Below are 288,358 nucleotides of genomic sequence, written 5' to 3' on the forward strand. Positions count from 1 at the left end.
TACTACCAACTGGTCCTGGCTGGCCTGGCTTTTGGGGCCTGGGGTACTGGGCTGGAGTCTTGTGAGAGTGCTGGCTCCCTCCTTCCCTCCCTCCTGCTGTCCTTTCAGGCCAAATCACTTGGTCGCCACTGTGTCTGTGTCTCTTAGCCAGCTCCAGGTGCTGAGCCCACGCGGCAGCCCTGAGCCAGCTCTGCTGCCCACCTCGGCTCCAGCCCCCAGCTGCCTAGACAGCCTGGCACAGAGGGCAGAGCCTTCATTCTAGACCTGCCTGGGCTCAACTCCTGGCTCCACCAGTAGCAAAGGGACCTCAGCTTCCCACACCTTGATTTTCTCATCTGTAAAATGGGACTAAATCAGTTAACATTTGAGAAATGCTTAGAAGAGTACATGTTATGTAATCTGTGAGAGATGGATGGATAGTGTCGACTGAAAAAAAAAAGCACAACCTAAAAGTTGAGAACTATGTTTTATTTGGCAGCCCAAACTGAGGACTTAAGCCCAGGATGCAGCCTCTTACATCGCTCAGAGGGACTGCTCCGAAGAGGTAAGGGAAGAGCCAGGATATATAGGGGATTTTGCAACAAATACTGGGTAGGCGAAACATCCAAAGATTATTGTTAATTAAAAGAAAACCAGATATCTCAAGTTAATGCATTTAACACTTCTCTGTGTATGGGAAGATGCAAGAGTCTGGACTCATTGAAATCATTTCCTTGGTATGCACCTTAGCTGTCTAGGGCCGGTATTCTGTTCTTTCCCGTCCTGAGTCCCCTGAGGGCTCAGCGTTGGGGGCGGCGGCAGTGGCTTGATGGCTGCAACAGCCCTTGTTTACTGATATGGCAGGCAACATTTTTCATTCACAATAGATATAAAGTCTTCTCAAACTGTGGAACATTCCATTTTTCCACTTGACACTTTGAGCCAGGGCTGACCCACTCACCAACCAGAAACCCGCTTATGCCTGGGCTTTGCCAGCCCGCAGGCAGAGGGGGCAACACTTGCCCCCCTCCTGGCTCTCTGGGCTTCTCCATCCACCGCAGCTGCTGTATTTTCTTTGAGGAGATTTTAAACCGCAAAGCTCTGTCCCAGCGTGCTATGGAAGGAAAGGGGATTGAGTTTTCCTCTTGCTTCTTTTAAATGCTTAGAGGTTGAATTTCAGTCCCAGACGCTGGCAAAGTAAGGAGACCCTGAAATTGTATATAGGTCTGGATCGTTCCAGAAGTCCCCAGAGATATGCAAAGCTACTGAGAGCTACCGGGAGCTGGGAAACCTCCCCACTGCCCACCCTGATGGACAGGGCACTGGCAGGGGATGCTCCTCCAGGGCTCAGCCGTGCCCAGAGGTGGGCGGGGCCTGGATGAGGCAGAGGATGCCATGATGCCCGGGCACCAGCGTCCTCCGTTTGGGTCACTGGACCCAAACTGGACCCTGCACGAGGCCCCTTTAGTCGCCCAGCCGGTGTTTGCCCCTGAGACCCGACCCACCCCACCCCATCCTGGGCAGGCCATTCTTTCCAACAAAGTTCACTGCAAGCAGCTCCTGTTCCCTCTCTGCTTAAACAACACGGGCTGGCCCCTGCTGAGTTGGACCACGTTTCAATCGGTTTTTTATGGTGGAATGATCCCACGGTGTGTGTGCATTGTGTGACTTCCAATTCCAAACCTTTCTGGTTTCATCATCTTCATTCTGTTTAGTTTCCTCTGACTCATGTGATCAGTTGAAATATTCATTACAAAGAGAAGGCTAGACGCAGAGAGGGGGACGTGATTTGGTCTGGCTCTTCCATTTAACAAGGAGGAAACAGGCCTGGGGTGGGGGGGAGGGGCTTGGCCTGGATTCCCAGCCCCTGGCGGGGCTGGGGGCTTCACCGGGGCCTCTGGAGCCCCATTTGCGGTCCCAGGGGCTTCCTTCTATTCCGTTGCTGACTCGGCCCCCATCTCTGGTACCGATTTCCCTGCAAGTGGCAAAGCACCAGACGGACCCAGGCCCGCAGGAAGCCTCTGGTTAATCCGGAAGCCGCAGCAGGAGCTCCGACCCTCTTGAAAAGGAAGCCTGGGGTGGAGAGAAGCCACTTTTGGAGTGGCTGTGGGACAAGGGGGGAGAAACAGATTCCCACGTTCCCTGCTTGAGTCATTCATCGTAGGGACACCCTGGGGTCATGGGTGACATGGGCTGGGGGAGGGGTGATGCGAGGACTCTGCCAGTCGCAGAGGCTACCCTCAGACTAGAAAGTGGAACCGGCGCTGGTGGCCGGTGCCCGTGAGCGCCAGACGGCCATGCCGGAGCACGTGGGCGGGTCAGGCACGTGGCACTCACGCATGCGCGGGGAGGTGGATGGGGCGCTCGGCCAGATCAGGACCCCCGTTTCTCCACCTACAAACAGAACTTGTTTCACGGTGTTGTAATGATAAAAAGAAATCTCTGAGATTTCTTCACAGTTATTTTATTATGACATCCGCTCACAGGTGCTGCCCATCTGAGGGTTAGAGTGAGGAATTAAAGGTTCATGTCACTGATGTAAAAGTAATTAAACAAGGAGGCCGTTAGACTGGTAGCCCAGGTAAGCTGGCCGAAACCTAAGCCAGGGTCAATGCACTCGAATAGGAGAAGATGAGACGTAGAACAACCGACCCCAAACAGCCGACTAGCTTTTCGCCAATAAGGCAGGCTGTGGCCAGTCACATTACTTCCTTGCTTTGTCTCCACATCTTCTCTATGAAAACCTCTCCCCTTGCTCCTGTCCGTGGAGCGCTCCTAACCCTCTTTGATTTTAATCAATGTATGCTCAAATAAACTCTTGACAATTCTAATGTGCCTCGTTTATCTTTTACCGCTAAGCACCTTTCTCAGGGAGACAGCAGCCTCAGCCGGCCCCGTGGGGAGAGCAGGACTCCCAGGGGAGATGGAGAGGGGGCGCCCCTGCTCAGAGCCCTTGAGGAGGAGGTTGTCAGCCCTGGATGCATGTTGCCAAGAAAGCCGGCTCTTGCCCGGAAGTAGCTGCAGGTTCAGCCCGAGGGGTGCCCCCCAGCCCAGGGCCCCTCCAGGGCAGGAGGGTCCGTGACTGAGTGCCAGCACAGTGAAGGCTGGGAGATGCGCAGGCTGGCCCAGCCCCCCCCGAAACCTGAGAATCAGGCCACGTTTTGTTATGGAGGCTCTGCCGGGCTGGCCAGGGAGTGGACTCCGTTTCTCAGGGTGGAGGTTTCCAGGTTCAGGGTAAGCTAGGAGCCGCTTCTGAAGTGCAGGGAGAACAGACCCAGCACCGTGCTGAGGCTTCGTGCGGGGAGAACATGAAGATTTGGGTACCAGGTGGGAGCAGAAGCTTATAAATACCCACGGCCTTTGGAAGAAGGTGGATATTAACCTTGGAGACGCAGAGCGTGGACAGCCCAGCATAGACACGCAGACCACACCCCCTGCACTGCCTGTTCTTCCATCTGTTCAAACCAAGCCGTGGCCGGTCAGAGTCCCTGAGGAGTGGGGTGGCTGGCCTCCCTTAAATGGCCACGGCGCAGGTGGTATGTGTGTGTGAGGGTTTTAGGTGGTGGTGTCTCGGAGACTGGCTTTGGAGCCCATGGATTGTTCCAAATTTAGAGAGCAAATGCGTGGGAGGTTGGAGAGGGCACTGGCAAAGGGTGTGGGCTGGTGCATCTCGGTGCCTCTTTTTAAGGAAGAGGAGTTCGTCTGAGCCCCACTGTCTCCAACCACGGGGAAGCGTTTCCCTCTTGGGGCTGCGGTTTCTCATCCAGTTTGGGGTGAGTTGGGGCCGCTGGGCTTCTTGGGGGCCGGGTAGGGGTTGGATGATGTCAGAGGAGTCCTAGTGTCCCAGCTGATGCCTTATTCTTCCAGGACCACAGAGTGGAGGTGAGATGGTCTGCAGGCTCCTGCCCTCTGTCCACTGGAGGCGCTCCAGCCTGTTCGCTTAGTGTTCTTCCTGTAACTTTTCATTTGGAAGAAGGATTCTGCAGCTCTCTATCATTTGGAAATCCTTGGAGCTCAGAGGGCTTTCCTGGCTCTAACATTTGATGATTCTGCAACAAGCCTTTATTCTAGGACAACAAAGCTTCCCAGGTTTCCCTGGGACCCAGAGTTTACCGGACGAGATTTTCAGTGCTGAAACCTGGGGTGTCTCAGGCAAGCAAGGCCAGCTGGCCATCCTAGCACATTCTCACAGTGCAGCTTGGCTTTTGAGCCGTGCTTGCTTTGGGGAGGGAAAAGCACACCAGTTAGAAAGCCTCTTTGATGCCTGTGTGCCAAGAAAAATGGGACTGGGAACCCAATCTTGTAGTAACACTGGATGAGAAGGGAGGGAAGCCCACCCCATCTCTTTCCAGAAAAAGCAGCATTTACTTTAATTTGCAAATCACAGAGCAGAAGCCAACTGGGGCCAGGGTGGGTGTGCCTGATGGGAGCTGAGGGGAAGGGGAAACTTTAAAAAGGAGAAGAATTTCACACTGAATCTCTTAATCTGTTTTTACAAAGAGACTCATAAAATCTTAATATAGCCCCAGGACCGTCATGTTTATAGACATGGCATCGGCAGTAATGGCAGTGCTGGAGTGTGACCAGAGACTTTGCAGAAACACACCAGGGAGGGGTGAGGATTAAAGTGAGAGAACCACCTCCAAGCAGGGGAGGCGGGACAGCCAGGGCAGCTCAGTCTGGTCTCCAACTGTGTCGAGGAGCCTGAGCTACAACCTAGTCTGAGGCTCAAGGTCACTTGCTCCTGTCTAAGAGCTCAGCCATGCTCAGCCCTGCCCAAGTCCACCTGGGGAGGAGAAGGCAGCCTAAGCCTGAGTATGCCCCTCCCCTCCTTCTCCTAGAGGAAGGTGAGTGACATCCTCATTAGCTCTAGACCAGTGGACACCCTTGTGAGGGATGTGAGACGGGATGGAGGTAGTTGAGAAGGAAGAGGGACTGGCTAAGTGGAGAGGGTGGTCCCAGGGCTCCCTGGGGGGAGGACCCGGGCTGGCCTCCAAAGCACCTTTGGGAAGGTGCGAAGGGAGGGCATTGCAGGCAGGGGAAAGAAGAGCTTTCTGTCTAGACTCTACCTGGGAGAGATGAGCTTGGATTTAAAGAAGGTGCAAGAGAGGTACCTGCCTGTATCAGGGGTTGTCTTGAGCCCACAGAGGCTGAATATTCAAACAGAATTGAAACAAGTCAAGTCCAAGACCAGAGCTTTCAAATCTAGTCCTTCTCCATTCTTTCTATGTGCTCCCACCACTGCCTTAGGAATCTGGGCATTGGCATGACTCTGTTAACATAATGGCTTTTTAATTTTTTTCCCATTACGTGCTTTAAAGAAGTGATTTCCAAACATTGGACTATGTGGAAAAAATGAAGAAAGAAGCAAGTGTTCCCTGGTCTAAGGCAAAATGTAAAAAATAAAGAAAATATAATGAGTTTTTCACAAAGCTAAGTTGATTCAGCTTAAAGTAATACCCTCCACACTGAGAGTACGCTGTTCCGCTCTCTTTGCGGTTCGACTTGCGTTCTTTAATGGGACCGTGGCAATGGGTGGAGGGAAGTTTGGTTATTGTTGTTGCTCTGTTTTATTTTGGTTTTTGTTTTAAGCTTCCAACCCAATGTCAGTCCCTGATTTAACTTAAAATTAAAAGCACTGGATGGCTTCACAGGCGAATTCTATCAAACATTTAGAGAAGAGCTAACACCTATCCTTCTCAAACTCTTCCAAGATATAGCAGAGGGAGGAGCACTCCCAAACTCATTCTACGAGGCCACCATCACTCTGATACCAAAACCAGACAAAGATGTCACAAAGAAAGAAAACTACAGGCCAAAATCACTGATGAACATAGATGCAAAAATCCTCAACAAAATACTAGCAAACAGAATCCAACAGCACATTAAAAGGATCATACACCATGATCAAGTGGGGTTTATCCCAGGAATGCAAGGATTCTTCAATATATGCAAATCAATCAACGTGATACACCATATTAACAAATTGAAGGAGAAAAACCATGTGATCATATCAATAGATGCAGAGAAAGCTTTCGACAAAATTCAACACCCATTTATGATAAAAACCTTCCAGAAAGTAGGCATAGAGGGAACTTTCCTCAACATAATAAAGGCCATATGTGACAAACCCACAGCCAACATCGTCCTCAATGGTGAAAAACTGAAACCATTTCCACTAAGATCAGGAACAAGACAAGGTTGCCCACTCTCACCACTATTATTCAACATAGTTTTGGAAGTTTTAGCCACAGCAATCAGAGAAGAAAAAGAAATAAAAGGAATCCAAATTGGAAAAGAAGAAGTAAAGCTGTCACTGTTTGCAGATGACATGATACTATACATAGAGAATCCTAAAGATGCTACCAGAAAACTACTAGAGCTGATCAATGAATTTGGTAAAGTAGCAGGATACAAAATTAATGCACAGAAATCTCTTGCATTCCTATACACTAATGATGAAAAATCTGAAAGTGAAATTAAGAAAACACTCCCATTTACCACTGCAACAGAAAGAATAAAATATCCAGGAATAAACCTATCTGAGGAGACAAAAGACCTGTATGCAGAAAATTATAAGACACTGATGAAAGAAATTAAAGATGATACAAATAGATGGAGAGATATACCTTATTCTTGGATTGGAAGAATCAACACTGTGAAAATGACTCTACTACCCAAAGCAATCTACAGATTCAATGCAATCCCTATCAAACTACCACTGGCATTTTTCACAGAATAGAACAAAAAATTTCACAATTTGTATGGAAACACAAAAGACTCCGAATAGCCAAAGCAATCTTGAGAAAGAAAAACAGAGCTGGAGGAATCAGGCTCCCTGACTTCAGGCTGTACTACAAAGCTACAGTAATCAAGACAGTATGGTACTGGCACAGAAACAGAAATATAGATCAATGGAACAGGATAGAAAGCCCAGAGATAAGCCCACGCACATATGGTCACCTTATCTTTGATAAAGGAGGCAAGAGGGCTTCCCTGGTGGCGCAGTGGTTGAGAGTCTGCCTGCCAATGCAGGGGACATGGGTTCGAGCCCTGGTCTGGGAGGATCCCGCATGCCGCGGAGCAACTGGGCCCGTGAGCCACAACTACTGAGCCTGAGCGTCTGGAGCCTCTGCTCCGCAACAAGAGAGGCCGCGATGGTGAGAGGCCCACGCACCGCGATGAAGAGTGGCCCCCACTCGCCGCAACTGGAGAAAGCCCTCACACAGAAACGAAGACCCAACACAGCCAAAAATAAAAATAATAAATAAATAATAAATTTAAAAAAAAAAAAAAAGGAGGCAAGAATATACAGTGGAGAAAAGACAGTCTCTTCAATAAGTGGTGCTGGGAAAACTGGACAGCTACATGTAAAAGAATGAAATTAGAACACTCCCTAACACCATACACAAAAATAAACTCCAAATGGATTAAAGAATTAATGTAAGGCCAGACACCATCAAACTCTTAGAGGAAAACATAGGCAGAACACTCTATGACATAAATCACAGCAAGATCCTTTTTGACCCACCTCCTAGAGAAATGGAAATAAAAACAAAAATAAACAAATGGGACCTAATGAAACTTAAAAGCTTTTGCACAGCAAAGGAAACCATAAACAAGACAAAAAGACAACCCTCAGAATGGGAGAAAATATTTGCAAATGAAGCAACTGACAAAGGATTAATCTCCAAAATTTACAAGCAGCTCATGCAGCTCAACATTAAAAAAACAAACAACCCAATCCAAAAATGGGCAGAAGACCTAAATAGACATTTCTCCAAAGAAGAGATACAGATTGCCAACAAACACATGAAAGAATGCTCAACAGGGGCTTCCCTGGTGGTGCAGTGGTTGAGAGTCTGCCTGCCAATGCAGGAGACACGGGTTCAAGCCCTGGTCTGGGAAGATCCCACGTGCCGCGGAGCGACTAGGCCCGTGAGCCACAATTACTGAGCCTGCGCGTCTGGAGCCTTTGCTCCGCAACAAGAGAGGCCGCGATAATGAGAGGCCCGTGCACCGCGATGAAGAGTGGCCCCCACTTGCCACGACTAGAGAAAGCCCTCGCACAGAAATGAAGACCCAACACAGCCATAAATAAATTAATTAATTAAATAAATGAACCCAAAATTTAAAAAAAAAGACTTCCTTTAAAAAAAAAAAAAGAATGCTCAACATCATTAATCATTAGAGAAATGCAAATCAAAACTACAATGAGAAATCATCTCACACCAGTCAGAATGGCCACCATCAAAAAATCTACAAACAATAAATACTGGAGAGGGTGTAGGGAAAAGGGAACCCTCTTGCACTGTTGGTGGGAATGTAAATTGATACAGCCACTATGGAGAACAGTATGGAGGTTCCTTAAAAAACTAAAAATAGATCTACCATACGACCCAGCAATCCCACTACTAGGCATATACCCTGAGAAAACCACAATTCAAAAAAAGTCATGTACCACAGTGTTCATTGCAGCTCTATTTACAATAGCCAGGACATGGAAGTAACTGAAGTGTTCATCAACAGATGAATGGATAAAGAAGATATGGCACATATATACAATGAATATTACTCAGCCATATAAAGGAATGAAACTGAGTTGTTTGTAGTGAGGTGGATGGACCTAGAGACTGTCATACAGAGTGAAGTAAGTCAGAAAGAGAAAAACAAATACTGTATGCTAACACATATATATGGAATCTAAAAAAAAAAAAAAAAAAAAAACGGTCATGAAGAACCTAGGGGCAAGATGGGAATAAAGATGCAGACTTACTAGAGAATGGACTTGTGGATACGGGGAGGGGGAAGGGTAAGTTGGGACAAAGTGAGAGAGTGGCATGGACATATATACACTACCAAACGTAAAATAGATAGCTAGTGGGAAGCAGCCGCATAGCACAGGGAGATCAGCTCTGTGCTTTGTGACCACCTAGAGGGGGGGGATAGGGAAGGTGGGAGGGAGGGAGATGCAAGAGGGAAGAGATATGGGGACATATGTATATGTATAACTGATTCACCTTGTTTTATAGCAGAAACTAACACACCATTGTAAAGCAATTATACTCCAATAAAGATGTTAAAAAAAAAAATTAAAAGCACAGGTTCCAGAAATCCTAAAGGCTGAGAACAACTAATTAGATGGCTGACTGTCTCCCTGGCTAGAATATATATTGATATAACTTGGAATTTTGACATACGGGCTTTAGGCATCAAGAAGACAGGAGATTCTGGGCTATGGGAGATCAGGACTTAAGTGGTTGTGCTGGAGAGCATGGCACGTCTGAGTAGAAGGTGGTGCCCCTAAAAGGCGAACCCCACAGCTTCCCTCTTGTCTCCTCAGTTCTGTCCCCTGGAAGATGTGCATTATCACGGTGATGGCAGGTGGGGACAAATTGGGAGGGTTTAGATGATACTATAAGATTGGGACCAACAAAACCTTTGTGGAAGTTTGTTCCTTTGAGCTTGGGATGGAGAAGAGTTTTCTCTCCTTTGTCCCAGACACAAGTGAGATCAGAAAATGTCCTAAGATGCCGAGAGCTGGCCTGCTCTGAATCTTCTGTGTTACCCCTCCCTGGCCTTCCTTTGGCCATGTCCATCCCCAGAGGGTCAAAGAGTCCAAAAACCAAGTTGACATGCCCATCTGGAGCCTGTGTCCCCTTCCTTCTGGGCGAGGCTCCAGTTCTCAGAATCCTGGAGGTCCCTGTCCTAATTGCCCCAAAGCACTTCCAGGGCCTGCGCTGGTCTCCTTCCTGAGTGCATTTCCCCCAAGTGGGTCACTTGGTTGGATGAGCACCTCTAGGCCCACGGAACGGCCAAGGGAGGCTATTTGCATGATGGGGGGAATTCCATAGACTATGAAGAGCTTGGGGGTGATCATGTGCGCATGAGAGGTGGTCCAGGGTAAGCCACGTATGGGAAGGGAGAGAGGGAGGAGAGGCTGGGGACAGCTGTGGCCACACTACACATCACAGTGCAGAGCCCCAAGGAGAACTCTCGGGGATGAAAAATACGTTAGAAATAAATGTACACAATCCATAGAAGAGTCAGAAGAAATTTGAAAAAAGGAAAAAAAAGAAACATAGATGAGAGAAGATAAGAAAATTAGCAGATCAAGTTAGAAAGTCTAATATCTGCAGAAGAAAACCAGAAAGAGAATAGCAAAGAAAGTGGAGAGAAGAAAATGATCAAAGAAATAATTCTTAAATTCAACTGTTGATGTGATGTCTTCATCTGGGTGGAGAGTGAGTGTGTCCAGACAGTGGCCAAAACAGAGCTCTGACCCTTCCCACCCCACCCCCCTTGGTAATTCCCTCCATTCCAATGCACGCATCCTCTGGTGTCCTGCCTCAGTGAACGGCATGGTCAAAGGCCCAGGGGGTGGGGCGTGGGGAGGAGGCCACACCTTCTTGCCACTGTTTTGTCTGTGACCATCTTCCTAACTCAGGGAAATGCTGCAGGTGGGGCAGGGTGGAGAGCCACACTGCTTCTTGGGCATGAGTCATGGGCAGAGTCATGGCCCCAGGAAAAGGCTGGACTTGATTAGATGCTTTCATGCCTTTTATTCCTACCCACATCTATGTTTTCAGGACATAGCTGAGCCCATCAAGCTCAGTGACAAACAGAAAGGAATCCACATAAAACCTATGCATAGATACAGCAAGAAAGCAAACAAGGAGGAAAGGGATATAAGAAAAAGTCAGATGAATAACATGCTTCTGAGGAGGGGTTGCTCAAAGAAGGACGGGGAAAGATCAAATGAATCCTCCACAATCCAAAGAAACTACAGACAAAAAGGGCTGAAAAACTGAGCTCCACTGACATCTGTGTACGTTTTAAGGAAGAGATTGTGTAACGACAGAAAGAGATGAAAGGCAAGTTGACAGACGGATCTTAGGAAACAAGTGGGAAAGAAAAATAAAATATTACAGAGATGGAAACCTCATTCAAAGCAACAAAAACCTCAAAACACAAGTTTGACAAAACCATGCAAAACAAACCTGCTCAAAGATGCCAAAAGGATTGTGGAGATGATTTATATGGAAGGAGAAGGATGGTGGTGCTTCTAGAGAAGAGTACAGAATGAAAGGAATATGAGAAGTAAACTCACCAGAAGAAGGACTCAAATCTTCTATTCAACAAAGTCCTTGTATCCCAGAAAAAGAAAAGCACAAAGTGATCAATTCTGAATCATAACCATGTTTAGCTACTGAATACAAAGGCAGAATCCTATAAACAACAAAGCCAAACAAAACAAAACAAGACAAAAATTCCCCCACAGTGTCCAGTGCCTGAGGATGGTGTCCAGGATCTGCAGAGCTGGCAGGGAAAGGAAATGTGACCCAGCGCTCCCTGGGATAGAAAGACAACAGACATCTTTAAGCATGAGCACATGGTTCCTAAAAGCTTCTTTTGGCAGAACCCTGAGGAATCAAACTCCAGATCTCAGAAACAAGGCACCATCCTAAAAGGATTGGTGGTGAGCATAGGGTTCATTCTTCTCTGGATGTGGCCCGTGTAAACAAGGATGCCAGTAACTGAATTTGAAGGGGAGGAGAGAGAAAGGTGGAATTTCCCTCATCTTTCATAGCAGGAAGTCAAACATGAAACCTACTATCATATCAAAATATAATAACCTCAAGTTCTTACAATTTTTATACTCCTTTCCTCCCTTAACTTTGAAGAGATCTTTTGGTCCTTTTTATATTGCTTAAATTTTTTTTTTTTTTTTTTAATGAGCATGTTTTCTTTTAACAGCAACAACAAAAAAGTCTTTATTCTTAAAACATTTCAAGTTTTCTCTTTTCCATCTGGTTTGCTTCATTAAAGAAAAAAGAAGAAGAAAGAATTTCCATGCCTTTGGAAGGCGCCTGTCTTAACTCAACATACCCAGGGCAAGGAAGGAGCTAAGGACTGCAGACCAGAGGCTGTGACGGGTGGATGGGGGTCTCCTTGCTTCCTGCTGGCTGGAGATCAGGGGTCTAGGCCAGACTGGCAGGCTCTGTGAACACCTGGTCCTTGGAGAAAGAGTCGACGGCCAGTGGGGGGCCCTGAGCTTGGACGGGGGCTTGCTTTGTAGGGCAGAACCCTGGGAGGTAGGCAAAGGAGAGGAGCGTCTGAAGGCCTTCTGGAAGGAGGTTGCTGGGGCCCCCTCCTTCTGCCCCTCCCCGATTTCTTCATCAGTGGGCCCTCTTCATATGGACCAGGTGTGTGGCTTGGGCCTCAGACTTACCCAGAGCAGCCATCCTGCCTGCTGGTCCCCCTTTCTCCAATTTTGGCTGTGCCCCTGTCAGACTGGGGCTTGAACAGAGAGAAACTGGGGATATGTGTGGAGGGAAGGGAGACATGGAAGGGGAACCATTCATTCATTCATTCATTCATTCATTCCTGTGCTGAGCAGCCCTTGTGCACAGGCTTGTGCAGTCTCTGGGGACAGAGATGGGTCCGACCCGACACTCTCAGGCCTCTTGGCATCTCTGCCGGGTGTGAGGAGACCACCAGGGAAACCCTCACATAGGACTCAGGGCCCCATGGGAGTCGCGGGGGTTGCTGTGTGCCAGGCACTGTCCTAAAAGTGGGCACGATGGTGGCTCCAGGCTGGGAAGAGGGTTGCTTCCCTGGAGGACAGCTTTCTCTGCTGGGTCTCAGAGGATGACCAGAGGGTCACAGTGGAGTGGGTCACGTTGTGTCTCTTCCTGGCTCTTCCCTCACAGAAGAACCCTCTGTCCTTAGGGCCACTTCCAGCTGTTTGTGTCTCCCCACCTCCAGGCCATGCTGACTGGTCCAGTGCTGGGAGCCCCTGACCCACTTGGCCCAATCGGAGTGAAACGGTGTCAGGCTGTGGTTCAGAATCCAGCTCCCTGATGGATGGGTTGGAGAGATTGGGCAAGCCAGTACCTGCTCTGTGCCTCAGTTTCCCAGTGTGAACACTGGGTTGTGGGAGGATCAGATAAGATAATACACGTAAAGCATTTGGTACCATTCTTGGTGCTTTGTAGATAATGGCACAGATGCACCCAGGGAATTGGAGGTGTCCTGGGTCCCCAAGGGCACACCAGTCCTGGTTCTGTTTCTTCCAGAAGCCCGACTTTTCTCTAGTTCTTGGAGTTCATAATTCAACCTGTATTTTTATGATAAATTCCTTTTTTTGGTGATGATAATGGTGGAGTTCTGTCACTTGCAAGGGTGTCCCAGATCGGGGGATGGGGGTGTGCAGGGGTAGTGGCTGCAGGATGCCTTCTAGGGCTTGATGGGCAGGAGCAAAGCTGAGCAAGTCTGGGCTCATGCCTTTACCTGGAGCACAGAGTGCTGGAAAGAGGAGAATCACCAGGACCAGATGCTGAGTGTAGGGCTAGGCACACAGTATGTGCTCAATAAGAATTGGCTTCCAACTGCCCTAGTGAGTCCCCTGCCCCCCAGATCAGTCTCTCCTGTAAGGAGAGATGATCTCTAAGACCCCTTTTCAGCCCAAGACACTGAGTTCTCTGGGGTAAGTGATACACTCAGTGTGCACAATTTATAAAATATAATCATATATTATATGCTTATTTAGGCATCCCTGCACAGGCATCGTTCCATTTAATCCTCGTATTCTTATCCCCATTTTATAGATGAGAAAACTGAGGCTAGAGAAGTGAAGTCACTTGCCCAGTAGTAAGTGGCAGAGACATTTGTACCTGGATTAACTCCACATCCCTTGCATTTAATCAGTATATTCGTCTGCTTATTTGTGACCTGTTTAGATAATAAGTATTTTTTCCTTCCAACTGGTGAGGAACAAGATACCAGAGGGGAAGAACTAGTCAATTCACACAGAAAGGAGAGTGGGCAGGGAGGAAAGGAGCACGTAATGAAGGGCTGTGTCAGGGGAGAGCTCTGCCAGAGCCATTTCTCCTTAATTGAGAGAGTGTTTGGAAAATACTCCCCTCTCTGCGTAATGAAAGGCTGGAGAAACTGGCTTATTTTAAGGGACCGTGAGCTAATGCATATGCATGCGATCACTGATGCACAAGCTTGTGTTATGTCTGCCTTTTCATTTGTTTTCTCTGGACTTGTCTGCATTTAATATACATAACAAAATGCCTTCATTGTAATCTGTTTCTCATTCAAAGAAAAAAAAAAAGCTCAACTTAGAAACCCAGTATAGAACCAAAAGCTTTTAACTCAGCCATTCCATTAAAAAATAAAATAAAATAATAAAACAAGGCGCCTGGCTCCCTAAGGAAGGGCTGTCATGACTGTCCTGGCCAGCTCTCTCTGTGCGGCCCTTCCTACATCCCCCGGGCTGTTATTACTTGACCCACAGAGCCTTCCTGGCCTGAGCTCTCAAGTGGGTATTTGCTGTGTGGATACAGAAGAAACAAGCTCTCCCTTCAGAGAGAATCCAATGATCTTACCTTTTGTGTCAAAGACCCATCTGGAGAACTGTAATCATTCCAGCAGAGTTGCTCTCGGGTGATCTCTATGACTGTGCTGGAATCTCCGTGATCATGCGGTTTTATTGTCTCTCGGAGGTAAACAAGGATGCTCTCTCTGAGATGTTCGTTGCTGGTTTATTGTCTCTCGGAGGTAAACAAGGATGCTCTCTCTGAGATGTTCGTTGCCGGTGCCTGGGAGCCAAGAGCCCTGTGGTCCTAGGAGAGGATATTGTGGCTCCAGCTGAGGTGGGTTCTGCATCTCACTTCAAAGGGATTAAGCTGTACGCTTAACCTTGGTTATTTCGGCCCTGTTCTTGTTGCTTTGTATTACACCAACCTCGCTGGGTCAGCTCCTAGGCCTGCACCGTCTCCCACTGGCCAACAGAGAGGCTGGCATCGACCTGCCTGTATTAACCCTTGCCACCCCCGACCCCTGCCAGGACACTTCTACCAGGTGACCTGCAGGCCCTGGAGTGAGCAGGGGTTGGTGGGCATTGTCCAGGAAAGGTGTGGGCGGAGACGAGAGGTGTGGTGGGGAGGGGAAGGGGACGGTGAACATTTTCGACAATAATCTGCCATCTTTATTCCGGTTTCCCGGTGCTGAACTGCCTTTCAGTCTGCCTGCCCCAGGGCCCTCGTCCTTTCCTCAGTTTCCCTCAGCGTGTCCCTCTTGGCGCTCCTCCTGGCTGAGGCGGAACCATCTGTGACTCCACTTCTGGCTCCTCCAGGGATGGCCGCAACCTCAGCTCACATCTCCCAACACGATGGCTGTCCTCAGGGAGCACACAGGACAGTCCCCAGCGCGCCCCGAGGAGCGCAGAGGACTGAGTGAGGGGGACAGAGGCAACCCTGTGGAGGACAGGATGCTGAATTGAGATTTGAAGGGCGAGTGAGAAATACCTGGGTGAGGAAGGGAGGTGGGAGGAGTTCCAGGCAGAAGGAACAGGGTATGGAAAGGTCTAGAGGCACACCGTTGCACAGTCGGGGATTCTAAGTGGTTAGACAGAAGGTTCCTGCCACACATGGTGACAGGTGAGGTCACAGAGATTTGGGGGCCCAAAGAGCTTGAAAGCCTCTCTGTGTTACACCCAGGACCACAGGGTACGGACGGGCAGGTTGTGCACTGCACCAGTGCAGGAGCGCCCGAAGCGCTGTAAGGAGGAGAGCAGCCTGGCTGTGAGCGTGGCTGTGGAGAGTGGGCTGGGGAGACAAGCGAGGAAGCAGGCGTAGCAGAGCGAGGGCTCGGTAATCTAGGTGAGGCGTGCTCTTAGGCAGTGCCGGCAGAAAGGAGAGGAAGGCGTGTTGTACGTGGGGGTGGATTCTGCAGTGTCGGAACCCGACAGCGTCAGCGCGCCAAATAAAGAAAATACCCATCCCTTCAGTGAACAACAGGCCTGTAAAATTAGCTCCCATTTGTCACTGCTTTTGCCCCAGAAACTTTCCAGGATTTGTCTCCTCCACAGTTTTCAATGATGCTTGAAAAAATTGTTTTGCTTATTGCAGATAAAATGCACACTTGGAGACATTTTTAAAAATGTTTTTTGGTTGATGTATAGTTGATGTACATTATATAAATTATAGGTGTACAGTATAGTGATTCACAATTTTTAAAGGTTATATTCCATTTATATTATTATAAAATATTGGCTTGTTGTACAAGAGATCCGTGCAGGATGCCTTCTAGGACTTGATGGGCAGGAGCAAAGCTGAGCAAGTCTGGGCTCCAACCATAGAGTTGTACATAGATCCTTGTAGCTTGGAGGTATTTCTTTGTTTCGATATCTCTTCCATGCTAATATTCAATACCTTTTCTCTTTTATAACTCAAAGAAGGTTTTTGATTCCTACCAACCTCTTGCCCTCTCAGTTCTGGAGATGCAGGAACACTTGGATGCTTGAGATGGGAAAAAGGCAGCAGAGTTTGGTAGAGTCTGACGCCATAAGTTTCCCACCTTCCCGCACCCCACAAAGGGCTCAGCCCCCACCCCCAGCACTCACAGGGATAATTTCCTCACCTCCTTTTTCTCTCCCATGGTTGCCCTGGAAACAACCTGCCATGCTTGGTCATCTACTGACTTGGATGCTCTGCATGACTGAGAGAGAAGGACCTGGAGTTCCTGAAGGCAATTCAAGAGGTACTGGGGAAGGGGTGAAGCGGAAGAGAGGACCCGGTGACATGTGAGGAAAATGAAGGGCTTCTGGCGAAGAAACACAGCTCCAGTGGTGGTAGTGACCAAAGAACCAGAATGCCATTCAGATGGAAATACGGTGGTTGCCCTGGAACTCTCTGTACAAATTCGTGTAAGGAAGTTACTGTAAGAACAAAATTCAAACAAGTAGTGGTTCAGCATAGAGCAGTTCACTTCTTGCTCACAGATGAGCACGGTGGGTGTGGCTGTACTCCACGTAGTCACTCAGGGACCCAGGCTCCTCTGTCTCTTCTCCATCACTGTCTGCATCAGCCAGGGTGAAGGGAAAGGGCCTGGAGCAAAACATGTGGGAGGTTTTTACAGACCAGTCCTGGAAATGGCATGCTCACTTCTTTTATTTATTTTTTAACAACTTCATTGAGGTATATTTTGTATATCATAAAATTTGCCCATTTCATTGAATGTATCATTCAGTAATTTTTTTAGTAACTTTAGAACATTTTTACTATCCCCTCCACATTAACCCCGCATAAGATCCCTTGTATCCATTTACTGTTCCTACCCAGTAGGCAATCACTAATCTACTTTTCATCTCTATAGATTTGCCTATCGGAACACTTTATGTATATAAAACCATACAAGATTTGCCTATTCTGAACATTTCATGTATGTAAAACCATAAAACCATGTGGTCTCTTGTGCCTTTCACTGAGCATAATGTTTTTGAGGTTCATCCTGACATAATGTTTTTGAGGTTCAGCTTGGGTCAGTACTTTGTTTCTTTTTAATGCCAGAAAATATTCTTTTGTATGCCTAGACTGAGCCGTGTTCACTTCTGCTCTCCTTCCATTGGCTAGAACTCAAGTCACATGATCAAATTACACTGTAAGGGCAGGTGGGATATGTAGTCTATGTGCCCAGAGGAAGGGAGCCTATTGTGGTGAACAGGTAGTAATCTCTGCCCAGGCACTTCTTCCCTGACTCCAATTACCCCATTAAAAATTTAGAAACACACAAATGTCGTGCATGAGTGGTACCATGCCGTGTGTGTGTGTGTGTGTGTGTAGAAACTGCGGAGTCCAGGTCCGAGCAACAGAGGGTGTGCTTGGGAGGAGATGGGAGGGGGCACAGACCATAAATTGAGGGCCAGAGGTGACCTTGAGGACATTAACATAATGTCTTCCTGGCCCCCCACCAGAAGCGTGGCCTTCTACAGACCTCAGAAGAAGGGTCAGTGCAGAACTTATCCAGTTCCTCAGAGGCAGGGAGATGCATGGATTCCAATGAACAGAATCACTTCAAATGCACTTGAAATAGCTCGTGAGAGGGACCTTGGGGTGGGGTTGCAGTTCCAAATCCACCCCTTCCGCGCTCTCAGATTTTCACATCAGCAGCGTCTTGTCGACTCTGCTTAGCTGTTGATGCAGGCGCATTAGCACAGCTCCCAGTCTGGAGGCATAATTTTTAGAAGAAAATAAGAACCCTCCTTGCATTCTTAGAACAGTTGTCAAGGGGGAAAATGTCTTCCAGAAAAAGCATGGTCTTCGTAGGAGAGGGAAAGAAATGGCACTCCTGGGCCTTTCCTGAACTTGATGCTGCTACCAGAAGTTCGGGGTGAAGAGTTGTCAGAGGGGCAGTCCAGGAGTTATTTCAGGACACGTTTTGCACTGGTTCCCTTTGGTTCTCAGCAATGTTTTTCACTTAATATTTTAATCATCTGGCAGAAACGGGGAGGCTGATTCCTTCATGGAGGTAGTGAACTTTCCAGGCCAGCGAATTACATCCCCTTGAATAATAAGCCCAGCTGCCCACACTGACCTGCGGCTAGCTGGCTTCTCCGGGACAGCTGACTCCCCATACGTGCTTTGCAGAGCCCACTCTCTGCCCTGGGATGTCTGACAATGGCCGAGCATCTTAATGAGGGGAAGCAGTTCCCCTCAATGCAGCTTCTTCCATTTGGAGGCAGAATGTTGGAAATGCAGCCGAGACTCTGTCTGCTTTCTGGAGGGCAGCGGAGGATTTAGAAAATTCTGCAGGTGGAGGATTTAGAAAATTCTGCAGGTAAGTCTGAGGAGCCACCTTCAGACTTGCTCTGCCCCTCCCAGACATTCCTGTCTCTCTGGGGAGGGTCAAGAGGAAAAGAGAGTCGGGACAGCTTCTGTTGAAATTTTGCAGTCATTCCTTAGAAAACAACTCAGTTTTCCCATGTCCTGAAAAATGGCAAGGTGGAATGCTGGAATTCCATACCTTGTTCAGGTCCCCTTATTTTAAAGACCCAGAGAGCAGACATGAGTAAGTTTGTGTCAGAGCCAGAAGTAAAACGTGGCAAAATCTAGTGCTTTGAGAGCCTACATCGGACCTTCTGTTTCCATCCTACAGGAGGGAACAGCCAGGGAGCCAATATTTAGGTAGAGTCTGCTCCGAACCAGGCGTGTCTCCTACGTTCCCAGGTAATCCCACAACCCACCAGGTGCACACGATTGTTATTCTCCGTTATAAGCTGAGGAAGTTGAATCAAGCATCTCCCTTGAGGTCACACAGCGGGCAAGGGAGAGAGCTGGGATTCGAACCCAGGTCAGCCTCACACCCAAGCTTAGGCTCCTTGTGCAACGTCGTGGATGAAGCGTTCTTGATGTTTTCACCTTTCAGGCTTGGCACATCCTCTCCTGAGCTGTGGAGCCTTGCAGGATGGCCTCAGGTGGGAGTAGCAGCAGGTGACCAAGACCCTGGGTATCTTGAATTAGAATGCCTCGAAGGACCTGCCCTCGCTTCAGTCCTGAGACAGAAATGCCTTCTCGGGTCATCAATGGCACAGACTCGTCTGCTCTGTGGGGCAGCAGGGGCTCTGACTCCTCTATCTGGGAGGAGAAGCAGGAAGGTGAAGCCCTAGAGGCCCAAGGCGGGCTGTGCTTGTATGGGCAGGTGGATTCGTGGGGCTGGACAGCCTCTCCAAGGCCTCGGCCTGGACCTCCACCCGTCAGGGCTGTCAGCAACGTCTTGGCAACCAGGCTCCAGCCTGTTGGCACGCACAAGGCCCGACCACACTGCCAGCGGGGAGGTTTTTATGATCCCGTTTATTTTTCAGACCTAACCTCATCTCTCTGCACTTCGTGGAGCTGAAATACAGCCCTCTGTGAGGGCCGAGGGGGCGTCTGGCCTCCCCGCAGCCTGCCGGCCACCTGAAGATTTGTCCCTTGCTGATCACTCAGCCTGAGCAGCTGACAGATCCTTCTGAGATGACGCTGGATACGGCAGAGTTCCCTGGAGGTATTGCATCTTGATAGGATCATTATGGTCGTGGCTGCCGTCATTTGTGACCATACGTTTCTCAACTTGCCGGGAACTTGTCCGTTCAAATGCTTTACCTTGTTGCCCCTGTAAAAAGATCATTTTGTGAAGGTCATGAAGCTCAGAAAATAAGAAATGGACAGGTTAAGTTTCTTTAACTCATCATTGAATGAGGAAACCAATAGTATGTTATAACCAGTTCAAAGGAAGATTCAAAGAGCACGCATAAAGGGGCAATTGGGGATGCTGAAACAGATTTAGAGATTGATGCAAAACTGGTTGATATTCACAGGGCGATAGTCAGTGCCATTCCTCCGGACAAAATTCATCAGCACATGTATAGACAAATCATTTGCATTCTCTAAGTTTCCTACAACTTACAGAGCTGTCACCTAGCTCAAAGAAAATGAGAAGTGCAGGCCCCTAGGAATCAAATAACCCAGAAAGGACACCCACAATCTTGTCTGCCCTCAAATCATCCCACATGTGTGCTTGTGAGCACATCATACCTGCTGACTGCAGGTTTACGTATTTTGGCTCTTTTCTGCCCAAGATAAGTGACAAAATGAGGTCTTCTGGCCCCAGACTCTGGCTTTTGAGCTCTTTCCCTAAGCGCCCTCCAAAGCAGAGGAAGGCTAAGGATGTCTGGGGTCCAGCCTACAGCAGGCATGAGGGTCTTCATTTTAGCTCATGTGAATTTTACATTTTATTCCCTCATTTATCCATCTCGGGTTAAACACAAAAACAGTGTTTTTCAATTACTCACTGTTACTGGTTCAATTGTGTCATCCAGAAAGATATGTTGAGGTCCTGACCCCCAGTCCCTCAGAAGGTGACATTATTTGACATGGTGTTGTTGCAGATGTAATTAGATTTCGACGAGATCATACTGGAGTAGGGTGGACCCTGAATCCAACATGACTGGTGTTCTTATAAGAAGAGGAGCAGAGACGCAGAAACATAGACACATGAGGGCAGAACGCCATGTGATGAAGGAGGCAGATTGGAGCGATGCATCTACAAGCCAAGGAAGCCAAGGAACGCCAACAACTACCAGACGCTGGAAGAGGCAGGGGAAGATCCACCTCTAGACCCTTCAGAGCGAGCATGGCCCTGCCAACACCTCGATTTTGAACTTCCATCCTCCAGAACTGTGAGAAAATGTACGTCTGTGTTTAAGATGCCCAGTTTGTGGTACTTTGTTATGGCAGCCCTAAGAAATGGAGATACTCACTGTGGAGACAATAGATGCTCCAGGAAGAAGGACCCGGCTCATCCAGTGGCTCTGAAGGCCCCTACCCGCTGTGTTGGACCCACCAGTGTCGGAATCTCGGTCTAATCCATGGCTCTGGACAGGCACGTACTGCTGCTCTCCCTGTCCCCACTCCAAAACTTCAGTGTTGGCTTTAAATGCTGGAAGCTGAAAGAGAAAAACTACTGACGTATACAAATGTTTATTAGATGGACCTTGAGGTGTCTCCCGAGAACTTGGAGAAGAGGGAAGTAAGCCTGTTCATTGGGCGCTGTTATTAAAACCAACACAAACAGTGTGTAGATCAGAGATGTGCAAACTTGCTGGAAAGTGATTCCCAGACTTGGAAACTCCTTCACCAGGTTGAATTCCTGGGAATGTCTGAATACCTTGGGATGAGGGTTTCTCAGTCACGGGATGGGTGTAAGAAGAGGCCTTGGGGCAAGTGTGGGCGGACCCTCCCAGGGCGAGGACCAGGCTGCAGACTTTCAGTCCTCCCTGCCCTTTGGCTGTTGGAAGCGGCACAACATGAGGTGGGTGCGGGGAGCCAGGGAGGGTGGGATCCCGACGGTGAAGGTGCAGGAGCTTTGCGGTCGGGACGCTGGGAGGATCCTGGTTCTGGGGATGAGGCACCTCGATGGTGAGGTGGGGCCGTTTAGCATCTGTCCTGAGGCTCTCTTTCTGATTCCACGACCACCACGCCCCGTGGACATGCCCAGCCAGCTCTGCCTGTGGACGGGAAGGGGTGCTGGCTTATCCCTCGGCTCCAGGGGCCTCTCACAGCGTTTCTCACGGAGAGCCGGTCACGTGGCTCCCGGTCCTGAGCCTGGCTTCCCCGGCCGCGCGGATCACGCACACTTACAGCATTTCTCGTCTCCGGGGCAGGAATTCTCACGACAGATTGAGAACGTCTTCCACGTTTACCTTCATCTCATTCTCGTGCCAGTTGGCCTGAGTCTGCCTGCCTGCCTGGGCGGGAGGGAAGTCACATCAGACCGGCCCCTCTGCACCCGTGGCCTCTGCGCGCCCAGACGCTGGTCCCGTGCCAGCTTCCGCTGCAGGCGCCGGGCTCCTCGCTTCTAATACACAGTCTCGTTTACATGCCAACAATCCTGCAAATCAGGGTCTATGCCTTGCCCTCCCCCATTATAAAGACAAAGAAATTGAGGCCAGGACAGTTTAATAACTCGCCCAAGGCCACGCACAGGTCAGTGGCCGAGGCAGGATTAAAGCCAGGTCTGCCTGACTCCAAAGCCGGGCTCCTCTTGTGTCACCAAGAACCGCCATGTGAGCCAGAAGGTCCAAACCCACCAGGACACCAAGAGGAGAGACTTTTGGAACCAGCCTGCCCTCCGCCCACTGGGCCCTGCTCTGTGCCTCTTTACTGGTTTGGCTTAAACACCTGGGTCTTGTTTCCAACCTCACCCGAGGCAGGCCCAGGTAGAAAACATCACCATGGTAACCCTTGTTTCCAAGGGGCAGCATATGACTTCTGGAAAAAAATGATACCTCGGTTCCCAACACTTAGTGTGCTGTGGCTCTGCGGGACAAGTTTACTGGGCACCGCCGCTCGCAGTTGGCTCAGCAGATACGCTTCTCGGCTTTACATCTCTGATGCGGTATCCAGGATACCAGGAAACATGATGTAGAGGGAACAGGGGAGTCCGGGTGTGTTGTTCACACTGGCTCCAGGCTGTCTGGTGAGAGGGGCTGGGAGGGCTGGTGCTCCGTCTGGGCTGTGGGGCACCTGTGCTGTGTCCCACCTGCGTGTCACTGCCACTACCTGTCTCATGTTGAAACCTGGCATGACCCCTCTCCCTTTCCACTGACCCCTGGTAGACAGAGCGTATAGGGGTGGCCTGGAGCATTTGAAAGCCGGCTGCGGTGGACCCTGCTGGCTGGCCACGAGCAGCCATTCCCCTTTCTCGCTTGGTTACCTCTGCCGTGGTAACCCCCGTTCTCTTTTACCAGATGCTCACCCTCCCAGGCTCCCTATAGCCCAGCTGGCATGAGGCAAGAGCGGTTGCCAATGAGATATTAGGGGGCAGCTTCTGGAGGCTTCTGGGGAAATTGTTCCCTTCCTCGTAAAAGGAACAGACATGAGGAAAGAGCCCCTTTCTGCCTCCTGTCGGGGGTCACTCTTGGAGGATTGCAGCCATCTCGAGACCAGGAGAATCACAGGCACTGACCAAGCATGTGGACATGGTTGAGCTGGAAACCACTTGCTTTGTGACACAGTGAAACACCTTTTATGGTCCGAGTCTTTGTTACTCGAAGTGTGATCCCAGATCAGCAGCTTCGGCATCACTTGGGAGCTTGTTAGAAATGCAGACCCTCAGGCGCAGCCCCAGCCCTACTGAACCAGAGGATACATTGAGAAAAGATCTCCCAGTAATTAATGTGACATAAAAGTGTGAGAAACCCTGGGGAGAGAGAGGAGAGGGAGCGGGGTGGAGATGGGGTGGGGAAACCTCTTAAGAACTGGCTTTTTCTGGAGATTTCTCTTGGTATTTTTGTGTTTGTGCCTCTCTGAGCTAGGAACAATGAAATCTTAACTCTATTTAAAAGAAAGGCAAAACTTCCTCCCCACAAGCCTTCTCCCCATCCAGCTGCAGGGGTGGGGACAGCGGGGTTCTAGCAGGCTTACAACAATGGCTGCGGGTGGAGGGGACGTTTGCACTTGGCTTACTGCTCTTCAGGTTAGATCTTCCCTCATCCTCTCTAAAGTCTGGGCTTTAAGTTTAGAAAGATTAAATCTGCAGGTTCAAAACAAAGGAGCCCTGAAAAATAAAAAATGTTGCCTGGGACTTTTTCTTTCAAAAAAGCTTGTTTCCCTTCTCAGACAAGCAGTCAAGACGCTTGGAGAAGAAAACTTGTCGTGAATTTTAGCTTCAAAGGAACAGTCAGGAGGCTCTGTGGAAAGGGGAGCGCTTTCTTAAGGAAGGGCATTTGGTTCTTGGAAGAACACAAAGAGCTCGAATTCCAGTGCAGCTTCTTTCCACAGCACTGGGATTTGAATGTTTTGCTTTTTTCTGTCTAAAAGGGCTGAGTACCGGAGAAGCATGTTAGCTCATAGGAGTTTGGGGGTGGAGGGACCTCAAAGTTGTAGACCATCAGAAGGGTTTCTCTGTATTATAGCAGGAAGGCACCTCAGCCTTCTCCTCCCTCCTCCATGTGAAAGGGACATCTGAGGCTCTGAGGGGAACCATGGCTTTCCTGAGATCCCTTGGCTGGAAGTGGTGGAGTCAAGTCCAGAACCCAAGTCCAGACTCCGTTCTTTACATGTCATCATCTCCCTCCATCGCCCCACAAGTTATCATGAGAGGAACGGTGGGTTTACCCAACTTCTCCTTACTTTGTCAGGGAGCCCAGAGCCCAGAGAGGGGGCATTGCTGGATGCTCAGAATTTGGCAAAGATCCCAACTTTGCCTCCTTCTAATGGTCGTTGGCCTCTCTGAGATTCAGTTTCCTCACCTGACTGAGATGGAGAGAACAAGAGATGTCAGGTTTACAACCTTCCTACCATCTTCTAGGGAGCAGCCTTGGTTTGCAGAACTTGAGTGCCTGGTCTTCTCCCTGGTGAATGAGCTAAAGCGATTGATCAATACCCATGGAGGAAGAGAGAAGATTAAGTGGGTGGGAGGCCGTGGACCCGAGGACCAGAGTGTGGGAGTGTGGGAAGAGAGAGAAAGAGGAGGGAAGAGTGGAGGAAAATGTTGCTGGGTGTGAGACTTGAGGAAAGAGTAGAGAACGTTGGAAAGAAACCTTGAGTGTCCCATGATGTAGTTCCCCCTGGGGGCAAGATATTCAGTGAAGACCTTCATTCCTTTTCAAGGCTTATTGGAGGTGTATTTCCATTTGGTTTGGATGTGTCTTGGCATTGAGATGGGGCTCAAAGTGGCCTGTTTTACTTGGGAGACATGTAAAATATGGCTAATGCCTCTTCTGCCTGCCTGTTGCCCCAAAACAGAACCCCTACCCCAGCCTGATGCACCCACACTGCAGGCAGCCAGCATTCAGCCAAGATGAGCCACAGACACTTCCGGAATCTTCTGATTCCAGCTCAGGTCCTGACCCATCTGCTCCCGTAATTACTGATGGATCTTGGTGGGGAGGCAATAAGGCAAATGGTTCAGACCATGTGCTCTGGAGTCAGGCAAGTCTGGCTTAAGTCCTGATCGCCCCTCATTGCCTGTGGCTTTGGAAATTGATTTACCTTCTTTGAGCCATAGTTTCCTCATCTGTAAAATGGGGATGATAATGCTGACCTCACAGGGTTGTATGGGGGATTAAATTAAATAATGGATATAAAGCCCAGTGCCTAATCCCTGGTAAACAATTCAATAATCATAGATGAAGATGATGATGATGATAATGAAGAAGAAGAAGACGATGATGATGAAGATGATAGTGACAATGGTGATGATGGTGATAATGAAGGTGATGATGGTGATGGTGATGACAATAATGAAGATGGTGACAATGGTGATGATGATGAAGGTGATGGTGACAATGATGGTGGTGATGATGATAATGAAGATTATGGTGATGATGGTGATGGTGATGATAAAAATGAAGATGGTGACAATGACAATGATGGTGATGATGATAATGAAGATTATGGTGATGATGGTGGTGATGGTAATAGTGATGCTTGTTTCTCTGGATGGATCTTCTTTTAGAGTCCCTCCCTGACCCCATCCCTCACCTTGGCTCTTTTTCTTCCCAACTGTCTTGAGTGGTTCCTGGCCTGGGCTCCTACCTGCTACACCAGCTTATAAGTGTCTGGCTCCAAACTTATTAGCCATGGTGGGAGGAGCAGTTAGGCCATGGCGTGGGGTGAGGGGACCCTTTTAGCTCCCTGCCAGAGCTGTTAAAATCCCCTCTCCCCCATGAGCTCTGTCCCCAGTTTCTGGGCCTTTATGACTGGGGCAAAGTTTGTATTAGCAGCTTCACACCATTGGGGTTGGGGGGGCTTCAAGCAAGAGATGCTGTTGGGACCTTTGCTCTGAGGGCTGCTGCGCTGGACCGGGCGGCACCGCCTGGTCTGTGAGGCCCGGCCTGGCTGTCCCCTCCTGGGAGGGCGTTGTCTGGGGACCACCCCTCAGGTCCCTGTTCCCAACGGCAGGGCTGCTGCGCTCCCTTGAAGCTGGAAATGCCACCAGTTCAAAGCTGTATTCATTTAAAATGCAACTCTCCTGGGCTGGGTCACACTTTAAGCCAGGCTCCGTCACCCCTTTTGTAAGTTTCCTCAGCCTCCTCTCCACGTCACCGCATTAGCAGCTCCGGGTTATGAGCATGGCGCACGCTCTGGGCACCAGCTCTCTGGCAGGCCACTGACCCCATCGTTACATGCTGTACACGCCCCTTCCCCTTAGACAGAAGGAGACAGAGGGCATGAAGCGAAGTCATTTGCTAATAAATGCTGGAGCCAGGGCAGAGATGGGAGAATGTGTGCAGAACAGAACAGCCGGGAGCTGCCCAGCTGGGCTGTGCCCGCTTTACAATTTTCCCTCAAGACGGCTTCGGCTGCATCTTCTAACTTTAGGTGGTGAGGAGATCATCTCCCTGTTGCCTGACAGAATGTGAAGGCTGAGCGTTGGAATCAAGGGGAGCTTGAAACAAAGCCCATCTGACACCAAGGCGACAGGATGTATGGTCCCCATCACGGTGTGCAGAGGCAGGGGTAAGAAGAAGGCAGGTGTGGAAGACCAGAAACACCTCTTGAAGAAGCTGGGAGGAGGAGGAAGGGGCCTGCAGCCCTCTTTCCATGCGGGGGGGGGGGGGGGGGGTGCGGCGGGGCGGGCATGGAGGAGGCACCCAGCTGGTACATTCCTAGGAGGGGCCTCCCGCAGGAGAATGGAGGACTCCGCCCACTCTTTAGTTTCCCCAAGACAGTCCAAACTAGAAATCAGGCGGGCTCTTGGCCTGTGGTTCATAGGATCTATTCTTCCACTTGGGATTTGTAGTAGGTGGAATCGTGACACCACACCCCCCAAATTCACACCCACCTGGAAGATGTGCATGTGACTTTATTTGGAAATAGGGTCTTTACAGGTGTAATTAAGTCAAGATGAGGTCAGACTCGATTAGTGTAAGCCCTACATCTAGTGTGACTGTTGTCCTTAGAAGAAGAGGGAAATTGGGATACAGAGCCACAGAACCAAAGACCTGTGTCTTTGGTTCCAAAGGCCAGGGGGAGACAGAGGCAGAGATTGGAGTGATGCATCTATAAGCCAAGGATTGCTGGCTGCCACCAGGAGCTGGAAGAGGCAGGGAAAGATCCTCCCCTAGAGGCTTCTGAGGAAACACGGCCCTGCCGACACTGTGATTTTGCACTTCTGAACTCCAGAGCCATGAGAGAATAAACTATTGTTTTAAGTCACCAGTGTGTGGCACTTTGTTACAGCAGCCCTAGGACACTGACACAGGGCCCCTCTCTCATGTCTAACCAGTGGTCCGCCAGCGTGTCCCCTCCTGTTCCTTTCCTAACTGGACCTTACATTTGCTCAGGTAATACCCCTGTTCCCTGTCCCAACAGGACAAAAGTGAAGATGACTTCCCCTGACCCCAGGAATAACCCTAATTCCCATGAATAGGTCTGGTCATTTTGGTTCTGGAGCAGGCATGACCCAGTCTGGCCAACAAGAGGTGAAGGAGTTTGGAGGGGAGGTTTCTGGGAAGAAAGGTTTCCTCTCTCTCAAGAAGGAGACTTGGGAGGAGAAGATGCCCCTTCTTCCTGCGGACTTTGCACCTCGTTAAGGCTGCATTGGCCCCCTGCAACCTACCTGGGAGTGTGGAAGGGAGGGGCCAACACAGGCGGGATTGGGCTTCTGATATTGTGAGATAATGAATCATCATTATTTTAAGCCAGTTTGAGCTGGGAGTTTCTTTTTTTTTTTTGCAACCCAAGGCATCCTTACAGACACCCCAGGCCTACGTGCAGAGGAAGGCAGGTCAGAACAGATGCCATGGCCGAGTAGGAGAGCATAAGGCTCTGGTAGGCCATTCCCCAAAAGAGCTGCTGCCCAGATGTTGGTGGGCTTCTTTGCTTGCTTCTTGAAGTACAAATATGGTGACATCAGTTTTTGGTTTTCTTCTTGATCCCTCTGGTAGCTCATCCATCTCGAGACATCCCCCTCCCCTCACAGGGTCAGAACACTTGGGACTTGCTTAATCCAAAGGCAACCAGTCCTGGGTCAACGCTAGATCAGGGGGCCTGGACGTTGGGTGGTCAGCGGAGGACTGGTTTGCCTCCTGCTGCCATGTGGTGTTGCTGATGGAGACTGGATGGTCCTGCTTCTCCATCCTTGTGATGTCTTCGCTCTCCATTCCCTGCCCAGGACACAATACTTGGTTCCAAGGTCACATCTGAGGTGACCTTTAATTGACACCTCCTGGGTCCGTTACTATCCCTAATGCACAAGCGCTGCGCCAGGGTGGCTGGATCCTGTGATCTTCCTGTCTCTGCCACTGGTCTCAACTCCAGCAGACACCAAGCACATTATCTTTTGGAGTTGTGCTCTAGGGTCCTGTTGTTATAGCTCACGATGCTTCACAGAGCCAGTCCTCCCCATGTGAGCCCTGCATCCTTGTGTTGAGTCTGGGCCACCAGCTCAGCGTCCCCCCTCTCCTGTGTATTCCCAATGGGGGCCCTTGGTATATTTTGCTACCTTCCATACTAGAAAAGCATCTCTTTCCTAGAGATGGTGTGGTATCACCCACACTTCCACACTTGGAACTTAGGGTACAGGCATTGGAGTTCTAGACCCTCCTTCCCTAGAGGCTCTTGTGTTCCTTATGCAAGTTGGTCCATCTTGTACCCAGAGCCCTGTGTTCCCGGGGAGGAGCAACTCTCAGCGAATCCTGTCTTAGTGCCGCTGGGGATGAGACCACAAGGAGCAGAGCGTGGCCAGGGGAAGCACACAGAGGGGAGAAGAGCCAACACAAAGATGCGTTCTTTTTAAAAAAAAATTAATTAATTAACTAATTTATTTTTGGCTGCGCTGCACGTGAGCTTTCACTAGTTCCGGTGAGCGGGGGCTACTCCTCGTTGCGGCGCGCGGGCTTCTCACTGTGGTGGCTTCTCTTGTTGCGGAGCACAGGCTCTAGGTGCGCGGGCTCAGTAGTTGTGGCGCACAGGCTTAGTTGCTCCGCGTCACGTGGGATCCTCCCGGACCAGGGCTCGAACCCGTGTCCCCTGCACTGGCAGGCAGATTCTTAACCACTGCGCCACCAGGGAAGCCCACAAAGATGCATTCTTGAGTAGGAGGGTGCAAAAGGCAGATGACTGCCTGATCCTGCAGACCTTCTGAGAAATCTGTGGAATGTGTCTTAGAACTGTCCACCCAACAAACAAAGTGGGGAACTTGTGACCCCATTGGTCAAGGGTGTCCCTTGGGGTGTTCACTTGCAAGCTGCGGGTGAGAGCTCTCTGGTAGTGCAAAGCCTGCCCAGAGCTGGTTGCTGCAGCGGAGGTGAAGAGAACAGTGGGCTGATGGGCCTCTGGAAGGGTGCCCAAGAGCAGTTCAGTTCTGCCCTCCACCCCCCGCAACACAAACACCAGGGTGCCTGGCAAGGGCGCCTCCTGACCCCGCACTTACATAACCAAGGACCAATTCTGGAAAAGCACTGGACAAAGAAAAATAGCTTCAAGGTGGCTGCCGTGACACTCACACCGTCTCTAACTTCATCGACGCCTATCACCCTGTTTAAAAAAACACATGCAGATTTATGCTCTGTATATGATCCTAAGTCCTGATTTTCTTTTTTCCTTAATACTGCAGCCTAAGTGTTTCTCATGTTATGTCAGACTCTTGCGAATTTCATCCTCAGTGGCTGTCCGACGTTCCTGGCGTGGCACCTGGTCTGGGGAAGGCGGTGTTCCTCTCAGTGATACTCTGGTGACAACCTTTCGCGGAAAGTGTCTTACTCTTCATTCAGTTGGTGTACTGTGACTCTGGTATGGTTGTCACGCTTCTGTTTGTTTCAAATGAGTGCAGTGGGAGGAGGTGATAAGCATCGTCCCTTTTCGATGAAGTCCAATTTATCAGTTTTTGCAAATGCCACTTCTTCACGGGTTTGGGGCTGCTGTCCCCCAGGTGCAGGGGTGGAAGAGAAGCCAGAAACCTCTCACAATACTGAAAACCCTTCGGCTACACCCTCAGTCAGGCTTGACAGTTCCCCAGAAGGACCCCGGAACAGGCTGAAAGCTGTTATACTCACGGTCATAGTTTATTACAGGGGAAGGAAGCATTAAAATCAGACAAGGGAGGAGGTGTATGGGGCAGAGTGCAGGAGAGTTCCAGGCGTGAAGCTCCCAGATGATCTCCCCCAGTGGAATCATGGGCTTTTCCTGGCTGTGATGTGGATTACACGCATAAAATTTTGCCGACCACGGAAGCTCACCTGAGCCTTGGGGTCCAGAGTTTTTTGGGGTCTGGGTCACGTAGACCTGGTTGATTGCCCATGGCTGACCTCAGTCTGCAGCCTCTCTGGTGGTTGAGCTGACAAAGCATGGCCCAAAGAAAAAGTCCACCATAAATCACACTGCTAGACTATCTGCTGTGGCTCAGGACCCCCAGGTAAACCAAGTCACTTACTAGGCAGGATGTCCCAAGGCTTTAGAGGTCACCTCCCAGGAGCCAAGGGTAAGGCCAGACCTCTGTTTGGGTAATGTTAATTTCTTACGACTCAGTACCTGAGTACAGACGTGTCCACAGCCATGCAGATATACACGCAGACATCCGGGAATGGAAGTTCCATAAGTTCTGGGCTGTCCAAGGAGTTGTTTCCCAAAAGGTACCCCTCACCTCCCTTTCTCTTCTGTTAGGTAACAAACAGACACCTGGGGCTCTCTCCCACCCCTGCCCCCTCCCACTGCCGGTCTCTTGGCCACTCAGTGGTGGTGGTCAGTCCCTCCCCCCAAGCTTTCAGGACCCTCCTTGACTGATGTCTTAGTCTGCTTGGGCTGCTGTAACAAAGCACCACAGACTGGGCAGCTTATAAGCAACAGGAATTTATTTCTCCCAGAGTTGGAGGCTGGATGTCTGAGATCAGGGTGCCAGCATGGTCCAGTACCAGTGGGAGCCCTCTTCTAGATTTCAGACTCATTGCATCCTCACGTGGAGGAGAGCAGGGGAGGGAATCAAGCTCTCCTGTGGCCCTTATCAGGGCACCAGTCCCCTTCAGGGAGCTCCACCCTCATGACATCATCTAACCCCAGTTGCCTTCCGAGGCCCCACCTCTCAATAGCGCCACAATGGGGTGTAGGATTTCAGTATATGAATTTTGAGGGGCACAAGCATTCAGCCCATATCTGGGGACCTCACTGGTCCACACTCACCGTCGAGGTCAGCTGTGGTCAAATTGTCCCCACGGATAGGACTGGGTACTCAGAAACCCGGGCCATAAACCTGGACATTACTGCAAATCCAGTGTGGCTCAGTCCCCTACCTGCACTCAGATCTGCTGTTGTGGAGACGGAAGATTTATTAGTGCATTACCAAGCTCTGGCGAGTTCCTGGGCCACTTATTTTCCACAACTGTGAGAGGATAGTGCTAATTGAACATTAAACTATGCAATTAACATTAATGTCAGGAAGCGCCATTGTGAATTGTTTTGGGAGCATTCTTTTAGTGACTCGTTGGATTCCCACTTTGGATGTCTTCCCCCGCCCCCCCCCCCCCCCCCCCCGCTTTTACAGGAACGGGGAGATTAACAGCACATGGCAGCTCTCAGGCATGTTTTGAATTTTGAGATCCCAACTCCCCAGCTGGAGGTCTGAGTGCTTGTCGTCTCTGGGTCGTGTGCACTGAGAGGCTGGACGGCCCCGGAAGGCCAGGCTGCTCTGAAGGTGTGGCCGCCGGCCTAAGCGAGCGATGGGACTGGCGAGAAGTGCTCTCCCGCCGGCCGCTCCTCCAGGCCCGTCCCTGGCAGAGGGAGGACCGCGTTCCTCTGGGATGTTTCAGGCCCAAGATAAACCGAGCTGGAGCCACGGGGCTGCTGGCAGGGTGCGCCCCAGTGTGTTTTCATTCCGCTGACGGCACCTCTGCCTCGAGTTCAGATGGTGCTCTGGGGAGCTGGCCCATGGCCTCACATCAGCAACTTGAAAGCAGGTCTGGGAGGCAAACCAAAGGCTCATGGGAAGAGCTGGGGGTTGCTTTCTCGGCCCCCTGTGTGCACGTGGGCATGGGTTCTCCCAAGAAAGTAAAGTCATCAGGGTGTTTAGGTGTGAACCCACCCTTTATTTATCTGGGGTGAGAAGAGGGCAGGGTATAGCTGTGCTGGAGAGAGAGGCTGAGCGGGGCCGAGCTGGGCTTCCCGGGGAAGGCAGCCCCCTCCGGGTCAGGCCACACGGGGGAGGGGGGAGGGGGAGGGGGATGGGGATGGGGATGGGGGATGGGGGATGGGGTAGTATTTGTCAAGTCGGCTTCAGCAGGGTCTCCAGGCAAAGCGCCGAGGCCCTGGTCACGGGGGCGCAGGACCAGCGTTTGGGGCTGTGTGTCCCTGAGGTCTTGCCCCTTCCTGGTGTTTACAGACAGGATATTTGGCTGTGAGTGAGAGCTGGCAGGGGGCGGGCTGTGCGTGTGTGTGGTGCACACCTGCCCCAGGAAGGGCTGCTTCTCTCTCTGGACTGTCAGGCAGTCGGGAGCTCCTAGGCAGCAGGTTACTAGGAGGTAGCCGTTCGCGGATAAGGCTTGTGAGAGGCAGAGGAACACTTCCAGCAGGAGCCGAGGTGGGAGGGGGAGGAGCAATGACCGGAACTTTGGCCAGAGCACTCACTTCAAAACAGGACCCAAAGGGGTGTGAAGCAGCTGTTCCAGGGGCAAACGCGGCCTCCTCTGGGATGGCCTCCCAGCTTGCCTCCTCCGAGACATGTTGTTTGCCAGGTCCTCAGTTTACCTGGTCTCAGATGCAATTGCTGTTCTGCAGTTTCCCTCTGGGCAGCAACCCCAGGGACTCTGACTCATAATGCCACCAATGAGGTCAACCAGGAAGCCCCCAATTTCCAGAGGCCGAGTCAGCCCCATTCACTCTGGGGGATGATTAGCCAGGGCCCCAGCCCATTGGTTCTCAGACCCCTTGCGGTGGCCAGCCCAAAGCCAGTCCTGCTGGCATTCTTGGCCGTCACCTGGCCTGGCACTGCCTGCCCCACCCCATCTCCGGTGACAGCTCCCCTTCTCAGATCTCCTGAAAGGACCTCAGGAGTCTTCTGTCGTCAAGCCTGCGGGCTTCTCGAGGATTCCTTGGCTCAGTCTCCCATTTGGTAGAGGGACCAGTGCTGGCTGCCTGTAGGAGTGCCCCCTGCTCCACTCAGGGTCGCAGGTGGCTTCCCGGGCACCCAGTGGGGCAGCCCCGTGTCCCAGTTACTGCTCTTACGTAACAAACCACCCCAAATTTAGTGACATAAAACAACGACTTTTTTATGCTTGTAGATTCTGTGGGCCAGGAATCTGGAAAGAAGCCTGCAGGGATGGATGGCTCTTCTCTATCTTCTGGTTGAGAAGACTCAAAAGCTGTGTTACCTCGGGCAAGGTGCGTTACCCACTGTGCCTCAATTTCCTCATCTATGTGGTGAGAATGACACTAGTACTGATAGGATCATGGAAAAGAGTAAATGAAACAGTGGTGAGTAAATGAATCAGTGGTGTGTAAAGAGTTTATAATTGTGCCTGGCATGCAGTAAACAATTTTGCTCTTCTGATGGTCTGTTAGAGTGTCTCATTCAATTCTCACAACAATCCTTTGGGGCAGGTACGTTATGATGCCAATTTTATGGATGAGGATACTGAGACACAGGGGCCATTTTGCTGGCCTAGTATCATTGGAGGGTGGGACACAGGAAGCTTCCAGAGAAGAAGCCTCAAGGAGACCTCAAGGGAGATGAGGAGAAGAGAGACTGTTCTTTCTATAAGGGGGGCAATATTGAGCCCAAAGCTGAGCTGGAACTTGGGGTATGTATGGAGCTGCCTGTGGAGTGTGGCTGGAGCCTGGAAATCAGGAACGAGTAGTGGTGGGAATGAGGTAAAAATGTTGGCAGGGCTTGGTGAGGCCCATGTGCTTATCCACAGATGAGTGTTTACTGGCTTCATATTATGTGCTAGGCCTTGTACTTGGTCTAAGAATATAACAATCAGTAAATCTGTCTCTTTTCTGAGAGACTCGATCAGTTAGGGTGCATTCGGCTGGGACTCAGGAAACCTGAATAGCAAATAACTCAAGGAAGTAAAAGGATTTTCCTCACATAACAATAAATCTGGAGCCAAACAGTACAGGGCTGATGCAGCAGCTCAGAAGCCACTGGGTACTCTATCCTCTTCCATCTTTCTGCTACACCAGCCTTTATTTGTGGCTTTCATCCTCATGGTTGCAAAATGGCTGCTGCACCTCCAGACGTCACATTCATATTCTAGGCATAAAGAGTGGGAGAAGAGTTAAGGACAAAAACAGAAGAGAGTCCAGGCTAGCTGCATCTATCCTCTTCAAGAAAGCTTTGCAGAAAGCCAGACTATGTTGTGGGCCAGTCTAATTGAAAAAGAGTACAGGAAGGAGAATACTTTACAGAGGACCCACTGCCATTTTGTTCACTGCCCTGGACAAAATTAATGTCCTCTAAGGTCCAAAGAAGGGGAGAATGGCTGTCTGGGAGGCAACCAGCAGTGTCTGCCATGGGAGTTCAGTTTGAGGGAGAGAGACAGATGTGAACAAATGATTCCAATAATTGCTATGGAAGAGGTAAGCCGAGGGTTCTGGGCAGCGCAGCAAGGAGCATGACCCAGGGAGGGCTCCTCAGAGAAGGTGGTGTCCGGTTAAAACTTAGGGACAGTAGGAGTGAGCAGAGAAGAAGAATGGAAGACAGGGGGAAGGGAACTCCACTGCAAGACTGGTCATGGGAAGCTCAGGTTCACGTTCCCAACTCTTCACTGTCCCTTGGTTTGGGATTGGCTGGTGACTTGATTTGGCGATTGGACCATTAAGAACACGGCACAGGCACTGCTGGGCTTGCCCTCTGGCCCTCTTGGGATCTGCCATGAGAAGAACATGTGCTGGGTAGCTTCTCAAAAGAGGCGGGTGGTGGGCTTGGGAAATATGATCTCTGCGGCCCTTTTAACCCTGAAATCCTGCTATACATTTAAAGCATTATGCAGACGTGTGTTTCTGGAATTTCACTGGGAATCAGTGAAAATAGGGCATTTTTGCCTAATATACAGATCTTGGAGACTAATTTCGACTATGTTAAGTTATTGCAATTTGTTGTGGTTCTATCTCTAAATTCCACGAGTTTTATTCACCACTGTATCTCTAGTTTCCAGATCCTGGACACTTAGCAGGTTGTCAGTAAATATTTGATGAATGAACGGCTGAATGATGAATGAGCAACTCTTACAGTCTAGAGGAGGAGTGAGACAGGAAAGTGAAAGATGGAAACAAGGCGTCTTAAGCGTGGTGGGTGAGGAGGTACTGGGTTGGAGGAGCTCCCTGGAAACACACATAAGAGAGACTCGGGAGATGCCAATTTCGTGAGCTGTGTGCAGCGTACAAATATGTTGGCACAGGCAGAAGATTTCCAAAAGGATGTTTACAAATTAGAGTGTTTTTTGGATTTATGCGTTTCAGTTAAATTCACTCTGTTCTGTGAAATAATTCTTGAAGATGCTCTCTCTCTGTACACTAATTAGCAATCAAAATGCTGACAAGTTTTGCAGATTTAGCAAAGGCTGGCAAAGATGATCTTTGATTTACTGGAAAACAAAATTAATCAGTGTGTGATATTCTTTCTAATAATCTCTGCTTAATGAGTTCTGGAAAGTTGCCAAAGATCTAGCCAGGCATTCAAGCCTGTTTTCTCTCAGCTTTTCAAAAGTAGTTGATGTTTTTATGTGTTAGAAATTACGCTGAATTGAGAAAACTAGCCGGTGGATAGTACCCCAAATCTCTCCCTGCTAAAACTTTGTATGTGAAGTGGTAGGAAAAGTGCCAGATTTGGGGCTTAAATCTTCCTCCCACCCTTCTGTGGGCGGTGGGCTTCCTCAGGTTAGTGACCCTGCCAGCTGGGCTTGAGGTTACTGGCTCAAGTACAGTGCTGGGCTGTATACAGCAGGTGCTCATTGTCATGGGTTGAATGGATATATATTAGTGAATTACTATGGGAACTGAAACCTCTAACCTTTAATAAAATTTGTCAAGCTTACAGCAAAGTTGCAAACTTGTACCCTTCACCTAGATTCAATTGAACATTTTGCCATATTTGATTTCTTTCTTTCTATAAGATTGTATCTGTATTGATATCTCTACCTACTGTACATATATATGTACTGTATACACAATACACACACATGTATCATGTGGAAATAAATTCTGACTATTATGACATTTCACACCTAAATCCTAACACTTCACTACAAATCTCCTGAGAACAAAGATGCTTTCTTATATCACAATACTTTTATTACAGTTAAAATAACAATATTATAATAATGATATTAACTGTATAATAATATTATACAGTTAAAATAACAATTATTTTAACTGTATAATATTATTATACAGTTAAAATAACAATTATTTTAACTGTATAATAATATTATACAGTTAAAATAACAATTATTTTAACTGTATAATATTATTATACAGTTAAAATAACAATTATTTTAACTGTATAATAATATTATACAGTTAAAATAACAATTATTTTAACTGTATAATATTATTATACAGTTAAAATAACAATTATTTTAACTGTATAATAATATTATACAGTTAAAATAACAATTATTTTAACTGTATAATATCCAGTCTATGCTCATATTTCCTCAGCTCTTCTAAGAATATGTTTCACAGCTTTTTTTTTTAAACGAGAATCTAGTTCAGACACATATATTGCATTCGGTTGTTTTGCCTCTAATTCTTCTAAATCTAGAATGGTCTCTCCATTTGGTTTTTCTTTTCCAAGACATTCACTTTTGAAGTGTGCAGGCTAGTTGTCTTGTAGAATGCCCCACGTGCTGGATTCGTCTGATTGTGTCCTTGTGGCCTTGATATGTTCTTCTAGCCTCTGTATTTCCTCTGCACTGGGAGTTTGTCTAGAGGCTTCGTTCGATTTCTTTGGTGAAATGCTGCTTGGTAGATGTAGTTGTAGGCATCAGAGAATTTTGCAGGCATCAGGAAGCCCACGGCATCAGACTGTGCCACTGGTGGTGATCTGATCACTTGGGTAAGGTGGCAACAGGGAGATGGCTCCGCGTTAAGACCACTTTTTCCTTAGTGATTAGTCATCCACGGGGTGGTACATTGGTATCGTGTGAATGTCTTGTTTCCAGCAACTTCTCACCAATGATTCTGGCCTGAATCCATGGCTGCATTGGGGTTTTGAAAGAGAGCCCTTCTGTTCCTATTGCATTCTAGAGCTGGGGATAGCCCATAGGGAAGAGCTTCCCCGCCCCCAATCCCACCCACTTGAGAAAGTTCTCTCCCTTCTCTGAGCCACCTTTTCTCTGGGGAGATTAATCTCAGCTCTCAGAAACGTTGTGAGACTCAGTAAGGCAAAGTAGTTTATAAACCGTAAAGTTCTGTATTTGTTTATGCAGAACAACTGGGGAGATGGTTACAGATGCAAGCTGATCAGGCTGACTACTGCTGAGTGAGGAGCATTGGAAACTCATCATGTAATGAGTGTTGTCTGAATGAATGAAAGAGTACCCAAAACACAGGGGTTCCAGGGGAATAGCAACAAATTAACATGGGGAAAACTGCATTATAGCCACACAAAATTGTATCCACTTGAAATTTAAAAAAATCTTGAATCTTACATTTTTTTGACCTTATTCCCTGGGCTCTTCTGATCTCAGCAACTCTACCTATGATTAAGACAACTGGACCCACCTCTTGCTCTTCAGAAATCACTGCCTATGGAGTTTCCAAAATGGGTAGAACACTGGTTCTCAATCAGGGTCAATTTTGCCCCCCGGGAGACGTTCGGCAAAGCCTGGACACATTTTTGGTTGTCATGACTGTGTGCGGGGGTGCAGGTGCTACTGTCACCTACTGGTTAGAGGCCGGGGATGCCGCTAAACATCGTATAGTGCACAGGACAGGCCCACAGTAAAGAAATATCTGCCCCCAAATGTCAAGAGTGTGCAGGCTGAGAAATCCTGGAATTGAACAAGATGGGGATAGGGGGAGACATTGCTTTTCTTGGTGGAAAAGAGCTGAGTGAACGGGGAAGGCTTCTGTCAGCCATCACAATTTTCAGACCTCATTTCTTCCCTTTCAGCTCCTGGAAGAGGCAGAAGCCAGGAATTTGCTTTCCTCCCCAGAGCTGGAAGCTGCCACGAATTGTAACCCTTGGTTCTGAACTGCCATGCCCCCTGGGGTTCTTTTTACCTCCCTAAGTATCTGTCTCTCCCTTCCTCACTCAGGCCGGCAATGGCACACATGGCTGTCTCCATCACCATCCCATAGGGCCCCTGAATTATTCAGCCCACGGGATGTTGGCATCCGAGCCTCTCTGGAGCCTGAACTCATGCTCCTTTGTCAGTTGCCTTTACACAGTTGTCTCGTGGGATGGGGGGGCTGCCAGTCGTCTGTCTCCTGCACTGAGCATCCTTTAAGCTTATAAATTTGCTTTGGCTGTTGAGCCTAGCTGATTTTTGTGGGGTTTTTTTTGTTTGTTTTCCTATCAGTTGATGACATTATCCACTGTGGAGCAGTGGTTACCATTAGCGTCTTGGAGATTCTTCTCTGTAAAGACCCCTTTTCCCCCATATAAACAGAATTAAGAACTATCAGGCAGGCCAAACCTATAATGTGTAATGACTTTGAACTTTAGGTGATTTATTTTATCCAGTTATCTTGGGAAATTGGAACCTCATGAAAATGGGTGAAACCTGGAAGAGTTTGCTGTATTCTTCAACTGGTGGGCACTCTGTGTTATGTCTTTTTTCTACACTTGTTATTTTTCTTGTACTAAAATGGAAACATCTACTTTATCCTTGTCCAAACTAACCAGAGGTAGCTTTTAGAGGTAATTTTTTAACATTATAAATATAGTTGATTATCCACTGAAAGTTTGGAAAATATAGAAAAATAAAATGAAGTGGAAAATTACCAATAGCTCTTTTACCAAAAGAAGTCACTAAAATACTTTATTTTACTTTCATCTAACCTTTTCTCTAGGAATAGTATTTTTGAATGTAATTGGAATCATACGGTTTATGTAATTCTGCAACATAGTTTTTTAAAACATTAGGTCATACATAAATCATACCAATGTTTTCTTAGGTCAGTATCCCAAGGCAATAGAAATAAAAATGAAAATAAACAAATGGGACCTAATCAAACTTACAAGCTTTTGCACAGCAAAGGGAAGCATAAAAAAAAAAATGAAAAGCCAACCTACAGAGTGGGAGAAAATATTTGCAAATGATGCAATGGACAAAGGCTTAGGTTTCAAAATATACAGACAGCTCATACAACTTGACAACAAACAAACAAACAAACAAAAATTGGGCAGAAGACTTAAAGAGACATTTCTCCAAAGAAGAAATATAGATGGCCAATAAGCACATGAAAATGTGCTCAACATCGCTAATTATTAGACAAATACAAATCAAAACTGCAATGAGGTACCACCTCACGCAGGTCAGAATGGCCATCATTAAAAAGTCTACAAATAACAATGCTAGAGAGGGTGTGGAGAAAAGGGAACCCTTCTACACTGTTGATGGGAATGTATATAAATTGTGCAGCCATTGTGGAAAACAGTATGGAGGTTCCTCAGAAAACTAAAAATAGAATTTCCATGTGATCCAGCTATCCCACTCCTGGGCATATATCCAGACAAAACTATAATTCAAAAAGATACATGCACCCCTATGTTCATAGTGGCACTATTTAAAATAGCCAAGACATGGAAACAACCTAAATGTCCATCAAAAGATGAACGGATAAAGAAGATGTGGTACATACATGTACAATGGAATACTACTCAGCCATAAAAACACCAAAATAACACCATTTGCAGCAACATGGATGCAACTAGAGATTATCATACTAAGTGAAGTAAGTTAGAAGGAGAAAGACAAATACCATATGATATCACTTATATGTGGAATCTAAAATATGACACAAATGAACCTATCTATGAAACAGAAACAGAATCAGGGACATAGAGGATAGATTGGTGGTTTCCAAGGGGGAGGAGGGTGGGAGAGGGTTGGATTGGGAGTTTGGGATTAGCAGATGCAAACTGGTTTATATAGAATGGATAAACAACAAGGTCCTACTGTATAGTACAGGGAACTATATTTAGTATCTTGTGATAAACCATAATGGAAAAGAATATGAAAAAGAGTGTATATATATGTAAAACTAAGTCACTTTGCTGTACAGCAGTAATTAACACAACATTGTAATCCAACTATACTTCAATAAAAAATGAATTTAAAAAAAAGAATTGAGGATTTTGCAGGGTCAGAATGCACTGGACAACAGGCCTTTGGGCGGGGACCAAAAACACAGCCTAGACTCATCAGAATACTAGGCGGTCTTGAGGGGTTTACTGGAAAAATAAACTTTAAGTAGCACAAACGAACAAAAAAACATTTTTGTTCACTGAAAAATTTCAAAGTTACTACAGTCCCTTTGTGAAATAATTTTGTGTTATTCTTTTTAAATTTACTTTTTAATTTATAGACTACTAATGATAAATTATATTGGTTTTAGATCTTTATTTCACTTTCATTTCTTTTTCTCTTTTTGAAAATAGATTTTTATTATTTATTTATTTTTGGCTGCATTGGGTCTTCACTGCTGCACACGTGCTTTTCTCTAGTTGCGGTGAGCGGGGGCTACTCTTTGTTGCGGTGCGCGGGCTTCTCATTGTGGTGGCTTTTCTTGTCGTGGAGCACGGACTCTCGGCACGCGGGCTTCAGTAGTTCTAGCGCACGGGCTTAGTTGCTCCACGGCATGTGGGATCTTTCTGGACCAGGGCTTGAACCCGTGTCCCCTGCATTGGCAGGAGGATTCTTAACCACTGTGCCACCAGGGAAGTCCTTCATTTTCATTTCTGATAAATATTTTTGCTACATGTAGGATGCTGGCTTGGCCATTTTTACCTTTGAGAACTTTAAAAATTTTTCAACTGTATTCTGGTCTCCATGGTTTCTGATGAGAAAGCTACACTCATTCAGATTGTTGTTCCCTTATTTGTAACATGTCATTTTTCTCTAGTTGCTTTCAAGGTTTTTTTCTTTATCTTTGGTTTTCAGCAGTTTGACTATGATGTATTTTGCCATGATTTCCTTTGAGTTTATTTTGCCTGAGTTTTGCTGAGTTTCTTGAATCTGTAAATTTATGGTTTTTTAACCAAATTTGGGAATTAAAAAACATTATTGATTAAAAAAGTTTTTTTGCATCTTTCTGGGTCTCCAATGACATGAATACTGGACCTTTTGATGTTGTCCTAAAGGACTCCAAGACTTATTTTTTTTTTCCCAATCTTTTTTCTATCACTGGATAATTTCTATTGATCTATCTTCAAATTAACTGACTCTTTGTCATCTCCATTCTGTTATTGTGCCCTCTACTGATTAAAAAAAATTTGGTTCTAGTACTTCGTCTTTCACTTGGTTCTGTTTTATTTGTTCTATTTCTTTGTTGAGAACTTTAAACTTTCTGTTTGTTTCAAGAGTGTTCATCCTTCCTTCATGGAGTATGGTTGTCATACATGCTTTAAAGTCTTTGTCTAATACCTCCAACACCTGGGTCATCTTGTGGTTGGTATGTGTTGATTGTCATTTCCCTCGAGAGTTGTTAGAGTTTATCTGATTCTTTGTATGTTGAATAATTTTGGATTGTATCCTGAGGATTTTGAATACTATGTCATGAGACTCTGGGTGCTGTTAAAAGCCTCTGGTAAATGTTGATTTTTTTCTGTTTTAGCAGGCAACCAACCTGGTTAAGGTTAGACCACAAGTCTCCACCCATCTTCTGTGGGCTGCAGGTTCAACGCAGCTTAGTTTTCAAAGCCTCTGCCGTGCTGTTCAGATGTATTCTGCATATGCACCACACAGGGTCCAGTCTGGGACCTGGATAGTGGTCATCCTCTGGTTACATTCTCAAAGCCTTGTCTACACTGCTTTGTGTCAGTTTGCACACATACACAGCTCAGAGGTGAGCCTGGGACTTCATACACAGATTGAGCGCTGGGATCTCTTTCTCCAGCGTTCTCCATATGTTCCAGCTCCCAGGGTCCCCGTCCTGGTGTTCTGGCTGGAAAGCTGGGGTTTTTAACTTCCTTGTGTTCTCACCCACTCCCCAGGACTGGGTCCACCGTGAGGGCAAAGCAGTTAGGAAGAAAAGACAAAGTTAACAGGCATCCTTCCCACTCACTCTTTGGACCACAGGGCCCCCTTTCCAAGTTCCACTGGTCAGAGGAAACACTTCCCTCAGAATTTTAAGTGTTCAAATGGCTGCCATGCCCACTGATGCTAAAAGATCATAGCTTCACAACTGGGGCTTGTTCAGGGCAGGGCTGGAAGAGGAAAAGGAGAAAAAAAATAGAACAAAATGGGGATTTCCCCCCCCCCCACAATCTGTACTGCAGGGCCCGCCTTGCTGATTCTCTGCCCAGAAAGAGAGGATTTCTCTTGGAACTTATTCTGTTCACATCTGTTGCACGGTTCCAAGATTTGGCTGCCTTAGTGTCTAAGCCAGAAGTACAGGGGCAGGGGGGACCCCAGGACATTCACTACCATGTCTGCATTTCTTCAAATTTTGATTTCTCTCTCCACTCTGCTTATTATTATTTATTTTTAAGAGTGTTCTGATAGCTATTTCATCTATTCTGTTGGAGTTTTTAGTTATAATCAGTGGGAAAGACAGACTGGGTGTAACTCCCCTCCAGAATTGAAGCCTGTAAAGTTATTTTTCATGACTGCATCATATCTCATCAAGCGCATATGTCATGATTCCTTGATATTTTCTCCTATTGGATTTTAGGTCATTTCTATTTGTTTCCATGATTATAAATAAGCTGCCATGAATATCTTTTTCTGTATTAAGAATTACTGTCCTTGAAGCATCAGCTCCTGCCCAAGAGTTTTCAGCCTGCAGTCCTGCCTTACAGAGTTCAGATTTTTCAGCCCTCAAGATACATTTTATTTATTAGGAGATTATTGCCCAATAAATGAAAGGTATATATGTGTTCTGAAAAATCTACTTCATGCAGAAATAAAGTTTAAAGAAGTGGGGAAAAAAGAATTATTGTCTTACAATAGATATTTAAGATGGAATTACTGAGCCAAATAATATGAACATTTTTAGACACTTGTGCTTCCTTCTGTCTGGAATGCTCTGCCCTATATTCCTGCAACTGGGTTCTACTTGTCATTCAATTCTCCGTTTAAATGTCACCTCCTCAGGGAGGCCGCTAATTCCTCCTCCACTTGCTGCATACTTTTTCTTTTCTCATTGTCCTTTTTTTAAATTGAAGTATAGTTGATTTACGATGTTTGAGGTGTACAACAAAGTGATTAAGTTTTATATATATATATATTCTTTATATATATATATTATTTTTCAGATCCTTTTCCATTATAAGTTATTACAAGATATTGAATATAGTTCCCTGTGCTATACAGTCGGTCCTTGTTATTTACCTATTTTTTTTTAATATTTAAAAATATTAGTTGCGTCATGCGGACTCTTAGTTGTGGCATGCATGTGGGATCTAGTTCCCAACTGTAGATCAAACCCCGGCCCCCTATATCTGGAGTGCGGAGTCTTACCCACTGGACCACCAGGGAAGTCCCTGTTTATCTATTTTATATGCAGTCGTGTGTATCAGTTAATCCCAGATTTGTAATTTATTGTCCCCCCCCCACTACATATCTTGATAACATGGCCCTGTTTTAGTCTCTCCCTGGCTCAGATCTCTATATGAAGTTGTCCTGTTCATTGATTGTTCGGTATGTGTTCCTAGTATAACGTCATCCCTTCCAGTGCAGGGATCTGTCTCTCTCACTCACGACTGTATTCCCCAGCACACAGCATTGTACCTGCCATGTAGAAGATTTCAACACTTGTTGAACAAATGATATAGCACAGTGTTTAAGCATGTGTGTTCTTAGCCTGAGTCTGGATCCTGGCTCAGACCTCAAAGGTTGTTGGGTGTAAATGACAGTGTCTGAGAAGCTCAGTGTCTGGGGTCTGGTGAGCGTTCAGTGAATATTAGTGTTTACTGGGCTGCTTCAAATTGCTCCTTCTGTAAAATGGGGCAAGTAATTCTTCTTCCCTCTTCAACGTACAAAAAGAGGATGTCAGTGAGAGCACGTTCAGTTGTCAGGAAGGAAGGCGACATTCAAATCAGAGGCATGATGTCTGTTACTATGCGTACACAATAGCAAAAAAATTTCAAAGGGATCGTGAAGCCCAGTACAGCCCTTTGCCAAGGGTGGCAGTTAAAATGAAGGTTCTGTCCGTGGGCTCTCTCCAGCTCCCTGATGTTTTTGTAATGGTTCATTTTGAAGGAAAGTGTTGGGAAAATGTCCAGGCTGGGTGTAAGAAATGACTGTGTAATTTAATTATTTTAATGACATTAAAAATGTTAGTCACTGTAACTTTCCTTTCTGTGTCTGAGCACGTCAAAGTGGATCCTTAATTAGAAATGGAATGAAGGATCCTTTCCACGGTCTTCTCTAGGGAGATGTTCCAAGGAGACGCACGAACATTCTGAATATTTTGGCATCTGGTGATTGTGTAGATCTATTTCCACCTCCCACTCTCTCCAGCTCTGCCTCAAGCTCTTTCTGAATGTCTGTGCCTCCACCCAACCTCACTCAATTTCAAGAAAGCCAGGTTCAGCCTCTCCTCCCCCCGCCTCTCCTTGCTTCCCTCCTGCCCCCTATCTTTCCATCTAAGTTATGGAAGGGACCCTTGCCATAACTTAGCCAGATCAAACCAACAAACATTAATTTGATGCCTACTGTATGCCAGGCTCTGAGCTGAGGGAGGAGTGAGACCCAAGGTCCCTTTCCTTGAGGAGTTTCTGAGTTAATGAGATCAGACACACACACACACACACACACACACACACACAGAGAGAGAGAGAAGGTTTAACAGTCAGAGAAAACTTAAGGCAGTTTGTGATAAAAGGCCAAAGTCAGTGCATAGAAACTCCCATGGGACTGTGGGTTGGAGCAGTGCCTGTCACTCCTGGCTGGTGTGTGTGTGTGTGTGTGTGTGTGTGTGTGTGTGTGTGTGTGCTGGGAGGGGGGTGCATTGAACTGCCTGTCTTGAAGGCTTGGCTGTCTCAACCTAGACCTGGATATGGGATCCCAGGGGAACCCAGAGTCTTAGCTGGCTCACAGCTCGTCAGGACCCCTGCCCTCACCCCAGGGCTCCTTCTCCTCCTCTCCCTTCACCCCACCACCTCTGTCACACAAATAACACCACTTTGCCCCTTCCCCCGGGTTGCAATTCCAGGCTCAACAGTGGCCAACATAATGCTCCCAGGGCTGGAAATGAGTGGTGGCTGAGATGGTCTCCCCTCTTGCAGTAATTTAATTTCCTCCCAAGGCAGAAAGTGCCCCGTCAAACTCCAAGCCTGAGAACAGAGCAAGCCTTATGCCAAGTGTCCTGGAATCCGCAAGTTTCCAGAGCTGATGCTGGTTTCCCAGAGGGCATGAATAGAGACTCTGGTCCAGGTGCTAGAGAGGACCCTGGTTTCAGGGGCAGAAACCTGCTCAAACCCAGGAGGGGGCTTTTCTGGGAGATTCTTGAAGTCTTCAGTGGAACTCCGGTGCTGGGGATGCACACCAGCTTCCAGAGCTCGAACATCTGGAGAACACTTTCTCCATCTCCTGTTGTCTTCTCTCAGCCTAGCTTTCGAAATCATACTCACTGAATGTCTACTACGGATGGACACCGAGGCTATAGTGACGGTGAATCAGACACAGTCCCCGTCCTCAGGGAGCTGCAGACCAGCAAGGAAAGTTGACGTTATACAAGGCAACAAGCTGATGAAAACCTACCAGTTGTGTTAAGTGCCAGGAAGGAAACAAGCAGGTGGCCGTGATGGAGTGCAGTGGGTGGGGCTTATTTTGGATAAAGGGGTGGGAGGAGGTCTCCCTGGGGAGATCACATGCAGAGCAAGGTAGAGGAGGAAGCAGCAGGAGTTTGAAGGGCAGGGCAGAGAGCGTGTAGGCAGAGGAATGGTGTGTGCAAGGGCCCTCCGCATATTTGAGAAAGTGAAAGAAGTTGGTCGGGGGACGGATGGGGAAGAGCCAGAGCAGCTGTTGCAGGGGGCAGGACCAGACCGGGTCCACTCGCAAATGCCCGAGAAAGGAGTTCGCACTTTATTCTTAGCGTGAAGTCCCTGAAGGGGGTTACAGCTGGGGAGAGGCATGATCATTGTGAACTGATCCTGTGGCTGCTGCCTGGGGGCAAACGTCAGGGAGCAAGAGTGGAAATGCGGACTGGTTAGGAGGCCATCCAGCAAACGCAGGCTGGAGATAGTGGTGGCATGGGTGGGAGTAGCGATTGTAGAGAAGAAGAGGAGACAACGGGCTCATGGTTCATCTTGGAAGTCGGATCAACAAGACGTGCTGATGGTTGCTCTCCTGGGGGTGTGGAAATAAAGCTGAGTGTCGGGTTTCTGGCTTAAGTCACCAGCTGGGAACAGAGTGGTGTTATTTACTGAGAGGAGGAAACAAATTTAGGGGAGCAAATCAAGAACCCACTTAGGACTTAAGTTGGGGTGTTGATTCAGCATCTAAGCAGAGAGGTCCGGGAGGCTGTGGACATACTGACCGAGAGCTCCTACCTGGGACCCATTTACATGTGTGGTATTTAAACCTGAAGGAGAGGAAGAGATCCTCTAGAGAGAGGAGGGGGAGCTAGAAGAAGAAGGGGCCAACCAGGGCTAAAAGCATGACCACCTAGGGTGCCATAAAGGATGAGGAGGCAGAGAAGGCCTGGTCAGGGTGGTGAGAGGAAAGCCAAGGAATTGCGGCATCCTGGATTCCAATACGGTAGAGGGTTTGGGAAGCAAGCCACAATCCACCACGTCCAGTGTTGCCGAGATAGTGACGAAGAAGAGGACAATCATGTTTGGCCACGTGGAGTCTATGGCTGACCTTGGCAAAAGGTCAACGGCTTCGACCTTCAATTTGACCGTAACCACTTTCCTTGCTTCTCAGCCCACAGGGCAACTTAGAGCCCCTCCCAGGTTACATGTTCCATCCACAGGTCCAGCCACCAGCCAACACTGACTGCCTGAACTCCAAACCCCCAAGGGAGAGAAAGTGCAGTGGTCACCACATCCATCAGGTGTGGCCAAGGGCCAGTGCGTGGCATAGTGCACAGGCTGAGGGCAGCTCCCAGCTTCCAGAGCAAGGAGAATGCTGCCTCCTGGGCTGGACTGACACTTGGAAGGATGCACACCGCATCCAGTTAAACAGTCCATGCCATCTCCCGGAGCTTTATCTCTGTGGACCTGGAGCTGATGGTCACCATGGAAACAGAAGCTTTTTGTTCCCCACTTCCTCTTCTCTTTTGCTCCTCCCCCTCCTCCCATTTTTCTTTCCTTCCTGTCCTTACACCCACTGGCTCTCCTCTCTCTATTTTTATTTCCCACTTTCTATCTCACTTGCCCTAATTTCCTTGTCTGTTTTTTTCTTTCTATTTTGGGTAGCTTTGTGAGCCACCTTTAATTTCTCTTGCGAGAATAAGGTGGCAGATACTTATATTCATTTCGACGTATGCACATACCCACCTACACACATAAACACATTCACGATGCAATAACCCCAGTGCTCTTTTTCCAAGCCAGTGTTACCCAAACCGTTATTAGGAAGAGAATCAAGAGCGGGGGAAATGTATTCTAGCCTTGTCATTCACCAAATGCTATTTGGAACACAGGGATTTTCATTTAGATCATCTCGTGACCCGCATTTAGATGAGGCAGCGCTTCTTTGGTGTATCTGTGTATAACTTAAAACAGCCAGAGTTTGATTGCTCCTATCTTAATAAACATAGCTATCCGTCACACTCAACTAAAAATACCCACAGCACGTCTTTTATTTTATGTATATACATGACCGACCCAGATTCTTCCAAGAATGCCTCCGCCAAACGCTATACTCATTAATCAAATCAGGGCAGAAAGCCCAGCGGCTGACAAGTAGAAGAACTGTGTAGATTTAGAGTTCTTCCTCTCTCCAGAGAAGAGCCTGGGGCCTCTCCATCGCTAAGCGGTCTCGCCGCAGACTGGCCATTTCTGGACCACCAAGAAACTTACAGTGTGGACTGGCCTTGTCAGAGTTGTGGATACGGCAACAGAGGGCGATAAAGAGACAAGAGTTCGCTCCTTCATGACCTGTAGAGCCAGCTGGCAGAGGAAACCACAGCAACAAAACGATAGAACCTGTTATTTGACTTCAGAGGGACAAAAATAACTAGGTGGTCCACTACATTGAGGATGTTTTTAAAGAATATATTGGTAGGTCATGGGAGGTAAAATGGCAAGAGTGGATCGTCTATGGGGGCCCAGCATGAAGTGAGTTAACTGCCTTGCAGGCTGGACTGGATTGGGGCTCCTGAGCCCTGGCAGGCAGTGCTCCCCAAAGGGGGAGGCCCAAGGTGAGTGTGCCAGAGGGTGTCAAGGTAAGAACAAACAAACCCTGGCTCTCCTTCTCCCCTTGGGAAATGTCTTGGCAGGACCAGTCTGCAGATGCGGGACTGTCGCCTGGGCTTTGGAGCAGAGTCCCAGAGTCCAGCCTCTGCTACCCCTCGTGTGACCTTGGGTGATGAACCTGCTTCCTCACGTGTGCGGTGGCCATGAGAACCCCTCCAGAGCTGCCACGGGGGTCCCAGGAGGTGGTACGCGTAGAGCTTGCCCACAGCGGGTGGGCAACAGTGATTCCTGTTGTCTGAGGCACTGGGTGACCCGTGAGCGCCTCACGTGACCTTCAGGATGTGCTCCCCTCGCATCTCTGCAGCCTCCCCGCTCCCCACCTCTCTGTTTCAGCCGTTCTGGATCCCCCGAGTCTCCTGAAGACCCTAAGCTTCTCTCTCCCCGCTGTGCTCTGAGACTCCTTCCCCCCAGATCTCTCTGCCTGGAGAGCCGGTAGACACCCCAGTTCTCAGTTCCATCGTTGCTCCCTGGGAAGCAGCCGGGATGCTCTAGGACTGGGGGCGGAGCTCCGCCTGGAGGAGGTGCTGCCCTGCCCCCACTCAGCATCCCCGAATTACACTTCATCACTGTTACCCTCTCTCTTGTACACTGGACCGAGAAACCTCAAGGCCAGGAGGCCCTGGCACCTAGCACAGTGCCTGGAACACAGTAGGTGCTCAATAAGTACTTGTTGAATGAATTAGTAAATGAAAGAATCACCAAACTAGATATACATCAGGGGAAAAATCAGCCAGGTCTGTTATAGGTTAGACTGTGGCCCTTCAAAAGCCACGTTGAAGGCCTCACCCCCGGTATCTGTGAATGTGATCTTATTTGGAAATAGGGTCTCTGCAGCTTTAATCTAGTTAAGGGGGGGAGTGGTGTTAGGATGGACCTCCACCCAATACAAGGGCTGTCCTTGTAAGAGGAGGGAGATTTGGACACAAACATGGATACATGGGAGAGTGGGATGTGAAAACACAGAGGTACAGGCACAGAGGTAAGACTGTGTGTAAAGATGGAGGCACAGATGGGAGGGATGCAGCCACAGCCAAGGAACACCTGGAGCTCCAGACGCTGGAAGAGGCAAGAAAGCCTCCTCCCCTCAAGCCTCTGGAGGGAGCGTGGCTCTGTGGACACCTTGATTGCAGACTCCTGGCCTCTAGAACTGGGAAAGGATAAATTCACGTGTTTGAAGCCATCCAGTTGGTGGTACTTTGTTACAGCAGACCCAGGAAACTAATACAAAGTCAATGTGAGTCAGAGAGTTGCGTGTCGTTGGATGAGAAGCTGTTGATACCCGTGTCTTGTATCTGTCACAGTCTAGGTCATTTCCACAGATATTTGTAATCGACTTGTCTGAACCAAACTGGTGCTTGTATCTGGTGGGCACTATTGGGAGGCCTGCTGAGGTGGAGAATCCTGGGATCCTGTGGAACTAGGGGGCTTGGAGAATGCCCCCACCTGTGGGCCTGGCTCTGAGGTGAGGCAGGGGCCGGGGGACCAGGGGACCAGTCTCCAGAACCTACGGGGTGGGGAGAGGTGTCAGGCTTGATTAATGCTGATGTGACATCCAAGGGCTCTTTGGGGATAGAGCTCGTGATCTTGGTCATTTGTCTGAAGAGGGACCCCACATCCAAAGCCATGGATGTACAGAGGGAAACAGAATAAAAGAACTCGGCCAGGTGTCCCAAGGCAGGGGCCCAACTGTGTGGTTTGGCCAACCTGGTGGAGTTGGGCTCAGGGGACGTAGCTCTCAGAGCCCCACCCAGGCATTCCAGGCTGGTCTGCAGAGTGGGCCTGTGGTGGTCCTACCTACTGACCCCCCCAAGGCCCTCCTGGGTGGTACGATCCCTGGACAATGGAAAAGGCCCACATCCTCCCCTCCATGGTCAAAGAACACAATAGGGGGAGAAGCATGGTATAGTCATTCTCTTGTGCTTTGCCTTCTTTGGCTTATTCTAAATGAAATCAGATGCCTTCTTGAAAGCTGTTCCGTAGGGAGCTTTTACTGGCTTTCCATTCGAGTCTTGCTGTAGACATCAGAGACTGACCGTCAACCTCTACATTTGGGGATGTGTCAACAGAAATTTAGTAACGTGCGATTGGAAAGAGAAATGTTCTGGAAATATTGGAAAGAGAATAACCCAGCAATTAAGTCACATCGGATACAAGGAGCCCTGGACCAAGGCACAGAGAACCAAGTGAACAGCTGGGGAAAGGGAGCAAATGGCAGGGACACAGGCTTCTATTTGTCAAGCATACCAGCGCAGAACATAAATTACATCGCTGCTTTCTGGCATGGCACCAGCGAATTACTTTATTCAACCCAGATTCGGTACTTTAGCAAAAGATGGTTTTTAAAAAAAATATGTTAAGCGTAGTGTGGACTGCAGTCTGAATTTATAGAGACAGAATTTGGGTGGGATGGATTTTGCCTGACGCCAGCTGTTCTGGAAGACTCCACTTGGTTGCCTGGTCCCCGTGCAGTGTCCCTGGCACCTCAGGCAGATGCACGTGGTGGTCCCGAGGCTGCTCAGAGAGGGCTTCCCCACCCAACATTGTCCCAGAGCGGACCCCTTCCCCTTGCCCCTGTCAGAGCACCCTGGTCCTCCCTCCCATCCTCTCTCTCTCTTCCTCCTCTCCTCCCCTCCCCTTTCCTTCTGTTGTTCCTCACCCCACCCTACCTTCATTTCTCATTTCCTCTCTCCCTTCTTTTTCTTACTTAAGTATTTATCCAAGGCTGTCTTTTGTTGATATATTGCTTTGTTGACTTAACCCCTCCCCCCTCTAGAACATAAGCTACCTAAGGCAGCGGGGTTGGCTCCCATGCGCATCTGTGTGTCCTAGACCCTCACAGGGTCCAAGCTCTCTCGGCACCAAGCAGACACTCGCGAACTATTTCTGAGTGCATGAATGAACCTGTGGGAGGATATCTATGGCGCTATAACCAGAACAGTGGAAGAAACATTTAAAAAATCATTCTCTAGATATGTCAGCGCTCTCAGGGACCCTCAGCTGGTTCCTAAGAGAAAACTGCACAAGGATGGATGGTTCCGTGTCACCCAGAGATCGCTGGCAGGGTCAGGGTGGGCCATGGGGTGGGGCTAGGGGGCTTGTGGTGGTGACGTCTGGCCTCCGCCGCATGGGGTGGGCGAGGACACCATGGGGACCCTGCTCACACCTGCCCCGGCCAGGAGGCTCGCCCTGTGTGTTGTCCATCCCAAGTAAATGCATTTTCATGATAACATCGTATAAAACACAGAGATTTGAGGGAAAAAAAAAAAGATCTGACTTGAATAATAGTCTCTATCCTAATTATAGAAAGCTGTGTGGTTTGAAAGGAAAAGAGTTTTCCATTAGGAGACCGCTAAAAATAGTCACTGTGATTGGAACCGCCTTCTTCAGTTTCAGCCCGTATGTTAATTATATTAGCAAATCATTTTGGCACCAGGAACAGGTATCCTACCACCCCTCGGCAGCCTCTTGTAAACACTCCACATGGAGGGGAACCCCCCTGGAAATGCAGCTGTTTATTTATTTATTATTTTTTGGCTGCTTTAGGTCTTCGTTGCTGTGCACAGGCTTTCTCTATTTGCGGCGAGCAGGGGCTACTCTTCGTTGTGGTGCGTGGGCTTATTGTGGTGGCTTCTCTTGTTGCGGAGCACAGGCTCTAGGCGCGTGGGCTTCAGTAGTTGTGGCATGAGGGTTCAGTATTTGTGGCTCGCGGGCTCTAGAGCACAGACTCAGTAGTTGTGGCACGTGGGCTTAGTTGCTCTGTGGCATGTGGGATCTTCCCGGACCAGGGCTCGAACCCGTGTCCCCTGCATTGGCAGGCGGATTCTTAACCACTGCGCCACCAGAGAAGTCCCAATGCAGCTGTTTAGAGCACACACACACACCCCTCTGGGGCTTCTCACAGGTGCCTCTGAGCACGAAGTTCATTGTGCTGAACATGTAGGACCAGAAACTCATAAATCCTTCCAGTGAGCTCCAGATGGGTAGAAGCCTTCCATCAGGCAGCTGCTGGGCAGTTGGACACTTCACCAGTAGAAAACAAGGGCTGGTTATGGCAGGGGAGGTGGCCACGTGGAAAGCAGTGCTGACACCCTCCCTCCCACCAGCACCATTTGGGAGTCATTTTCATCATTCTGGCTCTTGGTGGCTTGGGACCCTGCTTCTCTCTCTCCTTCCAGAAAATGCTTGGGAATGAATTGGATCCTGAAGAAAATGTGAGAGGTTTCCTGCATAGATTTCTTATCTTTGGAAGGGCCCCAGGCCTTGTGGAGCCAAGTTGGGGGGAAATTCGGTGCCCATGGGGCAAAATGTAGTATTTATTTATTATTATTTTTTTGGTTTGGCATCCCTGGTGGGGAATCTGCAGTGTGATTTTTATGAAGTATTGCAGCTTCTGGATTTAATTTAAACTTTATTCTGATATCCTGTGCACATGCCCAGAAGCTCAGAGGCAGCTAAGGGAGACTGACATGATTTATATCAGGGATGTTTGGGGAGTGGCAATTTGGCAGACCCCTCAGGATCCTTAGCTGTTTGGAACATGAGGTGCTACATCTACTGGAGTGTGGAGGCTACTGTGGGCGGGCAGGAGGGATAAGCGAGGTGTGACATGGCACCGGCCGGACATTTATGCAGTGTTTCCAGTTTGTGAAGCATCTTTATTCCAGCTCTCTTCTGAGCTACGTAGGCATTAGTGTCCCATTTTATAGATGAGAAAACTGAGGCTCGACAAAGTGAAGTGATGAGGTTATCACATGGTCTGCCCATGTTCCCCTTTCTTTCCTGTTTCTGAGGAGACTTCTGGAATGAAATATGGAGATGTGGGCATCTGGAGTGGGAGCAGGGGGAAGTGCTGGCAGGGGGAGGCTGCCTGGAGTTGGTAATGCCGTTCCTGGCAGTGGACGTGGGTGAGTAAGAATGTGGGGGAGCCTTGTAGATGGTGTGACCACATTTCTGTACCTGGGCATCACTGGTGGGGTGAAGACGTGGGGAGAGTGTTGGCAGGTGGCCAGTTCATGCAGACCCTGGGGTTTGGGTGTCACCCTCCAGATGGCAGGGAAGCACCCCAGTCTCAAACCTGTATGGAAGATGGAGGACGGAGGATGGGGGATGGAGTGGGGTGAGGCTGGGGGTGGGAGGCAGGGAGGTAGTGAAATGAGGGAAATCACTGGGCAGGAGGGGCTGTGATGGTGACACCGGGGTTCACAGGGACGGGGAAGGGGTTGGCTGGGTGGAAAGGAGGAGCCGAATGTGATGGGTGGGGCAGACGAGAAGCAGGTTGGGTCCTGGGAGCCACACGGAAGTCTGGAACTTGATGTGTTGGGTGGGCCATCTCTTGGTCATGGGCATCCTCTGCCCTGGACTGAAAGCTTCAGTGGTTCGGTCACTGTGCATCAGAAGGTCAGGGACTGAAGTAGGAGGAGGAGCCTTCAGGGTCACCTGCCCAGCTCCCTAGTTTGCAGATGGAGCGACTGCGGGTCTGAAAGGCTGAGGCACAGAGCGCCGCATCTCTGGAACCAAAGTGACTGTCCCTGTATTGCTGTCTCTGGGACCACAGCTTCATCGGCAAGGTCACATCCTCCTTAAATCTGGAAACCCTTGGCTGCTAATGACCCAGCTGTGTCGCGTTCCTCATTATTTCTCTTATTCCCTCTTCGCCTTTGTTGAAGGGACCACCTCACTGCAGGCGCCCATTAGAAACAGCCTGGCTGAGGGGGAGCTCAGGGCATTGGGAAGGCAAGCACCTGATAAGGGAGCTGCAAAGCCCCGCTCTGTCCTTGTCTTGGGGTGACTTCCTGGCACAGCTGCCACCTGCCTGGCCCAGAGCGTGGTCACTGGCTGCACTCTCCGGGACTCCAGCTTCCCAGGGCCGGGAGGGCTACTTCCTCACTAGGAAACAGTAGGACGGAGGAAGCAGTGCTTGGGCGCTGCCGTGGGTAGACATGGGGCAGGGAGCTGGGGGAGGGATGACACAGCCAGAAGGAAGGGCTGGATAGGTGGCAGCGGAGGGGACAGCACTGGAGGAAGGTGGGAGAGCCCGACCTGTGACTGCAGAAGGAGACGCTCAGTTTGGCCTGAGAAGGGGTTTATGGATAAGAGAGGTAGGGGTGAGTGTGGATACACAGGTTGAAGCCAGGGTTGAGGAGAACCCAGGCTTTACTGACCACTTGCCCTGTGCCAGGAGTGGTGCCAGGTGTGGTCATATCTTAGTGAATAAAACCACTGAAGCTAAAAGTGGGAGTTATAATTTCGCCCTTCCCATGGCAAGGCCCTGTTCTAAGCTCTTTACACAAATTAACTCATTTACTCCCCACAGGTCTGTGAGGTGGACACTATTTTTTAAATTTTATTTTTTTTAATAATTTTTTATTGAAGTATAACTGATTTACAATGATTCAGGTGTACAGGAAAGTGATTCAGTTATACATACATACATATATGTAGGTATATACATTCTTTTTCAGATTCTTTTCCATTATGGTTTATTACAGGATATTGAATATAGTTCCTGTGCTATACAGTAGGATCTTGTTGTTTATGTATTTTGTATATAGTAGTTTGTATCTGTTAATCCCAAACCCCTATTTTATCCCTCCCCCTCTTTCGCCTTCGGTAACCATAATTTTGTTTTCTATGCCTGTGAATCTGTTTCTGTTTTGTAAATAAGTTCATTTGTATCATATTTTAGATTCCACATATAAGTGATATCATATGATATTTGTCTTTCTCTGTCTGACTTCACTTAGTATGATAATCTCTAGGTCTGTCCATGTTGCTGAAAATGGCATTATTTCCTCCTTTTTATGGCTGAATAATATTCCATTGTATATGTATGAGGGAGCACTGTTACCCCCATTTTGCAGATGAGGACACCGAGGCACAGCTGCTGAGTGACTGAGCCAGACTCTGAACTCCAGCAACTGATCCAGGGTCCACTCTCTCAGTCACCGAACCTGTCTGTCTCTTACTGACTCAAGCATCAGACCAATCAGAAAAGAGTGACAAAGTGTGCTGGGTGCCATGAAGGAAAAGAAGGATGCAGAGCCAGGAAATGAGGAGAGCAGGGTAAGGCCTGCGTAAAATAGAATTTTCCAGAAAGGGCTCTCTGAGCAAGTGACATTTAAACTGAGACCTGAAGGCTGAAAGGTATTTCATTTATGTAACTATAACTGCAAAGGTTTCACTTGAAAAAGAAAATATTGTATGTTGATTTTAATTGTTATGCTATTTTTATTTCACTTCATAAGTCTCATGAATTTTTTTCTCCAAAGAGGGAGCTAAGAGCTGCGTTAGCCAAGGTGGGGCAAACTCAGGAATCTCCTCTAACTGGGTGGGAATTGACAGGAGAAGGACGGGTCCTGGCCAGGCTAACCCATGCCAGAGGCTGAAAATCTCCTATCTCTGTCAGGCTATAGCTGTGTCTGGCAAACCTTATTTAATTTGGATCTCTGGGGTGTTTAAAAAATGAATTGGCTTGGCTCTGGCTTTTCCTCCTTTTCCCTCTTTTGAGAACAAGATCCCTTGTAAGTGATCTTGGGGCCGGGGCAGCTGGGGAGCGCTCTCTGCACGTTGCGAAGCCCCCTCCCCCAGCCTGGGGGTGGGGCCGGGCCCCCTGGTCTCTGTTCTTGTGGGAGTAGCAGGGTCTTCGTCCTCACACTGTGCACCCATCCCTAGGAGGGCTTCACCCATGTCAGGGGATGACCTGAGGACTGGGTGATGATAAAGGTGGCAGGTGATGATAAAGGATAGGCAGGTACCCCGGGTCCCAGGCTGCGCTGGAAGGCCAGACGAGCCACTTGGAGGCAAATGCAGTCTGGGTGATGTGGACTTTGAAAGTCAATTTCAATGCATGACTGTTTATTGAGCACCTACTGTGTGCCAGGCATTGGGATAGGTGCTGAAGGGGACCCAGAGAGAAATCAGGCTTTGGACGCTGCTAAGTTCTTTTCAGGCAGCCATGCAGCTAGCGTGTACCGGACACCTTCTGCGTGTGGGAGAGAAGCCAAGTGCTTTCTGCGCCCTCTCCCTTGGAGGAGCTCACTGGGCAGTGGGGAACTCACAATGCCCTGAGGGTCGTGGGAGCCATGTGCAGGGTGCTGTGGGAGCCTGGGGGGCGGAGAGAAGACCCGCAGTCAGGGAGGGCTCCCCCAGGGGGGCGCCTTGAAGTACCTGTGGGAGTTTGCCAGGAAAGGAAGGACCAGAGAGCATCCGGGTAATGGCAACAGTGCGTGTAAATTGGGGATGGGAGTGATGTTGGCGGGGGGAGCCAGGAAAGAGTGAAGGGCATGGTGTGGGGTCTCCTTTCTCCATTAGGCAGTGATGAGCACGCACCTTGCCCTGACAGGATGAGGCAATCACAACAAATCATAGGAGCAGCAGCTCGCCTTCACTGAGCATCTACTATGTGCCAAGCTTTCGGCTAAGCAGTTGCATGCATCTCATTATTAAAGTCTCACCACAATTCTCTATCAGGTCAGGAGGGTTTCTCCCACTTTGCAGATGCATAACTGAGGCTAGGATGGTGCAGTCAGCCCCTGCTCCAGGCTGACAGCTAGTGAGGGGTAGAGTCAGGGTGAGGGAGGACCTCAGGCCCATGTTGGTCTGACTCTGATGGGCTACCTATCTGTGCCCCGGTCTGCAGGTCCTCAGGTGGGCCTCTCCTGGATCAGGAATTATGTTTGGAGGCTGTTTATACATTAAAATACAAAATTTAAGCACTTCAATATTGAACAGCCCTCACTCCTACCTCTGGGATGGAGAATGGAAACAGTAAACAAACAGGCTTTCTGTTTTATCCACTGGAGTTTGGTAGCTTGGGTTTAAAAGAGATTTAAGAATTTTATCCAGGTTGTTACAGTGGTTGCAATTCGGGTTGGATACACAAAGCATCGGATTTTCAACCTTCTTAGAAATAGAAATGGATTCTTAGCTACAGACTTTATAACTGGATGTGACGGCTTACCCTCCTTTCCATGTGGAGGAGAAAATGTGCTTAGGGGAGGGGAAAGGAAGTGTTTGCTGCTCCCAGAGCTCCCCATCCTTTATGCCTGAGCCCTTCTAAAGCACTCTGCCTTTCAGCATGTGAATTACAACTTGGAGCAAGTCATCAGTGAAACCCAGGTGTGAAGGAAAGACCCAAGACTTAAAAAAAATTGTTTCCTGATTGTACCCCGAAGAGTAGATGTAATTAAATTGAATTAAAAAACTACTGTGCCCTGCTTTTGATATATGCCTAGTGTTGTGATCTAAATCAGGTTATTGTAGCTTGAGAACAGGGATCTACTTTTCTTATGGTACAGGGGTATTTATATAATATAGTCCCTAAATGGCAAAAGGGCATATTACAAATGCTTTTAATATACTGCATTTGCTTACCTATTCCTACATCTGTTACTTCCTAAAAGTCATCCGAAAGTTATGGAAGAATAAAAGTTAATTGGCATTACCAAATCATTAATTTGGGTTGACTCTAGAAGGTAGTGCCACAGAATTGATCGGTTTATTCAATTCAGTGGAAAAGAAGAAAGTAAGTGAAGCTGGTTGACCAAAGTCTTCTGTGTGCAAGTGGCAATGTAGATATTGTTTCTCTGATTTGATCCTGCATTAATGTAATATTCTCTGTTGGCGGAAGCATTTTAGCGGGAAAAAAATGCTTCTCAGCTACACTTTTCTTTTTCATTGGGTTCATAATCTTTAATCTTTAACGTTTTGTCTTATACAAATCAGGAGCACAGATGCGGTGGGCATGAGTTCTTTAGGAATGCATCAGGAAAGATGAGTCTGCCTTCCAGATGGAGGTCACCTGCCCCCATGCCCACCAGCAATGCTGGAGGGGAGGTCATATAACCCCACATCGTCACCATCCCTTGGCACTATCCAGCTTTCTCGTTTTCTGTGCAGCTAATCGTTGCCAGTTGATACCTCATCATTTAAATTTCTATTTCTCTGATTGTTAATGACTTTGAGCATCTCTTTATACATCGTTAGTCTTTTGAGTTTTCCTCTTCTGTGAGTAGCCTGTTCAGATCCTTTGCCCATTTGTCTACTGGGGCTTTTTCTTCCTTACATATCATGGGTATTGATTTTTTGTCAGATTTAAACATTGCGGGTATTGGCTCTCAATATGTTATCTGTCTGTTCATGTTGTCCGGGGTGCCCTCTGTGGAATGTAAATCCTTTATCTCAATACAAGCAACTTCACCAATTATTTTGCCTTATGGTTTGTACTTTTGAGGATTTATTTCAGAAGTTTTTCCCCATCTCTAGGTCACAAAGATATTTTCCTATATTTTCTTCTATTATCTTCATGGTTTTGCTTTTCACATTTAGCTCTTTAATCCATTTGGAGTTCACCTTTTTGAGTGGTCTTAGGTAAGGATCCAGTTTTAGCTTTCCCCATATGGAAAGCCAGATTCCCCAATGGCACAGGGTGAAAATTCTACCTTGCTTCATAACATTCTCACATTGTGTATTGTTCCCATTACACGTAAGTCTGTATCTAAGCTCTCTCATTTGTTACATTTGTCTGTGGTCTGTTTTTGCGCCAGTACCATGATTTCTATTTCTTTTTTCCCCCTTTTTTTCCAACTGTGACTTTGTGATGTGTCTTAATACCTAGTTGGACAAGTTAAGGCTACCTTAGCTGTTTCAGGACTTCTTTCTTTCCATACATATTTTAGAATAAGCGTATTGAACTTCTCAAAAATCCAACTAGATTTTTTATTGTACAGAATTTACTTATATTTACAATTAATTGATTTATAGATTAATATGTAGGGGTGAGAATTGAATCTTTATGATACTAAGTTATCCATGAAAGAGCATGGAATTCTATCTTGTCATTTGTTCAGGACATCATCTAAGTCCTTTACTAAAATTTCAGAATTACCTCCTTACAGGTCTTCTGTATTCTTGGTTAGATAAATTCCGAAGTATTGATAGTTCCAGCCATAACTAGCTACTATTGTGAATTTATCTTATCTTGTGTTATATTGTCTGACTTGTTATCACTGGTGTACCGAAATGTTACTGGTTTTTAAAAAATTTATCTTTCATCAGCCTATCTTGCAAAACTATGTCTTATTTTGCCTGATGATTGTGCTGGTCTTTCCTGGATAAATGATCAGATGATTAATCTTTAATAATAAAGATTTTTTTCTCTTTCCTTCTTAAATTTACACTGTTTTGTCCTTTTTTCCCCTATAACATTGACCACAGCTTCCAGGACCATGTGAAACAATAACAGTGGTTGTGGACACCTGGCCTTGAATCCAGTCTTAAAGGGAATGCATCTAAATTGATTCTATTAATTATAATGTTTGTTATAGATTTTTGGTACATAACCTTTATCAGGATAAGAAAGTTCCCTTTTATTTGTAGTTTGCTAAGAGTTTCTTTCCTAATTAGGTGTTGAATATTAAGAAATGCTTTTCAGATTCAGATAATGCATTGACAATTCATTGATTCAGATAATCATACAATTTTTATCTTTTGGTCCATTGCTGTGATGAACTACATAGATAGGTTTTCTCCTGTTGAACCAATCTTGTATTCCTAAAAGAAGGCTAGCTTTCTTATACTGTATTAAAAAATAAGCTGTTGGATTCAGTTAGCTAATATTTGACTCAGGATTTTTTTGCATCTGTATTCATAATAAAATGAGCTCATTATATTCTTTTCATATATTTTCATTCTGTGGTTTTAGAATCAAGATTACACTAGCCACATAAAATGATCTAAGCAGCTTTCACTCTTTTTCTGTTTCCTAGAATAAAACTGTTATGAGATGGGAATTTTGGCCTTTCAAAAAGTTCAGTAAATTCACTTGTAAAACCACTGGAACTTCTTTACAAAGACTGGCTGACTCCCATTTTAATTTCTTTACTATTGTTGGTCTCTTTGGGTTCTCTCTTGTTGCGTCAACTCTGGCATTTTATATTTTTCCTAGGAATTTATTAGATTTTCAAATTTGTTAAGCTTATAATACTTTCTTGTTGTATTTTTGGTCTCTATTCTATGAAGCTCAGTATCTTCTGTGATGTGGACAGATCAGGGATTTCTCCTGCAGAAACTGCAGTACAACCCCTGGTTTCGGGTTTGGTTGCATGAGAATAAGCTATAGGCATGGGTGGTCTTTTCCATTTCTGAGGCCTCCCTGAGTTTGTGGACTAAATGCGTTTTGGCATTGCTGTTTCAGAGAGCCCTGTACCCTGACAGTGGGAGAGAAAGGGGAAGGCCTGAGCTTCAGACTTTTGAAAACTTTTTTTCTGATCTGGGCTAGAGTGCGGCAGCCCCATGTGTTGGTGGTGGGTTGGGGGGACAGGAAAGAACCTTCCTAGACTTTGTGTCCTGGTTTCTCACAGTGAGTTCCTTTTCATGCAAACAGTGATTCCACAGAGATGAACGCTCCTTCTCTTTTAGGTTTCATGCATTAAGTGACCACAGGAGCAGCTCCAGAATTTCCATTTTGAGGAATTTAAATCCTAAGCAATCCCACTGGAAGAAGGGGCTAGAGATTTGCTGGAGGCTAAAGCCACCCCCAAGAACCCCTCATGACTAGCACTGGGTGGGCCTGTGCCTAAGTGCATCTTGGGCCCTGTGATGGGTCAGAGACTAGTGGGAACAGGCTTAGACCGGCAGGAAGTCATTACTGCCCATCGGCCTGCAGAACAGGAGCTGAGGAGGGGGGCTTCAGGACAGTACAAAGATGCAGCCACAAATAGGACCCCTGGGGCCAAAGTAGGGAGGGACATGGAAGGGTTAGGGGGAAGGAGTAGTACCCAGATCTCTCTCTCCCCCACCTTCCTATCTCCTACTGACACCTCTTATTGACCATAACCAATCAGAAACCAGAGGGCAAGGATGCTCATTCCACAAGGGTCAGCTTTCAGGATGCAGACGACCGAGGGGGATAGAGATGGGAGCGGATGCACGGAGAGAAATCAGCACAAAGGTTAGATGTGATCATATCTGCAAATTGTCCTGCACATAGTAGGTGAGCAAGAAATGCTGTATCTCCAGGGATACTGAGCAGCCTCTGACTAATCTGAGTTCAATGTCTCCTCAAGTGTCTGTTGGTATGATTTCTTAACAGTTTTGACAACAGCATCTTATTGTTTACAAATGGAATATCTCAAGCCAAAGCAAGTTTCCCCAGGTCAAACTAAAAATGAAATCACAGAGCAGAGGCAACACTGAGGAGAGAAAATGAGCTGCAAGGGTACGGGACCCATGAACTAAGAATGAGGCTGATCAAAAGATGCCAAATCTATAGAGTCTAGGAGTGAGAACAAACATGTTGAAAATTAAATATGAAATGGGTGATTATGTAGTAATGAGATTGAGGACATTACAAAGGACACTGCCATTTAAACTACCACATCTCAACAGAGTGATGAACGGGAAAAACCCTCCAGCTTCGTAATTATAATCATCGTTGCCATAACAACTTAGTATCTCTCTTTGTGAGCAGCTATCTCGAGACTATATTTTTAGCAATGACTGTGCCTGAACGTGTATTTTTCTTTATATAGCAGCTAATTTTTCAAATTACCGATCTTAAAAAAAAAAAAAATCCATTTTCATTCTCTCTGAGTGTAAACGTCTCAGGGATAATTAGGGAAATGAGCAAGTGTGAAAGTTCGTTATGAAAAATGCTATAAAAGTATTGATGTCTTGACAACATTTGTTTCAACAGAATGTTCCCTGGACCTGTACGCTCTATTGTTCCTTGTCAAGCAGCTTAACATAAATCTTCTCTGTGGGGCTCATAAATATTTGAAAAATTATTAGCTCTGTAAGGTGTTTGAGGATTTTTTGACAAGTACAGATTTGTTGTGGAACAGAAATTGGCTTAGCAGAATCCTGAGTCTCAGGAACGAATGAATGAATGAATGAATGAACACGGGCTTACCTTGCTTAACAGAAATGCACATAAACAGATTCCCAACTGAAGCAAACCATGAGTTGACTTAAAAACAAAACAAAACAAAGCACCCTTTGAAGAAGGGATTCTGAGCTGCCATTCTGGTTTCCAAATTTGCCCCAGCTACTACACCCAGCTGGAGGGGTTGCTTTCATAGCTTGGCAAATATCCAAGATTAGTTAGCACTTTACTGAGCTCCACTTACACTATTGGGAGATGAAAACAGCCGTTTGTTAGGGTCCTAGACTCAAGTTAAATAAGACTCAAGTTAAATACATTATTAGGTTGAGAACAAAAAGGTCTCAGAAAAAAGCACTCTCTGCTGATGCCATGAAAGACCCTTACTCATGATTAGTCATGCAACAATGACTTACTGAGAATTTTCCATCTTTCTTGTACTCTACTGTGTCTGTGGAGGATGTGAAATTAGCAGATTATAATAATTACCAGTTTATAAAGATTTTATAGACACTGAGCAAGGGGCAGTGAAGAGCATGTCTTATCATTGCTGCTGGTTGGTGCACTGGGGGAACTAAGTTGGGTGGGTGCGTGAGCCTGAGTCCTATGCAGAGGGGTTGGACTTATGTGAGATGGGTAAGCACTTTAGGTTCTTCGATAGGAGAGCAACATTACACATGGGTGTTTCAGGGAGAAAGCTGGTAGCTTCCCATGTGGGGTGAACAGCAAGTCACAGAGGCCAGAAGCAGAGAGACCTGCCAAGCAAGTGTCCCAGTAATCTGACGCTAGGCTCTGAGCAATGGACCAGGATACTGCCAGTGGGAATGGAGGAAGAGGCGAGTTAAAGAAGATGTGCCACAAGAAGCAACAGGATTCAGAGACGTGTCAGCAGTCTTAGAAGGTAAAGCATAAATGGGGCAAAGTCTTCATCTGGGAAGCTGAAGAATGAGGGAATCCTCCCTGGCAGATAAGCTGGGGTTGAGAAGCAGGATGAGGCTTGGTGAACAAGAGAATGAGGTCAGCTTGGCCACGCCCTCTTCCTAAACTTCATGAACTCTGGCTGTGCCCTGCAAATTTCCAGGCGAGCAGCCCCAGAGATGGAGAATCAGAGGTAGACAAAGGCAGCTCCAGCAACCGTGCAGCGGGTTGCTACATTGGCATCAGTGCCAATTCTTGTTCTGTGTGTTCTGCTTGCTTTAATTATGTGCCTCTCCACGGAAAACAAACAAGCAAGCAATAATACAGAGAACAGTGATTAGTGGGATTCATTTCCTGATTCGAGGGATGTGCTGAGAATCACGATTGAGTGGGACATTCTCTGATCGTTTACCAGACGCTGCAGCGGAGGTGTATGTTATTTTAGTTACCTAAGAGGTGCCAGGAAAGTAACACGTTTTCAAAACTTGTGGGTTTGGGGCCATCAAGATTCAGACTGCCTGACTTTAACTATTGCATAAAGGCAGGAGAGAAGGATTTAGTCTGACTGCCACTAGTTTGCTTTGTGTCCTTGGGTGAGTCTGGGCCTCAGTCTCCTCCCCCGTAAAATGGGAGGGAGAAGGTTAGCCTCAAACTTTAACTGTATCAGAATTATGTGACGAGCTTCTAGACGTGCCAGCGCCCAATCCCATCCCTCAGGAGATGCTGTAGGTCCTGGGCATCTGCGTGTTTAGCAAGCTCTGGGGTCTCTGGTGGAGGTAGTGCAGGGTGCAGTCCTGCCTGGATGGAGGATTCCAGGTGACCCTCTCGCTTGTGCTTTGTACAGCCAGCTGGAACTTCTGGGTGTGTCACTTGCTGCTTTTTTGCCACTGAAGCCCCATGTGGACTTATTTTGTTGTCTGGAGCGCCTGGCTTTAGATAAAAGAGCCCCTGTGAGTGAGCCCCGGGGGATATATCCTGGAAGAGGGTGGGAAAGCATCCAGAGGGGGTCACGGACCAGCCCAGCCCAGGCCTGCTTGGGGAGTAGACGGAGGGGAAGGGGGCCTTCCTCTTCTCTCACTCTGGAGACCTCTGCCGGCTCTGGGTTCCAGAATGTCCTGGGAAGTTGACAACCAAGTCCAAGGCCTCCTGGCCCTTGGGGATAGGACAGGGCCCTGCCTCAGCCTGCCCCCCTCTCCCACCCCCCCACCCCTCCCCGTCCATTCTGCTTTGGCCTGAGGTCTGGGAGCCCAGGAAACCTGCCCTAAAAGATGGCCTGGTTAATCGGTCTGTGTGGGGACAATGAGACAAAACCAGGCGGCAAATGGGGGAGGCCAGAGGCAGAGGACGGCCCAAGCCTGCTCACTGTGTGGGCTCAGAAGTGTGACTCCAGGGAAATGGGGAGGCCTTGCCTGGGTGCCCAGACCCAACTCAGTGGCACCCTGGAATGGTAGGGTCCACAGGGACTGGGAAGGTGATAGCCCAACCGGGAGCTGAGGGTCAGTCTGTCCCTGGGGTCAGCAGAAAGGCTCCCCAAAGATGTTTCTACCTGAATTCTGGGGATCCATGAACCGGTTAGGTTACATGGCAAAATGGCCTTTGCGGATGTGACTGAGGTCACCACCTTAAGAGAAGGGGATTATCCTGAATTATTTGGGTGGGTCCATCCGATCCAGGAGTAGAGAATTTTCCCCAGCTGGGAAGAGGGAAGATTTGGCAGAAGTGGAGAGATTTGAAGCCATTGGAGGGACTCAACACGCCAGTGCTGGCTCTGAGACGTAGAGGCCACATACAGGACCAGAGAGAGGCTGCTGGAAATGCCTCATGGCCAGCAAGAGAAGGAACACAGCAGCACCTGGGAGTGAAGACTGGCCAGGCTGATGGCCGGCCAGTAAAGAGGACCTCAGGGCTACCACCTCCGGGAACTCACCTCAGCCCACACCTGTGTGAGCCTGGAAGATTCTTCCCCAGAGGTCCCACTAGGGAATGCAGCTCGCTGATCGAAGCCTGGATTTTAGCCTGGTGACACCCGCTCAGACTTCTAACCTGCAGACCTGTACCATAATAAGTATGTGTTGCTTTAAACCACTAAATTTGTAGTAATCTGTTACAGCAGCAATAGAAAACCAATGCAGGCCCCATGTCCCCAACATCCCAGCCTGAAAGATGAATACAAAGTTTTCCAAGGACATAAGCTACTTGTTCAAAAGGTAGCGTGAGCTCCCTGCCCTGAAGACGGGAACCTGCTCACAGATGAACCAAACGTGCCCTGTGACCGCCAGGACGTCAGCCGTAGGATGACTCCACTTCTCTCCTCACCCAACAGGGTCACTTCTCAGTCAGGAGCAGGGCTCCGCCGCCCCCCACCCCCCGACACTTTACTCCTTGGAACCCTGGGGACCTGGGATCCTCATTCATAGTTCCTGAAATAGGATCATGGTCAGGTTGAGGAAAGGTCTGTCTGGCAGGTGGGGAACCTGTGTCTGATGTGGAGCCAGGGACGGGGTAGGGGTCAGGAGAGCTGGAGACTAGGCTTCGGGCTCTAATTTGCTTTAGGACCTTGGGCCGATCCTTTCTCATCGTGGGTCACGGCTCCCCAACCCGAAAAACGGCTCGAGGTTCCTTCTAGATAGAAACTCCTTTGAGTCTCTGGGGAAGCAGGCGCCCAGCACTGGCCGGCTTCGGGAGTGCGGGCAAAGGGGGAGGTTTGGAGACAGTTGATGGGGTGGAGGAGGCCCCCAACACCCGGCTCCCAGGGCCGGCCACCGCGGGGTCGGCAGGGAAGGGAGGGAGGAGGGAAGGGCGGGGCCGGCCCCCCTGCCCCCGCCCCGCGTCTGGGCGCGCCCCTGCCCGCCCCGGCCCGGCCCAGCCCAGCCCAGCCTGGAGAGCGGGTCACACGCGCCGCCGGCCGGACGCCTCCGCGTCTCGTGCGCCCCGCTGTTGAGGCCGGCGCCCCTGCCCTGCGCCGCTGTCCGCGCCCGCCGCCCGCCCGGCGCTCCCGGCGCTCCCGGCCACCGTGACCCTGCCCCGGGCGCGGGGAGGAGCGGGCATGGCCCGCCGGGGGGCCGCCGCGCTGGCGCTGGCTCTCGCGCTGCTGGCGGTGGCCCTGCCCGGCGCCGCGGCCCAGGGCGCAGCCGTCGAGGACCCCGACTACTACGTGCAAGAGATTTGGAGCCGGGAGCCTTACTACGCACGCCTGGAGTCCGAGCCCTTCTCGCCGCCGCTGCCCGCGGGGCCCGGGGAGGAGGAGCGGAAGCTGCGCGCGTCCGAGCCCAGGCCGCCCAAGAAGGCGACCAAGCCCAGGAAAGCGCCCAAGAGGGAGAAGCTGGCTCCGGAGTCGCCTCCGCCAGGTAAGAAACTTTGTGCGCTGCGCGGCCCGAGGGGGCGCCCGTGGCTGTGCGCCTGTCCCAGCGGCGGCCCGCCGGGTCTCAGGCGACAGCCGGCTTCGCCGTCCGTGTGTCTGGGATGAGAGACCCGTGAACCTCCCCGTCGCCGCCCCCCACCCCCTTCCTAGGCTCTGCACTGCGCCTCCCGCGGGCCGCTCCGAGCGCCCCGGAACTTAAACCCGACCGGCGGTCCCCTCTCAGGTAGAGACAGGCTGTGCAGTTGGGAAGCTGCCTGGGGAGCTGGTCCCCATGCCCCAAGTTTGAAATTTCCTGGGCAAAGGATCTTTCTGCCTAACACTTTTTCCTACTCTGCCTACTTTTTCAGTCTGCTCCCAGGGCGTTTTCTTGAGAGTGAATTTCCTATTTGGCGATGTGACTAGTTGGTCTGTTTTGGCACCTGTGGCCTTCTGGGGAGAGCTCAGCGGTGGGCCTTTCCCCGGCCAGGGTCCCCTCTCGGCTCCCTCCCTCCTGCTTTCTGTGGGTCCCTTGAATCCTCTGTCCAGTAGGGGCAGGACGGCAGAGCCTCTGTCGGGGAGCCTTGGGCTGCAGCTGGACTCCTGTGCCGGAGGAGGGGTTATGGAAGCCCGGTGGCGCCTGAAGCCAGCCGTCTCTCCCAGCCTTCTCAGTTGCATCGCCACTTTCTGCCTGCCCCGTCTTGGGGAAATGACTTCCATTTGGTTTCTTACACTCCTTGAGAAGGGGGACTTTCTCTTCATTGTCCCAAATGTTCTTTGCTCCAATTGCAGAGGGCTGCGGTCCTAGTATTTAAAGATTGAGGAGTGAGGCAGGATTGTGGCCAAATTCTCCGGCCTTGTAACGGCCTTCCTTGAAAGGAGATACATGCCAGTGGCACCATTACACAGCTCCTGGCATGAAAGGCATCACCTTTGTTTGGTTAAACTGTTCACAAAAGATAGCAGCGAGGCAGTGGGGAAGGAGTGGAGATGGCGGCCCAGAACTCTTGAGTGTGTGGGCCCATCTCAGCAGCTCCTTTGCCCTTACCTGGAGGGGGGAGTCCTGCCATATTTCAGTTTGTGGGCGACTCTGTACATCTGCAGGCAGTTCTGTGAGTTGTGTAACCCTGAACAGAACCATCTGGAATTTCCTATATTTTCTGGGGAATTATGAACATTAAGATTTGTAAAAACCATACTGGTTTAGTAACAGGAATAGGAGTGGGAAAAGACACTCATATTTGTAGACCATCCGCTGTGACTTTATTAGGAGATTTATGGACAGCCGTCTCAATTCTTTCAGGGGCTCTGAGGGGTGGGTATTCTTGTTACTTTACAGATGAGGAAACTGAGGCTCTGACCACGTAGGCAAGCTGCTTAGGGTCACTTGCTGGCGTGGGAGATTTGAAAGCCCTTCTCCTGTGCTTTTAGCTCAAGACCTTTTTTGTTTGGTAGTTTGAATCAAGCTGGCATGGGTTTTTGTTTTTTTCAGTATCTGCTATGTGGTTAGCACAGCGCTGGGCATGGTTGGGGGAGGTGGGTGGGAGACACATTTGTTAGGTTCTGGTATTTACTGGGGGGGACGGCAAGGGGAGCATGGAAGAAGCCCCAGGGCTTCCCTGGTGGCGCAGTGGTTGAGAATCTGCCTGCCAATGCAGGGGACACGGGTTCGAGCCCTGGTCTGGGAAGATCCCACATGCCGCGGAGCAACTGGGCCCGTGAGCCACAACTACTGAGCCTGCGCGTCTGGAGCTTGTGCTCCGCAACAAGAGAGGCCGCGATAGTGAGAGGCCCGCGCACCGCGATGGAGAGTGGCCCCCACTTGCCGCAACTAGAGAAAGCCCTCGCACAGAAACAAAGACCCAACACAGCCATAAATAAATAAAATAAGTAAACCCAAAGTTAAAAAAAAAACAAACCTGTCATCTAAAAAAAAAGAAGCCCCAGACTGAGAGTCTGAGGACTGCACTTAACGCCCGGGTCTGGGCCTCAGCACTCAGCTTCCTGGACCTCAGCATCTTTATCTGCCCAAGACGACTAGTGCCTGCTACCTTACCTGTCAGTTGTTTGATGAGCTTTTCAATAAAAGCTTGCAGTGTGTCAGCTCGTGGCTGTGCTAGTCCTTCTGTGAGTTCTTCATAATTCCGCAGGTCCTTACGGAGAACCTTTCCAACATTAGGTGCTGGGTGAGGTCCTGGGGGAGGGGAGCGCAAGACAGCCCCGGCCCCGCCCTCCTGGAACACACCAAAGTTGGCGGCTTGGAGAAGGTTATTGCAGGTGTGTTGAGGGCTGTATTGCTGATTCCCCAAAATAAAAACAGGGCCCTGGAAATTCCAGAGACTCAGCTTCTGGAGAGCTGCCTCCAGGCCTCCTGCCTAGAATGTGTGTTTCTAATAAATTCTGTGGGGCTTTTCAGAGCTCCCCGACTCTGACAAACAAAGTGTGACCTTGGTCACAGACTTTCAACTCTGTTCTCCCCACTCAGCTTTTTTTGGCACTTGACTACTGGAACCCTTTGCCCTGGACCCCAAGTGGGGGAGCTTGGTTAAGACTGACTTTGATTGGGGGGGGGGGTCAGTGATAGTTTGTGCAGTTAAATTGCAGTAAGAGGAAATGATTTTGCCCCCCTTAAGGGGTGGCTTGATGTATGTACTGCCTGTGATATAATAGAAGCATTCGTTTCTGTTTGTTGTGAACTTCTGGACTGGGTAGATGGTGCCTGCTACATACCAGGCACTGTCTAGACACTGAGGTGGGAGTGAGAGGTTAGATTTAGAGAAGAAAAAGAATGTGAAAGCATACATAACTACTCATTGAAAAGTCTGTCATGTGCTTTGTCTTTGCAGATGATAAAATATTTTCCAGATAGCCTGTATCTTGCATAAAGGCTGGGCTCAAGGGACGATGGAAGGCAGATGTTCTGTGCGTCAGGGTCTAGGAGGGAGTCTTGTCTGAATCCCATAGGAAGGTTTACTTAAGGAGCCAAGGACACTGGGGATTTGATCTTGGTGTGAGTTTGACTTTGCCCCTTGACTGTTCTTTCATGCTACCACAGAAATGTGCAAGGGATGTCATGGGCTGACATTCTCCTGGAAGTGGCTTGGGCAGCTGAATCCTTTGGTTAATTGAGAGCATTGCATTTTTCCACGAGTGGCTGACAGATTCTGGAGAAGTAGAGCCCTGATATGCTGTATAGAGTGGAATCTTAAATTTTTTAAAAAGTTTTTATATGGAAATAATTATAGACTCACAAGAAATTGTAGAAATAGTGCAGAGAGATCCTGTATACCAGGGGTCCCCTGTACTGGTCCGTGGCCTGTTAGGAACCAGGTGGCATAGCAGGAGGTGAGTGGCGGGCGATCAGGTGAAGCTTCATCTGTATTTACAGCCGCTCCCCATCACTCACATTACCGCCTGATCTCCGCCTGCTGTCAGATCAGTGGCAGCATTAGATTCTCGTAGGAGCACGAACCCTACTGTGAACTGTGCATGCGAGGGATCTAGGTTGTGCGCTCCTTATGAGAATCTAATGCCTGATGGTCTGAGGTGGAGCTGAGGCAGTGATGCTAGGGCAGTGGCTGCAGGTACAGATTATCATTAGCAGAGAAGTTTGACTGCACAGAGACCATAATAATCAATTGCTTGCAGATTCATACCAAAACCCTATCAGTGAGTGGCAAGTGAAAACAAGCTCATGGCTCCCACTGATTCTGCATTATGGTGAGTTGTGTAATTATTTCATTATATATTACAATGTAATGATAATAGAAATAAAGTGCACAATAAATGTAATGTGCTTGAATCATCCCGAATCCATCCCCCCACCCCCCGTCTGTGGAAGAATTGTCTTCCATGAAACTGGTCCCTGATGCCAAAAAGGTTGGGGACCACTGCTGTATACTCTTTTCCCAGCTTCCCCCAGTGCTAACATCTTTTAGAACTACAGTACAGGATTTCTTAACCTTGGCAGTATTGACATTTTGGGGCCAATTGTGTGTGTGTGTGTGTGCGTGCGCGTGTGTCTCAGGGCGAAGGCTGTCTTGTGCATTGTAGGATATTTAGCAACATCCCTGGCCTTGACCCACTAGATGCTGGTAGCACCCTCCCCCGAGTTGTGACAACTAAAAATGTCTCTAGACATTGTCACATGTCACCAGGGGGTTGACAATCACTGCTATATACAGTATCAAAATAGGAAATTGACATTGGTACAATACTTTTTTTTTTAAACTTTGGGTTTATTTTATTTATTTATTTATTTATTTATGGCTGTGTTGGGTCTTTGTTTCTGTGCGAGGGCTTTCTCTAGTTGTGGCAAGTGGGGGCCACTCTTCATCGCGGTGCGCGGGCCTCTCATTATCGCGGCCTCTCTTGTTGCGGAGCACAGGCTCCAGACGCGCAGGCTCAGTAATTGTGGCTCACGGGCCTAGTTGCTCCGTGGCATGTGGGATCTTCCCAGACCAGGGCTCGAAACCGTGTCCCCTGCATTGGCAGGCAGATCCTCAACCACTGCGCCACCAGGGAAGCCCGGTACAATACTTTTAACTTTTAGATTACATTCCCTGGTTTTCACATGCACTCGTGTGTGTGTGGGTGTGGGTGTGTGTGGGTGTGTGTGGGTGTGTGTGGGTGGTTCTCTTCATTGTCTCACATCTATAGATTCATGGAACCATCACCATCAGGATACAGAACTGTGAAATCCTTTCCTGTGGTGGAGTGGGACTCAATATCATAAAATTTCTGAGGCCCTCATTGTGAACATCAGTAACTCCCAGAATTTTAGAACTTCAAGGAACCTAAGTGTTCATTGCATGCAAGTTCTTGTTTATTGCAAGATTCCGACAGTGGGCTGCTCGGTGTTAAAAAATGATTAAAGAAGACAATTTAGGTGATATAAACTTTTTTTTAACACTTTCATGAAGTGGACAGTCTCCTTGTGGAGAATGGCAAAATGGGGCAGAAGGCAGGAAGGTTTTATAGGACAAAGAATAAAGAACAAGGAAGAAGAACATAGAAAATATCTGGTTGGCTGGGGTGACACAGTCCACTTTGTTTGGGGTGAGAAGACCCAGAGTTGGCTTGGCATTTGGGAATTGGCTAACTATTTCTGACTAAGAGGAGATTGTTAGGAACAGGAAGCTTATCTAAGTTTTGTTTCCTGATGTGGTACCCTGGGTAAGAGCAACTCCATCTTGGGCCTGGAAGTTTACTTCAACACAAGTCTTGGCTCACACGTTTCCACTGATGGGCGCACACCACCTTGCGAGGTTGCTTATCCATTGGATAAATAGTACTGATTGCTAGAATGTTCTTCTTCACAGGGACCTGGCAAGCTGCTTCTCTCTAATTCCATTTATTCTAGCCAAATTCAATATTTTCTAGATCCCTGCAGTTGGAATGCTTTGAGGGCCAAAGAGTGAGTCTCCTGGCCCCAGTTTTCATCATCCCAGGGTGAAGAGTGAGATGAGGGACCACATTCTGGGCATGGGAGTGGACTTGGGGTGTACTTCTCATGTCATCTCCAAATTGATGGGCTTGGTTTGGAGCCATACTTTTTGTAGAGAAAAAAATGGAACAGAGAAGTAAACCATAGTTATATAACTGATTTGCCTTTTCCCTCCCAAGTGGTAGTAAGAAACAAACAAGTTGATAAACAAGACTCTTAATAGGTGATTTGAAAATGTTTTGTTCTCCCCCCTCCACTGGGTTAGAAGTAGCTTTTAACTTTTGGGTTCCTGCTTGTTTCTTGCTTTCTTCAAGGACTGGGGAGCATGCGCCTCTGTTGGAATACACGCCCGCCTGCATTGCACCCATGGTTTTGGTCCACGGTCTTGAGTCCATGGAATTCGCGGAGTGGGCAGCGAGCCATGTTTGTTCGTATGTCTGTGCCCAGAACTGGAGAGTTTGCACTTTGTATTGTGTTGCCCCGGCTTGGGGTGGGGGTGGGGGGCGGGCAGGCAGCGATAATCAAAGAGTTGTTATTTGAGCATATTTGGTTGTAAACAAAGCCCTTTCTGTTATGTGCTGCCAGCTAGTTGCTGGAAAGAGCTTCGCTTTTAAGCTTTTGCTGCAGCACTCTTCAGGGCGTCTTGCAAGGTTTGGCCTTTGGATGGAAATGTCTTCTGTTGGGCAAAGCTGGAGTGTGAGGATTAGACGAATGTGTCTGTAAATATTTCACTATATATTTTAAAAGCAACCACAAGGCTATCAGCACACCTAAACAAATAACAAGAGATCTTTATATCATGGTATTATATGTTCTCTTGAAGAGTTAAATCCAGAGTGTTTGGTCCAACTCCCTACAAAATTCCAAGGGAAAGGACTTTTTATAAAAAAGATCTTCTCATGTACATCAGCAAGCAGCTTTCTAAGACACCACCTCTGTTTCCAAAATGCTTTCCGAAGTCAGCTATTCGCACTGGCAGATCTCCTCTCGACTGTGCCCATGGTTCCAGAAACTAGGGTTTGTGCGTGGATAATGAAGGGACAGACACTTGCATGTTTGGGGAAGCTGGGTTGGATGCTGTGGTTCTTGAAAATAGCCATCTCGTGTTTTCTGCGTGCCCCGAGCATCCCTGGCTGCCAGGTCTCACGGTGGATGGTGCCTTCAGTCCCATGGCAACAGCAGCCTGGGCCCTGGAACCTGGCCACGCCACGTGGCATGCGGGATCTTAGTTCCTGACCCCGTGCGCCCCGCAGTGGAAGCATGGAGTCTTAACCACTGGACTGCCAGGGAAGTCCCTTGGAACCTGGATTTTTGAGGTGGGGGTCTCCGCTGGATGTCTGAGGTGGCCAGGGAGCCTGAGCTCTCAGGTTTTGTGCCTCCAGCAATGGCTCTGCCTTCTGTGGCCTTCTGAGGTCCCTGCCCCCATCGCTGCTTTTCTGGGATCATGAAACCCATAAAACTGGGGTGGCTTTGGATGGCTATGGGAAGGGCTAGTGTTCGTAACTGGCTGGGATCCCATCGACTACTGATCTGGGTATCGTAGGATGGTCAGAGCCACACAAGACACCTTCAAATGTTCATTTAAGACTCTATTTTAATTTAAGACTCTAGATTTTTATGGAACACTTGATCCATGAGAGGAACATGTAAGGGTTTGGCATAGTTTTTTCAGCATTCAGAGAGATTCAAAATCTGGCTCTGCCACTCATGGGCACGTGTGACATCTTCACGCCTCGAATTCCTCACTGTGACAGGGGAATAATAATAATAATAATAATAATAATAAGCTTCCCAAGGTGGTGTGAGGTTAGAAGGTCGATGCACAGCCTCGCAGTCTTTCGAGGGACAGGTCAGAGGCAGCTTCTACCCAGTGTCCTCAGGTCCCCCAGCTACGTTGCGTCCTGATGGGTCCCGCTTAGCAATGCAGCCCGGCTTATTGGCGTTTCCTTCTCTGAGTCTCACTCCCTCCACTTCTTCATTTGTGCTTCATGAAATCACCTCTCACATTCACTCCTGCCCCCAAGGCCTTGTCTCAGGCTGGTTCCAGGCAGAACCCAAACGGAGACCAGCAGGTACCAGCAGTGCCCCCTGCAGGGCTGGCACACCCCACCTGCTGTGGTTACCGGGGTATCTCTTTAAAGGCTAAGGGCTTCTTACTTGGTTGCAGGTCAGGAAGGCGGCTGCTGCTGCACAGAGGCTGGGAGTGGCTGTCCCTTCTGCCCTGGGGACCCTGGTGGAGGCCAAGTCTTCTGCACAAGACCAAGGTCTTTCTTCTGCACGGAAGGCCAGCCCAGAGGAGGACACAGTCTGATCAGCTAGTTTCCCAGGGAAGACACAGCCGAGCAGGAGGAGGGGAGGGCTTTTGATTGATTGATTGACTGACTGATTGATCGATTGACTTTGGTCCAGCCCTGGTAAAAAAAGTACTTAGAAAATTGCACTGGTGCTTCCGTCTCCAGCCCAGACCATTCAGGTCACTGATTAACGGAAGCAGGCACGGCCTTCAACCACTCAGTCCCTTTTTTTCAGGCTTCACCTGATCCCTGGGAAACCTCTTTCTGCCAGGAGCTTGACTGTCTCAGATTTGGGAACTGGATAAGGACACAGGCTGTCCCCTCCCTGTGTCATGATCCTTTTCTTGCTAACACACACAGGGAGCACGAGTTTCTGATTTTTTTTTTTTTTTTTTGGCTGCTCCGCGCAGCCTGCGGGATCTTAGTTCCCTGACCAGGGATCGAACCCATGCCACCTACAGTGGAAACCTGGAGTCTTAACCACTGGACCGCCAGGGAAGTCCCAGGAACACAGATTTCTAACCGCTTTTGTTTTGGCTTTTCACGTTCACCTGCAAGGTCCTCCTTGGTCCCATGGTGTTTGAGAAAAGTGGAATTATTGTCTGTCCTGGTGCCACGAGACTGCCTCTCTGGGGAGCTCCTGAGAACCTGCAGTGGCTTGGTTTCCCGCATGGCCTTCCTCCTCATGCGGGTTCCTTCCCAAGAGCCAGGCAAGGTGCTTAGGGCCAGGGCTGCGTCCTTCACAAGAGGGAGTGCAGGTGCCATAGGGCTGGAATTTCTTGGGAAAATGCAAATATGCAGCAAAGAATTTTTTCAGATTCTGGGGTTGCTACTGTAATCTCCTAGTATAGAGAGAGGAAAAAATAGTTTCCTGTCAATCAAGGAGCATGATATTTATCACCATGGAGCAGAATAGAATATGTGGCCTGCACTGGCAATTCAGTTTGCTACTTTTAAGGAATTCAGTTTTGTCACGCAGCCCAGATGGAGATGTTGATTTGGTTCTGGCTCCTTCTCTGTACATTATTTCCACTTCACTCTTTCTTTCATCTGTACAGACCATATGCTGCCTTTCTTGCTGTAGGAGAAGAAGGGGCAGGGAATGGCCTAGGCCTGGCGTCAGGCCCCTGCTCTGCCGCCTCCTGGCTCTGTCAGTGACCTCGTGTGGGTCTCTTCTCCTCTGAGCCTCTGTGTCCCGCTCTGTAGAATAATGTTCATAGCAAGCTTCCTGCCCTCGATGGGCATTTGCCAAGATCGAATGTTTTAATCTATGTGAAAATGCCTTGTAAATTGTGCCTCATGCTTCACGTGTTGGCTGTTACTCTTCCAGCAACTGGGATGGTGCTTTGTGACGGTGGGGACTTGGGACTAATATGAAGGATGAGAAGGTGGAGGCTGTCTCTTTTTTTTTTGCTATGCGAGGGCTTCCTCTAGTTGCGGCGAGCGGGGGCCACTCTTCATCGCGGTGCGCGGGCCTCTCACTGTCGCGGCCTCTCTTGTGGCGGAGCACAGGCTCCAGACGCGCAGGCTCAGTAGTTGTGGCTCACGGGCCTAGTTGCTCCGCGGCATGTGGGATCTTCCCAGACCAGGGGTCGAACCCGTGTCCCCTGCATTGGCAGGCAGACTCTCAACCACTGCGCCACCAGGGAAGCCCCAGGAGGCTGTCTTTTATTCAGAGGTCACCACAGGTCAGGCACGGCCCTCAGTGCTTTGATATATGTCATCTCTTTCCTCTCCGTAACTTCCACTGAGGCAGGTACCACGTCTCCTTATTTCACTGATGAGGGGAATTAGCATAGGAGGGGTGAGGTGGGTCCCCCGAGGCCACACGTGGTCGGTCCAGTGGCAGAGCCTGGCTGCCTGCGGCTGGAACCAGATCTGTAGGTACGCGTCCTGGAAGTGCGTCTTCCCTAGAGAAGGTGGCAGGTGCCCTGCCTGTCTTCTCTGTCCCTTTGCCACTCCCTGCGGGGATTCTGTTCCCCACATGTTGGTCTCAGGGGTGATAGCACATCTGCCTCACATCTGGGCCATTATTGGATGCCCAGAGCTGATTACAGGACGTGGGTCCAGCCCGGGGGAGTGAGGCTGAGGGTGTTCGTGGGGCTGTGTCCTCTGACTCTGTCTCCCATGTTGCCCGTGGAGGCCCCGTAGAGGTGGCCCAGGCAGAGGGAAGGCCTGCAATGAATGCCAGCTTCCAGGGAGGGGTTGGATGGCTTTTTCCTCTCGTATTTTGTAAAACTTTTTCTTCCCCTAACGTATTATCTTTCTGCCAAATCAGACGCTTCATTCTCAAAAGTTGTGGCACCCAATTTTCCAAACAGTCAAGATTTTTACAGACCCTCGATCAGGGTCTTTCAGAAGAAGTCATCTTTGGAGGTCACCGGGCTGACATTCCTACCCACAAAAATGGGACATATGCCGAGGTGGCATTAGGCTGATGTCATCAGATGCACTCAGATTGGCAGTCTTCCTCCTCTGGCCTTTCTGAATGTTTTGGTTTATTGATTTCCTTGACCCGAGGAGGACATTTAATTTTGTGATTTTTTTTTTTTTTTAGCTTACATGAAAAATGAAAGATATGCCCAGCACGTATCACCCAAGAATATGATGGAGAGACGATTGCCTGTGGCTGGGCCCAGTGCACCCTTGAATTTTTTGAAGATTTAAGGTTTTCTTGATAAATACCTTTTTTTTTTTTTTGGTGACTCTAGAACTATCTGAAATGATTTCATTAATTGGCACAATCCACTAGATGTTTTTGGTATTCCAACTTGCTTTTTAAAATCCAAACTAAGTATCTTTCTCCATAGACCTTCCCTTCCTCTTGTTGTTGTCTCATTGGTCATTCACTGACTCACAGTCATTCATGATCATTTGTTCCTCACAGACTTAACCAGACTCTGGAGGGAGAGCAGTGAGCAAAACCAGACACAGTTCCTGCCCCCATGAACAGAACAACATATGTTACATGTGTTTGATAATGCTACACAGGACGGGTGTGCAGAACCGTAGTGGGGGCTGCTGACACCACACCCAGGTCCTTGTTTCCCACTGGCACACCCATCCCACAGCTGCTGGGGCTTGGCTGTGACAGCTCACAGCTGCTTCCCTCTCTGGAGCATGATCCTTGGAAGGCGACAACTCCCACCACCCCACACACACCCCTCCCCCGCAGCAGATCAGTCTGTAGTCAGAGGCTAACCAGCATAGGGGAAGGTGGCCCCTTATCTCAAGGTGGGGACAACACTGTGTGCGGTTCCAGCTCCAGAGCTCTCCCCATGGGATCAGGCTGAGTTAGACTCTGCCTGGGAACGCAGCCTAGCTTAGCTCCTTCCTCTGCCTCATCTTGCTTCCTCCCTTCTTTTCTCCTTGGAGCCCTCCCTCCGTACATCACCTGCACCGAACCCCTGCCTCAGGCTCCACACAGAGGCAACTTGACCAAAGACAGGTGCTCTCAGAGCCCATCCAAGGAGACATTGATGTAGGTGGGGAGTTCAGGAAAACCATCTCAAAGAGGGCATGGCCGATCTTGGATGATCTTGGATTTGCAAGATCAACAGGAGTTAAATAGATGGAGAGTGAATGGAAGGATGTTGCAGGAGGAGGCACAGCACATGCCGAGTTCTGGTGGGCCGGAAATATGAACTGCAGGCTGAAAGGAAGCCAGTGTCTGTGGAGCAGAGAGAGAGTCCGGTGTGAGAGGAAGCTGGACGGGCCAGCGGGGCACCAGCAGGCAGACTCCCTGGGCTCCAGGAAGGAGTCCCTCCAATTGGTGGGCAGCACCATCACACCTCCAGGTGCCCAGCCGGGGCCTTGGGGAGTTAGGTGGGAGGAGCCCAGCATGGTAGGAAATCTTGCCCCGGGGTCAGAGGTCTGGAGTTCCAGCTCCGTTTTATCCATTAGACGTGGTGTCACTTTTGGAGCCCCAGGGAGAGTCAGAGGTACTCCACAGGACGTTTTGCGGTCTTAGAACAGTAACCACCTGCAAGTGTGCATTGTTTTTATTAGGAGTGTTTATTTCCCTGGGTGTTCACAATAACACGCTTCCTTTCCTTTAACCACCAGCCCCTCAGAGTCCAAGGTGCCTTCACTGGGGTCCGGGAAGGCAGAGGGTAGAGACAGCTGCTTTGCAGGAGACGACGGTTGAGTCCTCACCAGCCTGGGATGATTCTGACATATGTGACAGTAAAGGCATCTCTCTCTCTCTCTCTATTCTTTTTAGGTAAAAAGAGCAACAGAAAAGGCGTGAAAACCAAGAGCTCTGAGAAGGCTGCCGGTGATGATCACAGAGTCCCTGTGGCCCGTGACGCTGCCAGAGAGGGTGAGTGAGGCCCCCGCTCCATCACCGGCCCTGGGAGGGCGCAGGCCCCGGCGCAGCAGCCGAGTCCTGAGCACGGGTCTGCCTGGGGTCCGCTGCCCCTTCTGGACCATCCGTACGGCGGTGAGAACATTCACAGGCTCTCTCTTCTGCTGCACACAGTAACTCACAGCCATGTTTTCCCCATCGGCTCGACTAAGGTCATTTCTGAATTTCCTGGAGCTCTTGGTTGCCTTCCCTGCCCTTCCCCCTCCCCCCTCGAAGACAACATCATTTCCTTTCTTGTGGGGCCTCGTAGCTGCCCACAGCCTTGTGTGTGCATTTCTTATCTCCCAGCCGAACCCAGGGCCTCCAGTGTCAGAGGTCAAGTCTTCCACTTCCAAAGCATGTAATGCTAGGCCTGGCATTTTACAATCACGTAAAAATATTGGTCCTTTAATTACTTACCTTAGGATGGTCAAAGCCATTAGTTCTAGACTCATGGACAAACTCTGACCCACTAGCTAGAGCTATTACTATTATTATTAACTATTACAATTACCTTTATCATATCTCTGTTACTCTAAAGTATGGTATCTAGGATGACATTTCTGCTGATATTAGTAATAGTGAACATGTATTAAGCACTTAAGCTCTCAGTAATTGCCAAGCACTAGGCCTCATACTTCACAGCTCCTGATGTCCCTCTGAGTATTGTGGATATTATTATTATTATTATTTCATCATCATCATCGTCGTCGTCATCACAGATGAGGAAAACGAGACTCAATAATATGGATCCTTTGCCTACCGTTATGCAGTTTGCAAGTTTTAAAACAGGGATTTGAACCCAGGATTTTCTGGTTTCTGCTCAGCAGCACAGCTGATTGAAATAAATAGAGCATTTCACAAATTTGCGTTTATAGAGGCAGGATCCGATTTCAGTTGCCGCGTGAGCCCATAAACCGTGTAACAGAGTTGATTGTCACAAAGGGAATTGTGTGCTCCCTTAGGCAGAGTGTAATGATCTGGGGCTGTGTTTCTAACCAAGAACTTGCCATCAGAGAAATCACAGATATGGCTAGCAGTGCATCCTACAACAAAAACAGAAGTTCCACAACAGTGAACTTCTGCAATCACTTAATAACTGAGAATTCTATTCCATCGTAAAGTGGGCAGGTGTGCACTGGACACATTGCCCTTGGGAGGGCCCAGCATATCAGGACGATGTGTGGAGGACCCAAGGGGTGCTAAGGCTGTGTTCCTGCCGGTTCACCCTGAGAGTGTGGGCCTTTGGGGTTTCAACTAAATGGGTGGTAGTGAGACTCCCACCTTGGGTGGGGCTCGGGCCTGACTCTTTGTCCCCTTGCCCCAGCAGGCTGATAAAACACCAGCTGTTTCTCAGGATCACAAGTCACAGAGCTAAAGCGGCTTCTAGTCTGGCCTCACCTCTCTGGGTTCTGCTGCTGTCAGATCTGGGCCAGAGAGTTCTTTCTTGTCTTAATTCTTAGATGCTTTCAAACATATTTTAAAAATAGTTTTTCCAGTTTTGTTAGTAGCTTTAGCACAAGGGTCGGTTTGAATTATCTTACTTCTCCATTACCAGAATTGGAAGTTGGTACAATTTTGAAAGGCATTTTCACAAAGGTTTTTCAAGGCCCATTTCTGTACACACGTGTGTGTACACGTACACTCTGAAGTCCACACTTGCCTCCTGTTCTGCCACCCGAACATTCTCCTTCCCCACCCTGGCCCACTCAGGATTGTTCCCCTGCCCTTCACCTCAGAGCCCTGTCTGAACAGTTGGGACCCCTGGTCTCAAAGGCAGCCATCCTGGCTCTGATTCTTTGAGTGCCCTGGAGGTGATTTTGGCCTGTGAGCCTTGTTCACATTGCTCTTCTATTAAAACAGAATTGAGGGCAACCCTAGGGGGGAAGAGAAGCTGTGTGGGCCCTGCTATGCAAATATGGGAGGGAGAGAGATGGTGAGGAGGGGAGGTCATGTGCAGGAGGCAGGTGGCACAGCAGTTAGGAACACTGGTCTGGACCAGGAGGGGACACCTGTGGGTGGGGCTGGGCAGAACAGGGCCTCAGATGGACAGCTGGGCAGGCTCAGGACCCCGCATCCATCGTTCTCTCAACATCTCCTGTGGTCGAGCTGGGGGCCTTGCTGGAGATGGGGCAGAATGAAGGGGTGGGGAGGGTGTCTATCACTTACACTGTGTCCAAGGTGGCAGGTGGACCAGATGTCACCTACATCATGTTCAAGGCGACAGGTGGAACAGATGTTACCTGCTTCATTTTCAGGGCGGTGGGCAGTACAGATATTAACCACACTGAGTTATGTGAGTGACTGGCATCAGAGGGCTCGTGTTAGATGTGGATTTGAAACCGCACAACCCAGATTGGGACTTGAACCCACTGTCTTTTAATTGAGATGACAGACCTGGTCTCAGGACTTAATGAAGCCCAGGTTCTTGATGTCTCATTGCAGAAAGAATTCAGTGAGAGACAAAGTGATGGGTAAGAAGTGGATTTAGAGAGACACACATTTCAGAGACAGAGTGTGGGCCATCTCAGAAGGCAAGAAGCCCCCAAATAATGGGGTGGTTAGTTTTTGTGGGCAGGGTAATTTCATAGGCTAATGAGTGGGAGGATTATTCCAACTATTTTGGGGAAGGCGCAGAGATTTCCAGGAATTGGGCCACCGCCCACTTTTTGGCCTTTTATGGTTAGCCTCGGAACTGTCATGGCACCGGTGGGTGTGTCATTTAGCAGCTAATATATTACAATGAGTGTATGATGAGGCTCAAGGTCCACTGGAAGTCGAATCTTCTGGGCCCACTGGAAGTCGAATCTTCTGGGCCCACTGGAAGTCGAATCTTCGGCCATCTTGGACCGAGTTGGTTCTAACTAGTTTTAGTCGTGTCCCCAATGGCTATGTCATTCTTTTAAAGGTTGTGCCCAGCCCCCTTCCCTCCTGTTTCAGACTCATCCTGAGGGAATCTTAGCTTTAAGGGAGAGATTATGTACATGGCTGTCACCGTGACTAAGGATCAGTGTCAGCTGTGGCGAGTCTCCAAAATACATCTTGGATATTGTTCTATAATAGCATATGCAGTGGTTGAATTATTGGTGTAGTTCTTCCCATCTCCCTATATGTACAGCCTTTGCCATGTGACTTCTCAGTTCCCTTTACAAAAGGTGAAAGTCCCTTGACTTTGGGCTGGTCCATGTGCCTAGGTGAGGCCAGTAGAATAAGTTGGACTGACAAGGTGCCAGTTCTGTGCTGAGGGACTTTGTTTCCATTTGTTCCTTGCACCCTGCCATCTCCGTGAGAAGAATGCATGCATCTAGGCCACTGGTCCAAGGAGCCTGGGAGATGAGTGAAGCAGATATGGGCCCAGTCTGCAGCGTGGAGAGCCCAGCTGATCTGTGGACAACTAAGGAACAAGTGCCACTGAGAGTCTGTGATGGTTTGTTACACAGCAATAGCTGACAAATACGGTGAAGATGAAAACCCTCATTTTCTAAAAAGTTGCATCGTGTTCTGTCGAATGGATGTTCTATAATTTAACCTCTTAAGTGAAGGACATTTAGGTTGTTTCCAATATTTTGCTGCTATAAAGAGTATCGCAGTGAACTTAGCGTATATCCTGTCAGTTACCATGCATTGGTTGCAGAATAACCCCCTGCTTGCCATTCAGAGCCCACCGTGATTTGACTTATTTCTGGCCTCTGCCTCGCTTTTTTTTTTTCCAACCAGACAGGAGCTTGTTTCTCAGACATGCCCTATGCTGAAAGCTCACTCACGTGTTTCCTCCGAAGGGAACTGGGCAAGCGTCTCAGTTGGTGATGCAGAGGCAGCTTTGGGGTCCGGCTCTACCCTTGCTGGCTGTGATGCTCTGGGCAAGTTACTGTCTCTATGACTCAGTTTCCTCCTCTGTAAAGAGGGGATAATATGTCTTTTATAGGGTTTTGTGGAGATGAAATAATGTGTGCCGAGTGGAGTGTACGCAGTAAGCTGTCAGCAAACATAAGCTCTGATTTTTATTTGCTGTCTTGGGACTTTTCATGCCTTAGTTATAGGAGTTGGCAGATATTTTTAAAGGATCAAATCGTAAATATTACACGCCTTATGGGCCAACAAGCAAAGTTGAGCATATTATGTTGGTACTTAAATAACCATTAAAAAAAGTAAAAAACGGTTCTTATCTCATGGGCCGTACAGACGTAGGCTGGGTTTGGCCCTCACTTGGGCTGTAGCTTGCTGGCTTCTGCCTTAGAACTTGATGGTTCTGCTGTAGCTTGCTGGATTCTGCTTTAGAACTTGATGGTTCTGCCTTAGAACTTGATGGTTCTGCTGTAGCTTGCTGGCTTGTGCCTTAGAACTTGATGGTTCTGCCTTAGAACTTGATGGTTCTGCTGTAGCTTGCTGGATTCTGCTTTAGAACTTGATGGTTCTGCCTTAGAACTTGATGGTTCTGCCTTAGAACTTGATGGTTCTGCTGTAGCTTGCTGGATTCTGCTTTAGAACTTGATGGTTCTGCCTTAGAACTTGATGGTTCTGCCTTAGAACTTGATGGTTCTGCTGTAGCTTGCTGGATTCTGCCTTAGAACTTGATGGTTCTGCCTTAGAACTTGATAGTTCTGCTGTAGCTTGCTGGCTTCTGCCTTAGAACTTGATGGTTCTGCCTTAGAACTTGATGGTTCTGCCTTAGAACTTGATGGTTCTCTCGGAAGCCTGCCCTGATCACCTGTCTTTTGCTTTCCTGCATCTCTTCCTCGTGCTCCTGGCCCTCTCCTCTCTCCCGTCACAGTGATTCCTGTGCGTGGCTCTTCTGACATGGGAGGCTGTGAATGTTTATAAGCGGCTCCCTGTCTGATTCACCTCAGGAAATGCCCAGCGTCGGTAGCAGCAGCTCTTGACCAGAGTAACAAACCTGTTTATCGCGCGCCCGCGCTGTGTCGGCACTAGTGTTCTGGGGTAGAGATCAGGTGTTCCATGCGTGTTGAAGTGGATTCTCCATGGCCCAGATCAGCAGGACTGGCCCTCCACAGGAAGTGCTCTTTGATCTCTAGGAAAGAAGCTTGATTTCCTGCCATCATGGAAATAGGGTGGCTTCCCAAAGCAGTACATGTCGGTGAATGGCGCGCCCTCAGCACTCTGCCTTGTGTTGGGTTGGGTGAGATTTGAGGCCTCTAGCAGGTACGGTGCTTGGGGATTGACCTACCTTGTGTGTGAAACTTGAGGGTTTTCCTTTGTATCACAGACAGTTTGGCTTTTCATCCAAGCCCTTGCTGTGAGCCTTGCCCTTTGTTGCAGGGCCAGATGGCTCTCGGAGGCTCAGCTTGGTCGTCCCCCAGATGTCTGGCACAGCTGTGGAGGGCGGTAGAGTGAGTCCCAGATTCCTGATTTGGGAGGAGACGGGGCCGACATGGTCTCAGCTGCCCTGGAAGATGCTGTGATAAAGGATCACATCTGTATTTCGGATTCCTTTGGAAGTGAGATGGGAAGCGAGGGGTGGCAATTGGGACAGAATCACACCACCCTCTTGGACAAGCCTTGGTTGGGAAGCCTGAAAGATGTGGACACTGGAAAACCCAGGGCTCCTCCATCCTTGTTACTTCTTCCACTTTCAGCTCCATCTCAGCCATGTCTAAAAAGTTCTTCAATCTCTAAAATGAAACCTGTGTCCCCTGAGGTTTTTCTAGCCTCTTGCACTTTGGAGAGATTTATTTTTTCCTCCAGTGCTTTTGCTGTGGCAGGGTCTTCACTGGGTCAGATCAGGGGCCCTGGGCTCGCGCCTTCTGCAATTGACGGCACACTGAGTGTGTTGATTGACACCGTGTGGGCAGCCCAGGGCCATGGGCTTCAGAAGCTTCAGTCTGAAACCAGAGCCACAGTGGACTTGCCGGCCTAGAAATACCTCCCAGACAAGGGGTCAGGGAACAGAGCTCTGATGTGTTAGTAGCACTGGTTTCGTGGCACTAAAAGGTTCCATTCCTTTCTATCACCCAGTTGACCCCAGCTGTGGTTGTGGGTGACCAAGATCACACTAGCCCATCATTGGAGGAGGGATTCTAGCGCTGCAGCTCCTGTGAATCCTCATGACAGAGGCCAGCATGTGTGCTCTTGTCGCTCTTGGAGTTTTGTTCTTGTGACACTGTCAGCCTTCATTCCATCTTCTCAAAACTTCTGTGTGAGACCGTCTTTATTCTACATTGCTGACTCTGGATGGATTTAGCAGAAAACCCAATTCACCTTGTCACGTGCTAAAACTTAAAAAAAAAAAGAAATTTAACCCACTTGAAGTGGAAGTTCTTTTAAAATTGATTTCTTTACTGCTTTATTAGACATTTTGAACTATGAAAATAGTGAATGCGCCTTGCAGAATATTTGGAAGATACAGAAAAAGGCAAAGAAGAAAATGAAAGGAATCCACAGTCTTATCTTCCAGAGATAACCATGGTCAACATTTTGGAGTGTGTCTCTCCAATCTTTCCTCTCCGTGTGTGTGTGTGTGTGTGTGTGTGTGTGTGTATACAAGAACAACATCACAGGTATGTGTATAGATCACACACACACTTTTTGCAAAATTGAACTAGTCTTATTTTGTGACCTATTCTCATTTAATATGCTGTTACTTTCTCATCATAAAATATTCTTTTACAACATTACGTAACATTATTTTCCATTTTATGATGGTTTCCTGACTATCATTGTGTTTTTTAATGTTCATGTTGTTTCCAGTTCTTCCCTGATGTGGGCAGTTCTGCTCTGCACCCTGGTGTCCGTGGCTTTGCTCACCTACTCCTTGGGCTTGTTTCCTTGAGGAGGAACTGCACAGATGTGATCCCTGTCCTCCAGAAAAGTTTATACCAACTTGTGCTTTTATCAGCTTTTACCCACTTTCTATTAGGGTGTGTGTGTGTGTGTGTTGATTTATAAGAGCTCTTTATATATGAAGGAGAGGGCCCCTCTATTGATACATTGCAATACGGTGCAGTGAAGAACTCTGAAAGCAAACTGAGTGGAGATCAAAGCGTAGTCCTTGGCTCACTAGCTGTCTGACCTTGGGCATGATGTTTAACCTCTTTGTTCCTCAATTTTCTCAAATATAAAAGGGGGATAATATTTGGACATACCCAAGGATTGGGATAAGTATTAAATAAGATGACTTGAACGAAGCACTCACAACAGTGGCTGACACATGGTAAATGCTCAATAAGGGTTACTCTTACCTTATTAGGTCCCATTGAATGAGCTTCCTATCCGTCATTCACTGGGGCACTGGCCATCTTTCTTCTGATAGAGGCTGAGTTGGAAGACGTGTCTTGGCATGAGAACCAAATGGGTGCGAATGAACCCCAAAAGGTGCAGGCATCCCCACTCCCAGCTGTAGGCGGCTCTAGACCAGGGCATTGCTCCCCCGAGAGGAGTAGAGCCTGTGAGGAAAAGTGGAACCATGCTCCCCGAGGGCATCCTGCTTCCAAGAGGGAGGAGGGGAGGGCAGAGCTGAACTACACACACCATTTATCGGTGCCTGTGTACCAGTCAGACAGGTTACCCCAAGGGCAGAGTGAGTCAGGTGGCAGAGAGAGGTATGGAACTCCCCTCAGGAACATCCCTCCTCATGGAAGCCAGGAGCGAAGAAGTGTTCCCTTTAGCCTATGCCTACAAGTTTAAAATTGTTTCATCTTCCTGGAGAACTGTGTTTTTTTTTCCTATTGTGTATTGACTTTCTTTATGACTAATACTACTTTTTGACTTAAAAAAATCTATTTTATGTGACATTAAAGAAGCTATATAGCAATTTAAAAATTTTTGTTTAAGCTTGGATTATCTTTTATAAAGGCCTGAACCGTGTAGGAACATAGAATAATCTGTTCCTTGAAAGTGTGAAAGAACTAGGCTATAAATTCATCTGAGCTGGGCACTTTCCATAGAAGAATTTCTTTGATAATTCTTTACTTTCTTTCATGGTTCTTGATCTATCAGGTTTTTTTATTCTTTTGAGTTCATATTGATAAATTTTATTTCTCAAGATATCATCACTCCATTAATATATTTTCTTTTTGAAACTTATTTGTTCATTTATTTTAGAGCAGTTTCACATTTACAGAAAAATGAGAGGAAAGTGCAGAATTCCCATATACCTCCCCTCCTGCTCTGGTTTCTACTATTAGTAACACCTTGCATTTGTGTGGTGCATTAAGAGTATTGATACCTTCTTATTAACTAAAGTCTATAGTTTTCATTAGTGTTCACTCTTTTTGTTGAACATTCTATGGGTTTGGACAAAGATGTAATGACATGTATCTACCATGTATAATACAGAATAGTTTCACTGCCCTAAAAGTCTCCTGCGTTCATCCTATTCATTCCTCCTTCCCCCAAACCTCTGGCAACCACTGTCTCCAGATTTTGTCTTTTCCAAAGTGTCATATAGTTGGAATCATACAGTATGTAGCCTTTAAAGAATGGTTTCTTTCACTTAGCAATTTACATTTAAGGTTCCTCCAGGTCTTTTCATGGTTTGCTTGAGAGCTCATTTCTTTTGCTCATGGAATCATATTCCATTAATGGCTGTACCACATACATTTGTTTATTTATTCATCTATTGAAGGACATCTCAGTTGCCCCCAAATTTTGGCAGTTAAGAATAAAACTGCTATAAATATTCATGTGCAGGTTTTTGTGTGGGCATAAATTTTCAGCTCATTTGAGTAAATACCAGGGGTCATGACTGCTGGATCATATGATAAGAGTATGTTTAGTATTATAAGGAGTTGTGTCTCTTTTATAGTGCCCCATCCATCAAAAAAATTCAGTGTTACTTCTCTCCTTTTTAAAATTTGTTTTCAGTTTTTTTGTCATTTTAATATTCTGATATCTTTACACATTTGTTACCCCATCACTGATGTGATTTTCTGCGGTAGTATTTCTGCTTGTACCGCTTTGTATAGAATATTTCCTACTTTTATTGTGAAATAAAACATACATATAGAAAAAGCCCATAAAATATATGTTCTGTTAACAAATAATTATAAAGCCGATCCCTATGTAACCATCACCTGGGTCAAGAAGTAGAGCATCGTCAATCTCCCCATCACATCTTTCTCCCTTCAACTCTAGAGGTTACCTCTATCCCAACTTTGTTAACATTTCCTTAGTTTTCTTTATAGTTTTACCACTTATGTTTGTATTTCTAAATGAGTTTGGCCTGTTTTTGGAATTTATATAAGTGAAATTATACCGTGTATATTCAGTCATGTCGTGTATCATTCTATCAGTGTTATACTTGTTTGGTTCATTCATTTTCATTCCATCATAGGAATACATAACAATTTCTTTATCCATTTTAATGGTGAAGGACATTTGACTTGTTTGCAGTTTCTATATTTTATGAAAAGTGCTGCCAATGAAAATTCTTGCACACACATCCTAGTGTCCACAGGCTTGAGTTTCTCCTGGTGTGTACACAGTTAGGCATGGAATGACTGGGTTCAACTTGACTGTTGAACAAATGCTCAGTTGTTTTCCTCCATGGCCATTGCATCCTAATTTCCCATCAGCATGGTGTGGGGCTGCCATGGCCCGCATCCTGAACAACTGTTGTATGATCCGACTTTAATATTTTGCCAGTCTACTGGGTGTATAATGGTTAACTCATTGTGATTTCATTGACATTTGCTAATTGCTAATGAAGTTGAGCATCTTTTCATATATTTATTTGTCTTTTGGGGTGAAATTCCTGTTCAATGTTTTTCACATAGATTTATCCATTCTAACTATGAGCTCTGACTTTATAGCGTTTGTAGCAAACATGTTCTTTGCTTCTGTGACTTAATTTTTGTTCCTATGGGCTCTTTTAATAAACAGAAATTCTTAATTATGATGTAGTCAAATATATCAGTCTTCTTTATGGTTGCTACTATTTGTGATTTCTTTAAGAAATTCCTTTTTAAAAAGTCATAAAGACATTTTATACTACTTTCTAACGCTTTCTGATTCCTTTTTTCTCTTTCTCATTTAGGTCTTTATATATTAGAATGGATTTTGTTTGTTTGTGATATGAGATTGAAGTTCAATTTAATTTTTTTTCTTGTAAGAACCCAGATGGAATAATAATTGCTTCCCCACTATTTTGCAGTGCTGCCCGTATGTGTTGGTTATTGAGTGTCCATATATGCTTGGCTCTGTTTTCAGGCTCCCAGTTCTCTTCTTTATCATTAATTCATTTTTCTACCCGTACATAAAATATCTCACTCTCTTAATTATTATAGCTTTATGATAAATCTTGATATCTGATAGAGCAGAACTTTGTTCTTCTTCAAAAGTTTCGGTTATTATTGACCCACTGAAAGTGTGTGTGCGCACACACACATTTACACCATGTAGTCAATTCTTTACAGACTCTCCTGGAATTTTGATTAGAGTTGCATTAATTCCATAAAATCAATTAGGGGAGAATTTACATATTTATATTGAGTTTTCTAATCCACGAACATGTATATCTCCGTATTTCTTAGATCTTTCAAAATATATCTCAATACATGGGCCTTGCACATTTTTAAATAGATTTATTCTTAGATAATTGACATCCTGTGATGCTTTTAATTTCAGTTTCCTAATTCTCTTTTGCTGGTGTACAGGAGTACAGTTAATGTTTGAATGTTGATTTTATACCCAGCAACTTTGCTAAACTCTTATTAATTATAAATTTATTCATATATTAACTTGGATTTGGGTACAGAATCAATGTACACTAAATAATGACAGTTTTCTTTTTCCTTTCCATGTTTCAAGGCTTTTATTTATTTTTCCCTACTGCATTGGCAAAGAGCTTAGTTCAAAAATAATAGATCTTTCCTTGTATGTTTTAATTCTGCCTTTGGATTTTTAGTTTTCTTGATGTTTGGCTTATCTTAAATATTTTCTATCTTTTTTTTCAGCATATCCTTTTCATGGCAAGTAGAGGCCATGTCTCTTGCACTATACTTAGGGTGAACAACATTTTCCTGGTTATTACATCAAACCACATTATTTCTTTTGGAGCCTTTTGGATGGTGTACCTCTTTTAATGTTTTGTTCTTTACTCATCTTTGAATGAGTCAGATTTTCTCCCCTGGGGACAGTCTAAGCCTTTCCTCAGATCTACAGATGTTGACCAGGTCAACAGGCAAAACCCCCAGTACAGTTTCCACTTTCTAGCAGCCTTTTATCTTTTACATATTTTTGCTCTTCTTAGGTGCGAACTCCTTCCCTCACTGCTGGTTCTTAGACACTGTGATCTGATGGGATTCATGGGGAGCTATAATCACCTTCATACGCGGTTATCAGTGTTCTTGTGCCCTCACTGTCAGACTGCCACACCTCCCCTACCTCCTGTCCAGTTGTGTTTTAAGAACTTCTGATCCAAACAGCTGTAGAAACTTGGCTGGGGGAAGAGGTGAGCACCCAGCCGCCTCAGAAAGCCCCATCTGGGCTTTAGAGATAGATGTCCAATTTTCTAGTTGCTGCAGACCCTGGGTTTCAAAATGGAGGCATTCAAGAGGGGTGAAGGGTTTTTCAGTCCCTCCTCTGGTCATCTCCATTTTTTCCCCCAACTGTCTCCATTGGACTCACATGGTGAATGTTCTTCCACCTCTGGCGTTAGGTTGAAGCACTGTTGGCAGTCTTTACTTATCTGTCTCTTCATAGTTTTTTAGGATGAGTTTGAGAGAGGCTGCAAATCTTTAAGCTGGAGTGCCCCAAAGTCTATGATGCCTCCGTACAACTGGCGACTTTATGAATTACGGTAAATAACCCTGAACACATTATGAGAAGGTTGTCCCTTTTAAGATCCCTTAAAAAAGCTTTTTCTTTTTTTTTTTTTAATAAATTTATTTATTTATTTGTTTGTTTTTTAGTTTTGGCTGTGTTGGGTCGTCGTTGCTGTGCGCCAGCTTTCTCTAGTTGCGGTGAGCAGGGGTTACTCTTAGTTGCGGTTTGTGGGCTTCTCCCTGCGGTGGCTTCTCTTGTTGCGGAGCACGGGCTCTAGGCACGCAGGCTTCAGTAGTTGTGGCACGTGGGCTTAATAGTTGTGGCTTGCGGGCTCTAGAGTGCAGGCTCAGTAGTTGTGGCGCATGGGCTTAGTTGCTCTGCAGCATGTGGGATCTTCCCGGGCCAGGGCTCGAACCCGTGTCCCTTGCATTGGCAGGCAGATTCTTTTTTTTTTTTTTTAATAAATTTGTTTATTTTTATTTATATTTTTATTTTTGGCTGTGTTGGGTCTTCGTTTCTGTGCGAGGGCTTTCTCTAGTTGCGGCAAGCGGGGGCCTCTCTTCATCGCGGTGCGCGGGCCTTTCACTGTCGTGGCCTCTCTTGTTGCGGGGCACAGGCTCCAGACGCGCAGGCTCAGTAGTTGTGGCTCACGGGCCTAGTTGCTCCGCGGCATGTGGGATCTTCCCAGACCAGGGCTCGAACCCATGTCCCCTGCATTGGCAGGCAGATTCCCAACCACTGCGCCACCAGGGAAGCCCAAAAAGCTTTTTCTTTTGAAGTTAATTATAGACCTACGGGAAATTGCAAACAAATGGGTCTTGTTCTCCCTTCAGTCTGCTTCCTCCAGTGCATTTTGGGTAACTGGTACAATAATAAAATCAGGCCATTGACATTGGTACAGTCCACAGAGCATGTTCGGACCCCACCAGTTATGCATGTGCGTGTATGGCTGTGCATGTGTGTGTGTACGTGGTCCTACGCACGTATAGTTTCATGGAAATAAACACCACAGATACAGGACAGTTCCATCACCATAAGGCTTCCTGGTGCTACCCCTTTATAGCCACACCCTCCCTTCCTCAGTTGCTAACTTCTGGCAACCGCTCATCTTTGTCCTGTTTCTATAATTTTGTTTTTTAAGAATGTTAGGTAAATGGAATCATACAATATACAATTTTTTGAGATTGGCTTTATTCCCTCAGCATAATTCTCTTTCACTCTTTCTGAGTTGGATAAATAGACTTAGTTTGGTATTAATATGATGTAATAGTCAGGAAAAGCTAAGCCTGTTAAAAATTATTAGTACTGAAGTGTGCCATGCATACAGAAAAGTCTAGAAATCATAAGGATATAACTTACTGGGTTGTCACCTACACCGCTCCCATATAATGTGAATGCGCCATTATAACTGTCATTTTGACCAGAAACAGAGCATGAGCAGAACCTCTGAGGCCTTCCTCCTGTTCCTGCTCACAGATAACCACTGTCAGAGATGATTTTTGCCTGTTTTGAGCCTATATTCGTGGAATCATACATTGTATTCTCTTTGTGGCTGATTTCTTTCACTCAATATTATGTTTATGAGATTCATCCATGTTGTGTAGAGTTATGGCTCACTTATTTTCATTAGTTTATAGTTTCCTATTGCATGACTATCCCACAATTTATTCATTCTCATGTTAGTGGACATTTGAATTGTTTTCAGTTTTCGGCTATTACATATAGTTCTGCTAGGATCATTCTTGCATGAATCTTTTGGCATACGTATGAATGTGTTTCTGTTGCGTGTATACCTAGAAGTAGAATTGCTGGGTCATAGGGTGTGAGGATCTGTAGTAAATACTCCTAGAGAGTTTTCCAAATTGGTTGTACCAGGTAACACTTGTGCCAGCAGTGTTGTTTCACTTCCTCACCAACATTTGATATTGTGTCTTTCTAGTTGTATTCATATTCATGGGTATGTACTGGTATCTCACTGTGGTCTTACTTTGCATTTTCCTGAAAGCTAATGACTAATGTTTACTCACCATTAAGATATCTTCTTTTTCGAATGCCTCTTCAGCTCTTTTGTTCATTTTTCTTCTTATTGATTTATAGGATGGTTTTTTGTTTGTTTGTTTGCTTTTCTTAAAAATATTGTGGATGTGAGTCCTTTGTTATTAATGTGCATAGTAAATACCTTCTCACACTCTGGCTTACGTTTTCATTCTAGTAATTGTGTCTCTAGAGTAACAGATCTTCTTAAATTTAATATAGACCATTCATCAATATTTTCCTTTAGTACTTTTGTTTCACATTTAAACTGTTTTTTTTAACCTACCCCAAGGTCATGAATATATTTTTCTATGTTACCTTCTAGTAATAAGATTTCTTTTGACATTAACATATTTCCATTGAAATTACTTGACTTAAATAAAAATTAAGTAATAGTAATCAATTAAGCAATAGTGCCTGGAAAAATTCATGGAGATGATAAGCAAAGGATTGAGGTTTGAGAAGTGCTATTTTGAACCAATTATTCCTTTTTTGGCTTTATAAGCGATATGTAAAGAACAGACTTAATTTTCCATGACGATGCAGACATAGTGATTATTAGTTATATTGGATTGTATTACAAATTCATTCATTCACGCGGGAAACACCGATTTGGGCTTTGGGACTTCAGTGATGAGAACTCATAGTTGCTGCCCTGGGACATTCACAGTGTGGTCTGTACTTTTCTTAGGTGGGGGTGGGTAGGATGAGAGGGGTGGGTGTTGAGGGACGAAGTCTCTGGAGGCTTTGCATGTGAGGCCACCACTGATCTGAGGTCGGAGCTTCTAGATTACACGAGGGTCTGGCAGGCTCCAGGCGTGAGTGGCTTCCACCAGCGTGGGCTGATACCCAGCTCCCTGAGAGTTTCCTCTGCCTGACCCCCTGGGGCCTTGGAAAGAGAATCCCAAGTTTGTGTAGCGTTACAGGTAAGGGACACCAGCCAACCAGGGTCTCAAAAGATTCACTTGGGAGCCTTAGACTAGGGCCTGGGCCCCTCTGCTGTCCCATGGATCAGAGTCTCTGGGGAGGGGGTCTAGGCATCTTTTTTTTTTTTTTCTCTCCAGAAGATTCTGATGTTGGGTCAGGGTGAGAACTACCTGAAGGAGTCCAGAAGTGAGGGAGGAGCTTTCCAAGGGTGATTAGATAAGACTGGGATTAGCTCCTTTGCAAGACCCCAAGGGAGGCGTGCCCTCTGGGAAGCCAGCGACTTCTGAGACAGGCAGAGAGCCACTGCAAACACTCTCCAGTGCACCAGGAAGGGCCCTCACACTCGCTGATCCAAGGGAATGTCAAGTTCAGAAAGGCGAAGGAAAGAATGTTCTAAGACTTATTTGGTTTATAGGCGACCATGAAAGCCAAAGTTCAGGATGGCTGTGAGCTTGCCCCTGGCAGTGCTCTCAAGGTCCTGGAGAATTCTTTGCTCTGTTTCCAGCAGACTTCACAGCAGGCCAGAAGACCTTGGACTCTGAGCCCCCCTCTGCCAACTCGTCCCAGCCTCACTTCCTGTCTTCCCTGTGACCCCAAATGCCACGATGCAACTTGGCATTTGTACCACCCTGTTGAGTTTTCAAGTCAAAGGGAGGTGACGTAAAGACCGTGCCTGGGATTTTATGTCACACTTGATTTTCAAATTCTAACTCAGATACTTAGGAGCTGCTTAACTCTGTGTAAGCCTCTTTGAGTCTTTGTTTATGTGTAAAATGGGGATGGTAATGCCCATCTCTTATGGTTCTTGTGAAGATTAAATGACAGAGTGTCTTCAGAGGGTCTGGCTCATGGTAGTTGCTTGCATTGCTTCCCAAACCTTTTAAAATGATTCTCTTGACTCTCATAACAGCCTCCCCTGCAGACAGGTTTAGGGCATTGAGGGTGTTGGGGTTGACACTCCTGATTCAGAATTCCAACTTATACACTCTAGTCTGACTGTGCTGCATAACTTATAGGTCACAAAATTAAATGCCATGAGCACTTCTGATTTGTTACAGAGCTGGTGTGCGCATAGGGTAATTGATGGTGGTGAGAATAATAAATATATGCCATAGTGCTAATGTCCATTTTGTAAAGTGGCTGCAATACAGAGAATGTTAGCCAGGGACGGATTTAACTAAACATGTGTGTGCCTGTGTGCACTTGTCGAAGGGGAGGTGTGGAATGAGGCAGAGGGCCCCCTTTTTGCCCACGTCCTGGGAACAGAGCTCAGGCCTGGGAAGCAGTGCCCCACAGCACAGGGTGTTCTCAAGAGCCACGCTGCCTGGAAGAGAAAAGTCGAGTCATCTTTGACGACTGTCACTCTTTCCTCCAGATTATGACACATCTCCCATCTCTAATTAATATTTTCCTGAAGTGTTCTTTTCACACATTTTTTTTCATGTTCTCCTCACCCACATGCTTCTCAGGATTAGAGTCTTTTTCCTCTTTGAAATAACAAAAATGTGATTTGATGATAAAGGGTTTTGTTTGTTTTTGGAGGAGGAACAGGGAGCTGTCTCGAGGGCTGTTCAGGGGCGGCTGCTGGAACAGCTTGGCCCAGGAGCTGAGTCCTGGCTGAGTTACTGCCAGAGCCACCTCAGTGCAGCCTGGCTGGGGACTTAGAACACAGGGGAGGGGTGAGGAGCTGGGAATGAGCTGCCCATTGATTTCAAGCACTCTCTCAACCTAGTAATTATCTCCTCAATTGACATTATAATCTTGATCATAATACCAACATATCACGCTCCAGTAATGATGCCATCACTCTGCCTGGCCTTTTGACTTTCTGATTGTGGAGATTTAGATTAAGCTTTGAAACACTTGTGTCTCCTCCATTTATTTGATCCTCCAGGCAGCACCCCTGGCTTCCTCAGTAATATTTTCTAAAGATGGAGAAAAGTCCTGCCTGTTGGGAGGTGGTATCATGATTGACTGCTCTCTGGACAGGGGCCGGAGGTATATTTGAGAATTTAAAAGCACAGGAATTCTAGCTCCTTGCTTCACCTTCGCATTGCTTTTGGAGTTCTTTGGCAGGTAGAGTGCACGGGGCTCTTTTAGGGGGAGTCACTGCGCAGAGCACTCAGCTCTTATTGTACCATGTGGGGGGTGTGTGTGTGTGTGTGAGTGTGTGTGTGTCTGTGTGTGTATGTCTCTGTGTGTGTGTGTGTGTGTGAGTGTGTGTGTCTGTGTGTGTCTGTGTGTGTGTGTCTGTGTGTGTGTGTCTGTGTCTGTGTGTCTGTGTCTGTGTGTGTGTGTGTGTCAGTGTGTGTGTGTCTGTGTCTGTGTCTCTGTGTGTGTCTGTGTGTGAGTGTGTGTGTGTGTGTGTGTGTGTGTGTGTGTCTGGCACATTATTCCAGCAGTATTTTCAGCAAGAATCTGAGGTTATGATGGGAGTGGGGTAAATTTTCTAAGCAGTTGTCTGAAGATGCCCTTTTGACTGTTGACAGATAGTGGGTTCTAGATTCTCATTTCTTTCCCTCAGCCCTTGGATGCAGGAGTGGCCAGTGAGAAGCCTCTGTTAGTGTGATTGTCTCTTATCTCCTGGAAGTCATGGCCAAGGCAGGAATTGTGGCTGGGGTGGGGCCGCTTGTCTGCTTCCTACCCTCTCTGCCCTTCTGGAGTTCCTGTTTTGAAGATACGGAGGTTTCCTTGAGACGGCTGATTCATTCTGTGGGTTTTGTTAGGCTTACTGCCTTTGGGGCTGTGGTAGCAGCAGTCCCCCACTGTGTCAAAGTCCAGGCGGCAGCTGAGTGGCTGAAGTTCCGCAGATGTCTCCTCAAGGACCAAGAGGTGGCCTCGAGAGCTGGCCAGGTTTCTTAATCATCCTGTGTCATTTTCTTTCCCATGTGGTATTGTTCTACACTGCGGGTGAGTCCAAGGATAAGTCCAAGGCAGCTTATTTTGCTTCTTTTGGACGTTGAGTAGACCTGCCAAAAATCTTGAGAATGATCACGAGGCCACCCGAAGCCTTCCGAATTCTGGGGCAGCGTCAGGCCGGTGCCAGCGGCACTGTCACCTCCTCTCTTGTGCCCTTTACCACGCTGGGCACCGGTACCTCTGCTTCCCTGTGCTAGTACAGGCAGCCTCCCGGCAGATGTGGGCAGGGGAGAGCGTGGCATCGTTTGAAAGCCCGGAGCTGAGAATCTGGAGACCGAGATCTGAGGCGTGGCTCTGCCGCTGGCAGGGACGCCTTGGGTGGTTCACCTCAAGTCTCGGGGCCTCGGTTTCCTCTTCTGAGAACTCAAGGGGAGGACTTGATGGCGTCTCAGGTCCTGGCAGGTCTGAATTCCTCTGGCTGCAGCACCTGGACAGACTTTCTACCTGGTGCCCACAGAGCATGCCCTGCGGCCACTGTTTTGCCAGGCTCCTCCAGCCGCCCAGGACCAGAAGGGCTTTTTCCCTGCAGGGGTTTGTTGTGGACGGACAGACACGCTCACGTCCCCAGGTATCCCAGGGATCCCCAGGGGCACTTCCATCTCAGCAGTGACCCACACGGCTTTTAAAATTTGCCTCTGTTACCTTAGGGATTTTTCACAGAAGTACATTTTGTTCACTTCTCCTCCCGAGTGTTTGTTTTCTTTCTCCAGGGCCAGATTTGAAGAAGATAGCATCACTTGGAGATTTCCAGCCCAGTGGTAGGGTGGGTGGTGAGAATAGCAGCCCAGGAGTCAGGAGGCCTGGGATCCAGCCCCAGGGCTGCTGTTAAAGCTCTTATCCGTAGGGATGATGGGCTGGATTGGGATGATGGCCGAGGCCCTGCCCAAGTGCCAGCATCTTATTCCAGGGGCAGCTTGGACAAAACCGTGTTGAGTAGAAATTACCAGTTTTGCCAGGAATGGAAGACAATAGTTTTTTTTGTTTGTTTGTTTGTGTTTTTCTGTTGCTCTGCTCATTAGTATTCACAATACAAAGGCAAGAGTTGCTGAAGCAAAATCAACAAGTTCTGATTAATTTGCAGAGCCTCAGCCATGGAATCGTTCTGAAATTTCTAACCAATAACTCTCCCTGGCTGAGTCACACTGCGGAAGGATCCTTAATTGGAAACAGCCTCAGACAGTAGCACGGACAGCGTCAGACAGAAGGAATATCAGGGCAAAAACACCCAGAAAGGAAATGCCGACGAGAAGGAAAACTGGCATAATGTCAACAGTTGAATCGACAGTGTTGGTCCGGAAACGCTGCGCATACCAGCGAGTGGGGCTGCAGCGCCGAGCGGGAGTGCAGGGGAAAGACAGAGAAGCACGTGGCCAGATTTAGAAAAGCAGAAGTTCGTTTCTGTCAACATCTGTCCTTGTTTTTAATAAGCATTGTCCTTTCCAGGTTGCCCGCCTCTTGGTCTGGAAACCTTAAAAATCACAGACTTCCAGCTCCACGCGTCCACTTCGAAGCGCTACGGCCTGGGGGCGCATCGGGGGAGACTCAACATCCAGGTACAGGCGCCGGCGCCGTGGGAAGGATTCTGACTGCGGGGCCGGTTGCTCTGGCCACAGACACAGCGATGGTTCATTGAGCTCGGGGCAGGCTCCGTGCCTGGCATTTAACACGAATTAGCTCTAATGCTCACGATGGGGAGGGCCTTGCTGCAGAATCCGCGTTTTAGAGAATGAGCCCTGAGTCTCGGGATACGTGTCTTCTCCAGAGACTAGTTAGGAAAAAGGATGCTTCTGCTTCCTGGGCCCAGATCAGGTCACCTGCATGTGACTGATCTGTGAGGAAAGGGCAGGAGAGAAGGCTGGACCGCTGCGGCCGTGGGCGGGCTGTGGCCTTTGTCCCCTCTCGCCTCCCTGCTGATGCTTCTCACCTCTGCCACACGTGCTTCTTCCAGGCCGTTCCGTGGCTCCTTCCGCTGTGTTCCGCCGGGTCAGACCCTTAGCGGTGCTCATCGTGTCTGGCCTCCCTCCCCGAGGCTCAAAGGCCTCCGTAACCTTGGCCCTTGGTGCTGTCAAGGTCCTGCTCCTGGAAGGTGGGCTCTTCCAGGCTCCCTCCGTGCGCCGTGCGCTTCCTGGCTGCAGGCCTTTTCCCAAGCAGGTCCCCGGCCTGCAACGTCCCCTCCCTCCACTTTGCGCAAGCAGCGTAAACCCTGGGTCAGCCGTGACATCACGTCCTCGTGCTGCTCTCACAGCTTGTCGTAAATGTAGCCACTTATGCAGCACCGGTTTATTCTCTTACAGTTCCGGAGGATAGATGTGTTCTTTCTGGAGGTTCTCAGGGAGAATCGTTTCTTACCCTGTTCCAGCTTCTAGAAGCGCCCACATTCCTTGTTCTTCTAAGCCAGCGATGGCAGGTTGAGACCTTCTCAGGCTGCCATCTCTCTGGTTCTCTCTTCTGCCTCCCTCTTCCGCTCTTAAGGACTCTTATGAGTACAGTGAGCCCACCTGGATAGTCCGGGACCATCTCCCCATCCCAAGCAACCTTAACTGCACCTGCAACCTTCATTCCCCTTTGTCACATAACTTCGAGTACTCACGGGTTCTAGGATTAGCACGTGACATCTTTGTTGGGAGGGGGGTGTTTTTCTGCCAACCCATCTCGGGTGCCTTTTCCCTCCTGCTCTGGCTCCAGCTGACCCACCCCTTCTCAAGTTGGCGTTTGATCCCATGCCATCCTATGTGGTTCTCCAAGAGTGTGGTTCCCTAAGATGTTAGTTTCTTTCCCCAACTGATCCATAACTGTGTGGTTTCCAAGCCCTTTGGCACATGCGCCGTCTCAGCCAGCCTCCGGGCAGGAAGGTAGTCCTTTCATGCTCACGATGTGGAGTCGTCAAGGCTGCAGTCGAGGCTCACAGCTTCCAAGCGGCACAGCTGACAACTCGTTCCCCCAGCTGTCACTGTAAACGTGCTACGGGCGGCCGCTGTGCTGAGAACTGGACAAGAGTGGATGAGACCCCTTCCCAGGGAGCCCCTGGGCTCAGCGGGGGGACATCTGAGCAGAGCTCCGACTCCAAGCATCTCTTCGAAGCCTCCTCTTGACCGCATCAAATAGACTTTCAAACCACTCAACCATAACCACTTTTCAGTTCGGAAGAATTCAGGTAGAACGTTTTCAGAACGAACTTTCATGAAATCTAAAGTTGGTTTAAAAATATTTGTTCTTCTTCTTTTTTAATAACAGCTGTTAAGAAACATTTGGATGTGTACAGCTGGACACTGTTTTACCAGAGGATGCACTCTCAAAGTGCAGACAGGAGTACCTGCTAATAATCCGAGTGCCTCTAGCATCTATTGTGGGCTGCAGTCCTCCAAGTAAATAAAGTCAGACCTGAGCAGGGCTACATCCAAATGCCTGCATTACTTAGTGATGCCTGATGCCTTGGATTCTTTCTCTAGAAATGAAGTTATCCTTTATGAAAGAGGAAGTGTTCACATTTATCCACACTTCCGGTCAGAAATGGAGAGGCCCAATTAGTCCTAAATATGTGGGGCGGGGGCAGAAGATGGGGGTCATGTGCTTCCAGTTGGGAATCCCATGGGCAGAGTGGACACGCCACGTGCAGTCCAGTCAGGCAGGCTGAGTTCAGACCTTGACCTTGACACATCTAGATTTTGGGACTTTTGGAACAATTATCTCACGTCTCTGAGCCTTAGTTGCCTCATCAGAAACATGGGAGTCCCAGGCACTCACGGGATTCCTTGAGCAGTGAAATAAGATGATTTATAATTTTAAAACATTTACTGGAATTTCTCACTCCTCTGCTTAAAGCGTTCGGTAGCTTTAAGGACACCCTTTGGTGGGTCCCACTTTCCAGAATCGGTGCCACGTGAAGCGTGATTCCACTGCCACAGGTGCCCCAAAATGCATCTTCCCACACATGCAGTTTAAACATAACTACATCTTGTCTCACATCTGAGTATTTGGTAGGCTTGTCAAGCTAATGGAATTTTATGTGTGAGAAACAGCAAGGTATTGGAATTAGAAACCGTATTTAAATGCATTTAGCGCAGGATGTGAGCGAGGTCAGTCCAGCCCTTTGCTGGTCAGGCTCTGCAGGCGTGATTGTGGTCCACCCAGAACTCAGGCTTGGCCTACTCCCTGGTCCTCCTGCTAACGAGCTGAGAGGCTTTAGGCAAGATGCTCACCTTTGCTAACTTCTTAGAACATGAGGATCAAAAGGAGGAAGAAAGAGAGTCATCCTCAGCAATTCTCAAATGCCACGTTCGTGCCCATTAAAATCCATTCACTCACCTGACCACTGTAAAGTGCCCTTTATGTACCGGAACTGTACGGCCCTTACAGAGCCAAGAAGAAGAGCTCCTGTTTATTCCCTTTCCTCCAGATGCCTCAGTCTCCAGCAGAAGGAGAGCTGGAAGCAGCTCTGATAGTTACTGGTGCTGTGCTGAGTGCTTTACCTGCATTATTTCGTTTATTCCTTGGTGTGAGACAAGGACTATTATTATTATTACTTCTGTCTTATAGAAAACAGCTGCATGGATTGATAGAGTAACTTTGTTAAGATTTCCCAGGAGAGGCAGGATGTGACTCCAAGCTGCTTTAAACCTGGAGCTGTTGCTCCAAACGACCCCATAAAACTGTCCCAAGCAACAGCTAAAGTGTTCTAGGCATCTCCGGATGATTATTAAACCATGTGCAAGTCTCTTTTCTGACGTTTATCTCACATTGATTTACTCATGGGTCACCCTCCCCAGGTCGTGTGAATCTTGTTTTTCTGAGATTCCCACACTGTTTCAGCACTGTGTCTGCACATATGTATGTGCCTCCTAGATGTTCCTGGGGAGCTGCTGCAATGCCAAGGGCACCGTGGCTGCCTTGAAGTCTCCTCGAAGTGGATGGGGTTGGTGCGGGCAGGTTGGCCGTCTTGGTGTTTTGTTATTGCAGATTTGCTCGTATGTGATTGGCAAGGATGGGATGATATCATTGTGACACAGAAGTAGTGTTGGTTCACGTGCCATTTTTGCCAGTACATCAGTGTTCTGTGGGACCAGGCAGCAGCCCTGACCCCGGGGGACCAGCAACACAGCTGCGGGCAGAAGCCTCCGAAGAACTCAGTCCTGTCCATGGGGCACGTCACTCTGCAGAGCTCTGGCTCAGGGTGGCCATGTGCCCTGTCCTAGGATGCTTACCGCTCAGGTCCTTTGCCCATTTGCTCACAACCCAGCAGCTTCCATTCTTCCTCACACCCCCTTCCACCATACTGCCTTAATTGTGGTTTTTTTAAGGTCAAATTCTATCTTTATAGCTGTATTAAAACAATTGTTTTAAATCAATTTAACGTGTCTCCTTACCAGTAGTGATGTTTTTTGGAATTGATTGATTTTTGTTGTTGTGTTCTTCTGATTATAGAGCTGCATAGATTTTGAACCTTATTTTTCCTGTGAACGTGGATTTTATAAGTGCAAGATTTTGCAGACGATGAGCATTTACTGAATTGCATTTGCCACGTTATAGCAGAAACACCTGTCTCGGTGTTAGTCCATTGGGGGCTGCTATAAAAGAACGCCATAGACTGGGTGGCTTATGAGCAACACAGATTTATTTCTCACAGTTCCGGTGGCTGGAAAGTCCAAGATCAAGGTGCTGGCCGATTCGGAGTCTGGTGAGGGCCTGCTTCCTGGTTCATAGATGACTATCTTCTCCTTTGTCCTCACGTGGTGGAAGGGGTGAGGGAGCTCTGCGGGGTCTCTTTTATAAGAGCATTAATCTCATTCAAGAGGGCTCCACCCTCGTAACCTAATCACCTCCCAAAGGCCCCACATCCTAACACCATCACCTTGGAGATTAGGTTTCAACCTATGAATACTGAGGGGACACAAGTATTCAGTCTATAGCATTCTTTTGTCCTCATTTTAAGCATAAGACTTTGAAAGACTAAAAGCACCTTATGACTCAACTTATAACTTCTCTTTTTTGCAAGTGGAGTTTTGCTTGTGTCAATTTAATAATATCAGCTTGGAGGAGAAGCCCTGGTTTACGTTTCTTCGGTACACTGGCACAAGAGAGATCTTCAGGAATTCAAGGGAGAGATCCAGTTCAACAGGGTAGCAAAGGTTTGTCCTCTCACCTAGGATTATTCTGCCAGTGTGCCCAGGATCCTTTTATACTAACTCACTTGTGAGGCTGTGATCGCATTTAGAAACTATCATTGGCTTCTTCTGCTCTGGGACCAGTCACAGGCAGCTTGGAAATGAACATTCCAGGTCTCAGAGAGAAAGTTTCAGTAATGACCTCTAAAATCACACTCGGAGCGTTTGCCTTTGATTGGTTTTCGGAGGTACTCCTGTATTCAGGTGGGTCATTTACCGGCAGCTCATCTCCTGTCCCAGCAGAAGCCTCTAAGGACCCTGAGAGATTTTCCGTGGCTCATAAACTCAGCAAGGTGGAGTCAGAGACAGCGCTACTCTCTGAGTGATTTATCCCACCACCATTGTGATGTTGGATGCTCTCTTAGCTGCAAAGCTTGAGCAGCTTATAGCAGCACTTGCCATTTCAAAGGGCTGGGTTTCGATTTCATTCTTAAGACTCCTATAAAGTTATGGTAAGTATAAGCCTGACATGTGATCAGAAGAAATGAAACACTGAGAGCCTGGCCGGACCTCAGGATGTCACCGTGATTCCTGCTTATCGTAATTCCTGCTTAATGTAAGAGAGTTGATATTCTGATCAGAGTTTTAAAGAAAGAGCTGGTGTTTTGAGGTTGCAAGAAAAAACATGGGGCATTAACACCTGCAGATGTCTTTGCAATGCCTGGTCACCATTATTTGACTCTCTGTGGCCCACGACTTGTCTCACATGGGTTAGCCCTCTTTGATGAGGAAATGTCTGGTTATAATAATAGCATCTGTCTGAACCATTTCTCAGCACCACTGGAACGAAACAGAGCTCCTCTTGTAAGTCATTCCATTCAATAAATTCTACAGAGCACCTGGATGCTGATATTAGAATCCACTGCCAATGACCTGATCATCTTTTTACCTGAAATGAGGTGTAAGCCATGAAGATGGCCAACACCCTTGGCTTCAGATATACCCACAGGGAGTCGGTTATAGAACATTGAACCAAGTTTTATCCTGGTGTTGAAGTTCACGAGCGTGGGTACATCCCACACATCTGTCCCCTTGTCCTCTTTGGCCCTGAGACGCCTTGTGCCCCACGTTTATCCGGGCGGGAAGTGTATGGGGACCACCCAGGGCAGCACGGTTTTCTGAGGCGTCACCCCGCACTCCCCCACTCCTGCCTGTTGCTGGAACCATCTGCACCCGAGGTCTTCTGACCCCAAAGCCTGTCTGTTCCTTCACACCATCCCAGTTCTCTGCCTGTCAGCCTCCCATTTCTTTCTGGCTGCACAAACCCTTGCTGTGACTCGGCAAGCCCTCACTGGGGGCTGTTTATGTGCTGGGTGCTTCAGAGGCAGAAATCATCACAGTGGGGATAGTTTCCAAACCAAGGAATGTCGTGCTTGTTCCGATAAAGGGATTTCATTCTGCATCTGGCTTCAGGAAACAGTCTGGGACACAGTGTTTGGATGCCAAGATGTTGGAATTTGGGGTATTAGGATTTTTATGGGAATAGCAGGACTGAGTATTTTAAATCATGACTTTTGGAAAGTTCAAAGTGAGAATTTGCCATAATGAGGTGGATGTGCTGGTCTCATTCTTGGAAGCGTCATGAACGCGAGTGTGGTGAACAGAGCAGGGCAACGAGGACAAGGGAGCCCCGAGTAACGGAGACGCCTGGCCTTCGGATCCCAGGCCATTCTGGAAGCACTGACTCCCTGGTGCAGAAGTGGACTCCGTTCCGCTTGCCATGTGGGTTTTTCTTTACTATTTTACTAAATTTCATTAATATTTCATTTCAACATACTCAGAGGGAAACTCTGGTTTAGAGAAAAGGAATTGAAGTCAGAGGCTGACTGACCTGCCCTAACCCGGCAGCCAGTAAGTGCAGAGCTGAGGCTCAGATTGAACTTTTCCAGCTGTAGGGTTTTCCGTGCTCCTTTCTGTGCATCTCAGGTGCCCACGAGAAGATTCAGTGTGTTCACTAGCTTGTGGTTTCCCCCGGCACCCCACCTTCTGACTCATCTCCTTGACCGCTGGCTTCTGCATCCCCTAGTACCTTCCAGGCCCACATCCTGGCAGGACCCAGAGAAGTCTGAGGGGTGTCAGCAGTCACCCCTATGGGACCTCGTGTCCATTCAGTTGGCACAACCCAACTGTGCCTTCTCAAATGGTGCCTCGTGGGGATGGGCCCTCTGGGCTGTCTGCCCAGCCACACGCAGGCCAGCCAGACTGTCTCCTGGACGTGTACAGTTAAGACTCAGGGGTGCAGGTCGTTCTGAGCTAGGGCTCCAGTGGACACAGCACACACTGCACAAGCAGAGAAGACTTGTGTGGAGAGAGTATGAAAGACAGGAAGGGAGGAGGGAAAGAAAGATCAGAACAGATTCTTGTATTCATTCATTGCGTTAAAAACCCCACCTCCTGGGGGCCTTATTGGTGTTAGGCAGGCACTAAAAATCACAAGTCCTGGGGAGGCGATGATGAGCAAAACTAGAAACAGTCCCTGATCTTTTAGCAAATGTTTATGGAGGACCTCCTGTGTACTGGGCCCTGTCCTAGGTGCTTGGGATGCCTCAGTGACCAAAACAGACAGAGATCCTTGCCATCTGAGAGCTTACAGTCTAGTGGGAGGGAGGCACAGAAAAGCAAGAAAAGTAATAAAATTTTTATAGAATGTTAGAAGGTGATAAGTGTGACGGAGAGAAGAAAAACAAACCTGTAGCTGACAGTGGGGTCAGGAGGGCCGGCTCTGGGGAAGGGGCAGGTTATAGTTAAAGGTGATCAAGGTCTGGGCTTTTGGGAGGTAATGTCTGTGCCAAGTTGGCTTAAGGATCTGCGGGGGCTCGAGTAGCTGTGGGAGGAACATTTGGGCAGTGGGAGTGGCCTGAGTGTCCTGCGCCGACAGCAGGCTGGGCATTACCTGTTACCAAGGAGCAGAGGAAGGCTGGTGTGGCAGGGGTTGACCTCAGCATCCCGGACAAGAGGTGGTGCTGGCTTCAGCCAAGACGGGAGTGTGGAAGTGGTGAGAAGTGGTTGGATGTTGGATATTTTGAAAGTAGGCTTTTCTGATGAAGTGGATGAAGTTTGGAAGAGGGTGTGAGAAAAAGAGGAGTCAAGGATGCCTCCTCCGATGGTTTTTTGGCCTTGGATAATGTAATGGGGAAATGAAATTATTTAAAAAAAAAATCTCACAGGTGAATGCCCAATTACAACCTGTAATGCATACGCAGAAGGAGAGGGCCAGGTGCATTAGTTTCCTGGGGCCTCCATAGCAAAGTGTCACAAACTGGGCAGCTTAAAGCAACAGGAATTTATTCTCTCACAATTCAGAGGCTGGAAGTCTGAAATCAAAGTGCTTGTAGGTCTGCACTCCCTCTGAGGCTGCAAGGAAAGGATCCTTCCTTGCCTCTTCCAGCTTCTGGTCCCCATGTGGCCCAGGATGTTCCTTGGCTTGTAGTGGCATCACTCTACTCTCTGCCTCTATGGTCATGGGCGGTCTCCCTGTGTGCTCCTACAACATCTTTCCTCTCTGTATGTCTGTCTCTGTATCCAGATTTCCCCTTCTTATAAGGACACCAGTCATTGGGTTTAGGGCCCTTATCATTGCCTAACTAATTGCATCTGCAACAACCTTATTCCCAAATAAATTCACATTCTGAGGTTCCAGGGATTAGGGCTTGAACATATCTTTTTGGAGGACATAATCCAACCCATAACACCATGGTTCTCTATGCCCAACAAACCTGCCTCAATCTAGAAATCTGGAAGGCTTTCCTGGGGATGGGCTACAAGATTTGAAGCAGGATTAGAAGTTGAGTTTATCAGATGAAGAGTTGTCAGAGGGGATAGGAGAGAATTCCAGGTTGAACGGAACAGTGTGTGCAAAGGCCCTGTGGTGGAGAGAATATGATATATTTGAGGAACTAAAGCAAAGCCAGTGTGGCTGGAGCCCTGCTATGGTTATGGAGCAATATCATGGCCAATAAACATAAGAAAAAGTGCTCTTTATCATTAGTCATCAAGTAAATACATATTAAAATCACAACGAGGTGTGATACACAGACACTAGAATGGCTTTTAAAAAAAGGACAATATCAGAGCAGAAGCAAGAAGAACTACAATCCTGCAGCCTGTGGAACAAAAACCACATTCACAGAAAGATAGACAGGATGAAAAGGCAGAGGGCTATGTACCAGATGAAGGAACAAGATAAAACCCCAGAAAAACAACTAAATAAAGTGGAGATAGGCAACCTTCCAGGAAAAGAATTCAGAATAATGATAGTGAAGATGATCCAGGACCTCGGAAAAAGAATGGAGGCAAAGATCGTGAAGATGCAAGAAATGTTTAACAAAGACCTAGAAGAATTAAAGAACAAACAGAGATGAGCAATACAATAACAGAAATGAAAACTACACTAGAAGGAATCAATAGCAGAATAACTGAGGCAGAAGAACGGATGAGTGACCTGGAAGACAGAATGGTGGAATTCACTGCCACGGAACAGAATAAAGAAAAAAGAATGAAAAGAAATGAAGACAGCCTAAGAAACCTCTGGGACAACATTAAATGCAACAACATTTGCATTACAGGGGTCCTAGAAGGAGAAGAGAGAGAGAAAGGACCAGAGAAAATATTTGAAGAGATTATAGTTGAAAACTTCCCTAACATGGGAAAGGAAATAGCCACCCAAGTCCAGGAAGTGCAGCGAATCCCATACAGGATAAACCCAAGGAGAAACACGCCGAGACACAGAGTAATCAAATCGGCAAAAATTAAAGACAAAGAAAAATTATTGAAAGCAGCAAGGGAAAAACGACAAATAACATACAAGGGAATTCCCATAAGGTTAACAGCTGATTTCTCAGCAGAAACTCTACAAGCCAGAAGAGAGTGGCATGATATACTTAAAGTGATGAAAGGGAAGAACCTACAACCAAGATTACTCTACCCAGCAAGGATCTCATTCAGATTTGATGGAGAAATCAAAAGCTTTACAGACAAGCAAAAGTTAAGAGAATTCAGCACCACCAAACCAGCTCTGCAACAAATGCTAAAGGAACTTCTCTAAGTGGGAAACACAAGAGAAGAAAAGGACCTACAAAAACAAACCCAAAACAATTAAGAAAATGGTCATAGGAACATACATATCGATAATTACCTTAAACGTGAATGGATTAAATGCTCCAACCAAAAGACACAGGCTTGCTGAATGGATACAAAAACAAGACCCATATATATGCTGTCTACAAGAGACCCACTTCAGACCTAGGGTCACATACAGACTGAAAGTGAGGGGATGGAAAAAGATATTCCATGCAAATGGAAATCAAAAGAAAACTGGAGTAGCAATACTCATATCAGATAAAATAGACTTTAAAATAAAGAATGTTACAAGAGACAAACTGTCACTGTTTGCAGATGACATGATACTATACATAGAGAATCCAAAAAATGCCACCAGAAAACTACTAGAGCTAATTAATGAATTTGGTAAAGTTGCAGGATACAAAATTAATGCACAAAAATCTCTTGCATTCCTATACACTAATGATGAAAAATATGAAAGAGAAATTAAGGAAACGCTCCCATTTACCACTGCAACAAAAAGAATAAAATACCTAGGAATAAACCTACCTAAGGAGACAAAAGACCTGTATGCAGAAAACTATAAGACACTGATGAAAGAAATTAAAAATGATACAAACAGATGGAGAGATATACCATGTTCTTGGATTGGAAGAATCAATATTGTGAAAATGACTATACTACCCAAAGCAATTTACAGATTCAATGCAATCCCTATCAAATTACCAATGGCATTTTTTATGGAACTAGAACAAAATATCTTAACATTTGTATGGAGACACAAAAGACCCCAAATAGCCAAAGCAGTCTTGAGGAGAATAAACGGAGTGGGAGGAATCAGACTCCCTGACTTCAGACTATACTACAAAGCTACAGTAATCAAGACAATATGGTACTGGCACAAAAACAGAAACATAGATCAATGCAACAAGATAGCCCAGAGATAAACCTACACACCTATGGTCAACTAATCTATGACAAAGGAGGCAAGGATATACAATGGAGAAAAGACAGTCTCTTCAGTAAGTGGTGCTGGGAAAACTGGACAGCTACATGTAAAAGAATGAAGTTAGAGCACTCCCTAACGCCATACACAAAAATAAACTCAAAATGGATTCGAGAACAAAATGTAAGACCGGACGCTATAAAACTCTTAGAGGAAAACATAGGAAGAACACTCTTTGACATAAATCACAGCAAGATCTTTTTTGATCCACCTCTTAGAGTAATGGAAATAAAAACAAAAATAAACAAATGGGACCTAATGAAACTTTAAAGCTTTTGCACAGCAAAGGAAACCATAAACAAGACGAAAAGACAACCCTCAGAATGGGAGAAAATATTTGCAAACGAATCAACGGACAAAGGGTTAATCTCCAAAATATATAAACAGCTCATGCAGCTCAATATTAAAGAAACAAACAACCCAATCCAAAAATGGGCAGAAGACCTAAATAGACATTTCTCCAAAGAAGACATACAGATGGCCAAGAAGCACATGAAAAGCTGCTCAACGTCACTAATTATTAGAGAAATGTAAATCAAAACTACAGTGAGGTATCTTCTCACACCAGTTAGAATGGACATCATCAGAAAATCGACAAACAACAAATGCTGGAGAGGGTGTGGAGAAAAGGGAACCCTCTTGCACTGTTGGTGGGAATGTAAATTGATACAGCCACTATGGAGAACAGTATGGAGGTTCCTTAAAAAACTAAAAATAGAATTACCATATGATCCAGTAATCCCACTACTGGGCATATACCCAGAGAAAACCATAATTGAAAAAGACGCATGCACCCCGTTTTTCATTGCAGCACTATTTACAATAGCCAGGTCATGGAAGCAACCTAAATGCACATTGACAGATGAATGGGTAAAGAAGATGTGGTACATGTATACAATGGAATATTATTCAGCCATAAAAAGAACGAAATTGGGTCATTTGTAGAGACGTGGATGGATCTAGAGACTGTCATACAGAGTGAAGTAAGTCAGAAGAAGAAAAACAAATATCGTATATTAACGCATGTATGTGGAACCTAGAAAAATGGTACAGACGAACCGGTTTGCAGGGCAGAAGTTGAGACACAGATGTAGAGAAAAAAACATATGGACACCAAGGGGGAAAAGCTGCGGGGGGGTGGGGATGGTGGTGTGATGAATTGGGTGATTGGGATTGACATGTATACACTGACGTGTATAAAATTGATGACTAATAAGAACCTGCTGTATAAAAAAATAAATAAAATAAAATTCAAAAATTCAAAAAAAAAAAAAAAAGGACAATATCAAGTGTGGGCAAAGATGTGGAGCAATAGATACTTTTATACAGTGCTGGGATTGTGAAGTAGCACAGCCACTTTGGGAATCTCTTTGGCAGTATCTGCTGAAGCTCAACATTCTCATACCTGTTAATCTAACAAATTCACTCTTATGCCTAAAAGAAATGCATTCATATGTGTACAAAACACATGTACAGGTAGGTTCATAGCATTATTATTCATGATACCCCCAAATGGTAATAATCCACATGTCCATCACGACTACAATGAATAAGTCATTTGTATATGCACACAGTGGAATACTATACAACAGTGAAAAGGAGTAAGTTACTGCTACCTGCAGTAATATGGATGAATCTCACAGATATCACATTGAGTGGAAGAAGCCAGGCACAAAAGAGTAGCTACAGAAAGTTTCATTTATATAAAATGAGAAAACAGGAAAACCAATCCAGGGAACCCAGGCCATCAGCAGTGAAAGCACAGAGTCCTAACCACTGGACCAGCAGGGAATTCCCTAATAGATTTTATTTTTAAATGTTTTTAATTTCATACTCTAGATGTTTATTGGTTTCCTTAGCCAGTGGAAGAAAATTTTTAAAAATTGGTTTTGGGTTTACAAAATGGCTTCAAAAACAATGAGTGTTTCTTTTTAACCAACTTTACTGGTGACTAAGGTCTGAACCAGCAGGGAGCTCTGCTAATTTGCAGAAGGATCAGCTGATTTGCACCCATGCAGTTTTATGGGTTTATCACAGAGGTTTGCTGAAGGTAGGTATTCAGACCACGATATGGCCTTTTATGGGAGATTAGTTACTTACCTATAATTATCAGATGTCACATCTAACATTTTTAGCTAACCACTGCCTCCAAAGGAGGTAACTCGTTGGTAACTATGACGTTTCAGCCTCTGCTTCTAATATTTTTTTCTCAAAAGTATTTAAAAATAACTATTACTTTTTTCTGTTTCTGTCCAAATAGAACTGGGCTATGTTTGCAAAGTGGCAGGCAGGTGTGTCAGTTATCCAGGAATCACTAAATAGTTACATTCACTTGGATATAACTTTTTAATTTGCTTCCAGATGTTTTTGTATAGAGGCAGCCCATGATCATGAAATATGTACAATGGAGATCAATGATTTCACAGCAGCAGAGTGACTTTGAGATTTGCAGTCTTCTATATATGCCATAAAGCAAAGCATTTTGCATAACGCCTAGGACATAGTAGATGCTCTATAGACACCTGGAAAATTAAAGAATAATTTTATTTTATTTATTTATTTTTAAACATCTTTATTGGAATATAATTGCTTTACAATAGTGTGTTAGTTTCTGCTGTATAATAAAGTGAATCAGCTATACATATACATATATCCCCATATCCCTTCCCTCTTGCGTCTCCCTCCCACCCTCCCTATCCCACCCCTCTAGGTAGTCACAAAGCACGGAGCTGATCCCCCTGTGCTATGCAGCTGCTTCCCACTAGCTATCTGTTTTACATTTGGTAGTGTGTATATGTCAATGCTACTCTTTTACTTTGTCCCAGATTATCCTTCCCCCTCCGCATGTCCTCACGTCCATTCTCTACATCTGCGTCTTTATTCCTGTCCTGCCCCTAGGTTCATCAGAACCTTTTTTTTTTTTTTTAAGATTCCATATGTATGTGTTAGCATATGGTATTTGTTTTTCTCTTTGTGATTTACTTCACTCTGTATGACAGACTCTAGGTCCATCCACCTCACTACTAATAACTCAATTTCGTTTCTTTTTATGGCTGAGTAATATTCCATTGTATATATGTGCCACATCTCCTTTATCCATTCATCTGTCGATGGACACTTCGGTTGCTTCCATGTCCTGGCTATTGTAAATAGAGCTGCAATGAACATTGTGGTACATGACTCTTTGAATTATAGTTTTCTCAGGGTATATGCCCAGTAGTGGGATTGCTGGGTCATATAGTAGTTCTATTTTTAGTTTTTTAAGGAACCTCCATACTGCTCTCCATAGTGGCTGTATCAATTTACATTCCCACCAACAGTGCAAGAGGGTTCCCTTTTCTCCACACCCTTTCCAGCATTTATTGTTTGTAGATTTTTTTGATTTTTTTGATGATGGCCATTCTGACTGGTGTGAGGTGATACCTCATTGTAGTTTTGATTTACATTTCTCTAATGATTAGTGATGTTGAGCATCCTTTCATGTGTGTGTTGTAATCTGTATATTTTCTTTGGAGAAATGTCTATTTAGGTCTTCTGCCCATTTTTGGATTGGGTTGTTTGTTTTTCTGATATTGAGCTGCATGAGCTGCTTGTATATTTTGGAGATTAATCTTTTGTCAGTCGCTTTGCTTGCAAATATTTTCTCCCATTCTGAGGGTTGTCTTTTCATCTTTTTTATGGTTTCATTTGCTGTGCAAAAGCTTTTAAGTTTCATTAGGTCTCATTTGTTTATTGTTGTTTTTATTTCCATTTCTCTAGGAGTTGGGTCAAAAAGGATCTTGCTGTGATTTATGTCAAAGAGTGTTCTTCCTATGCTTTCCTCTAAGAGTTTTATAGTGTCCGGTCTTACATTTAGGTCTCGAATCCATTTTGAGTTTATTTTTGTGTATGATGTTAGGGAGTGTTCTAATTTCATTCTTTTACATGTATCTGTCCAGTTTTCCCAGCACCACTTACTGAAGAGACTGTCTTTTCTCCATTGTATATCCTTGCCTCCTTTGTCATAGATAAGGTGACCATATGTGAGTGGGTTTATCTCTGGGCTTTCTATCCTGTTCCATTGATATGTATTTCTGTTTTTGTGCCAGTACCATACTGTCTTGATTACTGTAGCTTTGTAGTATAGTCTGAAGTCAGGGAGCCTGATTCCTCCAGCTCCATTTTTCTTTCTCAAGATTGCTTTCACTATTCGAGGTCTTTTGTGTTTCCATACAAATTGTGCAATTTTTTATTCTAGTTCTGTGAAAAATGCCATTGGTAGTTTGATAGGGATTGCATTGAATCTGTAGATTGCTTTGGGTAGTATAGTCATTTTCACAATGTTAATTCTTCCATTCCAGGAACATGGTATATCTCTCCATCTGTTTGTATCATCTTTAATTTCTTTCATCAGTGTCTTATAGTTTTCTGCATACAGGTCTTTTGTCTCCTTAGGTAGGTTTATTCCTAGATATTTTATTCATTTTGTTGCAATGGTAAACGGGAGTGTTTCCTTAATTTCTCTTTCAGATTTTTCATCATTAGTGTATAAGAATGCAAGAGATTTCTGTGCATTAATTTTGTATCCTGCTACTTTACCAAATTCATTGATTAGCTCTAGTAGTTTTCTGGTAGCATCTTTAGGACTCTCTATGTATAGTATCATGTCATCTGCAAACAGTGACAGCTTCACTTCTTCTTTTCCGATTTGGATTCCTTTTATTTCTTTGTCTTCTCTGATTGCTGTGGCTAACACTTCCAAAACTATGTTGAATAATAGTGGTGAGAGTGGGCAACCTTGTCTTGTTCCTGATCTTAGAGGAAATGGTTTCAGTTTTTCACCATTGAGAACAATGTTGGCTGTGGGTTTGTCATATATGGTCTTTATTATGTTGAGGAAGGTTCCCTCCATGCCTGCTTTCTGGAGAGTTTTTAACATAAATGGGTGTTGAATTTTGTCGAAAGCTTTTTCTCCATCTATTGATATGATCATATGGTTTTTCTCCTTCAATTTGTTAATATAGTGTATCACATTGATTGATTTGTATATAGTGAAGGATCCTCGCATTCCTGAGATAAACTCCACTTGATCATGGTGTATGATCCTTTTAATATGCTGTTGGATTTTGTTTGCTAGTATTTTGTTGAGGTTTTTTGCATTTATATTCATCAGTGATATTGACCTGTAGTTTTCTTTTTTTGTGTGACATCTTTGTCTGGTTTTGATATCAGGATGATGGTGGCCTCATAGATGAGTTTGGGAGTGTTCCTCCCTCTGCTATATTTTGGAAGAGTTTGAGAAGAACAGGTGTTAGCTCTTCTCTAAATGTTTGATAAAATTTGCCTGTGAAGCCATCTGGTTCTGGGCTTTTGTTTGTTGGAAGATTTTTAATCACAGTTTCAATTTCAGTGCTTGTGATTGGTCTGCTTATATTTTCTGTTTCTTCCTGGTCGAGTCTTGGAAGGTTGTGCTTTTCTAATAATTTGTCCATTTCTTTCAGGTTGTCCATTTTATTGGCATATAGTTGCTTGTAGTAATCTCTCATGATCCTGTGTATTTCTTCAGTGTCAGTTGTTACTTCTCCTGTTTCATTTCTAATTCTGTTGGTTTGAGTCTTCTCCCTTTTTTTCTTGATGAATCTGGCTAATGGTTTATCAATTTCGTTTATGTTCTCAAAGAACCAGATTTTAGTTTTATTGATCTTTGCTATTGTTTCCTTCAATTCTTTTTCATTTATTTCTGATCTGATCTTTATGATTTCCTTCCTTCTGCTAACTTTGGGTTTTTTTTGTTGTTGTTGTTGTTCTTTCTCTAATTGCTTTAGGTGTAAGGTTAGGTTGTTTATTTGGGATTTTTCTTGTTTCTTGAGGTAGGATTGTATTGCTATAAACGGCCCTCTTAGAACTGCTTTTGCTGCATCCCATAGGTTTTGGGTCATCGCTTTTTCATTGTCATTTGTTTTTAGGTATTTTTTGATTTCCTTTTTCATTTCTTCAGTGATCTCTTGGTTATTTAGTAGCATATTGTTTAGCCTCCATGTGTTTGTATTTTCTACATTTCTTTCCCTGTAATTGTTATGTAGTCTCATAGTGTTGTGGTTGGAAAAGATACTTGATACGATTTCAGTTTTCTTAAATTTACCAAGGCTTGATTTGTGACCCAAGATAGGGTCTATCCTGGAGAACGTTCCATGAGCACTTGAGAAGAAAATGTATTCTGTTTTTTGGATGGAATGTCCTATAAATATCAATTAAATCCATGTTGTCTAATGTGTCATTTAAAGCTTGTGTTTCCTTATTTATTTTCATTTTGGTTGATCTGTCCATTGTTGACAGTGGGCTGTTAAAGTCCCCTACTATGATTGTGTTACTGTCGATTTCCCCTTTTATGGCTGTTAGCATTTGCCTTATGTATTGAGGTGCTCCTATGTTGGGTGCATAAATATTTACAATTGTTATATCTTCTTCTTGGATTGATCCCTTGATCATTATGTAGTGTCCTTCTTTGTCTCTTGTAATAGTCTTTATTTTAAAGTCTATTTTGTCTAATATGACAATTGCTACTCCAGATTTCTTTTTGTTTCCATTTGCATGGACTATCTTTTTCCGTCCCCTCACTTTCAGTCTGTATGTGTCCCTAGGTCTGAAGTGGGTCTCTTGTAGACAGCATACATATGGGTCTTGTTTTTGTATCCATTCAGCCAGTCTATGTCTTTTGGTTGGAGCATTAATCCATTAACATTTAAGGTAATTATCGACATGTATGTTCCTATGACCATTTTCTTAATTGTTTTGGGTTTGTTTTTGTAGCTCTTTTCTTCTCTCGTATTTCCTGCCTAGAGGAGTTCCTTTAGCATTTGTTGTAAAGCTGGTTTGGTGGTGCTGAATTGTCTTAGCTTTTGCTTGTCTGTAAAGGTCTTAATTTCTCCGTCGAATCTGAATGAGATCCTTGATGGGTAGAGTAATCTTGGTTATAGGTTTTTCCCTTTCATCACTTTAAATATGTCCTGCCACTCCCTTCTGGCTTGCAGAGTTTCTAATGAAAGATCAGCTGTTAACCTTATGGGGATTCCCTTGTATGTTATTTGTTGCTTTTCCCTCACTGCTTTTAATATTTTTCCTTTGTATTTAATTTTTGGCAGTTTGATTAATATGTGTCTTGGCGTGTGTCTCCTTGGATTTATCCTGTATGGGACTCTCTGCACTTCCTCGACTTGATTATTTCCTTTCCCATGTTAGGGAAGTGTTCAACTATAATCTCTTCAAATATTTTCTCAGACCCTTTCTTTTTCTCTCCTTTTTCTGGGACCCCTAAAATGGTGCATTTAGTGTTGTCCCAGAGGTCTCTGTGACTGTCTTCAATTGTTTTCATTCTTTTTTCTTTATTCTGCTCTGTGGTAGTTATTTCCACTATTTTATCTTCCAGGTCACTTATCCGTTCTTCTGCCTCAGTTATTCTGCTATTGATTCCTTCTAGAGTATTTTTAATTTCATTTATTTTGTTGTTCATCATTGTTTGTTTGCTCTTTAGTTCTTCTAGGTCCTTGTTAAACGTTTTTTTGTATTTTCTGCATTCTATTTCCAAGATTTTGGATCATCTTTGCTGTCATTACTCTGAATTCTTTGTCAGGGAGACTGTCTGTTTCCTCTTCATTTGTTTGGTCTGGTGGGTTTTTACCTTGCTCCTTCATCTGCTGCATATTTCTCTGTCTTCTCATTTTGTTTAACTTTGTTTGGGGTCTCCTTTTCGCAGGCTGCCGGTTCATAGTTCCTTTTGTTTTTGGTGTCTGCCCCCAGTGGGTGAGGTTGGTTCAGTGGCTTGTGTAGTTTTCCTGTTGGAGGGGACTGGTGCCTGTGTTCTCGTGGGTGGGTCTGGATCTTGTCTTTCTGGTGGGCAGGGCCGCGTCCGGTGGTGTGTTTTGGGGTGTCTGTGAACTTAGTATGATTTTAGGCAGCCTCTCTGCTTATGGGTGGGGTTGTGTTCCTGTCTTGCTAGTTGTTTGGCATGGGACATCCAGCACTGGAGCTTGCTGGCCGTTGGGTGGAGCTGGGTCTTAGCATTGAGATGGAGATCTCTGGGAGAGCTCTCACCGATTGATATTATGTGGGGCCGGGAGGCCTCTGGTGGTTCAATGTCCTGAACTCAGCTCTCCCACCTCGGAGGCTCAGGCTTGACACCAGGCCGGAGCACCAAGACCCTGTCAGCCACACAGCAGGTACGTGGGGATTTTCTTGCCTTTTGGTAAGTCTGAGGCCTTCTGCCAGCATTCAGTAGGTGTTCTGTAGGAGTTGTTCACATGTAGATGTATTTTTGATGTATTTGTGGGGAGGAAGGTGACCTCTACGTTTTATTTCTCTGCCATCTTGAAGGTCCCCCTGCAATAGGAGATTCCACTGAAGACACCAACCTCCGCACAAGCTAGAGGTGCACAGGCATTTTTTTCAGAGGGTTTGCAGCTTGCTTTTTTTTTTTTTCTTTTCTTTGTGCTTCGTCTAGTTTCATTGGCACTTCAGATCAGAGTGCCTAGTCAAGAATAATTTTAAAAGTAGGTTGTATATCAGTTATGATTTATATCTGTGCATCTCCTTTCCTTTCCTCTTTAAAATTAAAATTTATTTTAATCAGTTTTTTGAGCAAGTAGTTAAATCAAAGCATTAGAGGATTATAACAAACAATAGAATGGTGGTTGCCACGGGCTGAGCAGGAGGGGAAATGGGGAGATGTAGGTTAAAGGGTATAAATTTTCAGTTATAAGAAGAATCAAAGGATCTAACATATAGCATGGTGATTATAGTTAATAATACAGTATTGTATAATATTTGAAAGTTATTGAGAGTTAAATCTTCAGCATTCTCACCGCACACACAAAAAAGTGAGTTAACACTAGAGGTGATGGCTGCATTAATTATCTTGATCTTGGTAATCATTCCATAATGTATATGCATATCAAATCATCACGTTGTACACTTTAAATATATACAATTGTATCTGTCAGTTATTCCTAACAAAGTTGTAAAAGACAAAAACAAAAACAAAACAGTGGTCCCTGTTGAGGCATTCCACATTCCACCCAACCCCCTGACTGCCCCTGAATGCTGTGAATGGGGCAACTACTTTCAACTCTTTTTTTTTTTTTTTTTTTTGAACATCTTTATTGAAGTATAATTGCTTTACAATGGTGTGTTAGTTTCTGCTTTATAACAAATTGAATCAGTTATACATATACATATGTTCCCATATCTCTTCCCTCTTGCATCTCCCTCCCTCCCACCCTCCCCATCCCACCCCTCTAGGTGCTCACAAAGCACCGAGCTGATCTCCCTGTGCTATGCGGCTGCTTCCCACTAGCTATCTATTTTACATTTGGTAGTGTATATATGTCCATGACACTCTCTCACCCTGTCACATCTCACCCCTCCCCCTCCCCATATCCTCAAGTCCATTCTCTAGTAGGTCTGTGTCTTTATTCCCGTCTTGCCACTAGGTTCTTCATGGCCTTTTTTTTTTTTTTTCCCCTTAGATTCCATATATATGTGTTAGCATACTGTATTTGTTTTTCTCTTTCTGACTTACTTCACTGTGTATGACAGACTCTAACTCCATCCACCTCATTACAAATACCTCCATTTCATTTCTTTTTATGGCTGAGTAATATTCCATTGTATATATGTGCCACATCTTCTTTATCCATTCATCTGATGATGGACACTTAGGTTGCTTCCATGTCCTGGCTATTGTAAATAGAGCTGCAATGAACATTTTGGTACATGACTCTTTTTGAACTATGGTTTTCTCAGGGTATATGCCCAGTAGTGGGATTGCTGGGTCGTATGGTAGTTCTATTTTTAGTGTCTTAAGGAACCTCCATACTGTTCTCCATAGTGGCTGTATCAATTTACATTCCCACCAACAGTGCAAGAGGGTTCCCTTTCCTCCACACCCTCTCCAGCATTTATTGTTTCTAGATTTTTTGATGATGGCCATTCTGACCGGTGTGAGATGATATCTCATTGTAGTTTTGATTTGCATTTCTCTAATGATTAATGATGTTGAGCATTCTTTCATGTGTCTGTTGGCAATCTGTATATCTTCTTTGGAGAAATGTCTATTTAGGTCTTCTGCCCATTTTTGGATTGGGTTGTTTGTTTTTTTGTTATTGAGCTGCATGAGCTGCTTGTAAATCTTGGAGATTAATCCTTTGTCAGTTGCTTCATTTGCAAATATTTTCTCCCATTCTGATGGTTGTCTTTTGGTCTTGTTTATGGTTTCCTTTGCTGTGCAAAAGCTTTTAAGTTTCATTAGGTCCCATTTGTTTATTTGTGTTCTTATTTCCATTTCTCTAGGAGCTGGGTCAAAAAGAATCTTGCTGTGATGTATGTCATAGAGTGTTCTACCTATGTTTTCCTCTAAGAGTTTGATAGTGTCTGGCCTTACACTTAGGTCTTTAATCCATTTTGAGTTTATTTTTGTGCATGGTGTCAGGGAGTGTTCTAATTTCATACTTTTACATGTATCTGTCCAATTTTCCCAGCACCACTTATTGAAGAGGCTGTCTTTTCTCCACTGTATATGCTTGCCTCCTTTATCAAAGATAAGGTGACCATATGTGCGTGGGTTTATCTCTGGGCTTTCTATCCTGTTCCATTGATCTATATTTCTGTTTTTGTGCCAGTACCAAACTGTCTTGATTACTGTAGCTTTGTAATATAGTCTGAAGTCAGGGAGCCTGATTCCCCCAGCTCCATTTTTCGTTCTCAAGATTGCTTTGGCTATTCGGGGTCTTTTGTGTTTCCATACAAATTGTGAGATTTTTTGTTCTAGTTCTGTGAAAAATGCCAGTGGTAGTTTGATAGAGATTGCATTGAATCTGTAGATTGCTTTGGGTAGTAGAGTCATTTTCACAATGTTGATTCTTCCAATCCAAGAACATGGTATATCTCTCCATCTATTTGTATCATCTTTAAGTTCTTTCATCAGTGTCTTATAATTTTCTGCATACAGGTCTTTTGTCTCCTTAGGTAGGTTTATTCCTAGATATTTTATTCTTTTTGTTGCAATGGTAAACGGGAGTGTTTTCTTAATTTCACTTTCAGATTCTTCGTCATTAGTGTATAGAAATGCAAGAGATTTCTGTGCATTAATTTTGTATCCTGCTACTTTACCAAATTCATTGATTAGCTCTAGTAGTTTTCTGGTAGCATCTTTAGGACTCTCTATGTATAGTATCATGTCATCTGCAAACAGTGACAGCTTCACTTCTTCTTTTCCGATTTGGATTCCTTTTATTTCTTTGTCTTCTCTGATTGCTGTGGCTAACACTTCCACAACTATGTTGAATAATAGTGGTGAGAGTGGGCAACCTTGTCTTGTTCCTGATCTTAGTGGAAATGGTTTCAGTTTTTCACCATTGAGGACAATGTTGGCTGTGGGTTTGTCATATATGGCCTTTATTATGTTGAGGAAAGTTCCCTCTATGCCTACTTTCTGCAGGGCTTTTATCATAAATAGGTGTTGAATTTTGTCGAAAGCTTTCTCTGCATCTATTGATATGATCATATGGTTTTTCTCCTTCAATTTGTTAATATGGTGTATCACGTTGATTGATTTGCGTATATTGAAGAATCCTTGCATTCCTGGGATAAACCCCACTTGATCATGGTGTATGATCCTTTTAATGTGCTGTTGGATTCTGTTTGCTAGTATTTTGTTGAGGATTTTTGCATCTATGTTCATCAGTGATATTGGCCTGTAGTTTTCTTTCTTTGTGACATCTTTGTCTGGTTTTGGTATCAGGGTGATGGTGGCCTCGTAGAATGAGTTTGGGAGTGTTCCTCCCTCTGCAATATTTTGGAAGAGTTTGAGAAGGATAGGTGTTAGCTCTTCTCTAAATGTTTGATAGAATTCACCTGTGAAGCCATCTGGTCCTGGGCTTTTGTTTGTTGGAAGGTTTTTAATCACAGTTTCAATTTCAGTGCTTGTGATTGGTCTGTTCATATTTTCTATTTCTTCCTGGTTCAGTCTCGGCAGGTTGTGCATTTCTAAGAATCTGTCCATTTCTTCCAGGTTGTCCATTTTATTGGCATAGAGTTGCTTGTAGTAATCTCTCATGATCTTTTGTATTTCTTCAGTGTCAGTTGTTACTTCTCCTTTTTCATTTCTAATTCTATTGACTTGAGTCTTCTCCCTTTTTCTCTTGATGAGTCTGGCTAATGGTTTATCAATTTTGTTTATCTTCTCGAAGAACCAGCTTTTAGTTTCATTGATTTTTGCTATTGTTTCCTTCATTTCTTCCAACTCTTTTAAATTGTTTCTTTGGGCATTTAAATCTTAATTTCTAAATAATATGCGCATATTGATATGTATTGGTTTATATAAATTTGGGACTTTATCTTTTGAATTCTTATTATGGAAGATGAGAATTTCAGCTCATTTTTAAAATCACTCCTTTACCCCTCTTTAATCTTTCCAATAAAATCGTATCTCAGATTTTGGATAAATTTACATTTGAGGTTTTCATTGTTATGACTATAAATATTGCTTAGTATTGAGCCAAGAATTATTGTAGTTTTGAGCCAAGAAATAATTTCTTTTATATAATTTCTTGACAACCTTTTGTTTTCCTGGAACTGCTCATGTTTTCAAAAACATCTCCCCACACCCTGCAATAGTCTGGGTCTGTAAAATACCCTTCAATATAACTTTCTTTAAGGTCAGATCTGTTCAATGATGTTTAGTCTGACTTTTGCTTTTTTATGTTTCTGTAGACATTCTTTCGGGAGCCCTTTGACCTGCTGTATTCTGAATAGGTTGCTTTCTGGGTCTTTTACATCACTAGTATCTCGGGACTTCTTCACCATCATTCTGAGAAGTCCCTCCTATGTCGGAACCCTTGATTTCTGGATCTGATATCTTCCTCTTTTTGGTGTTCTGCCTCATTTTTGTGGAGCACATCCTACAGTAGCAGACATTTTACTGGTATCATTTTTGGCACTCTGGTGTAATTTGGTGACATCTCTGGGGCTGGTACCTCCTCTTTCATTGAATTCTCCCAGATGCTTGCTTTATAAATTTATAATTGATTTTGCAGAGGTGGCTGTCATTTCCCAAAGAGTCAACTTCAGGAAGGGCTCTTCAATCTCCTGAAACCTTATTACGTTTAATTGACTGTCTGGGGTGCTCAAGAAGAACTGAGATTGGCAGCAGAAGCAAAATATCCAGACTGGCAAAAACAGGAACTGTAAATTGAATGTCAGATACCAGTCAGTAGACTTTGGCCGAATGACATGAGGACAGCTGCTCCAAGCTTTCATGATCCTGTAGGGATAAACATCCTGGGCTGTGTGGCAGCTCTTTCTTGTCTGCTTAGCCCATAAGCTGGCGTTCTTAAGCTCTGCATGATTGACGTTTTGGGACGGGCAGCTCTTTGTGACACAGGTGTTGCTGTCCTGTGCATTGTAGAATGTGTAGCAGCACCCCTGGCTTCCGTCTGTTAGTTGCCAGTTGCACACACCTCCCCCAGTTGTGACAGCCAAAAATGACTGCAAACGTTGCCAAATATCCCTTGGAGGGGGGCAACATGGACTCCTATTAAGAACTTTAGACAGTGGGCCTCCTCTTTTTTCAGATTTTATAACTCTATTCTGGATATTTGAGGTTATAGAAAATGTGACACCAATTAACCGGAATAGTATTGCAATTCCCTGGAATTTTGTACAGTGTGAAATAATTCTTAAAACACCCATATTTCCATGATTTACCAAATATTCATTGTTTTAGGTGTACTGATAACTAGCATTTACTGAGTGTTCAATTCTTTTTGAGCCCATGCTACTAACTAAGTGCCAGGCCCTGTTGAAAGCAGTCAGCACCCTGTCACTTGAACAGACGGGGTCAGTGAGGCACAGAAGAGCATTTAGGCAAATTGCCTGAATTAATGCAGTATGAAAGTTGCAGAACTGGGATTCACACCCAGATAGGACTTCAGAGCACAAGCTCTTAATCAACACACTGTGCAGTGGGTGATTTTGAGATGCCAAGACCAAGACACAAGCACCATGAGGGGACTTCAGTCCATCTGCCTGTTCTGAGCTCCAGAAAAGCAGGACTGCCCGTGTTGTCTACCTTTGTATTTCTATTGCCAGGGCCACTACTTGGCATATAGCAAAGACAAGGTGAAGGTTAATTTTAATAAATTAAGCTATTGTAAGCACCAGTCTCATGGGCAGTTTATGAGAAAAGAGGAACCACAACAAAAACGGAGTGTGTATTATGGTTTCTTGAAAGAAGATGAATTGTGATATTGTAGGTCGTTAATAGGTTTCAGGTCTCCTCCATTGCGGGGATAAGTGCCTTAGATGAAGAAAGGGAGCAATTGTGTAATTATAGCCTTCAGGCTGGGATGGTGATCTCCCTGTTGACTGGTAATGTTGGGAGATGAGAGGTTATACTTAAGAGTCGTCATCACTTTAACAAAATGCACTGAAGCACAAGTAGGACCATTAACACACACTTGCAAAATTTAGCTTTTCTTTGATGGCTCTAGAAGGTAGAACCTTGCAGCACCTCTAGGTCCTTATTGCAGACACCCTGTGTACCATCAGACATGGAGGTGCTGGTACACTGAGAGCTTGGGTCTCCGGAGAATGTAGACTAACAGTTTTTAAATTCACCTTCATTTGAGATGGTAGTGCTTTTAGAAGACCATGATATGTTAGTATTCTGACATTCTCTCAAAGCTGTTTCAAGATTGTTTCAGGAATGGACTGGGAGTGCATATGCTGTGTTGGTCCTGATACAAGGCTTATGTTAGCTGGTGCAGTGATGGATGAGCTCCGCTAATGGGACCCTTAGCCAAGCTGTTCCTCTGCTATAGCTGAGCTCTGAGTTTCCCATCAGTGTTGGCCATTACAAGTAAGAATCTGAGCTGAAAAGTACTCAGAGGTAGGGAAGATAGACTGACCTATCATGCTTATCTCTTGACTGTCACTCAGACTTTTTCTCATCTGATTATGCACTTGTGAAATAACCATAGGAAAATGGGATTCATGCAGAAAAGATCTTAGTAAATTAGAAAGGTTCACCTGGCTCACTTGTCTTTTTTTTTTTTTTTTTTTTTTTTAGGTCAGGGCATTGTCTCTTCACATGGTAATAATACAGGGAAAATTCCAGAACAGAAACTTCACGTACCTTGTAAATTCAGATCAAGGGAATCTTTGGTAGTAGTAGTAGCTGACACTCAGACACATCAAATGACTTAAATGCTAATAAATAAATTTTCACTAGATAAACTTAACCTTCAACTCCAAGTTCAAATATCATCTCTGACTTGGGGCTTCCTGTCCGTGGTCTCTGCCAGGCCAAGTTAGCTGTGCTAGGCTGGAGTGCTCCCATAGCAGTTTGCTCCTATTACTGAAATAACACATTCCCTATTGTGTTCTAATTCATCTATTTTCATGTCTTTCTTCCTGCCTGGATCCTGAGATTCTAGGAGGGAATGATTCACCTTTGTACCCCCAGCACCTGGCATGTGTAGGCTGGTATGTAGGAGACGGTCTATGTCTGTTGGACGAATGAATAATAGGAGAACTCATTAAATTTCATCTTTGACACTGGGCAAGAGGAGGACTTACCATATTGAAATATTTCCAGCTTGTTAATAAGCAACTCCTTTTTATGATTTAGAATAAGGAGTTCAGGGCACAATGACTATTTTTTTTTCCAATTCCTCATTCTCTTCTATTCCTCCCACCCCCCTTCCTCGAAATCTCATAAAAAATTTTGTCTTAATTTTCTTCTGTTCTGGGTCTTTTTGAAGAACACCCATCTCTCTTTTTTTTCTTTTTTAATTGATATATAGTTGATTTACAGTGTTGTGTTAGTTTCAGGTGTACAGCAAAGTTATTCAGATACACACACACACACACACACACACACACACACACGTATACATGTATATATGTATATTCTTCTTCAGATTCTTTTCCCTTATAGATTATCACAAGATATTGAGCATAGTCTCCTGTGCTATACAGTAGGTACTTGTTAGTTATCTATTTTATATGTAGTAGTGAAGAGCACCCCTCTGTTTCTTTTCAGGCAGGTATTAATGAAAATGATTTTTACGACGGGGCGTGGTGCGCGGGAAGGAACGACCTCCATCAGTGGATTGAAGTGGATGCCAGACGTCTGACCAAGTTCACTGGTGTCATCACTCAAGGGAGGAACTCGCTCTGGCTGTAAGTGTGGCTGGACCCGTGCTTCCTAGACTCTGTGCCTTGAGTCTAAAGTTCTAGAGTTTAGACAGGGTCAGGGAAGTTGCAGAGAGGTATCTGGGGATAGGCAATAGAAAGGAAGAAAGTTGCAGTGAGGACAGGAGGCTGGCCTTGCTGTAGACCCGCTGGGAAGGTGCATCTGTTGGATCAACACCTTCCCCGATGCCGGAGCAGAGAGAAGGATCCATGGGTTAGGCTGAGGAGACAAAGGTGTTGTCAAACTCAGGCAGGGTAGGCAGGTAGCTGCCATCTTGGATCTGGGGCGAGCTACTGGTGCCCTGACTGGTGGGCTGAACACAGCCTAACGTAGGAACTCTGCACAAGCAGTGAGTGACAGGTAACAGTCTCCACTGTCCTGGGGTAGAAGGGATGACTCTTCCAGATTCTGGGAAGAAAGATGAACTGTAAGCAGGTTCCCAAATAAAGAACCACTGGAGGAAGAGTAGAATTGAAGGAGGAGCCAGTCTGGGGCCTGAGAATGAGCTGGAAGAGCCCATCGTTCAGAATTGAGCTTGGGATCAGGGCTGGGTCAGTAATAGTCCCAAGAGAGGTGGGCTGTAGCCCCTTAAAACTCATCTCATGGTGCATATATACAACGAATATTATTCAGCCTTAAAAAGGAAGGAAATTCTGACACACACTACGACATGGATGAACTTTGAGGACATTATGCTCAGTGCAATAAGCCAGACACAAAAGGACACACACTGTATGATTCCACTTCCATGAGGTTCCTAGAACAGTTAAAGTCATAGAGACAGAAAGGAGGATGAACGGTATCTGCCAGGGTCTGGCGGAGGGGGATAGGGTGTTATTGTTTAATGGGGACGGAGTCTAGTTGGGGACGATGAAAATTTCTGGAGATGGATGGTGGTGATGGTTATACAACAATGTGAATGTACTTGATGCCTCAGAATTGCACACTTCCAAATGATTAATTTTATGTGTATTTTACTACAATAAACAAAAAAATATATATGTAAACAAAACAAAACCTTTCCACTTCAGCCCAGGGATGGTGGTGGAGACAGAGGCAGGACTATATCTGTGGGGTTGTCCTGTGGCTCAAGCTGTGTAGACAGCAAACATGCAGAGACTGGGGGTTAGGCAAGAATTAGGAGGGGCTGCAGGACCTTGGGTGCTTTCTTAATTTAAACAAGAAATTTTCAATTCCTCTAACATCTGTCTACACTGAGAAGCCAAGAGCACAAATGCCTTATATTTAGACATTTAGGAAACAGACTGTGGACCTAGTTAGCTAAAAGCCCTCCCATTCTGCCCCCCCTCCCCCTGCCCTGTCTATACTGCACACTCAGATCCCATGTCTTGGTCCCTTTCAGGTTTTACTGATTACCAGTTGGCAACCATGTAAAGTCTGTCTTTGTTGATTAGATTCATTTTAATGCCTGGAAAGATCAACATTAATAAGTAAACCAGGATAAGAGGAGGGAACCTGGCATCTGTGCTCACATTTAACTGCCTGTCATTGTCACCGTAAAGGGGACTTTCTTACAAAATGACAGTTGTCAGGCAATGACTCATCATCTGTTTTCCTCTGAACCTTTTTTTATTGTAAAGACAATACTGTAACCTCCAACAACATTTAAAAACATTACCCGTGATTCCACTGTCCTTAAGCAAACATAATTTTTCTACAGATTTGTAATCATATTACATATGCAATTGTTATTTTTAATTTAAAAACATATCCATAACATTTTCATGCTGTTACTCAGAGTTCATAATGATCATTTTTAATAGCCTATAATTTACTCAGCCATGCCTCTATCACCGTCTCAATTTTCTGTTATCACATATTTTACAGGAAAACATTTATATACTTTTTTCTTCCTTTGAATTACTTCCTTCAAGTAAATTTCCAGATCGGGGATAATTTGTACATTTTGACAACATTTGGTTATGTATTTGTGCTACTCACATTTTATTCACTTTACTTTTCAGTAGCACTTATGTGTGTGTTCACATATGCTGATTTTTGCTCTGTGGTGTGTGTTTTGCTCTAATCAGCGGCTTATTACCATAACAGTTGTTTTCACTGTGTAGATTCTGAAAGGCAAGAATTTTAGAAGAAACAAAGTTGAATTGCTCAAGGAGAATAGAAACTTGGAAAGAAAGACTGATTTGAGGTCATCCGTAGGGATGAGAGCAGGGATTTTACCTTAATGCTTCATATTAACCTGTCTCATCAGTATCATTAGAGAAGCAGTAGTTGGGTTATTACTGGATTACAAAGAAAGAGCAGGGTAGGAGTACTGCTTACATTCTATTTCAGCTGGAAACACAAGAGGGTTTGGGGTGAATAAGAAATTGCAGTAGAACAATATCTTTCTTTGACTAAGCCCGGGACAGGAACATCTAAGAGGGAGGCAAGGGATAGAATTGCTTTTACGAGTCAGTTTTTTTAATGTATAAATGTATTTCAGGTCAAGGACAATGAAGTGAAATCTGATGAGTTTCAGTTTATCTTACCTCCTGGAATAGGACTCTGTACTAAGGAGTGAGGAGGAAACAGTCAAGGGTACATTTTGGTATCTGAGCCCCTTGCCCCGGAGGCGCTGGAGGTACTGTGACCAGAAAACTTGCCAACAACAGAAATCACCAAATATCAATAGTAAGGAAGACAGTAGCTGTCCTTCTTTCTCTCTCCCAGGGCCTCTATCCCCGTGCTGTTCCCAGTACAGCCATCTACGGTACCGCTTTTAATATTCCTATTTATTGGTTTCCATATTTCTCCCCACTAGTCTGTGAGAACTTGATAGAGGCAATGCCTTGATAGTCTATGTCTCCAGGACCTGGCCCAGTACCAGGCATCTAATAGAGGCTCAATCAGTGATTCTTTAATGAATGAATATTGTAAGGAAGTAGCAAATTGGCAAAGAGTCATTCACACCGAATGGTAATGAGTTAATTAATTATGAGTGTAAATAACTGAGAGCAGGCTTAAATTGTAAGGGGGAGAGGGGAGGGGACGTGCAAAGAGTAGGCTGAGAAGTGATAAGGATTTTTAATTATTTTATTATTTATTTATTATTTATTTTTGGCTGTGTTGGGTCTTCGTTTCTGTGCGAGGGCTTTCTCTAGTTGCGGCGAGCGGGGCCCACTCTTCATCGCAGTGCGCGGGCCTCTCACTATCGCGGCCTCTCTTGTTGCGGAGCACAGGCTCCAGACGCGCAGGCTCAGCAATTGTGGCTCACGGGCCTAGTTGCTCCGCGGCATGTGTGATCTTCCCGGACCAGGGCTCGAACCCGTGTCCCCTGCATTGGCAGGCAGATTCTCAACCACTGCACCACCAGGGAAGCCCGTGATAAGGATTTTTAGAGGTGGAGGCACCTAGAACAATGTGGCTTTGGAATAATGTTGTGTCTGACTCTTGCTGGTTTTGAGATTTCTCTTCTTTGAACCTCAGTATGCTCTTCTCTAAAATGGGTCAACTACTGTCTAACTCGTAAAGATGTGGTGAAAGTTAAATGGAATTACGTTACGATGTTTTAAAATTACCCAGCACGTAATAAGTGCTCAATAAATGGCACTTTCTTCCCTCTGCACCTAGAGGGAACAGTAGTTTTCAAGCTTTATTTTTAGCCACAGACCTTCCTTCATATAAAGTCTTTCCTGGAAACATTTAGGAAATACAGACAGACGAGGCTGCTTCGTGTGAATCTGGTGGTGGGGAGAGCATTGCCTGCCTGGCCCTCCCCTTGACCCCTCACAGGACCACCCCTGGAGGATGCATTATGAAAGTATCACTGTGTAACAAGCATACTAAACAGCTCGAGGGTGCCTCTCTGCAAGTTACAATCCTGCCAGCTACTCCAAGTGAGGATTGCTTCTTCCTGAATCCTGCAGGGTGACAGGCAGATGTAGAATTCAACCCAAGACAAGCGATGGCAGAGTTGGAATTAGAGTTTCATTTTTTCTAGTTAAATGGGCAGAACATACCGTAATCTCAGAGTGCTGCAATTTGTTTGGTGATGTTTTAGAAATGGAAGGGAAATGGGGTGATGGCTCCTGGGGGTTGGCCAAATGGATGTTGCTGTTTCTAAGTAACGTCTATCTGGTTGTTAGAATATAGGAGCACTTTGGAGTTACAGTATATATTTCAGAGCACTCTGAATATATTTCATTTATAAAACTTCTGTGGTTGGTATTTTAAAATGAACATCCATCATCTTATTTGTTCCTGACATCCTCTTTACGTTTTTATGAATTCACCCATCTGTTTATTGAGCCCTCTGAACTAAGCACTCTGTATAAGAAGTGGCCTGCCTGCAGGGAGCTCTCAGTCTGGAAGAATCCAGTATGTTGACAGGCCAACTAGAATCGGCACCGTACACGTCATGGGATGGGGAGAGGAGGTCTGTTATCAGACCTGTGATACAGGTGTGAAAGGTGATACGGCAGGTCGTGACGCTTAGCCATGGTCCGGGACGAGTTCCTAACCAAGTTGATGAAAAACTTTATGATTCTCATTGTAATAATTTTCAAATAATTCATACTATTTGAAAGTAATAAAACATAATTATTTTCATGATATTGAATAATTTGTATTTTTTACCAATATAAACGATCCTTCCCCACTACATTGCAATTTAGAGAAATGTTAATATACTAGTAAAAGCCAATCTTTTGTTTTCCTGATTTCAGGAAGTATATTAGATCTATGAGTGTTGCAGTTATAACCAATGTGATGATTGAAAAGTTAATTATTCTGCTGAGGTGGATAGATGCTTCTAATGACTTGGGCAAAATACAGGCAATTTAAAATAACCAAATGTTTTAAACTTTATTTAATAAACAAGACAATTCTCATCCTCTCTTGAGAGTCTGTACATGTGTCCTTAAGGAGAAACAGCAGTTTGATTGATGGGTTTGTAAGGTGCGGGCTGAGGAAGGTTTGCCTGGCTGGCTGAAGTTTTTAGAAGCAGTTTGGCTAATTAGAGCAGGATGAATGGCGTGTGCTGTGAGCCAGCCTGGTGGCTGAGGACACAAAGATGGTAGAAAAGACAGTCCCAGCCTGAAGAAGCTTGCTTTCTGTTTGTTGGTGCGAAGTCTTAGCCGAGATTCTTCATGTGGGCTTCCCCTTTGAGAATTCTGATGGTGAAGCAAAGGAGGAGATGGGGTACCCAAACCAGACGAAGACAAGGTCAGGGAAAGGCCTGTTTGCTGCTCTTTTTCCTGGAGACAGCTGTATTCATATGAGGGGCAGGTGGCCGATGGGGCAGGTCCCTAAGGGGCATGGGTGGCGCTGACACGGGTGCGGGGGTTCACCTGGAAGGAGGAGGGTCTCCTGGTCCCAAGATAGAAAAGTCAGGGCGCAAGTGCTGAGATGGATTCAGAGCCTTCACACCAGAGGGTTTTCTATTCTTGGTGGCGTAGGAGGCAGGTCCTCTGCAGACGGTGAGTGAGGCAGATTTAGGGGTTGGAAACTTAAGAAGGCCAGGGAGATTCCCTGTCCCTTTGTAGAAAGGACTGGGCTGGTCCCCCGAGCTCATGGAATAAAATCATAATGGTCCCATTTGCCACCGTTGGCACTTTCTCCCCTGTGGGGGGCGGTGGAGAGTTGGTGGCAGTGCAGCTGGAGGAGGTCCAGGGACAAGGGCATTGCGGGACCTGGTAGGACACAGCGTGTTAAGGGTGAAGGGTTGTGAGGTTGAGATCCAGGGCTGGTCAGGAAGGAGTCAAAGCCAGAGAGCTGATTCACTAGAAGCTAAGGTCAAGTTCACAGAGCCCCTGGGGAAGATGAAGCTTCAGAAAAGGTAGAAACTCGCAAGGGGAGGACACTGGCCACCTGGGGACTCCCCGGGGACCGTCGAGGTGATGACTGGGGTCAGGGAGGGGTGCGTGGAGGGCCGGAGCGGAGCAGATGTCTGGGTACCTTGAGGTTGCAGGCTTGGCTGCTCAGTGCTGTAGCTGTTGGGAGAATCTCCAAGACGCGCTGGACCCTCGCTCAGGAGGCGGGATGAGGAGGCGGCTGAAGAGATGGTGGGGTCTGTGTGAGAAGGAAAATGAAGAGGCAGAGGCAAATCAGAAGCGGCTGAGAATGTTGGTCCAGAGACCAGGGATGGAGATGGAACCTTCCCAATACCTTCCTGGCCTGGGGTTCCACCCAGTGGCTGGACCTCTGGTTTCCACAGTGAGAAGTGTCCACCCGGTCCCTCCCTTTCTCGTCAACTCCATCTGGTTTTCCACTCCCTGGGGACTGATCCTTGGCAGTCTGGGCTCCAACCCCGCAGCGGCGTGCCAGGGCGCAGAGGAAAGGGGCGCCGGGCTGGGCCAGGAGTGTGGACGACGCCCGGCAGCCCCCGGGAGCAGGGCTCAAAGGGAGGCTGCTGGTGCTTCGTAAATCATCTACTCGTCTTCTCGGGAGAGAGTGTGCGTGTGTTTTCGGCACGTGTCCTGCTGCGTCTCCCCCGTTATTGGCAAAATGAAACGTTTGGCACCTGTGGAGGGCAGGGGAGACAGAAGTTTCCAAACTCCTTTCTAACCTCTATGAAAAATGTCAGTTTTTGAACTGCTGAGTTTGGCTAAAATGGAGGGGTTTCAATGAAAACATCTCCAAGTTCAAGTAGAAGGCCAGGCACACAGTCATTTCTTCACTTTGTGTTATGTTTCCCCAATGCAGGCATAGTTATTTGAAATTGAATAAAGTTCTCCCTTGTGGCTGTATGGCTCATACTTGGTGTTTTGGGTGCCAGTGACTAAGGAATAAGTTCTCAGAAGGTAAAATCTCTGGAAAGGAAACAACGCTAGAACTCCTTCGTGGAGGTAAAGCTTCCACCCGGGTTTATTCCAGGGTCCTTGTCCCCTGGCTCTGACTCCCCAGGAAACCCTCCGGAAGGTTGTTGGGTGCACTCACCCTTCTTCTCTTCTGTTCCCTCTCCAGCTTGGCTCACATAATGCTCGCACGCCTGCACCCACAGGGCCTGTGTGGACTGGCTCCCACTGCCGTTTGACCTCCTTCCCTTTGCTCGTTCAGTCCTAGCCCAGGAGCCTTCTCTTTGTTCTGCAGATAAGCAAGCATGCTCCTGCCTCAGGGCCTTTGCATCTGCCATTTCCTCTGCCTGAAGGCGCAACCCTCCCTGCATTCAGAGGCCTTCTCTGACCATCCTTCTGAAGCCCTCTCTCAGTCTCTCTGTGTTCTCACCTGGCCCTGTTTAACTCCCTGGTTATTTGTTTGTACTTGCACTGATGTCACTCCCAGGGAGCAGGCTGGGCCTGGCTCTGGTTTGCCACTGAATCCTCGGTGTTAGATCAGTGTGCTGCACAGCGAAGGACTCCATGATTTCCATCCCCACCCCCTGCTCCATCATTCAGAACGGCTCAGATCATGTCCTGATACTGTCCTCTCCTGAGGCTGGACGGCCCCCGCCCCCATCCCAGTGTCTGCCCACCACAGGGGGCTCTTTAGTGCATAACCACTGGGAGAAAAGAAGCCGCATCCTGTGGGGACGCAGCTCTCGTATTCCTTTGGTGTCCCTCCTGTTCAGATGTCCAGGTCCTCACCTGGTATAGCCGAGCGGATCAGAGCGCAGATTCCAGAGTGAGACTGGGATTCCAGACTCCCTGGTTGCATGGCCTTGGGTGTGTTTCTGAGCTTTTCTGTGCCTCTGTTTCTTCATCTAGAAGATGGAGATGATAATAGTGCCTGGATTGCTGTGGGGATTAAATGAGTTACTACACATCAGGCAGTTAAGAGAGTCCTTGGCACGTGGTGAGTACCCTACAAGTGTCTGTCATTCCTGCTGTTTTCTTAAGATTCCTTCCCTTCTTTGGTGGAGGGTACTGCTCACGTGTTAATTCCCCTCTCCCCCGTCCCTCTCTCCTCTCTCCAGCCAACGCTTTTGGAGCGCTCAGATCACGGTCTCTCCCCAACGGCCCTCGCTCCCTCTGCGTGGTCTTAGAGATGTTAAGAGATGTTAACAGGAGGCCTGCGTAGGTGGGTGGTCGGGGTGGTCTCCTCACTCTTCCAAGCCTCGGTTTCCTGGTTGGTGAGAAGAGCTTGTTTTGAGCGTTCAGTGAGACGCAGATGGAAAACCCTGACACCTTCTGGACCCAGCAGATGCTCAATGAACTGCGGCTGCTGTTATTTACAAAGTGGCTTCATCTCACCCCTCCCGTCTGCGAGCCCCCAAGCCCCCAGCTGTCCAGAGTTGAACCCCCAGAGCCCCCAGTCGCCCACCAGGAAAGACTTCAGAACTGAATCAGTCACATTGCGGCTGAGAAGTAGAGCCTGACATTTTGTGCAAATATTCCTGTGACACATCTGTATTTTGTTGGATACTTTTGGTCAGCAGGAAATTCCTTTAAATAAAACGCCTAGACTCGAGCTGCTGAGGTTCTGTGTTACCTCATGTGGTGTCTCAGTGACTCTGCCTGCAAGGTCCCTTTCTTGTCCCCATTGTGTGGATGAGGAAACTGAGGCTTGGAGAGCTTGTGAAAATGCTTGTCCTCTCTGCTCCCTCCTTCTCCCACTACTATCTCAGTCTTCACCAGGCCTCAAGCCCCGTGAGTGGGCTCGTTTGTACTTCATCTGAGCACTTCCTCAGGGACATTGCATGGCTGCCCCTGGGCTGACCTACCTGTCAGACACAACAGGCACGATGCCTGGGGCCTTGTGACCTTTAGGGGCCCAGGAAAGTGTCGAACTTCTTTTATAATCTGGAAAAAGTAAATGAACTTTTAGGTCGAGGAAAATATATAACGTTAATACATTCATCTTTATACCAATGCAGTCATAAAATATGATTAAAAACAATTTAATTTTTAATGGAGGAAGGGGCCTCTTCTTCATGTTGAGGTCCTAGTCCCAAGAACCTGTGAATATGTTAGGTTTTGTAGCAAAGGGGGCTCAAGGTTGCAGATGGAATTAAGGTTGCTAATGAGCTGATCTTCAAACAGAAAGATGACCCTGGATTATCCGGGTGGGCCCGATGTACTCACAAGGGTCCTTAAAAGTGGAGAAGGGAGGAGAAGAGAGAACCAGAGAGCTGGCAGTGTGAGAAGAACCCCGCTGTTGCTGGCTTTGAAGATGGAGAAAGGGGCCACAAGCTGGGAATGTGGGCGCCTCCGGAAGCCGGAAAAGGCAGGGAAACAGATTCTCCCCTAGGGTTTCCAGAAGAAACACAGCCCTGCTGACACCTTGATTTCAGGACTTCTGACCTCCAGAATCATAAGCTAATAAATTTGTGCTGTTTAAACCACTCAGTTTGCAGTAATTTTACAGCAGCTATAGAAAACTAATAGAGGCAAAAGTACCCACAGCCCACAAAAGCCCTCACATGCCTTGGATCGCCCCCCTCCCCTCTCTGGAGCAAGCCCCCCCTCCCCTCTCTGGTGCAAGCCCCCCCTCCCCTCTCTGGTGCAAGCCCCCCTCCCCTCTCTGGTGCAAGCCCCCCCTCCCCTCTCTGGTACAAGCCCCCCCTCCCCTCTCTGGAGCAAGCCCCCCCTCCCCTCTCTGGAGCAAGTCCCCCCTCCCCTCTCTGGTGCAAGCCCCCGGTGGAGACATCCAGCTGTGGACCGTCATGCTGCACACACAATATCACTGAACAGAAGCAGGGCCAATTCTCTCCTCTGCATTCTTTAGGATTCCTGTGAGCCATTTCTTTGGTTCCTTTCTTCCTGCTCTTTCAAGCGTCTCTTTCAGATTTGGAGGACTTTAAACACTTTTTTTTTTTTTCTTTTAGTTCTCTGCAGTGGGGCTTCTTAACTAGGAACTGCCTCCCCCTTTACCCAGATTTATTGGACTTGGCCCCCAAAGTGGCGTTTCCCCCCCTCTTTCCCTGGTAGACAATTTGTACTGGAGGTAATGGAAAATAGACAATATTTCTAAGTTTATAACATTCCCTCCTATGGTCTGAATTCTCAAATAGCCATGGTAACCAGTCCAAAGTGAAAAATCCAATAAATCAGTGGGTTGGTTTTTCAGTGTCTAAGATTTGTCTGCACTGAGAATGTGGCAGAACCATTTAACCGTGTGATTGTGGTTCCAGCAGACAGAGGTGGGAGAGAGGGAGAGAACCAGAGTCAGTATCACTTAACATTCTTGAGTGTCAGGCATGGCCATGCTTATTGTCGGGCATGCCCATGCTTATTGTAGGGCAAAGATAAACCTTTTTTTCCCCCAAATGTTTCTAGAAGCCACAAAAGTTAGACTCTGTGGAGTAGTGGTCTTGCCCAGAGTTATCACTCAGCCCCAGCCAGGATTTGAGGCTGCTGAGCTCTGTCGAGGAGGTGATGGACCGGAAGAGAAAGCTGCCAGCTTCCAACAGAAAATTGGCATAAAAACTAGGAGAGATTGTTGGACTCTTGTTTCTCTGGCTGAAAAGGGATTTAATAGTGCTTTCCCAACTTGTATGAGAAAGTGGACAACACCCAGGGCTATTCACAACAGAGGTTGTGGGTTATTGGCGACCTTTTAGCTGATGAATGCTCGTTTGCTGCATCAGATGATATGTGCTGAGGCTGATGGTGGTTGTTTTTGAGGATTTGAGGAGATTCTATCTCTTGCGAGGTGGAGGGAGAGAAGAATCTGACAAGCAAGACTAATTGCCGTGAAACTCCAGTGTGAGAGACCCCCAGTGGGCACTGTCAGATCTTACCGTACATCCAGTCGAAATGAGTTCTTTGACTGTGATTTGAGCTACTCATGCTTTTCCCAATTATTCTCTTTCTTATCACTTTGCTTAGAGGACCTTTTGATGTACAAAAATTTTGAATTTTTATATGGTTACCATAATCAGTCTCCTAAGGTTTATATCATGCTTAGAAAGACCTTGTCCCTTCTGAAGGTATAAGTAATTTTCCCCATACTTTCTTCCAGTATTTTTATGATTTCAAATTTTACATTGACATTTTAAACCATATGGAATGTATTTTGATGTAGGGCATATGTAATAGATCAAACTCTTTTTACCCTCAAATGGTCATTAGGATGTCCCAACATTATTTATTTTCCATATTATCTCCAACTGCTGTGGTCTGAATGTCTGTGTCCTCCCAAAATTTACATGTTAAATTCTAATGCCTGATGTGATGGTATTTATAGGTGGAGCATTTGGGAGATGACTAGGTCATGAGGGTGGAACCCTCATGGTTGGGATTAGTGCTCTTATGAGAGATCCCACAATGCTCCCTAGCCCTTTCCACCATGTGAGGACACAACAAAAGGTCTGTGACCCAGAAGAGGGCCCTCATCCGATCATGCTGGCACACTGATCTTGGACTTCCAGCTTCCAGAACTGTGAGAAATAAATTTCTGTTGTTAATTACTACCTAGTTTGTGGTGTTTTGTTACAGCAGCCTAATTTAGGGACTAAGACACCAACTAAAGTGCCCCCAACAAGATACTCTAAATTCCTGTCTTCTATGGGGTTTACTTCCGGACTTTTCATTCCATCTCACTGCTGTCTTTATATGCCAGTACCAAACTGCTGTATAGTTATTACAGCATGTACTGTACTGTTTTACTATTTCTTAGATCTAGTTCTTCCTCCTTATTATTAATCTTTTCAGAATATTCCTCGCTATTCTTGCCATATTCTTTTTTCATATGAATTTTTCAATAAGTCCAAATTAGCCCCAAAAAGAATTTCGGGTGATATGTTAGAGGGGAATGCCTTAGTTAACTGCAGGAGGACTGGCATCCCTAAGATCAGAGTGTCTTCCTCTGTATAAGAACATGGGGTTGGCTTTTCCATTTGTTCCGCTATCCCTTTTAACATTTTGTACTGGTTTTTGTTTTTAAAAAAATGGGGTTTTTTTTCCTCAGTAATTTTCTGTGTTAATTGCATGCTTAGTTTTGTAAGAAAGTATCTTCCAGAGTGGCTGTGTTACTGTACATTCCCACAAGCAATGTATGTGATCCAGTTGCTCTGCATCCTTTCTAGTATTTGGTCTTGTCATTATTTTTTATTTTAGCTGTTCTAATAGGTGTGTAGTGATGTCTCATCATGGTCTTTATTCGTATTTGTCTAATAGCTGATGATGCTGAACATATTTTCATGTACATATTTGCCATCTGCATGTCTTCTTTTTTTTATTTTTATTTTTTATAAATTTATTTATTTATGGCTGCCTTGGGTCTTCGTTGCTGCATGCGGGCTTTCTCTAGTTGTGGTGAGTGGGGGCTACTCTTCGTTGCAGTGCACGGGCTTCTCATTGCGGTGGCTTCTCTTGTCGCGGAGCATGGGCTCTAGGCACGCGGGCTTCAGTAGTTGTGGCACACGGGCTCAGTAGTTGCAGCACACGGGGCTCCAGAGCGCAGGCTCAGTAGTTGTGGCGCACGGGCTTAGTTGCTCCGCGGCATGTGGAATCTTCCCGGACCAGGGCTTGAACCCGTGTCCCTGCATTGGCAGGCGGATTTTTAACCACTGTGCCACCAGGGAAGTCCCCTGTATGTCCTCTTTAGTGAAATGTCTATTTGTGTCTTTTGTCTATATTCTAATTGCCTTGTTTGTGTTTTTACTTTTGAGTGTTTAGAGTTCTTTATCAGTTCTAGATATGCCCTTTGTCAGATATGTGGTTTGCAAATATTTTCTCCCAGTCTATAACTTATCTGTTATCCTCTTAATATTGGCTTTCACACTGGCTTCTCAGAGAAAAAGTTTGTAATTACAATCAAGTCCAGTTTATTGATTTTTTTCCTTTATGGATTGTGCTTTTGGTGTCATTTCTAAGAACACTTTACTAAGCTCTAGATCGCAAAGATTTTCTCCGTTATTAACTTCTAAAGTTTTATAGTTTTATGTTTTAGATCTATGATCCATTTTGAGTTAATTTTTATATAAAGTGTTAGGTTTAGTGAGGTTTAATGATATATCTTTTAAACCTAATGATATATAACTGCCTATAGATCTATAGTAATTGTTTCAGTACCATTTGTTGAAAAGACGTCCTTCCACCATGGAACTGGTTTTGCACCTTTGCTAAATATTGGTTGACCGTATTTGTATGGATTTACTTCTGGGTTCTCCATTCTCTTCCATAGATCTATGTGTCTGTCCCCCTGCCAATCCCATACAGTCTTGATTACTATAGCTATATACTGTCTTGAAACTGGGTAAATGGATTTCTCCCATATTATTCTTTTTCAAAATTGTCTTAACTATTCTAGTTCTGTTGCCTTTCTATATTAATTTTAGAATCACCTTGTTTATATCTGTGACAGAGTCTTACTGAGATTTAATAAGAATCGTATTAAACTTTGTATCAGCTTGGGGAGAACTGATAACTTTACCATGTCGAGTCTTCCAATCCACAAACACAATGTTTTCCCATTTATTTAGATCTTCTTCAGTCTCTTTTATCAGTGTTTTATAATTTTTAGCATACAAGTTCTGTACAGGTTTTGTTAGATTTATACTTAAGAATTTCATCTCTTTTGAACAATTGTGAATGGTATTGTTCGCTAATATTTTTGTTTTTTTTGTTTTTTTTGTTTTTTGGCTGTGCTGGGTCTTCGTTTCTGTGCGAGGGCTTTCTCTAGTTGCGGCAAGCGGGGGCCACTCTTCATCGCGGTGCGCGGGCCTCTCACTATCGCGGCCTCTCTTGCTGTGGAGCACAGGCTCCAGACGCGCAGGCTCAGTAATTGTGGCTCACGGGCCTAGTTGCTCCGCGGCATGTGGGATCTTCCCAGACCAGGGCTCGAACCCGTGTCCCCTGCATCGGCAGGCAGATTCTCAACCACTGTGCCACCAGGGAAGCCCCACTAATATTTTATTTAGGATTTTTGCATCAATATTCAGATGTGACATTAGGCGAAAGTGTCCTTTCTGTGAGCAATCTCTGTTGCTTTTTGGTATAAAATTTTCTATGCTTTGAATACATACAGGCATGAGGTTTCAGGGGAGCTCTTTTTTTTTAAATTAATTTTTATTGGAGTATAGTTGCTTTACAATGTTGTGTTAGTTTCCTCTGTACAGCAAAGTGAATCAGTTATATGTATACATATATCCCCTCTTTTTTAGATTTCCTTCCCATTTAGGTCATCACGGAGCACTGAGTAGAGTTCCCTGTGCTATACAGTAGGTTCTTATTGGTTATCTATTTTATATATCGTTGTGTATATATGGCCAACAAACACATGGTAGGGAGCTCTTTGATGACTGGCCCTCTTTCTGCTGTGGTACTCAGGCTGTTTAGATTTTCTGTCTCTTCCATCAGTTTTGATAAATTCTATTGTCCTAGAAAATTTGTGTTTTCAAAAATATTTGTATTTGATTCAACAAAATTGTCTTACAGATTCTTTTAATTTCTTCTGATTGGTGATTATTTTCTCCTTATTATTTTTAAGTATTTATGAATTTCCTCTTTCTCTTCATTATGTTACCCAGTGGTTTGTCTATCATTTTTTCCCCTCTTTTTTTTAAAGAGCAAGCATTCCTTGGCATTATTTATTAGTTCTGCTATTTTTCTGTTTTTGAGTTCATTAATTTCTTTTTATTCAGATTGATTCTTTCCTTTATATATATACACATTGAATATCTGTGTAGAACACATGGTGTGAGAGGCCTCCATGAAGTCTAGCCAGTGGATTGTCCACATTATGAAATGCCTTCTCAATTGTGGTTAAGGCACAACATAGGTCCGGAAGTTGAAGTTTTCCCGTCGTCATCCTCTACCCAGAAGCTTCTGGTCTTCCTGGGATATCTGGTAGGTGTCCAACCATCTCAGCAGAAATTTCCAAACCATGCATGGTAGTTTTGATTTGGGAGCAAAGTAGGCTTTCAAACAGGCAAAGACATGATTCCTCTGGGTGTGAGTTCTTCTGCATTGGCCCCTCCCCTTCCACTAGGTCAGGCGAATGGCAGTCAGTTGAGCACCTGAGTCCTTGCTGCCTCATGTCATTCAGCGCTGGAAGATGTCACCTTTTCTTCCAAAACAGTCATGATGAAAACATCTGCCACGCGTTGAGCTGCTTCAGTAGTACGTGCATCGTATGTGTTAACTGTGTTCCTTACAGCATCCTTGGCAGTTAGCATCTAACCACTTACTCTTGCAAAGAACTGCAAAGGCCAGAGGTGGCACAGTTAGTACGTGGCCGGGTGAGTCTTCGAGCCCAGTTCTCCCGTGCATTTCCAAGATGCCATCCTGCACCAGGAATTGTCTGCTCCAGCTGAGATTGAGAACGTTCAGCTCTCCTGGTGTGGGTTCTGCTTCCTTGATACCATCTTTCATGCCTGGTGGAGTGCTTCCTATTTTCCACCAAGACCTCTCTTTCTGGGGGGAGACTTTTCATTCTTCGCCAGCTCCCATCCAGGTTGAGGGAATGTTGAACCCATGGTATTTCTAAGCATTTTTAAAAGTTAAAATCTTTGCTAAGTCTCAAAGCAGTTGTTATTTTTCTTCTTTTTAAATAACCTTCTGATCTCCGATTTTTCTTTAAAGTCTACCTGAGAAATAACATTAGTGTGGCCAACAGAGTAGTCAGTTGGCAATACATTTAGAACACAAGGCGGGCGACGGGAAGTAAAAAGCAAAATGCTTTCCAATTTTGCTCACGTAAAATTCCACTGACTTTCTCTCCAAAGTAACATAGTAAAATGCGAACTCTTAAAAGAAAAAGAAAAAAGAAACTCTGCTTTTTAATCCTGCTTTCTGTTTATAACCAAGATGTAAATTCGCCTCAGTTCGTTGGAATTGCATGTGTTGGAAGAAAGTGACCCTGAACTGGGTGGAAAAATTGAGAAAGTGCCAGAGGAGTGAAGCAGAAAGGAGAAAGAGAGAAATGGGGGGGGGGGGGGTTATTTTGTAATTAACAAATCATGTGTGTAGTTTAAAAAGTCAAATAGCACTACTTACAATTAAAAATAGTAGCCCGTGTCCCCATACCCCTTGGTCCTGTTTCCTGGTGTCCCAAGGTAACTACTGCAAGCCCTTCAGCTGTTTCTTCTGTTTTATTTTTCTTAAACCCTGTGTTTCTGAACAAAATGCTTTAGTACTCTTTCTTGATTCTTTTAAATTATTTATCTGTTGACTTTCTACTATGAAAGGGGAGAATTTACATCTCTTTCTGACCTACCTCTAACACACACACACACACACACACACACACACACACACACACACACATTCTCTTTGTCTGTGTCTCTTTCTGTGTGTGTGTGTCTCCTCCCATCCTCCCAAAGGAGTTATATTATCAATTTTAGCTAAATCGGTGTTTAATTTTTGCATCAAGATCATCGTTGAACTATTATTTATAGCTGGGTCACATGGTATGCTATAATTACCTTTCCTTTCCTGTGGAACTTTTTTGCTTTTACTGGAGCTAATAGTCACTTCTTTTTAATGGTTTCCGTGGTTTTCTAGGTACTTCTCACTAATTCATTCCGAAGCTGTCTGATAGACCTGAAAATCTCCTCTGAATGTGTCCATAATATGAACAATTCACTCTTTCATTTTCTTCCTGGAGAGATCCCTCCCGGAGGCATCTGGCCTCTGCTGGCATCTGAATTTGTAGGTTTTTCAAGCCTATTACATTGCTCTTGTCATGCCCATTGGAATTCTCTTCCTATCTCTCCTGAGTTGTATTCTGTATTTCTTAGATCCCAGGTTTCTCTGTTTTTCTGTTTATTTTCGTGGTACATGCCTTCTGGAAATGGAGCTCGGGAGGTAGAATTTTGGATTCCTTGTATGCCTGAAAATGCATTTTTTGTTGACCTCACCCTTGATTGGTAGTTTGGAAATAATTTTCCCTAAGAATTTTTAACAGCTTTATTGAGATATAATTCCCATAACATACAATTCACTCATTGAAAGTGTATAATTCATTGTGTTTAATATATTCACAGAGTTGTGGTATCATCACAACAATCAATTTATAACATTTCATCATCCCTGAAACAGATGATTATCCCTTATAATTTGGAAACATTTTTCCGTTGCCTCTTTATCTTCAGTTTTACAGTATAAAGATCTGAGTATATTCATACTTACAAACTTTTGAATTATTTTTCCTCAATAAAGTTTTAGGGTTATTTCTATATCCTTTGTGCTAAAAACTGCACAATGTGGCACCTTGTTGTAGCTGGCACTTGATGTGACCTTGAAATAAGGGAACTCATATTTTTCAGTTCTGGGAAATTCTTATTCTTCTTTTTATTCTTATTCTTATTCTTATTCTTATTCTTCCTTCATTGTCTCCTGCCAACTTTTTTGAAATTATTATTATTTGCATGTTGAATCTCTTGTATTAATTTTTAATACAATGCTAACCACTCTTCACCCTGTTACTTCCTTTTCATCCTTCACATTTCAGCTCAGACACCACCCTCCAGGAACACTTTCCCCATCCAGCCCTAGACTAAGTCAGCACCCCCCTCCATTTATAAGCTCTCTGTATTTCTTCTCTGAACCATATCACAGTTGTAGTTTAATAAGTCATTGTACAATTAATTATGCAATTTCTGTCTTCCTCAGTAGACCGTAAGTTCCCTGAGGCGAGGGCAGGGTTTGCTTTGAGATTCACTCCAGCCCAGTGCCTGGCACCCTCCCTCTTCCTGGTCTGACACGTGCGTGTTGCTCGAGTGAACACGGGTGGCAGCTATGCTAGGATGAACACGGCGTGAGCTGAGGTTGGCACCATCTATAAAGAAAAGTTTTAATAAGCAAAGTCCCAGTGTAACCTTATTCAGGGGTTTTCCAGAACACTAGGGAGAAAACCAGTCTCTGTTCAGCTATTTACTGCGTGTCTGTCAGACAGCTAAGCCACCTTCTGCGAACTCACTCAGCCACCAGCTTGGCTGGTCATGTACCTGTTTCTGAGTCCTTCTTGTTATTTAGGTGAATAAACAGGAGAATGTTGAGGAAGTGTGTATTAGCCAGTATCCATCCCGGTATTTAAAATGTCATGAACCCCTGAAAACCCCCTTTCTCAGTTTCCTTGATAATAAATTGCCAATAGCATTTATCTCAAAATAGTCAGACGGTAGTCAAAGAATTACCATCTTGTTTTTGACTTGTTTAGACTGGGGTTTCTCAGCCTCAGCACTTTGGGCATTTGGGGCTGGATGTCTTAGCTCTGGGAGTTGTCCTGTGCATTTTAGGCTGTTAGTGGCATCCTGGCCTCTAAGCATTGGGTGCCCCCCATGGTAGCACCCCACTTAACCCCCGTCCCCCGGTCATAATAATCAGGAATGTCTCAGACCTTGCCAAATGTCCCCGGGGGGCAAAGTCACCCCCAGTTGAGAACTGTTGTTGCACGTGCAGACTTGGGGGTCTCTTCCCAGTCAAATACAGTTGGTAGCACTGCTCAGGGCCTGTTGGTGTTCCACGTGGGAGTCTACCCACGTGGTTGGGGGGGGGTGCTCAGGAGAGCATATCGGGTCTTGGGCTGGAATTGGAAGTGTTTCTAGAAGTCTCCGGTGGCCAATATGATGACCTGCTTGTTCTTGCCAGCTGGGCTCACGGTGGGTGAAAAACAGAGTGTGCCTCTTTCTGGCACATGGCTTCTAACATCGCGTAGAAGGAACCAAATGTTTTGAGAAACACCAGGAAACTTCCGCTATGGTAAGTGGACCATGACGTTAAACATTGGTTTGTCAGATGGGAAGGAATTTCCTCAGTGTTGATTTGAATTCTAGTTCCACTTTGGGAGAGAGACTGGTGTGTTGAGATGGGCAGGGTGACTTAGATTTCTGTGGCTGTGGTTTTTGGCTAAGCTCTAAGCTTCCCATTCATTGAATGGAATTAACCAACCATTGTTTTATCCTGTTGGGACTGAGGTGGTAGGACATGTCTGGACCCACAAGCCTAGGAAAGGAGAGGAAGGGGCTGGAGTGAGTTTAAGAGTGGAGCTAGAGTCTGAGTGGGGTCCTTGTGGTGGGCAGGTGTGTCCCCCCCATGATGTCCACATTCTGATCCCAGAACCTATGAATCTCTTACCTTACATGGTGAAAGAGACTTTGCAGATGTGATTAAGTCAAGGACTTTGAGATGGAGAGAGGGTTCTGGACTATTTAGGTGGACCTAATCTAATCATATGGGTTAAAAAGGGAGAACCTTTTCCAGCTGTGGTCAGAGGAGCCATGACTACTGAAGACTGGGTAGAGAGATGCAACACCACTGGCTTCAACGTTGGAGAAAGGGGACCATCAGCCAAGGAATGTGGGAGGCCTCTAGAAGCTGAAACAGGCAAGGAGACAGATCCTTCCCTAGAGCCTCCAGAAGGGAACCAGCCCTGCTGACACCTTGACCTTAGACCAATGAGACTTCTATTTTACAGAACTGTACAATAATAAATTTGCGTTCTTTTAAGCCAGTAAATGGGTAATTTATTTTATTTTTTTTAAATTTTTTAATTTATTATTTATTTATTATTTTTATTTTTGGCTGTGTTGGGTCTTCGTTTCTGTGTGAGTGCTTTCTCCAGTTGCGGCGAGTGGGGGCCACTCTTCATCACGGTGCGCGGGCCTCTCAGTATCGCGGCCTCTCTTGTTGCGGAGCACAGGCTCCAGACGCGCAGGCTCAGTAGTTGTGGCTCACGGGCCCAGTTGCTCCGCGGCATGTGGGATCTTCCCAGACCAGGGCTCGAACCTGTGTCCCCTGCATTGGCAGGCAGATTCTCAACCACTGCGCCACCAGGGAAGCCCCCAGTAAATGGGTAATTTATTACAGCAGCCATAGGAAACTCATATAGCTCTCAAAGTCTAGAGGTCAAAACAGGAGTCCAGTGAGTATAAAGCCCAAGACAGGGGTACTTGGGAGCAGACATTCCAGAGTGAGCACTGATCCCTTGTTTCAGATGGTAACCCTGGTCCTACTAGACATGTGTGTGTGCGTGTGCGCATGTGAGTGTGCATGTTTGTACTGGCCAGAACACAGAGCTTTGCAGGCTGGAGAAACATGGCCTGCTCTGGGCAGAAACCAAAATTCCAGACCACTTAGAAGGCTCTATATCCTCTTACTTAGAGTCCACCATCCATACATATCTATTCCAATTTGGTGCTTACGTATTCCTTGTGTGGTCCTATTATTTGTATCAGGAGGTTTGAAAGAGGATGGTATCATATTTCTAGTACAGCTGCTGTTCTTGAGTACCGGAGTTGATGCATATATTGTATACATTAGCTCATTTAATCTTCACAAATGGCAGTTGTTAGAGGATACTGATAATGCTGATCTGCCCTCTGACTGCATTCAGTGTTGCTCGGGAGCACAGTGAAGGTGTTGGGAAGGATTTGGGAGACCAGGCTTCTCTGATTCTTTTGGCTCTTCTCAAATATCCCCATTGTCATGGTAGTGATCTCTGTTTTCTAATCCACAAGCTTTCCTCAAGCTGCAGTGGGAAATTTGGCTAATGCCGTCAGGCTGGGCACTTGGTTATCTGGCCCTCAGCAGACTCAGATTGGTTGGTGGGGCCGGTAGGACTTTCTAACAACACGTGCCCTCGACTGTCTGTTCCTTACCTGTTTCCAAGTGAATCAGTCTGGACTGAACATTGTCTCTTCTGAATGTAATGAATACCTTATTGAAGCTGCAAGATGTAGCCAACCCACGCCAATATCTTATCTTTGCTATGTTGTCCTAGCTTCATTGGACCTGTGGACTGGGTCACAGAAACACAGCTGGTAACACTTTAACTGCTTTGTTCCTGAAGAACAGTAATCGCCAACTTCCCAGCCTAGGCTCATACTCTCTGCCTCACTCAGACTTAGCAAAAACTTAGCAGTTTTTGAATAGGACTCCCTTGGGTGGAAATTACCCAAGTCTGCCTTGAGGCACGCTGGGTGTGTCAGGGAGCCGAAGAGCAGGAGTGGAGGTGGAGTTGGGCTCCTCCGCCGGAACCTGGGGCTGTAGCGCTCCTGGGACTGTCTGTTCCCCTCAGAGCTCCTTTGTGCTTCAGGCTTACTCTGCTCTGCTTCTGGCCTCTAGACTGGCCTCTACTTCTCCAGCCACATGATGGGGAATGGGACTGCCATCAACACTCAAGGTTTACAACTTACAATTGCAAGTGTCACTTGGTCTCAAATACAAAATCCCAGGGAAGAATGTATTGGCTTATCTTGTTGGGTCAAGTATCAAGTGTAGGCAAATCAACTGTGGTCACATCATCAAGGTACCGTGATTGGCCTGGTGCCCACCTTTAGGCCGTTCAGCCATGGCCAAGGTGCAGGGTCATGCTGCCTAAAATATCTGCTCCAAAGGTAACCATGTAGAAGGATCTAGATGGAAAGAAAACTGCTGAAAATAATAGGCTGAACACACAAAACAATGTGTCCAGACAGATATAATTACCATTTTTGGCACACACCTTCAAATATTTGAGATTCTCATCTCTACTTGTTGAAAACAACTGTTGTTACATAATATTCATTAGAAAAGTTGATTAAGATCTAGATTTCATGTTTAGTTTATGTTATTTTTTTTTCCATCTTTATTTATTTATTTATTTATTTATGGCTGTGTTGGGTCTTCGTTTCTGTGCGAGGGCTTTCTCCAGTTGCGGCAAGCGGGGGCCACTCTTCATTGAGGTGCGCGGGCCTCTCACCGCCGCGGCCTCTCTTGTTGCGGAGCACAGGCTCCAGACGCGCAGGCTCAGTAGTTGTGCCTCACGGGCCTAGTTGCTCCGTGGCAGGTGGGATCCTGCCAGACCAGGGCTCAAACCTGCGTCCCCCGCACTAGCAGGCAGACTCTTAACCACTGCGCCACCAGGGAAGCCCTAGTTTATGTTTTTAATGTTCAATTTTTTTAAGTTCTGAAAATTGTTTTTGTGACCACACATTAGCTCATGTTTGTGTTTTGTAGAAATTGAGATTATCTGCAAGTGATTGAGAAGTGCTGATTACAGGTTTAAGTTGTAAGCATTTTTTGACTGAGAACAGTTACTAGTCCCCACGTGCAGCTCCAGAGAACTTGTTTCAATACCCCCAAAAATGTTGGTGATTGTTCTGGGGATACTGAAATCCTGCACCCAGAGCCGAGGGAAAAGAGGAGTATGATGAAAACCAAAGGATGGGAGACTGGAGTATCCAGGATGGAGAAACAGGAATGAAAAGTAATCTGACCCTTTCCTCCTACCAGCCCAGCTCACAGCCACATCCTTAATGAGAAACTTGACTTGTTCTTCTGAGATAAAGTAAGATCATGTGTGTGGAAGCATTTCGTAAACTGAAGGCCATATGAATTATTATTAGGAAATGTTAGTATAGTTGCTCTTTCAAAGAAAAAATTATTGTGTATTTAGAAGAAGTTACCAGGGCAAAGATTTTATGTTTTTTTCTTAAAATATGTCTTTAAGGATGAATGTAGCATCTTCACATACATCCTGTCCCGGGAGATGATTGGGACATTTTCCTGTGCAGAAGCCTGTTCCACAATATTCAAATAAATATTTTATCTTTCTCATTGCGTAATGTTTTTTTTTTTAATTAATTTATTTATTTATTTATGGCTGTGTTGGGTCTTCGTTTCTGTGTGAGGGCTTTCTCTAGTTGTGGCAAGTGGGGACCACTCATCATCACGGTGCACAGGCCTCTCATTATTGCGGCCTCTCTTGTTGCGGAGCACAGGCTCCAGACGCGCAGGCTCAGTAATTGTGGCTCACGGGCCTAGTTGCTCCGCGGCATGTGGGATCTTCCCAGACCAGGGCTTGAACCCGTGTCCCCTGCATTGGCAGGCGGATTCTCAACCACTGCGCCACCAGGGAAGCCCCGCGTAATGTTTGATGGTTACAAAACCACTGATGTAACATGCACTTAAGGTATTAAGCATTATAATAAAACCAACACTCAGCAACCCACTACACACCTGAAGAGCTGGAACATCGCCAATACTGTTGAAACTATTTATGTGCTCTTTCCGGATCCCACCTATTTGCTTCCTCCCAAAAGTGAAACCATCCTCCTTATTAGGGGTTTATTATTCCCTTGCCTTTTAAAAACAATCTTATCATGTATGTATAACATATGCAAGAAATTATCTTTCTTTTTGAGCTTTATAAAAAAGATTTTTCACTTTATGTAGCTTTTTAAACTTGTTTTCCACTCAGCATTATGCTTCGAAGGATTGTTTGTGTGCCCGTAATTGTAGTTCATTAATTTGTACTGCCATTTAACCTTGGGAATATGCCTTATGGAGATTGAATTGACCCCTTTTCAATTTTTTGTTACTTTATTTTATTATACTTTTTTTGGTCTTAAAAGTAATGCTGCTATTAACATTCTTGTATATGTCTCTTGGAGCACATGTACAAGGGGATCTCCATGGTATGTACTTGGAGCAGAATGGCTGAGTCGGAAGGTATATAAATGTTGAGTTTAATGGAATAATGACAAGTCATCTTCCAGAGTGGTTGTCCAAGTAGCCTCTCCTCCAGGAGTGTTTTAGAGTTCTTGTTGCTCCACATCCTCACCAACATTTGGTATTGCCATTCTCCTAAATTTTCAATATAAAGAGTGTCTTTTCAATATAAAGCAGTATCTTTCATTGTAGTCCTAACTTGCATTTCCCTAATCACTAATAAGGTTGAACTTCCTTTCCCATGTTTACTTGCCGTTTGTGTTACCTTTACTGTAAAATACCTGTGATGTTTCTCCATGTTTATGTTGTGTTTTTCTCCTTTGTCTCATTGATTTATAGAATTTAAAAAATATATTCTGAATATTAATCCTTTTGTTAGTTAAATGTGCTCAGAATATATTCTCCCAGCTTAAGGTTTCTCCTACTGGTTTCTTCATGGTGTCTTTTGAAAAGCAAAAGTTTTTATTTTTAGTGTAGTTCAATTTATTTGTCTTTTATGATTAGAATGATTGTGTCATATATAAAATCTTTTCATACCCCATGGTTACAAACTAATTCTCCCATATGTTCATTAATTTTTTTTAAATTTCAAGTTTTACTTCTCACATTTAAGTAGTTAATCCATTTGGTTATGATTTTTGTAAAAGATGTGAAATATAGGGTCTAATTTCAACTTCTTTTTATATTAATATCCAATTGCCTTTGGACATACCTTGTAATAGTTTATTTAGTTCCCATTGATATGTAAGACATCTCTATCAAGTTTATATATGTACATGAGTCTGCTTCTGGGCTCTGAATTTTGTTCCATTTACAATTTGTCTATTCATCCATCAATATCACAGTGTCTTAATTACTGAGGCTATAAATAAGTCCTAATATCTTGATAGGGCAACTCCCCCTTCCCCCCTGTTTCTTCTTCTTAAAAAGTGTCTTATTATTTTCTTTGCTATAAATTTTAGTATCAGTTTTTCAAGTTTCTTTAATATGCTATTGGGATTTTTATTGAGAATTGACATATTTTTCTATCCATAAACATGGTATATAGATCTCCACTTATTTATGTCTTTTGAAATGTCTTTCAATAAAGTTTTCTCCATAAATGTCCTGCACATCTTTTGTTCATTTTATTTCTAAGTATCTTATTTTTGGCTACTTATGTATAGAACTGTGATTAATTTTTGTATAGTAGCCTTATGTCCAGTCATCTTGCTGAACTCTCTTATCAAGTCTAATAATTTTTCTAGTTTCTTTTCAGTTTCCTTTGTAGTCAGTTAAATTCTGCGGGATCTAAATTTGTTGCTTTTTGTTTCTGCTCCTTCTTTCCCATGGAGAATGTTTTCTTGTGTGTTTAATGATTTTTTAAAAATTGTGAGCACCTATGTGATCGAACTTAGTGAAACCTCTGAGAACCTAAACTGAAGGCTCTTTTCTTTAGAGGGGATTCATGTGTGCTTCTTTTGGGAGCTGGATGGATGCTGCTCTTCTGAAGTCATTTTAGCCCCCTTTGAGGGTCCAAGAAAAAGTCCCTGAATCAGTTTCCCTACCTTTTGTTGTCCCCAGGCTTAGTGTTTTGATCCCAGCACTGTTATGTGCATTTTTCCCTAGGGCGACTCTGCCCTTTTCCTTTGCTCACTGTTCATGTTTTTTTCAGTTCACAGATCTTTTTTTTTCCTTGGAGATTTCCTTTACTTGCTTGCAAGCCCACTGGTGTTTTAAAACATTCATTTGTTTTAATGTAACCAGGATCTCGTTGTACTGAAGCAGAAGGCTGTGTGAGCATTTAGTCTACCATTTCGTTGATGGTGGACATTCTTGGTTTTTATTTTAACCAAATTAACATCAGGTAGTAAAATATCTGAATGTGTTCCAGTTTTTTCCTTTGTAGCCGACCTCCTCTGTTTTCCTGATCTGAAGGAAGTCTGGATTGGTGGGAAGCGTAATCTCATACCAGGATAGAATTTTGGGGGAGGGGGGATTGTTTTTTATTTTTGTTTTTGTTTTAAGTGAGGGAGGTGGCTGGAGCCCAGAGGAGAGTCAGCAGAGCCTCTCGGCCTTTCTGCAGTCAGGATGTCTTTGACACAAGCACGTCTTTACTTGGGCTGCATTGCTTTGAGTTGAAATCTCCAGTCACAGAGAATTAAATGTCAAGGTGGTTTTGTGATGTGGAAAATCTCTCTGAGGGAACTGGAAACAAGCCACAAAGTGCTGTGAATTTCAAGCCTTCTCCAAGGATTAGGAGACGAGGAAGCATGGGAATTATAGCTCCAATTTTTGAAGCTGGCTCTCTAATAACTATGGATGTGTCAGTCACAAAAGAATAAAATATGCAGCTTTTATGTTAGATAAGGAGTGTGTTGCATTCACTAACCTGCCCCCAACCTCCTTCATTCCCCTCGGCTGCACACCCTTTCTCTGCCCTCTCACAACTTCATGCACGTGCCTCATCACAGCACTTAATCATATTCTCTTGAAATTTCTAGTTTACTTCCCTGTTTCCCTCATTAACCTGTAACAATCTTGAGTAAATAGATCATGTATAATTTATCTTTGTAGTCTCAGAGGCTGGCATGGTATTTGCAATGTAATAGCTGCAGGGTTAGGAACAGGACTTCACACATTCCATGTTGCCTTCATCTTTTCATGCAGGTAGAACTTTCAGACAATTCAGTCCTACCCCAGCATTACTGATTGGCAGATATCTCTTCTATCACCCTGGATTATCAACCTTCTTAAATTTAAATAAAAAGTAATTATTTATTTCTTTGTAACTGTGACAGATTTTTATTATTACTGGGGCACAAAGGGTTAAGCCTGAATATCAGTCGCTCTCTGGAAGTGTCTGAAGGGAGCATGAGAATTATGTTTATAGTTCAACTGGTAATCCTAGATGTTGGTATAGCATTTGACAATATATTAATTATGATATATTATTCTTATTAAGAGCTCAGATTTATGGAGCAATTATTATGTTCCAGGTGCTATGCTCAGACTCTACATGCATTACCTCATTCACTCCCTAATCACTGTGCAAAGACATAGAGTTGTTACCTTACAGTTGTTGTCTTACAGCTGGAGCCCAGAGGTCACATGACTCTCATTCTGTTAAGTGGAAGAACTAGGAGTTTAGTTTGGGCTTCTTGACCTCAAAGCCTGAGGTTGTAACCAATATACTATAACATCTCTCAATTTATAAATTAATATATAACCTCCTTGTAGGTATCATTATTTCCAGAAAGGTTAGGCAGCTTGTCAAGTACATGTAGTTAGTAAACAACAATGCTGGATTTGAGCTAAAGTGGTTAGCACTCATTTCTCTACTCATACTCTTATTGTACATTTATTTACTAAATTTCACAACAATAGTTTCAAAATGTGTGTGTGTGTTTGTGTGTGTGTAAATAAAACAATGCCTCAGAAGCTAATAAAATCTAACTTTTAAAGTACTGAAAGAAAATAAATGTCAACCTAGAATTCCCAGAAAAAATATGATTCAAAAATGAAGGTGAAATGAAGCCTATTCAGACAGTAAAAACTGAAGAAAATTATTGCTAACGTATCTGCTTTGAAAGAAATAACAAAGGGAGTTCTTCAAGCAGAAAGAAAATGATCTCAGATGGAAATATGAAAATGTAAAAATAAATGAAAAATATCTGAAAGGTTAAATAAGTAGGTTTATAATTATCAACCATACAAAACAATAGTAGTAATGTCTTAGAAAATTTATTTATAGAATTAAGAATAAATTCCAAAATCATGTAAAAGATAGAGGGATAAATGGACTTAAACTATTGTACGGTTCTAGTATTATCATGGAAGTGGTAGAAATTAAAATTTGAATAAGACTAGTAATTCAAGGATACATAGGTAATCTTTAGGATAATTATGAAAAGAATAGTGTGAATGTATAACTAGTAAGTTAATAAAGAGAAAATAGAATAATAAGAATATTTGATCATAAAATAAAAATTCAAAAAGTAGAAAAAAGGAACGTGAAATAGGTGGGTCAAATAGAAAACAAATAGTAAGATGGTAAATAGAAATCCAAATATAGTACTAATTACATTACATTTAAATGAACTATATTATCCAATAGAAGAATAATATTACCATACTGCACCTAAGAAAAAACACAGAAAAATGAACTATGTGCTATTTACGAGAGACACAGTTTAAATTTAAGTAGTCAGAAGTTAAAAGTGAAAGGATGGGAGGAAATATATCATATAAATCTTAACCAAAACAAAGCAAGTTTAGCTATCCTACTATCAGACAAAACAGACTTTAAGGCAAGAGGCACTGATAGAAATAAAAAGGGATATTTCATAATCATAAAAGAATCAGTCTACCAACAATATATCACAGTCTCAAATTTGTATGTACTCAACAACATAGCTTCAGAATATATATAGAAAACATTGTGAGAACTAGGAGAAACAAACAAATTCACAGGCAGATTGGCATTCTTTTTACATACTTCTTTCTATAACTGATAGAATAAGCAGACGAAAACTCATTATGGATGCAGAAGATCTGAACAACACAGTTAATACATTTGTTCAAAATTATATGTGTGGAACATTGCATACAACAATCACAGAACTGCAATTAGTTTAAGTGCACATGAAACGTTAAAGAGTTGACTATATGCTGAGTCATAAAGGAAACCTCAACAAATGCCAAAGGATTGACATGATTTAAAGTATGTTCTCTGTCCACAATGGAATTAAAGTAGAAATCAGTAGTAAATAGATAACTGGAAAATCCCTAGTACCTGGAAATTTAAAATTATACTCCTAAATAGTTCATGATCAAAGAAGAAATCACAACTGGAATTCATATTTTGAAGTGAATGATAATGAAGGTATGACATATCAAAATTATAGCATGTGGCTAAAGCAGTGCTGAAAGGGACTTTATAACCTTAAATGCACATATTAGAAATGCAGAGCCTGAATATCAGTGATCTCAATAAATTGTACAAAAAGAACAGCAAATCAGACCTAAAGAATTACCAAGAAAAAGGTATTGAAGATAAGCGTAGAAATTAATAAAATATTACTTTGAGCCTTAGGAAGTTGCTGATATTCAATCATTTTGATCTATAAAAACGTAGTTTCATATGGTTCCTAATAGGAAACAAATAATAGAGTAAACAAGGCCAAAAGTTGATTCTTTGAAAAGATTAATAAAATAAATAAACTCATGGCTGATCGGGGAAAGAGAAAAAAAATCAACTACCAATGCCAAAATTGGAAAAGAGAGCATTGTTAAAAATCTTACAGACACTAAAAAGACAATAAAATGATACTAAGAACATGTTTGTGCCAATAATATTGAAAATAGCTGAAACGCAATAATTCTTCAAAAGACACAAGTTACTAAAACTGACAGAAGAAGAAATAGAATAGCAGAGTGGTCCGATATCTACTAAAAATGTCAATTCATTATTAAATATTGTCCCACAAAGAGAACTTCCAATTTCAGAAAGTTTGAGTTCTTCCAAACATTTGAGAAAGGTATAGCACTTAAAAAAATCCAGAAAATGGAAAAAGGGAAGCATTTCCCACCTATGACTTTGACATAACTTTGATATCAAAATCTGATTAGGAATTACAAAAAGCAAATTTATGAAAAGATTTCTTTCTTGAGCATAGATACAAAAAATCCTAAGCAACGTATTGCCAAATTGAATCCAGCAATATATGGATCCAGCAATCCATCACCACCAAGTGGGATTTATTCCAGGAATGTAAGTGTGGTTTAGCCACAGTTGTAACCAATTGCTATAATTCACCACATAAACAGAACTAAAGAGAAAAATAATATGATCACTCTGATAGATGCATAAAAGGCATTTGAGAAAATTCTATAGCCATTTGTGTTTAAAAGAAAAAAGATCCCTTTAAACTAACAATAAAGAGGAACTTTCTTAATCTGAAGAAAAATATCTACAAAAAGCCCATGGTGGAGTATAGCCAAGCTCCTTGCAGTGAGGGGCACTGGGGCTCACACTGCGGAATCTGCTTGGAGCTCCTGCTGTGACTCCAAAGCTTGTATGTACTGACTCATTTTGAGAACTAAAAGTTTTTTATAATGTGAAAAAAAAAAATAGTGCAAACAGCAGGAATTACATATTCTCCTGTTATAACATTAGAAAGTAGTTTGATAGAAGCTGAAAGACTCTATTCAGTATTTTCTGAACATAACATGATATGGAGCTGCAGCAACCATCTTACAACCCAAAGATAAGAAGTATGAAAAATGAATATATCTTAATGTATTCTTAGACCTCCAAGACAAGTATGATAAATGAACGGCTAAGGATGTGTTCTTAGAACTTGGAGACAATGAGTATGAAAAATGAATGTCTACTGATGTTGACTCTGGAACAGTCAACCAACTGCATAAGTGCTAGCAGCTGCAAACATCCAGATTCTCTTGTTATGTGAGAAAGAATGAACTCATACTTGGTTACAATAAAAACAAACTAACACATAAACAAAGGAAAAAAACCCCTACTGGAAATGTGGTGAAATACTCAATGGTGAAATACTTAAACCTTTCCTTCAATCTCAGGAATGAGACAAAAATGTCTATTATTAGCATTTCTTTCAGCATTGAACTGGAGATCTTAGGCAGTATAATAAATAAGGCAAGAAAAAAAAATAAATCTCTAACAATTGGAAATAAACAGAACTATCATTGTTCTCAGATGACGTATCATGTCCTTAACAACATCCAAAGGAATCCCAAACTCTTAGAATTATTAATGAATTAGCAAAGTGGTTGGATACACAGTCAACATACAAAAAGCATTTATATTTCTACATACCAGCAACAAAAAAAGGAGAAAATGAAACTTAAAATATTTATAAAATAGTCAACATCAACTAGGAATAAATCTAACAAAAGATAAGTACAATAAGACCTAAGTAAATAGAGGGATACACCATGTTTATGGATTGGAAGATTTAATATTGAAAATGTTAATTCCTTTAAAACTGACCTATAGATTAAATGCCATCTCAATTAAAATCCAAAAGGCTTTGTTTTGGAAATTGACAAGCAGATTCTAAAATTTATATAGGAATGCAAAGGGCCAAGAACAGTCAAGGAAATTGTGAAAAGCAAAAACAAGATGGGAAAATGTACACTACCAGATACAAAGACCTATTATAAAGTTACAGAAATCAAGACAGAGTGGGTTTAGCATAAGATAAGGAACAATGGAACAGAATATAGCATCCCCAAACATACTCACACATGTACAGTCACGTGATTTACAGCAATGGTGTTGTTGATGTGCAATAGGAAAGTAATCATATAAATGGTTATGAATCAATTGAAAGCCCATATAGAAAACAATGTGTCTTGACCCTTACCTCACACTGTCCAATAATCAACTTCAAGTAGCTTGCAGATCTAAATGTGAAAGGTAAAGCAATAAAGCTTTTAGAAGAAAGCATAAGAAAATATCTTTATGATCTTGGAGTAAGCAAAAATGTATTGACAAGGGCACAAATACTGCAAACTGTAAAGAAAAAAATAGGTAATTGGACTATATAAAGTTTAAGAAATTCTCTTCATCAAAAAATACTACAAAGTTCAAGACAAACTGGCGAAAATATTAGCAATCCATATATTTAGCAAAAAACCTTATATCTAGAATGTATAAAGAACTCTTACAAATCAATATAAGACAGACAACTTAATTGATAAAAAGGGTAAAACTTGAATAAGCATCTCATCAAAAGATGATATTCAAATGCCCAATAAACATATAAGATGTTGAACTTCATTAGTCATCCAGTAAATTAAAATAAAAAGTACAGTGAGATAATAGGACATACCCATCAGAATGGCTAAAATGAAAAAGAAAGATAATACCAAGTGTTGACAAGAATGTGGAGCAACTGGAACGCTCATACACTGCTGGTATAAGTGTAAATAGACACAGTTAATTTGGAAAACTACTGCAGATGAACGTATGTATATCCTAGGACCCTGTGATCCAGCAATTCTATTCCTAATTACACACCAAGCAGAATTCTATGTAAATTCACCAAAAGATACATACATAGAATTTCCATAGAACTACCACTATTCATAATAGTCTAAACTGGAAACTACTCAGATGCTCATTAGCAATAAAATGGACAAATACTGGGTTGGCAAAAGATGTTATGGAAAAACTCGAACGAACTTTTTGGCCAGCCCAATAAATTGACCATTCTCAGAGTGGAATACCAGAAAGCAATGAGAATGAAAAAATCATAATTATGGGCAATAATATGAATTGTCAAAGACAAAACTTAGCCTGAGACAAAATGAACAAAGGTTGTTTATTCATAAACTCACGGCAAGAGGACCCTCTGCTGTCTCTTTCAAGAGTCAAATGTGGTAAAAAGGTGAGGCAGTTTCATAGAGTAAGCAGGAAACACTTAGTCTCTGATTCCCAAGCATTCTATTTTTTTTTTTTTGTTTTTAACAAAGCAATATATGTATTTCTTTTTTATTTTTTATTTTTATTTTTGGCTGTGTTGGGTCTTCATTTCTGCGTGAGGGCTTTCTCCAGTTGCGGCGAGCGGGGGCCACCCTTCATCGCGGTGCGCGGGCCTCTCACTATCGCGGCCTCTCCCGTTGCGGAGCACAGGCTCCAGACGCGCAGGCTCAGTAGTTGTGGCTCACGGGCTCAGTTGCTCCGCGGCATGTGGGATCTTCCCAGACCAGGGCTCGAACCCGTGTCCCCTGCACTGGCAGGCAGATTCCCAACCACTGCGCCACCAGGAAAGCCCCCCCAAGCATTCTATTAAGACGGAAGTGTTGGTAGTAGAGAAAGCTTTCTAATTAGCCCTAAAGTACTTTTAACCATGGTAGGTGGACAGCAAAGGGGCCAGCTCCCTACTGCCTGGCAGAGGAAGTTCTGTCTCTATCGAATGGCCTGCAGAGCCCATGGAACCACAGTTCTGCTGCCGTGTCCCTTACTCTCCTCCAGGATATCAGCTCCCTTTTGCATCCTCCAAAGTACCAGTCTCATCTTCCTCCATCTATGAGATGCTTATAATCCAGTGGGGGATAAAGATAATTCTAGAAGGGAGTATAATATTACAAACAGAATTAAAATATGAAAGAAACGAACATATAAGAAAAGAAATTGGCTAAAATAAATAAATAAATAAATAAATAAATAAAAATAAAAAAAAAAAAAAATAAAGATGGGAGACCAAAAAAAAGAAAAAATAGAAATTGGCTAGATTGGAGGATTAGGACAGGCTTATCTGATTAAGTTTGAGGTCTGAATAGTTTAGAGCAGGGGTCCCAGCCCCCCGGCCACGGACCGGTACTTGTCCGTGGCCTGTTAGGAACCGGGTGGCACAGCAGGAGGTGAGCAGCAGGTGAGCAAGCGAAGCCTCATCTATACCGACAGCTGCTCTCCATCTCTCGCAATACCGCCTGAGCTCCGCCTCCTGTCAGATCAGCTGCGGCATTAGATTCTCATAGGAGCGCGAACCCTGCTGTGAACTGCGCATGCGAGGGATCTAGGTTGCGTGCTCCTTACGAGAATCTAACACCTGATGATCTGAGGTGGAGCTGAGGTGGTGACGCTAGCGCTGGGGAGCGGCTGCAAATACAGATCATCATTAGCAGAGACGTTTGACCGCACAGAGACCATAATAAATCAACTGCTTGCAAACTCATATCAAAACCCTACCAGTGAGTGGCAAGTGAAAACAAGCTCAGGGCTCCCACTGATTCTGCATTATGGTGAGTTGTATAATTATTTCATTATATATTACAATGTAATAATAAGAAAAGTAAAGTGCACAATAAATGTAATGTGCTTGAATCATCCCAAAACCATCCCCCTCCTCGGTCCGTGGAAAAATTGTCTTCCACGAAACCAGTCCCTGGTGCCAAAAAGGTTGGGGACCGCTGGTTTAGAGGCAGACAGAGAACAGGAGGAGTCCGGACAAATGGAACAGTATGTGCAAAGGCCCTGAAGCAAGAGAGGGTATAATCAGTATCAGGAATTGAAAGAAAGAGCATGGAAAACAGGAGGTAAGCAAGGGTCTTATAGAACATGATGAGGAATTTGGTCTTAATACTAACATAACTGATATTTTAAGCAGGAGGTGACATATTAATATTTCATTAGAAAAGTAAACCTCTGACTGCATGATAGATTGGAGGGCAGTTTAAATTTCAGAAGACCAGTGGGAGGCAACAGCAATAGTCCTAGCCAGAGAGAATGGGCTGGATGGTGGGAGTGAAGATTCAGGGAGTGGAGAGATTCTAGAAGGATGTGGAAGGTACAATTGACAGAACTTGGTGATGGTTTCATTGTAGGGGAGAGAGGGAAAGCGGGGCCAAGGAGGACTCTGGGATTTTGTTGCCCTGGCTGAATGGCAGTACTTTTTCTGAGGCAGGGGCTCCCAGGTTGGGGTACAGAGTGGATGAAATAAATCAGTTGGTTTGGGCGTGTTCAATTAGAGACATCGCTGAGACGGTAAGTGGAGAGGTCAGATAGGCAGAAGGATATGATGTAGGTCTGCAGTTCAGAAGACAGGGCTGAGCCACATAATTAATTACCCTTCAAACATAAGTGTTGAATTTGTCCATATTTGGTTTTTTTTAAGTTTGAGAAATTATTACTTGGTTTGCATTTCCTTTTTTCTCTCTCCCCTTTTCTTTGGAGGACTTGTTTGGATTTTTCTTTCCACGCCTCTCTTATTGTTTGCGTGCTTCTTTTGACTGAGAGGCTTCCTAAATCCATCACTTCCACCCAGGCGGGGTAACCCCTCACCTCTGCCACCCCTCACCTCTGCTGACTCCCTCGCTGGGTCACTGCGGGGCGTGGTCAGCAGAAAAACAGGTGGCAAAGGAACTGCAGATGCAAGTCATTTGGAAATGATTTGAATGTTGGAAACAGTTTGCTATTTTGGGTGAGGATCATTTTCTGGTGCAAAGGGCCTGAGCTGTTGCTGAGGTGCCTTTCGAAAGGCATGCTTAACGCATCTTAATCTGCAGGCGTGGGCTCAAGTGTGTAACCTCCTGAGAAGGAGCATGTCGTTTGATAGATCCTGGCTCCCGGCAGGTAGTCACACAAAGCAGGTGGACAGGTGAGAGAAGGGAGAAAGTTCAGCAGAGGTTGGCTTCCAAGCACCTAAGAATCATTTTCGAACTAGTCAGACAATTCAGAATGAATAGAGCCAGCTGCTTTTCTAAACAAACTTTACTAGACAGTATTGATTTGGACTAGAAACTGAGAACCTTCTTGGGATCTATCTGGATCCTGAGTCCAAAAAGATTTCACAGTAGGAAAACAAGGATTCCAAATGCTTCAGCTGGTGGAATGTTCTAAAAGATTAGTACATTGGTGCTTAGTTCCAATATTTAAAAAATTTGAAAGGAAGATGCTCAGGAAGACTTGTCTATATTGCTTAACAATTAATGTTATAAAAAACTGAGGCAGAAGGGAAAAATGTGTTTTCCACAGGAAAGTCATTTTTCTTTTGCTTATCAAATTGACCTCCACTCTGGGAAGTCAAATTTTGGCTCTTTTACCCTCAGTAATTTCTGTGCAGTAGGATGTGATGAAAGGGGTCTGGCCTGGGGCCCAGATATCACTGGATTATTGCTGGCTGAGGAGTGGGGTGGAGGAATTGTCTGCACGGCTGTGACAGCCCAGGAGAAACCTCGTGTGTCTTAGAGACTCAGGCTGCTGTTTTTGTGGTTGGTGGGATCTAGTTTGTTATGTTCCCAAACAGTTTCCCAAATGAAATTTCTAGGCCAACTTGCCACTTTTACTGAGGTTTCTTTCCCACGTGGAACTCTACTACTGTGTGTGATGTAAATGTTCAGTATAAACAGATATGTAAGTTATTTGTGTATCTTTATGTGTGTGACCAACATTTAGTTCTTACTGGGGGCCAGGCATTGTCCTAAGTGTTTAAAGGGTATGAAACCATGTAATGCTTACATTAATATTTCAAGCTTGGTGCTTTTATAATTCCCATTTCATGGATGAATAAACTGTAGCCTAGATGGGTCAGTTACCTGGCCAAGGCCACAAGGAAGGTGAGCAGTGGGGGCCAGGGTGTGACCCAGTGCTGCCCACCTCTGGGACCTGCTTTCTCTATTGCTGCACCTCTGCATGGAAGAGGGAAACATTTTTAAGTGTGTGGTCCCAATGGTGTTTTATTTTTTCTTAGGAGTGACTGGGTAACTTCCTATAAGGTCATGGTGAGCAATGACAGCCATGCATGGGTCACTGTGAAGAATGGATCTGGAGACATGGTGAGTCTCTTTTCCCTCTGACCACGCCCTTGGTGTCTGGCTGTGCAGGGCTTGGCAGAGGCAGTGGACACCCGACCAGTGTTTGCACCTGGATGTTGCCTGGTCCTGTGTCAACCCAGACCAGCCATCCAGTCTGACGGAAAATGACCCCCTTTCTGTACCCTGAAGCTCGGAACCAAGTGGCCCACATTTAGGGCTCAAATTCAGAGCTGCTGGGATTCAGTCTCTTCCACAAGTCACAACTCAGCCCTGGAAGGTCAGCGGCCCATGGGGAATGTTGGGGCCTGCACAGCTAGTCAATTATAGTAGTTCCCGAACTTTCTTTAATGACCCTGGTCTCTCAGCTCCATGCTTCCCTCCGGGTTAGCCAGTTCCGAGCTTATCACCCTCTTCCTCGGGTTCTCAAGTGCAAGTTCCAAACATGGTATCCAGTGCCTTCCAAGATCTGACTGCAGCCTCCATTTCAACCTTCTTTCTCATACTTACCGCGTCCTGCACCCACCCCCCCAACCCTGCACACAATCCTCTGTGTTCCAGTAACAGGGAGACGGTTGCTCTTCTCCTGAATCCCATCTCGGGGCTTCTCCAGCCATTGCTTCCTTTTCTTTAGAATCCCTCCCATCCCTACACATCTAAAGAGTTTTCCTTCAAGGCCAATTCAAATGGCACCTCATCCCTGAAGCTTTGCCTGGTCCTTTCCTTCTTCTAAAATCCCAGAGCTTTGTGGATGTCTCTTTGCCATGGCACTAATAGATTTCACCTACGATATCTAAATATAACACCCCTCCTCCTCCCTGCCCCCCCCCCACTAGACTGGGGCTTTCTGAGGGCAGGGTCCAGGCCTGATCCATTTCTCCTTCCCCCTCACTGCCCAGCTCATGTTAGGTGTTGCTCGAGATCTTGTGGAATGAGTGAATTACTGACTCTTTCATGCCTTGATAATCAAGCTCTACAAGAGCCTCTTTTTTTCCCCTTGTGCATTAATAGATATTTGAAGGAAACAGTGAAAAGGAGATCCCCGTCCTCAACAAGCTGCCTGTCCCCATGGTGGCGCGCTACATCCGCATAAACCCACAGTCCTGGTTCGATAATGGGAGCATCTGCATGAGGATGGAGGTCCTCGGCTGCCCGTTGCCAGGTGAGTCTGCCCGTGCTTCCTGCAGGGCAGGGGTGCTGATGGACCACAGGTGCTTAGCCAGCAAGGTGAATAAAAATAAGCCACACAACCTTTTTCTCATGTAAAAAAATACCACATCTATTGCAGAATATTTAGAAAACATAGGTAAACAAAAAGAAAATAAATAAAAATCTCCCATAACCCCACGAACGTTTGGTGTATTAAAGTAACATGTCAGCTGTGGTTTTGCCTACTGGGATTTTAAGATATGTTGCAACGTTGAAAATTCACTCAAAGCTACTACTCAGAAGCAGGCAAAAAAAAAAAATTAGATAACATTTTTTTTGGAAACACGTTTAATTGCCCTTGACTGCTCCTGCTACACTGGGTAGAGGAGATGGTAGGAGTTAATTTTAAACTTGACCATGTACATAGTCTCTCTGTAAAAGTAGCTTCGCGTGGATGCCTGTGTCTTTGGGTAAATGCTTGCTCCTCTAGGTTGTGTTCCCCTTGCCCTATCTCCACATCATGGGATCTGGGTGTGACCCCCGAGTGACAGGAAGATGGGGGCTGGAATTCACACATGGACCCTTGCTGATGTCTGCTCTGGACAGGCTGATCTTGTTTGGCTTGCTGCTCTGTCGGCCTTTCAGAACATAAGAGTTTGTGTGCATATGGAACCTTATGTGGCAGCCTCTTTGTCCTGTCCAGACATCTCCAGGGAAGGAAGCTGGCCTCCAGAACATTCCTAAAGCCCTGCACTAGGGCCTCTAGGAACTTCCACTTTCCTGTCCACCCACAGTCAGGCCCTAGGGAACAAGGAGCACAGCTTTGGGTTATCTCTCCTATACTTTCTCCTCCAGGAAAGCCTCAGCTTTCTTGTCTAGTGTGAGAGTCAGGCCTTGCTACCTCTGGATTCCCCCTGCCAGGGGGAAGGGTACCACCAGTTCTGATGTCTCAGGTGCCGCTATATCTGTCATGCTATTTCTATAGCCATCCCACCCCCACCCCCACCATGAACTTACAGTTACTGAGTTTTGGGAGCATATTTCATGTCATTTATTGCTTTTCCCTCAATATAATATCCATGATCTTGCTTTGCCGAGTATGAATTTAAAGAACATACGCTCTGTATTGGTGAGAAAGATGGGTCTACCTACCTACCTACTTACCCTCACACCAGACAGATTCTTTGTTACATATTTGTGCTTACTAGACGGCAAACCTTTTTCATGTCGTTAAAACTATTAGAGACCATCTGTCTTGTGGATGCTTTTATCCTAGTCTGTGGACAATATCTCATGTTTTCAAACTGCCTCTTATAGTTAGAAGTTCAGTTGTGTCCAGTGTTTTGATTCTCTACAGAATCCCACAGTGAGTATCTTTGTTTCTGTGTCATGGTGCGCGTCCAAAATTATTGTGTAAATTATGGGATTATTGCTCAAATTATGTTACGGTGGCTGGGATTGCCGGCGGAAAGGAAGTATGTGTTTTCAAGGATGATCCAAAGAGAATGTTGAAGGCTTCCCAATTTGGGATCTGGGCCTCCTTTTGTGGCTGGTTCAGCCTGGGATGACAGTCGCCTGCTGCCGCCCAGGGCCTGCTGGGCTTTCCTGAGTTCACTGCGTCTGCAGGCACAGACGTAGGCGGGAGTCTGTGAGGCCTTCTTTGCGCCAGGTCACTCAGCACAGCCTTGGTCTGCTTGCTTTAAAAAGCAGGGTCACGGTTTCTCTCCGAGGGCAGAAATTCATCTGTTGTTGGTAAAGGGCAAAGGGCAGCCTGTGAGAGTCTCATGAAATAAATATTTTCCTGTTAAGTTATTCTTGGTGTGTGTATGTTTGAAGATAGGTCCTGGGGGCAATTTAAACACAAAGACAGAATTACAGTGTGAAATCTGAATGGGTTTCAAGTATGGACTTGGAATGGTTCTATTTTCCAACCCTGAATATTTAGGGCCATTTTCTTCTAGAAGTTACTTAGCAGTCTGCCCAGAGGAGAGCTGGCCTTTGTGCATGCCTCCTGGTGGTGGTCACATCTGAGGGCCTGGGGTGGCAAATGGGCCCCCATGTCCATGTGGGTAATTGAATCTTGCTCAGTTGCCTTGTTGTTGACACAATTCCTTTGTGCAAGTTAATGAGACCAGTCATGTAGGACCCCTGGAGCTTAAGGCATAAGGTCAGTTTCCTAGAAGTGGAGAAGTGGGGATTCCCAAACAACACAGGGCTTCTGTTAGGAAGGATGAAAGTGGACTGCATGCTGGGCAAGCAGCTGATAGAGTCCACCGCACTTCTGAAAATTTCCATGCAATTGTGATATTCATTCATTCATTCATTCACTTATTCCTTCCTTCGTTTAGTGTGACTGTTTGCCAGGCACTAATACTAACAATAAACCAGTGAGGGAGGTACCAGTGTTCCCCTGTTTATGGGTGAAGACACTAAGGAAAAACTGCTCCAGTGACTTATCCAAGGTCACACAGCACACAAGTAGAAGAGATTGGAACCCAGGCATTCTGGCTCCAGGCCCATGCTCTCCCCACTGGGTAGTTCTGACTCTTAAGATGCTTCTCGAAAGTTGGCTCTCTCACCTCTGTGCGAAAGTTAGAAGCTGGAGGTTGAGCTGTGTTCCCACACAAATCAGGCACCTAACACAGCCACCACAAGTAATAGAATAATGTGAATGAATTCAAAACCATATTTCTGTCCCTAGATCCAAATAACTATTATCACCGACGGAATGAAATGACCACCACCGATGACCTGGATTTTAAGCACCACAACTATAAGGAAATGCGTCAGGTAAGATCCAGGTTTGTCAAAGAGAAATCTCTCCTGTGCCCAGAAGCACGTAGGTGTTTGTTTTTGTGCTTTTATGGTTTGTTGAAGCCACAGGAAATGCTTGTAGTTTCGAGGCTGAGAATGCCTTGGGGTTCAGGTGACCAGAGGAAACCTCCCTCGCCAGCAAGTGATTGAAGCAGAATTCGAAGCCAAGCTTTCTGATTTAATACTATACTTCTTCCACCTACACCGTTGGTGGAAATGTAAATTGGTGACAGCCACTATGGAAAACAGTATGGAGGTTCCTTAAAAAACTAAAAATAGAGCTACCATATGATCCAGCAATCCCATTCCTGGGTTTATATCCAGAAAAAAATGAAGACTCTAGTTTGAAAAGATTCATGCACCCAAATGTTCATAGCCAAGACATGGAAACAACCTAAGTGCCCATCAACAGACGATTGGCTTAAGAAGATGTGGTATATGTATATACAATGGAATATTAGCCATAAAAAAGAATGAAATATTGCCATTTGCAGCCACATGGGTGGATCAAGAGAATATTGTACTTACTGAAGTAAGTCAGAGAAAGACAAATATTATATGACATCACTCATGTGTGGAATCTAAAAAATAATACAAATGAATCTATATACAAAACAGAAACAGACTCACAGACATAGAAAACAAACTTATGGTTACCAAAGTGGAAAGGGAGAGGGGGAGGGATAAATTAGGAGTATGGGATTAACAGATACAAACTACTATATATAAAACAGATAAGCAACAAGGATTTACTGGATGGCACAGGGAATTATAGTCAATATCTTGTAATAGCCTATAATGGAAAATAATGTTTTATATATATATATATAAAACTGAATCACTTTGCTGTACTCCTGAAACTAACAGAATATTGTAAATCAACTATACTTCAATTTAAAAAAATACATCACTGTGTGTTTGAGTGGTATCACTGATTTAAGGACAATAGTCATGTGCAGAGTCGAAGAAGAAAAAGAATCCGGAATAACACTGGTAATAGTAATAGCAGGAAGCTCTCACATACGACCTACATCAATTTCCCTACATTAGGAATTTACCTATGTTAACATGGTCAGTCTCTCTAACCACCCTAGGAGTGCAGGACTGTTGTTGGCCTTATCTTACTGATGGGGAAACTGAGTCACCGAGGGAATATGTAACACTCCCCTTGTTATTCTGATTCTCTGATTCTCGGTATTAGACTCACCGGGGGAAATTTGGAAGAATACCTATACTTGAAACCTGCCTCTGGCCAATTAAAGCAGAATCCTGAGGAAAAGGCACTGGGGAATCAAAATTATTTAAAGCTCTCCTTGTGATTCTAATATACAGGCAGGTTTCAGAACAGCTGGTTGATACCTTATGGCTCTCAGTGCTTTAGACTGTTAGGAGGAAAAGACGTCCCAGATGAGATTGTCCCCAGATTTAATGACAGAAACCAAGTAATCCTGAGCTATTGACAGCATTTATCTAGTGGGTGCAGAAGGGAGAAGGGACCAAGAGTTTTTTAGGACAGGCTAAAAAAGCAGCCCTATGCTGAGTGCTTTGCCTGTGTAATCCTGTTCAGCGTTCCCCCCAAGCCTTGTGCTAGAAAGCGCGGGGAAGTGTTGGCAAATGAGAAACCCTTAGACATGTAAGAATCTGTTGGAAGAGAAGGAACAGAGAAATGTACTCACAAATATGTTTAACAAACAGGCATTCACCAAAGGCCAAAATAACATGGCTCAAAGCGAGGGCTCATAGGTGCTGAGGGAGCGGTACCAGCCACGCGGTACAAGGGCAGGAGGCTTTCCTGAGGTCGGAGCAATTAGGCTTTGCCACGAGGGCTTCTCTGCTTCATCCCAGGGAGTCAACAAACCCAGTTAGTCTCCATGTCATTTAATTTGAGATACACAGAGCTTCCAGGCACCTGTCAGCACAGACTCGGAGGTGGGACGTGCTAAAGAAATTGTCTTGTGGTCTTGCTCTGCAGAAATCAGGATAATGTGTTTGGACTTGAGGTCTGTGAATCATCCGTGCTGCTCTCCATTTTCGGGTGTTTATGTGACTGCTCACCGTTCCATTTTATGAAGCACTCGTGTCTTAACACAGCTTTGCTCAGTGGGCATCTCGGGACATCTTTTTGCCCAGAAATTAGGCAAATATCAACTTAGTTGGTGCAGTTAATGTCAAAAGCAATCTATCTAAATGCATTTAAAATGAGCTCACTGCACAGAGAGTGTGGTACCTTGAAATAGTTGTCCCGCATGGAGAATGGAGGTCCTTCTCATATGAGGAGAGCTAATGGATGTGCTTCATTACCCTGGGGGTCTCTGGTCCCCATCACTTGGTAGATGTTAGAGCGAAGAGGAACCCGAGAAAGCAACGCAGCCCCTGCAGGGGACACTGGGTGACCACTCCGATCTCTCAGGACCCCGCGGCACTCAACTGGAACCTGTCCGAGGTTGGGCGGGGGTGGGCATCTATCAATCCTGAAGAGTGTTCAAGCCAGAAGTGATTTGCCATTTGGACTCCTGGCTCCTGGGGATGGGAAAGAAGCCAGCGCTTTTAGCAATTCCCTGTATGGAGTCTGCTAGATTGCCGTAGAAACCTTTCTACTTCAGGGGGAAAAAAAAATGTTAGTTTATCCTAGTATTGCGAGAGACATTTACAAAAAACACAAAAATGAGAAACAGACGCAGGAGCAGGAAGAGAAAACAGAACAGCTGCTGCACTGGAGGGGAAATCAGGAGATGTGAGCGACTAGCGTGTGTGGGAATTATTTCTGGAGCACTGACTTATAAGACACCGTTCTCCCCGCAGGGCGAGCCCCGGGGGCTTGGGAAGGGGATGGGGGGAAGGGGGGGGGAGGCAGGAGGCCGTTGCGCAAATGCTGATATTATGATGCAGATTGAGTTAATTGTTCTGAGCACTGAAGGCCTTCCCAGCATGTGTCACCATTCATAATTGCTCAGTCATCTCCGTGTCTACATGTACGTTACCTTTCTCCGTCATTTGGGACCCCGAGGGCAGAGACTCTGTCATTTTATCTTAAATCCATAAAGTGTACTGGATAACTGTACTTTTGAGGTTGTTGCCGGGGAGATATTTGGGGGACAGGAGGGAGAGGTGGCCGGCATGGCCGGCCGTGGTTGGGAAGGGATGGGGCTGCCGATGAGGTCTGCCGTCATCCAGGGCCTGTGGCAGGAAGAGACGGAAGGAAGGGTGGTCCGAGCAGCGAGGACAACGGGAACAGGACTGTGGAGGCAGGACGGGACGGCCTGTTTCTGGGACAGTTGTCAGTGCCAGGAGAGGCTTTAGTCTTGAGTCTGAGAATCGGGAGGTCTTTTCCAGGCGCAGAGCTGTGTTTGGGGAGATCCTTCTGGCAGTTGTATGCACAGTAGACTGGTGAGCTCTGTCCCTGTCCCGGGAGAGGGACCTGCCGGGTCTGAAGAAGGATGAGGGGAGGGGTTTCTGAGGGGGACTGACCAGTCCTAGGATTCCCCAATAAGTTGGAGAGAGATAGGCTTCTGGTGTGCTTCCCAGGGGCTGGGATACCGTCCACAACGGGAGAAAAAGAAGTGGTTTTGGGGAGAGGTTAAAAAGATTGGACTTTGGTTGGGGACCTGCTGTTGTCAGGTGCCAGATGCTCAGGAAATTCTGTCTGGTTGGCTGATAAAGGAGCGTGTGGCATGAGGCAGTAGAAAGGAGTCCAGGAGAGACGTGGGTTGGAAGGCAGCCGGCTAGTGGTTTTGATTTCCCGGGCAGCTGAGGATGGTCGTGGGCAGCAGGCGGTGGGGTCGCTGAGCTCCTGACCCTGGGGGTGGACGATGGTGGCAGGAAGCCCGGGCAGGACAGCAGGCTTGCGGATTCAGACAAGCGCAGCTCCGCACGCCGCCACGGGACACCTCCGACCCTGGCTCTCTTCCTTCCCCCTCCCTCTGGAATTCCTTTTCACTTGATCAGATGCAGTGTCTGTTTCTCAGACAAATGAGTAGAGATGATGGAAGAGGACTTTTTCTTCTCTCCCTTCTCTCTCTTTTTTTTTTTTTTTAACATTTTAATTCATTGGATAAACAATATTGTAACCATATCAAATGCAAACTAAAAGTCTCAAGGTTACTCCTCCATGAACCCAATACCCTAAAGAATCAGTGGTTTTCATTTTCCCCCATTTCTATCCAGGGTTTGCATTTCTTTGTTCACAGAATTCATACGATTTTGATCAGAGGATGGTTACAACTTTGCCCAGATTTTCTCACTTAACATTGGATCATTAGCCATGTCTCATTGCTGTCTTCATAATTGTCGTTGGATGCTGCGGAATGTTCCAGTGAGTGGATGCATCAGTTTTCTCAGCTACCTTTCTGCCCTGGAGCCTTTGGATAGCTCCCCACTTGCAGTGACTTGTGTGAGAGGATGAAACCTGCTCCAGCAAGTGTCATCGTGCACGTAATTTACCTCTGATGTATCGCTCTGATCCTCTGATGTATTGCTCGAAACTGAATTACTAGGAAAGGGGGCTCTTTCTTCTGTCTCCTTCAGGAGAGGGGGGAAGCAACAGAGCCGGGAATTCAGTAGATCCCAGGATGTGATTTATTCCCTCCTCAGAGATGAGGAGACAGAGTCTTGAGGATGCTGAACATCTTACAAAACCCACTACTCTCGAGGGCAGTGTTTCTCAACCATGTTTCCTTACTGGCCCTTTCTAGACACTTTTCTTAATTACCCATTACATTAAAAACGAAGGAATAAAGTTTTGTTGGGTAGGGTTGCACTTTGGAGGGCCACAAAGCATGTAAAATTTAAGATTTTTAGCCCCTGGAAGACCAATTTTCACCTCCTTTGGGTGATGTCATCCTTGTCGAGGATGAGTGCTTCCTCAACAAGGCAGTGAAGAAAATTCTGTCCCTCTCTCTTACTTTAGACATCAAGACTCAAACATTTACCATTAAGACTCAAACTCCAAAAAATCCTCTTTGACTCTTTTTGGGAATAAGCAAGGTAGCTCAGCAGCCAGGTTTGTGAGGGTGCCCATGGCCCCTGGAGAGATCCTTCCCAGCATTTCAGAGGGCCACGGTGTGGAGGGAATTGTCAAGAACCTTCCTAAAGGGAGTCTTCAAATGCCCGTGTTCTCGTTCCTGTGCCTGGAAAAGATACTTGTGATACCACAACACCAAGAAGGAAAATGTGACTGGTATAAAAATACTGCCATGGTGGGTAGAGGGTAAAGAGGTGACTCCGATGAGTCATGGCTAAGAATCACCCCATCCTGAGAGGCTGTATCCCCGGCTAAGTGTGCATCCAAGGGAAGATGCTGTTTGTCTTTTTCCAATGTCAAGGTCATGATCTCCAGCACAGGGGGCACATTCCTCTGGCAGCTCATCAAAAGGGGAAGGAGGGTAGGCATTAAATGACAGCCAGACTCTGTACTGAATGCTTGTGTTGACCACCTAGTTCAGGATGAGCCGAGTGGCTCTGTGTCTGCAGAACTGGTCCTTGATCTGAACGCAGGACAGTGGGTCACCTGCTGATCAGGACTTGCTGAGGTCCACGCTGGTAGTGGAGCGTGTGTGGTCAGCAGGGACTGGTATGAGAGGCCCAAATCAGATGGTGCTTGTGCTGTGGCCGTCTACTGGAACAATCCCGTGTACAACAGACAAAAGAGGCGGCATTGCTTGTTTTGATTGCTCTGCTGCACCTTCATGGACAGATAAGAACTCAAGAGTCCAAAGCCCTGACTCCACCTAGTACCAGCTGGGTGACCCTGGGCAAATCCCTCAATGTCTTTCTGAGCCTCAGTCTCCACATCTGTAGAATGGGGACAGGCCTCCTTGCTTATCTACTTCACTGGTGGTCGTCACGATGAGATTCAGTAGAGAAATAGAACTTACTATGAACGCGATGGTGAATGTTGCTAGTGACATTATCACCATGTCCCTTGTTAAAACTTGGCCTACTCCTATGTGGCTCCACTTCAGTCCCTCAGTATGTATCCCGCATGGTGAGAGGTGTGAAGCTACATTAACCTTGCTGGCATGTGGTTTCTCCAGTGATGGTGGGTTTCTGCCTCTTCCCTCTTTGAACAAGAGTCCTTTATAGTCAGCTTTCTCTTTCTCTCACCTAGATATTATAACACAGAGTGAGTTATCATAAAGCAAAGCATGTTCCCCCCCTCCCAGGAGTGGTGAGAGAATAGACCCTGAATGCCTGACCAGGGCTGCGGCTGTAACGCCTTGTAGGTGTGTCGTAAAAGCAAAGCACCAGCAGCAAAAGCTCTATTCCTTTAGAGATGCGCACCGAGGCCCCGGGATTGCCCTCCACCCAGCAGTGCAGAATGCTCTGTTACGAAAGGCAAACCAAGTGCCATGTCCCTCCACTCCATCAGAAATTCTACGATACCGATTTACCAGTTCCATAGATTTTAACCTACCATAACGTTTGTGACAGAGTTGTTTATTTACAGTTTACAAGTACATTTAATGGATCGTTTGGTTGATGAGGAATGTTTTGAAAGACGCTTAGAGCACGCCCAGGCCCATGCCACCCCTTCCTCCATCACCACCAGCCCAGCTCCTGCTCATCTTGTAAAAGGATGAAGCCCTCCCTGGTGGGCGCCCACCGCCCAGGCTGGGATGTCCTCCCTCGCTGCTTCCACAGCACCCAGGCTTCCCTCCTGGTCTGTAACACCCTGTCAGAAGTTATCTCATGAACGCACCTGACTCTACCATGGGGAAGTGTGGCTAGTCTGGTTCCTGGCAGAGACATCCTTTGAATCAGAACTTCTTTCACTTGGGGATGGCTAAACAGTTTCCCCCAGAAAGTCAAGGCCACTTACCCAGCTCACTCACAGGTACCCGTTCAGAGATGGGAGGCACAGCAGCCGCTGGCGGGGATGTCTCTGTCCTTTGCCCCAGGGCTCCTGTGATGAACAGACCCTCTTCCCTTCCTTTGGCAGCTTGTCTGACAAGCTTGACTGTCCAAGCAAAATTCAGGAAACAACCCATATATATTTCACTTTCTTGTGGAAGCCTGTGTCCCTCACCCTTTCACTGCACGGCTCCCATCACCCTGGCCTCCACGCACCCCTTACTTGGCACCAGTGAAGTGGCGATGGTACCACTCCATCTGTTACCTCGCTTTGAGTTCCAGGAGGGCGAAGCCGTGTGTGTTTCTTCAGCCTGACGTCATAGATTGCTCATTACAGTGTAAGAAAAAAATGATATTCAGTAATAAATATTTATTTAGGCAAGGGTATAGAGAGAAAAGGCTCAGTCTGTCTAATGAGGGCACAATAAGAAAACAGGAAACCAAAGTGAAAAGGTAATACCTCGTCACCCAGGGAGGTGACACTACAGCCCAGGGAGGTGATACTACAGCCCAGGGAGGCGATAAACACAAGCACGAGGTGCTGGAAGACAGGGCAGAGGGGCCACGAGGAGGACATTCCAGGCCGGGGGATAGCACTGGTGTGCAGGAGGGTGGGCGTGTGCAGGGGGCCGTGGGAGAGGGCTGTCTTCTTGAGAGGTCTGCCCTCCGTGCAGCGTGGCCATCCTTGTGTAGGGCCGTAAACCCATCTTGTTTCTCAGTTGATGAAGGTCGTGAATGAAATGTGCCCCAACATCACCAGGATTTACAACATTGGCAAGAGCCACCAGGGCCTGAAGCTGTACGCTGTGGAGATCTCCGACCACCCTGGGGAGCACGAAGTCGGTGAGGCTGCCCCTCTGTAGTGCACCTGGCCCTTCGAGTCTGGGGCTTTCTTAAAGAGCGAGGCGATGGTCACCCTGTGAGAACATTCACGAACCAGGCCGGGAGCCGTCCATGCACTCGCTCTCACGTAGATTCTGCAGATCTTGGTTCTGCGAACCCCTCATTGTATGATGTGGGCTGTCAAATTACTTAAGAAATACCCTCCTTGTCTCCAAAGGGACCGTATTTAATTCTGTTCCCCATCTCTGAGACCGGTCATGCTAACCAAAGAGGAAAATGACTGGAGATGGTTAGGACAGAGTTTTTTTCCCAGAGAAGATTCTGGACTCCCTGGTCATTAAGGGCTCTAGTTAGAGGTGGTTCCCTTAATTTTCTTTTAAATTTCCATCCTATTTTCAAGCATTTCCTGTTTTCAGCCATTTTTCATTCAATCACTCCCAAAACTGTGTTCTCCTACAAGTCAGTGGGTTGGGGGAGCGGGAGTGGGGTCAGCGATTTTTCTTTTTGGTAAAATTGTGAGCCCTTTAGAAATCCACTGCAAGTTAAATGCAAAGATTTGTCTGATTCTCTCGACTTAAATGTTCATCGGTATTCCAGGAGTTTCTCTCAGGAGTGTCTTTCAAAGGGTAAGGGCTTTATCTGTGGGTGAAATCACATTTCCGCAAAAGCAGTAGCTTGGCCAACAAAAGAGGCAGAAGTGCTGTCAGCTCATGCCCGCACTGACAAATCCGACGTTGAAAAAGCTGAGCTTTGAAGAGAACAAGCTCAGACAGGCCCCCTTTACAAAACGGTGTCACTGCTGACTTGCCCTGACACTATTTTCTGCTTGCATTTATTCATCTCTGTATCTTTATAAAATTGAATACAAAGTTCTTTTAAGAAAAATAATTGCCTCCCCCGAAGAGAAAAATAATTGCTCTGGCTTGTGTTTAATGTGTAACTTTTAAACTCTAAACACTGTGTTATTGTATTTGTTTTTGCCAAATAAGGCTAAACATTCCTACCCCGTGGCTGGTATCATTTGAGATTTTTCTACTCATTTTCTTATATATCTGACTATCTGGGAATTAATAAAAATTGTACTGGTATAATTGTGGTTGATTTGAAAGGACAGAGAGGGCTAAAATTGTAAGTTTCTATTATTCAGAGATTTCTTTCCTAATACAATGTGATGAGGACTGTTTTGCTGGAAGCCTCTGATATGATCCTCTATTTTTTCCCATCTTTGAGTAAAGGTGAGCCCGAGTTCCACTACATCGCGGGGGCCCATGGCAACGAGGTGCTGGGCCGGGAGCTGATGCTTCTGCTGATGCAGTTTCTGTGCCAGGAGTACTTGGCCCGGAACTCACGCATCGTCCACCTGGTGGAGGAGACCCGGATCCACATCATCCCCTCCCTCAACCCGGACGGCTATGAGAAGGCCTACGAGGGGGTAATGGACCGTTCCTCTCGCCCAGCGCAGCAGCTAGCCACCCCCTCTCCCCGCCGCACAATGCGCTGAGCCATGAGTTGATCTGAATTCCACATTACCAGCTTTCTTCTTAAGTGTCTTTCTGCTGAGACAAGGGAACCCGCAAGGCTTATGAAAGATGCACAGCAGTAATTGAGAATTATGGGGAGACACTAACAGACTGAAGAAAATGAACATGAATAATAATATTGCTATATATACAATGGGAACAATAGGATAGAATAATAATAACACCTAGCATTGATTGAGCACTTAAGGCACGTTCTAACCTTGATTATTACCTACAATCCTCTCATCAGTTCTCTGAGGACAGTTATTTTTATGATTCTGATATATTGTTTATATGTCATGTTCTAATTATGATATAGAATTTATATAGGTTATAGTTATATAGAGAGTTATGTATAGATTACAGTTAGTATTAATGTTGTATTGTGTATTCATAATTATATATCACAGTATCTGGGAATAAAATGGAAAACTATACTTAACACAATGGTACCTATCAAATGCAAGTTTTACAGTGCAGAGTTTTGGTTGTATTTATTGGTGCAAATGGTTGGTTAGGGATTTGTAGTGCGAAATAGTGAGCCAGAATTGCAGGGAGAAAGCATTAATATGGTGGCGTTTGATTTTTGCACTGACAGAGTCTTAGACTCATTACTACTTGGAGTTTCATTCAACCTGTGTAGAAGAGGTGAAGGAAGAGGAGGAAGGGGAGACCTAATACTTTTCTGAGTACTGCCATATGGCAGGAATGATTCTGTGCATTCCCTCTTTGGAGTTGCTTGGCTATGTTATCCATCACCCACCAAATATTAACAGATTATTAACCAAATATTCTCCTTTGGATGTCATCTTTGGGTCAGAGGGTGCGTAGAGGCTTAGAGACACACCCCAAATGGAGATGGAGATGGAGATGGAGGTGCCTCATGTATGTGAGAGACAGAATGGTCCAGAAGTCTGTGGGTTCCTCATATTCTGAATTTTCTCCCAGGGCTCAGAGCTGGGAGGCTGGTCCCTGGGACGCTGGACCCATGACGGAATTGACATCAACAACAACTTTCCTGACTTAAACACACTGCTCTGGGGGGCAGAGGACCGACAGAACATCCCACGGAAAGTTCCCAATCACTATGTTGCAATCCCTGAGTGGTTTCTGTCTGAAAATGCCACGGTGAGTAAAAAGACCCCATAATCTCTAGAGCGGCAGAAGCCAAAGTTAAACCCACCGGTATTTGCAGAGGATATAACATTTAAGAACAAGACAAAATCATTTTTTCCTTTCATGTTTTCTCCAAAAGTAGGGAAGTGTGCTAGATAATAACTACCTTTTAAATTGAAATTTGAGGAGATTCTTCCTAGAAGAGAAATCATTTAATTAGATTTCTTTGCAGTGCTTCCTGAAAAGACTTTGCTTGAATTGTGCGTGTTTGTTACGGTCATTGGTCATTATAAACTTCATCTTTGGCAGTGCAATGAAATTGCAGTGAAATTTGTTCTTAGACCTCACTGATTACTTGAGTTATCTTATTTTTATTTTCACAAGTCCCCATGGATTTATTACATGTGGTGCTTCTTCGGAAAGAAAAATGCAATTGGATGAGAAATGTCTCCCCCAAATTTCTTAGGTCTAGTTTCGCAAAAAGTATCTCGTGGAAGAGATAATTTTCGCAGAATTTCCCATGCCTTTTATTGCCTCCTCTGCCCACTGTAAATGCTCTTTACCCTTAGTCTTTTGTCCTATATGTCCTTCAAAAGTCTGCCTTGATTGCGATATGAGTGTTAGGTTTGGGTACACCAACAGAAAAAAACCAAAATAACAGCGGCTTAATGAGGTAAAAGTTTTTTTTTTCTTTTTTCCCATAAGAGAACCCTGGTGGCAGATGGTTCAGGGCCAGCCAGATAGAAGCCCATGATCATCAGGAACCCAAAAGTCATGTTTCTGCCTCCATATGTTCGCATGTGGACTTTGATTTTCAAGGTCATAATTCAAGATGGCAGTTCCATCTTGGTGCTCCAGCTATCATGTCTTTGAAGGAAAAGGAGAGAAAAGGTTAAAAAAAAGTCTTCGTCTCAGATAAGTCAATTAACTTTCTAGGCATTCCTAGAATTCCTGCATAATACTTTTGTTTAAATCTTGCCAGAATTTAGTCAAAACTTGGTATCAACCCACCAAAGGGAAGGCTGGGAAATGCTATATTTTAGGCAAGCACATTGCAAGATCAAAAAAAAAAAATTAATAATAATCATTGGCTTCTCTTCTTGAGGAATCAAGGGGAAAAAGATGAATGGGTAGAGGGCAGCTCTCCAGAGCTCCAGCTCACAACACATGTGGGTACCACTTACTGAAGGAGGGCCAGCGTGGTTGCCTCATTTATTGATGCACAGGATCGTGTTCTCCAGGACCTCAAGAAGCAACCAGTCAAATGATGGAGACAGACAGTGGCAATACCATGTGGTTTAGTTAGGATGCCCAAGGGCGCCTTATGGGGGGTGGAGAAGTAAAGAATTCAGGCCCTCTGGGTCTTCTGAATCCTTTCTCACATTTCCTAATTCCACCCTACATAATCCCTCTTTTTTTCCAAGCTAACATACTAGTGACATCTGGCAAAGCTGAGGATTCAAGTGATGTTATAATTTGGGAACCCTTGGACCAAAATTGGAATATGGTTGCCTGCTTTCTTAGCCTTGAGTCTCTGAGAGATAAGTAATTATTTTAGCACAATTATAGAAAGTCCTTGGATTTCAGTCTTTGCTTTAAGTCCAGAATTTAGTTTTTTGAGCTTGTTCTTTAAAAACACAGGGAGAATTACACAAACCTGCCATCACCAATACCTTTCTCAGTTATGGACAGGTTAGATAGATAAGAAATCAGCAAAGACAGAGATTTGAATAACAGTTAACAGTCTTGACATAGGGATATATAAGAATTCTACAACCAACAAGTAGAGAATACATATTCTTCTGAGTAATCCCTGGAGAATTTTCAAAAATTGATGGTGTTCTTGTCTGTAAAGGAAATCTCAACAGATTTCAGAAAATAGGAGTCAGGCAGACCATGAGTCTCTCACCACCATACAATTAAACTAGCAGACAGTAATAAGATTAATGAAAACATCACCCTGTATTTAGAAAATTTCAAAAAAAAATTAAGTAATGAGTCAAAGAAAAAGTTCATACTGGCAACTAAAAAATAAATCAAAGATAATGAGAACACTAAATGTCAAAATTTGTGGAGTATAGCAAAAAAATAGTGCTTTCAGGAATTTATACCTTTGAATGATTATATTCCAAAATAAGAAAAGCTGAACATCAACTAACTTAAGAAGCTAGCAAAAGAATAACAGAAGAAAGCCCCCAAAATGTAGAAAGACTGTGATTAAAAAGAGCAAAAATCAATGAAATGATAGAAAAAAACAAAAAAGAAATAATTTGTCTGCAGAAAGAAATATCTGGTAAAATTTAACAGTCATTTACAATGATTTTTCAGGGTGAGGAAAATGATTTTAAATGGTATTAATTATAAAATAAAAGATTTTAAAATTAATTTTTATTGGAGTATAGTTGCTTTACAGTGTTGTGTTAGTTTCTGCTGTACAGCAAAGTGAATCAGCTATACATATACATACATCCCCTCTTTTTTGGATTTCCTTCCCATTTACGTCACCACAGAGCATTGAAAGCGTTCCCTGTGCTATACAGTATGTTCTCATTAGTCATCTATTTTATACATAGTATCAGTAGTGTATATATGTCAATCCCAATCTCCCAATTCATCCCACCCCCCACTCCAGTTCTTATAACTATGCTATAATGCCTCACTAATTTATGGAAACATAGTGGATGTGACTACATAAAGATTCTTATGGAAGTGATTATTCCCTTTCCTGAACCACCATGCCATTTTAGCCATATCTTCTTTATGAGTTTTTGGCACTTTTAAACTTGTAAAAGAGATATTTATGATTAGTTTTATCTCCCTTGCTAAATGATAGGCTGCTTGAGGGCACATTATATATTTTTGAAACATTTTTTCTATCCCTAACTGCATCTAATGTACTTACCATGGAATTCAGTAGATAGCTAGTTTTTAAAAAATTCTTGTAGCATTAAGAAAAATGAACTCAATATCTTTGTAACAATCAAAGTAAGATACATATTTGGAAGAATGTCTTTAGTTCACCTGAGTTCCATCAGGTACTAGATAGACTGCATACTAACTGAGGAGATTAATCACAAGCAATATATATCCCAATGCTAAAAAACAGAGTAAATATTTGATGAGTGAGTTGACAAATATTTTTTCCCTTACACATATCCCTTTGATATTTGTGCATGTGTATGTGTCTGTCTATCTATCCATCTATCATTATTATTAAAAAAAATTTTTTTTATTGTGGTAAAAGTCACATAATATAAAACATCCTATTTTAACCATATTTAACTGTACAGTTCAGTGGCACTAAGTATATTCACACTGTTGTACAACCCTCACCATCATCCATCTAAGTGAGAAGGAATGTGCACCTTGGCTACCAATCTTCATGGCAGTACCATCAATATTAGGGTTCTGTGTCGAATATCAGGAGCAAAAGGGTATTATTTCTCAACCCTCAAAACTGCAGGAGCAAGGCAAACTGCAAGAGGACACTGATCATAGCAACGGACGAGGCCTCACACTCAGGAAAGTTGAGATGGTATTTATTTCTACTGCTACTTTCTTCTTTCCAGTCATTTTATGTGTGGGACACATTCCTCCTAAGGCTGCATTTCATGCCTGGGGGTCTAGTTACTTACTGTCACCTGGGACAAAGCATAATAAAAGATTAATAAATTAGCTACATCAAAATTAAAAAGCCTGTTCTTCGTCAAAAGATTTTAAAAACTATAATGAGAGAAGGTTAAAAACTGAGAGGTGTTATTTGAAAATTATATAATTGGAAAAGAATTAGAATTTTTACAAAGATAATAACAAATGAAAAAAATAGAAACAACTCAGTAGAAAAATGGGTAAAGATACAAAGAGGCAATTCATGGATGAGGGAACATATGGATAATAAACAAGAAAAGATGTTCAGCATTACTAGTACTAAGGAAATGCAGATAAGAGAACATTTTACACCCGTTGATTTGGCAAAATCAACAGTAGCCGAGCTCTGGAGAGGAGGTGGGACAGTGGGTCTCTTATTCATCGTGGGTGAGAGTGTAAATTAGCACAGTGACATCAGAAAATAATTTGATTATCTTGTAGAGTGGAATATGTATATACCTATGACTGCAGCTACACTTCTAGTGATTTATGCAAGATAAATTTCAGCACAGGTATACCAGAAGACAGCACAAGTTAAAAGCAACTGTATTCATTATAGCAAAAAATGGAAAATTTCCTGTATGCCCATCATCATGAGAACAGATAAATTGAATGATGAGATCTTCATATTGAAGTGAACTATATAGCTTTATGCAACACAGATTAGTCTTAGAAACATAAACTAAGATGAAAAAATTACCAAAGACAGTAATCAGTATGGTTACTCTGCCTTTTTTCGTATCAAAAGAAGGTAAAACCAAGTAATATATTTTTAGGCATACACATGTGGGGTTAAACAAAAGAGAATCAGAATCATATCGTTTAGGGTATAGTGGTTACCTCCTAGTGAGAAGCAGGAGGATGGGACAGAGGAAATCACATGTGTATGCAGAAATTGTCAATAAAAGCTGATTCTTGGGTTCACCGGTGTTTATTATATCAAAATATAAGAGAAGATGACCAAGTGTGGGTCAATAATGATACTGTATCATGAGCTAAATTCTATGATTCATCCAATCCAGGGCCCCTGATGTGTTTAGGAACAAAAACAAAAACAAAGCTTAATGAATCCTTCAAGTCATTTTCATTCCTTAATCAGTTTTCCATACAGCATAGTTAAACCATTTCCAGTGCTTATTTCTTTTCCATTATCATTTTTTCCCACTGGAATTATCTTCAGAGGGATCAGTAACATGATAAATATTTGATTACCGATCAGTATTTGACCATATCAAGCTTCCCAATTTTAGCTTCTAACACTGTCAGTTCCTTTTCTTTCTTCCTTCCTTCCTTTCTTTTTTTCTCTTAACTTTTTATCATAAAAAAGTTAAGCATACAAAATTAGAGAGGAAGCTGTAAAGGACCCCCTGCCCCATGTACCCATCTTAGCTTCAGTACATCAATTCATGTTTCGTCTACATCTTCAGCCACTCCCCCTCCTCCCCAAGATTATTGAAGCAAATCCTAGGTATGCTGTCATTTCATTTGTAAATATTTCAGGAAGTATCTTTAAAAGATCAGACTCTCTTTTAAAGCCATAAATTATTACCATTATCATATCAAAATAGATCATTTCATAATATTATAAAATATCCAATCAGTGTTCACATTTCTCCTATAATCATTCTTCATCTCTCTCTCTGTTTGTTTTAATTGGGATCCAACTAGAGCCCATTCGTTTTGATTGGTTTATAAGCCTTTCAAGTCTCCTTTAAACTGTACGTTTCTCCTGTATCACTTTCTCCATTTTTTCTTGCAATTTTATTGTTGTTTATCTTGTAACAACTGGGTTATAAACAACTAGGTTGTCTCCTAACATTTCCCACTGTCTATGTGCTACTGACTGTATTCTTGTGATGTCATGTGACATATTCCTCTATGTTTCTTGTAAATCGGCAGTGAGATTCAGACTACTAGGCTAGGTAGAACAGGAAGGGGTTGGTAAGCTACAGCCCGTGGGCCATGTCCCACTCAGGCCTGTTTTTGTAAATGGTGTTTTACTGGAACACAGCCACGTTCATTCATCTGCATATTGTCCGTGGTGCTGCCCTGCTACAATGGCAGAGTTGAGTAGTTGCCACAGGGACTGCATGGCCCTCAAAGCTTAAAATATTTCCTATCTGGCCCTTAATAGAAAAAGTCTGCCGACCCCTGTACTAGAGGCCTGGTCACATACAGGGTTGATGGTTTTTTTAGGTGTGTGTTCTTTCATCGGGAGACACGTTACGTTTGGTTCTCTCTCTTTGTAACTATTGGTGAGCATTAATTCATTGACTGAGCCATTAATTCAGTGGAGTTGCAGAATGTTGATACTCTAATTCTGTCACTCCCTCTTTGTGCATGAACTGGAATGTTCCTAGGAAACGAAACTCCTCTGGGTTTCTCTTTTTTTTTTATCCATTATTTCCACAATGGCCAGTTTTCCCAGGACAGATTCTGAAACTCTAAATTTTGCTCAGGTGATTCCATAAAATGATTGCTTTTTCAACTATGTCCCTGTTTGGAAAGCTAGGGAGAGACAGCAGTTTTCCTTCGTATTTTATTTCTCACATGTGTTTAAATGTGGAACGTTCCCAGGTGGCAGTGGAGACCAGGGCAGTCATAGCCTGGATGGAAAAGATCCCCTTCGTGCTGGGCGGCAACCTCCAGGGGGGAGAGCTGGTGGTGGCCTACCCTTACGACATGGTGAGGTCCACGTGGAAGACGCAGGAACACACGCCCACGCCCGACGACCACGTGTTCCGCTGGCTGGCCTACGCCTACGCCTCCACTCACCGCCTCATGACCGATGCCAGGAGGAGGGTGTGCCACACGGAAGACTTCCAGAAAGAGGATGGGACCGTCAATGGGGCTTCCTGGCACACTGTGGCCGGAAGTAAGTGTGATGGTCCTGCTGTCATCACGCGGCCCGATGACAACGGACTGACTGCTGGACCGGGAGGGAGGACCATCTCCTGCCCAGCCTTCTTTTATCATTGTTACCAGCCCGATAGCTACTGTAGTTAACCATTTATAAGGTGCCAGAACTCTCTGTAGCCTCCTCTTTTCATCCTCACAATAGTCTTTGAGGGGATGTGGCTTACTCCCTGTTTTATAAGTGAGATAACTGGGGCTTGGAGACAGGGTGGGATCCGTCCAAGCTCCCAAGGAGCAGAGCTGGGATCTGTTTGACTCCGTGGTCTGCTCATAGCCACTGAGCTAGTTGGCTGTTACAGGGTCAGAGATGGTAGACGTTCCGTCAGCCCTTGGAGGAGGCGGGGCATTGACCCCACGCTCGAGACTTTTTCCAAATCTCCTGTTTCCTGGAGGTCTTCCAGCCACATCAGGGCATCTGGCCAAAGTCCCATTGTTGTGATTCGGGGAATACGAGGTACCGCTCCCAGAATCTGCTTAGGACACAGAGGCTTCCAGCAGAGACTTTAGGAGTTCCTTTGCAGCAGCTAGATGACCCCATGGTCCAAGTTTCAGGATAAGCCCTTTGTTTCCTGTGTCAGGGCTGCTCCTGGCCTAGGGCTCCAGAATGAGGATAGTTGAGGATGTCACATTCCCTTAGGTCCCTCTGCATTGGGATGGTGAGGCCCCAAACATAACGTTCATTGCTTACTTTCTTGACTTTGTGAAGGTTGGTCAAACCGCTGATGAATTTGAAAAATATCCCATGTCAAATAGACCTGAGATCAAATTCTAGTTCATCACTTTAATGCTGTGTGACTCTGGGCAAGTTCCTTCACCTCTCTGAACCCCCATATTTTCCACTTGTAAAATGGGCTTGAGGATGGTGATGATGATGATGACGACAATGATCCCTCTAGGACTGCTGTGAGGATTACGTAGATGGTGGATGTGTGTGTTCTGTGTCTTGCTTGTCGGAAACGCTCAGTTATAAGTTCCCAGCCCCTACCCTCCCCCCTCTTCCAGTAGCATGCTCACCATGAAACATCTTTTATGAGCATATCCTTAGTTTCTATTTTACTGTACTAATTAACTTTAATATAATTTTCCTTTGCTAGAGATTCAGCCTTCACATACCTTAGAGGTATGTGACACTCTGGGGAAAAAAAATTAAAAAGGAGTAGACAAATTTGTTCCCGTGGCCATTTTTAAACATATGCAGAAAGCTTGCCATTTCTTTCTTAGTTACACACCAAGCAGAAGTGTTTTATTTCTCTCCATCAGGGTTTTGCTCCGTTCAAAGTAAAAAGAATAAATGCAAATCCCTATCAAGAAAATTTCCTATAGCCAAAAGCATGCTTGCTTTTTCAATTCTAGTCCTAAAAACCTACAATAATCTTTATGTGAAGTATCTGTTTAGGTTTTATGGCTGCTGTGACTGGATTGGGTTCAGACACTGTGGGATTTGTCAGCAGTGGGTCAATAGCAACGTTTTGAAAAATCGGCTGCCACTTAATCACATCAGCAGCATTTGATTTGTTTCTATCAATTGTATTTTCCATTATTTCGGGGACTTTTGTGGCAGAGCCATGTGGTGGCTTAAGCCGTTTTAATCATTCTTCCTGCAGGCGGTGTGACGAAGTCTGCAGATTCATTTCTTTGTAGATTAATGAGATGGGATTTCTAATTTCCTCCCCTCCTCCCCCTCCACTCCTTCTTTGTGTTTGGGTCTTGCTCACTCGTTAGCGGTGCACCGACAGGCCTTAGTTAGTGGGGAGTGGGTAGCTGGGAGCAGGTCCCAGTCTAGCTCAAGAGGCATATGGTTTGCAGTGTGTGCATTTCAACTCCAAAGGGATGTGAGACCTTTGTGTCGGCTGCTGTCTGGCATCCTCTCCCGCACAAGGAAGGCAGATGTTGTGACAGCATCGGGCCCACAGAGCTTTAAGGGTTGCGTGGCCCCGTGTTCCACACTGAAGCCGTGACAAGAGCAGGATTCCAGGCCCGGAGAGAACACAGAGGAAGAAGCCTCAGCCGGGAAGAGCTATCTGGATCACCCCACACCTCCTGCCCACACGTTTCACTTTTGAAGCCATTTCTTACGGAGGATTCTCAGCTGCATGACATTCGCTGAAGGGCTGGAATTCAGCGTTAACGATAGCCTGGCGCAAGCTTTTCCACCCGTCTCCTGGTGTCTTATTTTGCCAATTCTTCCAGCGCTTCTAGCACTGATGGCAAAATGGCAGACCCACTCCAGAGTTTTAAATATCACATTTATTTATTTCAGTACTAACAAGGCCTGAAGGTTGGGATAATGAGAATTGTGTGTGTGTGCGGAGGGGTCCAGCCCTCCCAGGAGGGCCTGTCCATGCTGATCGATGGGCACTGCCTGAGGTTCCACGCCTCGGGTTCCACTGAATGAGCTGACCTGGTATTTTTGACCAACCTTCTTCAGCCAGACAAGGCCCTGTGAGGGATTTTTCCATTAACTTGACACCGTCCCACTCCTTTTATCCCACTGCCGTCACTGTCCTTATTTGATCACAGATGTGATCAAAGGCCTATGGCTGGTGACCTGTGAATGGTTCGAATCTGGAATCTGGTAGAGAGAGTGGCTGTGTATTTTGTACAGTTTTGTCGTGACTTTATCGATTAGGCAGCAGATCGATACAGAATTGCTCTTGACACCCAAAGCTGTGATTTTTCTTTTTTTAATTTATTTTTATATTTATTTTTGGCTGTGTTGGGTCTTCGTTTCTGTGCGAGGGCTTTCTCTAGTTGCGGCAAGCGGGGGCCACTCTTCATCGCGGTGCGCGGGCCTGTCACTATCGCGGCCTCTCTTGGTGCGGAGCACAGGCTCCAGACGCGCAGGCTCAGTAGTTGTGGCTCACGGGCCTAGTTGCTCCGCGGCATGTGGGATCTTCTCAGACCAGGGCTCGAACCTGTGTCCCCTGCGTTGGCAGGCAGATTCTCAACCACTGCGCCAGCAGGGAAGCCCTGAAGCTGTGATTTTTAAACAGACATTTGTACTGAGGGATGTATCACTGAATGGTCTGAGGAAGGAGGGAAGAAAGGACGGGTGAGTGCCGAGGCTGGCTGAAGCGCAGGAGGACCTGCTTTTTGTCCCCAGTCAACAGAGGAACCAGCGCAGCCACCTTCCTCTGTCTGTGGCCTTGACTCTCAGAAGCCAGGGAGGGCTTGTCGGTGGCGTCTTCTGCTGGGGGAGTCCTCTTGGCCCTCACACATAACAGAGCAGCGCTGTGTTCTTGCTATTTCAGATGGTCTCCAAAAATAAAATGTTGGGAAGAGAGCCACTGGACTTTATGCCATCTGACATTCATTTATGCATTTTGGGTACTGTCGTGGGTTGAATGGGACCCCCAAAATATACATCTACTTCCTAATCTTTGGAACCTGTGAGTGTGACCTTATTTGGAAAATGGGTCTTTGTAGGTGTCATTAAGATAAGGGTTTCAAGATGAGGTCATCTTGAGTTACCCAGATGGGCCCTAAAATCAGTGACAAATGTCCTTATAAGGGACAGAAGAGGAGAAGACACAGACACTGTGGAGAAGGCCCTGTGAAGACGGAGGCAGAGATGGGAGTGATGCAGCCACAAGCCAAGGAGTGCCAGGGGCCACCAGGAACTGAAAGAAACAAGGAAGAGCCTTTGGAGGGGGTGTGGCCTTGCCAACACCTTGATTGTGGACTCCTGGCCTCTAGAACTATGAGAGGATAATTTTCTGTTGTTTTAGACCACCCAGTTGGTGGTCCTTTGTAACAGCAGCCCTAAGAAACTAATACAGGGACCAAGTTCTGTTGTAGCCATGTCAGGACGCACGAGACTGTCTGCTTTCCAGCTGGGTGGTGAGGACATTTTCCCTTCAGTCCCCAGCAGTGACAAGCAAGGGCTGGGCAGACATTACACACACCTGGGTTCAAACCCTGACTGTCCAGATGCACGACTCTGGATACATTCCTTAATGCAGTCCTTAACCATTCTCCGCCTCAATTCTCTTATTTGTAAAACTGGGCTATGCTACCTATCTGTCTGCTGGATTTGTGATGAAGACTAAATGAGCTTTGCTGCAGAGCGCTAAGGACGGCTTCTGGCTTATGTAAAACACTCGGTAAATGGTGGGATGGATAGCTATGTTTATGAATTAGAATAGACAACTGCAGTTTTTATTCTACAGTTATAGAGCTGTAGCTGAGAGCAGCATAACTATTGAGCTAAATTTAATTAAACACTAAAAATCCATACTATTAATTAATGATACCTTTCAAAAAATAAAAAACAGCAAAAAGAAAACAAAAGAGAGGGACTTCCCTGGTGGCGCAGTGGTTAAGAATCCACCTGCCACTGCAGGGGACGTGGGTTCGAGCCCTGGTCCGGGAAGATCCCACATGCCGCGGAGCAACTAAGCCCGCGAGCCACAACTACTGAAGCCTGTGTGCCGCAACTACTGAAGCCCTCACACCTGGAGCCCGTGCTCCACAACAAGAGAAGCCACTGCGATGAGAAGCCTGTGCACCGCAATGAAGAATAGCCCCCGCTCGCTCCAACTAGAGAAAGCCCACACGCAGCAACGAGGACCCAACGCCGCCAATAAATAAATAAATTAATTAATTAAAAAAAGAAAACAAAAGAAAAAAAAATTTTTTTTAAGAAAAAAGAAATGATACCTTTATCCTAAAAATAGTATTAAACTGAGTTTAATAAAATGAAAATAATTTTATCTAGAAAACATTTCAGTCCTCCTTTTGTCAAAGATGCCCTACATAGGCCTGTCTTCCCCACAGACTGTTCCGGCTGCATCTTCTCTCTATCTCAACCCCCCATTCTGTCCCCCATCAGTTGCTCTAATTAATTTTTTGTGTAGAGTAGACACTTGATATACCTCCTTGTTCGGATGAAGTCCTCTGAATCACATTCTTGAACATTCTTGCTGTCTCCCAGGGCCACTTGGAGCACTGTTGAGTTAAAACGTTGTCTGGTTGGCTCGGCAGGTCTCAACGATTTCAGCTACCTTCACACAAACTGCTTCGAGCTATCCATCTATGTGGGCTGCGATAAATACCCGCATGAGAGCCAGCTGCCCGAGGAGTGGGAGAATAATCGGGAATCCTTAATCGTGTTCATGGAGCAGGTATGACGTGGCCACACGGCTGTGACGGGCTGTAGCTAGGGAGCCACGCCCTTGAGATGGCCAAAAGCCTGAGATCAAATTAGTGCTTCCTACGGCGGCCAGCGCCCTGGGCTAGCGACTACAGTGTCAGAAGGAACTGCTGTCTGTGAGCTCTAAGTCAATGTCAGTTGCTCCCACTGGTTCATGGTGAGTGAGACTACTTCCGGGGTTCTAGGATGTGGCTCCGTGGGGAAGGGGTGTTTGTCCAGCCGGCATACTCAGGTCCCTTGTATTAGTCTGCTAGGGCTGCGTAACAAAATATACAGGCCGGGGAACTTAAGCAACAGAAATTATGGTTCTGAAGGCTAGAAGTCCAAAATTAAAGTGTCAGCAGGTTGGTTTCATCCTGCAGCCTCTCTCCTTGGCTCGCAGACGGCCACCTTGTCACTGTGTCCGCACATGGTTTTACTCAGTGTGCATACACCCCTGGTGTCCCTGTGTGTCCAAATTTCCTCTCCTTACAAGGACACCAGTCAGATTATAAGGCCCACTCTTAGGGCTTCGTCAGCTCTTTAAAGATGCTATCTCCAAATACAGTCACATTCTAAGATACTGGGGGTAAGGACTTCAACAAATGGATTTGTGGGGGACACAGTTCAGCCCATAACAGCTCGGAGGCTGAGGAGTCACTGCTGCAGGTGTCGGGTGTCACCTGGGAACAGTTCTAACAAGTGCCCGCTGAGCTTCTGCTCGTAGCTGGTGAGGAAGTCCTGCCACATATGCTAGGACCCTCGCACGCCTTCTTTTCCTCCTGCACTCAAGGATACGCCTGGCTTGTAGCATTGAGCAAACTGGTTCTAGTTTGGTACTAAAACTAACCAAATAACATCCACGCCCCTACAAGGAATAGACTCACAGGAACCAGAGAAATAAAAAGAATGTAGAACTTCATATGACTCTACCGTGACTCACATTCACTAGGAAGTAAGATGCTGAGGCTGGACTGGGCGGTTGCCCTTCTTCCATGGGTTCTCATAGGTGAGTCAGAAGAAGCGTTCAGCCAAGGGCTTGGGCTGCCAGCTTCCTGGTACCTGCACCTCCTCATGGTGGCAGAGGTTGGCACTGCGATTCAGCATCCAAGTCTGATCCATGAGGATCCTGGGAGGGTCAGTGCAGCCCACAGCCCACTTTCCTGGCACAGAACGGTGTGAACCTGTTCTGCCCTCCTGGGAAGCCGTGAGCACACTTTCCATCCCCACTCTGGAATTTTGTAAGGGAAGGCTCTTTTTTCATTTCATATGTGAACAAAGAGAGAGAAGGCCCTAGTCATTCTAACGTGATAATCCCAGTTTAGCCAAAGAGCCTCCTACAGATAAAATGCCCAGGCATAGCAATATGTATAAAGGATGTCACTGGAAATGATGGTATGTCATCTTGGATCTTCGGATGGGGAACCTGAGGCACGAGGTTCAGAGCTGGTGTGTGTCCTGTGACTCGACTCACCAGTGGAAGGGCCCTGCGGATGAACTGTACTTTACAGGGATGCTTTTGAGTCTTTTCTCTCCTCTTTGACTCTTAAAGTCTATGTGTTTAGTCTGTAGAGTCCAGGAAAGTCAAAATAAATGTGCCTATAAAAATTAAATTCCATTTTTACCGGATGTGTTTTTTATGAACCATCTCAGATCCTAATATTTTCTGAACCTCTGGAATATTTTAACTCCAGTGGAAGACTTTCCAGTAGATGGACCCAAAAGGAATACAGAAATTTACATGCCAAATCCATGCAGAGCCGGGGAGCTTTTGAGCCAGACGTGGCTTTGTGGGGGGCTCTTGGTTTCTGGCCCTCTTCACTGTGCCGGTTGATCGGTGAGCTCATCTGCTTCTCCTGTTTGTCGAGCAGGTTCATCGGGGCATCAAAGGCCTGGTGAGGGATTTGCACGGAAAAGGAATTCCAAATGCTGTTATCTCCGTAGAGGGTGTTAACCATGACATCCGAACAGGTAACTACAAATAATGTGTGTGAACTGTTTCTCAAGAGGAAATATCCATTTTCTTGAAGTGTTTTACTTGAGTTAAAACCACAAGTTGAGGCCCAGAAACTTCTTCCTCTGACCTGGCTTATTGTCTCTTTTCTCCAGCTTTCCATGGAGACCCTAGAAAGCAAGGTGTTCAGCCTCTGCTTTCTGGCTTCTCTCTGTCCCTTATTCAGGTGAAAACCAGAAGCTCAAAGAGGCTGAAGGACCCATTTGAAGGTTCAGGAGGCGGCTGGGGCTTGGGTTCAGGTGTTGGAGCAGCTGCGGGCTGCTTCCCTGCTTGCTCCAGAGCTCCAGCGCTGGCTGGGAAGCAGCCCGCAGACACCGACCATCCGCACAAGGGCTGCCTTATTCTTTGCCGATTAGAAAGTGATATGAAAACAAGCCCAGGCTTACCCTTGTGCCCCAGGACTCTCATCACCTGGGATGGCACTTGGCGTGTTCAGGGGGAAATGAGAAACAGCGAATTTGACTTTGATGGATGAGGTTTGCAGCACGCTGCAGGGACAGATGCACGTGGGACAGAATTGGTTGGATGCTTAAGTCAGATTGTCAGCGAGCGTTCCGTTGGAGATGGTGTGCCCACAGCCATGTTTAAACCTACACGCAGAGGTTTTCCTACGTGGCCGGGCGGTGGGGGGGGGGGGGGGTGACGTTGGGGAGCGCTGCGTCAGCAAGGCAGATACTCTGCTTTGCTGTCAGCTGCAGTGAGCAGGGCACTGGGTCCTGCATTGGTTTCCAGTGGTTGCCATGACAAATGACCACAGACTGTGTGGTTTAAAGAAACAGAAATTTATTCCCTCACGGTTATAGAGGCCGGGAGTCTGAAATCAAGGTGTCGGCAGGGCCGTGCTCCCCCTGGAGCCCCTGGGGAGGATCCCCCTTGGGCTCTTCCAGCTCCTGGTGGCTTCAGGCATTCCTGAGCTTCCTTGGCTGCATCACTCCCGTCTCTGCCTCCGTTTCCTCCTGACTCCTCCTCTTCTGTCTCTTATGAGCACACTTGTCATTGGATTTAGGACCCATCCACATAATCCAGGATGATCTTGAGATCCTTAATTACATCTGCAAAGACCCTTTTTCCAAATAAGGTCAATTCGTAGGTCCTGGGTGGTAGGATGTGGGCCATTGGAGGGTGTGGGGGGCAGGGCATCACTCAACCCAGGGCAGGTCCCGTCCAGGTGTAGCGAACGGAGTCATCATCAGCAAGAGGAAGGAGACCATGATTTCCATAAGAGACCTCTTCAGCCTGCAGACACGCTTGAACTGGGAGAAACGAGACTTGACACTAACTTGGCCTGACCTGCGCCCGGGGATCTAAGAGCTTACCTTGTGCCGGGGCGGCCAGCCGCACTGGACGTTATGTGGCGTTTCCCAGATGCACAGCGAGAGGCTCAGCTGGGATTGAGCCAAGAGCTTGAGACTCTCAATGTGGTCCCCCTTCCCTTGTCCCACGCTGTTCCCCCTGAACAAGAGAAGGGTCCCTTTCCCCGATAGCTGGTCACATGCATGAAGACACCCTGTCCTCCCCCAAGTGATCCCATGTGACCTGTGAGGAAGCAGAGGCTCCAGGACATTAGGACGGGGGAGGCTGGGATTCAGACCTGGCCCAGGTGTTCTTCAATACCGGGCTGCCTGCTCATGTGCCTGGCAGAGAAGGACAATTATTCTGTAAATGGGTGAAATGCCACAAAACAGTAGACTGTGGTGTGATGCCCTGAATCGCCTTCCTTCGAGGTAGTTGCCTGTTTCTTCACGCAGCCATATTTCCTGGGCATCCACTTGTCCTCCAGGGTCTTATAGCCACTGACCACAAGGCTGCACACTGGCTAGCATGGCATTTGGTACATAGTTGCCCCACATAGGCAGGCATACACTGATCCATTCATTCATTCACTTATTCACTTATTCATTCATTAAGTCAACAAATGCAGATTGTAAACCTGTCACGGGCCAGACATGCAAGGTGCAGATGATCACTGTGGATGAAAGGGGCTCTTTGATCTGGTTCTGCATAGGCCTTGTATTTTAAACATTACTAATGAGCGCCTGTAAAAGAGCCTGAAACATTCCTTGGACTGTTAGTCTTTTGTAGGCAATGTGAGAAAATTAGAGTTTTAAACAAAGTGTGAGATAAAATGTCCCCAGGGGCCCACAAGCCAACAGAGAGGGCTTCGCCTAATGAGCTCGGAATTTCAAAGCCCTTGTAATCAAGGAGACAGTTTTGATGAGCTAATGGAAAATGCAACTCCATCTCCCTTTATTCCCCACAAAGTTATCTCCCAGCACGTTCGCATCACAGAGGAATCCCGTGTGTCACGGATGGTTCTTTATTGCGTTGGTTTCGGGGTCCTTCATTGCTCCACATAAGCTCTGAATTTGCCTTGATTTCTGTCTGAGGCTTATGTGATCTGACAAGTTTTATTCCAGGAGGGATTCTGCATAAAATAAACAGGGGTATTGAGTGGAATTCCACAGGGAGAGAAGCTAGTAAGGATGCTTTCTAAATGCATGTAAATATGTTGGCCCAATACCTGGCTCGGAATGCCACGTGACTGTCCTTTGTTTGGGAACACTAACCCGACCTGCTAATGAATGGCCATTCGTCGTTAGGGCCTGGGTTGTTCCTTCTGTCCACCGGTGCTGGGCGATCCCAGCTGGGTGCCCACCTCCCCCTGCAGCTCCACAGAACACTCACCCCCGAAACACACCCCTGACAGGGCACCATGATGTAATAAGAAGGAGGCCAGCACAGCAAAGGCGGGCAGATTGGGGAGAGGATGAGGAGGGAACCTTCTACTGTTTTGGGGAGAAAAAGAATTACAAAGCCGTCTTATAAATTTGAATCAGTAGAGCTGACAAGCACGTGTTAATTATGGGTTTCTTTCACTCCTGGCTTCCTGAGCATCTCCCTTGGGGAGAACCTGGGCTGCCCCTTCCCTGGGGTGTTTCAGACTGACCTCAATGTGTTCTCGAGGTGGGCGCTCCCACTGAAAGTTCTCGCCTCCAGCGGCCTCTATCAGGTTAGTTGGCAGGTGGCCGGTTCTTGGCCTTTAACGAATCCACTCCGGTGTTGGTAGGGAGAAAGTACCTACAGTGGCTGAGGCTTAATATGTACAACTTCTCACGTTAATAGGACATTTGTATTCATGTTTGTTTGTCTTCATCCCACTTAATCCAGCTGGCATTCGTCAAGGACACACGACTGAAACACACAGTTAAGTGGCGAAGAATAAGCCAGAGGTCTTACGGAACCCACAGCTTAACACGGGGCCAAGACCAGACAGGGAGGTCTGTCTGGAGGGTGCAGGGGCGGCTCTGGCAGGTGTGCCTGGGAGCTGGGAGCCCGGAGAGATGTCTCAGCCCGTGCCTGCCCGGGAGGCTCGGGCCGTCTGATAGCAAGACAAAGACGGCTGGGCGCGGCTCTCGGCTTCTGAAAAGCCACCAAGTAGCATTTTATTTAGTTGAGAACCTTGCATTTTCACTGCAGGAAGACACAGGGCGCAGTGCTGAGAAAGTCAGGGAGCCGTCTGCCCGTGTTGTGTGCCTGGGGCTCTCACATTGAGCCCTGTTTACCAGGTAGTAGACTGTGCAAACGTGTGGTGAACAGCTGCCTGCGTATTTCATTTTTCATGGCATCTTGTGCTCTCGTGAGCTCACCACATTGCATGGGGCGTCTCAGATGAATAAAGATTGTGATGTGAATTTAAACATGGTGCTTCAGAGTGTTATATGCGTGTGTGTGGGAGATAAATATTCTCACACAGACAGAGTTCTCTTCCATTCTTTAGAGGACATCAGGCTTCATTCACATGAGTAAACCTTGCCTGGGCCTACGTAGCACTTCACCAAATCCAGCCTTTTCTCTTTAGACCGGGCAGGACAGATCATCATAAGAGAGAAAACAAACCTGGCCTGGGAAGACCAGCTAATCACTAGCTGTGTGACCTTGTGCAGGACGTGACACTTCCCTGGGCACCCAATTACTCATGTAGAAAAGGGGATCATTATACAACCTACATCAGAACTTGACTTGGAGGGTTCAGTGGATTGGTGCCTGCCTCGTCCTTCCATGTGCTACGTGGGAGTTGATGTCTCCTTTTCTGTCTCGAAGCCTCTTTAATGTCAGGAGTCCAAGTGATCTCAGCAGGTGTAGGCCCCCTGGGGAGCAGTGGCCTTGGCCTAGAACCCCACTTTATGCAACAAGGATCTAGCGTTGAGTTAAGGATGGACCCGGGTCCAGTTAGGTGCCTGTTGGGTGCCTGACCAATGGTGTAACCGGGGCGGGGGAAGGGGCAGGGGACTCTGCTTGCAACGTCCACGTGTACCTGCTCCTGTAGTTCCATTTCTTCATAGAGGACCATGGAATGAGGTGTGGACCTTGGGGCCTCCCCCCAGGTCATTTGTAGCCCTTTCCTTCTCTTTTTCAGACGTGAAGAGCCCCACCCCATACTACTATTCTATATTTATAGCCATGCTAAGGGAAGCCAGGAAGCCAGGCACAGATGGCTTTTCAAGATGGCATTCTGTGGCGAGGGCATACCATTCAGACATTCAAGTTCATCATGAATGGTGTGTATTGTCACGGAGAAAGGAATGTTAGCGATTGTTTCTCCATTTCTGCTCATGCGTATTAACACTGCGGGGAGCCTACACCCCAGTCCCCTTCCTGTTAAAACCATTAAGGCGGTTTCCAAAAAGGAAAACATCTTGGCTTCCAAAATGCATTAAGAATTTGCATCTGCTGGGGCTCAAGTTCCACACTCCCTGCCCGTGAGTCTCTCTCTGGCCAGGAGGCTGGTCTTGGAATAACAGAGCTGGTGATATCTCTGTTAGAAAAGAGCTGCTCTGAATTCCCCTGCTTTCTTTTCACAGCCAGTGATGGGGATTACTGGCGCCTTCTGAACCCCGGAGAGTACATGGTCACGGCCAAGGCAGAAGGTTTCACCTCGTCCACCAAGAACTGCATAGTCGGCTATGACATGGGGGCCACACAGTGCGACTTCACGCTCAGCAAAACCAACCTGGCCAGGATCAGAGAGATCATGGAGAAGTTCGGGAAGCAGCCCGTCAGCCTGCCAGCCAGGCGGCTGAAGCTGTGGGCGCGGAAAAGACGACAGCGCGGGTGACCTCCCAACTCTTGAGTCATGTCCTGGACCCCTGCAAATTAAACCACCCTGGTTGTAGCTCCATAGAGGACTCACTCCTCATTGTTTTCTCTGTAATTCAAGAAGGCCTGGGAGTATGTGTACGTTGCAAGGCTGGTCCCGAGGGGAGGCTTAGGATAGTTTCTTTGTTCCCATTTATCCAAATAACTTGGGCAGGGCAGCAGAGGAAGGATGGTGGGAGGATTCAGCAAGTCATCCTGGGAGTCTGAGAGAGAGAGAGGAGCTTGCCTGTTGAGGGCCTCCTGGCTGTACAGGAAGGGAAACTGGTGCTTCTCCTGTTTGCGTGACAGCAAGAGTTCCCCATGCATTTGCAATTTGCATGGCTAAAATGGCAGCATTCCCAGGGCTCTGCTGTCCCAAATGTTACCATTCGAGATGCTCATGGGCATTCTAAGAGAATCTACCCTCTCTGGCCCCAGGACATTCCAAGCTGCTGCAAATAAATCCTGCAGCTCTGTTGACAATAGAGACATTACCAAGTGAGCATCAGTCGACCTCTTGAATCCGCTTAGTTTCCCTTTCAACAAAGGATCACGCACACAAAGGGAGAGGAAGGCTGAAATAATTCAAGAGTGAGTGTGGGCAGCAGGCATGCTTTGGGGCTCATGGTGTGCAGTGGGATCCACAGAGAACCCCCCAAACTTCCCGCTGCTGTAGTAGCTCTGGGGGCTCCCTGGGTGGGGAGAGCAGGAGGTGCCCACCTCCCTAAGGAACCAGAGCAGTTAGCCTGGCTCTCCTCTCTGACCTGCTAGGACTTGAAAAGAGCTGGGAGGAGGCTGACTGTCAACCCTCTCTGTTCAATATCGTCCTCCTTTCCTGGAAACGAGCTCTCCTAGGCTGGCCGACATCACTCCGGGAGTTATTTTTGGTGTGTGGGATGCCAGACCATCCAGATTAGACTCAATTTGATGAAAAACTCTTAGAATTATCTGTGAGCATCGGTGTGAGAGGGGTTATTGAATTGCCACGCAAGAAAACAGTTCTTCTCACTTTTTATTAATGTTGCTGCCTCACTGACCTGGGAAGAATAGAAAAATAAAGAAAGCAGATGGTGAGCTCCTTCCACTGTGTGGTTTTCCTGGGTAGACTCGCAGCCACCCAAACGCCACGTCCCGCCCCCTCTGTCTGCGGTGGGTCACCCTAGAGAAGGTCGGTCACCCTGGAGAAGGTCGGTCACCCTGGAGAAGGTCGGTCACCCTGGAGAAGGCGCCGGCTTGGGGAGGGGCACCCTGCACCCCCATCAAGCTCCGTAGTGATGCTGCCAGCGTTACGTTCCCTACCTCCTTCCCCAGGGGGGCCTGTGGTGGGCTGAAGTCGTCCTGACACTTGGGACCCACTAGTCATTCCTGGGTCTGCCAGTGAACATCTCTCCAGAAAAGATCCTCATGTCACTTTTTGACAGTCTACACTAGAGATCAGCAAATTTTTCTTATACAGGATCAGATCGTAAGTATTTTAGGCTTTACAGGCCGTAAAGACTCTGTCACCAGTACTCAACTCTGCTATTGCAGCACAAAAGCAGACCTACACCATACGTAAGTGAATGGGCATGGCTGTGTTCCAGTAAAACTTTATTAAAACACGTGGCAGGGAATCCCCTGGCAGTCCAGTGGTTAGGACTTGGCGCTTTCACTGCTGGGGCCCGGTTGGGGAACTAAGATCCCACAAGTCAGTCAGCTCAGCCAAAGACAAAAGCAAAAACACATGGCAGCTGGATTTGGGCCCCAGGCTGGGGCATAGTTAGCTGACCCCTGCTATAAACCAGCAGTGTCCAACAGAACTTTCTGCAGTGATGGAGAGGTTCAATTCTGTAGTATCTAACACAGTAGCCACTCGCCACACGTGGCCATTGAGCACTTGAAATGGGACTCATGCAACTTGGGAAAAGCATTTCTAGTTACATAATTTTAATCATATAAATTTAACTTTCAGTAGTCATATAGCTATTCGCCCTATAGCTCTCCATGAAGCCCATTGTAGGAAAACCTTCCTCTTGCAGCATTAGATATGACAGGTGACAGTATAAAGCCCTTGAAATGATCAGTCAGCCCTGCAGTTCAGAGCGGTTAACCATTCCAACGGCATCAGCAGACGGTGGATCGTCAGGTCCCGGCCACGTCCTACTGGGAGACCAGGTCCCCACACTTGGTACCAAGGTGATTGTCTCATTGCCACCGTCTAGCAATGGAGCTGTAGCCCTTGTAGCCCTTGGGGCTGCAGTATGCCATCTGCCGCGTTCAGCAATTCTTGGTCCTCTGCAAGGCCTGTCTTCAGACTTAGCCCGTTAACAGGTGTCTCGGGCTTGCAGGATGGAGCTGTGGCTTCCAGACCTGGCACCACCCTTTGGTGTGTGGTCTCGGCCAGGCAGCCTCTCTGGTCTCTTATCTGCTCCTGCAAAGTAAGCCCGTGGGCTCGATGGACTGTCAAGGCCTGTCTGGCTGTGGCGTCCCCTGATTTCTGGTGGAGAAGTGACCTTCCAGATCCCTAAGGTTCTGTACTGTTGGAGCCGCACCTCTACTCAGCCCCTTCGGTGGGCTCCCCGTTGGCTCCATGATAATTCAGCGGCTCCTCCTCGCTGGGCCTTCAAGCCCAGACCGTCTTCCTTCACCTTCTTCTTCTTTCCGAAGAAGAAGGGCTGCTCTGCAACTGGACTTCTCCCCTGCTTTTCAGCCAGAATTACCCCTCCCGGATCTTGCCTAGGGGCGGCCTCGGGCCTCTGCATCTCCTGTCTCTCCCCACAGCTGAAGACCTTCCTGCTCCTCTCAAGGCCTTTCTCAAATGCCACCTCCTGCAGGAAGCCTTCCTCCGTCTCACAACATGGATGCATTAGGACAGACCTGCAGGGCCCTTGGGGCCTCTCAGGGCCACTGCTCTCCATCCCTTTCCACTGGGGGTCATCTTACCTCTGGTTCTCCCCGCTGCTGTTGTCCCAGAATCTCCCCAAGGGCAGGAATGACGTCGTCCCCCTCTGTCTCTGCCCCACAAGTCTGGCTCGGCTTTTTCCTCTCAGCGGGTGTTCAGTAAATACATGTGGAACTGAACTAGCTTTGTGCATGTGCTGCTTTGTTTATAAGAGTCCCTTATAGGTTAAGAAAATGTGACTTCAGAGATTAAAAATCCATAACTTAGATTTATTTAGTGTGTTTTTACTTCTTCGAGAGTCTTCACTTTTATAAGTAAGTCTAATATTGACTGCGTAGAAGCATGTCTGAACGATTTATAGAAGGTTTTGCTTTCCATCTGGATGTCTTTCTTTAGGGTAAAATCAACACAAAACTTCTGCTTCTGGCAGAGAATCCTCCGTCTATTTATCCTTATTCTCCCACTCAGGGCCCAGGTGGCCACTGAAGCCTTGCTCTTTTTAATGCCACCTGTGTTTTTGGTTAAAGGGCATTTAAGGAGCTGCTCAAATCAGAGTCCTTCAGGGATCACAGCTCAGTTTTGATGACTTTAACAGGAAACCCCAAGATTTATCCAGGCTTTGTGTAACAAAGATATTAAGAACAACTTTAAAACTACAATGTGGGGTTTTTTTTGAATTTTATTTTATTTATTTTTTTATACAGCAGGTTCTTATTAGTCATCAATTCTATACACATCAGTGTATACATGTCAATCCCAATCTCCCAATTCATCACACCACCACCCCTCCCCGCCGCAGCTTTCCCCCCTTGGTGTCCATACGTTTGTCCTCTGCATCTGTGTCTCTATTTCTGCCCTGCAAACCGGTTCATCTGTACCATTTTTCTAGGTTCCACGTACATGTGTTAATATACGGTATTTGTTTTTCTCGTTCTGACTTAACTTCACTCTGTATGACGGTCTCTAGATCTATCCACGTCTCAACAAATGACCGAATTCGTTCCTTTTTATTACAATGTGTTGTTAATGTCTAAATCATGATGTAGTATAAAGGATGTTGTATTTACTTGGTATTTGGGTGGCTGGGCTGGAAAAGTATCACAGGTTTGCTGGTTCAGAGTTGGCCCTGGCGATCACCACCCTGCCTGGTGAAGCTCAAATTCCCATGCCGCTTCGTGTTGGCATCCCCATACCCAGCTCCAAGTTCCCAGTCAAGACATAAGGAGTGCAGAAAAAATTAGAAAAATGAAATCAGAGAGCTGGAGCCCATGGGATAGAGTCTTCCAGTGCCTTCTGGTATGTACAGAGGAGAATGACATGTCTTTAGAGCTGAGGGCACCTCAAGATCAATGAGTCCAAGGATGGAAACCAAGTTTCCTCTTGCAGGCCAATTCTCATTTATCGGTAGTAGTTGCTTGGAGCCCTGTGTTAAGAAAGATTCTGAGGCAAAGTCCTGGCTCAGTGGGAAAGAATGCTGCAGTTGATTAGCTGTGTCTGCTATCGGTATGGGAAGGGGTGACAGCAGTGATTCCTCATGTTTCCATCCCTTGAACTAGCCCAATCCCCCTGAGTTTAGAGATGGAAAAACCAAGGCCCATGGAGAGGCACAAAGTATCCAAAGTTGTGTCTCAGCCCATGGCAGAGGCAGGACTCTCAGAGCAACGCTCTTTCCACTGCCCTCCTGAAACACTGTAATTAGGTCCTGGAGCAACCCTACGGCCTGTGCCTCTTGGCCTGACTTTCTTAGGAGCAAAGAAGGTGATGGAAGCCTTGGGAGTCGGGGTGCATTTGGGAAATCAGAGGACGAAAGATGGTAACCCTTATTTGATCAGCTTGTCTGGGGGAACTGTTAGTGAGGAACTGATGGAATGTGCAATAAAACCCTGAAGAAGCTATTGGGCCTGATTCTGGATGCTTTTTGGCCATCATAGTTCTCTGTCCACTTCAGACGACCTAACAGGTGGGTGCTGCCCTGACTCCTGGCCCCATTTTGATTTTCAGTTAACGATGCTCATCACAGGTGCAGCTCCGTGTCCTTCACAGCCTGGTCAGCTTTCTGAGGTCAGCATCACGCTGGCGTTTCTTCTTACCTAATCTACCGTGAGAGCAAACCTGACGGAGGAACGGGGACAATGGCTCCACTCCTGCTCATTAGTGCCTTGTTAGTGGACTGTCTCTACATCTGGTCCATTTGTCAGCATCCGTGGGAGGACCTCTTTCTGGAGCCCCCTTCAAGTCTCTCTCACTCACCTCTGGCTCATTTTAGAGCAAAGTATTTAGGAGCCTGGTCCTTGGAGCCGGGAGATCTGGGTTGTAGTGCCAGCCCTGCCTCTTAGTCCCTGCACAACCTTGGGTAAATTATATAACCTCTGTGACTCAGTCTTCTCATCTGTAGAATGGGAATACAAGTAAGTCCCCTACATATGAACTTTCAAGTTTCGAACTTCCAAAGATGCGAACATGCGTTCGCATGTCCAGTCACGTAAGTTAGTTCAAGTGTCTGGCGTATGCTCTCACGTGCGTGCATCCTCTACAAGTGGTTGTGCTTTTGTGTACTTTACTGTACTGTATAGAGTACAGTAGTACAGTATCTTTATTTCAAGCTAGATCTGCAAGAGGATGACTTCATTGAACTCCTTGCTGTGCAACGCGAGGAGCTTACTAATGAAGACCTGATGGAATTGGAGGCCCAGAGAAAGGATGAAGAGAGACAAGAGGAAGAAGAAGTAACTGAGGAACTGAAGAGATTCACGATGCAGGAAATGGCAAGGGGATTTTCTTTATTTGAGGAGACACTGCTAGTTTTTGAGGCACAGGACCTGAACTTAGAACGGTACACGAAGGTTGCAGCAGCTGTTCAGAATGCATCCAGTGCTACCGTGTCATCTATGATGAGAAAAAGGAGCTATTACCCAGACATCACTGGATCGTTTTTTCAAGTGGGTAGATAGAATTGAATCCAGCAAGGAACCGGAACCTGTGCCATCAACATCAGGCGTGAGTGACATTGCAGATTGCCCTCTGTCTCCTATTGCTGACGATCTTTCAGCTCTACCATCTCCCATCTCCCCTCCCTCCTCCAGTCAGTAACTCCTCGATGCCAGCCCCTGAATGCCAGCTATTGTACTGTACTACTGTCCTTTTCAAGATACTGTACTGTAAGATTAAAAATGTTGTCTTTATTTTTTGTGTTTGCTTTTTTATGTATTATTTGTGTGAAAAGTATAAACCTATTACAGTATAGTACTATATAGCCGATTGTGTTAGTTGGGTACCTAGGCTAACTTTGTTGTACTTATGAACCAATTGGACTTATGAATGCGCTCCTCGGAATAGAACTCGTTCATACGTAGGGGACTTCTGTAGTCACAGGACCTACCTCACATGTTTTTCGTGAGGATCCACGCTGGGGGACATTTAGGCTGGTACCCGGCACCCTGCAAGCACTAAGAGGCAGAGAAGAAGCTAAATATGTTTCTTCAGGCACTGTGTTCCCAGCAACGTGCTGTATAACTTTCAATCCTCACGGTTGCTGATATCGTTAGAGGTAAATATCATTATTTCTATTTTTCAAATGAGGAAACCGAGGCTTGGAGCATGCATCCAATACGTGTAGCCAGACCATCTACTTTGATTTTTTTAGGTTAATTACTACGATGGAAGCGACCATCTTGATCTACACCCTAATTTGCTCTGGAAACCAGCATTAGCGGAGTGGGTGAGGGAAGTAAGAGCTGAGCTGAGGAGACAGACAACCTCGGAGCTACAGAAGTAGATCTCCGGGCTGTGAAGAATACTTAGTGCGCCGTGTTGGCTTTCAATGAATTTTCACTGAGAGTCAAGGCTTCCTGTGTGACTCTCCCTCGCCCCTCATTCCCTCTAGGCATGCGCTCTGGCTGTCAGCCTCCCCAGGTGGGCCAAGGGGACACAGCAAAGGCTGTTGTCCTCTGGGTGTTTTCCCCATCAGCCCTAGGAAGTCCAGAGACTCCAGAACATGAGGATCTGGTTCTGTGCCTTCGGCAGATTCAATCAAAACACACTGCACAGGGCCAGGGGGATTCTTCAGGGCAAGAAGAAGAGGGGGACCTTCGAACGCCATGGAGAAATTATCCCTGGTGCCCCCAGGTCTGCGGAGGAAGGAAAGAGCCCATGGGTCACTGCATCTCCTGGGTGGAGTGGGGAGCAGTGGGATAGAGAGGGAGGGGGTGGAGCTTTGGGGGACGGGCTTAAGTGTGATCCCTGCTCTTACCATCCGAGTGGTGTTGAACAAGTTGCCTTATCTCTCCGAAATCTCACATCTCTAAAATGGGTTTAGTAGTCCCTGCCTCTTAGAGTTGTTGTGGAGGTTCAGTCATTGTTAATGTATTTAAAATGTTTGGAACCTTCAGCAACAAAAAGATCTAGAAACAAAAATGGACTATTTTTAGAGAAAAGTGCAGCCACTTTAGAAAACAGTCTGGCAGGATTCTTAAAATGTTAAACATGGAGTTACCATATGATCCAGCATTCTACTCCTAGGTGCGTACTCAAGAGAGATGAAAATATGTCAACATAAAACTTGTGTGGGAATGTTCACAGCAGCATAATTCATAGTAGCCAAAAAGTGGAGACAAGCCAAATGTCCATCAGCTGCTAAATGAATAAATGAAATGTGATCTAGCCATACAGGGGAATGTTATTCAGCCATAAAAAGGAAAGAAATACTAATCCATGCTACAGCGTGAATGAACATGGAAAACATTATGCTGAGTGAAAAATGTTAGTCACAAAAGACCACATATTGTATGATTACATTTACGTGAACTCTCTGGAATAGGCAAATCCATAGAGACAAAGCAGATTACTGGTTGCCCAGGGCTGCGGGGATCGGGAGATTGGGTGCAGGTAATAGCTGAGGGGTATGAAGTTTCTTTGGCGGGCAGTGAACATGTTCTAAAATTGATTGTGGTGATGGTTGGTTGCACATCTCTGAAAAGCCATTGAATGGTACACTTTAACTGAGTGTATTGTATGGTATAGACTATATTCAATAAAGCTGTTTTCAAAAAAACATGGTCTTACCAGATTAAATAAGCAGCATTTTCAAATATGACATTCCGGTCAAGACCTTGGTTGCATAATTAATTTTTCCAATTATATTCTAGTAAAAAGGAGGCCAGTTTCCTAGTGAACCCATGCAGACAACCATAGAGCCATTCGGAATAGGGAGAAGAGTGAGAGTTTCTGAATTCAGCTATTAAAAACCAAGGCATTTAAGTCTTTAATCCATTTGGAGTTTATTTTTGTGTATGGTGTTAGGTAGTGTTCTAATGGTACTGATGAACCTAGTTGCAGGGCAGGAATAAAGAGGTAGACACAGAGAATGGACTTGAGGACTTGGGGTGGGAGGGGGAAGCTGGGGCGAAGTGAGAGTAGCATCGACATATATACACTACTGAATGTAAAATAGTTGGCTGGTGGGAAGCAGCCGCATAGCACAGGGAGATAGACTCGGTGCTTTGCGATGACCTAGAGGGGGTGGGATAGAGAGGATGGGAAGGAGGCTCAAGAGGGAGGGGATATGGGGACATGTGTATGCATATGGCTGATGGCTTTGTTCTGCAACAGAAACTAACACAGTACTGTGAAGCAATTATACTCCAATAAAGATCTATTTTAAAAAAAACCAAGGCAAATAAAATTCACTTTGTAAGTTTATTCTTCATTAGCTCCCTCGTGTTCTGAAATAAACTGACACTTCACTTCAGGACAGGTCTCAGGGGTCTGTGAGGACAGGACTCATTTAAAAATAATACTAAGGTGCTATTAACATGCCATGCATTCATTGGTCTCTTCAAATGTGTCCATAAATAAGCATTTAAATAATTCTCAGTTTCAGACTCACAGACACAGAGAACAGACTCGTGGTTTCCAAGGGGGTAGGAAGGGTTGGGGAGGCATGGATTGGGAGTCTGGGGTGAGTAGATGCAAACTAGTATATAGAGGATGGATAAACAACAAGGTCCTACTGTATGGCACAGGGAACTATATTCAATATCCTGTGATAAACCGTAACGGAAAAGAATATGAAAGAGAATGTACATATACGTATAACTTAATCATTTTGCTGTACAGTAGAAATTAACACAACATTGTACATCAACTGTACTTCAATAAAATAAATTTTTAAAAATTCTCAGTTTCAATTTCCAATTCAGAAAACATTGATAGTTAAAACTCTAAAGTCAAAAGCGCTTTGGGGTCCTCTGTCACTTTTTTGAGGCTAAAGATACTCGGAGACAAAAAAAATTTGAGACGTTGCTTTAGGGCAAAACTACTCTTTTCTTTGAAAAATAGGAGCATGTACTCAGTTGTATTTCCCTTCACTGTTGCTTCTGGTATAGTCTTAACTGATTGTCGCAATTATAATTTTTAACCAAAGTAAGTAACTTCTCTTTCATCCAGCAAACAATGGGTTGGCTAATTGAGAACCAAGTCACACACCAGCATTTTAGCAACTAGCAGAGCTTGCGAATTGACAAAACAAATTTCTACAGCCACGTACCTCCCTTAAGGAACCTCTAAAAGTAGCAAAAATGTACACGTTCATTAATATGGCCCAATGAATGTAAAAATAAGAAGCAGAGGTCTATAGATGCAAAGCTGCTTAGTAATCAACGTTTCAGCATTCATCTTGCTTAGAAATGATCTAGGCATCCAATGATTATCCTTTAGTTAATGCAATTTAATGTCAGTCCAAGGGTTTAAATTACTTAAAAGCTTGGAAATTATCTTCAAGCTGACACACTATAAAACATAATTACTGTTGAAATATAGAGATTGTCAGAATAATGATTCAATTTAGTTGAACACAAATTTACATTTTTCAGAGCCTTAAACATTAACTAGGAATAATGTTAGCTTCTTCGATAAGTAAAAGGGAGTAAGTCTAAGAAAAAACACCTTTTCGAATAAAAGTCCCCTATTATACATAGCATTAATCAATTAGAGAAGACATAGTGATTTTTAGTAAATCAAAATTATTAAACTCGTCTCATTTGCCAAAGATTTGCCTTAATTATATGGATTCCTAAAATGCTTCTACGTTAGCTTCGGCTAACATATTTAAAGTTTTAGAAGTTTAAGGTCCTTATTTTCTGATAATTATAGGAAATAATTTCTATAAGAGTTTATCACTATAAACCAATCAGATCCTTGCACCTTTAATTTCAGAGACTTTGTAATTTAACTTATTAACAGCCTCTGAAGATAGGAAAACATCAAATACACAATGAAAGGTAAAGTTCTTTCTGAGCTACAGATACACGAACATAGGTATCAATAGAGGACTTACAGCTTTAACGCTACCATCTTAGCCACTGTTCGCAAAAACTCACAGGTCCAAAGAGCAAATTGCTGTTCTCTTTCCTGGTAGGCACGCAATTCTTATTTGATTTGAGTTCAAAATATACAAATGGCCAAACAAAAGACTGTGTATAGGTGAGCTCTTACTTCTAACAGCCAGCAATCGTCTTTCTAGGTATGGGGTTGCCCTCTAGCTTTGGGGTTCATTTCGCTTGTATTTGCAGAGTCAGAATGGCCAGGGACACATGCTCCCCTGGGACATCCCCTGGGCATCCCCTCCCCAGTGAGTGATGGATGTGAGTGTGCAAATACTCTGACCCCCTGATCCCTGAACAGGGACCCTGAACAGTTGACCGTACACTCTCCCCAGAAGTCCGAGCGGGACAGGTCAAGGTCACCCTTGATGGGACTTGGCTTACATCATGTCCTTACTTAGACTCCTTCATTCCTGATCCAAGGTTTCCACACGCTTACCTCATTTTCCAGGACTCACTTCCCAATAAATCCCTTCCACACAAATCCTCATCTCTAAGCTGCTTCTGGAGAACCCAACCTAAGGGTTTGCTTAATATCCCCTTCATGTTTAGTAACTGAACCCTGGGTATATTCAAGGGTCATTTTCAAGGGTTAATAATATGGACAGGAAAAGGCTACATTTCTAAATTGTCTTTGTGTGTAGGGGTGGCACCACGTTTATAAGCTCTGGATGATGAGATGTAAGTGAGAATTCCAGGATGTGAGATTAAAAGGAGAGCCTGCTTTTTTGTTCTTTCTCCTTCCTCCTTCTGTCAGCCTGGAACAGAGACATGAAGGCTGGCACTCCAGCAACCATTTAGGATATGGACCTCGAAGATGGAAACCAAGCATTGAGGATGGCAGAGCTGGGGCCTGGAGATACCAAAGTGCCACCATATCAGTCCCCAGCTGTCTTCCTCTGGATGTTTCCCACCTACCTCGTTTCAGCCTCAGTTTTAGTTATACGCAGCAGATCTTTAGCCTAACTGATGCAAGCTTCAAATTCAGGTCTCTCTGATGCAAAAGTTAGCATCTCCAACCCATCAGCAACACTGAAGTCAGGAACATTTTTGCATATATTTTTCTAATTTAGTCTGCCTCGGAACTTTAGAAACCAAAAGCCAAAATGCTGAACGGTGACTAAAAAGAATAACCGTGTTGCTGGGGGTATTTTCAGCTCCTGTGTTCAGATGTTCCATTATGCACTGAGGTCCTTTGTGGACAACCTCACCAAATCGCCTGCTATTTCTAATGTTTCTCAAGCTGTCGCTGGGTACCACCTCCTAACTCAGCAGCCATTGTTAAGGATTCCGGAGTGGGAAAATGCTTCAGTACGCTGACCTTGATGGAGCCATGGACACTGCTGTGGTCACACTTCTGAGTGGGAACTTTCAGCCTGGTGAATCCATATCAGTGACCTTGGATAATTTTGCCTTTGCAGAAAATAGAAGCATACTATTTCAAAACATTGCTTCATAGTTTCTAGCTGATCAATAGATAAAGAACTTTTCAAAATACTTCTTTTGGTTAGCAGAAATGTAAGGAATACCTAAAGGCGTTTGATTGCTTGTTCAGTTACTTCATCAGGGATTAAATGATCTGTGTTCTCCTAAAACCCTAGTAAAGCAATGTGTCCTGTTGTGAAGGGTTGGGTTTTGAGTCAGGTGGTAGAGGGGAGTGAAAAACTGAATACACAAATAGATGGCAGCCAGAGCATATATAAAAATAGGATTCTGACCCACAATCTGCAGCAACCAGCCCAAGACACCAGCCTGCACTAAGTCGGACTTGCAGGAAGTCAGAATGCTACATCTTGTAATAATTCAGGAAGCCAAACAATAACCCTGGTAACAATCAACCTCAAATGGCCAGGACTTGATCAATAACTGACACCTTCCCTAATTTCTGTCCCTGCTTCCAAGTTGGAACTAACCAGAGACAGTTCAGTATGTCCTCTAACCAATCGCGAACGATGCTCAGCTTCTAATTAGTCCGCCTCCAGCCTCCCCAGGGCTACAGCCTCCAATCAGGGTGCACCTGGAGCCTTCCCTGTTTCCCCTAGAAAGCTTTCTGCTCCTCTGCCTGCCTTTGAATCTCTGCCAAAATGCAAGAGATAGTGGCTGCCTCCCTCCTATAACCACCTCGGAATAAATAGCCCCTGCTTGTTCTCACGTGGGGGGTCTTCACTGATTCCTCGGGAGAGAGCCTGGGCATTAGAAGGAGAGAGAGAAGGTTTGATTTCAGACTCTGTCACTCGCTGCCTTGTTGACTCCAAGCAAGTCACTTGATCCTGCTCCGACTCAGGGTCCACACCTCCGTAATGAGCCAACAACGATGATCACGCAGGGTCCCTTCAGTGATCCGAAAGGAGGTGGTGAAACAAACATCCTGCCTGCGGCTGACTCGGGTGGAACAGGCTCGCAGAAAATAAGGGGCATTTCTGCTTTATGAAAATCACTTCCTAGGAATCAATTCTATTAACTTTGGGTTTGTTTTTTTTTTCTTCTTTTTAAGGGAATACTGGATAAAAAATTTTTTCATTTACACATTTTGTAGTTTACCAAGGACTTGCACAGCCATTATTTTATTTGTACCTCCCAGCAATACCCTGGGGGAAGTTCTTATCAGCTCCATTATGCAAATGAGGGAGTGAGGTCAGAGCACCTTAGCGTTAACCGGGGTGGTTGACCCACTAGTCAGGGCTGTGCACAGGAAGCTGTGCGAGGCTCTTACCCATCCTACGCCCTTGTAGTACGAAAAGGCAAACCAAAAATGTTTGCTTGGCTCGTGGGACTGTTTGTTTAGGATTTACAGCCTTTGGACAACGGTATGCGGACTCCAGCTCAGATCAGAGCTTCCCTCCGCCATGCTGTCAACTACTGGGCTTCTTCACATGCAGACCCTTGGTTCGGTTCTTAGGGCCTCTTTCTAGTTTATTCTCTGTGCCTGTTGTGCTGACACTCAGTGCTATCAATGCAACAGGGGTCATTTGGGATCAAGATGGGATGTGGGTGCTTTTGAGGGTTGTAAGGCCAGAGGTGCAGAAATACCCAGGTCCTTCCCTGTCAGTCACCTCCCCCCCTCCCTAGAGGCTCCAAGAGGCTCCACGCAAGGGAGAGTGAAGGTGGAGCAGGAGTCAAGGCCAGTCTATAAAGAGCTGAGCCCATGAAGCTTTCTCTGGTCAAAAAACAATCCCTGACCCACCCCCAACGGTGATGTTGGACCCAGGAATTTCTCAAGGACTCATCCCCCTGTGCAATGAAAAGGGAATCCAAGTGAGGGCCTGCCCGTCTCCACGCACTGGGCCTGCTTAGGTCTGAGTAAGGGCTCAAGAGGGAGAGAGAACGAGGGTTCCTGCCTCAAAGACGGTTCCCTACCCGGTGGGAAAACACAGATCAATGATTGTTGTGAGTTCTGGCCAGTCAAGTGCCAGCCCAGGGGGATCTGGAAAGGGGAGGTTTGGGGTAGGCCTTGAGTTGGGTGAGATCAAAGTACCCACCGTACCTCCTGGGATTTTACGATATAAAGACATCCTATACAGAAATGAAACACAACCATTCCAGTGACCATGTGGAATGATCATACCTTCTCCCATGAAGGAAATCTTGTTTCCTGCCCTAAGCAGTGTATTGTGGATTCCCTTGAAATGAAGGTTTGTCATAAGAGAAGCTTTGTTGTCGGAAGCCTTTATTGAGTGTCTGCTGTGGTCCCATCCTGATAGGCACTGGGACTGCAGCCTCATGGTCACAACACCGGCAGAAAGAGAGGCAAGCCAAAAAAAAAAAAAAAGTACTTTGATGGCAGTTATATTTTACTTTTTTAAAATTAATTTTTATTGGAGTATAGTTGCTTTGCAATGTTGTGTTAGTTTCAGGTGCACAGCAAAGTGAATCAGCTATACATATACATATGTCCTCTCTTTTTGGATTTCCTTCCTATTTAGGTCACCACAGTGCATTAAGTAGAGTTCCCTGTGCTATACAGTATGTTCTCATTAGTTGTCTATTTTATAAAACATAGTATCAATAATGTATATGTGGCAATCCCAATCTCCCAATTCCTACCCCACCCCTTTCCCCCTTGGTATCCATACATTTGTTCTCTTTGTCTGTGTCTCTATGTTTGCTTTGCAAATAAGATCATCTATACCATTTTTCTAGGTTCCACATATATGCATTAATATACTATATTTGTTTTTCTCTTTCTGACTTACTTCACTCTGTATGACACTCTCTAGGTCCATCTACATCTCTACAAATGACCCAGTTTCGTTTCTTTTTATGGCTGAGTAATGTTCCATTGTGTATATGTGCCCCATCTTCTTTATCCATTCATCTGTCAATGGACACTTCGGTTGCTTCCATGTCCTGGCTATTGTAAATAGAGCTGCAATGAACACTGTAGTACATGACTCTTTTTGAATTATGGTTTTCTCAGGATATATGCCCAGTAGTGGGATTGCTGGGTCGTATGATAGTTCTATTTTTAGTTTTTTGAGGAACCTCCGTACTGTTCTCCATAGTGGCTGTATCAATTTACATTCCCACCAACAGTGCAAGAGGGTTCCCTTTTCTCCACACCCTCTCCAGCATTTATTGTTTGTAGATTTTTTGAAGATGCCCATTCTAACTGGGGTGAGGTAATACCTCATTGTAGTTTTGATTTGCATTTCTCTAATAATTAGTGATGTGGAGCATCTTTTCATGTGCCTCCAGCCCATCTGTATGCCTTCTTTGGAGAAATGTCTCTTTAGGTCTTCCGCCCATTTTTTTTTTTTTCTTTTTTCTTTCTTTCTTTCTTTATTTATGGCTGTGTTGGGTCTTCGTTTCTGTGCGAGGGCTTTCTCCAGTTGCGGCAAGCGGGGGCAACTCTTCATCGCGGTGCGCGGGCCTCTCACCGTCGCAGCCTCTCTTGTTGCGGAGCACAGGCTCCAGACGCGCAGGCTCAGTAGTTGTGGCTCACGGGCCCAGTTGCTCCGCGGCATGTGGGATCTTCCCAGACCAGGGCTCGAACCCGTGTCCCCTGCATTGGCAGGCAGACTCTCAACCACTGCGCCACCAGGGAAGCCCGGGTTGTTTGTTTTTTTGATATTGAGCTGCATGAGCTGCTTGTAAATTTTGAAGATTAATCCTTCGTCAGTTGCTTCATTTGCAAATCTTTTCTCCCATTCTGAGGGTTGTCTTTTCATCTTATTTATGGTTGATAGCAGTTTTAGAGGCAGGTCAGTTCTCTCTCCGAGGAGAGGGAACAGTTTGTACAATGGCACAGACAGACAGACGCAAGGTGTTTTGCGTTTGAGGAGCTAGAAAAGGATCCCCCGCTAGAGAGGGAAAGCAATCAGGTGAGGAGAGACAGATGACGGCAAAGAGGAAGGCAGAGCAGGATCGTGCCGGGCCTCACGTGCCGGATTCGGTTTCGAGCAGAACCCTGTGGGTGCTCCAGGCCCACGGAGAGCTCAGCAGAGGCCACAGATACAATTCCAAGAAACATAAGAGAGCGGGAGCATGGCTTCTTGCTGAGAAGTAATGGAAACATTTCAGAGAGTGGTTCCTTTTGTCTAAAAATGTGCATGTTAAAATCTTTTTTTTTAATAAATAGAGTGGAAACATTCTTTAGTTCTTAGGAAAGGAAGATAAATAGGCCTTTTTTTAAAAAAAAATCAAGAAACTGCAGGACAAACTTTAGGATTTAATTGTAAACCTGATTCTGGCGAATCTGGTGCCTTTGAAAGCATTTCTCAAGCATCAGCTTGCCTAGCGCTGTCCCCCAAGACAGCAGTGAAATGGGAAAATTGGTGTAATTATTCCATTTTACTGAGGGGCAAATGAGGCCTGGGAATTGTCAGTAACTTGCCTAAGCTCTTTTCAGTGTATTGAGAAGCAGAAATTTTGAGGGAATAGCATTTAGTAAAAGGATAGATAATTAAAAGGTTTGCAAGATGGGAATTTGGAGCAGAAAAGGGTCCACAATGGGATATTTTGTCTAACTATATGCCTTGGTTTGGGGCTCCCTGAAAGTAATGTCTGAGTCAAGAACTTGGGTGCAGGGAGTTTATTAGGGGGGTGATCCCAGGAAACAGGAGTGAGGAAGCCGGGTAAGTGATGCAGGAAGGAGAGGCCAAGATAAGGTTGCTGCTGTTGTCAATGGCGGTTCACGCCCCCAGCATCTTTGAGAAGCTGGTGGATGTCTCCCGCTGTTATCCACGTGACGGACAGGGAGCCGAAGCTGGTGTGAGGGCTGGTGGGCTCCTGGGTGTCAGAGAAGGGCCCGAGTGTGAGATGCAAGCAACACAGAGCCTTGAGGCGGACACTGCCCACAGGAAGTCAATGTGAAGCTCAGATGACAGGTGGACCCAGGGGCACTGGTGCTGGTCGCCAAACGCACCTGCAACCCGGAGAAAGGCAACCCCGGGAAACTGACTCATGCATGTGAGGGCTGAGTGAAGATGCTCTGAACTCACCACCTTGATGCCCTGCACTAGTGAAGACCCCAGTGATCTCTGCCCCCTCACCTCCCTGATACGCTGTTGGTTACAAGGAATCCTGGACCACTGGTAACTGGAGGACAGCAAGTGAACTGAAGTTGGGCTGAACGTTTCTATTCATTGACTCATTTACTTAACAGATTGACTGAAGCCTACTGTTCCCCAAACACTGTGCTGAGGCCAGGGGTACAGCAGGGGAGGAAATGTTACCAAATCAGGTCCAGCTGCTTGCCACTCGAAAATCAAAGAGAGAGAGGCACAGAGAGAGACACAGAGAGAGACACAGAGAGAGAGATGTTGGTAGAAAGTTGCTTTTATTATTTTTTTTTAATTTTATTTTGTTTGCATTGCCTTTCCATCTTTTTTTAATAAATTTATTTATTTTATATAGTTATTTATGGCTCACTGGGTCTTCAGTACTGTACGTGGGCTTTCTCTAGCTGTGGCGAGCGGGGGCTACTCTTCGTTGCAGTGAGCGGGCTTCTCATTGCGGTGGCTTCTCTTGTGCGAAGCACGGGCTCTAGGCACGTGGGCTTCAGTAGTTGTGGCACGTGGGCTCAGTAGTTGTGGCTTGCAAGCTCTAGAGTGCAGGCTCAGTAGTTGTTGCACACGGGCTTAGTTGCTCCGCGGCATGTGGGATCTTCTTGGACCAGGGCTCCAACCCATGTCCCTTGCATTGGCAGGCGGATTCTTAACCACTGCGCCACCAGGGAAGCCTGGAAAGTTGCTTTTAATTAGAATGCTGGCAATCTGGGGGAGATGGTGGACTTGGTGTCCCCCAAAAACCACCTCTGAAGATCTTGCTCGGCCATGACAGTTTTCAAAAGGAAAAAGGGAAGTAATCTCAGTTAATCATTGAGATGGGGGGTCAGAGTCGTGGCCAGGCCCCCACTGCATGCAGGCTTTTCGACTTGTCGTGATCTTTCTTTAGATGCTGTCTTGTTCACACAGTTTGTTCACGAGATGACTGAAGGGGAAGCTGGGGAAAAGACCTTGTCATCTGTTAATTACTTAGTCTTCATTTCTACTTCTTTGATCTATGGAAAGAACCAACAGATTAGGCAAGGTGTACTGTGTTATCAAAAGACGTGAGTGGTGTGCTAGGGCCGGAGATGAGTATAGCATGGGGCTGCCTGGTTTAAAGTTGGTGACAGGAGAAAGGGGAGGCCCCTGTAGAGAGCTCTTTCCTGCCGAGAGCTGCTTTCTGTCCTTATGGAAATGGCGCTTTCCGGGTGTTCTTAGTGGTGCCCTAGTGGGTTTGCTGTGGCCTATAGATCATCCATGAGCTCACAGGTGCAGGAAATCAGGTGAGGTAATTCCTTGTCAAATGTACTGATGTGCTCAGCTAATTTGCAGGTTAAAGTCACCCAGGAAGGACATGTGGAAAAAGGTCTACAGGATGTAAACATCTTGGTCCAAGTAAGTGGATTTCTGGAGGGAGAGAGGAGGCCAGTAAATCTCAAGCCTTCCTGAAGGGATAAGGGGGTGGTAAGAGTAGGAGATGGGTGGCCTCTAACTGCAGAAGAATAAGACGTTCTGGGAAAAACATACACCCCACCCCTATGAGGTCCAGCTAAGCTGGTGGTGTCAGGGCGGGGGAAATTTCCCTCTGCTGTACTAGGTCCTCCTGGTGGGTCTAAGAATTAAATTGCCATGAGACGGATTAACAGGAGAAAATCACACCAAAGTTTAATAACACATGTACGTGGGAGAGGCCCAGGAAAACTAGGTCACCGAAACAGCTGAAACCCTCACCTTGGATATCATCTTCAGCTAAAAACAAAAGAGGATGTTGGGAGTAGTCGTTTGTGACTTCAAAAAGGAGGAAGGCAATACACCTGGAGACAGAAAAGCAAATATTTGGTGAATAAATGTTTGCCGGCCCTGCAGAGACAATGGACATAGAGTGGACGCTGATCTCTAGGCCGTGTTCTCCCACCACACCCAGCCTGTATTCTTTGCAGACATCTCTGGTGATTGCTCTATTCTGGAAACAGGACCTCTGGTGCTTCCAAGCCAATCCTTCCTTTCCACTCGTTAGATAGGACTAAAGTCAAGGCCATGACTCATCAAGGCTACCATGGATTTTCCCCATCTATCCCACCCATTTTCAGGCCATGTCTCTTTGAACTGAGCTGATTAAATCCATTAGCTTTAGCCAAAAAACAAAAACAAAAAACCCAGGTGCTGTTACATTTTAAAAGCTTGTCTTCAGGCAGGAGTCTCTTGCACTCTTAAGAGTCTTCACGAAAAAACCCCTCTACTTCCCCTTTGTGCTAGTGGGAAGAAAACATAAATCATCATTTTCTCAGGAGCGGAGCCTATGCTACCATTTATTAATTGGTTATACTTTTGGGGGCTAAGCATGGCATTTTTCTGTACATTGGAAATGGATTCAAAGATGTGACAATTGTCCCAACTGACGCCTGTCAGACGTACAGAGGATTTGTCCAGAGTGGTTTAACCAACCAAAGGCTATAATTAGCTAAGTCTTAGTCCTTGCCTGTTTACGTATCTTTACAATATACGTAAACAGGCAAGTATCCCATGCGTCATGTAACATTTATATCCTCATATCCTTATGAAAAAGAAATGTACCTTCTGTGGGAAGAAAAATGTGGTCGACAGTAGCTGTGTCCCGCAAAGAAACTGTGTGTTCTCCTGGGGATGCGTCAATCTACTGAAAAATTAACGCTATCAGCTTACACATTTAAGTTACTGACTGTCAATCATCCCACTCAGCATGAATGCCAGAGGCTGATTTACATTCTTGTTCCTGACGTGAGTTCTGGATGTAACATTTATCAGGCAATAGAAAATAACTGTAGGCGAGAGAAATGGTAGTTTCTTCTAGGGGTGTCCTTTAGTTGTCACCACTTGCCAATTTCCAGCCTCCACACGACGAGGAGTTGCCCTCCTGAACCCCAAAGCTCCTGGAGAACTAGGTATTAGTGCAAGGCCAGGTCAGAGAGTCATTTCTACAAATCCCCACGCACTCCCTGAAAGGCGAATCCCTTGCCCATCTTAGCAGGGTTCCTGGGGCCAGGCAGCAGTTTGTGAGAGGAGGCACCATCTTTCTCTTCTTCAAGCTGAGACTCAGGCACAGGGGCATAAAAAGGGTGTGCCAGCCCAGGAATGGCATCCTTCATGCCCAGCCCCTGGGGACAACCTGCATCACTTAGCCACCTGCGGAAATGCAGCCCTCCCATTTTCTGATTATAGGCTGTTTCACAGGGTCATGGGGCTTCCTTTCCTTAAGATTTTTTAAAGAAAGACTTGAATTAGGACTTCCCAATCTCCATCTTCGATTTGAAGTCCTTCTTTAGGAAGAGTGGTCTCTGAGCCAGCCCCAGACCCCCTTCCGCGTGGTCTGGGGTTAATCGGGCCCACGCAGGCCTACCTTCTCAAGCCCGAGAGTGTGGCTACACCAGCCCGTGCGGGGGGTAGGGTGGGGTGGAGGAGACAGGCCTAGAGGGAGGCTGGGGGGACCCTCAAGGGAGAAGGAGGTTCGGGCGGAGGCAGGGCCTTGCTGTAACATCTGCCACCCTTCTCCTACCAGCAGGAAGGCAGTGGTCACTCCTCACAGGACCCGTGTGCCCTAACTGGCTGGCTTCCCAGGCCCGGCGGTGACTTGTGAGAGGAGGTGCCGTCTTGCTTCCATTCAAGCTGAGATGCAGGACAGGGGTAGCGGCTGTGTGTGCCAGGCCAGGAACAGGGCATCTGTAGCGTGTACTCCCAGCCCGGAATTACCGGGCACCACACCAAGAGGTGGCCCAGAGTTACTAGCTCTGCTAGATTTTCAAGAAAAGCCAGAAATTGGGATTTTTATGGGAGTTACATGTTGGTCACTAATTCAAATAAAAATAATGGCTGGGGTTTGTGGGCACGAGTTTGTAACTTCTGATTTGACCTAGCTCTGCTAAAGTTTCCTTTCCTTTCCTTTACTCTTTCCCACCCCACCTCCAAACAACCAGTGCATAGAACCTCTAAGATCCTATCGATAACTCTGGAAAACAAGGAGTATCTTTATTTGAACTTTTAGAGTCTGATTCAATCTCTTCAAAGCATTTAACTCAATTACAGCTTAAGCCAGTCCCCAAAACTGGCTGTCAGTGGGAAACATGAGCTCTAAGAAGAGGTGAGGTTACCAAGATCACATTTTGGGTGATTTTTTATTAACCTTTTGGGGGAACAAGTAATATCGTCTCTAAGCAATTCAAATAAAGGAACTTCTGTCTTCTAAACTTGTTTGCAACTGCCACTGTCTACCAGTCCTCCAAAGAAAAAGCTGTATTCTATATTTCTTGGGATTTTTTTCCTTTCATGTCCTAGAAAAGCTCAATAAGATGCTACATGTTGCTTCTGCCTAATTCTCCTCTCCTGGCAGGGATGCAGGAAGGAAAAGTGGTCCCCTGGGGCCAGGAAAGGGAGTAGGAGAGAGGGCCCTCACAGAGTTGTGGTTCCTGGCACCAAAAATGACTCTGAGGGAAAGGGACAGAGATGGGGATGGCTGCTCAAAATGGCCTGGCAAAGTAGAAGGACTTGGGATATTGGGGGTTGAAGTGAGGTGCAAGCGGGGGAGGGGAAGTAGCATTGGTTATGGGGTGGAGGAGAGGAGAGAACTAACAGCTGGGAGTGGTCTGAGTGTAAGTGGAGGTCCTGTGTAGGAAAGGGGTTTGATTTGTTCCTTGACTTTGCTTCTCAAGGGTAGCTCCATTTGAAGGGGGGTACATAGGGTCATCCTCATGATAGAAATCAGGGCTCTTTCAATTGCAAGTGATAGAAAAACAACTGAAATGGGCTTAAGATATGAAGGAATTCATTGACTAATGCAACTGAAACTTCAAGGAGTAAGTGGACATCAGGCATAGTTGGATCTGGGTGCAGATGACGTCATGGGAAATCTTTCTTCATACCTTGTCTCTGATTTTCTCTGAAGTTGCTTCATGGTGGGAGGGTTCTCAACATATTTTGTCAGGGATAAGCCTTAGCAGTACCAGACCATCCTACCAGCTCGACACCAGGAGAGGAGAGCTCCTTCCCCTAATAATTCCAAGAAATCTTTTTGGATTGACAGTGGTTCTTCAAATTTGGGTTGTGCCTAGGAAAAATATGCTGTTTTCCTTTACCCTCACACTGAATACTTCTGACTCCAGATGTGGGGTTTTTTCCCATGCCAGCCAATTCTCTGACACCAGCTTGGTGTCCTACAATTCAGTTCAGTTCTGACACTATCTACCTGCAGTTAAGGCTCAGTCCACAAAACTGCCCACACTTCAGAGGCCAGTCACAAGTCCCAGGTTGTCCTCCGCACTTCTGATCGACTGGCTATAAATTGGGGTTCTCACAGCCTCCTCCTTCTATTTGATAATTTGCTAGAATAGCTCACAGAACTCAGGGAAAGATTTAGTTATGTTCACCAGTTTATTACATCACAAAATACATGATAAAGGATACAGATAAACAACCAGATAAAGAGATACATAAGGAGAGGTCTGGAAGGGTCCTGTCCCTGAGGAGTTGGGGTGCCCCACCCTTCTAGCACGTGGATGTGCTCACTGACCCGGAAGCTCTCTGAACCCCATGCTTTAGGGATTTTTATGGAGACTTCATCACGTAGGCATGATCAATTACTAACTCCACTTCCAGCCCCTCTCCCCTCTGTGGAGAATTGAGGGGGGGGGCGCTGAAAGTCCCAAGCTTCTAATCATGGCTTCATCTTTCCAGTGAGCAGTCCCCATGCGGAAGCCCACCCAGAGTCACCTCATAAAAACGAAAGGTGCTCCTTTCACCCAGGAAATTCCAAGGGATTTGGGAACTCTATGTCAGGAACCAGCGTCATAGACCAAATATTAACAGGAACGGAGAGCGAAGACACACACATATAAATATAAATAATATAAATATAAATATATATTCTTATTATTTCACAGGGCGGCATGCTCATCTCTGACCCAATGTCTTTGGCACAGGGGATGCAGTGCTCCAAGTGGCTGGGCCTGGGTCACATGTCCACCTCCAGGGCCGGGGGGAGGGGATCACGCCCATTTTAAGAACATGGTTGGAGAATGGGGGAGAGGGCGGCTCTACAAAGGGCAGTCGGGTTGTTCCCAGAAGAAGATGATGCCTGGACTGCAGAAGCAGCCTGTCAGCCCTGAGAAGACAGGGGTTCTTGCAGCCTTGTGCACGGCTGTAACCCTGGTGCCCGCGGAACGTGTGTCCACTCTGTTGACCGTGCACTTGCCTGGGAGCAGGAACCCGTGATCTGGTCTTTGCAACATCAAGTTCTTATAGGTGATCTTGATAAAACCATCTTACATCATAGGGCCTCTGTGTTCCCTTCAAGCACTAAGATTGTCTTTGAGCCTGATTCATAAGATTCCACAGGCCCCACGAGGAAATGTGTCTCCCTGACGGGTGTACCCCGTGCCTGCGCTGTATGCGGGATGGTTGGGGGGAATACACGTATAAGCCCCCAAGTTAACTGCACTCTGTGAATTGGAATAGCCCCATGTTGGGTCTACAGGAACAGCGTCTGTAGACAGGTACCCCCACCACCACCACCTTTTCTCTCTGCTAGCCCCGCTTATGATCTGGGGAAGTCCCTTTCCCCTCTGACATTTAAGGGCTCTGGAGGACATGCTGTTTTGGGAGAAGAGGGAAACAGGGCCTTGGGGACAACTGGATGTGAAGGGAACAAGCTCAGATGACACATTTCTTCGGTTTTAGTCTTGCTTACTACTCCAATTCACAGATGCACCTTATTAGCTTGTATTTTCCAAATCCCCTCAATCTATTGATGAGCCTTTGCATGGCCAGTGGAATGTCCTTCCTGACTGAGAAAATGGGAGGAAGAGAAGAAACTCTTGAACCTGTAATAGCACATTTCTGCCATCAAAACTCAGGCTATGGGCTTTCTTTTCTTTTTTTAAAAAATTAATTAATTAATTAATTAATTAATTAATTTATGGCTGTGTTGGGTCTTTGTTTCTGTGCGAGGGCTTTCTCTGGTTGCGGCAAGTGGGGGCCACTCTTCATCGCGGTGCGCAGGCCTCTCACTATCGCGGCCTCTCTTGTTGCAGAGCACAGGCTCCAGACGCACAGGCTCAGCAATTGTGGCGCATGGGCATAGTCGCTCCGCGGCATGTGGGATCTTCCCAGACCAGGGCTCGAACCCGTGTGCCTTGCATTGGCAGGCAGATTCTCAGCCACTGCGCCACCACGGAAGCCCTGGGCTTTCTTTTTTAATGAAGAATTTCTGTATAAAACTGTACTTTGCAATGTCAAGATGCCTTTAACTCTGGATTGGGGTACAGAAGGGCCTGAACATGGATGTCATTTGAGGGTCTTGTGAAGGATAAAAGCACAGTCCTGAGTGGTAATGTAGGTCGTCCTGTTAACCTGCCGATTTCTCTTCTCATCTCCTGACCCTGAACCTGACCAAGGGTAGATTCAGTTTTAGAAACCGGAGACGTGACTTTGCACAATCCCCATGGAAATGTCTTGGCAGTGTTACGGAATTCCTGGAGTCAGTTATTCTAGGGCAGGGAGATCTGGCATTACCTGTGCTTTGGAACCAGGAAGAGCCTGGGGCTCAGGTAGTTTTGGGGTGACCACAAGACAGTCCGGGTGCCACGTTTGTTTTCAGTCAAAAGCCACGGTCCAGGAAGACTGAAGAGAGGCTACCAGCTGGACCAGAGTTCCTAGGAGCAAATGGACCTAACTTGGGGTCCCTGAGCAGGAGAGTCTGACTGTTGCTGAGCACCCAGAGGACCCCCAACCCCTGCCGTGCACTCGGCTGGCTTGAAATGACTGCATGAGAGAGCCAGCCCATAGCTAAAAGTCCCCATAACACACTCCGTTATCTCACTCCAGCAGCTCAGGTGCAGGCAGTCCGACCAAAGGCCTAGGGACTCTTTGCTGTGCCCCCAAGTTCCTGCTTCCCTTTTCCTGCAGAAACCCCTCCACCAACCTTCAGCCACCCCTCACTGTATCCTCCACTCCTGCCTTCCTACCTACTGTGGTCTCTTCACATGAAACTACCTCCTTTTTCTATGTTAATCATGAACCCCATCTCCCACCCCCCGGGAGAATTTGGTTTATACCAGTGACTTTTATCCATTTTATGACAGAAACCTCCCTGAGGTACAGTGGAACGGTTGAGTTTGAATTTAGATTTGCCACTTAGTAAGTCTAAGACCCTAACCTCTATGAGCTGAAATTTTTCATCTTTTAAATGGGGATCATAATACCAACATTTCCAGACTGCTAAAAGATGAAATATAATAATTTTTAGAAAGTGCTTGACACATACAAAATGCTTAGTAATGACTGTGAATTCTTTTATAAGAGAAAGATATCTACAGAAAATTCATCTATATTGTGTATGGTGTAATACTGATTAAAATATTGGTGTCTATAAAAGTGGCAGTGCTTTTAAATGATGGTGCCCCTTCACCTCCTATTATAATTGTGCTTATTCACAGTCCCTCCTGACACTTCCAGACTAAGCGAATTGTTGTTAACTTTTCTTTCCCTTCTACCAGCGTCTTCTGTGAGCACCCATCTGCATCCTCTTTTTCCCTTCAAAATCTCCTTTGGTGCTTATTTTAACCTTGGTTCACGTGTGCAGGAGCTGTGTGGAAAGCAGTGTGGTGAGCACATGCTAAGGTGTGTTTTATTTTTCTTGGACTGCATCCCTGTGGGGCTGAGCCTGGCAGACTTAGAAGATGATCCAAGAGAAGTTGCCTTCAAGGTGGACTTTGCAAGCACGATGAGACGAAGCTTTGTTCTGAGGGATGAGAAGTAAAGTGAAGGAGATGGAGAGGGGCTGGTTCTTCCTAACGCCAGTCCAGTGAGCCTTGCCGTTGGTGCCGTTAGGGAGTCTGCAAACTTTATCCAGCCAAGTCGTACTTGACAGTTCTCATGGCCCCAGCTTGGAGATTTGGCCTCCTCCACAAGCCAACATGGAGGGGTCCTTGAGCACCTGTGAGGGAAGGACCACCTTTGAAGTCTTGGCTGGAAACCATTTTTCTAAAATAGACCTCACCATTTCTTCCTAAGAGGCTGAAGGAATGATCATTTCATAGACTTCGAGGCTGCAGTGTTGAGTCTATGGATGGAGTTGTTCTGAGTATTTAAGTTATTGAGATTTTTTTCTAAACATGCCTGTCTTTGTTCTTCTCTTTTTGGATTTCCAAAATGTTTCAGAGAGTTTCACCGTCTCTGAGTTCCTGGAAAGTGCTTTAAAGGGTTGCCCCCATTTCTAAAGGGAAAATTGAGGCATGATACGTTGCAAGGAAATACTAGAGGATAAGCATTTGAGAGTATGCAATCTGGAATGATTCACAATCTGGTGCAAAGTCTGATCCTCGTGTTCTAGGTGAGTGACCTCAGGCAAATCACTTCACCTTTGTGAGACTCAGCATACTCATCCATAAAATGGAATAAAAACAGCTTCAACCTTTTTATTCTCTTAAAATGTCTTCTGAACAGGGGTTTTTAGTTTTATGAAGTTCAGTTTCTCCATTTGTTATTTTGTGGATCATACTTTTGATTTTGTATCTAAGAAGTATTGGTCTAACCTGAACTCACAAATATTTTTTCCTCTATGATCTTCTACAAGTCTTATGGTTTTAGGCTTTATATTAGGATTATATATATCAAAGAAGATATATGGAGGACAAATCAGACATGAAAATGAAATCAACATCTTAGTCATTAGGGAAATGCAAATTGAAACCACAGTGAGATACCATGACATATGTAAGAGAATGACTAAAATTTAGAAAACCAGCCACACTATATGTTGGTAAGGATGTGGTGGACCTAGAATTCTCACATCCTACTAGTGCAAATGTAAAATGGAAATAGTTTGGTATATTTTCTTAAGTTAAACTTAGACCTACTAAGTAATCCATCAATTCCACTCACAGGTATTTACTCAAGAGAAACAAAACACATGTTATACAAAGACATGTAGATGAATGTTCACAGCAGCTTTGTTTGTAATAAAACTGGAAACAACCTAAATATCCATCAACAAATGAATGGATTAAAACACTGTGATACATCCATACCGTGGAATACTATCCAGTAATAAAAGGGAATGAACTACTGTTAATATACAACAACCTGGGTGGACGTCAAGGTCATTATGTGAGTGAAAAAAAAAACAAGCTCAAAAAATTACATACTGCATGATTTTGTTTATATGCTAATCATGAAATGACAAGCAGAGGTTTGATAAGTGCTTGCACACCGGGCTTGTCCCTTTGGACCACTTGCTTGTGGAGCTGATTTGACACACTGTGAAGCCCAAACATGCACAGAGGCTGTGATGGAAGCAGAGACCCTCTGGTCAGCAGCCCCGGCTGAACTCCCAGCCCACAGCCAGCATCGACTGCCATCTTGGATGTTCCAGCCCAGAAGAGCCCACAGATGGGTACAGCCCACACATCATCACATGGCACAGAAGAACATCCCAGATGATCCCAGTCAAGCCACAAAAGCACTAGAGATAATAACATAGCAGTTGCTTTAAGCCACTAAGTTTTGGGGTGGCTTGTAATACAGTGATAGACAACCCAAATAGGTGCCTAGCAGTTCCAAAACTACATGCTCACAGGGCCAAATATCCATCCATGAACTGGTATGACCATGGCCAAGGAAGGTGCTGGCCAGCCAGACCTGGGTTGTACACCCAGCCCTGGAGCTGGGATGCAGTCAACTCTCAAACAGTGCCACCCAGACAGAGCGGGGAAGAGCCTTTCCCAAAGGAAGACCAAAGTGCAGTTACCAGAAGAAGGGCAATGGTGCAGGACAGAGCAGACCCAAGCAACAGCCCGCTACAACTAGACTGCAGGGACCCCAGCAGAGGGAGGGAACCAGTGGATTTGGGACTCCGATGGTGTTTATGTAACTGTAGTGAGATTAATCTTTGTGCAGATTACAGGAGATAATTTTAGGTAAAGCGTTACACGCAGTGCCTGACAGATAGTAAGCTCTCAACTATTATAACTCTTATTATTTCATTTCTATTATTATTATTAAACAGTAGCTATATCATATTAGTTGATATTTCTTCCTCTGCAGACATCAGCCTGTATTTGGTCCTGGCACAGACTATATTCACACAGAAGTACATTTGGCTCTATTTGAAGGACTGTCCCTGATCTAGGTGGGCCCAGTATTTAGAGGCAGAGAAGTGCAGTGCTTGTCTATTTGAAAGGCATTGTCTTATTAACTCTTAGCCGCAGGGACTGGGCCCTGCTGTGGCTGCTCATTTAGGAGACAAATAACTCAGCCTGGCCTAGTCCTGTCTGTTTTCAAGGTTTCCATGGAGACTGGGATGGAGACAGAGGTAGCTTTGGAAGCCTCAGCACTTTCCCTACAGACAGGAGACCAGCGGTCCTGGGGCATCTTCTGTGTTGAGGGGTGTGTGTGTGTGTGTATGTACGGATGCTTATATGTTAGAGACGTGAAATTCTATATCCACATGTGCACAGGTGGTCCCCTCTTAGGAGAGACATGTACTCCTGGAAATCACAATGAAAAGTCACCAGGCGTGCCCTGGATGATGTAGAAGAAATCTCCAAGACAGCTCACCGCACATCTTATTCATGGGGCCTCACGGCCGAAGGCTTGCTGGGCTACTTGGCGGCTGGCATGTGTTAGCCTTTAAGGTCAGAGGTTACACTGCATCATAGTTTCAGTTATGTGACGGTGAATAGCCTGGGCAAGCATTTGGTCTGCTCCAGAGCCGAAGGTAGGAGCTATGACTTTGGCCTCTTGGAGCCTGAACGTATGTGTTTTGGGAGCGGAGATGAGAATGAGAAGGCATCTGAGCGTCCCTGGCACACACGCTCCGTCTAGGAACCTGTGTCTGTTTCTTCACTGCAGACTGTCTACCGAGCACCTCTTGTTTGCCGGGCACTGCTCCACACGCTTCACCTTTTCCTCGTGAAGCTCACAGTCTACATGGGGAGGCTGACAAGGAAACCAGGAATCAGAGCAAACAGGCTGCTGAGGGCTGTACCGCCAGAGAATAGAGCTGCCTCCCTGCCCCGGGGCCGGGAAAGTCTTGTGCCTTTTGGAGAGACCTGTTTAGCTCCCTTTTCCCCTTCAAATAGGCAGGGAACAACAGAACGGGGTGTGTATCTTTTCGTAGGCCTTACCCCTCCTCAGAGTTGATGGCCACGTGATCCATGATCCTAGCCTGGCCTTTCTCCTCCCATCTGTGGTTTGGCAGCTGAAGCCCATAATGCCCCCAGTCCTTTTCCCAACCTGGATTGGGGCTGTTTCCTGATACTTGTGGCCCCTAAACATCAACTAGTCCAGGAGGTGACTTGTGATCTGGTTCCTGAATGAGGTGGCACTTGCCAGTTGGCGAAATGGGGGAGAGCTCTTCAGAGCGGGAGAGAGAGTGTGTGAGGAGGAGAAGCGGGTGAGATGGCACAGCCAGGATCAGCCCCGAGTCGACTTGGCAAGGTTGGCCCCGGGGGGTTGGGCACATGGCTTAGAACTGGATTGTGGCGGCTTTGTCATCAGCCACATAAAAATTATTCACCCGGGTGTCTTTCAAGTCAGCAGATGTGAACGATCTTTGAGTGATTTTAAAAGACCACCCTGAAGTCCAGGCGTTATTATTGGATCACACACTCATTGTTGAGAGTGGGGCCTGTGGGCAGGACTCGGGTCTTAGACCCCTTCCCTTTTCTAACTCTACTCATCTCACTGCATCGACGACTCCAGAATTTGTGTCTGTGCCCAGACCTCTCCCCTGAACTCAGACTGTCCTCCCCTCTGCCTACTGGACAGTCCCACTTAGAAGTTGCCTGGGCAGCTCGGACTCAGCCAGCTGAGCCCCTGATCTCTCCTCACCCCACTGATTCTCCTACAGTTTTCCCCACATCAGGCTGGGGGAGATTCCGTCGTTCTGGTTGCTCTGGCTAAAAATCCTGGAGTCGTTCAACCTGATTCCCTCTTTCTCTCGCACCCCAACCAATTCCCCAGTTCACCCCACTGGTGCTTCTTTTCCAAATATTTCCAGGTATGATGGACGAATATCACCTCGCTTCTAGCCGTGCTTGCTACAGACTGCTCTCCCAGCTTCTGCCCCGCTTCCAGCCATTTCTCAACCCAACAGCCAGAGTGATTCGTTTAAAACCTAAGTCATAACATATCATTCTTCTGCCCCAAGCCCTCTGGTGGCTCCCACATCACACAGAGTAAAGGACGATATATTTACCATGATCCACAGGGTCTTCACGGTCTGGCCTCCTCTTACCGTCCTGCCTTCCTGCCCTCACACCACTTTCCCTCTCACTCCTCTACTCCAGCCTTAGAGATGCCAGACCCACCCCCCCACCTCAGGGCCTTTGCATGTGCTGTACCCTTATATATTAGCAATGCCCACTGCCTCATCATCTTCAAGTTTTTGCTTAAATGTCATCTTCTCAATGAAGTCTTTCCCAAACACCTGTTGAAACATGTGCCTTCCCCCAAGAAATCTTGAGTCCCTTTCCTGCTTTAGTTTTTTCTTATAATCTCCTATGTAAGTTCTGTTTATCTGAGCAACAGTCAGACAAAACAGCAAATGAAAAGCAGGCCTACAGTGATTTTGAATAATGAAATTCTCAAGTCCAGAACATACAGTAAGTATGCTGAATATTGTTGAAGAAGTATAGAGGGAATTGTAAACCTGAGTAAGGTGCACAAGACTATAAAAGGTGACCAGGAGCAAGTGTAAGTTTTGGACATTGAAACTATAGTGACTGAAATTATGAAGACAACAAAGAGGCTCAAGACCAGGATAGATGTAGCAGAAGAGGGAGTTAGAAACTGGAAGGTAGATCTAAAGAAATTACTCAGAAACCATCACAGAGACAAAATGAGATGAAAATATGAAGGAGAAGTTAGGAGGAATGGAAGGTAAAGTATGACAGGTCAACACGTATTTGAAGTTCTAGAAGAGGTAATGGAGAGATTGGGGAAAAGTCACTACTCAGTGAGATAATTGTTAAGCATTTTCCACAAATAATGGGGGGATTCCTCAGATCAGTAAGCCCTTCAAAACTAAGCTGGTTAACTAAAAGGAATCCACATCTAGATACATCTACTTAAGCAGCAGAAGACCAAAGTCAAATAGAATGGCTTAGAGCAGCCTGAGAAAAAAGACAAATTACTTACAAAATGAAAACTATTATATGGGGAACAGATTCCTCAATAACAACAATGGAAACCAAAAGACAGTGGAATACTGTCTTCAGATAAATGAACGAAAATAATTGTTAACTTTGTATGGCCAGTGAAACTACCTTTCAAGAATAAGAGTGAAATAAATACATTTAGATAAATAAAAACAGGAAGTTTACCTCCAGGGCTGGGATGAGGGTGAGGCAAGTGAGGTGCCAGGGGGCATTGGAATTTAAGGACGTGCTCGCTTTCAGGGCTGTGACAGTTTAGAATTAGCACCTTGGAGTGAGTGTTTCCTTAAAATTTACACCGTAGGTGCCTCACCCTAGTCCTGCCCCTGATACCACCAGAAGATGCCCACTGAGGAACTTCTAATTGATATATTTCAAGAAGAAGGGAAATAATCCCAGGAGGAAGATGTAAGGTATAAAAAAGAAATGATGAGTTCATGAAATAGAAAATGTCTAGATAAGCCTGGATATTTTGAATGTTTTTAAAAAATTAATAAATGTGTAATATGTGGGCTTAAAAGAAAAAGATGGAGCTAGACAGCTAGACAGCCAGATGACAGTAGCAGCTGAGCTAGGAGGGAGGGGATTGTGGTTAAAGCAGTCCACGATTCTTACATTGTTCAGGAAGGTTGTGATTAACCCAAGACATGGGCTTGTTGGAATTTCTTTGACAACCACCCAACACCTGCGTCCTGCTGGACTGTCCTGGCTCTTGGCACACTTGGCCTTGAGTTCTAGCCTCGTGTAAACTTGGTTATTCTCACACCAGAGTCCAGTGGGCTCTCCACCAAAGAGCCACATGAGCCTCAACTTCAAATCCTTCTCGGGGTCTTCAGGACAAGCATGTACCCAGAAAATATGTGTTAAAAATCTCAAACTCACTAGCTTTTTTTCTCTTGTGTGTGTGTATGTGCGGTCAAAATTAACAAAATTATTCATTCTGCTACACTAAAAGCTAAACCATTAACTGTTTACTACTGAAAATTCCAGTGCCCACCAGCACATAGTAGAAACTCCATAGATATTTCTTGAATGGTTTTATAACCATTTTTGATGGAGGTGTACATCGTATGGTTGTTACTCTCTGGATTTTTCACTTCTCCATTTTATAGATATTTGACAAGCACTTGTTAACTCCAAGTATCATCCTAAGTACTGGAGCGATAAGCAAGGGTGAGCAACACATGGCCATGACCCCGTCCTTGCAAGCGTTGCTGTCTGGAGCTGTGACCTTCAAACATTTCCAGCACAGGCATACTAAGAAATGCATTTTACTTTGTGAACCAGCACACACAGGCCACACAGTAATAAATGTTTAATGCATCTTTAGCGCACATGATGGGCTCTGATAGTTTCTACTTTATGCATTTTTCTTCAAGAAGAATGCCTGTCACCACCCGCTAAATTGATGTTATGACCCATGACGGCTGTGGTTTGAAAAGCATTGATCCAGTGCAGAAGTTCTGCATCTTTCCTCTGCCATGCATTCCTCAGAATCATGTTTTTCAATGCACAAAAAAACAGACATCAGGTGACAATCGAAACTTATTAGATTGACATGCAATTATAAACATATTTGAGAAAGCGAAAGTGATACAGTAATATGTGCGCTTCATTATTAACACAGTAAATGCAAGATCTGGCTAGTGACACACTGGCTGGAATTTTGAAGTAAGGATGAACAAAAATGCTATTTTGAGAATTCTGCTACGACTGTGGTGAGACGTGGAAATATCTGTGATCACCGTTGGTGACAAAGCCACAGGTGCTGAGACCACCACTCTGGAGTGTCACCTACATTCATAACTGAAGGAATGCTGAATTTGAGAAGTTAGTGAAAACAAAGGAGCATTTATTTCCCCATTCAAGTTCATAGAACCCAAGGGGCCCCTGGACCCCCAGATGGAAATCCCTGGTCTAGTGGAGCCACACTTTATCTCAGTGATCTGAGTCTTATTGGTCAGTTGGAGAGATGTTGATCCTCATCTCAGGTAGGTCTATGACCACAGTTTTTAAGGGTGTTGCTCACTGTGGACGTACCAGTTTAAGAGTCGTAAGAGCTGCAGAAAGCTAAAGACAGCAAGGGCACTGGCAAGGAGTGGTCAGGCAGGAATCCCAGGGATCCCCCATCCCACCCCCTGCACCCGCCATCCCATCTAAAGCAAGTGACTTGCAGTGCAGACTGATCCTGCAGTCTGATTCACTTCGGGTCGGGGGTATTCTGTTGGGTCAAAGAGCGTCATCAGAGGTGGCCGTGTGGGTGTCTCGGGGACCCTCACTTCCCTTGTGGCAGTAGAGGTGTGGCCCTCGAGGATCATCCGCTCACGTAGCTGACAGGTTAACATGAGAAGAAGGGAGGAAAAACCCAGCAAGCTCGGAGGACCGATTTAGTCTTGTTAAATACACTGGAAGAGCGGAGTGTGGGAGAGAGCATTTAATCAGCTTCCCGACTGTTTGTCGTTGTAAAGGGGCCTCCTTGCTAACACGCCTGGAGAAGTCCTCTGAGACTACACTGTTGGATTCATAATAAGATGGTTCCTTCTATCTTACAGGCCATGTGGGGGAATTCCGAAGAAACTGAAAATCATCCTCTGAGAAAGTAGAGTTACAGCTTCTTCCAATTTTTCATGTCTTATTTGAGGGGCTGTAGGAGGACCCCCACGTCCTCCTTCCATTTTCTGATATTTTATTAAATGGATACGACACTCCGTCATTGGTCTGGCTGGAGCAGGAGACCAGCAGCTTGCATCATTTAGGAGGTGAGATGGTTAGTTTTATGAATCAGTCAGATATTTAACCAAACGCTAATCTAGGTGTTGCAGGGAAGTAGATGTGTTTCACATCTACAATCAGATGACTGCAAATAAAGGAGATAATTGCCCTCAATAATGGCAGGGAGTGCTCATACAATCAGTGGGAGGACTTAAGAGCCAAAATTGAAGTTTCCCGGAGAAGAAGAAATTCTCTCTCAAGACTGTGACATCAACTCCTGCCTGAGTTTCCGGCCTGCCAGCCCTATGAATCTCAGACTTGCTAGCCCCCGTGATCACATGAGCTAATTTCTTAAAATAAATCTCTTAATACATTTGGTTTCATTTCCTTGGAGAACCCTGACTAATACGGGATGCGTTTAAAAAATTTTTTGTGTTAAATAAATGAAAGGCAAGAATCTGAAAGCAAAGTGACTTAAACACAGCACATGCACGCACACCATGCTCTGAGAGGTTGGAAGAAGAGGTCTGTGGGCCAGGGAGGAGCTGGGAAACAGGGACACTAGTCTTTTTTTATTTTTAAAATTTTATTTAGTGTGCAAAGGGGAGCAGCCACTTCTCCTCCATCGGTCGAGGCCCTTCCTCATCTCCTGCTTATAGCTCTGTCTTCTGTGCTCCAACTTCCACCTCCGTCTTGCTCCTGAAACCATACCTGATCCAGTCCCTGCAGACCCCTCACTCCCCCAGCCTGCGTTATTGAGATGGCCTCATCTTACTCATCCTTTTGGACACACTGCCTCTCTTTCTAGAAACTTCTCCACTCCTTGGTTTTGTTCTCACTGTCCCTTTCTCTGCATCTTCTCTTCGTCTCCATCCTTCTCTCCCTCCACCTGCCCCAGAAAAGGTCACCGAACACCCAGTTGCTGGGTGATCTCTTTGCTCAGATAGTTTGAACCACCTCCTAAATCTTGGTGCTTCCCCAACTTTCTCTCCATCCTAGAACTCTCCCTCCTTCTTCAAAATCATCCAACTAACCGTGCACTGGACTTCCCCACCGGAGTCCCCGACGGCATCTCAGACTCAACATATTTCCAAGGGATCCATCATTCCCACCCCCATTCTCTTGATCTCAGTTGGTAGAATTTCCATCCAGAGCTAGTATCTCCCCTAATAACAAGTCAGTCATTCTTGTGCATGCCTGATTTCCTTAAGAGCAATCTACATGCTTTGACTTTATTCAAGTGATGCAATTGGATTCCTCTGAGGCATAATCATTATTCCAGGTACATGATTTCTGTAATGGGATAATTGGCTGCTTCTGCCCGTAAAGAACACCTGAAATAAGTAATATGTGCACCTGTGTTTTTAATCAAAGTGAAACATAATAACCAGGGGCAGTCGGGAGGCACAGTAAATGTGTCAGTGGCGCTTCTGGTAAGTTCATGGTGGTGAGTAGATGGACCGCATCCTTGTGAGCGAATGAGAGGGCCAGACCGGTGGAGAACAGGACTCGGAGGGGCTTCAGGCCTTGACAAGGACATGATCTTCGTCCTGAGTACAGTGAGAAACCACTGGAAGGTTCGGGAGGGGGTTGTGGGATGCTCAGATTGATGTTTTAGACGGTCACTCTGAGCCGGGTGTGGGATGGGAGTAGATGAGGCCAGGACGGAGCCCAGACTCCTGATTCTGATTCAGTTGGTCTCGGGGGGAGGCGGAGGCATCAGTGAGATGTAAAGTCCCCCACGTGGTTCCAGTATGGAGTCAGGGTCCTGGAGGCCTAGCTCCGGAAGTGTGGCCCCCAACCCACGACTGCCTCCCCAGAGATTCTCTCTCTCACGCCAGTTCACACCCAGCGTCCAGCACCAGTTTATGGCTCCAGCACCTTCGGCTCCAGGAAGTTGAAAGCAGCCCTTCAGCTATGCTGGGTCTACAGTGGGAAGTGTCACCGTGCGATATTTCTGTTGTGGGTGTTCTTTTACACCTGTGAACTGGACAGTTTGGCTTTTTGTTTATTTCAACTTCAGTGAAGTGACAACCACTTAAGAATGTGCTCGTCAAGGTGTCTGGGTTCCATGGACTATTTGCTCCCCAAATTCTATCCCTGTGTCACTCGAGGTCCAAGTGGAGTATTAGAATCACAGTTCAAAGCAAACAAAATTGATGATGTGAGAGATAACCATACTGAAGATCCAGAAAAAGATAATGTGAAGTTCTCTTCTGCACTGGGTATGATTTTTAATGAAAGTGATCAGGCATTGAGAGACCTGCGGTATCAGAAACATGCCTTCAATATGCTTCGCAGTAAGGGCTTGGCTGCCACAGAGATGCAGCAGATACAAGGGATGCAGGATGTACAGACAAGTCTGACTCAACGGATTTGCCAGTGGCTGGTGTTGCTATTTGTTTCTACAGTGAAGGCTTGTGTGCCTGGCTCTGGCCTGGGCGCAGCCTCCTAGACCACGTGCCTGCCTGGCTTCTTCAGGAGATCATGCCTGTAGACAGTGATTTGAAAGGAGAACTAGATGAATATGTCCAAAACTACCTCCTTGGAAAAATTAAAGTAATAAAAAATACAAAGCGTGGGAGATTGATTTGAGGAAGAACAATCAGAGCAGCTGTGATGTGGCCGGGTCCTTGCTGGCCGTCATCCGGGAGGCCTAGCGGACGGTAGGATGTCTGGTGACCAGCACCATCAGTGCTGACCCTCGCCTGCAGCTCCTCCCCTGTGTTGTGAGGGGGCTTCAACTGGGGGCTGCATTTCAGATGGGGTCGTGCTCCCTTTTCCAAGCTCAGAGGACTGGAGGGAGATACTACACCAATAAAGTCACCTACAATTGCTGGAGGATTGTTTACCATGAAGAGAAACTATTTCATTGAACTTGGACAGTGTGACCGTGGCATGGATATCTGGGGAGGAGAAAATTTCGAAATATCATTTCGGAATTGGATGGGTGGAGGTAAACTCTTCATCATCCCTTGCTCTAGAGTTGGACACATTTTTGGAAAAAGGCGACCGTATGGTTCTCCTGAAGGCTAGGATATCATGACACGTGTGATGAGACTGGTTCATGTTTAGTTGGATGACTGTAAGGAGCAGTATTTTTCCGTAAGACCTGATCTGGGGTCCAAAAGCTTTGGCAATATCAATAAGCATGTTGAATAGAGGAAGGAGTTGGGTTGTAAATCATTTAAATGATATTTGGATAACATTTACCAAGAGATGCAGATACCTGAGCCCAATGCCAAACCCTAGCAATCCACTTTTGTAGAAAGAAGGTCAAAATGCCCCAAGTCCTTCAATGGGAAAGGCTCTGTCACCTCCAGATCAGTAAGTGTCTGGTGGCCCAGGGCTGCCCAAGTCAGAAGAGAGGCCTAGGAGTGCTTAAGGGTTGTGGCTACGGTGACCCTAATCAGCACTGAATTTATAATGAAGAGCATGAATTGGTTTTAAATAATCTCCCTTGCCTGGATATGTCAGAAACTCATTCATCAAGTGCTCATGAAGTGTAATGGTTCAGGAGGAGCCCAGCAATAGAATTTTGGGAAGAATAATTGGCTGTGCCAGGTGTCAGTTGGACAGTGCCTAAGAGTGGTCGATCTACTGAGTCACAGAGGCTATGTTGCTATGGCAACCTGTGATGGCACCTCCTCACAACGGTGGCATTTGGAGAGTTAAGACGGACACCGTGGCTGGAATGGTGATTCATCACACTTGTCCTCCTATGGAGATGCCTGAGAAGATTAGCAAAGGTGAGGCAGCAGATATACTAGAGACTGGAGCACCAAGTGACCATCAGAAGGTGAAGAAGTATGTTTCACCAAGACATTAAGGTCACTTCTGAGCTGCCGTTAAGGAATTTTTTGCTTATGACAGAAAACAAGAATACAATTTTAACTCTATTAAAGAGTCAAGTTTGTAGAGAAGGGCAAAACCCAGGAAACTGACATGCCTATTCAAATCTATTTACACTTCTTTTTAACCCATTTTAATAATGGAATGGCATTTATCTGATCAGAAACTTGTTATGATTTCCTTTCTTAGAAGACTTCATAGGAGATTGTTAATTTTTTCCCACTTCTATTATCATGTTCTAAATAGATAATTTTAAACAGATTGCATCCACATTACTTTCAACTCCAGAAGGCATCGTTCATAAGATTATATTTAAGAGGCAGTTAACTATTATTAAGTATTTTGATGAATTATGGTACTATTTACATTTAAAGGATCCTTTTTATTATTAAAAAATAATAATAATATGGAGCTGGGGTGAAACTTCCTGCACTCTACTAAGTCCTCCAAACTCGAGACCCCGTTGTGGCCCCGCAAGAAAGATTCACGCAGCCTAAGCTTCATCAGCCCAACAGCCACAGAGAACTCACTCCTCAGGGGGCAGCCTGCTTCTCCTTCAGGCGGCTCTGATGGCTGGAAAATTCTTCCTTATTTCAAAGACCAAATCTTCTCCACTGGTTCAGCCTTGCCCTCTGCACAGAGTAAACATTCCATTTCTTTTAACAGGCCCACCCATGAGCTGGTTTCAGGGACTTCTGTTTCCTTCCCTTTTATCTTCCTTTTCTTTAATATATAATGCAGGCACAGGGGAGGAGAAAGTGTAAAAGTGAGATGAAGGGCAAATCAAACCTTATCTGCCATACCTCCAGGCTCTGGAATCCTCCCCCCAGAGATAATCACGTTACCACTTCCTATCTTTTCAAGAGAAATTATGCATTTGCCAAGTATACGCATTCTTTTAGACAATAATATTACATACACGATTCTGCACCTTGCTTTTCTTAAACCTAGTAATAAATTTTGGAGATGATTCCACGTCAGTATTTAAAGCCGCACCTGATTCTTTTAAAAGCAACATAGGCAGTTTAATAAACCACATTTCATTAAACTAGTCCCCTGTTGATGGACACTAGGTAGTTTCCAATCTTTTGCTACTACAAACAAAGCAATCATGAATATCCTTGCATTGCATATACCTCTTTGTACAGGTATCTGTGTGATAGATTTAGAGCAACGCAATTGCTAGAGTGAAAGATACGTGCATTTAAATTTTTAATCCACATTGCCAAATTGCCATCCAATGAAGTGGTACCAGTTTGCTCTCCACCAGCAAAGTATGAGAGTTCCTGCTCTCACGCTTAGGAGATGAACTAGTTTGTAATGCCCTCCTGGAATTGTTTTGCCCTGAACTGAACCCACTGTTTCTGTGTGACCAGTGACCTCAGTGAATGTAAAACATCCTCTCTCTCATTCCAGTTACTCTACTTCTTTAAAAACAAACAAACAAACAGAACCTCAACACTGAAGCTGCCATTGTGACCAGGGCCACATCACTGACATTTAGTCATTAAGCTCTGTTCCACAGTGTGCCTGCTAAACCAGGTTTCTCCCTTTTTGTGCCTGGGCTTTGGGATTTTTGTAAGCAAGTTGCAGAAGTTTCCATTTATCTGTGTATTCGTTTCCTTTTGCTGCTGTGACAAGTTACACAAATTGGGCGCCTTAAAGCAACACAGATTTATTATCTTCCAGCTCTATTGTTCTGAAGTGCAAAACGAGTCTCAATGGGCTAAAATCAAGATATCAGGTCTGCGTTCCTTCTGGATGCTCTAGGGGAGAATCCACTTACGTTTTCCAGCTTCCAGAGACCGCCTGCATCCCTGAGCTCCTTCTTCCACCTCAAAGCCGGCAGCACGGCATCTTCAGTCTCTCTCTGGCTCTGAGAGAGCCCCCCTTCGATCGTCACATCTCCTTCCTTGACTGCCCTGTTTCTGTCTTCCTTCTTTTCTTTTTCTTTTTTTTTTTAAATGTAATTTTTTTTAATTAATTAATTAATTTATTTATTTTTGGCTGTGTTGGGTTTTCGTTTCTGTGCGAGGGCTTTCTCTCTAGTTGCGACGAGCGGGGGCCACTCTTCATCGCGGTGCGCGGGCCTTTCACTGTCGCAGCCTCCCTTGTTGTGGGGCACAGGCTCCAGACGCGCAGGCTCAGTAGTTGTGGCTCACAGGCCTAGTTGCTCCGTGGCATGTGGGATCTTCCCAGACCAGGGCTCGAACCCGTGTCCCCTGCATTGGCAGGCAGATTCTCAACCACTGCGCCATCAGGGAAACCCCTGTCTTCTTTCTTTTAAGGACCCTGTGATTACATTAAGCCCACTTAGGTAATCCAGGATAATATTCGTGTCTTAAGATCCCTAACTCAATTTTATCTGCAAAGTCCATTTTGCCACTTAAGGTAACATATTCACAGGCTCTGGGGATTATCTTCAGGGAGCCATTATTCTGCAGACCCCAATCTGCATTAAATATCATCTTGTGGGGCTTCCCTGGTGGCGCAGTGGTTGAGAATCTGCCTGCCAATGCAGGGGACACGGGTTCGAGCCCTGGTCTGGGAAGGTCCCACATGCCGCGGAGCGACTAGGCCCGTGAGCCACAATTACTGAGCCTGCGCGTCTGGAGCCTGTGCTCCGCAACAAGAGAGGCCGCGATAGTGAGATGCCCGCGCACCGCGATGAAGAGTGGCCCCCACTTGCCACAACTAGAGAAAGCCCTCACACAGAAACGAAGACTCAACACAGCCAAAAATGAAATAAATAAATTAATTAAAATACTTATTAAAAATATATATATATAAATATCTTGTTAAGGCTAATTGCTTCAAAGGCTGCTTGGACATAAATGTGCTTTCAGGGAGGGTCTGGGTATATTCGCTTCTACAAGGATTTTTTTTTTTTTTTTGGAGTGTAATTGCTTTACAATCTTGTGTTAGTTTCTGCTGTACAACAAAGTGAATCAGCCATATGTATACATATATCCTCTCCCTCTTGGACCTCCCTCCACCCTCATCCCACCCATCTAGGTCATCACAGAGCACTGAGCTGAGCTCCCTGTGCTATACAGCAGGTTCCCACTAACTATCTATTTTACACTAAGTACCAACCAGTACATAATGTTGAGCTGGGCATCCTTGGGGCTAGAGTGAAGAACTACAAAAAAACTAACAGGTGGATCTGCGCTTTACAGTTTATAAAGAGCATTTACATCCATTATGCATTTCCCATTTCCCACTGTCAGGTAAGGAATCGGCCTGGAGCCTCAGAGCAGGTATAGGTCAGCGAGATTCTTCCGACTCCAAAGCTGTGGCTCTTTCCACGGCACCAGCTGCACCAAAGTTGTGCTACCAGCCCACACGGAGTCTCCAATGAAAGTCCTTGAGAATTCTTTTCCTCTGTGGGTTTCCAGAGCTGCCCGTTCCCATAAGCTACCCATTTGGGTTGGAGTAAAAGTTCCCTTTTACCAGTTTACAGAGCTTGTTCTCACACCTTAGCCACCCAGAACTCACGGCAACCTCGTCAGCTGAGCAGGGCGGGCCTGGGACAGGGTCGCCACATCCTTGATGGCACCAGGGAGATGGAGACCCAAAATTATGGGGACTACTGCCAAGGTCACAGGAGACTCAAACCCTGAGCCATACTGTCTCTTCCAGAGAGGCTGCCCTGAAAAGCTAGCAATTCCAAAACCCCCGAATGGTCTGACCTTCACTGCAGAGGACATTACGGATTTCTTAGAAACTGGAGGCTGAGGAGGGAACTAACATACATGGAGTACTTACTGCGTGCCAGCACTTTCCAGAGACAGCTCATTTAATCCTTCTAACAGTTTGGGTGTTATTATCACCATTTTAATGATGGCGGCTCTGAGAGGTTAATGGTCACAGAGATGGCAATGAATGGATTCCATACCAGGTCATTCTGATTCCAAAGCCCATGACTTTTCCTCTCGCCCGTGCTGGAGAATGAGCTGAGCAGGATTCCAGGTTAAAAAAAAATCTAGCACCTGCTTTGTGAGAGTACAGAGCCCTCAAATGCGCTGGTTAGGTTAGCAGCTGGCTGGATGAAAGTGAGTGCAGCGGGCGGGAGAGGCTGGGAGGGAAAGTGCAGGCCAACTGTCCCCTGGCTGGTGTCCAGTGACCTGCAGCCCTGGGAGCAGGTGCCAGAACCCTCCTCGGCCAAGAGGGAGAGGAGGTCCAGGGAGTGCGGTCAGGGGTTGGGGGGAAATGTCAGAGCCAATTACCAGGTAAAGCCACCAAACAAACACTAGCTAGAGAGCTAGAGGCTTGTCCAGAAATGTTCTCAGGGCTTGCTTTGATTACCATTTGTCTGAGTTGAGCTTCATTTCCATATTTCCTTCAGCTTAGACCCCATCTGCTGCTCTGTTTGCCTGAGCCCACCGCTAGAGACACAGGCATGCAATTATCCAACTCCTACGCATTTTTCTTGTTCTCTTTCTCTTTGAGTTTAATTTCCATCAGAGGCTCTGCCTTGAGCTTGCTTAAAAACCTGCAATTATGAGGAGGCAGCTAATGAGACCAGGAGCAAACTTCTGCACTGTGCAGCTATTTTTTTTAATGAGATAAGCAGGGAAAATGTCAAACAGAGGGATTTCTATGTTGCTCCCATGACTGAAAGGGTCCCCAGCATTGCAAATAAACATGCTGCAATTAGCAAATGTCAGGGGCCAGGGGGTGGGTTTCGTCCCTGGGGTCCTTGGGCTTCTCGACCTTGCCTGAGATGTGTGACTGGATCTTGTCTGGCTGAAGATCCACTGTCCAGTGCTCCCAGGTCCAGAGTCCCTTTTGGTCACGGTCAACAGAGATGCGCCCTGGAAAAGCCACTGAGTGTGGCGACAGAACTCTGACCTCAGCTACCGCACGGCTGCCTTTCCAAGAGCGGTTTGTTTTCTTCCCCAAGCACATTATGGGGTAATGACTGGGACTGTGGAAATTGCAAACAGCGTGTGTCATAATGAATATTTTAACTTGGAATACAGCATTCTCAGCAACTCCCAGTGTCTGCGGAAACTCAAGAGGCGGCAGAAAAATCTATCGTGAAAGTGCCACTCACGCAGCGTAGCTAATAATGGGAATTCAGGAGCATTTATTTAGTGCCTGCTGTGTACCTGTCTCTGGGCTGAGCACTTGGGGTACAGAAATGAGTAAGATGCAGCCTCTGTCCTTCTTTGGATCTAATGGAGAGAATCGGAGAGTTAAAATGATGCTGTACCCAATGAAGTCCCCCTCCCCCCACCTCCCTGCACCCAACCCCTCAGGTCTAGATTTACCCAACGAAAAGGAATGGTTGGCTCGAGGCTTAAGGTTTTTCTTGAAGCAACACCTATTTGCGGTCCGTTCTTCCTCCCCAAGGGGAGAACACTCACCTTGCCCTCTTCCCTCCCGTCTGCCCATGGCTAGAGCCCAGGGCGGGGGTCAGAGGTCCCACCCCAGCCCCTTCCAGGGCACACTTGGGAATGGCTCAGTGCCATGGTCCCCGAGCCTGGTCACACACTGGAGCTGCCTGGGTTGCTCAGTGACAGTGCAGACGTCGGGCCCTTCGACAGAGGTTCTGATGTGTGGCTTTGGGACCGGTCCCCGGAGTCGTGTTTGGAACGATCGCTCCAGGTGATTCTGGTGCCTGGTCAGGCTTGGGAACCGCTAACCTAGGACCAAAGTACCGTTTTGTCACTTCCAGCCGCTGGTGCTGGCAGGAGCCTTCTCCCTTCTCTGGAACACATCTCTCTCCTCTATAAAAGTACGCTTGATGATCTCTGAGGCCCACCCTGCCTCTGACCACCTGTGTGTCCACAGGCGGGCTACCCGGGCGCTGCCCACGATGCTGTCCTTCCTTCACACCCCGACGTCTCAGGGGAGAAGAGAGCCAGCGAACCTGGACCTGACGCGGGTCTCAGCCCCTCCCCCTGCTTCCTGGGGACCCAAGCCGGGTCCCGTCCCCTCTCTGGGCCTCAGCTGTGGGTAAATCTGTGAGGAATTTCAGCAGATAGCCACCACTTTGTGTTTCTTTGCCTCGGGAAATTTTTCAGGGCAGAAATCAAAGCACCTTGAAGGCAAAGCCAAGAGCCCTGGGTGGAAGCTACCTTCGAGGCAGTGAGAGTCAGCGGGGCGGCTGTGGGGTGGGATCTGGGGACGGACCCTGCCCTGCCGTCACTGAGCAGCCCGCTGGGGGCGCCGGAGCTGCATGAGGGGCGGGAGGGAGGGTCCGCCCTGGGTCCAGCCTGCCTCCAGGAGAGTCCGGACAGGAGCTCACGCCACCCCTAGCTGCCAACCCATCCTTCCTCCAGCTCTTGCCAGTTTCTGTGGGAGCCGGGCTCTCCAGACTGGGGGAACCCACAAGATGCCCCTCCTTGCGCCACATTTCTGAGAAGCTATTTAAAGGAGGAGAGAGGTTAAACCAGCCCATCACGAAACTTCAAGATAGACCCTCCACATGCCCTTGTTGGCCACCCCCCACCATTTACATACAGCTCCGCGAGCTCTCAGTACCCCCTTCCCCCGTCCTCCCTGTGCTCCAGGCTCCCTTCTCAGCTTCCTGTGGGTGAGGGGATAATCTCAGGGTTAACTGAAAGGAGGCTGTCAAAAGCTGCTTTCACATCAAGGTGTGAACGACAAAATCACACACTAAACTAGGGATTCTCAAACTGCGTTCCACAGACCGAATTTAGTCCATGAATTTGGTGGAAAACGTGGTCCTCATTTTCACTAAAAAGTTTAGCATTAACTTCAGTTATGAATGAGGATTAGAACATAGGGGTGTTAACCTATAACTCTGTCACCAGTGGAGATCACAGGTAACTTCACATCACTTTGCAGTTGATACAGATACTCGAAATCTTATTTAGGCTCATCTTTTGAAATGATGGTAAATTCTGAGATTGTCACTATTCCTTGTTATTTAATGTGTTGATAATAAAGCACATATATCACTATATTGCAAACATATATGTAAAAAATATTTTGGCAACTACATTTTTAATACGATTGTTTTCTTTCAAAATCTTATGTATTCATTCTTTTAAAGAATGGTATGTAGAGGAGCCCATAGGGTTCACGGGCTGCCAACAAGTCCATGGCACATAAAAGTTTAAAGACTCCACCTCTAAATTTATCTTAAGATGAATTTCATCCTATTAGGAAAATTTTGAGCAGTATGGAAAAGTGAAGACTTTTCGATGATGGTGAGAGAAGATAATTTTGAGAATCTGTCAAGATTTCCAGGAGCTAGAAGAGATCTTAGAGATACATAGCTTTACTTGTTAAATCAACCTTATTCAGCTTTAATTTACATACAGTAAAATGCACCCATTGTTTTACGTGTGCCCATTGTTTAAAAATCGTGGCTAAAAACAAATAACATAAGCATTACCATCTTAACCATATTAAGTGCACGGTTCAGCCATGTTAATTATATTCACGTTGTTATGTAAAATGCACCCCTTAGATGTGTGCAGTTTGACGAGCTCTGACAATGTACTCGAGTAACCAGTCACAACTACAATTAAATACACAGTGTTTCTATCACTCCCAAAACATTCCTTTGTGTCTCTTTATAATGTCCACTACCCCAAATCCAAGTAACCATTGATACTTTTTGTCACTATAGGCTAATTTTGTCTTTTTTTTTTTTTTTTAGAGTATAATTGCTTTACAATGTTGTGTTAGTTTCTGCTGTACAACAAAGTGAATCAGCTATATGTATACATATATCCCCTCCCTCTTGGACCTCCCTCCACCCCCATCCCACCCATCTAGGTCGTCACAGAGCACTGAGCTGAGCTCCCTGCGCTATACAGCAGGTTCCCACTAACTATCTATTTTACACATGGTAGTGTATATATGTCAAACCTAATCTCCCAATTCATCCCACCCTCCACTTCCTCCCCCACCCCGTGTCCACATGTCCGTTTTCTACGTCTGTGTCTCTATTCCTGCCCTGCAAATAGGTACATCTGTACCATTTTTCTAGATTCCTCATATATGTGTTAATATATGATACTTGCTTTTCTCTTTCTTACTTCACTCTATATGACAGACTCTAGGTCCATCCACATCTCTACAAATGACCCAGTTTTGTTCCTTTTTATGGCTGAGTAATATTCCATTATATATATATATAAGAATGTTTTACATTCTTCCCAATACTTGGTATTCTCAGTCTTTAATTCCAGTCCTTCCCTGTGTGCTGTCATCTCATCATGGCTTTAATTTGCACTGTCCTGATGGCTAATAATGTTGAACACCTTTTTGTGTGTGTGGGTCATGAGCGAATGTTCTTTGGAGGAGTCTGTCTAAATCTTTTGCCTCTTTTTATTGGGTTGTCTTCTTATTTAGTTTGGATACAATTCTTTTGCTACACACATGTATTGCAAATGTTTTCCCCATTCTGTAGCTCATCTTCATTTTTCTTCATGGTGTTTTCAAGAGTAGTGTGTTAAAATTTTGATGTGGACCATTCATCAGTTTTTTATTTTATGGTCATGCCTTTTGCATTCTATCAAAGACATCTTTGCCTGCCCCAGAGCTGCAAAGATTTTCTCTTGTGTTTTCTTCTGGGAGTTTTATTAATATATTTTTAGTCTTTACATTTGGGTTGATAATACATTTCAAGTTAAGCTTGGTGCACCGGATGATGTATGGGTCAAGGTTTATTATTTCTTTCTGCAGCACCATTTGATGAAGAGGCCATCCTTTCCCTGCTGACTTTCCTTAGCACCTTTGTTGGAATCAATTGACCATATCTGTGTGGATCTATCTCTGGACTCTCAATTCTTTTCCACTGACATATGTCTAAACTTACACCATAACTTTATTTTTAAAGATGAGAAATTTAGAGCTGAGAGAGTAAAAAGCCTTGTACAAGGTCAAACTAAATAAGTTAGAGGCCAGGATGAAATGTGACTCTTGTAAATATTCATTTTTTTCATTTCCATGGGCATTATCAGCACTGCCCACAGTGGCATTCACAGACCATTGTGAGAAAAAGCCACCATCTGCTAAATATTCATTTTTAACTCTTGTTGGAAGTCAGCAAAGAGGGACACAGTAAATAGCAGCGTGGCTATTGATGCTGGGAAACAATGCTTCCCTGGACACTGCTTCCCAGCCTTACTATGGGGTCCCTGAAGAAGTGAGAGGCAGTGGGAGTGAGATAGGTGGAGCTGGCTCTTCATGGAGTAGCTCGTGTGACCTCACACGAGCTGCTCCATCCCTATTGGTTGAATCCACACAGTCTGGATTCTCTAGAGAAACAGAACCACACACATATCTTTGTATGTGTATAAGGGAACATCATAAGGAATTGGCTCATGCAGTTACGGAGGTTGAAAAGCCCCCACGATGTGCTGTCTGCAAGTAGGAAGGACGGTGGTGTAATTCAGTCCAAGTCCAGAGTCCTGAGAAGCAGGGGAACTGAGGGCAGGAGAAGGTTGATGTCTCAGCTCAAGCAATCAGGCAGGAAGGGGCAAGTTCCTCCTTCCTCCTTTTTGATCTGTTCAGGCCCTCAGCAAATTGGATGATGCCCCCCACATTGGAGAGGGTAAACCAATTTACTGAGCCCACCTATTCAAATGTTAATTTCATCCAGAAACACTCTCACAGACACACCCAGAAATAATGTTTAGCCAAATATCTGGCATCCCATGATCCAGTCAAGTTGACACATGACATTAACCATCGCAGTTCCTCAGCTGTAAGATGGGTGTAAGAATAATACGAGCCTCACAGGAGTATTGGGGGATTGAATGAGGTGATGCTTTGGAAGTATGTAGTGGCGCATCTGGAACACAGTGGCAGGCACTCAGGATACTGACTCTTCATATCCTTAGGCTGCATGAGGGTCTCTTCTCCTGGGGCTGACCCTGGAGATGTCCCCTGGTAGCAAAGGGAGCCCCTGTTGGCCTGGGCATCCCATTCCCAGGTACAGCCTCCGCTTTCTTCCCTGTTCTCCTGGGGGCTGGGCTGTGACCTACCCGCCAACTCCCCTGAGGACACTCCAGCCCTCCTCCACGCAGCTGGGTGTCAGCTCAGCCCGATCAGAGCAGTGGCCTGGACCCCACCCAAGAGGATGTCTCCAGAGCCCACCCCAGGCACACGCAGGGTAGTGATGCGTCATGCATCACGGTCATTCTCGAGGCCTCAGTACGCCCAGTGAGGTGGGGACAGGGACTGTGGGTCCTGAGGGGGTGCTGGGGAGGCCAAGCACCACACAGCACCTGCTCCATCATGTCTGGGTCTTCCTGCTAAAATCCCTGGACTGAGTGTCAAGCTTGAGACTGCCGTGCAAATCTGCTCAGAAATGGATAAAGCTGCAGTGTTGTGGGCACGGAGGGAGTGGGGTAAGATAAAGGGGCCCCGGCCTAGCCCCCTCACCCACGATGTCTCCCTCACGCCTGCCTTTCCTAGGAATTCCTCCCAGGTGGGTCCAAGATCCCCTTTCACAGGGACAGGATGCTATCTGGGAAGATAAGTCCAATATTAGCCTCCAATGTTGACTGAACTGTTAATCCTGTGTCAGGCACCATTCTAAGCACTTAGAACACGATGATTCCACAGGACTGCAAGGCAGGTATTACTGTAATCACTAGTTTACGTATGAAGAAACAGAGGCACAGAGAGGTTAAGTCATCTGTCCTAGGTCACACAGTAAATTAGTGCAAAGCTGGTATTTCATCACATGTGCTCTGGCTCTTATACATTGCTTGAATGAAGACATTAATTTTATAAGTTAATTCTTCGGTTAGGTAGGAGGTTACATTCTAAAGAAGCAGCAGCTGGGGCACAGTGGACCCCAGGACAAAGGTAATGTTGGAACTTTGATTGAGAGTTTCTAAATGTGAGTTTCTGTGCTGCTTGCCTAAGATCATAGGACACTTGAGGTCTAATGTCTGATGTTGGGAAGTAATTTCTTCCTCCATGCCTCAGTTTCCCCAACTGTAAAAAAAGAGGTTTTGCTGAATCATCTCTACGTTTTGGAGACATCTTCATGGATTTAGTGAAAACAGGAGTTTAACATCAGCCACCTGGTTCAAACCTCCATGCCCCACTTACTAGCTGTGTGATCCTGGGCTGGATATTTAACCTCTCTGAGCTCAGTCTCTGCAGCTGCTAAATGAGAGCGCCACCTCTGGAACTCTTCAATGAGGAACTGTGGCTGAGTCCATTCGGGCTGCTATAACAAAAATACCATAGACTGGATGGCTTACAAATGACAGAAATTTATTTCTCATAGTTCTGGAGGCTGGGAAGTCCAAGATCAAGGCACCTGCAGATTCAATGTCTGGTGAGAGCCTGCTTCTCTGGTTCATAGACACTGTCTTCTCGCTGTGTCCCTCAGTGCCTGAGGGACAAGGGAGTTCCCAGGGCCTCTTTCATAAAGGCACTAATCCCATCCATGAGGGCTCCACCCTCATGACCTCCTAACACCATCACACTGAGGATTAGGTTTCAACATATGCATTCTGGGGGGACACGCACATGCAGTGTGTGGCAGGTCCCTAGCACAGGGCCTAACACACTGCAGCAGTCAACGAATACGGGACTTCTTCCCTTCTGAGGCCCTTCCTGCTCTCTCTCTGGGATTTGAGCAGCAATTAGTCATCTAGCAAAGCCTAAGGAACTGGGTCAAAAGTGGCAAAGGTTGCCTGGTATTTAGGAGGGTGGTGCCAGTCAGTCCCTGGGCAGGTGTGTATGGGAGGGGTGACTGCTGGGGGGCCTGGGTAGTAAAGAAATGGTCCCAAAGGTTGAACACCTAACCCTAGGAGGCTGTGTGACAGTCAGGAGTGTCTGGGGCAGTGGGAGCAGAAGAGAAAAGGAGGTACAAAATAGGAAGATATATAGAAAGATAAAAAGAAATATAAACTTACGTCCCGCCATGAAATTATAAAACCACCATTTCCGACAATTAACTTGTGCCTAATAAAAATGTGTTCACACCAGGTCAACAAAGTGTGGATGAGATTTTATAACAGGAGGCTTTGTTGAACAGAATCCCAATACATATTTTTCCCTGTATTAACCATCAATTCTCTCATAAAAATTTATTACAACATTTGCTATGTGGTCACTAAACACAAGCCATTGTAAACAGAGCAGGCGACATTGGCCTTGGATTCATCAGTCCTGAGTCCCATTGCAATAGTAAACAGCTGTTGGCAAGTGTATCACATGAAAGGTAACAGTGCCACACGGGGAGGGCTTCTGGTAATGTGTGTGTGTGTTTTTTTTTTAAATAGAGCTGTACTTCTGTTTAATAAATTAGGAGAAAATAAAGTAAAAACTACGATGTAAACAAACACTAGAGGATGGTAACATTTTGCTTCCTTTGTTTTATGCTTCCTATGCAGCTGTTGGTGAACATTCGCCCATAAGGGCACACAGAGGGAAGCAGAGTCACGGGGGCACACAGTGACAGGTGCATTTGCTCCAACATAAAGTCACAGATGTCCCACCCATTTTCCTGTAGGTCTGACTTTAGGAACAGAACTTTGTACAGGAGCCAGGCATTTGCAGATCCCTCTGTCCCCCGGGAATGAAATATCTTTAGTTTTTCTAAATCCTGGCTTCCAAAAGTATTTTTGAAGTATCCAAATATAAAGTACATCTCCATGTGGAATGCTGAACTAGCTGGCACATGCCTTAGGTTTCCTTAGTGCAGACTCCTTTCTATTCTCTGGATGTCCAAGCTATGGACAGTGTTAAGTCCCCGCAGCCCACTTCGCACAAACCCCCCAAATAATGAAATTTGTGAAAACTGAAAGAATGCAAAGAATTAAACTTGGGTGCGCTCATTACTTGGAGCTTCTGGGGTTCAAAGGGTAGCATCTAACAGGTCTCACTTCAGGGAGGTGGTGGTTCTTCCATTGGACACAGGGCCGGATGAAGCTCTGTGTGGGAGATGGCCGTGCTCCATTAGGGAGGATGGATAAGGGTGGCTGAAATTGTCTGCTGGCATCCGCTCAACACAACACCATAGCAGAGGGACAGATTTATGTCTTCCGAGGAGCTGCCTCACTACAATGGACAATGCACATCCAAATGGCAAAGGTTTGAATTCCTTCTCCCGAGCTAGCCTAAGAAAATAGAGACTAGCCTATCCCTGTGTTTATAAAAATGTCCCACGTGGTAAGGAGGGTAAGGCAAGGCACCTCTTTTATTTGTCACTGGACTTTCAGGGTTCCCCCTGGGGAAATCCTGATGGGGTTGGTGAGACACCGCACTCCTTAAATGTCCCTCAAATGTTCCAGAAGAGATTATGTTTACAAACTTGCTATAAAAACAGGATTGCTGAGGTTTGGAATGATTTCAACTTGACGGGGACTTGGCATTCAAATACAGCATGGAGTTTGGTTACTAATAATTCAAGCAAAGATTTGGTATTAAATGGCTTGAACGCCAGGCCATGGTGGACAGAGCCCTTGGGGGCTGGGTGTTTGGTATTTTAGCCAGGCAGGAGCTGTCTCTCTGATCTGGTCATTGGGGAATTGACCGGCTCAGGTCAACCAATCAGTTGTGTGCCACTGCGATGGTGTCTGATGCTCCCCAAACACGTTTCCTATGAGTAGTCTGGGGTATTGCCGAGGCTTTGATGACTCTAATCTGACTCTCAAAATTCAAAGTGGGATTCCTGTCTCCAAATACAGATTTCAGACTCTTCAAAACGTGAACTTTAGGTTCTATTTAACATGTGCAACCACTCTTCCACGCCAGGGAGTAATTAAGATACTGACTATAGAATCACCAGAACTGCAAGAGAAAGGCCGCAGGAAACACCCTGAGTCAATGTTCCTAAGAGCACACGCATTCCACAAGGGGCACACACAGTCTTTGGAATCAACAAACTTAACTATTTTAAAAGTCCTTAAATGTGGGTATACGTGATAAACTGTCGCACTGCTAAGATTGAGTAGATGCATAATGTTGGACCCTCAATGCTCAATGCATATTTACATGACACACTGCATGAGTAAGCTGTACAAGCCCCGGAGATGGGAGTGAAGCAGGGGTGGCTGAACTGTTACTTGGGACAAGGGTAACATTTGCAAACACATGGTTGTTTCTGCTGTGGGTTCTTCCAGTTGTCTCCGGGGTATGGGCCATGCCCACGAGGACCCTGTGTTACTATGGAATGTGTACACTCCCTACTGAAGACATACCTTTATTCCCACTCAGGTGTATTATCAGGGGATATGCCCTGGCCGAATGAGGTTGGTTTCTTAAGAGTGAATCATGCCCCCTTCCCGCTCACTGTATAATGTAGATGCCCCACAAATTAAATGCAATGCTTTCAGTGCCTCTCTCCCACCCTCCCTCCCTTCCTTCCGTTTTCTTTCTTTTCTTTCTTCCCTCTTTGCCAATAGCTAAATATATATGGATTTCCCCCCATGTTTTCTCTTTCTAAAAGAGCTCTAATTTTGAAACTCCCAAGTTCAAGACCTCGTTGCTCTCCCCAGGACCACAGATCATGTCCACTCTGTCTCAGGAGTCATGTCACCTCCCAGGTGCCCAACCTATCCTATTCCCGGACACACGCTAAGCTCCCGCCCCATTAGACTCCTCACTGGGCACGTTGTTCACACCTCCTTCATGCCTCGTCATAGGTGCTTCCCTACTGCAGGTTCAGGCCCAACGTTACCACCTCTAGGAAACCTTCCAGAACGCTCCTCCCCCACCCACCAAGTGCATCAGCCCTCCTCCTGCTCCCCCAACACCGTGCACACTGCTCCGGGGCAGCCCCGCCCTCCGCACTGTAATCTCTGGTCCCCCCCGGAGTCTGACACAGCCCAGGGCCGGGCACACAGAAGGCGCGCTGTAAATGTCAGAGGAGTGACAGGTGGGTATTGCGACAGCGCTGGGCTGGAGCCTGCAGCCTGCCGTGCCCGCTGTCCAGCCTCTCCAGGACCCCGCTTCCCCGGATCTCCGCAGACCCTGCTTCCTCACCGTGGTGTCTGGGTCAGGCTGAGGGAAGCCTCGTGTCCTAGCCACTTCCCTCTCCCGATGCAGACTGCCTGGGAAGGTGGGCAGTTCCACACCTGGGGCCTCCTCTCTCCTAGACAGCCAGCTCCCAGCAACGTCCAGCTCTGCTCCTTCGACCCCTATTGTGGAAGGAGGCGTGCGGAGGCCTTTGACTTTGTGGCCGCATCTGCACTGGCATTCCTTTGACCGGGACAGGGCTTTGGCCACCAGCAGAGCCAAGGCAGCTGGCCGGGGGTCAGGTTAGCTCACTGAGGGCTAAAAGGCCACTTGGTCTTGAAAGAAAGTGGGAGCCTGCTGAGAAGGTGGGGGGACTTACAAACCACATTGCTCTCAGCCAGGCTTCTCCTCTGAACCCGCGACGAGCAAACCGTGGTGGCTACCTTTCCCCACCCTCTCCCCGCCCTCTCCCCGCCCTCTCCCCGCCTTTTCCCCACCCTCTCCCCGCTACCACCAGGTCAGCACAGGCCTCTCCATGCTAACCTCTTGGCATCTGTGTGACGGGGAAAGGTCAGCTTCAGTGCCGAGCACTGCTGTGTTGTACTGATGCTTGTGAAGGCTACTGGCCCAGAGTTTCGGGAAAATTCTTTGGACGATGAGTCCGCAAACACCTACAACGTTTAGCCAGTTAGATTCTCTGTAGGTGAAAAGGACTCGTGGACCTAAATTCTGGGACAGAGGTTGCTGCCGACCATCTTCCCCTCGAATACCCCGAGAAGCACATGCAGAGAAAGAGAAGACCAGGGGAGGCCGTGATGGGAGGGGCCCGAGGCCCAGCTGGCCGGTGTGGGTGTCAGCTCAGGAGCTGAGAGCACGGGGTTCTCTGCTGATGATGGAAAGTCACCTGCTTCTCCTTGAAGTGCCCAGAGTCGGGTGAAGCTGGGGACTTCCCATCAGTACCAGCCCACCCTTCTGGAGACCTATTTTGTGCTGCCCCTCGAATTTCTCTACATGCTGCCCGAGGACCTACAGATTTTGCCCAATCTGTAAAAAGGAGAGAGTAATAGTACCGACATCATAGGATTATTACGAGGATTCGTGGAAACGCTACCCCCAGACTCTCAGCGTGGCGTCTGGTGTCTAGTCTTCACTCAGGACACACCGGCTCTTAGGTTGTCATTATTACGAGCTGCTCGTGGGGACCCAGCAGGGTCAGCCATGCTGGATGAAGCGGGGAACCAACAAAGGACCCACACCCAAGGGTGGTCATCCAGTACTGTCTCTCTCTGGCCCTGCCTCGGCTGGCTCAGCCCCCCGGGTCTGAAGCTGGTCGGAAAGGGGCAGGGGTGAGGGCTCTGGTTAGTAGCGAAAGGGCTAGAAGCCATCGACTCCCCCAGCCAGGCTGCTCGGACAGAGTCTGTGTCGGGACCCAAGCAAGCATCCCTCTGGGGCCCTCTGAGCGCCAGGCTCCCTTTTCTCTAACACAGTGTCGAGCCAGTGAGTGCTGCCACCCTGCCAACACCCAACACATCGTGCCTACCAGCCAGGGGCCCCACGGAGAGGAAGGAGGTTGTTTTGCAAAGGCCTTCAGAGGTAGGCTGGACAGCTTCTCCTGTTCCACCAGAGTCTCGTGAAAACAGGTTTTAACAATTTCATGGCGTGATCAATTTTGTCCCTCTGAGAACAAAATGACTCAGCCCTTGAGTAAGCTGGAGATTGAACTATTTGGCATGTTAGGGAACCATAGAAGACAATTGAAACCTAGATATTTAGAAAGACCCAGTTTTCCATAGAGCTTATCCAGGTGTCTAAGATCATTTTTCCTCAGGGAGGACTTTGAAGTCCACCTGCAACAGTCACCTGGGCCCTGATGTCTGAAAATGCAGAATCCTAGGCCTTGCCAGACCTCCTTAAACGGATCTCCGGGGAAGGGGCTCAGGAATCTGAATTTTAAACAACGTCTCTTGGTGATTCTTGTGGATAGTAAAGTTCAGGGGCCAATGGCTTCATTGCAGATGCTGTTGACCTTCCAGAAAGGCAGTGGGAGCCTCAGATATATCCAGGACCTCTCTCTCCCCTGTGGTGCAAGTGCTCCAAAGGATATGAGCAGATGTGAGGAATTTCTGGCACCTGATAAAATATCCTCATTGAAATCATAGGCAAATTGGTTGATGCTGAATTTGGGTAAATTCTAAAAATGCACAGCCTGCGGTCCCCCCGAGGGTCACACTGCAGCCCTGCAACGGCATCATCTACCTGCACCAAAGTATGTAAAAGGACAGCAGCCAGGACCTGGACTTGGCCTGTTCTTTCCATCTTCTCTCAGAAAGAAGGGCATCATGAAAAAGACAACTAGCTTCACAAACATGAGGAGAGAGGTTTATTGCTCATGGTGGCAGAGGTCTGAGCTGAGTCCTAGAAGGAATGTACAGTTGGTGTGAGATGAGTCAAGGCAACTTCCCCTCCCCCACCAGCTGACTGTGGTAGAAAATAGGCAGGCTCTTAGGGAAGCATCTTTGGGAGGTCAGCGGACCATGAGACACACAAACCCCAAATGCCACGACACTTCTCCCTCAGTGGCTCCCAGGGCCCTGAAATCCCCTCTAAGAAGCAGCGTAAAGAAAAGCTAGAGTTGCAGAGTGACTGAAAAAGCCATCACAGATGGGGTTTAAACCTACAAGTTCAGATCAGGTAGGGCTAGAAACTGAGCCCCGGATGTGGGTTTAGGAATTTGAGAGCCTCTCCACTGAGGCTTTATTCTCCATCTTCTTAAATTGCTCTCACACTGAGCCCAACTGTCTACCCAAGTTCGGGCCTTCAATATCAAGCCTTATTCTAGACTGACGTCAAGGAAGTTATCCCAGGCCCTTGACATAGATGCTGATCTGGACATTTCTAAGTGTTCTACCTGAGAAATCCACATTACCATGTTACGTTTGATAAATTACCAAATGAGGTAGATAATTCTCTTGGGAATAAAGAAGCTGGGGAGAATTTTATGGACTGTATATAAACATTTAGCTAAAGGTAATTCTAGCAGAGTTGGTTGACGCTGATCGCCAACGCAGCGATTTTCTTCTCACTTCTCCTAGGGTTTTGATGCCTGTGTTCAAATAATAATGAAAATACCCAGCCGACTGGCATATCTGGGGGGTTGTCACCATGATGCCAATACAACTGGTTTTTATTGGTTTTTTGGCAGTCCTAAGGTTCAGTGTAATTTATGAAATGCATCTTTTCAAGACATGTGGCATTGTAGGTGACAGATCTTATTTTTTCACTAAAGAAGAGGTGAAAGGGATAGAGTTGCTTCCGGGAGTATAACTTGTTTCCTCCACAGAACAAGCAGGAAGAGGAGATGACAGTTATTCCTCCAACCTGACATTGATGAAAACGTATTTGTTTGCTCGAACTTGACTGTCTATTGACCTCATCCACTGGACCACTACGCCTCTGCTGCCCAAGGAGTATTTGTGTGAAGGGGAGATGGTCAGGCTCAATTCTACATATTTTCCTGGCTCTGTGCTTGTCCTCGACCTCATTGGTTCTTTTGATGTTGTGACAATGAAGGGTGAGCAGCTGCCTGACGCTAGGAAAGAGCCACAAAAAAGAATGTCTGTTGTGATTCAAACTTGAGTGGCCAAATGCGCTCTGAATCAGAGCAGTTTTGTTTCAGTAACACACAAAGCTCTGTCTGGGCAGCGATGTGCTGGTAGATGTTTAGCAATGAGCTCTCAGTGGAGAAAAAGGCCCGATTTGTAGCCTTTACTGACTTTCTTGGTATAAATATGCCCATCACAGCTGATTTCAAGCTACCGAGCTTATGTCCCAGAACACAAAATTGGGAAGGGGTGTGTGCCATTGGCTCCTCCAAGCAGGTGTGAGCACACCTCCAGCTGCAGCGGGAAGGTGGCAAGGCTTCAAAGGCTGTGTCTGTCTCCATGGAAACTTAGAAACTAGACAAGAGTAGGCCAGGCTCAGTGATTTGTTTTCTAAATGAGGAGCTAAGGTTAATAGAACGCCATCTTTTCAAACAAGCACACACTTCTCCGTTTTTCAATACTGGGGCCACTGGCAGTGAAAAGCTTCAGGCTCCTCCTGGTTGGTCCCTATTGAAATGGGCCCTCCCTTCTATGTTTCCAAAGTTAGGCTTTGCAGAGCAGGAAGGAGACAATGACCCCTCTAAGTCTTGTGCACCCATCCTTTCCACCCTGGAGGAATCACATAGAGTGGAGGATGGAGAAATAACTGCTCTCAGCATCCACACAATATTTGACATGGTAAAAGAAAAAAAAAAAATGGATGGGCAGAAAGCATTTAATTTAATTCAAGGTTCACTCACCTTGGTTTTTATTCAATCAAGATGGGGGCTGCTAGTGAATTGGCATATGTTTTAGAGTTACGGTTTTCAATAAGAATTTCCCTCTCCCATCATGGGCACAGGACACTTTCTGGATCACCTTGGGAAGCCTCTACTGTCTGTTGATGACTTCCAGAAACTAGGATATTGAACCCTTAGGATAATGGAACCCAGTGCCTTAAAATCAAGGCTAAAACCCTGTTCAGGTCAGTTCTTGTTCAATCACCTAAGAGAACACGCTGGACAAGATGTGTGAGACAAGGTGAAACGATTCCTGCAAATTCAGGTCACAGACCGGCGTGGGGGACGCCAGCCACTGTCCTCCTGCCTCTCCTTTGCTCCAACAGTTATGACATGTGAATCAGAAGAAGGCGACTTCGGGTCAGACTTCAAAGAACATTATTACATGTAGTAATAACTGCTTATTTAAACCAGCTTCATGCTAAGATTGTCTACACACACAAATGCTAGCTGTGGAGCGGAGGGGGAGGGAAGAGAGGGATACAAGTTGAATCCAGTATAGCCATTTCTAAGACAACTGGTCAGCAACGGTTGGGCAACGCTAGTCGGCAGACGTTTTCCCCTTGGACGTGGGGGCCCCAGGGTCCCAGCTGAGCGCCATTCACTTAGTTCCAGCTGAATAATATTTGGGCTAAAGCAGCCACCACTACATGTGGAGAAGGGTGGCCACGCCAGATGTGGGGCTAAATGGCCACTGCCAGCCCCACTCTCAGCACGACTGATGCCCCATGGAGGTCACCACTTTTCTTCAGCATGGAGCCCAGCGTCCAGGGGTTAGTGAGCAGTGGACGCCATGCTTCCCCACCTGCCACCCGCACTGTGTGTCCTTGACCATGACCGGATGGGGTGTGACTCCCGGGGAGTCTCTGGTGAGTCTAGGAGCTCAAAGGAGCTTCTCAAAAAGAAAAGCCAGAGCACAGCACGTCCCTCGGTCATCCTTTGGTGATAAACAGGGACAGTTCAACATCTGCCCTCGAGGAACCAGGAAGCAGGCTTCAGAGCCCCCCCCTCCAACCCGCCGCGAAGCCAGGGAACCGGAATCCCTGGGCTTGGCAGATAGTGGCGGCTGGTGGAGTCCGCCCAGGCGCCCCAAGCCCTTCCGCCCCTTCTTCTCACCAGCCGTCTCATTCCAAGCTCTCCAGCAGGAGCAGCGTCCTTCACTCAGAGACCGGCAGAATGTTCTGGCTGTGGGAGTCGCCGGTGAGGCCGGAGGAGCGGAGGGGACGCCTGTGAAGGACCCTGCTCAGAATGTCCTTGCAGCTCTCGCGGTACTGGTGTCGCAGCAAGGAGTACACGAACGGGTCAGATGCGGCCTTGCTGTAGGCCAAGCACTTGGACAGCACCCCCCAGTGGGAGCTGATGGGCACCGCGGAGGACAGCTCCAGCAGCCTGCGGACAGAGATGGGAGGGCGTTCGTTACGAGACCGCAGCTGGGCGCATCCCAGGCTCCAGCCTGAGCCCCTGACCCCAGCTTCCCGGCCACGCTTCAGTTTCTCTGAGGCTTCCTCCTCCCGCGACAGTGACAACAGCAATTTACAACCATAACTATGGTGGCCGTTCTCCAGGCACTTCTTTTGGTCCAGGTACTGGGCTAAGGACGCACTTTACACGTGATTTCGTGGAACCGTGGGAGATGAGACATCTCCATTTTACATGTGGGGAAACAGACGTCCAAGGAGGTTAAGTACTGATAGTTTGCCAGTCACCTGTAAAGGCAGGGATTTGAACCCAGGCACCCAAGCTGATCTAAGAATTGCACTAATAGCTAATTGCACCCTGGCCATTTGCTCCGGCTGTGCTGCTGACCTGCTGTGTGACCCTGGGCACGTTGTTTCCCTTCTCGGGGCCTGGGAGTCTTCTATGAAAAAGGGGGAGTTGAATAAGATCATCTCTATGATCACTGCAACTAGGACAGACTGATTCTTGGCTTCAGATCCTAGCTCTGCCTTCCAAGGGAGCTTGCCTGGGAGGAAGGGCTGAGATTAATTTTGCAAATATTCAGCAAAGCTCAAAGTATGGCTTGCATCAGGAAAGAATCTGCTGGTGGGAAAAGCTTCTTCCCAGGGTTGGGGTTCTGGTGGCCCCTGGCTATAGCAGCAGTCAGCGTACCCTAAAGTGACCCTCATTCTTTGGGAGAAGGTCAAAGGGCACAGTTCTGAGAGTCCTCCAGGTATCCATCGAACAGCCCCATTCAATGGTGCTAAGGCCAGGCTGTGAGGCAGTAAAAGCCCTCCTCTGTGTAAACGGAATTCTCCCAAATCAAGCCATTTATTCTTTTCTCCCACGTGTGTCCAGCACCCCTGGCTATATTTGGACATTATCCAGCATTAATATAAGGTAGAAAAGGCCACAGAGCTGAGAGAGAACTTAGAGATTATAAATTACCCTCTCCCCACCCACTGTCAAATGAGGAAATTGAGGCCCAGACAGGGGAGGGGGTTGCCCAACATCACACAGCAAGTCAGTGGTAGAGGAAAATCCAGCATCTGTGCTCAGACTGGGATCTGGCACCTGTATTCTACCTGGTGGGGGGAGGGCATGGAGGTCGGCAAGATGGAAGGCAGCAGTGGCTCTCAGCTTGGAGGGCTGCCCAGGTGAGAACCCAGGTACAGAGAGGACTGAGCTTGGGCTGTGACTCTGGGCTGCCAACTTCAGTGATTTTCCTGAAGGCTTCTTTGGGCTGAGGTTGTGAGGACGAGCCCAGGAAAAGAAGGAGGAGGAAGCTGGTGGGGTGAGATCCCCCACTGTGATGACCCCCTTTCGAATAGAGCCTTAATGAATCCATTCCGAGGCCCTTCTATTAGGCGTCCCATTTCCAGCACCACTATCTACCCTTGCCCTCCGACTCCGAGGGGGTATGCCGCCATGGTTGTGCTCCTCTCCTTGGGAGCCCGAATGGGGAAATGGAGCTGTTGGCATTTGAGAAATCTGTACTTTTAAGAAATCTATTTTGGAAAGTGATGAATTTAAGGGAACAAAAACCCCCGAGTTTAGAATTCACACCTAATAATAACAATGAAACAGCTGAATACCAACACATTGTTGCTATGGGATGCCAAATTACTTTTCCAGAATGTCTAGTCTTCTATACATTGCTAACTTCAGTCTGAGCATTTTGGCTCTCCCAGAGGATTTATTAAGAGTCAAATATCATCAAACCATCCAGCAAGATCAAAATGATTATTTGCAGGTTCTGTAGATTTCACAGAGTAAAACTATTTGGGACAATTTAAAATTTCACCATTTAGATAATTAAGAGGTAAAATCTGTTGCATTTGCTTCTCAGAGATTTTATGTAAAATCTGAACTTGCCTGGCTCAGTAATAATAATTCCCAGTTAAGTATCTCCTTTGGGCCAAATACGTGATGTGCACAATCTCTAACCTTACAATTATTCTCTGCAGAATGGGCATCGTTAGTCCCATTTTACAGACGAAGAAATCAAGGCTCAGAGAGATTGAGCAGCAAGCCGGCATCTCCTCCACGGGGAAACCCATTTCCATCTAACTGCAGCCCATGTCTTGTCTAGGTGCCATGATGGGATTCAAATCTCCACATTGCAGATGGGACGGGATGCGTTCTGGGGTCCCTTCCAGCCCCGAGAATCTCCTTTCCATGAAGTGGTTATGGGCTACCCAGCACTTCTGTCACTTGCCCCGTCCACAGTGTACACGACTTCTGCTTTGAAAAGCCCGCATCTGGCCTCTATCAAGGCCTCCAGGCAAAGAGATGCTTTGGATCAGTCTGGGCCTGGGCACTGCTCCCGTGTGGCCCCCGGGCCAGGCTGAAGCTAGCATGCTCTCTTCCGTGACCGGATGGGGCTGGCTGACCCGCCTTTTTATTTTCCTGGGCACGTGGACCCCTCTGCCATGTGCCTGCTGTGGCCGGCTTTGTTCTGTTCCAGCTCTGACAGTTCCAAGTCCCCACTTGTTGAAGGGGACTGGGCAGGGGCAGGGACTTCCGTATTGCTACAACTGCTTCTTTCTAATGCTAGATCTGGGCAGGGGATGATCACATGGTCCCCTCCAGATGACCTTTTAGAAAGGGAACACTCCAGCCCATCTTCTCATGCCAGGTCCAGCTCTGCTCACCTCCTCCAAACACCCTCTCCTCCAAGAAAGGGCCATTATTTTCCTGATCAGTCACAGTTTCCACGGGAGCAGGGTCACTGCGTGCTACTAGGTGCCTGCCACGCCCTGCCTCTTCTCTCTCTGCTACGAATCATGGTGGATTATTGAACTCCCCTCTCCTGCCCCCGCCCCCAGCTCTGCCCCAAGAGCCCTGCGTTTAGGGGTTATTGGGCTCAGGTGTTAATTAAGTGGGACTTTGTTTCCTTTCGCTATAGCTCCCTGTTGTAGGTTGAACTATGTCTCCCCAAATTCATGTGTTGAGGTCCTAACCCCCAGCACCTCAGAATGTGATCTTATTTGGAAATAGGGTAGTTACAGATGTAATTAGTTAGGGTGAGGTCCTAATGGAGAAGGGTGGGCCCCTAATCCAATGTGACCGTGCCCTTATAAAAGGGGGGAGTTTGGACACAGATGCACGCCAAGAGAATGCCACAAAAGGATGAAGGCAGAGATGGGGTGATGCTTCTAGAAGCCAAGGAACACTAAAGATTGCAAGTTCACCATCAGAAACTCAGGGGGAGGCCTGGAACAGACTCTCCTTCACAGCCTCAGAAGGAACCACCCTGCCAACACCTTGATCTTGGACTTCCAGCCTCCAGAACTGAGGCCATACATTTCTATTGTTTAAGCCACTTAGTGGAAGCTAGTTACGGCGGCAGTGCTGGGAAACAGATCCACATCCGCTAAGGAACCCCGTGGGGATGCAGGGGGGTGTTAGGCAGGATTTGGTTGTTTGTGGGTCCCTGGTCATAACACCAACATGGCACCAAGCCCCACAGAGTTCCTGGAGCCCGTGAGCACTACGGGTCGACCCTGGGGTCTGCAGAGGTAGCAGCCCCCGGAGCAGGGCACTGCCCCCTCCCCGCCCTCCGGGAAGCAGAGTTTTTCCCACAACCAGCGCTCCCTGCCCCCTGCCCTCACCTTCCATTAAGCACCAAGGTGACTTTCCATGCACCGCCTGAGGTGTGTGCCGAAAAAACCTCGGCCATCAGGCTCCGTTCAGGGGGAAACATTTATGCTTCCGAGCTCACAATGCACACATGCCTGCCCCAGACAGCCTGACACGGCTCCCCCGAGGATCCCCTGGGCTGAGAGGTCAGGCGAAGGGTTGATGGGGGGCAGGACAAGGGGAGGGGAAGCCAGGGCAGGAGTCCGCTTTCTCAGGCATCTCAGGTGACTCTGAGGCAGGTGGTTCAGAGACGCGCTGTGAGCACCTGGGGACGTCTGGTCAGAGCCTGGCTGGGGTGGGAGGTGTGAAATGCTGCCGGCTGTGGCCTGGGACCATATCGGAAGCCGAGCACAGAGATGGGTATTTTCCTGACTCGGGGTGACACAGAACAGATACCCACCCTCTCCCCCCACCCCAAGTCCTATGTGTCTGGCCCACCTCTGCACCCCGTAGCTCTGTATTTGTTCGGGGGGGCTCCTCCAAAGAGCCACGTCCTTTCTCTCAGCACAGGGTCACGGGAAGTCTCTGCTGGCTGTCACAGCAGAGGGCTGACAGGCCAGGAAGCCGGCCCCCTGGCCCCTCACCCACAGGGACCTCTCACCCGCCCCTGCCAGCCTGGCCCTCCTGGTCCCGGGAGGAGGATGGGGCACACTTGCCAGAACTCTCGGGCATTCTCTGAACCCCCAGAGAAACCAATGTCTCAATTCTGCTCGACAGTGGACTCTCCAAAGAAACTAAATTCTGGGGATGAGAACAAGACCCGTAATACCAGTAGCCCCAGACCCAGCTCCTCCTCTGTGTCCCCAGAGGCTCAGTGCTTTGGCAGCCGCTTGACAAACATTGTCTCAAGCACCTCCCACCCGCCCCCTTCGACAGTGTTGCTTGCTCTTCACACTACAGAGGAGGAACCCAGGCAAAGTGACGGGCCAAGGCCGCATGGCCTGGATGTGGAAGAGCCAGGATTTGAACCCTGGACTGTGGGCACCAGAGACCACAGGCCTTCCTGGTGCCAGGCTGACCCCCCAGCTCCTTGACTCGGTGCCAGGGGGCAGTCAAGGCCTTTACTGTCAACCCTTGAATCTAAAGTGGTAAATCCACAGCCCCTCTTTACACCCCCTGTGCGTCTGTCATCTCTCCCCGCTGCCACACACACACACACACACACACACACACACACATGCTGTGCACCAAATGCAACGTGGGCCACAGAATATCTTTTGGGAAGCAATCCCAATGTCTTCCCAAGAAGACTTCTGGAAAATCCGGTCTGCATATGTGAAGACATGTAAGTAATAAGCTGGAGCTTTAAATGTTCATGAGACATTAGCAGGGAAAAGGCATTTTATTAATAGAATATTAACACCGGACAGCCACCTGCATATTAAACCCCTCTGACATAATTCCGTGACTCTGAAAAGCCACAATAATGGTGCTGTCTGATCCACAAATGCCTCAAAGCCCCACTCCGATGATCTGGGACAACCATAATTATTTATAAGCCTGTACTGCTGCAGAGATAATAGCCTCACACATGCTTCTAGACGTGTACGTTTTAATTCAGAAAAATGTAATTAGAGCTTTTGGATGCGAATCTCTTGCAAATCCTCAGACCATACTCAAACACTCTGGAAAGATCCAGATGTGACCCACTAGGGCTTTGAGGACCTGGGAACCGGTGTGAGTGTGTGAATAGAAGGTAGTGACTCCTATTAAGAGTGAAGGTGGAGGTTTCCAAAGTGTCCCTCTGTCATCTGACAGGCCACAAAGTGCAGGTGCAAGGGGCTCTTTGGCTGGTTGGTGCAGTTGGGGGAACTGTCTTTCTGAGAGCTGCTGGCTTCATGGTCAGCGCTAGGCCACCGAGTCTGACGATGGCTCCAGCTGCCAGCATTGATGGCCTCTGAGCCCCGCTCCAGGTCCACACAAGTTGCTGTCAGCCAGGTGGGAGGTCAGAGGTGACTCCATGCGAACCCACCGCTGCTTCTGGTGAAAGAACTCACTCACCTACCTGCCTTTACCCACAGGAGTCTGGATACTATGTCTGGGTTCATGCCAAGGTGCCTGGGCATAGGAAGTTGGATCAAAAGCCTGCGGATAAGCATTTCTACATTTTCAGTGCCCGGTCCCCAGGCTTTGGAGATGTAACATGCCCACAGGGCTAAATTATTGCCAATAGGCCTGGCACTGACCTTTAACCCTTGGTTCTGCCAGTCACTACTCCTATGGCCTTGGGCCACTCATCTCACCTCGCTGACCCTCAGTAAGATGAGGGCTCTAGCACTCACCTTGCAGGACAGCTGTACTAGGTGCAATCAGGTATGCACTGGTACCTCCTGGGTGCATTACAAGGGTGGAATAAGTGATAGGTATGGTTATAAAGACTCCACGTTCTCCAGTAAGGGAAGCCTGAGAATCTACTGGAAGACTTGAATGGTTCTTGACCCAAGAATGATGCTTCCCAGTCTGCAAAGGTTATCAGGCAGATGTGAATAGACTGGGAATAAAGAGAAGGGGCCTCCTCCCTGCCAGCCGGACCTTCCCGATCAACTTAGAGGGAGGGCGGGTGTCACAGCACAAGTCCCTTCTCTCGCTCGACGCTCTGATTCTGCCAGCTCCCAGCATTCCCCACGGTTGGCCTGACGTGAACCCACATGCTTGTGCACGTCTCCACCTACAAGGCTCCAATGGTGGGAGTAGCAAGGCGGGCTGCTTGGATAGAGGTTGTCACTGTGGAGTCTCAGGAAATAGCGGTTTCTGCACTGACAGCTCAGTGAGGGGTTTAAGTGACACTTGAACACCTTGACCTTATCATCTCAGAAGCTGCAGCTTCCTGGTTCTGAGGGGGTCATGGCACGAAGTGCCCTCCTATATCCTCTGGGAGGGAACCCCCATGCCCTCAGATAAGCAGAACAGTGCAGGGCAAGGGGCCCCATGCGTGGGCTTTGGCTCCAGGCAGACCCGGGCTGGAACCCTGGCTGAGTCACTCACTGGATTGGCTTCAGAATCCCTATCAACACTGCGCTGGCTTGCCCCATGCAGCGGATCCCATGTGGCCTGCAATCAGTTCGCCCTCCCTGGATGAGACACTGCTAAGGAAACTTCCACTTCCATAACCCACAGCTCTAGGTTCTCCATAAAGAATCAATTCCTGCAAGAAGTTAAATTCTCAACTACATTTCCAGAGCAGAGTCTGACTTCAGCTTCTTCTGAGACTGGGGTGGTTGTGTCTACACTTGGAAACCAGCTTGAGAAGAACAGCAGGAGAATCAATTGCCGCCCAAAGCGTGCATGGTCCCGATTCCAGTGCCGGTGATAGTAGGATATACCAGGGTGAATGCCCTGCACGGGTTATTTTATGGGTTCCTTGCTAGATGCTGATTTCTCCCCACAATCAATGTGTGGTTCTCAGCCCGGACTCAGCGTAAGATGCGAGAGTTTGGGTCAGGCTCCTTGGAGGTGGGTGTCAGAGCAAATCCTGCCTCACCCCCACCCCAGCCCACCCTGTTTGGCAGTTTCGCGGCCCTGGTGGTGGAAGTGCAGCTCTGGTGTGATCCTGGCCGTGCCCAGCACACACCCGGAGCCCAGAGGGCTCCCCTGCACGCAGAAGAGCAAGTTCACAGGTGTCCATCTCCCCGGGGTGTGCCTGGGGGCCCAGCTACCACGGAGACTAGGCATCTCATCAGAATCTCCTCTCCCCCCGGTCACGGAAGGGGGGGTGTGGGGGTGTGGTTCCCAGAGGGGTGTGATTTCAAGAGGATTAACCACAAGGATCTGTCCGCCGCAACACCGCAAAGGTGATGGGACCTGATGTCCCCTCATTCAGACCCTCCGAGGACTCCTGCCTCAAGGCACCTGACCCCGCAGAGGAAGACACTGATTTGGCCACTGCTTATAAGCTCCAGCATCATGCAGGGCGCTGGACAGGGGAGGAGGGAGGGAGGGACTTCTGAGTACTCTCGCAGCGCGGCCAGAAGGGCGATCCTGGGAACCAATGGGTTCCTGGTCAGAAAAGGATGATACGGGCAGCTAGAGGTCAAGGGAAAAAAGGAGCTGGGAGCAAGGGCATCGGCACACCTAGACCCCAGATTCCCTGACTACAGGCCAGCCCTGTCCAACGGAAAGAGAAGGTGAGCCACAGGTGGGAATGGAAACCGGTGAAATTAATTTTAATTACAAATCTTATTTAACCCAATATATCCAAGATTTCACCATTTCACTATGGAATCAATATAAGTTTTAATTATATATATATATACACACAGTCATGCTAAGCCTGGGAAACCCAGTGTGCATGTTACACCTAGAGCACATGTCAGTTTGGACAAGCCATGTTCAAGTGCTTCAGAGGGACCTGTGGCTGGTGGCTCCCGCGCAGGGCTCTAGACCTGGCTCATGCTGTCCCTTCTGCTGGGATTGTCCCCCTGCAGAGCCAAGCCCACTTCGCTCGCTCCTGCCTCAGAAGCCTGGGACGCTTCCCTATCAGATGCTATGACATGGTATTCGGCGTCCTGGCTGGACGTGGCGGGCCTAGACCAGGGGCTCTCACCCAGGGGTGATTCTGGTCCCTGGTTGCCTAGATTTTCTAGTTGTCAAAACTGGGGAGCAGGAGGGAAGAGGTGCTGCTGGCGGGTAGTGGGTAGACGACAGAGATGCTGCCAACGTCCTACAACGCACAGGACGGTCTCCCGCAGAGAATGTCGGGAGCGCTGAGGTTTAGCGGGCAGTTCTAGAAGGAAGAATTGATGGCTCTCCTCTGCCTGGGGCAGACCCATGAAGAGACCTGCAGACAGTCCTACGTCCTATGTTTAAAGTGGAATGCAGGCCCCCTGGCTTTCCCCCGGAGGGAGTGGCATGCACAGAAAAGACAGTGACAGACACTCCGGGGTTGTGGTGTCTGGAGAATGGGGGCTGCTCTGGGGAACCCCAGCTCACTGTCTGCAAATTGGCAGGGCCTCTGTTAGTAGAGGACAGACATTCTCCTGGGCTGCAGAAAGCAGGATGTGGGGCATAGGTGGAGCTCTGGGGGGCCAGGCTTCAGCTCAGTATGAGTAGGGCCAGGGAAAGACGGGGGGACCTGGGCACATTGAGCTCCTCCTCTCCGGAGCGCGACTCTGGGGGACGTTGAGGCAGGGCGTCCCTTCCATGTCCCTGCCAACTGAGGATGCTGGGGGATGCAGGGGGATGGGCTGTGCGCTCTCTCTTTCACACAGAGGCGCGCGCATGCACACAAAACCCTGCACAGACCCTACTTCCCAGGCTCCGCATCCACCTCCTAATAGAACATCAAAGTCCTTTTTATTATCACCTTCCCAAACAGCTAAGCCATTTTGGATACAAATTTGTGTGGGTATTTTCCCCTCCAGTGAGCAAAACTGAGTGGGTGATACTTTTTTTTTTTTTTTTTTTTTTTTTGCTGGCTTCAACGTGTGAGGAAAATTCAGTAGCTGGAGCAGGTTGGCTTCTGGAACGTACAGCCCTGAGGCCAGCACACTGCAACCTTGGCTGGCATGGGGGGTTGGGATTGGGAGAGAACGTGACAAGCTCACAACGCCTGGACTAACCGTGGCAGATCCCTGGAGCCGTGGGACAGGTGGGCCCCCCTGGCCGGGCAGGAAGCACGCTCCCTGGTCCCTGTGCAGGTGGCACGTGGCACTGGCTCTGCAGGGTGTCCGGGCTGAGGATACCGAGCTGGGCTTCCCTGCACTCAGTGGGCAGTAAGAACCCAATCCCTGCAGGGTGCTATCCCCTGTCTTTTCTCTCCTGTCCTCTCCTTTCGGGTCTCCTGGGGTTGGGGGCTGAGGGTTAGAGTGATGTGATTTGGAGATCAAGTGGGAGAGAGTCTCACTGCCTTTCGGTCCGGAGTCTAATCCAAAAGAATTTGAGGCTGAAGAGAAAAAGTGTGTGTCCTTCTCACTAAACCTGTCAAGTTCACTCTCATGCCCTGATCCAGCCTCTGGAAGACATGTGGCCAAGCAAGGCTGGCCACGGCTAAAGGCCACGCAGGCCCTGCTTCGCTCTCCAGAGCCCCGTGCCCGCCCCACTTGCCCCAAGCCCGTGTCCCACTCGCCAGGCTCACCTGGTGATCACGTAGGGTGCGAAGCACACGAGGAAGGTGCCTATGAAGGTGCTGATCTTCCTGGTGGCGCGTTGCCTCCGCCTCTTCTGCTCCTCTAGACAGCGTTCCCGCACACTGCGCGTGAGAGAGGGAGAAGTGGAGTCGTGGCCAGGTGAGTCATGGGGGGGCCTGCCAGGTCACAGCGAGTTACTATTTGTACACGCAGGCAGTGGCCGCCAGTGTAGGAACTTGGCCATGCAGCCAGAAAGACCTGAGCTCAAGTCTGAGCTGTAGGCACGTGACCTTGGGCACCTTGTGTGACATCACTAAGCCTCAGGGTCGTCATCTGTAAAACGTGGATAGTAATATAATAAGATGCCGCAAAGGGCTGCTTTGAGAATTAAATGCATGAAGCACGTGAAGCAATTAGCACAGTACCCAAAGCAAGTGCAAATATGAACTCATTATTAGTACTCATATCCTTCACTGATCACGTGCTATGGGCCAGCCCGAGTCCACACTCCGTAAGTAATATCTCTAATTCTTATCTTCACCACAATTGAACCTGCCAGGTGGATTTTACCTGCCCTGTTTTACAATGAAGACCATGAGTACGGTGAGGCCCAATGATTTGCTCAGCTAGTAAGTGGAGGCGGGATTTGAACCCGTGTCCATGTGACTGAAAGCTGGTCCTCTCCAGCTGGGGTGGCCTGGGCTCTGTGTGCAGTGTGGCCCAGGGCTTCCTTTCCTCCACACCTTCAGCCCTGTTTCTTCCATCCCAAAGCCTCAGCCCTGCCCGGAGCTACAGGTAGCGCATTATGAGGTGACTGAAGAAGTCACTTGATTTGTTCAGAGACGAAGCTCGGTGAAGCTACGGGACCGCCGGGTCCCCGGAGAATCGGGGCCACGGCTCCGGGGATGGTCACCTACGCCTCTAACCACACCCTGCTCCTGACTCCACTCTGCTCCCGGCCTTTCGAGAACTGACACCTCACGCCACCTGGGAGCAGTGGTTCTTGCAGCCCTTTTCCTGCAGCCACGGGGAAATGCACAAGCAACCGCCAGTCTGTCCATTTCCACAGCCAAAGCGCATGCACGTCAAGGCGAGCCCAGCCGTAAGGCTTCACGTGCTCCAGACCATGGGGCCCAACGTGGGCATGTGTTTCTACTGTTTACTTTTAAAATAAATCATATGATTCCAAAACTGGACGGGGAGGAAGACTGTGGACAGAGTTGCCCAGGAGTGAAGATAACTTGGCAGAGATAGGCTTGGGCTGCAGTGACCTGGCGCCGCAGTGAGGTCAGTCTGTTCAGCAGAAGCGAGGAGTGGAGAGAATATTCCTGAGCCAGGTTCGCGAGCAGCATGAACGCCAGGGCAGCCTCCCCTTCCTTCCACAAGAACTGTCATTTTAATACTTCATCGAGACTCTTCTTTATCCGATTTCTGATCACAGAGGGACAATGCTATGTTAGTTTGGACTGAAGGCCCCTGAAATTCTTGCAGGATGTTTTTTTCCCCTGACTCGTGTCTTTCCAGGAATTTAGAGAGTTGGGAACTGGAGTCTGGCCCAGTAAAGACAGATTTCATACTGGCTGAAATTGTCTTACTCATGACTAACATTATGAATTAATTTCTAATAGCTAATATTAATAACTCACATTTCTTGAGTCTTTAATATGTGCCATCTTAGTTACTGTGATGGAGGTTCATATGCATTTGTTGCTTGATACTCACATCTCTATAAGCAAAGGACTGATACAATTGTAATCTTCATGTTTTCAGATAAGGAGGGAGATTGAGGCACAGAGGAGTTAAGTAAAGTAACTGGCTCAAGATCACACAGCGATCTGGTGAGGGGTGGCAGTAGGGTGACCAACTTGTCCCGGATAACCAGCACTGTCCCAGTTTTAGCACTAAAAGTCCTGCAGCCTGGATGGTTTACACAGGACCGTCCTGGCTTTAAAAACAGAAGGTCTTGCGTCTGAGGATCCCCCCTCCATCTCGGGCAACCCAGGATGGCTGGTCTCCCTAAGTGATGGCAGTAGCTGAACCCAGGCCATCTGACTCTGGAGCCTTGACTGTCATCTGTCAATCACTGGGGTCATTACACATCCCTGGGGAGGCACTGGGGCCTCACCTCATTCAGAAAATCTGAAAAATACAAGCCAAAGGGGCGGGGACAGGGGGCGACTTTGCCTAAAGCCACACAGCAAGAATCAGTCTTAAGTCTCCTCCCTTTCCATTTACATTGGGTGTCTGCAGTGTCCTCTCCCAAAGTCCTGTGGCTCTTGTGACATATGCAGAATACAGGTGGCATGGAGAGAAGGCATAGGTCCCCACCCTGGAGGTCTGGGTTCAGTGAGGTGACCAACTCATCTCGGTTTGCCTGAGACTGTTTTGGTTTTCAAACTCAAAGTCCCACATCCTGGGAGCCCTTGCAGTCCCAGGCAAATCAGGACAATGGTCAACCTAGCAGCGTGTTTGGCACATTCTCCATGACACAGGACTGCTTGTCTAATATTAAAATACTTCCCCCCAAACTCTCAATGCAATCGATGTAGGAATTGCTGGAGATTTGGGGCATGGGCTGGGTGTCCTGAGCCATCACAGTACACTCACCCCACGAGAGGAGTACAGCATTCTGGGCATCTCCTCGAAAATGAGCACCAAAGTCATCGTAAATGAGTCAAAGGGACACGAGAGAAACTGGTGGTGGCACTGGGGCCGGGCCCTCCTCCAGTTTGTGACCCTGACCATGTTATCCATTTCTCAGATATTTAGAATAACCCTGAGGAGTGAACAAGTGCTGACTATGTGTCCTAGTCCCAGCTGTGCCCTCATAGCTGTGTGGCCTCAAGAAAGTCACTCAACCTCTCTGAATTTGGTTCCTCACTTATCTACGGAAGATTTCATAGTTATGGCTATAACCAGAGCTACCATTTATCAGGGACTGAAGTGACTCACCAGCTGCCAAGCTCTTAAGGAGTGAGGAGCTTCCTCTGCCCTCCCCGGCCCCTGCCCTCGAGGAGGGACTTGGGTTCCTGCTGAGGGTCTGAGGACTCAGCTGTCTCCCCAGGAGAAGCAGCCCCCCACCCTGCCACACCAGACAATCCTGCCCCAAAGCCCTGAGGAATATTTAAAGACAGATGTTGGTTAAGGCTTTGAAGGTCTTCAGAAGGATAAACAGAAACATTTCAGTGACTCTACAGGAATAAAACGGACACTTTAGAGGCTAGAATAATCAATGTCACTCTTCTACACTGTAAAATCCTATAGGGAATTAATTTTATTTGTTCCTGCAAAGCTTTGTACAGGAGAGAAGGATTCAATAGCAAGCATTCTGTACACACATTCCTCCTTTGGGTTCCCACAGTACAAAGCTCAACATCTTACACCCAGAAAACACCTAATGAGTGTACGTCTTTGAATTAATGAACAACCCTTAAAAACATCTTAGGAAAATTAAGACTCAATAATTTTTAAGTGACCTTCTCAAAAGAGATGATAGTAGAAATCTGCCCTAGAATAGATTTTTTAAAGTGAGACTTAAAAATCTTGAGCTTTTCAGGCAAAGCAAGACTCGTCAGTGGATGTCAGGCCATGCACACTTCCACGGCCTGGAGTCCTGTCTGGTTGATAGTGAAGTGGTAAGCAGGCGAGCAGTGCCAGAGCCAGACCTCTGGGTTCAAACCCAGGCTTCCCCACTTACTTGTTGTGTGGCCTTAGGCAAGTTACCCAGCCTCTCTGTGCCTCAGCTTCCTCATCTCTAAAATGAGAACAATACGAGTGCCTATCTGGTAGGGTTCTGTTGAGATTAACTGAGTTAACACCCAGAAAGTACCTAGGAGAGTGCCTGACTCAGAGTAAGCACTCAAGTGCGGATCCTAATTAGTTATTCATTCGGCATATATTTATAAAACAACAACTATGTTCCAGCACTACCTTGAACCCCCAAACCACTGGGATCCCTCCCATGGCAAAAATTCTCTTGCTGCATTTACAAGGGGAGCTGGGAGAAAGAAAGAGAGAGAAAGAGAGAGAGAGAGAGGGAGAGAGGGAGAGAGAGAGAGGGAGGGAGGGAGGGAGAGAGAGAGAGGGGGAGAGAGAGAGAGAGAGGGAGAGAGAGAGAGAGAGAGAGAGGGAGAGAGAGAGAGCACTGCGACCAGGGAATGTGCCAGACAAGGTCTGAGCTTGAGTCTGGGCTCTCGTGCTGGTTCTGTGACCCTCTCTGGGTCTCCAGGGTGCAGCGGATGCTATTCCCTAACTTCGATGGCGCCTGGCACGCTGTGGGAGCACAGCGGGGGTGTGGGATGGGTGCTGTGCCTGGCTAACATCCACATGGGCCTGGCCATGCGTCTGCTCTGGGGCGGGCTGGCTAGGCTCTACAGTCCTGTGTAGTACGAAAGACGCTCTCACCCACTCAACCCAGCTCACAGATGGGGAAACTGAGGCTCAAAGAAGACAGGGACTTGCCCACCCGGAGAGCGGGCTGCAGGCAGGGCTAGCACCAGTTCCCGACACCCAGTCTGGAACCGTGTCGCTGCATCCCTGAACTCCTGCAGAGGAAGAGAATGGACCCAACTTCTGTGCTCAGTGCCCCCCACCCCCGTTTCCAGGTGAGACCAGGGAGGCTGCAGCAAGAGGACAGCAGGGCAGTCTCCCAGGCTCCGAGGGGAGCAGTGCGGCTCTCTGGCTTATCATTAGTATTGTTTAAGCCCCGTATGGGAGCAACTCACCAGCTCCGAAAACGACAACATAATAAAATCACTTTGCATTTGCTGTCATTTATTTCCCGCCGTAGCTTTGCAAAACTGAGCTCCTTGAACTCTTGCAGCCCTATAAGCAGTCATTGTATGTATTTGCAGAAGAGGACACGGAGGGCCAAAAAGGTTTATGCCATGCCCAGGGTTGCAAAGTAAGTTCAAGACAGACCAGGACTCATTCCAGGTCTCCTGATGCCAGAATCTGGGGTGTCCCCCCATTGGGTCACTGAGCCATGGGCACGCTGCGTCTAGCTACGCTAATGCCCAGATATTCCCGGGCCTGGTGGTGGCAGCTGGAGTCCTTGGACTCCCCAGCAGAATCTGCAGTGCAGAGGGTGAGAGGCCCAAAGCTCTCCTGCCCGGGTTCGTTTGCCCAGAGTGCAAGCACTGTACCAGTGTGGGGCGATCCCAGGGCCGTGACAAGACACGGAGTTTCCTTGAGCCAAAAGGAGATGAGCCCTCCAGCACTGCGACATATAGGGCCAAAGACATGGTCCCCAGGAGGCTTCCGTAATAGAGCAGAGGGATGGATGATACTGGGAATGTCTGAAAAGTCAGTAAATGAGGCGATTGTGGCTACAAGACGGTGGGTCTGGGTCCTGACTGATCCCCAGAGGATGGTAGCCAGTCCAGAGCCGCGCTCAGAGTACTCAGAGAGACATCCAGATCTGCTTTCTGGAGTTTTGGAGAATGAAACAAAAGGCAAAGGAAGGGGCTGACCGATTGGTGGCGAAGAGCCTTGAGTTTGGGGTTAGGACTGATGTGAGTAGTCTTGCCCTGCGACCTGGCCAGAGGGGCCCTGTCCTGGGCCCTGGATACTGAGGGACCCGCACCTCCCCATGAAATGAAGACTTCATAGGGCCAAGGGGATGTGCCCACCCAGAACCCACATCCTCCATTCTAGACCAAGCTCTAGGTACATGGGACACGGAATTCTTTGCCCAGATGCCCTGATCCTGCTTCCAGAAAGTGCACAGGTATCTTCCCTGGGGCCCATCCTCCTGAGGATGGGCTGTGCCACCTGTGTGCTTGGCTTGGGGCCGGAGGGGAGACATCTGTGAGCAACATGTGGAGGCATAGCCTGCAGTGTCCACTTTGTGTGAGGAGGCCCCTTTCCATGCTGGGGTGTCGGGGCGGGGAGTGAGGTCGGCTGTGGCATGGGGCCAGCTCAGCTCCCCCTGCCATGTACAAGGCTGAACTCCAAGGAGCCCGAGAACTCTAAATTTGAACCCAGCCTTGCCAAGTGTTATAAATGTATATTTCTCAAGGTAGGAGGATAGAACATATTTCATTTAACAGTTTGTAAGCTGAATTTAGAAATCCTAACTATTCATGTGGATGGTTTGTGAAACTCCATTTGCACTATCGCCCCATCCGTAAACCTTAGGAGCAGACCTACGTGTGAGTCTTGGGTGAAGCCACAGTCCAGATCTGTTAAATACGGCAAGCGTCCCCCTTCCTTGGGGCTCCCAACTTCCTCACTTGCAAAGTCAAGGGCACAGTGAGAGCCCTTCCATCTACTATGGCACAATTCTGACACCCTCCGGCTCGGCACTCAGCCAGCCCCCTGTAGCCCTTGATCACAAGAATGAGTATGCTTCGCCAACAGTCTAGTCTGAAGTCATTAACCTGTGCTGGCGAGTGGCGCCCTCAGCTGGACGGGGAGAGAAGGGCTGCAGCACCAACGTCCGGGCTCCCCTTCTACGTCTCTGGTGGCACCAGGGAGAGGATCTGGTTATAATTGGTCTGGAGTTGTGGTTTGGGAGAACTGAACCAAGCACACTAGCTGTTGGAGACCAGGTGGGTGATAAATATTAGGAATTCCCAGCTCCTTTATGATTGTAGTAACTCGAGAAACCACCCCAGAAGGCAGGAGTGGGGGACGTCTCTCAGGGTCCCTGATTTAATTTAGAGCAGAGAGTCCCTGACCTTTTGGGGGTGGTAAAGCAGAGGTCCAGCCTGTCACTCACTGCGTTTAATCCTCTGCAGAAGGAGCTGGCATCACTAGGGAGCTTCCTGACAAATGCCACCCTGGGCCTCAGGGAACTCAAAATCAAGTCCCAGGAGGCCATCAGTGTGGTGGCTGTTAAGTGAATCTTCCAGTGAGCAAAGTCACCTCCACCTGCCACCCTGGCTGCCCGGATAAGGAAGCCTGGCTTCTGCTGATCTGGGACTGGACCCCCCCCACCCCAGCTCCCAGCACCAGCTGGCCAGGAAATTTCCTGAAGCCTTAGTGCCTAAGGCTCGGGGGACCTAGGGGCAGCGCCCCCGAGTTAGCTCTGCAGTTTCTCATTTGTGGGAAGGAAGAGTTTGGAGACGCCAAGAAAGAAGCCTGTGAATCTGCTGTCAGGGAGCTGGTGCCCTCCCGTGCGGCCCACCATCCATGCTCTCACTCTGGGAACCGACCCCACAGAGGAAGGCAGCTTGTGGTCACTGACGGGGCAGTGCTGTCCCATTGCCCACAATTCCGTAACCTCAGGCCAGCCCTCAGCCAGCGGGGCCTGTCTGAACTGGCCGAGGGCAATCCTCCCACCGGAAGCCCTTCCTTTCCCCAGCGTAGGCCGGCATTGCTCCTTGGCCCTGCAGGGCCCTGTCCGTGGCTCCGGGAAGAGGGTCTCCTCAGAGCAGCCTGGGCTCAGAAGCAGTCAAATTTCCCCGGAGGGAAGTGGAGGAGAGAAGAGAGGACCGGAGGGCAGCCGAGCAACTGCCTCTTTTCCTGACACCCCTGGGAGCTCTCTCTGTAGTGTCTGGCCTGGAGTCCGTGAGAGACCGGCAAGATTGGAGGCGACCCTACATCCTAAATGGGCTGAAAAGGAGCCACTGCCCTCCTGTTCTGGAAGTTGGAGGGAGAGTGGAGACGGGGTTTATACTGGTCTAGATAAGAACTGATTCCTTTCCCAGCTCATTCCCTCCTCCACTGTTAGACTGATGGCAAGTGGGCTTACTGTAGAAATTGTCCAAGTTCCGAGAGTTAAACAACATTGTCTACAGCTTCTAGAGCAGTCCCCGTGCACGTCCTAGGGACGATGCACCTCCTAAAGTGAGGTCCTCCCGCCCCAAGGTGATAGGAAGGGGAAGAGCTCTGCGATTCTTAAACGAGGGCAATCCTCCCACCGGAAGCCCTTCCGGCTTGCACGGCCACATGCACGGCCACATGCAGTGAGTCAGTGCATGCCTTTGTGTCAGCGGGCAGGAGGGCCCACCTGTGACATGGAGTGATCTGTTACCCATGCAGTTGATATATGAACACATAGGACTGTGTGTGTGAGGCTCACACAATTTCATACATGGTTCGTATGCCCTGGTGTCATTTACATGTACATATTGTACATGATTCTGGGAGGAAGATTCTGTGACTGGAAGCTTTGGTCCAGCATGTAATCTGGAAGGGCCATCCTGAGGGGAACAACGGACACACGCATACATGTCCTGTGTTCAGACGCAGTGAAGTTCAAGGTCTTCTCTTTGTATTGCTCGTGGGCAGAAAAAACCCACAACTGAAGGAGCTCTTGGTCACACTGACCCTCTGGTCTGTCCCCCTCAGCCACAAGCTTCTCCCTGGCCGGGGAGGCATCTGCACGACAGGGGCCGAGCTCCCTCCCTGCCGCTGGCCTCCTCCACACTGGTACCTTCTGCCTGCCTCACGTTTCATGCCATCTTGACACCAAAACCCCCCTTCTAGCGTCTGGGGCACCAGGATATAAAACAGCAGCATCTACTGCAGGGGCACCAGCGGCCATTCCCCTTGTTGCACTCCTCTTCTCTAGGGGAAAGCCAAGGTGAGCTCAGGACACCTCAGCTAAGAGTCTCCCCCTTCTCTCCCCAGAGGCTCCGAAGGATGGCAGGACTTCCCAGGGGCAGGGGCAGGGGCGGGGGGCTACGTGAACCTGACCTGCCCGCCCCGAGCTGTCTTCCTGAGAAACAGAGGCCGGGTGAATATGGAAGGGTGGGCTGGTTTTGTCACCAGAGCCTCAGGATGACACTCTCCCTCTGCAGGGGTTCCCAGGCTTCAAGTCCAGGAGACACGGGACAGGGCTGTCTGGGAAGAGTGGGAAGGGCACCCCCGTCCCCTCAGAGCCATTCAGATGCTCCTTTGAGGACCCACAGAGGCAGGCGCAGCCCGAGGACTCTCACACACACAGGAGCAGGAGACAGCGGCAGTGCCAGACGCCAGAGGAAGGAAAGACCCAGCAGAGCAGCGTGTTCCTGTCTGAAGAGCTCTTCAGGAGCGCCCTAAGCATCCAGGCCACGCTCTCAGCGCCTGACCAGAACCATCCAAAGCAGTGAACAGAGATGACTGCCTTTTCCTGTGCTACTTACAGTGAAAACTACAAACATGAAATAAGCATAAGAAGTCCAGCAAAGTTCGGCTCCTCTGTGGTTTCTACCCTGATGCTTCAAAAATGTATCTATTTGTTTCACCCACGTTTTTCGGTGGTCCTGCTTTGCTGATGCGCTAAGCACCTGTCTTGAGACAGGCAACGGTGGCCCTTCCCCCCGACCTCAGTTTTCCAAAAAGGACATGGAGGCTCGGTGTTAAAGGGACTTGCCCAAAGCCACACAGCAGAGCCTGGGGGAGACAAGGAGCCCCTTCCTCCCACAAAGACACCCCTCCCCCACCGAGTCCCCGCAGCCCTTCCCAGAGCCCTCACCTGGGGCTGCCCTCACCTGGGGTGGATGTCCACGAGGAGCACGAGCGTCTGCATGGTGATCACGTCGATGCGTTTGCAGTGGAAGCGGGCCACCTTGAGCACCTTGAAGTATGTGCAGCAGAGCACGACGAAGGAGAGCAGGAAGCTGAGCGCGTGGAAGGCACCCGTGAAGACGGCGAAGCGCAGCCGCTCGTCCGGCCTCCGGCTGCACAGCGTGCAGGACGCGTACAGCTGGTGGAAGCCGAGCCAGGACAGGACGACCGCGGCGGCGGGGAAGGCGAGCGCGTGCAGCCACGTGTAGGCCACCATGAGCGCGGCGTCGCGGAGGCGCATCTTGGCGCGGTAGCTCAGCGGGAAGACCACGGCCACCCAGCGGTCGATGCTGAGCGCGGCCATGCTGAGCATGGAGTTGGCAGCCAGGAAGGTGTCGAGGAAGGCGGCCAGGCGGCACAGGCGGTCACCGGCCGGCTGCCGCTGCGCCACGACGCCGGCCAGCGTGAGCGGCATGTTGACCACGGTGCACAGCAGGTTGCCGCACGTGAGGTTCAGGGTGAAGAGCGCCGGCGCCTGGCGGCGGATGTCGGCGCTGTGCAGGAGGCAGAGCAGCACCAGCGCGTTGGACAGCAGCGAGACGCCCATCGTGCCCGCCAGCAGGCCCGCCAGGCCCGCGTCCCACGAGTGCATGGTGCGCGCCCGCCGCCGGCCCTCAGGGCCCGCAACCCGGCGCCGCCATGGCGCACCCGCCGCCCGCTCAGCCCCTCGGCGGCGCCGCCGCCCCGCGCCCCCCGGTCCCCGCCGCCATGGCTCTCCGGAGGGCGCGCCGCCACCCGGAGCCCCGCGCCGCCTCCCGGAGCCCCGCGCCGCCTCCCGGAGCCCCGCGCCACCTCCCGGGCCGGCACCTGCGCGCGCGGCTCAGCCCTGGAGCCCGCGCCACCTCCCGGGCCAGCGCCGGTGCGTCGCCGAACCGAGAGCTTAGAGCGCCCTCGGATCCCGGATTGCGGGCGGGCGCCTGCTGCCCGGCTCTGCCTCGCTCCGCCTGCCCTCACCCCTTCCCTCCGCGCTCCGGCTCCGCTCGGCGCGCTCTCCTACAGCCTTGCTTTCTCTTCCTCCCCTCTCTCTGCTCGCTCCCCCTTTCTGCTCTCCCCTACACTTTCCCTCTCCCTCTCTCCCTCTGTCTCCCCTCTGCTGTGCTTCTCTCTCTCCCACTGCTGTTCTGTCCGTCTGTCTCTCCCACTCCCAATTTTCTCCTCCCCTCTTGTTCTTCCTTCTCCTCTTCTCTCTCTCTCTCTCCAGAATCTGGCTGCTTCTATCACAGAATTCCCGCTGATGCGCGCGGGTGCGCGCACACACACTCGGAAAGAACCAGCCCTGAAGCCTCCGGTGCAGGGTGATTGGCTCTTTGTAGCTTCCTGTCCCCCACCCCCACCCCCGAATCCTTCCTTACGTGTGTCAAAGACAGGCTGAGTCAAGAAAGTCTGCCTGAGAAAAGGGAGGGATGTCTGGGCACCTTCATGCCTCAGGGCCACCCGTCCCAGCCCAAGCGCCAGCCTGGCCAGGCCTGGGAGGTCCTACCCCGCGTGTCCTGGCTGAACCTCCCAGGGCTGATGCTTCTCCCTCTCTGGGCGGAGCTGGGGGAGCTCAGGTAAGCTGCATTTGCTGAGAGGGGAAGGAACGCACATCTCTCCAACCTCCGTGGTCAAGGCCCTGGCCCCAGCTATCTCCAAGGCCTCCCCAGGGCAGCTGCTACACTCCTGGGGGCGCTTGGTTTATGGTGCCCTCTTCCCATCACCTTTCAGCTGGGACCTCAACAGCATCCTCAAGCTGAGACACACCGTGACACCCCCTAGGTGCTCCCTCAGCCAGGAGAGGCCTTTATCTGACCCTGAGCGCTCACAGGCGGACAGGCCTGCCTCTGCACGGCCAGTCTCCGCAGAGCCCTGGTGAGGTGGATACTCAGGGTTCCCGGCCTGGGTTCCACTGTGGCCGTCTGTCAGCCCACACACCGCCCGCTCCGGGTCTGGTGAGGCAGCAAGTTCCAGTTTGTGAGGGACCTAAATGATATACCGTGCAGGAACTCTTTGGAAAAAGGGGAGGAGGGTGGCTTGGTGAAGACCGCAGGAACTCTGGGCAGGCAGGGTCCCAGCTCCCCCTCAGGAGATGGCGCAGGGACTGCGGCCCTTCTGTCCTTCTATCAAGATCCCACGGGGAGGGTGTGTGGATCAGGGCTCCCCTTCCCACCCTGCGACTGAACATTTACCGACACACCACTGACTTCACAGGATCCCGGCAAGTAACTGAACCTCTAGGAGCCTCAGGGTCCTTCTGTACCTTTCAGAGTTCTGGGGAGAAATAGCTAAGGTACTGTGTGTGGAGCTTTGCCCACCAGAGGAGGAAACGGAACAGAAAGCCAGCAATCTCCTCAGCTCTTGGCCTGTCATGTGGCCTACAGACTTCAGGGTTGGATATATCTTCATTAGATACTTGGCGTTGCGTCAGAGTGAGATATTCACCTGCACGTCTCCCCTGCTCCCAAAGACTTTGTCCCCACAGATAGCCCCTGGCGAGAGACTGGTGACCAGGTAAATGTTTGTGGAATAAATGACTGAGTTAACACGTTTCTATGAGCATCATTGGATCCACGATTCTCATACTTCAGTATTTATCAGGATCACCTGATAAATTGGAGTCCTGGCTAAAGAGTTAGATTCTTGGGCCATACTTCTGGGGCCTGGGACTCTGCATTCTTAGTGAGTTCCTTAGGCAATTCTGATGAGGGTGGTCCATGACCACGTCCCGAAGAGCAAACTCTATGAGAAGCTGTCAGGTGGAGCGGCTGGAGGCCAGCTCATCACGTGGGTGTATCCTCCAACCACGGCCTGCTGCTCTGGCCTGGAGACTCTTGCCGGAAGGTCATCAGTGTGTGTAGGAAGCACAGTGTGAAGTGTTAACTAATCTCTTACAGCACATTAGAGTTTATAAAACACGTCCAAACATTATTGCACTTCATTTCATCCCTGTCACAATGACAAGAAAAAAAGCTTCTCATCCACATTTTTGATATGAGGCTACTGAGGGTCAAAGAGGTTAAGTGACAGAATTGGTTAAGGGTGAAGCCAGCACCTCTAGCACCATCGATTGGCCCCTTCTGCATACTCCAGAGGTCCTCAGTCACTTTCTCAAGCAGGTATCTTTGGTCTGGAACTTGAAGGTTTCTCAACTTTGCAACATTAGAATGATGGTAACCAGGTAACCAGGTTTAACAGTAATAAATCAGTGAACACACACACACATGCATACACACACACACTCACATCATTTTGAAGATCATTTGCTTTCTGATTCCTTAAAGGCAGCACTGAAAGGTTAACATGGCAGAAAGACAGTCAGAACATTTTAACTCAGTTTCCTAAAGAATAGAAACTCACTTTCTTCTGGTTGTGAGCAATATTTCCTGCTCCCAGTGGGGGTCTGGGAAGGCTGGCCTCCTTAGGACCAGGTCCTCAGCCCCCAGGCTGGACCTCACTGAGCACAGGTTCTGACACATCTCCAGACAAGCAATGAGGTCGCACTCACCAAGGAAGCAAGATGCCTGTCCCTGTCCAGACCTTGACACAGGGTCCCCATTGCTCCTTGTAAAATGAGGCCCCCATGACTGGGGAGCTGAGTATCCAGGGCCTGGAGTGTGCCCACCAGGGGACCACCCTGTGGCCAGATCTGCATGTCATGCTTCTCTGAGCTGGAGAGAAGCGATGGGATATTCATGACAGTGTTAACGTGAGTCATGAAGTGCTGTAACTGGGCCCTGAGGGAGGGCTCAAAAACAGGACTGAGTCTCATCCCTTTAGATGGTTTAATACAGTTCCACATAGAGGCAGGCACATACACACGTCATTGGGAATTCTTACCTCAACCCTTCAACGTAGACATCATGATTCCGTCTTGATGAGTGAAGGAGCTGAGACCCAGAAAGTTCCTTAATTTGCTCCAGGTCACTCCAAGTTGGCCTCAATAAATAGGGAAGCATGAGCTGATTAAGAAGGTAGAGTCATCATGTGAATTGGAATCCACATCTATTGGACATAAAAACTCATGTTCTTTCCACTGTATCACACACGTGTACTTGGACACACACACACGCATGACTCATAACCTACCAATGAGATGTTGGAGACGGAAGTGGTCCTTTCCACAGCTATCTTTAGAAAGAGATGAAAGATTTATATAAACTGAACAGAAACCAAAATGTCACCAATGCCCCAAGAGAGGTCCCACTGAAGTAGACACAGAGAATACATCCCTTTGGAGAATGGAGGATTCAGGATTTCTGCAAGTGGAGGGGGTGCCTGGGAACCGGTGTTCCAGGGGAGGGAGGTGCCTGAGCAAACACCCAGAGGCCGGAGCCTAGTGTGTATTTGTGGCTCTGGAACAAAGGTGGGCCTGCAGAAAGGCTGGAAAGAAAGGTGGTGGCAAATCCTGGATGCCAGCCCAATGCCAGACCAAAGGACAGAAAGGTCAGACCCTTTCAGATGATGACTTCCAGGACCTGGAACCTCTAACTGTTTTAGGGATACATCCCTGCCAGCCTCTCCACCTGAGCCTGCCAGCAGGTCTCTATTTTCAAAGCGCTTACACACCTGCTGTTTCATGTGACCCTATGGAACACTGGGAGGTCTAGGAGTGACACAGAGATGCTCTCATTGCGCGGGGCCCTGACTCACTGGCCAGTGGTCTCTCTGCTGCCAGCTGCTGCCCACTCCCGGGCTGGTGGTTCCTTTCCAGGCAGGCTGTTTTTGCATACCTACTGGTCCAGCCCTCAAGCTGGGCAATCAGCATCAACTGAACAGAATCTTTCCAACAGGATCGGGCCTCTGGCTCACTTGCTTGTCATCAGTGAGGAGAGGAATTGGATCTCTGAACAGGGCCTTTGTCACTCCTGAGTCTCCATGGCTGTCCCAGGCCCCATAGGCCAGGTGTAGCAGGAAGTGGGCCAAGGGAAGGGAAGAAGAAGCCGACTACCTGGCAGTCTCTGCTGGTGATCTCCTGGGAGGAGCTAAGCCACCTCTGTCTGATGGGACTCAGGATGTCACTTGTCGAAGGCTGGGTGTGACCCAGACACTCTCCTTACCTAATCTCATTTAATTTTCACAGCAGTCCTATTCGAGAGAGACTGTAGTTACCCCTGTCATACAGATAAGGAAATTGAGGTTGAAAAGGTTAAGTGGCTGCCCAGGGTGTCAGAACTGCTGGGGGCTTCCCTTCTGACTCAGCGCCTATGCATGTAATCACCGTGACTCTGTTCTGATTCCCAGATTGGGTGCCCCTCCCCCACTTCCTTCTCTCCCGGTGATGCCCAATCAACCATCACTCCCACTCTTGCCTCCTCTACCTCCCTTTCTAAACTGGATCCTTGGGCTGCATGCCACCTGGGTGGTGTAGGAAGTCAGCGTGTGATATGTGTAACCTTGTCTGAGAGCTCCCTGTGAGCCAGGCCTCACGGTTCATAGGAGAGGGACTGCCAGCCCACTTACGGATGGGGTGCCAGAGGCTTGCAGCTAAGCTGCTTGCTTGCCCAAGATCTCGTCGCCTGTGGCAGAGCTGGGATTGGAATACCGACTTCCCCCACCCCCGGCCCCAGCCCAGGGCTCCACCACCTACACCACAATTGCCCCCACCAGCTGGAAAAACAGAAGGACTTGCAGTCCGGCTAGAGTCTGCCTGGCCCAGATATGGAGCTTTTCCACTGGGTTTACCATGTCCACACAGCCAGCCAGTGAGGTTTGCACTCTGCCTTGAAAATCCACTAACCCTGCCCGTGGCAGCAGAAGCTTTTTTATTTGCAACCTGTACCAGCTCCAAAAAGACAAAAGTGTGTGATTGATCTTCCTGAGTGTTAGACTGTGAGGCACTGAACCAGTCTGTGAACAATGGCTTCTTGGAGTTTGGACTGACTTCTGAGGACAACTAGCCTCTTGTTCATTTCCTGTCTCTGAGCTGCAGTGGAGCAGAGGAGCCTGGCGTGTATCCCCAGGAATAGAATCTTCGGGAAGAGCTGCTTCTCTCAGTTCCTTGTCCCACTCCCGTCCCTACTCTCCCACACTGCTGCCTGGAACCGGGGTCCTGAGCAGCTGGAAGCCACGAGGCTCCTGCCTGGGATTGAGTTCCAGGAACGTCAGCACTGAGACACTGGACAGCTCCTCTCTCGCCAATCTCTCTGCTGTCCTCTGATCGCTTTTAAGAAACACTGGCTGTGGAGGCCCAGAGCTGGCCTCCAAGTGTCTTCTGAGTTCTGAAACCAGGTCTTCAAAACTGAGCCAGCTCCAGCTGCCGTTTATTGAGCAGATTCTGGGCCATTTCCTCCCATTTAGCGTACTCAGAAACGGAGGCTCGGTTCCAGTGAGCCTCACATCTAGTGAGGGGCAACGTCCAGGTCTGTCGGACTCCAGCACGCATGCTTGTATGCACTGAATTGTATCCCCCAATCATTTTGGGATGCGGAATGTTTTGAAACCATTTTACTTCCTCTGTCCATCTCACAGTTCCTGTAACATGTATATAGGGCATATACAGCACGGAGCACATGCCGGCCTGCTCCCTATCTTATGTGTGGCCTGACTTGGCTTCCACTGGGCTTCCTGGAGGCTGTTTCCAGGGTCTTTACCTTTGTGTGTATGTTCCCAGGGGTCTGAAAGGGAGACACCCTTTACTGGTGATTCTGAAGTCACCCTAATTGTGTCCCCACCCCAGGACTGGTGCAGCAGTCACATGATACCCTCAGCATGGGAGGAGCCCCTGACCTGAGTACCACTTTCCAATACTGTCTAATAGGAATGAGCCCACTTCTCTGATGGGAAAGAGACCTAGGACCGGCAGCATCATGCAGCAGACAACACCCTGGATTGGAAGGCAGGAGTTCAGGATTCTGGTCTAGGCACTGCCCCTAACTGACTGTATGCATATGGGCGGTTCTTTCCTCTCTTGTACTCAGACTCCCCGTCCGTGAAGTGAACTGGGTAGATGAGGCAATCTCACACGTGAATCTAGGCTGCTTGAGGATGGATGTCACCAGGGACTTGATAAGGGGAGAGGGAGCAGGAAAAGGAGGGCAGAGACAAGTATCGTGGGGCCTTCCTTCCCCATTCGGCTGGAATTCAATCCCTTCTGCTGCGGTGGCAGCTGAAGCCCATGCACCACTTCAGCTTCGGAGGTCTGTGAGGATATGGCGGGGGAGGGGGGCGGGATTCACTCCTCCTGACTGTGCCCTGGTCAGAACAGTCACGGGGCTCAGCTCGCCACACCTAAGGGGTCTGTGTGTGCTTACCAGGCCTTGCTCTGTATATGCATTCAGGGACAGAGGCTGTGTGTGTGCGTGTGTGTGTGTGTGTGTGTGAGAGAGAGAGAGAGAGAGACAGAGACAGAGATAGAGACAGAGACAGAGAGAGAAAGATTTGCTAGAGACATCAAGGTGATATTTTCTTATGGAAATTGGTTTGGGAACATAGGGAAACTGAGGCAGACATAAATCTCTTTTACTAAATGACAGCTCTTTTTGAGGCTTAGCAAGACTTAAAAAGCATGAAAAATCAATTCTTTATTTTGTATGAATACTAAGGGGCACTTTATGGAAAACCAAACTATTGGCTCATGGCAGAGAGGTAAGGGCGGGGCTGTTACAAGAAAGGAATTGCCTCTCTCAGGCCCAAGGCTAACCACACGTTCTCAAACACCACTTGTCAGCATCAGGAGTTATTCTCTCAACCAGATATTGTAGCTTTAGCTCCTGAGGATCCTGCCAAGGGTGTCACACTAGCCTGACCCAGGCAGATGGGAGTGGATTACTGGGCCCTCCCTCTACCCCACTCCTCCACCGGTGAGGCGGTCCAGCAGCCAGTCAGATCGCCTGAGTCATTCTGTTCCGTACGCTGTGCCTCCAGTACCAGAAGCAGCTCTTTCTCCTGTGCAGATCCACTTTAAAAATTTTTTATTATAAGAATTCCTTTTCTTACTGAGGTTTGCTTTACATAGTGAGAAGTACAAACCCGAACGGTACCACCGATGAGTTTTGATAAACACATCGTCTGTAATCCACACACTTAGTAAGGCACCTAATGTTTCTATCACCCAAGAAAGTTTCTTCAGGCCCCTTTCCAGTCAGTCCACCTCCTAGTTACCTACTGTTCTGCTTTCTATCATCATAGATTAATTTTGCAAGTTCTAGAACCTCATATGAATGGAACCATATGGTGTGTGCTCTTTTATATCAAGCTTCTTTCACTCAGCATAATATTTTTAAGGTTTAGCCATGCTAAACATGTTCTGTGTTTTGCTAGTTCATTCCTTTCTGTTGTTGAGTGGAAATCTATTGCGTGAATATGTCACATTTCGTTTAGCCATTTTCCTATCAATGAACAACTGTTTTATATACAATTTGGGGATATTCTGAATAAAAACTGCTGTGGACCTTTTTGTACTATTTTTTTAAAGTATACATATGTTTTAGTTCTCTTCAGTAAATACCTACATTTATATTTAACTTTATAAGAAACTGCCAAACAGTTTTCCAAAGTATCTGTACAATTTTACAATGCAACTAACATTGAAGTAGGCTGTTTGTCTTTTTCTTATTGAATGTAGGAGTTTTAAAATATATTTTGGATATAAGACATTTTTTATATTTATATGTGCAACTACGCTCCTAATCCATGGCTTGTCTATTCCTTTTCTTAACCGTGTCCTTTGATGGCATATAAACTTTAGAATTGGCTTGCCAATTTAGTTTTTTAAAAAACATGCTGGAAAGTGGGTATTCTAGTGGGATGGCTTATGGAGGGAGATGAGGGGACAATGGATATTTGCATACATTATAATTTTTTGTTTGCATTAGAAATGCCTATATAAGTTCATACAGTTTGGACAATTTGTTTTCTTATTACTTAATGGGAAATGTATCTTCACAAGTGAATAAGAAATCAAATCGCTTACCATGTTTCAAAAAAAATCTGCTATTCCTCTATTCTTCAGAGTTCCTAGTAGCCTAACTGTAGTTAATAATTCTTTATATTAAACTTACCATGTTCAAAAAACGAAAACTAAAACAAACAAAAAACATGCTGGACTTTTGACTAGGGTGACATTAAATCCATAGATTAACTTGGGGAAAGCGTCATTCTTTGTATTTTCTCCTTTATAATGTTAGCCTAGGGAAATACATTAATTAAACTTTTTAATGCTACACCAACTCTGCATTCCTAGTTAGCCATTCTTTTTCACTAAGATTTTAAGGTTTTTCTGCATCTGATTTTTGAGAACTATCAGCCCGTGTTTTTGTTTTCCTCTCCTGGCTTCATCTGGTTGTGATATTAGGGTTACGCTGCCTCATAGAAAGACTTGTGAAATGTTCCCTTTATAAAACACTGCCACACTGTTTTTCAAAATGGTTGTGACGTTTTCACATTACTATCAGAAATGTACGAGTTCAAGTTTCTCCGCATGCTCACTGGCACTTGGTATTGTCAGTGATTTTAAAATGGCCATTGTAATAGTGGATAGAGGTATCTCAGTGCAGTTTTAATTTGCATTTTTATATCGAATAATTACATTGACTATCTTTTTACTCCTTATTTATCTACTAAGTGTATCCACTTTGGATGTGATGCTGTGCTGGCTGAGATAGTGCCGAGTCCTGAGAGGCGCTCCCCTCGCCGCAGCTCAGGCAGATGAGCCTGGAGACGAGTTCCTGGCTCCTTGTGGATGCCCCCGCTCCTTCTGTTCCTGCAAGACCCCCCCCCTTCCTGTCTCCTCCACGCCCAGCCCTCAGACCCCTCCCCTGCTTTGTTCAGGGAGCTGCGGTCCTCTCAGGAGAGCACACTCAGCTCCCCCTTCTTCTCATCAGTATAAAGTCGGAACAGAGGAAAGGGCTGGGGGAGCACCTCCTAGGTGCCGGCAGCACGCTGGGTGTCTTCATGCTAGTTCATCCTTCCGCTTCACAGCACATTATTATCCCCATTTTACAGAGGGATCTTAGAAATCAAGCAATTGGCCTATGTTCTGCACTAAGAAGTGGCAGGTATTTTATTAGGACCAGAGTCTGTTTAGTTCTAAAGCCCACATTCTTTGCCACCCAAGTGGTCCCCAGGCCATCTCTCTGGTCAATTAAAAGAGGGACAGAAGGGTTGGCATGTGAACTGGGGAGAGCAGGTTGACTGCTGCTGGCCGCTTCCGGGAGTTTTCACTCACTCTGTCCAGCTTCCAGTGAGCTGCGTCCACGTGGACTTGAAGGCAGTTTCAGACATTATATCCTCTCCGTCAGTGGGCACGGTGACCACAATAGAAAAACAAGCAAAGGGCCAATGAACTTCAACCCCATGGTCCTGAAATCCTGGACTGGCCTCACCCCATCACTGCAGCTTCCAACTATTGGAACCCAAAGCCCTCACACTGAGTCACATGATGCTGAGACAAGACCCAGGCTCTTGATTCCCTTGGGCTGTGCTGTTTTTTTGGTGAGGCTCGCTGTATAAATCCAAAGGGGAATCAAGAGGATTTTTTCTTGTGGAAAGATCTGAGCTCCTATGGAAAGGCCCGTGTGGGCTGGGGTGGGCTCCTCAGGGCACAGGGCTTTGGTATCAACCCTGGAGAATCTGTGAAAGGCTTGCTTGTAAGAGTCTGTGTTTGTCACTTGAGAAGCTCGCAGTTAGTTTTCATTGATTCTTTAGGACATCAGTTCTGTGTCCATAAGCTAATTCTAAGAAGCCGTCTTAAAGCAATCACATTCACTTTCCCACATGGCATCTATCCATCCATCCTTTCATTCAATAAAGTACAGAGGGCCTCTGGACCTCGCTGAAAGCACAGAGACAAAGATGTTACAGGCCTGCCCTTCAAGGCACTTGGTAAGGTTGTGTCAGCTGTCCAAGAAACAGGTAACGTCTGGGCTGAGTCCTGAACCTTTCCTACAAGGAAAGGCATCTCCCGCAGAAGGAATGTTTTACGCAAATGCACAGAGATAGAACACCTAAAGGCTTTGAGGAACTGCCGGCACTCCAGGTGGAAGGAGCCACATTCGTTTCTCTTTAGCCTTGCTTCAGATTTGAGCTGAGAGCTGCCACTAACCACATTCAAATGGCACAAACAGATGCTTTCTGTTCCTGTTTGACTGCAGACCGTCTGCAGGGACATGGTTCAGCCGCCTGGGCATCGTGACATGTGGCAGTGCCCCCAGTCATGAGCCGCTCCAGTCAGCAGGTGACATCCCCCCCACCTCCCAGCTGGCCCGGGAGAGGTTCCACTCCATCACCAGTCTTTTCCCTGTGAAATATGGTCAGAAACACCTTGAAGAGTTGACAAGAGAGCTGGATTTAGAGAACACCTGTCACCCACCAACACCTGAGACATAAAACCCTGGGCGACTTAGCACATTGTTGTTCTTGAAGATTCTTCATGTATTTCTGAATATTCAACTGGGGCAGACAGGATGCTGTTTTTGTGTTTAATCTCTCTCTCTCTCTCTCACACACACACACACCTCCTTCTTTCTTTTCTTTCCTCTAGAAACAAAAGAGTATATTAAGACCAGTCCCTCCCATCAGCAAACGTCCACAAGCCTCTTAGATAGCCTCACCCACCAGAGGGCAGACAGCAGAAGCAAGAACTACAATCCTGCAGCCTTTGGAACAAAAACCACATTCACAGAAAGATAGACAAGATGAAAAGGCAGAGGGCTGTGTACTGGATGAGGAACAAGATAAAACCCCAGAAAAACAACTAAATGAAGTGGAGATAGGCAACCTTCCAGAAAAGAATTCAGAATAATGATAGTGAAGATGATCCAGGACCTCGGAAAAAGAATGGAGGCAAAGATCGAGAAGATGCAAGAAATGTTTAACAAAGATCTAGAAGAATTAAAGAATAAACAAACAGAGATGAACAATACAATAACTGAAATGAAAAATACACTAGAAGGAATCAATAGCAGAATATCTGAGGCAGAAGAATGGATAAGTGACCTGGAAGACAGAATGGTGGAATTCACTGCTGAGGAACAGAATAAAGAAAAAAGAATGAAAAGAAATGAAGACAGCCTAAGAGACCTCTGGGCAAACATTAAACACAACAACATTCGCGTTATAGGGGTCCCAGAAGGAGAAGAGAGAGAGAAAGGATCCAAGAAAATATTTGAAGAGATTATAGTCGAAAACTTCCCTAACATGGAAAGGAAATAGCCACCCAAGTCCAGGAAGCGCAGCGAGTCCCATACAGGATAAACCCAAGGAGAAATGCACCGAGACACATAGTAATCAAAGTGGCAACAATTAAAGACAAAGAAAAATTATTGAAAGCAACAAGGGAAAAATGACAAATAACATACAAGGGAACTCCCATAAGGTTAACAACTGATTTCTCAGCAGAAACTCTACAAGCCAGAAGGGAGTGGCATGATATACTTAAAGTGATGAAAGGGAACAACATACAACCAAGATTACTCTACCCAGCAAGGATCTCATTCAGATTCAATAAAGAAATCAAAAGCTTTACAGACAAGCAAAAGCTAAGAGAATTCAGCACCACCAAACCAGCTCTACAACAAATGCTGAAGGAATTTCTCTAAGTGGGAAACACAAGAGAAGAAAAGGACTTACAAAAACAAACCCCAAACAATTAAGAAAATGGTAATAAGGACATACATATTGATAATTACCTTAAACGGGAATGGATTAAATGCTGCAACCAAAAAACACAGGCTTGCTGAATGGATACAAAAACAAGACCCATATATATGCTGTCTACAAGAGACCCACTTCAGACCTAGGGACACATACAGACTGAAAGTGAGGGGATGGAAAAAGATATTCCATGCAAATGGAAATCAAAAGAAAGCTGGAGTAGCAATACTCATATCAGATAAAATAGACTTTAAAATAAAGAATGTTACAAGAGACAAGGAAGGACACTACATAATGATCAAGGGATCAATCCAAGAAGAAGATATAACAATTATAAATATATATGCACCCAACATAGGAACACCTCAATACATAAGGCAACTGCTAACAGCTCTAAAAGAGCTGCTTCTCAATGGTGAAAAACTGAAAGCATTTCCTCTAAGATCAGGAACAAGACAAGGATGTCCACTCTCGCCACTATTATTCAACATAGTTTTGGAAGTCCTAGCCACAGCAATCAGAGAAGAAAAAGAAATAAAATAAAATACAAATTGGAAAGAAGAAGTAAGACTGTCACTGTTTGCAGATGACATGATATTATACATAGAGAATCCTAAAGATGTCACCAGAAAACTACAGAGCTAATCAATGAATTTGGTAAAGTTGCAGGATACAAAATTAATGCACTGAAATCTCTTGCATTCTTATACACTAATGATGAAAAATCTGAAAGAGAAATTATGGAAACACTCTCATTTACCATTGCAACAAAAAGAATAAAATACCTAGGAATAAACCTACCTAGGGAGACAAAAGACCTGTATGCAGAAAACTATAAGACACTGATGAAAGAAATCAAAGATGATATCAACAGATGGAGAGATATACCATGTTCTTGGATTGGAAGAATCAATATTGTGAAAATGACTATACTACCCAAAGCAATCTACAGATTCAGTGCAATCCCTATCAAATCACCAATGGCATTTTTTTTACGGAACTAGAACAAAAAATCTTAAAATTTGTATGGAGACACAAAAGACCCCAAATAGCCAAAGCAGTCTTGAGGAAAAAAAACGGAGCTGGAGGAATCAGACTCCCTGACTTCAGACTATACTACAAAGCTGCAGTAATCAAGACAGTATGGTACTGGCACAAAAACAGAAATATAGATCAATGGAACAAGATAGAAAGCCCAGAGATAAACCCATGCACCTGTGGTCAACTAATCTATGACAAAGGAGGCAAGGATATACAATGGAGAAAAGACAGTCTCTTCAATAAGTGGTGCTGGGAAAACTGGACAGCTACATGTAAAAGAATGAAATTAGAACACTCCATAACACCATACACAAAAATAAACTCAAAATGGATTAGAGACCTAAATGTAAGACCGGACACTATAAAACTCTTAGAGGAAAACTTAGGAGAACACTCTTTGACATAAATCACAGCATGATATTTTTTGATCCACCTCCTAGAGTTATGGAAATAATAACAAAAATAAACAAATGGGACCTAATGAAACTTCAAAGCTTTTGCACAGCAAAGGAAACCATAAACAAGACAAAAAGACAACCCTCAGAATGGGAGAAAATATTTGCAAACGAATCATCAGACAAAGGATTAATCTCTAAAATATATAAACAGCTCATGCAGCTCAATATTAAAGAAACAAACAACCCAATCCAAAAATGGGCAGAAGACCTAAATAGACATTTATCCAAAGAAGACATACAGATGGCCAAGAAGCACATGAAAAGCTGCTCAACATCACTACTTATTAGAGAAATGCAAATCAAAACTACAATGAGGTATCACCACACACCAGTTAGAATGGGCATCATCAGAAAATCTACAAACAATAAATTCTGGAGAGGGTGTGGAGAAAAGGGAACCCTCTTGCACTGTTGGTGGGAATGTAAAATGATACAGCCACTATGGAGAACAGTATGGAGGTTCCTTAAAAAACTAAAAATAGAATTACCATATGACCCAGCAATCCCACTACTGGGCATATACCCTGAGAAAACCATAATTCAAAAAGACACATGGACCCAATGTTCATTGCAGCACTATTTACAATAGCCAGGACATGGAAGCAACCTAAATGTCCATTGACAGAAGAATGGATAAAGAAGATGTGGTACATATATACAGTGGAATATTACTCAGCCATAAAAAGGAATGAAATTGGGTCATTTGTAGAGACGTGGATGCATCTAGAGACTATCATACAGAATGAAGTAAGTCAGAAAGAGAAAAACAAATGTCTTACATTAATGCATATATGATGAACCTGTTTGCACGGCAGAAATTGAGACACAGACGTAGAGAAAAAACGTATGGACACCAAGGGGGGAAAGCAGCGGGGAGTGGAGGTGGTGGTGTGATGAATTGGGAGACTAGGATTGACATGTATACACTGATGTGTATAAAATGGATGACTAATAAGAAGCTGCTGTATAAAAAAAAAAAAAAAAAAAGGAGTATATTAAAACCCAAGCATCAGACCTCATTGTCCCTGATGTTTCTCTTTTTCATAACTCTGGTCAAAGAATATTTGTTCAATCTTCTCCTTCCCCCCCGCCCCAAATCTGTCCCAAGAGGACAGGGAATACCCTCAAGTCCCAAGCATATAGCCAGTTATTTTAGGAAGGGCATCATGTTTGCAATGGGCAGCGTCCCAGTCTGAACTAGTCTGGCAAAAGCGGAGATTTATTGGCAGGAAACTGGGTGTCACATCACCTTGAGTCAGGGAGCAGCTGAGCCCCGCAGATTCCTAGAGACGGACACAGAGCGCTGCCCTCTCCTTACACCTTCTCTGCCCACCTCTCTCCCTGCTGCTTTCTCCACCTCAGCTTCGTGCGTATTTGGTGGACAAAACAATAAATGGGAGCTCTTAAGGGCTGAGAGGAGATTCCAGAGTGTAAAGTATATTTGGCCCCAATTTAGCTAAAAGCCAGAGGTGATTTTTCTAACCGGATCACCTACAGTCCACAGGGTGTGGCAATGTCCGGGATGAAGAGGACAGCTATCATTTCCTTTCAAGGCCCTGATTTTTTGTGAAGACCCGGTGCAGCTGAGCTCCTTGGGACTTGAGTCAGCTGCACTGGCAAAGGGTGGATGCCAATAGGAAATGACAGCTTTCTAAGAGGTGAGCAGGATGGCCCGAGATGCTGGGCCGCATCACCCATAGGGGTGAGGGAAGCCAAATACAGGCCCAGGGACCAAAGAGGCTCCCTGGTGGCCCTCATTGCCCCATCCTGCTCCCCACCTCCCATTTCTCCACTTCCTGCTTGTAGGGGCTCAAGCTATCATGGAGCATGGGGCACAATCCAAAAAGGAAGGAAAACGTCAATAGCAGTAAAATTGGGGGAATGTTTATGACTGGACTATTTGTTCTGCAGCTTTGAATATCTGCTTATGTGTGGGGAAAGTTCCAGAAGGCAGCTTCAGATTCCAGCTGAAGGAAAATCATCATCATCACTTAGATGCTGCTTTCCATATGTCAGGCATGGTTCTAAGTGCTTTATATACAATAACTCAATTAAAGCTCAAACAACTGCATCAGGTAGGTGATTAGTTTCACCACTTGTATGGGGTTGAATGACGTCCCCCCCAAATTCGTGTCCACACTGAACCTCAGAATGTGAGCTTATTTGGAAATAGGTTCTTAGCAGATGTAATTAGTTAAGATGAGGTCATACTGCGTTAGGGTGGGCCCTAATCCAACGTCTGGTGTCCTCGTAAGTAGAAGGAAATTTGGACACAGAGACACAGACACAGGAAAGACGGATGTGGAGACGAAGCAGAGACTGGAGTGATGCTGCCACAAGCTAAGGAACACCAGGGATGGCCTGCCACTTCCAGAAGCCAGGAAGATGCACAGGGTATTCCCTTCCTTTCCAGTGCTTATTAATTCGATGGGGAGAAATCTGGTTCCCTGTTCTAATTTGCATTTCCTTGATTACTAATGAGGCTGAACATTTTCAAATGTACTAGTCACTTACATTTCCTTCTTTGTGAATTTTCTATTTGCATCCTGGGCCCATTCCTCCATTCTTTCCTTGATGTTTTCTTATGGCTATAAGAATGCCTTCCTTGGGGTTATTAACCCTTCGTCTGCCATGCTAACTTAGTAATGTCGCCCAAATTGTTTCGTTTTTAAATTCATCTTTCATTGTTTCAGAAGCTCTGCAGGACCACTCAGAGCATATTGTTATGTTCCTAGGTCCCCGGTAGCTCAGCAGAGTGACACAGACTTGTTGAAGAGGCCAGACCCGTCTCCCTGTATGTGCGTTGCAGAAAATGGAAAATATAGTTAAGCAAAAGTAAAAATGAAAGGTATTACATTCCTACCACCCAGAGCTTTCCACCATTAACACCTCAGTACATATTCTTCCTTTTTTACTTCACTCAAATGAGATCATTCTGCACAAAATGTTTCATTACCTGATTCTTTTTTCCAGTAAACAATCTCCACTTTGCTGCTGGTTTTGGAACATTTTTATGCCATGTAATACCCAGACCATTTTCTAATTTCCCTGATTGACCCAACAATGTTCTCTAGAGCTGACTTGTCCAAAGCAGCCTTTGATGCAGGACCACTC

General features: G+C 46.3%; 2 protein-coding genes, 1 non-coding gene and 1 pseudogene across 3 annotated transcripts; 2 read left to right on the plus strand and 2 right to left on the minus strand.

Annotated features, from left to right (window-relative positions):
• The first annotated feature begins 66,626 nt into the window (after positions 1–66,626).
• Positions 66,627–194,830, plus strand: CPXM2 (carboxypeptidase X, M14 family member 2). Its single transcript, XM_059899798.1, has 14 exons — positions 66,627–66,927; positions 78,880–78,978; positions 98,047–98,156; positions 124,907–125,046; positions 160,554–160,638; positions 161,626–161,776; positions 164,465–164,553; positions 172,146–172,269; positions 173,505–173,701; positions 174,738–174,917; positions 181,131–181,428; positions 186,453–186,592; positions 188,472–188,571; positions 193,477–194,830. Exons 1-14 carry the CDS (start codon positions 66,627–66,629, stop codon positions 193,728–193,730), a joined length of 2,268 nt encoding a protein of 755 aa, XP_059755781.1. The 3' UTR covers positions 193,731–194,830.
• Positions 194,831–229,330: 34,500 nt separating this feature from the next.
• On the plus strand, positions 229,331–231,068 carry LOC132351036 (polypeptide N-acetylgalactosaminyltransferase 11-like; annotated as a pseudogene).
• A 9,097-nt stretch (positions 231,069–240,165) lies between these two features.
• On the minus strand, positions 240,166–240,246 carry LOC132351365 (small nucleolar RNA SNORD35). Its single transcript, XR_009498301.1, has one exon. It is a non-coding gene; the product is annotated as a small nucleolar RNA SNORD35 (small nucleolar RNA).
• An 11,450-nt stretch (positions 240,247–251,696) lies between these two features.
• On the minus strand, positions 251,697–271,770 carry GPR26 (G protein-coupled receptor 26). Its single transcript, XM_059900556.1, has 3 exons — positions 271,103–271,770; positions 261,692–261,805; positions 251,697–251,928 (listed from the first exon to the last, which is right to left on the minus strand). The coding sequence occupies exons 1-3, from the start codon at positions 271,768–271,770 to the stop codon at positions 251,697–251,699; spliced, it is 1,014 nt and encodes a 337-aa protein (XP_059756539.1).
• Between the last annotated feature and the right edge of the window lie 16,588 nt (positions 271,771–288,358).

Source organism: Balaenoptera ricei, chromosome 16 (assembly GCF_028023285.1).
Source record: "Balaenoptera ricei isolate mBalRic1 chromosome 16, mBalRic1.hap2, whole genome shotgun sequence".
Classification (NCBI taxonomy): domain Eukaryota; kingdom Metazoa; phylum Chordata; class Mammalia; order Artiodactyla; family Balaenopteridae; genus Balaenoptera; species Balaenoptera ricei.

Excerpts from the sequence above, each read along its gene's own strand:
- CPXM2 (XM_059899798.1), top strand. The coding sequence starts at position 66,627 with ATGGCCCGCCGGGGGGCCGCCGCGCTGGCGCTGGCTCTCGCGCTGCTG. Across the intron at positions 160,639-161,625 it reads AGAATGGATCTGGAGACATG|ATATTTGAAGGAAACAGTGA; the intron begins GTGAGTCTCTTT and ends GTGCATTAATAG. Across the intron at positions 173,702-174,737 it reads ATGAGAAGGCCTACGAGGGG|GGCTCAGAGCTGGGAGGCTG; the intron begins GTAATGGACCGT and ends ATTTTCTCCCAG.
- GPR26 (XM_059900556.1), bottom strand. The coding sequence starts at position 271,770 with ATGCACTCGTGGGACGCGGGCCTGGCGGGCCTGCTGGCGGGCACGATG. Across the intron at positions 261,806-271,102 it reads CTCGTGGACATCCACCCCAG|TGTGCGGGAACGCTGTCTAG; the intron begins GTGAGGGCAGCC and ends TCTCACGCGCAG. Across the intron at positions 251,929-261,691 it reads GCACCCTACGTGATCACCAG|GCTGCTGGAGCTGTCCTCCG; the intron begins GTGAGCCTGGCG and ends CTCTGTCCGCAG.